The 226146-nt window shown below is 41.9% G+C and overlaps 4 protein-coding genes across 13 annotated transcripts; 1 reads left to right on the top strand and 3 right to left on the bottom strand.

Moving 5' to 3' along the window:
* Positions 1-103: 103 nt before the first annotated feature.
* On the bottom strand, positions 104-18296 carry SVOPL (SVOP like). 7 transcript variants are annotated; one of them, XM_064730475.1, is made up of 15 exons: positions 18063-18296; positions 15204-15332; positions 14591-14682; positions 13516-13614; positions 13000-13071; positions 12773-12897; positions 11429-11492; positions 10963-11088; positions 8898-9026; positions 6996-7069; positions 4502-4719; positions 3190-3301; positions 2707-2788; positions 1130-1219; positions 104-781 (listed from the first exon to the last, which is right to left on the bottom strand). In XM_064730475.1, exons 2-15 carry the CDS (start codon positions 15280-15282, stop codon positions 632-634), a joined length of 1512 nt encoding a protein of 503 aa, XP_064586545.1. In that variant the 5' UTR covers positions 15283-15332; positions 18063-18296; the 3' UTR covers positions 104-631. The 7 variants fall into 7 exon arrangements, with proteins under 7 accessions (XP_064586545.1, XP_064586561.1, XP_064586554.1 ...); XM_064730491.1 differs by having other exon boundaries at positions 4502-4704; XM_064730484.1 differs by having other exon boundaries at positions 15204-15321.
* A 3702-nt stretch (positions 18297-21998) lies between these two features.
* Positions 21999-45445, bottom strand: ATP6V0A4 (ATPase H+ transporting V0 subunit a4). Its single transcript, XM_064730464.1, has 20 exons — positions 45329-45445; positions 44790-44868; positions 43930-44024; positions 42718-42843; positions 42240-42334; positions 41345-41471; positions 40777-40859; positions 35999-36092; positions 35225-35437; positions 34801-34951; positions 33903-34042; positions 33483-33640; positions 32942-33035; positions 30419-30537; positions 29200-29416; positions 27496-27603; positions 25464-25598; positions 24385-24502; positions 23198-23369; positions 21999-22161 (listed from the first exon to the last, which is right to left on the bottom strand). The coding sequence occupies exons 1-20, from the start codon at positions 45443-45445 to the stop codon at positions 22068-22070; spliced, it is 2535 nt and encodes an 844-aa protein (XP_064586534.1). The 3' UTR covers positions 21999-22067.
* An 8214-nt stretch (positions 45446-53659) lies between these two features.
* TMEM213 (transmembrane protein 213) lies at positions 53660-57907 on the top strand. The gene is made up of 3 exons (XM_064730450.1): positions 53660-53859; positions 56157-56210; positions 57015-57907. The coding sequence occupies exons 1-3, from the start codon at positions 53778-53780 to the stop codon at positions 57182-57184; spliced, it is 306 nt and encodes a 101-aa protein (XP_064586520.1). The 5' UTR covers positions 53660-53777; the 3' UTR covers positions 57185-57907.
* Positions 57908-63557: 5650 nt separating this feature from the next.
* On the bottom strand, positions 63558-208593 carry KIAA1549 (KIAA1549 ortholog). Of its 4 annotated transcripts, XM_064737394.1 has the most exons (21): positions 208050-208593; positions 136290-139124; positions 134737-134825; positions 128920-129097; positions 127288-127415; positions 125783-125966; positions 119419-119478; positions 115846-115991; positions 109417-109594; positions 106734-106918; positions 92416-92618; positions 88940-89064; positions 84200-84405; positions 82264-82487; positions 80977-81121; positions 78742-78972; positions 76789-76841; positions 73273-73418; positions 71264-71418; positions 67440-67482; positions 66326-66452 (listed from the first exon to the last, which is right to left on the bottom strand). In XM_064737394.1, exons 1-20 carry the CDS (start codon positions 208159-208161, stop codon positions 67459-67461), a joined length of 5607 nt encoding a protein of 1868 aa, XP_064593464.1. In that variant the 5' UTR covers positions 208162-208593; the 3' UTR covers positions 66326-66452; positions 67440-67458. The 4 variants fall into 4 exon arrangements, with proteins under 4 accessions (XP_064593453.1, XP_064593461.1, XP_064593469.1 ...); XM_064737383.1 differs by lacking the exon at positions 67440-67482 and having other exon boundaries at positions 63558-66452; XM_064737391.1 differs by lacking the exons at positions 67440-67482; positions 208050-208593 and adding an exon at positions 207635-207683 and having other exon boundaries at positions 63558-66452.
* Between the last annotated feature and the right edge of the window lie 17553 nt (positions 208594-226146).

Below are 226146 nucleotides of genomic sequence, written 5' to 3'. Positions count from 1 at the left end.
AGAATAGAATAGAATAGAATAGAATAGAATAGAATGTTGAAATTGATTAGACACAGACTGGTGTGGCCATGCTGCTGCATGCCATGAAAATCTCCATGTTGGTGTAGTTGAATTTATTGGAATCACAGGACTGCTCACCACCTCCTCTGTATTAACTGGTGTGACTTACACATTTAAACTTTCCCTCTTAATCTTTGGGCTTAGTGTATTGGCTAATTGCTTTATAGAGAACACTGACTACAAGTGTGTAGCTGATGGACTGATGAAGGGGCCTTGAATTTGATTAAGAAATTACTTTGGTACTTTAGGTGCTCTGTGCATCTGTTGTCCTCTCTCCTTGCAGCAACGGTAGAGCAGAGCATGTGCCTGAGAAGCTGCACCTTCAAGTTCGGATTGGAGAGAGATGTAAAGAGGGGCTTGCACCAGCTGAAGCTCACATACTGACATGAGGTGGCTGGGGCAGGCAGCCTGGCTTGTTCTTTCACAAGAAGCAAGCTTTGGGCAAATGGGATGGCAGTGGTTCAAGCTGCTTTTCCTTCAGCACATTCCTGTGAGTGGCTGTCAGGCTTGAGAAACCTCAGGAGAGCTGGGCTTGCATTCTGGCTGCATCATCACAAGTCCCCAACAGCTTTTAGAGCCACAGGAGCTCCTGGGGTGTGGTACCCACCTGCAGGGCCCTGCCCTTGGTCTCAATGGGCAGTGTCACTGCAGAGATGGCACAGATGATGCACACAGAGGAGAAGAGACACAGGGCTCCCAAGAAAGAAGCACTCATGAGAACCTGCAGGTCAAAGAACATCAAACAGCAGCTCGTTGGTGTGGGGGATTGGCACTAAATAGCAATTAAGAGTGGACAAAGGGTCACAAGTGCCTGAGAGACTCCACAATAGAAAAAACAGTATCTTGTGAACCTTAAGAGCTTTCAGAAAGTTTCAAATACTAGTGAGCTGAACTCTGTGATGAGAGTTTCTTAAAGCTGCATCTGGCATGGACCACCCAAGCACTCTGTATATGGGGTTGGGAGGGAATTGATTACATCCTCCCTTTTTTTTGGATGAATTTCAGGGACATCTCTGTATTTGATGGTAATGTTCAGCATGTCTACCAACACTATCAAGCATGCTCTTACCTGTGATATAAAAGGAGCCACCATTGCTCCCACACGGCACAATGCCCCACTTGTCCCCATCCCCAGTGCTCGCATTGTGGTGGGATAAACCTAAAACACGCCAGAAATAAATTGGATTAATGCAACAGCAATCTGCAATATCTGTACTTTCCTTTTGCTTTTTAAAATTTTTCATCAGAGAGACCCATTGTGTTATCAAGGGCAGCTAATGGGATAAGATATGAAAAGAAATAAAAGCTCCCTTGGGCCTCATTTGAGTCATCACAAATATCTCATTTTTTTGCCCCAAGTAAAGTTTTATGGCAAGTCAAAGCTGGCTGTGATTCCCCTTTGTTTAGCATTTGTTTAGCATCACTACCACTACTTCATTTCCTGGCCCTATGATCAAAATCACAGAGGTTAGATTGGATGGTAAAGGAAAAATTTTGTTTATACTACTGGGCCCTCCTGTAACTTGAAAGCAGGAAGAAAAGATATTGTCTGCAGAGTTCAAGTCTGCCTATTCATTTTTATCAATAGCACCTTTGTTTAGAAGAAAGAAAAAGAACAACAGATCCCAGTAAGAAATAGGCTCAGAAAAATATGCCTTGTGTTGTTTATCTTTCACACTTCCCCAACACCTGTGCCAATGAAACACTTAAATGTGAATTTTACTGAATTTTTAGTCCTCTTAATATTCACAGATTTTAGCAAGTATACTCATTTAAGCCTTTTTTAATACTTTACTGGGCCAAGCAAATTCAGTAAGTTATTAAAGAATAGCCCAGGCACTTGGCTCAAAAGATTTGGATCATTGATTAAATTGTGAGTAGAATTGATTTATGGTTTGGCTGGTACAGCAATGGTCTTTACATCAACAGCAACTTATTCAAAACTGCTAAAATTGTGGTATTAAGGCCAGGTGCAAGTTTAAATATTACAGTGCACTATTAAAAGTGCAAGGGAGCTACTTCTGTTTGCTTTGGATCACTTTAATCAATTAACAAGGAAATCCATTTAACACCATACATTTTTTTTGAAAGAACAAAAAAAACCCAAACCCAACAATTTAAACTTTACTCACAGAACTCATGGCTGCAAACTTGTGTGAAAGAAAAGCTCTTTAAAGGATTAAAACCTTTTGCAGACAGAACATTGCAATTTCCATTAAGTGAAAAGAATCCTAGATATAACCCCATATACTACCTCATACAGCCCCTTAAGTGCTGGAAAATGTTCCTTTTAGTGGTAGTCTGTTTTCTCACTGTGGGGGTTAAATAGGGGAAAGACTGTGGATTTTAGAAGACAGTGGTACCCAACATCCTCAAAAATAATGTTTTATAGGAGCTGAGCAACAGCTGGCTTAGTAGGGCACTCCTCTTCCCTCACTCACATCTACTCCTGTCATCTCCAAGCTAGTTTTCTGACTCCTTTATTCATCTTGCATATGAAAACACTGCAGCCAAGATGCCAGAGATACACAATTCTAGGAAGGTGACTCTTAACTAGTCCACAAGCTAGCAGGCAGCATTCTTGTGTATACACAAAAGGTATTTTGAAGCCTCCAAGCAGCTCAACATACCTCAAGGAGAACCCACCTCTGCTGTGTAAATGTAGATGGTGTTGAAGTTGGCTGAAACCAAGGCACGCAGCATGAAGAGAAAGCCAACCATGCCTGCCCTGGAGAGAAAGCCATGTGGAGCAGAGTTAATGTCACCAAGCAGCATCAGCAGAGATGCCAGAAAGAAAGAAAAAGGAGAAAAAATGGAATGAAAAATATAACTTCTTTCCAGTGCATGTTGTTCACACATTTCTTAATTTTCTGGACTGTGCCAGAAAGAAGCTTGTTGGATGCTTAGGGGAAGCCATGTGGGCTCAGTAGTACAAGTGAGCCCCTCTGCACACCACTGCACCACAGAATCTGATGCCACAGCTTTCCCAGGAAAAGGAGAGCCTGTCCGAGGCTTTTCTTAGACCTACAAGAATTACTGGCCTGGCAGACTGGTGACCTGAGAATACCAGAGCTCCTGCCCTCAGCATTGCATACCCTCAAACAAGACATATAGTCTGAGCCAGAGTACCTTGAGGTGCAGATATTAAGGAGAAGAAAGAATAGAGCTGTACATCCCATGGTGATACACAGGCTTAGACGTCTTCCAAGGAGATTGATGCTGAGAATGTTCACAGGATTCACTGGAAATAAAAAGGAAAACCATTAAACACTTGATGATCTAACTGCAATGATTGTCTGCCTTGACAGACCTTACACAGTGTTACTCAAAGATACCTGGTGCCTACCAAACATCCTGTAAAATGCACAAACACTATAATTCTCTTCCTGCACTCAAAGTTTGTTATTTGCCCCCATGCCCCTTATGTTTCACCCTTCCCCTCAGATGGTGCAGCCTGTGCTGCCCTGAAATTGGCTGTGCTGAGGCAGGACACCAATGTCTGTCCTGAGCCATGCAAGGAAGGCACGGCCGCGTGAGCAGCACAGGCCTGGGTGGTTTTGCTCCTTCTGCTGTTCCAGATTGCAAGGCAAGATGTATTCTATTACCATCTGTATGGCAGCTGTCTTTTGTCAAGTGGGCAGTTTGCCTTATCTCTCTCTCTGAGTGATCACAATCACTCCTCCCTCGGGAGGGAATCTGCTGATAACAGGCTATTGAATGTCACTGCATGACTGATAAGAACTATAACGTCCCACTCTGAGATGCTCTGCCCAGAGGGAGGAGCCAAGTATTCCTACCCAGATATAATCCAGAAGTTCTGAAACACCAGCACAGCTTCTCCAGTGGATTTCCCAGAGGAACAGCAGCTGCCTCTCCTTCCACTGGATCTTCAGAGGAAGACTATACCCTTTTCTACAGATCTCCCTTGCTCCAACAGAACCACAGCTGACACTCCAGGAGGACTGCAGCCACATTTCCTATTGGACTGTTACCAACACCCTGACCTACAGGGTGTCAGGTTGGGATCTGACTCTGTCAGTGTTGTTCTAGTGTAGTGCATTGTTTATTTTATCCTTTTTTTTTTCTTCCTTATTAAAGAACTGTTATTTCCTGCTCCCATATATTTTGCCTGAGAGCCCCTTAATTTGAAATTTATAGCAATTCGGAGGGGTGGGGAGGGTTTATACTTTCCATTTCAGGGGGAGGCTCCCGCCTTCCTTAGCAGACTCCTGTCTTTCCAAACCAAGACACCCTGCCCACAGCCCAGCCTGAGGTGTGCCCCACTGAGCCAGGAGCCACAGGCTCGTGGTCTGTATATCCCAGAAGCTGCCAGCAGTGCCCAGTTCGTGTCAGCCCCTGTCACCAAGTGCAGGCACAGCTCAAACCTTTGCAGTGAGCACTGTTAGAGGAGAATGGCAGTGGGAATGAGGGAAGAGGTTACGTGCGATCTCTCCGGCTGTGCTGATGATCATGCTCTGGTAGGCAGCAGGCCCAAAGAAGTGGCAGTGGCAGGGGCTGTGGCTCTCCTCAGAGTCATCACTGGAGTCCTGCAGGGCTAGGGCTGCAGAGCCACACACAGGGTCCCGCTCCAGCAGCTCAGCACTGGCCAAGATAACGCCATAATAAGCGAAAGCTATGCCAAGCCTGTGGGGAGAAATGCTGCAGTGAGGTGCAGCAGTGATGGGTAAGGTGAGAAAACTCAAATGCAGCAGGTTTGGGGTGCCCTGGAATCTCTGCTGTCACTGTCATATTTTGTGAAAAATCCCTTTGCAGGATTTTTCTCCTGAGAAGCTGAGAAGCCTCAGAAAAGAAATGTAAACAATAATTATCTGATTGCTTGGAATATGGTTTAGGAGGTTGCTTACCAACAGTTGCATCTTGGATTGGTTCCATGTGAATTGTTTTAACTTAATGACCAATCACAGACTATTGTGTCAGACTCTGAGTCTCACAAGTTTTCATTATTCATTCTTGTCTAGCCATCTGATGTCTCCTTTCTCTTTCTTTAGTATAGTTTTAGTATATAATTTTCATATACTACAATATACTATACTACAATATACTACAATATAATATACTACAATATACTACAATATACTACAATATACTACAATATAATATACTATAATATACTATAATATACTATACTATAATATAATATACTATACTATACTATACTATACTATAATATAATATAATATAATAATATACCATAATATACCATAATCAGCCTTCTGAGAATTTGGAGTCAATTGTCATCTCTCACCTCATCCTGGGGACCCTCACAACACTGAAACAATTGGTGACCACACTCTGCTGCTGCTTGCACCAGCTCTGCATGATGGAGCCCCTTAGCTGGAGCAGAGAGGTGGCTCAGGCATCCACCAGGCCACTGGTCACCTGTGCCATGGCACTCCCCTCCTTCCTATGTCCAGGCACTGCTCTTTCTCAGTAAACCTCACCCCAGCTCATAGTTCAGCTTTGTATTGGGTTTGCATGGCCAGGTTTTGGGAGTGGGTTGGGACTACAGGGGTGGCTTCTATGGGAAGCTTCTGGAAGCTTCCTCCCTGCCCAACAGAGCCGATGCCAGCAAACTCCAGCTGCTGACCAAGGCTGAGCCCATCAGCAATACCGGTAGTGCCTTGGGGATAACATTTGTTAGAACTGGAAAAAACTGTGCAAGAGCAACAGCAGCCAGACAAAGAAGTGAGAACACGTGTGAGAAACATCTCTGGTGTGAGAAACACCCAAGTCAGTAAAGAATGAAAGGCAGGAGGTGCTCCAGGTGCCAGAACAGAGATTCCCATGCTTCCCATGGTGAGGCAGCTGTGCCCTGCAGCCCATGGAAGTCCACAGTGGAGCAGAGATCCACCTGCAGCCTTTGGAGGTTCTCATGCCAAAACAGGTGGGTGCCTGAAGGAGGCTGTGACCCCACGGGAAGCCCATGCTGGAGCAGGCTCCTGACAGGACCTGTGGGTCTGTGGAGAGAGAGCAGCCCATGCTGGATCAGGTTTGCTGACAGGACTTGTGACCCCCTGGGGGACCCAGGTGAGGGCAGCCTTGCTTTGTCATTATCAAGTAATTCAGAATACACCTGATCATAAGCAGGGTGAAAAGTAATTTTCACTTTTTTATCCCCCCTGGCAGTTTCAGAAATGAGCAGCAGAATTTGGGCCACCTGGGAAGGCAGAGAATGCTGGAGGGGATGGAAATGCAGACCTGAGAATGAACCAGGAGCTCCTGGGACAACTAGGAGACAAAGAAAGATAAAAAAACAAAAAGATATTTCATAACATTCATAGAAGTCAAGGGGAAAAGAAACATAAAAAATTCAAGGCCTGACTTCACAACATTTTGGGTTGATGGGTTCCCACAGACCTATTATTTATACATTTCCATTCCAGAGAGCAAAGCCAATGAAACATGTATTACCCTTGCATACAGCTCCTGGGAACGCTGCATATGAAACCTGTCTCTTCAGCCTTAATTTCCCCCTGGGAGTAGCACTGGTAATGGTGAATATGTTTCTGTCAGAGCCCTGTCTCAGCAGTCCTTTGGCCATCCCTGGGGAGAATAAGTTTTCCCCGAGCAGGGAAGGAGAGCTGCAGGCACACAGCTGGTCCCTCTGCAGTCAGGTGTGGGCTCTGCCCCATGGCTCTCTCCTGGCTCCCAGGAGCTGCTCTGTCCTGAGGAAGGACTCATAGCACCATCCTGGAAGTCCAGCCCTTTTCTGCCTCAGTTAACAGCAACAAGTCAGGGTGTCTGAGGTGTGGTCTGAAACAGGACAAACCTGTGGTGATCCATGTCGCTTCACCCTGCCACCATCAGAGGCAGAGTGGTGTCCTGTTAAAGGCAGAGTCAATGGGAGAATCCTGCTCCCTGCACACTGTCAACCAAGAGAATGAGCTGATAAGCCAGAGACAAAAAATATTTACCATATGATCCATATCTGCAAAGTGGTTCTGAGGTATTTGGGGTGGATGAGGTCCTTGAATCTTCCCCTTCTTTCCTGAAAATCATACAATAGAAATAGAAGTTTCTATAAAGGCATCTGTGAGAGCAATTGGCATGCCAGGCCCTCCTGTGCTCCCCCTGTCCCCAGGCTGCTTGTGGCACAGACAGATGGCGCAACACAGCACCCAGCAAACCTCCAGGGAGCAAAGCCCTGCTTCCCAAAACAAACCCACAGGAAGCTGCACTGCAAAGGATGGAGGAGGGGAGAAGAAAACATCCTGAGCTCTCCTGGCCCCAAAGGATGCCCAGATCTGAGCAGTCTGGTGCCATTGTGACTGTGATGGTGCCAGAGGGGCCCTGGCTGCTTTTGGGGGGCCAGCATTGCTGGGACTTCTGTCGGCTCTCACTGCTTTGCCTGTGAAGCAAGCTTTTGGACACACACATCTTTCTGGGGACCTGAAGTGCCAGTGAGCAGAGACTGGCAGGCACTGGGGGCCCTGCCTGGCCTGCTGCCCTCCAGGGTCCCACCACTGCGAGGAGACAAGTTCACAGGGATGGTGTGGATTGCCTTTATTTTTATTTTCCTCATTGGTTAAGCCCGGGAGAGGGCAAAACTAACAACAGCCCTTCCCACATCCAATGTGGGTCCATTACATAAATTCAATTAAATTACTGGGAAGCTTTAATCCTAACTAATTCCAATACAATAGCACCACCTTGCATGAATTGCTAAGGACAATACTCGGTGCCTGTGGGATTGAATATGCAGGAAAAAGATCCAGGAAAGGGATTTAAAAGAGCTGAATAATTTTGAGGCCCTGAACAATGGATTTGTCTTATCTTCCTGTCTTGGGGTCAAAGGACACCCACACATGTTTTTGGTCATTTCAGTCCAGCAGCAATCCATTCCTGAGCTGCTCAGCTGCTTACAGGTACAGGTAATGCTATCAGTGAAAAGGTCTCTCCTCCTTTGACCCGCTCCTGCTGGTCTGTGGCTCCACACTCAGGATCTGTGGTCCTGGGACACAGTGGACAAGCCAGGCCAGAGGCTTGGAGAAGCCTCTGGGAGCGCTGGGTTGACCTCATGGCAGGGATCTGTGCAGCCTGCCCAGTCACCGCACTGAGAGAGACCCCAAGGGACAGTTCCAGATCCCATGGCAGAGGGAACACCCCTGCAGGATGGGCGGGCAATAAGGAACAGCATGCTTTGCCAGTAGGGAAAGGAAGAAAATATTTTCTTAGCCCAAAATTATTCACAGCTAAGAAAAAAAGAGCAAAAAATTCCATTCAATTTTGAAGGCCAAGGTTACTGTTTCTCTGTCGCAGCCATCTTTTCATGAAAAATCCTTTCCTTAGGATTTTTCCTCCTAAGAAGCTCAGAGGGACCTCAGGAACAAAATGTAAACAATGATTATCTGCTGCTGTGGAATGCAACAGGTGCGTCTGTGATTGGTCTCATAGAGTTGTTTCTAATTAATGGCCAATCACAGTCAGTTAGCTTAGACTCTGTCAGCGACAGAAGCTTTTGTTATCATTCTTCGCTATTCTATTCTTAGCTTAGCTAGCCTTCTGATGAAACATTTTCTTCTATTCTTTTGGTATAGTTTTAAAGCAATATATATTATAAAATAATAAATCAAGACTTCTGAAATATAGAGACAGATCCTAGTCTCTTCCCTCAACCTGAGACCCCTGTGAACACTGCCACATTTCTCCAAAAGAAAACTGACATCTTCAACATTACTTTCAGCAGTTGTTTGGAAAAGAATCAGGCAAGGAGGATGCAAGATCAGAGCAAGATGTGGTTGGCAGTCCCGCTCCCTCCCTGAAGCCCAGATGCTGGCAGCCCTCCTGGGATGGATGGGCTGGACCCCTAGACTCACCTGGGCAGGCTCCCTCAGGTGTCCCTCTGGCACGGCCGCCCCGTTGATCCTGGCTATCCTCTGCAGTGTGGCCAGTGCAGCCCCCGCGTTCCCTGTGGACACGTTGTACCGAGCCGACTCCGGGATGAACTGGAAACAGAGCAGGAAGCCTTTCTGCACCTCTCCTGTTCTACTCACAGCTTCACATCGTGCCCAGGAGCCTGCTCAGGGCGGCACAGGGCACCCCATGAGCTGGAGCATGCTGTCTGTCCTTCCCTGCCCAGCCATGGGTTTTGGGATTTTGGGTTTGGGATTTGAGGTTTTTGGGGATTTTGAGGCTTGGTGGTTTGGGGATTTGGGGGTTTTGGGGGTTTGAGGGACTCTGGTTTTGGGATTTGGGGGTTTTGTTGTTTGGGGTTTTGGGGTTTTTGGGATTTGGAGTCTTTGGGGTCATGGTCAAGGTGGTCACAAGGTCCAGGTGGTCACTCTCAGGGTGGTCACTCTCAAGGTGGTGAAGATGGACAAGGGGTCAAGGTAGTCCCAAGGTCAGGTGGTCACTCTCAAGGTGGTCATGGTCAAAGTGGTCACAGGGTCAAGGTGGTCATGGCCAAAGTGGCTCTAAGATCCAGGTGGTCACTCTCAGGGTGGTCAGAGGGTCCAGGTGGCCTCAAGGTTTGGGTGGTCATAGGGTCAAGGTGGTCAGTTTCAAAGTGAATGAGGTGGTCAAGGTGGCCCCAAGGTCAAGTTGACACTCTCAGAGGGGTCAGAGGGTCCTGGTGGTCACAGGGTTCAGGTGGTCACTCTCAAGGTTGCAGGATCAAGGTGGACAAGGCGATCATGAAGAACAGGTGGTTACTCTCAGAGTAGTCACAGGTCACTCTGGTCATGGTCAAGGTGGTCACTGGGGTACTCTGTGTGCCCCAGCCCCCCATTCCCCATGCTGGGGGGACACCCTGCCCAACAAACCCATTTGGGGTCTAGCTCCCTGGGGTCTGCCACTGATCTGGGTCAAGAGCTTGTGAAAGGTGAAAGCCAAAGACACAGGTTTAACAAAAACAATCCTGAATTAATTGATGTTCTAAAATGAGATGAGGCACATATTAGTGCTGAAGCAAAAGTTTTAGAAGGCACAACAAGGCCATTTTAATAAAAAGGAAGAAGTGGTTGAAATGTAAGTCGTCACTAGCATTTGATACTGTTTCCAAAATAAAACAGTTTTTAAATTAAATTGCTCTATTAAATTATAAACAATTACATCTATTTCAGTCAAATATTAATAAAAGACCACTTTTTAAGGTATGTATACTAACTCTCTCTTTTTTTTTCCCCTGGATGACAAACTTCAGCTATCCAAATTTTCTGGCAAAAATATTCAGGGAAAGTAAACATCCAGGTTATATGGGTGACACAGCAACCTTACATTTGCCTGCCCAGGTAGTGCCCCAGATGGAACTGTGCATTCACCCAGCTGCAGGAAGAGCTTTTCCATCTCTATAACCCCCAGCAGCTACAGCTCAGCACTGCAGTGCCCATGAGCACTGTAAGCAGGGATTTTCCACACCATCCTCCACAAACCAGATTCTCCAAGACTGGTTTTCCTGAAGCAGAAGGAAACCTGGGGAAACTGTGGTTTACCCTGGCACTCTGTGAACACTTCACGGAGGCTACTTTCCTCAGCCCTAGAAAATGTTAAGACTGAAGAGAGTGTGCTGTGCTCAGCATTAGACTGAAGGTATTATCTGTCATTTTTTTCCTACTATCCAGCCTGTCTTCCTCTTGGTGCCTGGCCCATCACCACAATCCCTGGGTGCTGCTGGCAACCTGGACACTGGAACCTGGGCTGCTGAAGGGCTACAGCAGACCAGTAAAGCCAGGCCATCACCAGCAAGGTGGCATCTCCCAGAAGCTGGTCTGCAGCCCCACCAGGACTTCAGGACCTTACCAAGCTGCTGAGTGAGAGAACTGAAGAGGAGAAAGGAGGACACAAGAAGAACCCCAGGATGAAAAGGGTGGAGGGCAATGGTGCCTGGGCAGACATCAGGGCAGTGGCAGTACAGCTGGGAGTGGAGAGTGGAGATCTTCCTACCTTGAACACCAGGATGAGAAGGATGCCAGGGATGGAGGCAATTCTGATCAACCACCGCCAGCCGATGGTTGGGTTCACCACTGATGCCAGGCCAATGATCAGCAAGGATCCTGCCAACCAAAACACCTTTCCAAGGGAAAGCAAGGGGTTAGAACATGAACACACAGCAATGATTTGTTTATTTTCTTCCCTTCCGATCCAGTTCTGTGGACAGATGGGGGAATGTGCTAGGGAATGCTGAGGTTCAACTGAGCCATCCTGTGGCTGTCTGAGAAGCTGGGCTTGGGTGGGAGGAAAAAGGGAAAGACAAACATTTGGGGAAGGACAGTGAAGGGAGTCTTAATTAGCTCCAGGTAAAAACCAATAATTTGCTGTGGATACAATTGTACTTAAGCCACTGCTGGGTGGCTTTAAGTAATCTCTTGGGACTTGGAGACAGAAAAAACAGTGATGTGCTCACTTTTACCTGAGATAAGGGCAACATGTATCCCCGATATTTGGTGGGCAAAAATTCCGTTTTTATGATAAGTCTAGCAAAAGAGGGGAAAAAAAAGTAGAAATACAGTTGCAATGAGAATTTCTATACAAATCAAGTAACATTTCAGCTCAACTCATAGAAGGAATATTATCCCTCTTACCATCCCTCTTCCACCTTGAGCACCCACAGACAAGGAATCCCTGTTCAATATTCCTCCCACTCCAGCACCAAATTACATGCAAGGGAAACACAAGGCATGAATCCTTTCCAGCCCATGGCTGTGGGATACAAGCAGGTAAAAACTGCAGTCCATATATCAGGAAACCTATGGGAAGGTCCTGTGGGGTGACTGAGGTGTCAGCACAGGCATGTGTTCATAGAAATGAACATTTTAGTAAAGGCTTTTTTCCCATGAAATACGGAAAACTCTGTTCCACTTTTTAAATGGTTGGCATGCCCTTGGGGCAGGGAGCTTGTGGCACAGGCATCTCTCAAGCTCCCCAGTGTGAATTTTGTTTCCTTAGCAGGGAAAGAGAGGTGGGAAGAGAACCTCAGTGGCTCCTTCTGTCTCAGCCAGTGAAGTCTTTTATAAAATGTTCAATTTCCTTCCGCCCTCATGAGGCTCATGAGCAGCCTCCATGGCCAGGGAATGGGGGCCCTCTTGTGAGGGAGGCTGTGTCAGCAGCTCAACAGATGTATGACTCTGGTGCCTTCTCCCAACAGTACCTCTGTCTCCCCTATGTCCTTTCCTTCAGCAAAGGGCTTTTGGGCTTTGTGGCAGTTTGTGGCTTTCCTTTGTGGGCAGCAACCAGGAACCATGGATGGTGCTGAAATGTTTCATTTGTTTCCATAAGAGAGTCAACAAAAAAACCCCTATTTTTCCAGGCCCCTAGAGAAGTGGTTGTTAATATTGTGAATTTTTTTTCCTCACATCCTGTACCAACAAGACAAAAACTTAATCTCAGTGGGAACGCTTCACATAATTCAAAAATAATTTTCTACTTAAGCAGAATTGTTGTGACTTTTTTTTTAAGGAGGAAGCAGCCTTTACTCATTTTACTCATAAAAATAATTAGACAGGTAACTCATCTGTTACCTGTCTAATTGCTTTTATATGTGCTTAATAATCCCTCTGTTACCAGTTTAATGTAAACCAGCTGCCCCCTCTATTCTGGTCCTCAGGAGTCCTTGGGAACTGCAGATTAGGTCAGTTGCTGGGATTTGTTGAAATTACAGAATGGCTTTTTGTTTGAAGGTGATGTGGGAATTTGGTCCCTTTCCCCTTGCAGCCCCTCTGTTACCTCCTCAGGAAGGCGGCTGGCACAGCCTTACCCTTGCGCGTGGCCCGACACGCCGCCTCCCACCATGGCCCGCAGGAACACAAACCAGGCGTAGGACGGGGCAAATGAGGTCAGCAGGGAGAAATAGGCTGCCCAGAGAAAGGAGAGCAGCAGGATCTGCAAAAGAGCAGGAATTAGGGTCATTGAGGCACAGGCTCAGCCAGGTGCATGGCTCCTGTAGAGCGCAGGAAAAGGATGCGCGCTCCAGCAGTCACTCACCTTCCAGCGGCCGTAGCGGTCAGCCAGGAGCCCAAGCACTAGGCTGAACACCATGTAGCCAAAAAACACCATCTGAGGGGAATTGGAACACAGCTGTGGAGGACCCATTCCCAGACACATGGGGCAGCTCTGCTCTTTGAGCTGTGGGTGAGCTGTGTGTTTCTCAGGGCAGCAGGATGAACTGTGGTGCCCAGAACCACAAGGGAGAGGCTTTCAGGGGGTGGCTTCCTTTGTGTAGGCACTCACTGCTGCAACCCTCAAAGCTGGGGGTGGGTCGCAGGGTTTTCAAAATAAGAATGTGAAAGTGGGGATTTGCTTTGGCATTACTTGCTCTGGGCATGGACCTCTGCTCTCATCAGCTTCATTTCTGATGTCTGCAGTTGTGGCGCTGTTCTTGTCCCTGCCAAAACCTAGGAATTTGGTTTGCTGGGAAATGTGCTTTCCAAAACCCATGGTGGTACCCAAGATTATGGCCATATGGTGGAAGACCAGTTTAGGGGAACATGAGTCACTCACTGTCGTCACTAAAGCCACCTGCCAGTCTTGGAGCTGCCACTCGCATCGGATGAGAGGGGACACAACAGCTATCAGCATGATCTCCATGGCTTCAACCACCTTTGGGAGCAAGTGTGTGCGTTAGCAAGAAGGGAAACATCTCTCAGTCCTACAAGGCCTGCAGCCATGGCAGCTCCACCATGTCAGAACAGTCCTGTGAAGCCATGGTACCTCTATAGTGGTCTGAGCCCTGTGCCTGATCTGGGAGGTCTGGGTGACAGGGAGGAGAGAAAGGTACACCAAGAAAGCAGGTACAGGTACACTGTGTATCTGGGAAGTTTGGAAAGAGTCATCCTTGGCAGAGAAAACTCTTACCCTGCTGGGTTATTAGAAGATCTTCAACTGTCTCTGGAAACCAATCTGCTTGGTTGGGTACCTAGCTGTGGATTCAGGCATCTAACATGAACTTTTAAAACTATTTTTAGTTAAAAACATCATTGCTCCATGGCTCTGTGCCCCAGTGCTGGCTTCAGTTAGGAACGAGCTGACTATTTACACACAAGTTCAGACTTTTTAACCTCAGCTGCAGCAATCGTCATGGATAGACCCTCATTACATCTTTAGCCCAGCCTAGCCTTCAGCTTTTGCCCAAGTTCCCAAAACAGATACACAATTAACCCAAGACCATAAAAGTTATGAAATTTTTCAGGTAGCCAGGGGTGAGAAGATGCCTGGCATTCTGAGCCAGCTTGCACAGGATTTGGGTGCCATGGGGATGACATGAAAAATACAGCTGCAAAGCTGAACTTAACCTTCTGGCCCTAATTGAAGACATGTCCTGACATTGCCCCAGAACAGGGACCAAACCATGATGCTCTGGGCCAACCCACTCAGCTTTGCCCTGAAATGGGTCTGATATCAATAGGACCAAAATCTATTTTCACCAAGGATGAAAATAGCAGAAATCCTGCTTGAGAAGGTATGTATGGAAAAAATGGGCTGGCAGCAGTATGTGCCTATGGTTGTTGTTGCACAGCAATGAGAAAAATGAGAAGAAAGCTTTTTTCAGGCCAGCACAGATGGCTCAGATACCTACCCCAGTGCTGCCCATGATGAGGAAAAGCATGATATGGAACCTCCCAAACCCAATGGTTTCCACAGCTTCTTCCACTGTAAATGTCTTTTGTCCTAAACATGAAAAGAGAATTAAGACACAAAACTTATCAGCAGTCAAATTGTACCTCCTTTTCATAAAAAATTTCTCATGCTCCTGTGGGACTGCACCAGGAAAAAGCCTGGGAACATCTACCAGCTTTATGTCCACTGACCAGCCCCTGGATGTCCTGGTGGCAGGGCTGAAACAGCAGCCAGCACAAACGGAGGAAGGACAGCCTTGTGCTATTTAAAATGCTTTTGAAACAGAGTAACATTTCAAAAATTATTCCAATTAAATGAATCCTCAAATTACCAATATAATGAAGTGTTTACACAAAGCAGAGGCCTGAGAAAAGCCAAGCCACCCAGCTCTTCCCACTGCCATAGGCAGCAGCTACCAGCCTGGTAGGTGTGGTGGGAGGGGAATGTAGGATGCTGATGTTGTGGTTCCATGTACAGAGATTTTAAGTGGCTGGAGTGGCACAACTGAGGACCCTCCCTCTACCCCAGCTAAACAAGGACCCAAATTTCCAGTCCTGTCAATAGAAACCCACCTTTTGGTGGCTCTTTTCTCTCTGTGTGGATTTCCTCCAAGCCAATAGCATTTTCTGCCTCTTTTGGTGCAGTGGCCATCTCAGCTCCTGCTGGGATCCACTGTCACTGCAGGCAAGGCTAGGATTTACCTGTGAAATCTCACAACAGTCACTTGAACGAGAAAACAGCAAGGCAGTTTCTCACACTGGAGTGGAAACTTTCAGATACAGTCAAATATGGGTTTCATGCAGCTATTGGAAGATGTCCCTTCCCATTAGGGTTTTGGTGAAAAACACATAGAAACATCACAGAGTAAGTTAATTGAATGGAGAGATATCAGTCATCACATCACACTGGCTACTTTTATAGAAAGTCTAGGGATTGCCTTAGGGAAGACTGGAGACCTGCTAAGACAAGAGAGCATGTGACAATTTCTCCAGCCCAGAGGGCAGTGAAATGCAGTGCCATTCTAAAAGATGCTGCATCTCCAGGAGCCAAGACCTGATACAACCAGTAGTGGTTGTCCCTGTTGGAGGCTCCCCAGTGGAGCTGGGTTTGAGTAGAGGTGCTGCACTCTGCAAGTGCTCAGTGTGGTGGGAGCCCCCACTGAGGCAGAGCCAGGGGACCCAGCCAGCTCCCTAACCCCAGACAACACACATGTTTTATGGAAAATCCTTTCCTTAGGACTTTTTCTCCTGAGAAACTGAGAAGCCTCAGGAACAAAATGTAAACAACGGTTATCTGCTGCTGTGGAATGCAACAGGTGCATCTGTGATTGGTCTCATGGGGTTGTTTCTAATTAATGGCCAATCACAGTCCAGCTGTCTGGACTGTCTCAGTCAGTCACAGGATTTTGTTATCATTCCTTTTCTATTCTTAGCCAGCCTTCTGACGAAATCCTTTCTTCTATTCTTTTAGTACTGTTTTAATATAATATACCATAAAATATTTAATTATCATAAAATAATAAATCAAGACTTCTGAAACATGGAGTCAACATTCTCATCTCTTCCCTCATCCTGGGACCCCTGCAAACACCATCACAGCACACAGCTTCCTGCTGCAAACCAACCCATCTGCCTCATCCCTTGGCACACTAATCCCCATCCTCTCAGGGCACCCATAAACACAGCCATGCATTCTGGATTGCAACTGGAAGCTGGATTCCCCTGCCAGTGTTTCTGGCTTTCAGCACTAGATCTTTTGGCCTCTTTTGGCCACTGTTGCTTTTCCTCGTCAGAAAAACTCATGTTAATCCTAAGCACACTGACTGGTTAAACCCACAACCTTTCCTGCTGAGTGCATGCTCAGGCACTGCATCTGCACTTTGCTGACCCCCTTTCCTTCGATGACCTCCCTTCAAGAGTGCTGGGCTTGGCCCAGGCTGCAGGGAGGCTGCAGAAGGGTGAGAGCTGGAGGGAATTAATGGCTGAGAGCATTTAATGAGAGATACAAAATTCCCTTTGAGATAGAGGGCAGCAGGAACACAGAAAGCATGGAATTACAGCACTACAGCATGGACACCCAGATCCTATACTGAGGTACAGTTAAAAGGGGGCCATTAAGGACTAATGGCAGATTAGTCAGCTGGGTCACATGCACTGACCTTCCTGTCACAGGTCATTACAGCCCAGCACCAAAGAATATGCAAAGTATATTGGTTACATCTGTCTCTCAGCAGTGCCACAGAGTCACCAGCTGATTATGATGGCCAACAGCTAGGGACTATTTTCAAGTGGAACCAGCTCAACAAAAACCAAAGAAGGTGCCTGGAAGAGCCCACAGGAAGAGGTAAAGATTTACTGTGTATCTGAATAGCCAAAGGCTCTGCAATAACAAAATCTGGGCACCTGTTCTTCTCCTTTTCTATTCCTTTGTGACTAGAGACCTGCAAACACATTCTACTCTCAGCTGCCACATCACACTGTGTCAGGTTAAACAAACACTCTCCTCCAAAATGTCTGCGGCAGGCACAGCCCACAGTGGTGGCAGGACAAGCATCAAGGCCTGGGCCTTTGCCCACCCATCCTGATGCTGGGATGCCCTGCTACTCTTTGCTGAGAGGTCTTGGGGCATTTCACTGGTGCCTGCTCTGGGCTATGGGCATTCCTTCTGGGAAGTGCCACAACTCTTCCACAGCAAGGGAGGGAACCCCAGTTCCTGGTGCTGCTGTGCAGAGCTCACAGTGAGGGTCCTGTGCTCAAGCAGAAGGCTGCAGGGCCACCTCCAGCACCCCACAGTAGCCAGACACCCTCAGAGGCAGCAGATGGTGGACAGTATCTAGTGTGAGAACCACACTAGTCTCTAGCACAAATAAAACCACAAATAGCAGCTGGTAAGCAGGTGGGATACATTCTCCAGCACCTCAACACCAGAAATCCGTGCAGGCACAGTAAACCTCCTAACATTTCCTACCAACCTGAGTTTTGCTCATCCCAAACCTTTGCAGCCCTGTTTGCCTTAATGGAGCAGCTAGTGTCTATCTTCAGGGAGTCACACGTTTCCCTCTGTTTGTAAATCCAACTAAACACCAATTGCAAGAGCCAAAAGAACAGCAGTGACAAAGCTGTTGCTGGCAGGGAAAATAAAAATCCTCCAGCTGAAGGGAACAACCAAGAGTACAGTGAAACCGCTGCTGGGACCCATTGGAATGATGCTGTGACCCCTCTCCAGAGGGCTGTGAGGCACAAAGGCCATACAACATGCAGTGCTGCCTGTGACACCACCTGGGAACTCTGTCAGTAAGGTCAGAGACCTTCTCTGGCTGAGAATTTTTCCTGCAGGTGAGAGTGGGGCTATCTGATCACACAAATTATCAGACACCCCCAATAATAAGCAAGATTTTACTAAATACTTGTTATTTAGCAAAGCTTTCTTACCTCTGTGGTGTCTCAGGCTCGGAGGAGAAGACCTTTTCTATTTTCTGGCTGTATCTCCTCTGCTATTTACTTTTTACAGCGCCGGCAGCACTGTTTGTTTGGGATCCAGCTCCCAGGAGTCAGGTTTCCTCCTTGCTGGGCACAGGCAGGTCCCTCTCCACCCACCTCCAGCACCCAGGGGTAGGTGCTGCAGGCAGGGTGCTGACCTGTGCTTGTCTCACTCTATCTGCAGGTCCTTCACAGGCACTGCCTGCCACAGGTGTTGCTGCTTACTCATCTCTTCTTATGAGGATGACTCCAAGCAGGTGGAAGGAGAGTGCTGGGACACATCATTATTGAAACACCAGCAAGATCTTAACTCATAGGTTTCAGAGGTTGGTCATGCAGCAGTCAGTGCCCATGTAAGGCACCTTTGCCATCCCCAGCCTGGGCACTGCAGCCACCAGCTCTTCTTAGGCCAGATAAAGCCAACTCAGGCACCATCACCATGAGAAAAATTAGGTCTGCTGCATCCTTCTGAATTTCTTGATGGAGTAGCAAAATGCAGGGAGCATTCATGGCTTTAAACTGCCACAGGGATCCCAGCCTTGTTGTGCAGCAAATCTCAGTGCCATGATAGCTTGACTAGGAATGTATGTGCTGACCTTTACTACTCAGTGTTTCCAAAATCCTTCTGTTTTGAATACATACACTGAGCTGGCAGCAATGGTGCAATAGTTTTATCAAAGTAACTCCCAAGCTGAATCTCATCCTTCCAAGCATCTAGAAGATATTTGCTACCAGCCAACATATGCTATCTCACAGCTTTATTTTATATCTTCTTCTTAATAATATCTAATATTCAGCTGTTATTGGCATCTGCTCAATGAGCTGCACCATCCAAGCTGCCAGATCCATATCATTATGTTTGCATTGCAAAAACTCCAACAGTGTGTGTGCAATGACAGGAGGGTGCGGATGCTTCAGCATTCCAGCTCCCCAGCAAAGAAGGGAAAAAAATGACCGAAATTCCAGTGAAGTCCAAAGCCACAAAGATGGACTTTCAGGCCCAGGTGTTTGGGATTGCACAAAGGGATACTATGTCTGTTACATTTTTCCAACCACCTAATGGTATTCTACTTATTTGCCATGGAAAGGCTGATCAGAGTGAAGAACAAATGCAAATGCATGAAAGGTCCAGGAGAAATGAAAGAGTGGGACAGAGAAAAGAAAGGTCTCCATGCTGGCCAAGGACATGATGGAGAGCCATTGTATAGGTAAAGATTGAGCAAAGTGCTGTTTTCTGGAGGAGCCAGAGGCTGTTGCCAAGAAATTGTTTAATCCTGGAGTTTCTGAAACCTCAGTCCAAAAGCTAGTTCATTATCACCAGTCCAGAGGACCTAAGAGACTGGACAAGAACTCAATACCCAGTTTTTTTCATCTTCCACATCACAAAGTTGTCCTGGTGGGAAGGCATAGACACACACAGAGCAACAGCTCTCATAAGAAGGAGTAAAAATCTCAGGAAAGAATGACTGAGTCACACTAAAAACAGTTTGCTTGACTTCCTTTCTTTGCATTTTCTTTCTACAAGGTCATTCACTGAGCTGTTTAATGTTTGTTCCCTACAAAATGACTAAACTCATGCCACCAGTTCTCAGAAACAAACTGCTCCCTAGCAATGGGATGAGCTTTGGGTCCAGAAGCATTCCCCACCATTCCCCACAGGCACAGATCCTGAGTCTGCCGCAGAGGGGAATGCTGAGGTCCTGGCTTGGGCCAAGTAATCACAAGTCACAGCTCTTCCAGCACTGGGTACAGTACAGCCAAAGACACTGGGCTATTGCACCAAGAAGGTCTATTAGTGTACAACAGTGGTCTCTGCTGGACCTGACCACACCTGATGGCCACATCCACAGAACCAGCTAAACAATGTGTTCCACTCAGCAGCTGTGCAAGGAACAGGCAGGCACTGCTCTACTTCAAAATCCTCCTCTTCTTCTGCAGGAAAACCTTTTAAAAGCAAAGCACTCTCTGGAACATTTCTAGGTTTTTAAAGAATTCTTAAGAAGAACCCACATGAAACCCAGGGCTCTCTTCAAAGTGTATCAGTGCAACCCTGCCTCTCAGCAATCTGAATGCTTCTGGAATATTAGTGGGCTTGGTCCTCTTGTGGAGTGGGGAAGCACCATTCCCATATCACAAATGTTGTGCTGTGTTATTTGGTTGTACAGAGAGAGAGAACTGAATTAAGCCCAATGTTTGAGTTACTGTTCAGTACAGTAAACAACAGACCACCTTCTCACCTGAGGTATTCACAGGACAACTTGTTTTTCTTGCTTAAAATGTAAGCCTTAGACAAAGAGCAAAACACCAAGAAGCTTTGAAAGGAACGGATAATCTGTTGCTGGTAATCATCTTCTCAGTTACATTGCAATCACATGGAAGGCTGCAATTAAGATAAAATATGTGTTTGTGCAGAAAATTCACCCACTGTTTCATAAAGCAAATTCTTTTCTCTGCATTTGATAATGCATCAAACTACTTTGGCCATTCTTTCTGCAAGACAGCTTTACTCCTGAGTAGGAATAGACAAAACAGGCTGGAAGGAAGAAACAAAGGTGATGTGCCTATGCTGAGCAACTGTGACACCATCTGCAGACATGTCTGTGTAGGTTTTTCCTGGGCCATAGGTTACTTATGCCCAAAGAGCTGGTGACCTGGGACCATGCATGGGTCATGGACACACTCCTGTGCCCACCTCTTCTCAGCTCCAGCTGCTGCTCCGAGCCCAAGCTGTTGAAAAGGTTGGTATGGCTTCTTGAGGCCCCAAGGGAAAAACTGGGACTATTGCTTGGCTTGTCGCTGTATTTTCTCCCCTGTCACTGTAGCTGAAGGTGACTCTCAAGCCTGAATACTGCACAAACATAACCTGTGATGAGTATAACACTGTGTGTCCTGCTGGGAACACTCCCATGTGGGTTTTTTGGTGGAGCTGGATATCAAGGCAGTGAGTTTTGAAAATAAGGGCTTGTTCGGTCACAGACCTTAGAAGGGAGCACTGTCCACTTCAAATCCCTTGGTGTACTCTGTTTTCTTTACATATTTCAGGTTTAAAAAAATCATAGCCTGTTATGATTAACATTATTCAGTTTGAAGGATTAGTAATTCATGAATATTTCAGAAGATCGCAGTACATCAGTACTTCAAATTCACGCCAACTGTTTTGATTCCACTTTTCTTTCTGTTCATTAGATATTAGCATTTCTGCACAATCTGCTTTAACAAGCCATCTTGAAAAATACAGCACATCTTGCATCTTCAGTGACAAACAAGTCAATCGAGATAAATAAAATGGCTGCCAATGTGGAAATTTTTGTTTACACAGCTCAAAACTAACACTTTTGTTAAGTGATGATGTGTGTACATTTCTATAATCCAATGCTGTCAAGCCCTGGAGCAAATCAGATAAAAAGGGGGTTGTTCTAGTAAAGCATGTAGAAAATTGCAAATCTGCAATACGATCTGTCTTTGAGATGGTTTGCATTGTGTGCTAAATGAAGGGTTGAAATCTTATAAGGGACTTAATTACATCATATGATCAACCACACACAAAACATATTTTCCTTGGAAAGATATATACCACAACGACAGGGCAGCAAATGGAGCAGAACGCATGTGAGTCGATTGTTAATAACCAATTTAATTCCAAAGCTGCATCTCCTCTTTTCAACCAAGCAGTAGGCAGCTGACCCCATCAAATGCTGAGGACCAGGAACTTGCAGACATCAATGGAGTCTTAGCCAAGGCTCCAGCCAGACCAGCTGATACAGGTTATCTCTTAGGGTTAAGATAAGATAAGGTGATAAAGGAGTATATTGGAATGCAGCTAGGACATATTCATCTGCAATTCTTCTTTCAAGGGCCATGCCCCATTCTCTTTCATCCCATCTATCCTACTCTGTGGGTAAGCCACCACAAGGAAACAGAGGCAGGTCTGAGGAGGGAAACAGTGATGCACTGGTTTTACTCTTCTGCAGTGCCATTGATGATGTGATTGAAGGAGAATGGAGAAAATTTGTACCCAGCTCCCACGTAGAACTTGTTCTGAAATTCCACCCTAGGGAGGAGCAGAGGGAGGCATCAGTATTGCCTGTAGGCAGGACCAAGAGGCTGAAATACTGCAACCATGGGAAAAGTGAGGCCACAAGAAAATTGCTGACTCTAAGCTGCAAATGTAGGCCTTTATGGGAGCAGCAGTGAGACACAGGCAGCCCAGGGAGCAACATGGCACACATCAGCTCTGACTTTCTGTGGAGCCAGACTGGAAATGTCATCATGAGGCCAATGAGCAGAACCTTGCCTGGTAAACCTGCTTCTAGAAGCTCTGAGAGCTGGGATAACCACCTGCTAATTATACTGGAGGGAGACAGACACTTCCTCTTCCCTGCACAATGACAAGCACCTGGACCATGGTTTGGCAGTGTTTATGATTTGTGCTAGGACATGGTGAAAAAGGCCACAGCTTGGGGCTCAGGTAGAACACTGAGTTAGGGTGGTGGTGAAGGGTGTTTGGTCACCTTGGTCTTGCTCACGTCTGATGGTGGGTCCCCATCACTTTCCTTGCCTGCCCTGATGATCAGTTAAGGCCGACAGGGGCTAACTTGGAGCTGGTTTGCCACAAAGCCTAAGCAGCCTGAAGCTCAGCTTGGGCTGATGACACAAGCACAGACCCAGGTTTTCATCAGGTTTTGCACTCCCAGCTGAACTCTTGCTGCCCTTGCCAGCTGTCTTGTTAGATCCTTGGGTGGGATACACAGCCAGTGGTGTGGCTGTGCTGCCTTCGGGCCTTGTTGTGCAGGACAAAGAGGCCTCAGTGGCTCTGCATGGTTACCAGGACAGAACTGCAGGTTGCCATTTGCCTCACATGCTGACAACCACCACAGGTGCAGGAGGACAAGCAGGTTGCTCCAGGGAGCAGGTCAGAGCAGGGATCTAAGCTCCCTTTGGAAGCGCCTCCCTCATTCATTTGCCAAAGAGAACCAATGGTCTAAAGCACTGGCACGGCATGTCTGACACTTGTGTCCAGCTGTTCCCACAGCCTTGTTCCCTCCCAAGCCTGATCTGGAAAAGCTCCAGAGGAGCCCTGCCCATACCAGTGCAGACGCAGGGCATGCAGAAAGGCCGAGAGCCCCTCCATGACCAGCAGGATGGCCACCGTCAGCACCGCAAACGCCGCAAAGATGATGAAGATGGCGATGAGGCCTGCCCAGCCGCTGCTGCTGAGCCCATTGTGCATCACCATGGTCCAAAGCACCTCTGACAGCTCTGCAGAAGGAAATAAAAGGAAAAAAGTGCTGAGCAGCAGCTACAGACAGACATAGCATGCAGTCTGCCAGCTCACCCCCTTTTCCCAGTTTGTAGAATATGTATGCCCTTAGCTAAGCTTTTTAGTTGCTTTATTTTATTTGGTATCTGTTCTGCATGTAAAGCTAATGTGTATCAACTTCCACTCCACTCTTACTAAGCTTATTTCTGTGCCAAGAAGTACAGCTCAGCCCTGTCAATCCACGGCATGCCACATCATAGCCCCCCTCCTTGCCCCCCACCCCCTTTCTGTTTTCCTTTTTTTGTGTGCACAATTCTTTAGGGCAGGTGCAACTCCTAGCCAGAGGCATTACAGCAATATTAATAAAAAGCATTTTAGAAAAATTAGAAACATTGAAAAATCTAAGTTCCAGCCTCAGGCAATTTCTAGTATTTGAGCATCTGTTTTTATCACAAACCAAGACAAAAGACATTGAAATGCTGTACATTTCTCATGGAATGGGATGTTCCACTGAATGTTTCTGGGAAAAATCCCAGTGAAAATGACAAATTCCAGAAGCTCTTGAGCCAGACCTCTTCTTTCTTGTTTGCTGAACAGAATCAAAATTACTGTTTCAAGTAATTTTGGCATTCATCTGCATACCCTAAGGCTACAGCAAGTGCTTCTTGGGAAAAGCAGCTATGGCTTCCATACTGCCTTCACCTCCATGGAATGTACTAGACAAGTGGGCTGCACCTCCCACCATGCCACACACCATGAGGGGTGACTAAAGAGCAGTGCAGGAAAAGGGGCCCCAGCCAGTGAATGCAGTCAGAGCTGCCAGGGATAACCTCTGAAAACTGAGACGCCCACCATGAAACACTTGGAGTGATCTAACCAGAAGCAAAACATCCTCACACATAAATGTCCACAAGGAGAAGCTTGGATTTCATGAAGAAGTTTGCAGCAATAGTCAAACACCAGCAGAAGCCATGACCAGCATGGTGAGGACACTAAAGGGGGACAATCACTCACGTGCATGGGCCAAGCTCAGCGCCCAGAGTCGCAGGTAGGAGGCTGTGTTGGAGATGCAGCCAAGGCAGTATTCAATGGTGTGGATAGCTTGGTGGACAAATATGTCTCCAAAATTGAACTGAAACAACATATAGAACCAAAAAAGCTTTATTAGTTCTCACTTCAGGGCTTTCTGGTTAGCAGAGCAACACTCCACCAAAGGCTCTTTTCACTGCTTTCCTTGCTACGTCCTGAGAAACACAAAGGTATTTCCCAGGAAAAGAAACTGCTTTGAAAAGTGTCACTTCTCTATGATCTTCCCATACATTCTCACTGAGGAAATACAATTCCAGTGAAAACTAAATGTTTGGGGAACAGCTCACATTCCACTCTTACAATTTCAAATCCTTAAGTGTCAATCCAGTTGCTGCCAATCTCTGCAATTTCTTATAGAGATAGATTCTTATGTAAAATAGGGGCTTTCAGACTATCTGGGCATACACATTTTGGGAGATATCGCTGAATAACTGTATCTCATAATAATGAATAAGCAAATCTGTGAAGATTCCCTTTGACTGGGAACAGCCAGCCATATCCACACTCAATATTGTTGATACTCCCAACTGCTACAAATATTTTTGTCACTTTCTCCTGTGTTGTTCCCTACTGTAGAAGCTCTTGACAATATCTGCCAAAGGAAGGATTCTCTCCCTAGTCAACAATTCTGGCTGCCAACTTTAAATGCTTCTTTGCAATTTAGAGAAAGGAAAGCTCACTGACTCTTGGGAAAGAGTTGACCTTCTCTGGGTGCAATGTGGAACAGAACAACCACCCCTGAGGAAGCAAAACCCAGAGGTTTGTAAAAGCTTGAGTCTTGCAAGAATGTGTGCCACCACCAGGCAAAACCAAAGGAAAAGTTTAGAGGAAGTAATTCAATCAAAGTTCAAACCCTATTCTGTTTGAAAACACAAATTGTTACAACAGTATGTGTTGATATCTTGTTAGAAAGAAGGGCTGGCAGTTCTGCAAAAGTCTTCTGCTTGACATTTGTCTTCTACTATTGTGTTTGTCTGAATAATTTTCTGCCCAAAGTTTCTTACCTCTTCATCCTCACCCTCATGTCCTCCATGGCCACCACTGTGGCCTCCCTGGGAAGCTTTCTTGGAGTGATTGGTCTCTGGGACATCTGCCTCATTTTCACCTCCTGAGTTTCCTGAGATGGCTTGAGAACGGAGCTTTCAGAAACAAAATGCAGTATGCTTGGTTGATACCAAAATGATGAAGTCCATGGCACAGAAGTCCCTCAATAACCTCATGATGGGTAACAGGTGAAGGATTATATCATGAACACAAAGAGTTTCAACAATAGTCATCAAGGACAACAGAAATAGAATATTCCCACCAAATGGCTAATAATACCTAAATGTTTTCCATCCTAGAGCATTTTCCAGTGATTCCAACTATATTGTAGCTAGTTTCTAGTGTCACAATGCACTCTTTGATACCATCATGAGAAGACCCATCACTTTAAGCAAATGAGAAAACCAATGTACTTTTAAAGCTGATGATCCCAATTAAATGGGTGCAAATCAAAGGAATTAGTGTCAAGCAAAAGAGCAATGAAGCCTAAGAGGATCATATGACTTGATGAAGGTCACACAGTTCTTGGATACAGGCAGAAATAAAATTCAAAGCTCTTGATTCATTTTAAATTGGCAAAAACCTTGTGTCAACTTCTCTACAATTATTATTTACAGGACTTTTCTAGAGGCCTGATCTAATAAGTCCTATTATATAGCACAACCAAATAGAGACCTCATGGCTTCTGTCAGGTTCTGCCTTGTCACCCTTTATAGCCTCCAGCAGGTTTCATGGGAAAGGTCTCCTGTCAACATATTGTTTCCTAGTACAGCAATAATGATTGTCACACCAGCTTTATCTTTGCTTTACCTGAATGTCAGCACAGAAAACAGACTCTGCTGCAAACATATAAATCTAGGGCAATGTAGGATGTGATCAGACAGCTAACATATGAAAATTAGGAATAGAAATATGGGGGCACAATAGGAGGTGGGTAAAACCTGTCAGATGTTCCTGGCATAAAAGCAGGAGATGGAGTCAGCCATGTCAAGCCTTCATCCAAATCCCAGAAGAATGACAAAATAAGAAATTACAGTGCAGAGGCAGGGCTGAAAAGGTCTCCCAGGGACCTGGCTTTCAATTATAGGTCAGAAGTGACTGGGTTGGAAAAGGTCAAGCAGCAAAACCAGCATCTCTTTGTTCAAATGGAAACATCTGTGCCCTATAAATGGTACTCCAGCCACTAACTCTAACTATAAAGAGAAGTAAATCTTGACTGACAAGTAAAGTCCTGTTAGTGCAGTGATGGAGAGAATTAATGATCAGCTGGGAAGCTGCAGCTGCCACAGCTGTGTGTTGGGAAGCTGTGGGCAAACCACAGAGCCCATGGGAAGGAGGGCTCTGTTAATGTGAAGGCAATCACTTAAGGAAGAAAGAACTACAGAAAGCAGGCAACAGCTTTTAAATCAAACCTCTCCTTCAAGCACTGTTGCTCTCTCCACAGCCAGGACTTTCACAGGTGCCCCATTTCTACAGAGAGCAAACTAATGGTTAGTGGAGATTGTGGACTGACAACTGAGGTATTTTCCCTGTCTTGCCTTTACCAGCACTTCAATCTTCTGAATCTTCTTTGATTTTGGATACAGCGGGTAAAAGAGCTTGGTGTCAGCTTAACAAATAGGGTATGTCCTTGCCGGCAAAGCTCCTGCTTCCTGGGAAATGTTTCCTTCACTGGAGATACTCAAAAGATGTCTGGACACAAACCTGAGTAATGAGCCCTAGGGAACCCTGTTTCAGCAGGGAGTTTGGACCAGATGACCTCCAGTGATCCCTTCCAAATTTAGCCATTCTCTGATTCTAGTTTAGATGGTTTAGAGGTGTCCATACACATGTCCTGGGCATATGTGGCGTAAAGCACACTTGGAAATTCTCAGAGAAAGCCTGAGCTCAGAGAAATGTAGAATTACATCACTGCAAAGAGTTTTTGGGGTCTGTCTCCCCAGCTTTGCCTTTGCAGCACTGAATCCCCCCCAGCTGATCCACATCCCTTACCATGCGCTGTGCTTTCTGGTGGTTGGCTCGGAGGATGAAAGGTTTAATGAGGAGCATCCAGGGAACAGCAATCAGAGCAAATATGACTAAGAAACTCTGCACTTCTTTCTAAAAGACAAAACAACAAGAGCAAAAAGTTGCTTAACTTCATTTAGACAAGTTTATGGTTAGAAAACTGAGTCTATATAATGGTAATTTTTTTAATACAACAAATACAACTCAACTCCCTGTTCTATTTGTTGTATTTGGCTGTGTATCCTCTGCTCATGAGAATAAGAATAAATGTATAGTGCTCAAGGCTCCAGAAAGCACATTCAGCTAGAGATGGTTGGAGATCTGGAGATAACAGGCTTTCATGCTGAAAAGGGTTAATTTACCAAAATCTCATGCTACTGACTTGAACCTGGCTACTCAGCATCCCAAGTGAATGTTCTAACTCTGAGTGAGTCAGTCAGGCTGCCTGGCTTTGATCAGTGTAGAAAGGCTGCACTAAGAGCCAGGTCATTCATGTCTTGCCCTGGATTTACTCCACATCTGCAATTCCAGAAGGAATTGAATCCCCATAGCTTGGGTTTGGTAACAGATTGTCCCCACAATATAAGGTGTTCTTACACTGCAGTATGGCACCCCTGTTGCTGTCCTGACAAAACTGTTGGTACTTTCAGAGAAGAGCAACATCAAAACAAACAAAGAAAACCTTAAAGCACAACTTCTGCATTTTTTTAAAGCTGGCTCAGATGTCTAATCACCTCATGATTGGGCTCATACAATATTTTCATTCAGACTACCCCGGCAGATGGTGCATTCTGTTCCTGGTGGGTCAGGGGGACAGGAATATAGGAAAAAAATTGACACCTTGGGAGAGCTTTGGGTTGTTAAAAAGCACAATGTTATCTGAAGACTTTTTAAAGGCTGGGAAGACTGTGTCTTTCCAAACTCCCCTGAATCCTTAACAAGTTTTCTGGAGCTGATCAGGGCTCTCTACTAGTTCTGACTCACCAGCTGTCCCTAAAATTGAGCTCATGTTGGAATGCCCAGTGTGCAACTGTATAGATGTGGCTGCACACATGTGGCTGGAAGCAGCACTTGCTTGCAGATTATTCACTGATGCTGCTGATGTAAAATCAATCAAAGAAAAAAAGTGCATGTTCTGAGAATATAAGTAGAGATGACTTTAAAATGAGTTTCCTCTTAGGGGATATTTTTTGCTTGCCTTTTTTTTTAAAGTGAACTCCCAAGAGGAGTTATTTCTGACAAAAAGCTGCCAGAAAATCCTCTAGCTACTTCTACTTTTCTAGGTGAAAATGTCAAGTATTAAAGCTTTCCAAAGATGAAACAGGAACTTATCTTATAGGAAGAAAGGAAGATGTCTCTAGCATTGTGACCAGACTGCAGGACAGCATGCCTGCAATACACAGCTTTGTATCTCTAGTCACACTTTGATTTTTTCCCCCCAATAGTATCTCCCACTGCATCATTATTCTTGTCAGAATGACACTAGGAAAGAGATTTCCTCTGCATCACTGATTGATAGCTGCTATTCCCTCCCTGTTGACAAGACCAACACAAATACCAGAAGAATAAACTTTACTTTTGTGACTGACACTTGTGATTGAGCTTCTGAGTCTGTATCTTTGTGCCCACTCCCCACAACACCCACTGCAAATACAAAACTACAGTGGATTCAGGCTGCTTGGTCCTTACCTGATGCACATACAATGGAGCATTTGAGGTGTCACCATAGTTGAACAGAAACATGTTGATAAAGTGGATGAGGATGCTTGGTGCACTCTGGGATGAATGGACATCAAAACGGCACCATTTGAAAATAATCATGAAGACCAGGTAGCCAAAAAGAGAGATAATAAAAATCATCTCTGGAATGAACTGAAGGACAATGTTTATGTAATTCCTGAAGTAGCTGGAAAGAATCAGGAAAGAAAACTAGAGTTAATACACTAGATATTAATACAAGTTTGCACCCAAGTATGGAAATATTTAATTTTTGGAAAATAACCTAACAAATTTACAACTATCACTAGCCAAGAAAGAAGTCCATAATTACAAGCTTTATCAGTGAAAGCCATTGTTTAAATACAGAAGCTCTGTTATACTGATTATCTTCAGGTTTTTATACTTGACCCACCAGTATCTCAGCAACTCAAAAGATTATTACACCGAAATAAAAGACAATTTTCAAAAAATGTCTTATTCACAAAGTTGAACCTTATATGCCAAGAAAGGTATATAATTATGTATAATAAATAATATATATATATATATCATAATATATATACTATAAATATATACATTTATATATAATATAAAGGTATACAATTAGATATATTTATTATATGCCAAGAAAGATATAGAACACTTTCTGCCCTTGAAGGTCACTATATACACTGCAGCTTTGGAGAGTCTCTCAATGCAATAGTATCAGCCCCTGCACTCTAACACCATTTTTTATTTGCTGTTGCAAAATGTAGATGAGTACACCCACAAATCCTGACCAAGAGCTGCTAAGCTAGGCAAAATGCACATGCTCTGCAAGATTTCAGTGTGTTTTGGTTTAGGCCAAAAGAGCTTGTCTTTCAAGGGAAAAGTTGTCAATAGTGGGTGGTGCTACATCTTTTTAATTTAGTGTGTTTCAATATTTCTGAAGAATATAAGAAAGTAAGTTAAAAAGAGAGTTTATTGAAGAAAATACCTTGAATGTTATGGCTATCCTTTGGACTTAGCACTGTATATTAACCATTGTGTGAGTCAGTCAGTGTATGGGACATTTCTACCCACACCAGGGAAAGGTCAAAATTCAGATCATCTCTCCAAAATATGACTTTCTCTCAGTGAAGGACACCAGTTTAGTGATGAGGACTTGTGTGCTGCTGCTGCTGCAACAGGGTTGCTGAAATGAACTTACATGTGGTTGAAGAGACTGAGTACCACCCCAAAAACCATGTGCACAATCCCTATGACGACCGACATCTTCATTTTGTAGGAGTTCAGGAAAGTCAGCTTGTTTGTTGCAACATTCCAGATCTTTGGGTAAAGGAACAAGGAGAGAGAGAGAAGAACAAGATTTTCAGGTGTTTGTTCAATAAAAGGTTTGTGGAAGTTGTTGCTTTAGCACCATCAATTTATTCCTACCAGTTCCAGTAAGAGGGTAGCAAGGCACAGAAATCTAGATGTTCCTTTTATTACTTTTCACTCTGCCAAGGTATTAATCTAAAATGTATAAAGTATTAAACTTTTAACAAAGGAAACAAGGATTTAAAATGATCCTGTAACTTTACTTCAGTCCTCCAGAAACCTCTGCAGAGGCTGGTAGCAGAACCTAAATATTTTCTGTGTCATTTCCTGTCCTTAGGCTGAGTCATCATCTTCGGCAAAAGTGGAAAGGCATGAGAAAATCCCTCCTGCTACAATCAAAATTAGTTCCACCCTCACCAGAGAAGCACTAAGAACAGAGCATTATCAAATTTTTTGTTTGAACAGAAAAAACTCTTTTCAACTCTTTGGCCATGGAGATCAGCTTACTGCCTGCCTCTCTGCACTAACTTTTTAGTTATGTTAGGACATAGATCCCTTCTCAAAAGTCCTGCCTTTTGTATGCTACAGAGCTTCAGGGTTGTTTCTCCTTTTTTCTCAAACTTCCTAGACCCCAAAGTCTTCTGTCCTCAGAGACAGTAAGTAGAGACCACTTTTCAGACACTAAGTATAGTACTTGAAGAGAAAGGAGGAAGACAGGATTATTTGGAGGGTGAAACATGAGCTTTTCGTGTTTGTTTGACATGTTTTGCCTATTCTCTGGATACCAAAGAGATTGTCTAGCTTCTCCATATCAGGGTGACTTTTTTCCCAAGATACAACTCAGTCATTCCATCAAGATTTGCAAAATGCAAAGAGCCATCCATCCTTCAGGGCAAATGACACAGATAATCTCCTCAGAGATTATCTGGAAGCTGGTGCTTCCCGTCCACCCCTTTGCTTCCAGCACTTGCTCAGCCATTCTTCCCTCCCATCCTTGACTTTTACACTCCTGAACAGGGAGAAGCCAGGTTGGAAGAGGTCTAGGTCAACCTAAATTAGGGCAACATGCAGAAAACTCAGCTGCTTCTGGCATGGTTTTCTGAACCAGACTGCCCACATCCTGTGCAGAGCTTTAGAGCTGAGTTTATAAAAAACTGACTACAAGATCAATGTCTCTGAGAACCAGGGGAGGACAGAACTCCTTTGGGTGACCAATTGAAATGAGAGTGCAACCAGCAGGGATGGGGGTTATTTGACTAATATGAAGATTGAAGCAGGAAAGGTTGATGTGAAAAAGTACATTTCAGTACATGATAAAGACAGAACAACAAGAAAAAGAGAAATAGGACAAAGAGAAGAAAATGTGGCTAAGTTAATACTGCCATTTATTTCACATTCCATGCAACAAATAGACTGCATGAAATTTGGAAGTTTGCCTTCAAACTGATGAGCAATCTCTGGAATGGCTTAAGTACTCAAGTAAGGAAACAGAGTTCAGCAGAAAACAAACTGTAGCACAAGACCACTCTCCAGAAAAATCAAACTTCCTTCCTGCTTACTATTTTGCTGCTGCCTGTGCAGAGCTGTTAGCAATATATCAATTGCTAATTGCTAAAGGAAAGCATCAGAAGGACTGATGAATGGGGGGGTAAGTGGTGGTTAATGAAGTTGTATTGAATAGCGTGGTACCTGAGCATGATGCAAATAGTGTGGAATAAGGGGTGGAATGGGCTGATTTTGCCTGGGTTAGAGACATTTTTCTTCATGGTGGCTGATTTGGGGGTGTATTTTGGATTTGTAAACACAGGGTAGATATTATGGAGATGTTTTTGTTATTGCAGAGCAGGGTTTACACAGAGCCAAGGCCTTTGCTGCTTTTCATGAGGTTGGTGAGGAACTGGGGGGGCACAGGAGGGTGGGAGGAGACAGAGACAGAGCAGGTGACCCAAAATGACCAAAGGAATATCCCAGACCATATGGCATCATGCTCAGTGGATAAAGTGGAGGGAAGGAGGGATGTTTGGAGAGATGGTGTTTGTCCTCCTAAGTCACCATCACATGTGATGGGGTCCTGCTCTCCTGGAGATGGCTCCTCCATGGAGGAGATGACTTAATTCTTTACTTGTGTGCACAGCTTTTGCTTTCCCTGTTAAACTGCCTATATCTCCACCCATGAGTTTTCCAGCTTTCACCCTTCCAATTGTCTCCCTGATCCCACTGGTGGGGGAGTGAGCAAGGGACTGTGTGGGGCTTGGCTGCTGGCTGGGGTGAAACCACAACAACTATATAAGGAACAAAGAGCAAGAAGTGAAAAGCACAGCTTCAGGAGAGAGTGCAGGGAGCTACTGATGTACCTGATATGCAGAAACAGGATTGAAATACAAATTATCTTAGAGCAATTTAATTTAATTACCGGATCTATTCCAAATGGATACGGATTTCCAGAGTAGACTCCTGGGGTTGCTGGATTCAGCTGAAGCACTGTATTTTCTAGAAGCACATCATTACTACAAGAGAAAAGGGAAATGACCTTTGCAGTTTACTCTCTCCATCAAAGCCCACAGTATATTTATGTGAGGTGTGCTGTATGTACTACAGGATATCTGTAGCTGACTCCAGCCTTTCTGTGACCTGTTATCCTGCACTTTTGTGCATGCAAATGGGCCCCACACAATGGCAGCCTCCCTCACACTGATAATTCTCTATGCATCAGTCCTGGACACCTGCAGATTTTTATGCACATCAGTGCCTGAACAAACAGGCGTGTTCCCGGGGACTCTGCATTTCCATTTCAATAGTGAGTTCATCTGTGTGTGTCAGACAAAACCTCTGATTCATTCATGGCTGCATCCACAGCAGGGAGCCTTTCCCTTCCCCACACAGGCAGTCTCTCTTTCCAAGCCTACATGCTCCATTTGGTGTGTTTTTACTTCCTTCCTACATTTAGCACTTACTTCCAAGTGTTATTTTTAAACATGGGGATGATGTGCCAGGAAGAACCAAAGAAGTTGAATGATTTGGAGAAGCAGTCATTGTAGATGAAGCCAGTGTACATGGAGAATATGCCCATGAGCAGGATCAGGTAGCGCCCGCTGAAAAAGGTGTTCCAGATCTGCAGGGGGAGAAGGCAGAGCCAGTGACCAAAGTACCTGCAGGCCCATCAGTCTGTGGGCCTCAACCAACAGCAGACATGATTGTACTAGTCAGTGTATATACAATTATTCATAGAAAATTTTGGGTCCCTTGGGTGTATGAGTAGGTAGAATTGCCAAACCTCTGCCTCACAGGTATTTTTGAACCACCTCCACACAGCCCTTGGGAGGCTGGATGTCCCTTTATCCAGTGGGGCTGATGAGCCTACCCCTGGTACTCACCTCATTAGTGCTTTTCTGGGCCAGAAGGCTCTTCTCATTAATGACCATCCAGAGTGCAAAGCCCAGCATGACAGCGCCGTGGCCACAGTCCCCAAACATCACCGCAAACAAGAAGGGGAAGGTAATGATGGTGTAGGGAGCTGCAGGAGGGAAAGGCCAAGAAGCTCAGCTCTCTCTAGACAAAAAGGCCTCATCAAAGGAGCAGTCTACCCCAGCAGGCCATTCCTTACAGGTGCTGCCCTAAAAGGCCTCCTCAATTCCTCCCCTACACACCAGGCAGTCAGATCTAGTGCATAACTGGCTTTCCCATCGCAAAGAATGTTCAGTTGTATGACCTGTACCTTCCTTGCAGTTTTATCCTTTACTTCTTACCTCACCAAAAGAAACACCATGTGTAGACAACTGCATTCTGCTTTGCAACACAAAAATGTATTTGAAGGTTACTATCATGTTTCTCAACCTGTTCAGCCTCAACAATCTGAGTTAATCTCACCCTTTCACATAGGCCCCCATTTCTAGGTTTCTACTAATTCTCAGCAGTCTGAAATTCTCTACCATTGTTTCAAACTTTTGTCAGGTCCTTTTGGCCTTCTTAGCCTCAACACAGTTAGCTCAACTTACATTTCCCTTATGAGCTTGTTCTTTTCCTCAGACAAGCTACCTCACCATTTGTTCTCCATCCTGTATTTGTATAGTTCCTTATTTCCATCACAATCATTCATTGAAGACCAACAAGCAAATTCTTTGCCTGAGAAAATCCATGCCTATACACCAAATAGTTCCAATATGGCTAAGATTTCTCAATCAGCAGTGAGTACATTTTTTAGGATAGTGAGAGAGCTCAAAGGTTTTACTTTGTCTCATGCAAACCAGATGTATGTAGCTGAGTGTTTCTCACCTGGGTTCATCTCCCTGTAGTTGCCCACACCGTATGCATCCACGATGTTCTGAAACCCAGCTGTGAACTTGTTGGTCCTGTTGAAGGTGGGTGGTGCCATCTTGGTGTGTATGGCAGTGAGGATGGGGGCAATTGTGGAGCCACTGCGTTCCTGCAAACACAGTGACAAGGACAGACACAGAGTGGATAGAAGAACTGGCCCCACAACACCACTTCTGGATCAAGGGCCTGTCACAAACCTGCTAACATTTAATGCTGACCTTAAGCTCTGTCAAAAAATGAAAGGTCAAAAGACAATGGGACAACCTCAACTTAGAAAAGGGAGCTCCACATTACAGTACCAGATCTGTCTGAACATATGCTCAACATATAAACAATTCAGTGTGGGTGAGAGCTTCAAGGACCCAAACTGTTGCTCTCTTACCATTCCTTGATGGAGAGCTCTTTTTATCCGGTCAGCATCAGCCACTGGGAACCAGATCTCTGCAATGACACACTGCTGGGTGACATCGATGTTACAGCAATTTAGGATGTGGTAGATGGCCTTGATTTTCTTCACCTTGATCCCCCAGGCCCACAGGTTGGCAGCTGCCTCATGCAGCAGTCGTTGGCGGTGGGACTCAGTTTGTGTTATCACCTGTAAGCACAACACAGGGCAACACTCAGGACAGGGAAGCACAGGGGGAGGAGCTACTCAGTTAACTGGAGAGGGTTGATGGAAAGGAACTATTTGCATAAATGTGGGGTATCCTGGAGAGCAGCATCTGCAGGTGTGGACACAGGATCACTCAACACTAGGTGCACAGTGCTGCTCACCAAGAACTCTCTCTGCATGGTCCTGAGTCACTCTAAGTGTAGAGGAGACCACTGGGGGTTACTTAGCAGTGGGATTGGCTCCCTTCCCAGTTGCTTACAGACTGGCCACATCCCACCATGTGCTCCCAAGCTGGCATTTCCTGCAGGCAGCCACAAACCTGGGGAATATCACACTCATGAATAGAACTACAGTTCATGGTCTTGGGACCTCCACGCATCATGTGGCCACCACAGTGCTGCTGTGTAAGCGAATGAGGGAGATACTGAGATACGGTGTCCGGAAGACAACCTGTATGGTCTGCAACATGGTTTCAGACAGGACAAATATCTGGGCAGGTCCCACTTGTAGGGTTCAGTCCTCAGTGAAGCCACTGCCACTCACTGTGTTTAAATCCTCGATTCTTGTGTTGACTCCATCAAGCATTTCTCGGCGCTCAGTGGCAGACTCCGGACAAGGATAGACTGTGGCACGAAATCTAGCCTCAGTAAGAGAGAATTGAAAAATACCTGTTATTTAATGTAAATTTTATATAAAACCTGACTGAGTTTTTTTTCCTTTGTACTCTCAGCTCAAAGGCAGGGACACTGGACTTCATTACGGACCCAGCAGTATATTCACATACCACAAAGTGACACCTGGTCTCTCAGAAAGGTGCAAATAGGTACCTTTATCCCTTGATGAGAATAAGAATCTCTTCACCTGCTCTAGCTGAAAAACTCTCCTTGTCTGAGGTGATATAAGAACCTGATGTCAAACAGAGGTCATGTAGACACCTCCCTTCTGTCCACAAGCTGCTTAAATTGAGATTCAAGGAAAACCCACCCTGGCAAAGGCAGCCTCGCTAAAGCAGTAGCCAACAGATGTCCCTGTTGCACCGAGGTTGGAAAAATACCATGTGCCTGTCTGCAGTACCCTCCTTCAGGCACTGGGAGAAGGCATCAGCTGAGCCACTGCTGCACTGCAAGCAAACGCCCTTTGTGCGGGCAGGCTGCATAAAGTAAATAACCCTGCAAAAACAAACAAACAAGCAAGCAAACAAAAGGACGGTATTTTCCTGATAAAATAGGAGAAAGGTTGTATGCTTCTGGTCCACCTGCTTGCCTAGACACCTTGGGAACAAGGGAAGGATAGGTGAAGGGTTTTAAACACCTGAGAGTGTGCCTGTTACATCAGCTTAGATAACTAGTATGAAAGCTTTTATAAGCTTACCCCCAAGGTTCTGTTTGGAAGATTCAGTGGTTTTGTTTAGTGTGGTATAGGAAGGACTAATGTGGGATTCTAACATGAGTGAATGTCTTGGCTCCATGCAGGTACTGCTTCAGCTGTAGCACAGAACTCGACCTTCTCTAGCACACCTGCAGGTCACTCTGGTGCAAAGGTGCTTCCACCAGCACAGCACACTGCACTGTTGGACACCACATGATCCCAGCACAGACAATTAGAAATGAGCTGCATGTCTCTCTGAGAAGTGTGCAGCTACCTGTCCTGCCTGCAAAGCAAGTCACAGAGTACTCTTCATGCACAACAGCAGGCACAAGAAGTTCCCCCCAGGACCTTATGGGCCACAGGGTGCACAGCTGCTGCTCTCTGCCTGCAAGCCTGGGCTGAGCTGAGGTGCTGCAGTAACTAAAATAGCAGACATCCCTCCTTTTTGTTACTTCTTGGCTTGTTCAGTGATATCTAGTGCATGCGCCACCCCTGCCGCTTTGATACTGCCCATCAGATCTGCAGGAAGAGATCCTTCCTCTTTGCAGAACAGAGATCTCCTGCCCCTGACCTAAGGCAACACATTTCCACCATCCTGCCGTGGATATGCTGAGTAAGGGTTGCTGAAGGGCTGGCTTTCTGCACATGAGATGAATTAAAAGATGTAACAGGGTCATAGGGTTCTATCCCTGTTAAAGAGACAAAAATGTACAGGCTCTGTGTACAGATAAGCATCATTCCCCGGCCTCTGTTTAAGCACAGGATATTTTACCACCTACTCTACAAAATCAGTTCCAGCACACATACAAGTGAGTACAGTTGCAAATTGAACAGAACATGCTGCAGTTTCCTAGAGATCAGCCCAGAGCTGTGTGTAATGACAGCACGTGCTCTTCAGCTAAACTTCCCTTTCCAGAATCGAATTTCTCCTCACTCAACACCTGGTATTCATTTCCAAAGGTTATTCACCCTACCTAATTATTTCCATCTTCTTATTCTTCACAGCTCTTAGTTCATCTTTAATAAGGATTTTTAATCAAACTTGAAAGCCTATTCCTCCATGCTGTACAGTTCCCCCATTCCCAATAACGTTATTGCAGCAGTGCTGCTTTGATCTTTTAACAGCCATTTTGCATACTGAGTATCAGCTTTGCCCTAATGGCACAGACATCTCTGAAAGCTCCAGGAGAATTCAGCAGGGAATCCTTACATTGATAAACTCAGCTTAGTATTCACATTAGTACTGAAGCAGCCGCAAGAAAAGGAGGAAAAGAAAAATTCTTACGTTTTCCTCCTTCCTGCTCCCTCTACACCTTTCACTAATAAATTTGTGCATGGACTTAATGCTCATGAAATTGGCAGACTAATGTTAGCAATTAGAGTCAAGCAGGGACTACAAGCGTAACCTGAGGCACACAGCTCTGCAAACAAATCTTAGCCTGCCTTGCAGGAGGCTGGCTCAGACCAGTCCCATGATTTTTGCAGGATATTTACTTGTCATGAATGATGACTTAGAGCTAACCAGAAATATCCTGCTGGGGCTGGAACGACACTGCCATCTGCTTTACGTGTAGTCATGCCTGCCTTAAAGGTGGGCCAGAGTAAGGTGGACCAGACTAAGGTGTCTTATTGTGGGTACCAGGGGTGGCTGATGGCCCACAGAGCACAAAAGGAGGGCCAGAGGATTAATACATTTAGAAATCTGCCACACAGGCAAACATCCATATAGATGGGCATATTAGCAACCAAAAAGTTTTAAATGAAGAAGGAACATAAAAGATGACTTCATTAACACTGCAAAGAGTGTTCTGTAGATTTGTCTTTAGTAGGTGTAGTTTCCTTCAGTTAGAAGGGCCTGAGAGAAATTAGTCTAAGTTTCTTCCTACAAACCTACCACCACATACATCTGCAACACTAGCTCCTAGAAACTTTGCACATCACAACGTCCCTGTTGGGTCCTAAGGTTGATCCCCTGAGGGATCTGCTCACATTTCCAGCACTGCCTGACCCCTAGCTGCAGAAGGCTGTGCCTATGGTTTGGGGAATTTTGGTGTCAATCAACAATGAATATGTTGACAGGCATTGCGTTGCTTTCTCTTTTACTCCCATCCCAGGAAAAAAAGTTTTTGGCTTTTGACTGCAGGGAATTTTAAATGCTGCATTGGAAAAAAAATGACATCCAAAATGGAGAACTTTCAGCACTCTATGGGCAACCCCAGCCAATTCTAAAAGTATGCCATGACTTGCATGACACAGAGGCAAATCCAATGGAAAGCATTCCCCACCAGCAACTGCCCATGCAGAAGGGGAGAAGAGGTCTGAACAGCATTTAAAAAGCAGGCAAAGAAATGAGACATAAAAGGCATGTGGGCCTGATGAAGCAAGTCCAAAGAAGGGCCAGGAAGATGCTCAGAGGGATGAAGCACCTCTGCTATGAGGAAAGGTTGATAAAATTGGGGTTGTTCAGCCTTGAGGAGGAAAGGTTCCAGGGAGAACTTACCACACCTTCCAGTACCTAGAGAGCCCTACAAGAAAGCTTTAGAGGGACATTTTACAAGGGCAAGTAGTGACAGGACATAGGAGGAATGGCTTTAAACTGAGAGTAGGCTTAGGCTGAATATTAGAAGAAGCTCTTTACTGTGAGAGTGGTGAGGCACTGGCACAGGGTGCCACAGAGAAGTTGGGGATGCCCCATCCTTGGCAGTGTTCAAGGCCAGGCTGGATGGGGCTTTGAGCAACCTGGGATAGTGGAAGGTGTCCCTGCCTATGGCAGGGGAGTTGAAATGATCTTTAAAATTCATTCCAACTCAAATTGTTCTATGATTCTATTATAGGCAGGAAATTGTTATCCAGGAAGAGAATGAGGCTTGCTGAAAACTCAAAGGTCACCGGCAGCAGCAGTCTGATCCTGCAGAATGGCTATGGCAGAACTTCCCGTATGTCTGAGCTACTGGATCAGAAATCAGTGACTGAGAGCTGGGACTCTTCCCTCATGTCCATGACTGCTTCACAGAGAGATGCCACCTCAGGAGGGCTGAATTTCCCTCTGGATGGTCCTTGCCCTGCACTGCTCGTAGAAGGTACCTTGGAGGGCCCCATTTGCTATGCAGGAATTGCTAACAGTCCCCAGGGTTCTGTCACTTCTTGGGACTGAAGTCAGTCATGCCAGCTGGATGAAAGATCCACCTGCTTTTATTCTGATGAAAGGCAGGATGTAAGGAAAGGCCTGCCCTGAGTGCAGATGTCAGGGAAGAGGAATTGCTCAGCCTCTCCCTGCAGGCTCTTGGCTGGCCTTGCCTGGCTGAGGAGCTGTACCTGAAATGGGCTTGGTGACAGCAGACAGATCCTCTCATCAAATCTGATTTACACTGCAACAAGGCTCATTGGTCATCAGTGTTATGAAAGAGTAACAAAATATTCAGCCTGAATTATCTTTTCAAGATGCTTAACAGGGTGGAAACAAGTCAGGTTGTATGAAGCTTTCATTTCTCTCCTGGGCTCTGTCTCTGATTACACAGATATTGCTCAAAGGCCTTGGGAAAGGGTTGAATAAACTACAGCATCATCTTTCTATGAAGAAATGCAGGAAGTCTTTAGAGCAAGTTGAGGATTACCATGTTTCCAGTCCTCAATTAGGGACCCTGATTTTCAGGGGAAGAGTGCTGAGTATTTTTTTAAAGAATCCCCTTTTAGATGTTCCAAGTAAAAAAACCTAGCAGCTGAAGCTCCCAAGAGCTGAATGCCACTTTGGAAAATGTAGGATCTCTAGTTCCAAGTGTCAAGGTGATGGATGTCTTTCATGATTAGGAGCAGCAGAGCTGAGGAGGGGAAGGGAGGTTGGTTGCAGAGCTGACAGCTGGAGATCTGAAATCTAGCTCCAAATTCAGCCAGCCCAGACTGCCAGTAACCACCTCTAGGGGAGACATTGTGGCTTGCGCACAGGCCTGCCTTACCCATCACAAATCTTCTTGATTTTTTGTTTAAGCTGCTCTCCTTGATAGAAGATAATGAACACATTCTTCTTCACCTCTTCCCTCTGCAACACACAATTCAATCAGAATTTACCACACCCAGAGGCCAGCGCAGAAAAGTTGGTATCTTTTTTTTGGCAGCCTCTCCACTGGCTGCTTTCATCCCCCATCCCCAGTTTTCCAACAGCAGTGTTTTCCCCAGATGCTCTTTCAGGAAACAGGCAAGGGCAGCAGCTCTGGGATGTGGGGGAAGGAGCAAAGGGGACAGAGCTCCACTGGGGCATGGGGTTCACCCCAAAGACACCAAGGGGAACAGACCCTCCATGGCTAATTCCAGGTGGGGACAGCCACAGTCCACTTCCATGGTGGTCCCTGTAATACAGCTGCCCTGAGGCCTTGTGTGCATCAGGAAAAGGAAACCACCTCAACAGCAGCAAAAGGGGAAAGCAATGTCAGAGAAACTTCTCCCATCCTCAAACTGTCCCACACTTGCCCTACAGGCTGCCCTCAGACCTAGGGCAGAGGAAAGCACAACCAGGTTGGTACCTACTGTCACAGGGTCCTCCATGGGGGTGTCCATTTCTGTGTACCTCAGGTAAATGTTTCCCCTGCAGGCTCGCCACAGTAAACGCTCAAAGGGGATCATCCTTTCCCTCTTTATTACCCCTGCTGTGAATCTGAGCAGAGTTACAAGATAAATTAATTACAAGCCCATTCCATGGCGTTTAGGACCTGTAGCACACATGATTTCACAAGCCCTTGTTTTCTAGTCTGTGCTAGCCAGGGCTCTGCTGCTGCTGCAGGCACTTCTAGGAAAACCTTCCCTGCTCAAGCCTGGCTTTTATCTCAATCCACTGACTTTATTTTATGGCTCTTTCTTTAAAAAAAAACAAAACAACTTTCCTAGATCAACAGGCGAAGGTGAAGAGAAAATTCTGGCTAGAAATGGAAGAATGGAGAGATGCCTAAAGTCACAAAAATGAGAGTGTCTGAACGGCAGAGGCAGGAGGTAGAAATTTTGAAGTGTTGGTTTATCTTTACTCTCCTGTTTTCCTTTTCTGAGAAAGCATCGGACTGCAGCCCAGTGCAATAGAAAAGGCATGGCTTTTTCTGTGGTTAGACATCCATCCACGTGGACCAGATGCCTGAGTCCTGAAGCCATGGGTGAGGTGCCTTCAGAGAGGAATTCTCAGTCAATACCTACTGAGGGATCACTGGAATTGGTGGCCTGGAAGCAGAGGTCCATTTGTCCCCTGACCTATAACCTGACCATAGTTTTGATGACAGTTTTTGAGGACAGTCACTCTCTTATCTTCATGAAACAGCTGTGCAGAGGAGGCTGGTGGCACCCTCTGCTAAGAGGCTGAAGGAAGCTGTGCCAGTGTCACAGCAATGCAGCACAGGTGGGAAGTCTGGCCAGGCTGGAGACCATCACCAATACCCACCCCAGCTTGGCAGCTGCAGCAGCAGGAGTGCTTCTCAGCTCCAGCAGTCCAGATGTGTCTTCACTAAAGAAATCATCTGGCAGATTGGTTTCTGCCTGGAAAACATCAGTTTTACAAAACACTCTTCAGCATTGCCAGTTTGAAAACTATTTTCACATTTTTATCTTAAAAACTTTTCCCCAAAGGTAGCTTTCCATAGAGATTTCCATGGAGATAAGACCAAAGGAAAACTAATAAAAGTAAGCTATATCTTAGCAATGGAAAAGCATTAATGCTATTTTCAAAGAGATCTGTGAGCTAAGTTTTTGAGCCGCACTGACTCAGAAAGCAATGCAGGCCCCAAAGTGACTGAGGTGTTTTTGCAAACCTCATCATGGCTTGTGGTAAAGACCTCTAAAAGCAACATACACCAAATGAAAGTGCAAGTATTTTTAAGAACTTTCCACATCTCCATTGGAAGAGCAAAGAGGCCTCTCACCTCGAAGAAATCCTGGGTTTTCTTCAGCAGATGTTTGAGCTCTGTCAGCTCAAGGAAGTTCTGCTTCAATGTTTGCTGGTTCTGGTTGGCTTCCAGCAGCTCGGCTTCAAGTTTCTCCAGCACTGTCTGTTTAGGGTCCAAGCACATCCAGAACAACTTGGAGCAGATCAGTGGCTCTTTCCCAAGCAGATACCAAATCTCAAACAACAGTTTTGGTTTGTTTTTTTGGTTTTTTTCCAAGGAAGAATACAGAAATAATCAACAAATAGTTTGATAAACACTTTTTGTAGGAAGACATTCATCAATGCCAGTGCATCACTTTTCCATTGCAAACATTCCCTGATGGATGTATTGCCCTCTTCTGGCATTGGAGTTCTGGTGCCACTGACCCAAGCCCAGGCAGGGAGGTGTGTGTGTGTGTGGTGTAGGTGTCTCAGCCTGGCTGGGTATCTCTGTGGTTCCTCACAGACATCTCACACCCCAGACTGACTGGCTGTCATTTTACTGACTACAAAAGCAACCTACATTAGTTTAGGTTCATTAGCATAGGCCAAAAATTAGGGGATAACATGGGGCTGGGAATACACCAGGAAACTGAATTACTTGTGAAGCTAAAGCCCTTGGAAAGCTTGATTTTCCTTTCTAGTTCACCTTCATATGCAGCATTTTAAAATTACCCTGTCAGTAATGACAGGCATTATTCTAGCCTGCTACCAGCTGGGCTAGAATAAAGCATCCCTTGTACATCCAAAAGCCAGGCCCAAGTGTTTGTGTCAGGCCCCAGCATCACAACCACACTCCCAGCAGGACAACCAGTCCTGGGATTTTTATGCAGTGAAGTGGTCTAACATCAGGTCTCTTGGTAAAACACCAAACCCTTCTTACTCTCTCACACCAAACCCTTTTTATTCTCTCCAATTGATGATGAGGCATTCTGTGAAAGCAATACTTTTTCATTAATATGGGGGACCAGAGGGATGTTTCACAGGGCATGGTAAAAAGACTGGGCTCCTTTAGGAGCAGGCAGCAGGACCAGCCTCAGCCCAAGAGCTGAGGCAGCAACCTGGGGAGCCTCTCCCGGGTCAGGGAGAGTTGTGCCAGCCTCAGGCACCAGACTCTTCCTTGCAGGGAGGGTTCTACTGAGCACATCACACTGACAACCCTTGCTGTGCACTACCCTTCCCTCTCCTGGCTCCACCCCAAATTCTGTACCTCCATATCAATCATCTCCCGAGGCAGGGGCGTCTCTGGGTACTTTTCTCCTTTGACTATCTCAACATTATCTTCCATCTCATTTTCCAGAAAACCTGCAAGGAAAGGGCACAGAACTCTGAACACAGAATCATCCCTGGTGCATCATCCTGTCACCAGCTTGTTGCTCAGCCAGGACCAAGGCATCCTGTGGAGCTGTGACAAGATTAATTGATACATGAGTGCCATCATTTCAGTGCATATACACAGCCACCAAGGAATTAACACCCCCAGCCTCCTTTCTCAGTGGAGGTGCTGATTCCTCTGAAGTCACAGTGCCCATTCCCATTCCCACTGGCACAAGTGGAGACCATAGCCCCCTTTACTTGGGGCAGTGAGTAAGGCACACAGCTTGGCCAACAATGCCAGTTTCTGCCACTGTGGGTACAGTGGGCACCAGAGTTGTGGTGGGGAGAGTGCAGAATTCCCAGGACACACATCCACAGCACAGTGGGAATCACAACTTCTGCTGCTTGTGTTTTAAGGACTTATCCCAAGACTGAAGCCCTTGGCAGAAGTGTATGCCAACAACTGGTGTAAGAGGTTATCTGGACCAGCCCCAGATTTATCTTGTGATTTTATAAAAGCTAATTAACAGTTTTAAGTTCAGTTAACCATTTTCAAAACAAGGGCAAAAATTTATTGCCCATATGGGGTGAAGTGGTAATTAGCTGACGCATGGAAAACATTTCCAGGGGCTCAGATGAAAACATCACCATTTTGCCACTAATTCTGCTCCCCAGTGTGAGAGCACTTAAAGAAACAAATCCCACACCACCAGTTGGCAGGAAGCCGATTGCATCTGACAAGCGCTTACTCACGCAGGATTCTCTCCAAGGATTCGCACCTTCTCACTTCATTCACAAACTTTCTCTGGAAGCTGTTGACATTCACATTCAGCTAAAAACAGGAGGGAAAACAAGCCTGGGGCTGAAGGCTGCACGCGTCTGTGCTCATTTTTGAACATTAGCAGAGAACAAGTGCCTTTGGTGCAGATGGTAAACACCACTGGGTGTGAGATGGTCCTGCTGGCAGGGAAATCCCATTGGGTTACTTATGGACCTGGTGGCCTTGCCCACAACAAGAGTCACAGAGAGGCCTTCATGGAGACACTTCTGGGTCCTGATGATGCAAAGGGTGGCTCTAAGGTTGTGCAGAAGGCACAAGGGTGGGGACTCAGGGACGGGTGGGGTCTTGGTATGATGTTTGGCTTTCAGATCAGCCTTGGGGAAATCCTGCTCTCACCATGGACTTTTTGGCCTCCCTACAGGTGCATCTTTCCCAAGTGCTTTGAGGGAAGGACGAGCACACCCTGGGGCACGTCTCCAACAGCTCAGCACGCCAGCCAGGCACTACTCACATCTCTGAACTGGACCAGCCCCAGCTCCCCCAGCTCAGCCACGCAGCAGTAGGCAGCCTCCACCTGCAGGAAGAGCTGCCTCAGGCTCATCTCCTCACTCCGGAAGATGGAGGCCATCCTGCCCGCTCTCCTGTGGCCTGGGAGGCCCTGGGACTCCTCGTGGCAGCAGCAGCACTCTCTTCCTTGCCCAGGCAGGTGCAAGAAGGTGCCAAGCTCTGCAGGAACATCGGGGTCAATGAGTCAAAGTGCTGGCAGATCACCCAGTGCTGCCCATCACATCCCCCAAAAGGGTTTCTTCCCCTCCTAAGAGCCTCCCTGAACCCACACGAGGCTTCATACCACCAGGGCAGTGAGAGATGCTAAGGAATGTGTGTTCCACAGGGAAAGGGGACAGTCACCAGTCTCCTGTGACAAACAATGAGCAAATTCCCTGCCCTGTCCCCTGCTGGACCTGAGCACTCCAGACCACTGCACTCAGGCACCGTAATTTGGTGTCAGATGCTGTGATTGGAAATAACCCAATTTCTCTTTGCTTTAAACACACAGACAAAAAACCCCCAAAGCAACAAACCCCAATGATTTCACCTTGCAATTAGACAAGTGAAAGAGGCCTGACCGGTTTTCTTTCACTATCATTGACAGTGTGAACATTGCAAACCCATCTGGAGCATGTCATATGGATGTGGGGAGAAGAGCAGACTATTTTCTTTAAATTACAACAACCTTTAGGATTTCAGAAGAACTTCTTCCTCATAAAGGATTGTTTTCAAAATGAGATACATGAAATAGCATGCATTGCATAAAATTTCCCATCATCTCTATGCTTATTATTAGTTACTTTGAATAACCTCAACATAGAAATTGTCTTTAGTTGTTCTCACACAAAATTAACTGATCAGCATGCACAAACACAGTAATTATCTTTTTCCAGAGAAAAACATGCAAGTAGATACACTTCTTGCATGCATTTAATTTTGCAGCAAGTGTATGTTTTATAAATAGCAAAACAAAATCCCTTCATAACCTCACTTCTACTTGTTGACAAGGGTAGCAAGCCAATTGTCTTTTACCCCTTCTGTCTCTATGAACCTTATATTTCAGCATTTTTAAAAATAAATTGTGGATTCTATGAATTTTCTTTATAACATACAAAAAGATTAATCTTATATAAAGAGAAGTATTTAAAGGTCTTAAAGAGTTATTTAACAGGAGCATGATAGTCACAGGTCTGTATTTGCTCAAATGTTCTAGGAATTCTCCTACTCTCTGTACCCGTTCACTTGAAAATTTAGGATGCTGAAAATACAATATATGATAACTAATAGCTTGTTAAATGAAAACATCCTGTGCCAACTTAAATGGATTGAATATATATATTTAAAACTTGGTTGGACGTTTTCCAGCAAACTGTATTTTTCACAAGAGAAAAAGACAAAAGCTGCAAGAGACTCACGACTCATGCAAAGTAAATCTGTGGTAAGTAAATAAGAAAATTTAAGAGACCATCAAAGTGTCCAACCCTAATTTCTTTAGACTGCAAAGTGTGAAGAAACTATGATCTAAAGCAGTTTGTATTTCTAAACATGCAGTTAGCTTCCATTAAAAAAGTGCTAAATCCTTAGAAATAATAGAACAAAACTCAAATAAAATACTTGGAAATATCTTAATTAAGCTGCTTCAAGCCAGGGTTCTACTCTTCCTTGGTAATCTGTCAGGGAAATCTCCAAAAGCTCACTTTCATGAATGAAAGAAACACCTACTCCGAGGAAGGCAGAGCTCTCAGCCTTTCAATTATTCCTACAGATGCAGGAGGCTTGCCCAAAAGCACCTGCTGGCCAGCAATAATGTCAAAATCACCTTCCCCCTTCCCTACTCTCATTTTTTGCTTTGGCAGAAGAACAGTTAATTGAGAAAACCTTCACATTTCCCCCCCTGCTGCTTTTTCCATTGAAGTGCATGAAAGCGCTCCGGGTTTGGGCAGGGCAGAGGGTGCAGGAGGTGTCACCGGGGTTTACCTGTCTGTGAGCCACCACGGGTTTACCTGTGAACCACCATAGGTTTACCTGTCTGTCACACAGCACAGGTTTACCTGTCAGCCACTGCAGGTTTATCTGCCAGCCACCACGGGTTTACCTGTCAGCCACCACAGGTGTACCTGTCTGCCAGCCACCATGGGTGTACCTATGAGCCCCCAATGGATTTACCTGCCAGCCACCACGGGTACACCTGTCAGCCATCACAGGAGTACCTGTCTGCCACCACAGGTGTACCTGTGAGCCACCAAGGGTTTACCTGTCAGTCCCCACGGGTTTACCTGTCTGTCACCGCGGATTTACCTGTGAGCCACCACAGATTTACCTGTGAGCCCCCACGCTCCTTTCCGTCGCCCTCTCTGTCCCCAGGGCAGCGCCGAGCTGTCCCCGTCTCTCCCGGCGTCCGTGCGCAGGTGACAGTGACAGCAGCGCTCTGCAGTGACAATGACAGCAGGGCTCCGCAGCGGCTCTGCCGGGAGGGGAGGGCAGCCCTGGCCAATGTCCCGTCCCACCCAGGGCACGGCAAACCTTTGCTTTTAAGGTCAGAACCGGTCTGGACCAGAGAAGGGAAACCCTTTGTGTCCCAAACAGCTCCCAGGGGGACGGGACCGAACGCTGTCGGGCTCGGTCACCACCTCCGTGTTGTGGCAGCTCAGCTTGTTGGGACTGACAAGAGACGGGACAACCTGGCTGTCACCGCCCCGGCACCCGGAGGGAGCTCTGGGAGCCGCCGTGTGCGGAGCGCGGGCCCCGCATTTGCGAGCTCCGGTGGAGGCTCAGCGGGCAGGGAGGTGGGAAAAGCTTGAGCGCTGTTCCTCGCTGGTTTTTCCTCGCTGAAGGCAGTCCGGGAAAGGCCAGGGGAACGTCGGGAGATTAATGATTTTCCTGGCGCTGGGGGACGGGCAGAGCGATGGAGCAGGGAGAGGGCTGGGAGGGCAGGGGCTCTGTTAACCCTTGGAAATTGATTCCCAACCCTTGGTATAACCAATGCTGGGGGGCAAAAGGGGCTTTATAGACTCTCTGCCACTTCAGCCACTAAAGCAAGGGCTCCAGAGAGAAATTTGGCCCCTCCTAAAACCAGGGGCTTATCTCCCAGTGATGAGGCAGGGTTTCACCCCGATGAAAAAAGGCAAGCTGGGAAAATAATAAATCTAGCACTAGAAAAAAAATCCCCTCCCAAAATAAGAACTAATAAAAAAAAATTCCCTCCCATGTCGCAGACATCTTTTCATGAAAATCCTTTCCTTAGGGTTTTTCCTCCTGTGAAGCTGAGAGGCTTCAAGAACAAAATGTAAACATTGATTTTCTGCTGCTGTGGAATGCAACAGGTGCATCTGTGATTGGTCTCATGTGGTTGTTTCTAATTAATGGCCAATCACAGTCAGCTGGCTTGGACAAAGAGTCCAAGCCACAAGCTTTTGTTATCATTCTTTCTTTTTCTATTCTTAGCTAGCCTTCTGATGAAATCCTTTCTTCTATTCTTTTAGTATAGTTTTAATATATTATATATCATAAAATAATAAATCAAGCCTTCTGAAACATGGAGTCAGATCCTTGTCTCTTCCCTCCTCCTAAGACCCCTGTGAACACCGTCACACTCCCAAAATAAGAACTAATCAAAATGCATGGCTATATAAAATAGTAAGGCACCCTTAAAGAAATGCTTTCTCAGACCTGTTCCTTTGGAGGCACCCAGTAACCCTGGACCAACAAGCCAAAGGGTTTAGTTAGTCTATGGGTACACTGCCAAAAGACAAGTAACAGCAGAGGGTTTCCCAGCGCAGGGGTTTTCTGTTCAAAAGCAACAAAGAGTTGTCCCACTTCGCAAGGTCAGCTTGGTGAGAAGGGTTCTGCCATTTGCTCAAGTCCAAGCTTGCTCTGTCTCAAGCTATGTGACCTAAAAAGGAAATATTAAAAACTACAAGGTATTTTTGACAGGTAGGCCTGAAACGTGCATTTTGCTCAGCAAAGTCCCCAGATGAACTGGCTGTGGGGTTCCCAGGGTTCCCACCCCCTTTGGCTGCTCTGTGCTTCTCCTGGACCAGCCACTGCCCATGGTGAGCTCTGCTTTCTCTATCAGTGCTACCAAAGCAAGGGACTAAAGGCTGATGAAGGTCAGCACCTTCTGCTGGGAAACTGGAAATTTCCTTGATCTATGCAGATGTGAAGTCACAGCCATTGACTGTGTGGATGCTTAGCTGTTTTGCTTATTCCTGGTCACATCTCACAGCAGACACCAGGGTGAGGGCATTTTCATGGGGGCACTGGCTCTGTGCCAGGCTCAAACCATGACAATGCCCCACAGGGCTGTGGAGAAGCTGGTGTGGCAAAGGGAGGACTTTGCCTTCCAGCCCATGGAGCGATACCAAACAACAGGAATCATCATTCAGCTCCAAACTGGTTCATATTGACATAACAAAACAAAACAGCTCCTCAGGCTGCTCCCCTCACCTCTGACCACAGCACATTCTTCCTCCTTTGCTCATCTGATGGTTCTTGGCTTTTCTTCCTCTTTGCTCCTTTGCTGCTCTTCCCCAGCCCCCCAAAGCACAGTCCACCCCCAAAGAAAGCTGCACCAAGCTGGCTGCCCCATCCTGCTGACCAAGGAACGAGCAGGGATAAAGCCTCTCCCCCACCCTCCTCGGGTGAGAAGCAGAGAGGAGAGAGAAGAAAGCATATCCTGTTTCACGCCTCTGGCATGTGGAAGTAAGAACATTATTTTATAATAATCCTATTAATGCAGATGAGATGATGATGGCTGGCCATGAGAAGCCCCATCAGTGGGCTCTTTGTTGGTGTAGGCAGCTCTGCTGGGCCAAGCTGAAGGCAGCCTTTCTCTAAGCCCTTCATTGCCTGGCTGCTCTGGAGCCCTCTCCCTGGGGTCCCCAGATGAGCAGCATGAGGTCACAGCAGGGCCACAGGCTCAACATTTGTCTAATACCAACCCCAGCCTGGACTGGACAACAAAAAGGGCAGGGTTGTGCTGTTTTCCTAAATGCTAGACTTGCTTTTCTCTGTGTGACAGCACATCCCCTCTCCCCTTCTTTCATTTAAAGAGTAAAACCTTTGTGGTCTTGACATTTTTTGTCTGAGTTTTAAAAATCAACCCCCCTGTTCACAGGTATCTTTATCTTAGATGGCTTTTTTTTCACATCAATGAAGACAGCAAACAAATTGGCCCCCACCCCGACTGGCAGCAGGTTTAAGATTCTGACACATTATTGGCAGCAGGTTTAAGATTTTGAACTTTTTTTTTTGCAGCAGCAGCAATCAGATTTAATTTGGAATGAAAAACATAAACCAGTTGCCTATGTAAACAGGATATGTATACACACACACAGAGTGAGCGTCTATGTGTGTGATAAAGGTCATAATTTTCTGAGAGCCACACCTGGTGATGTGTCAAGGACAATGCTTTGGTCACCAGAGAATCTTAGCCTTGAAGCTCTCTGTGGCACAAAACCTACCCAACAGCAGCTATTGCCTCCTCCATAACCATCAGGGAAAGCTGCCCAGCCCTACACACTGTGGAAGAATCTCCAACAGGAGAGCTGGGGAAGGACCTAATTTTAAAGAGTCTTGTGTTGAGAACAGCATGAAAATGGGAGCCCAAGGAAAGGAAGCAGCATCTCTGCAGGGCCTGCAGCTGTGCCTCATGTGCCAGGGCATCCTTGTGGAGGGAGATGGGAGTAGAAATCAAGGGAAGGCTCTGGAGTGTCTTATCGCTCTTCAGGCACTCACAGCCTTGAAATATAAACCCGTTACAAAGAAGAATGAAACAAATCCAAATCTGTGTCAGGAAATGATTTTGCAGAGCTCCCATTGTGTCTGAACTTATCAAGCAAAGCCTTCATTTCCAGCCTGATCCAAAAATCACTGAAGCCAAGCGCAGCCTGTTCTCTGCTTCAGGAGACTTTGGAGCAGCCCTTTCTGAGCCACGGAGGGAGCACATTTTGGAAAAGAAAAGAAACACATTATGTTAATTGTGCAAAAGCATTTTCAGCATCCTTTAGAAATGGGGGCATTTCCCTACAAGCTGACAAAGAGTATTTAGTTACTAGTTAAAATTCAAAAGAGATTTCATTAAAAATTGAATCATTCATGCAATAGCAGATCAGTTTTGTCTTTTTGTTTCTCCTCAAGCATTTTGTGCTGCACAGAATACTTTTGAATTAATTTACTTTTGCAAAATTAATTGCCAGGTCAATTTTCAGTGGGAACAGAAGGTGAGAAATTCAAAAGGGAAAGGCAAATCTGGCAGACAGCACAGGACCTTGCCCACTTAAAGAGTTAAAGTTTAGCTTTGATGCAACAAGTAGCTCAGCAAAATACACAAATTAAAGGCAACCTCCACAAAAGGAGGCTGAGACACTGAAACAAGCCAGAGATGAAAATTATCCCAGGGGTGAATTTCAAGCAGCTCTGAGCATTTTGCAGCATCTCTCCTGCCGTGACTCCTGTCTGCTGAGGGTGGTGGCTGCTGGGTCACAGCCCCAGGACTCACCTTGTGCCACACCTGGGGTGTCACCTGAAGTACAGGGGGACAGGCCTGGGGTGTCAGCTAAAGGACAGGGGGACAGGAGGACAGGGTGTTGGGTGCCAGCTGAAGGACAGGGGGACAGGCCTTGGGTGTCAGCTGAAGGACAGGGGGACAGGCCTTGGGTGTCAGCTGAAGGACAGGAGGACAGGGCCTTGGATGTCAGCTGGAGGACATGAGGACAGGGCCTTGGGTGTCAGCTGAAAGACAGGAGGACAGAGCCTTGGGTGTCAGCTGAAGGACAGGAGGACAGGGCCTTGGGTGTCAGCTGGAGGACAGGGCCTTGGGTGTCAGCTGAAAGACAGGAGGACAGAGCCTTGGGTGTCAGCTGGAGGACAGGGGACAGGGCCTGGGGTGTCAGCTGAAGGACAGGAGGACAGGAGCCTGCATCCCAGCAGCAGCAGGAGGACGCTGTCACAGACCAGCCTGCACAGCTCCAGCTCTGCCAGCACTGCTGGAGTGTTGACATGAAAACAGGCTGGGCACACACGCCCGTCCCAGCTGACCTGCCTTCCCCTGCAGTTCCCTATACCCTCTGCCTGGGGAACTTCTGGCTGCCTTGTCCTGAAGCATCCTGGAAATATTCACAGCCAAATGCGAGCAGAGTATTTTTGCTGGTGAGGACAAGCAGGTTCACCCCACAGAAACACTGGGCAGGGTTTTCCTTAAATGAAGGGAGACCAGATCAACCTTGCAGCTTTGCAGAGCTGTACCCTGCTGTGTGCCATTCATGTAGGAAGCCTGTTGTGTCCTTTCCTGTGGGTTTCAGCCGTACGGAAGGGAAAAGCGAAATTTGTTAAATGCTCTCCATCCTACAAGGACTGCTGCTCAACATGCTTTGCCCTAAAATATCTGCAGATCCACAGCAGGCCCCAGACAGGTCCCAACAGGAGCACCCAAAGCCATGAGTGAGCACGGCAGAAGAGCACCAGCAGCCTGCTCCCTGCAGAGCTCACCTCTCCCAGTGCCTTCCTGCCTGATTTCATGCCTGGTGTTTCCTCTAACAAGGATATCATCATGTCAAAGATAGGAGCAAGCACAGCCAACAGCCTGGGGAAGAACAGCAAAGTGTGCTGCTCATCAGAGCAGGACAACACCACATGCACTTTGCAGTGTGGCTTTTCCAGCCAGGATTGCAGAAAAATTCCTGCAATCCTTTTTCTGTCAAAAGCATCCTTTTCCTGTCAACCCTCCTAGTGTGCAGTCAGAGCTATGCTTACAGGAAGGCTCAGCTCCTGCTTTGCACATCCCAAGGAGGAGGTGCAATAGCCACCAAAGAAAGAACACCTTTTTCAAAATCACCTTGCAGAGGGTGATGGATGCAGGGAGAGAGCTGTGCTCACAGGGAAAGAACAAAAGCAGACCTAATGCTGCTGGTTTTTTGGGATCCCACACAGCTATTCCATAAAAGCATCACTGTGGAAGTCAAGCCAGTGAACATGCAAAAAAAAAAAAAAATAGTCAAACTGGGAGACAAAGCCTCTGCTCCAGTCCTCTGCTCCTTTCTGCCTCTATTAAACCATCTTCACAGGACTCAAAAGACAGAAGCTGCCTGAGACCCTGTTGAAAAGGGCTGGCACTGGAGGCCTTTCCTCCTTCTAGCTGCATCATATCCTGGGGAGAAACCCTCAGGCTTAACCCTCAGGGGCCACCTCCTGGTATCCACCTCCCAGTGAAGCTGTTTTGGTCAGAGCCCTTCTCTTTGCTCACCTGGCTGTGGCAGGAAAGTTCAAGGTGTCCTGGCAGCAGGAAGCTCCCTTGCTCCACCCTCTGCCCAGCACAGCGGCTCCCGGAGCTCACCGAGGGATTGCTGCAGCAGATCTGACAGTGACAGCGACAGCCACCTGCTCTGTGGGGACACAGGAGCGGCACCCTCGGCATGAAGCACTTGTCCTGTGAGCCCCGGGCAGCCCTCGCTGTGCTCTGCCTCACCGCTGCCCTCTGGGATTCCTGCTTTGCAGGTATTTCCCTTCCCTTCCCTTCCCTTCCCTTCCCTTCCCTTCCCTTCCCTTCCCTTCCCTTCCCTTCCCTTCCCTTCCCTTCCCTTCCCTTCCCTTCCCTTCCCTTCCCTTCCCTTCCCTTCCCTTCCCTTCCCTTCCCTTCCCTTCCCTTCCCTTCCCTTCCCTTCCCTTCCCTTCCCACCGTGCCCTTTCCCCCTGCTCCTCTCAATGCTTTCATGTACTGGCAGTAATTTGTTCTTTAAAAATAAGGGGGCATTCCCTCGCTTCACCTAAAAAGTAGAAAGAGCTGGAATTAATTAATGCTGATGACAATTACTGGACATGACTGATCACACTGTAAAGGGATGTTATTTTGCCAGTTATTTACAGAGCCACTGTAAATGTGGCTGAGTTGCAGGTGGCTCCTCTGAATGGCAAGGAGACAGAGGCCACAGTTACTTGGCCCTCTCCTGCTTGCTGAGGCAAAGGACCACCTGCAATACCACCCATTAGGATCACTGCAGTCTGATTTAACTTTCACTACAAGCTTTTTGCAGAAAATGTGGCTTTGGTGCCACCTTAATTGTAGGAGTTGCCTAAAACCAAAATGCAAGTGAGACCTTCGAGCTGCTCCTTTCTCACCAGCTACTGCCTGCATTTGTATACCAGATGACAGCTGCCAGCTGTTTAAAGGTGGGCTGGCTTTGACAGCCTGTTCTTTGGGCTGCAAGATCTAAAAACACAAACCAGCACCTGGGATTCTGCAGTACTTCCTTCCACAGGTCATACACAGGTTTTAATGATTCTTCTGTGAGGTACTTATTAACTGAGAAAACAAACCATGGGCTTGGCCAAGGTCATTCTGCAAATCCTACAGGGTCAGACAGAATAATGGGGAATACTCAGACCCTTCCCTGAAGCAGGGGCTGCCCTCTGAGCATGGCAGAGGCCACAGGGAAAGCTCTGGTATTGCTGATGATGGGTCAAATCAAATCACAGAGCTAGGCAACAGCAGGTGACCCCAAGGGGAACATGTCCTGCAGGACAATCTCAGTTTACTTGCTGTTCCTTGGAAAACACCAAACTCAAAGCAAATCTTTGGTCAAATGTGTCTCATTCTGTTTTGTTTTCCTCAGCTGACACTAAACCTGAGCTACTTTTTGCACTCTTTGGTGAAATCAAGCTGGCGCTGATTTTCTCTGTTACATTTCAAATTACCAGCTCAGTGATGCCTTGACTGGAAACAGTTCTCTCATGGCTTCTGCCTGGTCTGTGGGCCAGCAGCATATTTGGGCTTCTCCATGCAGCAGGAATTCTCACTACTGGAGCCTCTCTAGGCCTCTTTTCATGTCTGTGCAGGAGATACTCTACTTGGCTGAACTTGAACTGCGCTGTTCATGGCAGCACAGGAAGAGGTGTTTCTCTGATCCCCTTCCTTCTGCAGCAGGGCAGATGCACAAGGACCAGTGCAGCTTGTGTTTTCACCCCTGCAGACATCCTGCAGCTGTCCTGGTTTGATCCTAGGAGCATTCTGAGGGGCAAGGCAGCATTGGGAGGACTAAGGAGGTTTTGGCCTGTGACACCATGAGCAGATTTGGAGAGCTGGACACCAGCTACAGAGTTGTGTCAGAGTGTGTGTGTGTGCTGATTCTGGGTAGGAAGCAGGATAAAGAGGCAGAACCCTCATCAAAGCTCCAGGCCTCTCCCTCCTGACTTATTTCTGCATGTTGTGTTTTCCACCCTGAGCTGGTTACCATGCTGGTAGGAACCAGAGTCCAGCTAGAGCAGTTTCAGATGCTCTGACCTGCAGCAACGCCAAAGGTCCCCACTGAGGCCTTGATGGACCTGCTGAGCTCCCCAAAGGTGGCTCTGCCACACTCCTGTGCACCCTAGGATATTTCCAAGGGTAAAAGGAGGCAGAGGTTGAGGCTGCTGGCCGTGGATCTTTCCATGCCACTGAATGGTGTCTCCCCTCTCCGTGCTTGCTCATTCTGCCCCTGCAGCCTGGGCAAGGACAGTGGTTAACTTGAGCTCCCAGGGAATGGCTCAGCCAGGGTCCCACCAAGGCAGAGGTGCAGAGATTCACCTGCTCCTGAGGGATGCTGCTACAGCAAGTCTCTGGAGCTGGGCTTAAAAGTGGTGGGATAAGGAAGCATATCCTAATGCAGCAATGTTTAGGGGCAGTAACTTACTTTTTTCAAGTTGTTTCCATCCTACAGACCTCTACAAGGCCAATGGCTTTCAGATTTTCCTGCTTGATGCCCAACATCACTTTTCTAATCCAACTTACCTTTTGTCCTGTGCTTTCCTTCTGGCAGCAGCTGAAGATATCTCCAATGTTTCAACAACTGAATACGAACCATTGTGTCTTAGTAAGTCTTCACAAATAATTCCTACCTGTTAAAGTTGGGTGATGAGTGTGCACAGTGACTGAGAGGCTGTCCTGGAAAGGGATTTATCTCTTCTCAAGTCTTCCATTGTGGGTCAGCCTCTAGGATGCATTTCTAAGACTCCTCCACTGTCATGGTGTGATATCTTAGGTACATTGAGACAGACTCATAGCTTTGAACAGAATAATTGACAGCCAAATTGTGTCCTAAAGCTCCCTGCCAGACTGCCTGCAGGCATTATGTGGGTTCCCAAGAAGGCCCCTTTCCCTTGCCCTACCAAGCCACAGAGAGCAGGGACAGGCCTTCCCAGGCATTTCCCCTGGGGAAGGCTGTGAGAAAGCTCAGAGAAAAAAATAAACCAGTTCTTATCTCCACGTGCTGGCACCTGTTGCCAGGCAAATGTGGAATGTGTTATGGAGATTTGTTTATCAAAGGATGGTGGTGTTTTAGTTGGTGGACCAATGAGGTCAAAGCTGTATCAGACAGGCTAGAAGGGGTTATGGGTTTCTTGAGAATATAGTATTAATAGAGTATAGAGGAATAAAGCAATGGTTCAGCTTTCTGCATCACAGAATCAGTGCTAATTACACCCATGTCAGGGGGACCCAGCCCCAAACAACCCGAGGTCCCACCACTACTCCAGAGTCATCCACCAGCTTAAGAGCCAGGCCTAGAGGAAGGATGCCAAGGCAGAGTGATGGGGCAGAAGCCATCTGCCCTCTCTGGTGAAGGAAACCTCTCATGTTCACAGCCTCCCATGGGCTCACTTCACTTCTGCTCCCCCAGATGTGAACTTCTGCAGGCAGGCAGCCACGTGCTGCCCCTCGGGCATGGATGACTACGGGTGGATCGCAGCAGCCGTCGGCTGGAGCCTCTGGTTCCTCACCCTCATCCTGCTCTGCATGGACAAGATCATGAAGCTCAGGCCTGACGAACCCAAATACTTGGTGGCCTGAAGCAGAGAGAGCCAGCGAGCAGCAGCACTGGGTGGACTGACAGAACATTTCAAACATTTGCTAAGAAACAAAAGGGGAAGGGAAAACACCTCCAGCCCAAAAAGGCCCGATCCAGGCAGGGCAACTGCTGAGGCTTCACCCTGGAGCTGCCAGCCAAGGTGTGGAGCAGGCAAGTCCCTGAAAGCCACCATGTACCCGCCACAGTACAAGACCCCCAATTGCCCCTGAGCCCTCTCGTGCTTGCTGTGAGCACAGCAACAAGAGGAGAGGCTGAGGGACCAGTGACCAGCCTATAGCACATTGCCTCATCTATAGGTTTGACACAGAAAGTGGGCAAAATAAAGCTACTTTCTGGAGCATCAACATTACCAGAGCCATTACTAAGCTATAGCCAGGTCACATCAGTAAATGGAAGTAATAATTGACTTTACCGAGGCCTTCTAACTCACTAACTTGTGATATTTAAAAGTCTATTCACTGATACATGGGAAGACTTATGGAAACTTAGGGATTTTGGGCTGGTTTGAAAATAAAACTAATTTTTCCAGAGCCATTTAGATGTGAAATGTGTTGCAGGAATTGAATGTTGGTTGTACTTATTCAGCTTTCACCTGCCTGAAACTAAGCCAAGCTGAACTGTGGCAAGCAGGTTTAAACCAGCATATCCAATTCATGCACAAAACTGTTCCTATTATCCAAGATAATAAACACTTTTATTGATTGAAAGACTCTCACTGAGTGGTTTATATGGATAAAGCTTAGAAATTGTTAGAAACAGGATTCTCAGAAGATGTATTCATGCCAGGAGGGTTTGCCTCACTGAAATCAAACTCTGATTTGGTGCAGTTGCACCAGTTTTATTTCTATCTCAATAAATCAGCATTAAACCTACCTATACCTACACAAAGTTAGCAAATCTGCTAGAAATCAACTGAAATTAAGCATAAAAAGTTACTTTTTATGCTTAACTTTATTAAAAAGTTACTTAAACACCATTTGAGATCTTTATCTGCTATAAATAATTATACTCTCCCATCAGCTCATCAGTATGTTAGTAACTTCATGAGTGAGAAATGACAGAAATCAGTTTAAGACTCTTCCTACTGATTCTGGCACAAGTAACACTTCAAATCAGGACAATTTGGTCACTTCGAAGTGATGGGCAGCTGTCCCTTATCAACTAGCTCCCATCAAGAGGAACAGGGACAAATTGGACACTGAGAAAAAGGAAATACATCCTTCCCTATCATTATTATCACTTCAGACAAAAGTTCTTTTAGAGTGAAGTGCTGAACAGAGATGCTCACGTCAGGAAAGTAAATTTTCAAAGGGAAGGGCTCAATTCTCAACATTCCAATATACAGCAATTAAAACAAAAGTAATTTTCACACAAGAAATCTCAGTGTTGGAGATACTCAACTTCTTGCCACAAAACCTCTCACTTATGTGCAAACTTAGAGAAACAAAGGGCTCTCAGTCAACCCCAAAATGTAATGAGTGAGTTGACAGTTAAACCATTGCACTCATGTACTACAAGTCTTCTACTTACATACATAATTTTTTCCTGTTATATTAATTTTAATAACAGAAAACAATGTGAAAGCAATGTGAAAGATTTTATGAAAAAAATCTCCACTTACTGCCTTCATGTCTACCTTCTGCAGATCTCTTCTTACGGGCATTTTTCTCTGGGTTGGGAACACAGAAGTGCCTGCTGGATATGGCACTGCTCTTCATAACTGAGGGGGAATATTTCATAACAAACATGTTTCAGAGACATGTTTTGCATGTCTTTGAGTATTCAGCACGTGATACAAGCTCTAGATGTCCTTCAAGAGCAACAGCCACAAAGAGCTGCCCAACAACTGGGCAACTGTGGGGCTTCCTGAAGTCTGCCTGTAGAAGCACAGCTTGTTCCTTCTTCACACTCTCCAAAATAGTGCAGATACCTTCAAGGGTTGTAGTGGACTTAAAACACAGTTTAAGTCTTGCATTTTCCTTTGAGGATTCCCAGCTCAACCAAAAGGGGGAGAAAAGGAAAAAAGCCTCATATTTTGTTAAAATGTACTTCCCTCAAGGATTTTGTGTGCCTGTGTTCAGAGGCGATACCCAAGTCTCCACAAAATCAGGTATAAAAATGGAGTGCACCTCACAGATAATTTCTGCTGTGAAATGTATACTTTTTCTAGATCAGTGACCTGTAAACCTCTGATCTGATGTGACAGGGTTGTTTCTTCCTGCATCACCTAACTCTGACATCTGACATTGTCAGGTTTGATCTGCAGCTGCTTCTCTTCAAGTCACTTGATGGAGACACTTAGAAAGACTCGACACTGTAACGAATCTCATGGAGGCACTGCTGTTCCCAGGTGCGTCTGGGATCCCTAAACAAGGTGGCAGTGTTCCACAGGCTCCAAGGCTATCAATGGAAACATCTTATCTGTTTCCACATATTACAGGGCAAACCACCAAAGTATTATTTTAAAGGGACTCTCTGAGGTACACACTATGTGCTGTACTGATCCTAAGGGCAATCACAAGTACAGTGCAAAACTTTGCAAAAGGAGGAGAAAAGCCCTAATGGTGTGGTCAGTGCTTGTCCAGTTACAGAAAGCACTGAATTAAAAATTTGCAGCATTAAATTGAGACACTGATATAAAGACAGAAATCAGTAGGCAGAAATGGATTATACATGCCTGATTTCTAAAATGTAAAGATGATCTGTAGTCTGCTGTTACATTTCCTGGAATAATTTTATCCAGGGAACACACACGAGCACTGGTTGTGGGTTATAACCCTCATTTAAGAGCAACTGAGTCACAGTTGAAGGCTGTGGTCTGGTTTTGATGTACAAATTAAACATACAAAAGCACAAATTAAACATACATGACTATACAGTACAATGCCTTATAAAGTAGTCCATGAGCAGAGCTGAAGGCTGGTGTTCACATCTATTGTGATTTGTTTCGTGCTCTTAATATCACTCATAATTTAATACCTCTAATTGTGGATCCCAACCAGTGGAATGCTGTCCAACCCCTGCTGACTTCCAGGGAGCAACACAAACATCCAGCACCAGCCTTGTTTTGTCCTTTGGGGTTTTTTCACTGTAATTCAGGAATTCACTGTCATTTTTATTCCCACAGGAAACCCTGGAGGCAAAGTGTAACCACTGATTTATCAGCATGCATAAATCCTTTTTGTGTTAAACCTGGGTGCCCCATCAAACTGCTACACACCACCTCATGGGACTAAGCTGGTATAGGCACTTACACATCTCCAAACATGTACAAAGTAAGGTGATAGCTACAGATGATGATGGAAATGTTAATGCTCCAGTCATTCATAGTTATTTGTCTGTCCAGGACCAAAAAGTTCCTCACTGGAATGAGATGGAGAAAAAAAAAAAACTATTCCAGCTCTTATGATTTAGTATAAAGAAAACCAAGAAAATTGTTGAAACCTGAATGGCTGGGGAAAAAAAAAAGTGTGAATAAAATTCACAAATTTGAACCACAGCAGCACTGCTGACCACATCAGCAGAGTTCTTCCTATTTTCTGCACCAAGTTTCTGAATCTCAGTCATGATGATAAGTAGTGCCTGGAAAGGGAAGGGAGATGCAGATGGCACCTGGGAAAGCTGCTGGTCTGCAAGTGTTTCAGACAGACAGACAGAGCACTGGGGACAAGTAACTGAGCAGCACTTTCAATAACAAAGGAGAAAAGCAGCAGCACAGCATTGCAGGTAACTGCTTTAATTTGCCTGGAGATAATATCAATCACATCCAACTAGTGATTTTTTGAACAATTTTGAATTTGAGCCTAAATGGACTGGTACTTGATGCACGACTCTTCATCCTTTCAGAGACCACTGCTTTGGTAATGACTCACATTACTCACTGCCTTGATCCTTGGGGTTTTGGAGAATGAGCTACACATTAAGCAATTGCACTTTACAATGATTACACTTTCCCAAATCACTAGAGGAATGAAAACTGGCAAGCATCCGGGCTCCCTACCCACATGAAACACACAGACAAGACAGAGGTTAAATTCATAAGAAAAGGGGCTCTGTGCTGGGACTCTGTAGGAATTTTGATAAAGTCGTTACAAAATCTAGGATTTCAAAAACTTATTGTCATTAGTTACTACCAAGGAATGGAATTTGGGCATTCTTGGGAAGCAACCAACCTCTCTTATCCTTACACTCCAGATTCTGCTTATTTTGTGGCATCTGTTGTGGAATTCAAAGCTCACTGCAGGTTTCTGTCCCAGAATCAAACATGTTCAATGAGCTAATTTCCAACTCCTAGTTTGCAATAACCATCCAGAAATAAACCACAACATCAACAATGCAGTACTGCAAGTCTGAAAACTGCTTGAAAAAAAACCAGCTGTAAGAGACTTGTGTCTTTTCCTGTCTGATTTGACAATATGACCTTGAGAGTGTAACTTCTGGAGCAAAGATTAAAGTACTTGAGATTTTCCACAGCTTTGTCGAAATGGGAGAAGGGAGACACCTGCAAAGCTCCACCTCTACTAGACTGTTGCCCCTTCATGGCTTTCCAACACACTGTGTACGTAAGTCAGATCAGTTCAAAAATATTCAAGTTCTAATGTAGCAACCCTCTGGGCTAAAATACATGAAGGAAGCTCCATGCTTTGGCTGGGCAATACTAACATCCTATACAGATATGACAGCATTAGCTAAGAGAGGTCAGCTCCTCCTTGAGAAGATAAATAATGCCCAAAAATATGTCCCACAACATGCCCCCACCTCAAAGGCACACATGTTCTTCATCCTGCCACTCCAAAGCTCTTGGCCAAAATAGAGAATTTTCTGGGACTGGCACCTGTTTATAAGGAACTGCTAGTTAAGGCACACAACAGAAAATGCACATTTCTTCCTTGAGCTAAAAACTATGATGGCTGGAGAAGTGAGGAACGTAGTGAGGGCAAAAGATAAAAAAGTGAGTTCAGCTGCCTACCATCATCCACATCACACAACTGGGCACACAACTGGTGACTTCCCTTGGGCTTGAATATACACCCAGCTTCCTCATGTAATCCACCAAATGTGTTTTCAAGCCCATGAGCTAACAACAGCATAAGCTGTTGTGGTTCTTGGGGAGTCATGATTGCTGTACACAGCCTCTTTCTAAGATAATGCCATAACCCTGCTGTTCATGGTGCAGTTCAGAGGCACTGGCTGGGTAGGAACTTGCACTTTAGGTGAATCACTCTGTTATTCACCTGTGTCCATGAATGTGCACCACACTGGGGTAGCCAGCACCACAGCAGCCTCCTGGGGCAGGGTGACACACACAGACCTTGGCTGACACCGACTGCTGCTCCCCAGCCACTGAAAGGAGCCTGACCCAAACCACTGCAAGTACAGCACACTGCAAAAGGTCACTAAAATACCACTTCCTGCTCCAGAGTGGCCATTTTTAACATTTCCAGCCCATTTTGTTCCTCCTAAAAGCAAGGTTTTCTCTCGTGAATGAAAATCCCCCAGCCACAAGCAGGACCATGTGTCCCATCCTGGTGGAGAACATTTTATAGTACTGAAGCACACCCCACCTTTCACACTGAGTGCATGAAAAATCTCTGTAACATTTCACTTAGCTCCAACAATTTTGGAGCTAAGAAGCAGGCTGGAGGTCAACACTCTGGCCACGAAAAGGAAACCAAGCATGCTAAATTATGTAGCTGTCATCTCGCCAAGTTCTTCTATGTGCCAAACTAAACAGAGACTAAACACAAATGTCAAGGAAAATTGTGAAGAAAGGGAAGAGCCCCGAGGATTCCATGAACCAGATGGTTTAGTCATGGAAATGGATGCAACAGTTGGTAACAGCTTTCTGTGCCTGTACCGACTTTACATCTGATTGATGTTTACCGAAACCAGGAGATTCATTAGCAGATACTTAAATATAGGATACTTTAAGTTTCAGGGGAAAAAAAGTTCGTTTGGTTTCACCCTCTTGCCTTTTAATAGGGCAACTTAAAAAAACCTGGCAAAAGAACTCAAGCACATAGGGATGCAGAAACTTGCAGATTTTCTCCCCCCAGAATTTCCAAGTGGAAACACACATTCTGGCACATGCATTCCACAGAATCCTTTTGTAGCACATGAAAAAAACAGCTTTTCCTGTAGCTGCCAAAAGAGTGGGTCTTGCTTGTTAAGGCTGTTCTTGGACCTGGTGGCTGCTAACTGATGTTACTTTTCTTCCTATATGAAGATACAGATTAGGTCATATCAATTTTTTGGATGCTGGATCAAGACTTCAGCTAATCTGAGAACATAACTTCCAAACACAGCTTTCTGACTTCTTATATTTTACTATCCTGTTGAAAGTTTTAAAGAGAGTTTTCTTCATCAGAAAGCCTCTTTTATTTACAAATACATATTTGTCCTGTGTTTTTCATAAGATTAGGGACTGAAAAGAGAAATTATACACATCCAAATATAAAAAGATGGAATTTCACAATAGCATCATCACCATCACCAGCAAAAACAATGAATGAGAAGTGGCTTAAGTACCTCTAAATTTCAAAGCTCTCATTTCACAGAGAACATATTGTTCTTAAGTAGCTGGAACCAGACAAAATTAATTTACCTTCTAGAAGACCACATTTGCTTGAAGTGAAGTCACAGTAATGTGCTAATATTTTTATAAGCATCAGTCTCTGAGCTCACTACAGAATTAAACTGGAGAAGGACGTGGGGTCTGAAAGAGATGGTTTTAATGGGAACACTTAGCAACAGTCAGTCTTCAGTGCTGTCAAAATGACCAAATGAACACCGCCTGATACACTCTTCATTCTTCAAAACCTGGCATTTTGCAGAAGTATTGGCAACATTCGTGTTTACAAACTTGGCAGAAAACAAATGTTTATTTTTATCCTAGAGTTATCACACAAAAAAACTTTAAAAAAACAAATCATAGTGACCTGTTGGTACTGCTGTTACAACCATGCTGGTGTTCTGATTCCTTTCAAACCTCAACCGGTGCCCAGGAGGGCTTCACACATAGGCCAGGGAACTGGAAATTAATTTACACTGCTTCATTACTCCCTCAAAACAGTTTCATACAGCATTTTGATGATCATAGGTAAACAGAAAAACGTCAGAGCTTCCTGGTAAAGAGGGAAACATACCATCTTTTTTTCCACAGCAGCGAGCAACGGAGGTTTTTGGTTTCAGCCGCGAGTAGGATGGACACACTTCAGGAATAAGGTGTGGAGGACATGAATAAGGGACGGATGTCTTCCACCACATCCTCCCAGCTGTTTTCATTTCAGACTTAGTCCTGCTGCCCTTACTGAACCATGCACTAGAGCCAGGAACAGATGTGGCAGCCAAGGACCACCACACCACACCGGTGTTATGGCACCTGTATTTCCCCACTGCCATTTCTACCCCGGTAAATGAGGCAAATGCAGCCCCTGCCTGGCTGCCCAGTGCTCTCTCTGCAGATCTGTGCTCCTCAGAGCCCTGAGCACTGCCATCTGCTCGTGCTTGAAACACTGCAGCACTCATCATCCTGCTGTCCACTGCCCTAGGGCAGGGCTCCCAAGCCTCCTCACCAACAATGAGCCTGCCCTCCATCCCTGTGCCAGTTTAGTAGCTTTAGTTCACTCTGACCTGAAAATGAAAACACTTCAACCAATCGTGACTTAAGCAAAATGTCCATGTGTATTATGTCAGGTACAGTTATGCAATGGCCAATATTAGTAAATTCGTAGCTAATTTTAAATAAAAACTCTGAAAAAAACAGCGACAAAACAGTTCCATGGCACGTACCATCCTTACCATGGGGATAATGCTTATTACCCTTTGTCCAAAGGGACAGTGGAAACAAGTATAAATATAGAAACTGTCTCAAAACTGCAAATCTAAGCCTATGTTAATGCTCTAAACTGTCACTGACTTCCACTAAAATTATTCAGATCCAAACATAAGCAATGATTTAGGACATCAATTTATAACATAATGCTGGTGACCCTGTACCAGTCAGGCTGGATTGATTTCTGTCCACAAAGCAAACTACAGAGTGGCAAGAGTTTATCGCTGGTCTTGCAAGAGCATTTAGTATGCAAATATGGTTTTTTAAAGATATACATACACATTTCCCCAAATTCAACTGTGGCTGAATATTCCCCTTCCAGTTTTCAGTAATTTTGAAACTAATTAGATACCAAGCCCTTTCTGTTTGGATGCTTTGCTTTCTTTTTCCAGCCTGAATGAGTCTACAAATATTTTCTTAATTATACAAGGCCAATGTTTCACTTTGCAAACATTGAAGATGAAGGAACACTTGAAGCTTCAGCACCAGAAGGAAAACAAGGAAGAGTGCAGAGGGTAGCTCCATTCGGAACCACAGAGCTGTAACAATTATTGTTCCAGTTTAATACAAGTAACTCATAAAGACTTTTTTTCTAAGCAGTCCCATTGTTCCTGACAACCAAAGTGATTCCTATGTGAGATTGGACCTTCAAGACCCTTAAGTTGATACAGTTTGCAATCTTGCAGAACAGCAACACAAACCAGTTCCCCATAAGCACTGGAGAGATAAGAATACTTGTAATCTCTTGCAAAATGTCATCTCAGTTCATTAAAAACTTCATCTACTTCCTTAGAAAAAGGAGTTCATCATTCTTGGACATAATTCCTGTCATTTTTTTTTCTGTTGTTGTTGTTGAAGTACTGAGTTCTTGACCTATGGTTTTATTTATATGTTAGCCTGAATGAGGGTAAGGAGAGAAGAGGAGCACCGTAATATGAACAGATTAATTAATATTACTTGTGATGACACTGATGATTTACCCTGTTTGTCCCCCATCTCTCCTTACTATTCTCATTTTGCTGCCTTTTTTGATTTTTCCAGAGTGCTGTCAACAGAGCTGTGGAAGTTCTTTCCTTTGTGAGAACGACATTGCTGATTTCCTCTGAGTCTTTGCTTCCATAGGAAGCAGATACCTGGCAGATTTGCAAAGGAATGCTAAATCAACTATGGAAGTTCTGCACTGTTGTCTGTTTCTGAGAGAGCCGCAGAAGTTCCTCTCGAATTGCTTTGATAAGAGAGGCTGACGAGTGACCTGGCTGGAGGTCCTCAGTGGAACTGGTGGTGTAGCAAAGGCCCTGGCCCTGAAGGCTGTTGTGTGGAAGCTGAGCAGGAGGAGCTGAGGGCTGCCTGGCTGAAGTCCTCTGCATCTGGAATACTGGTGAGGAGGAATATTCTTGGTGTCCATGCATATGCGTCTGGAAAAAGGGAGAAACCATTATTGTATTTTTTGAATAAATGTGATTAGCCCAGAAAAGACAAGAAAGCAAAAAGGCAAAGAACAGGGGGAAAACAACATGGAGATGCTTGTATCTGCTGCAATGGCTCTTCTGTTACATGAATGAGTGATGTCTCTTATGGAGCACAAAACAACAAGTTTACACAAGATTGTTGGACTGCCTCAAGTTCAGAGAGCCCCCCCTTTCCAATCTACAGTATGTTTAGGAACTGAAATGGAAGGAGGTGGGGAGAAATCCCCATGACTGTAAATCAGAATTGCCTTCTCTTACCATCAACTTCCTAAAAGACAGCAGGCAAATCACTTTTTCCCCTGGCTGTCATTTCTCCATACTATTTGTAAGCAAAGATACTACTGTTTCCACCTTTCCTTTTCCTGCCTACTTTGCCTGTTCAGACTACACTTTTGTGGACCCTGTGACTGACCAGTGCCCAGGAAAACACTGTCAATGGAAGAAGCAGCAGAAGAAAACTACTAGGATTTGAAAGATTAGGTTTTTCCATACTCAGTATCTGAGAAAGGCTATCCCAGCTTAGGGACAATCATTGTTTCAGGGCAGCGAGGGGTTGATTCTGCCTTTGTTCAATAATATGCATTTCCAAACAAAACAAGAGAGACAGAGAACAGAAGCCTGAGTTCATGGCTTGTCCTTCTGCAAGACAATCTGCTTACACTAAAACAAAGCATGGATTTACAGTACACAGGGCGACTGCAGCAACTCCCAGTACGGACACAAACAAGGCACATTTTGAAAATCCAGACTCCAGCTGACAACCCTGAAGCAAGTGTTTCCTCTTGCCTCGCACTGCTGAAGGCTGGGAGACAGCCTGAAGCAAACAGGGGACACAGAGGACTGGAAGGCACAGGTGGGAGCAAAGCAAGGTGATCCCCTTGCAGGGGGAGCAGCAGGCTCAGAGCACAGCCACCACAAGCCTGGGAGCACTACCTTGGTCTGGGAACAAGCCTTAAGGAGTAGCAGAGAGAGCAGCCTGATGGGGAAAGAAAGGACAGCAAGGTCAGCTAGAAGAGGATTTGGGAGCAAGGCGGAGGGGAAGGAAGACATTACAGAGCTTGGGAAGGATACAGAGAACCTGCAGTGACAGTGGCAGCGTGTGCAGTGAACACAAAAATGCACGGGAGCAAGTTCCTTACCATCTCTCATAATACAAATGAATAAAATTTAAGCTATTTTGTATAAAGAAGAATTAATAATATATTCTGAGTCTCTTGTGCAGCTCACGTACAGCACTCCTCCTTTATACTGTTAATTCTGGGAGACAGATCAAGGGGGAAAGACGCTTTAATAGAAGAATGATAGGTAAAGGTTTTCCAAGTAACATCCTGCCTTATTTCTTATAAAAGAGAGGTGATTTCAGTATCAGAAAGGAATGAATGGGTCTCCTGATTGTTCAGAATTATTCATTTGGCAGTGAAACCTGAAACTAATTCATACATGCAGTATAGAGTTGGCAAACCTGACAAGTACTCTGTGGGTTTATAGGGAAGAGATGACATTAAAAAAATATTAAAAGGAAACACTCCTTGACACATGAGTCTTAACAGCAACCTAAATTATGTTCAGGTTACTTTCACATTAAAATGCACTATGTGATTCAGCTGCAATCTCACACTGTACTAAATTACCACCATAAGAATGGTTTCTTAAGGGAAGTTAGGGAGTCTGATGACCACAGTGGCTATTTTTAACACTAAGTTTTTCAAGGTTTTCTTAAATATCTCAGAAAAAGAAAAGGATGTGTTTCTGTGATTTCACATATAGCATCAGGATTAAACAGGCCTCTAAAACTTCAATACCACATTGGTTTAGAAACCTAACCTGTACTAACCTACAACAGCAAAATAATAGGAGCAAAACGTCTGAAATAATTTTTGCTGGTTTTTAAAGATTTCTTTACTAACAGAAACACACAAAGATATGTTATATGACATTATATATGCAAAAATATATAGTTCTATATAACAGCTATACATTTTATATTTTTCCCTAAAAACTTCTAGATAATTAACAGCAGTATGAAAAAATTGACAAAAATATTTTATTGAATCTTCCTTCTTAAGGAATGAAGATTTATGAGATGAAAGTGTAAATTTGTTAATCTCCATTTAATACCCGTTGAACTCTGGCCAATTTCAACTGAACTAAATGTATAAATATATACCCAGACATACCTGTGTATGAACAGATAGATAAAATTCACAAAACCAGGTGGCTAATTAGACATTTTCTGATTTGTTATCAGCTTATTTGTTATCATTGAATCTGCATCTGAGTGGCAGAAAAGTCAAGTTAGGCTGTGCTCAGCTGGATCTCTTAGCCAGCATGGATCTCACAGGGATGATCCTGGGGACCTGAGAAACAACTAAGTTTGGTGAGATTTTTTTAGACACACTAGAGTGGGCAGCTGAGTAGAAAAATAGAGTGAAAGGGTAGGAGTATCTTTGGGGAAACACTGGAAACCTGCAGGAAGGCTTGGGAGAACAGTGGAAAGCTCCAGGGGACTGTGGATGGGTAGGAGGTGATGCCAGTGGTGGAGGGAGGTGCAGATATGCAAGACATTGAGCCCATCTGTAAGAAGCCAGGTTTCATTTTTTCTGCTCAGGATTGTATTTTGTGTCAGCTAAGGAAATGCTGTCCTTCTCCTGGCTGCCCTGGGCCTACTGGATGGAGAATTAAGGGAATTGATGGCACCCTGCACACTGGATTTAGGCTGGGAGGTACAAGTGAGAGGTCATGTTCCAGCAGAAAATCAGGTATTGACTTCAGGAAAAATAAAGGGGTCAGGATGCTGTGAGGAAAAGAACTATTGCAGGAAGACAAATGCAGATCCCTCTGCAGTTTGTGTGCAAGAAGAATGCTCTAGATTTCAATCTTCCTAAATGCAGAGTTTAATTTTAGAAACTTGCTCTGAATGAGGGAACAGTAAGACAAAGTTTGCGTAGGATCAGTTGAATAATGCACCACAAGGAACATGACCATCATTAAGTAAAGCCTCATTGCCAAAATGAGGAAACAAAAATTTAGAGCTCTGTCCTAGTGAAAAATCCAAACTGTGGTGAAGGTAATTATTTAATTACAAAAAGCTACAGGTCCATGACTTTTTGTTTGTTTTGGTTTTTTTTGCCGATTTTTTTCTTTTTGTTTTTTAATGGGAAGAATCCTTCTTAAAAAAAAAATTGCTCACAGGAAAAAGAAAGTTCAGGCAATACGTGAGCTCTCCTACAACTGCATGACACCAAATTCAAATAAGTTTTAGTTCACTATCTCCTCCTTTTGCCTGTTTATTAATAGCAAACTGAAAAAAATCACGTTGCAGTAACATATGAATTGCAGTAACCAGTGAGCAAAAAATGCTGTCAAAGCTGAGGAAATCTTTAAACTGAGATGAACCAAAAGAAAACCAGCCTGGATTTCAATGACCTGAACAGGAACATGCCCACAGATGTAGAAAAGCCATTTTCAGAAAAGAGAGACAAATGTAAAGAAAGGTCAATAAATGGTAACCCAGAGATGTCTCTGAAAATAGAACTTGAGACACTAAGATGTCTCATGCAGGTGCTCTCTTAGATGTAAACTGAAATTATGATCTTCCATTCAAATACCACAGTTTCAAGCACAGAATGCACATTAAATTAGGGAAACAGATCTTTCAGCTTTGACAGCTGAAGTTTTTGAATAGTATTAAACAGCATAGCCAGTTCTCAAAAACTTGATGCTGCTCCTCTTGAGTGTAGTTGGAGTGGAGGCAGCTCAATTTCACCAAAATCTAGAGATAAGCCCATCCTGTTGCATTTCCTTTCTGCAAAGCTATGTCATGATCATGCAATACTGCAAAGCAACATCAAGTAGTGTGAACACACACTGCCCTAAATATGCAAAAGGAGGAGATCCCACTTTCTTTCCTCAAGGAAGAAATCAAAAAAAGATAGTTTAAACTAGGAAGCAAAAGAAGCAGCATAAAGTTGTCACTCTCAAGAGTACTGCAATAAACCTGTTGCAGGTCAGTCTGCTCCAGGAGGCAAATGCACTAAAGAGGGACTGGTAGCAGCCAAGTGTCTCTCTCCTGGCAAGGCTATATGTTACCTTCAACCTCGCACACCTGGCTGAATCAGAAATGTCAACCTCTGGAAGCACAGCTGCCAAGAACAAGAAATCACCATGGCTGCCTAGGCAGCACAGGTAAATGAGCATGTGTTCATTTACCACCTCCTGCTGACTTAGGCTAGAAAGAAACTTGTTTAGAAACACCTCCAATGTTATGGGCAAGTATGAACCTTTTTCTGCTTCCCTGACTCCTGCTGTTAGCATTGATACAGAAGATAAAAGAACTTTATGCATACAACATAGGATGGCAGCCTGGGATAACTTAATTCAATGTTTTCTAATGACAATGATCTCAAAATACAGAGGCATATTTCAAAGAAGGAATGGAAAGCAGTATCCACCTCTGCTGGAGCTCAGAAGCAGAACTGCATGAACTGCAGTTAATGGGTGAAAGCCTCAAGCAAGGAAAAAAAAAAAAAAAAGTTAGGGTAAAATGAGAGAAAGCGTTTGGAGAAGCAAAGGTGAAAGAACAGCAAGCAGAAGTCAGAAGAGCTAACAAGGGTCTGAAGAGCAAAGCAAAGGATGTCAGAGAAGCAACTAAAAGTATTCCAGGGAGGGAGAAAAAAAGTTCCAAACAGTAATGCAAGAAAAAAATACCCAAACAAATCACTACTTTGGAAACTATGGAAATGTGTAAGAGTACTCACTGCATCTCGCCTAGCACATTCATCCTCTCCACGATACTGGGGCCACCCTGGCCCCCCCGGCTGGCCATGCCCTGCTCTGCCTGAGGGGAGCTCCACTGGTTGACCTCCGATCCTGCTAGCAATTCCCACCTGAGTGAGGTGCTGTATCTGAGAACCTTAAAAGCAAATATTGGGTTTTTTTTTTCATCTTCATACACAGTCAAGTTTGCAGGGCAGACATATGATAACATAAAACTTTGTTGGAAGCGGGAGACGAGAAGAAAATGGAGCTCTGTTTCTGTGCAGTTAATAAAAATCAGCAGAAAGAAGGCTGTCAGTGTGGAATGAAGACAGAAAAGTTATGTGCATTTTGTGCAGTTCATGTGAGTGTGATGCATTTCATGGCACTGCACTGAAAGAAGAGGTTGAGATACACACATCTCTGACATGGGTTACTCCTCATTCCAAAAACATGCCAGCCCTTTCCAAACAGTGCTTACTGAAAGCTCTGGCAGTGCTTTCATGCCAATTATTCAGCAGCAAAGAGAGGATATTTGCTCCTGTGGCACACCTTATTTGCATCACACTGGCAAGACCCTAACGCTGCAGACTGCCTCCTGTTGTGTGGCTCTGAAGAATAAAACACACGGCTAAGTAAGAGTGTGCTTCTCTCAGCTTTGCTCTGTGGTTAAATATTAAACCATGCTGTCCTTAACTAAGGGAAGGTCACAACACACTGCATCTCCTTCCAGCCTGAAAGCCAACCTCCTCCTTTCTCCTCTTCCTTCCCTTCCCTCCTTCCCACTGCTTTCAAACATATGCAAGGATAGCTGCCACCATTAATTGCAAGATATACGTAACAACATGCCAGCTTTCCTTCTTCATTAATAGTCTCCCACAGGGAAATGTCATTTACATTTTTATTCTTAAAATTACTATTAATACTTCGTTAGTCATTAGAAATGAAACACATTTAAGCCAGAGATACATAAAAGTGTGTGTATGCACAAAAGGGGAGGAAAAGACAAAAACAACAGTGTGATTAACGTGATAGACAGTTTGATCACTTCCCTATTTTCTCTCAAAACCCCCCAATATTTGAGAAGTTTGATATTTACACGTAATCATGTTGAGGAACAGAAACTAAATATATTAAGTGCCCCCAAACTTTAAAGCAGAATACATATTAACATTTAGACAATAGTGTGAATTAGAGAATAAAATAGTCATTGTTTAGCTGTAATAGTTACAACATTCCTACTATTCTTATTCATTTAACATTTACAGGGAGATGAGAGCAACTATCAAAACTGGGCTTCTGATATAAGTATATGATCATATTTCCAGTCTTTTTCAAGGAAGAAAATATTTATCTGGGACAAAATTAACTTTAACATTTACATAGCAATACAAAATTTTATTCTTAGAAGTGTTTGCTGCTTAGCTGCCATGTGATGTTACCATCACGACAGCATTGGTGACTGCTATCAAAATTACCTCAACCAGATCAGGGAAGGTGATTTCATGGGGGACAGCAGAAATAGATAATTCAATGTAAAACCAAGAGATACTGCTTTAATGCACACAATTCTACAAAGAGAAGTAAGAAACACAGATGTAAAGAAGTATTAAAAATTTTTGCTGTTAGCATGCTGATTGGGGATGCAAAAATTAGTTCATTTAGCACAAAAGGAGGAGTTCAAAATGGAAAGTTAGCATACATTGTAATCTCTAAAACAAGTAATTTTCCATTCTTAGCAAATGGAGTTTTGTGAAAATACACTTTGTGATGACCAGTGCTTGTAAGATACTAAAAAAAGGCGCAATGCACTTCCTTTTTCTGCAAGGTCCTACGAAAAGTAAAGTTAACCTCATTTTGTCATCATCTTTTTTTGGGCATTAAGGACAAGGACCACCTATCACATATAGCAGCTGAAGGAGAATGACACCTTAGTGGTGACCTTGGCATAGGAACAGACAGAGGAAAGGCTCAGTTATTTTCCTGCATAGTTAACCTCAGTGAAGTGTACCTGCAGTGCTTCCAACGGGCCGCGGCCGTGCCACTGATGGCATTTCCTCTGAGTACATCCCCCTGGAGGAGTACTGAACCTCAGGGGGTGGCTGCTCTCCGTGCATCAGCTCTGCAGGCTGAAGGAAACCTGGCCCAAAGTTCTGCCTGTGGAAAAGGAGGCAAGGTTAAAAGAAGTGAAATCACTAATTAGAAACAATAACGTAGGTGTGCCTCGCACAGTGGTTCTTTAGGTGTTTTAGTGTAATTGTAACCTTCAGTGTTGAGGAAAATATTTATATCTGAAGAACATGTTTTTACAAAATGTTACACAAGTGTTTTTCCCATGTTGCAGTCTCAACCTTCAATGTTGAGGAAAATATCTACATCTGAAGAACATGTTTTAACAGAATTTTACACAAGTAAAATTTTTCACATGTTGCAGTCTCCTCAACGCAGAGAAAAAAGTTGACAGATCTTAAGATCTTGTTTTCTCCTTCTTCAAAAGCATCTTCAATGAAAAAAAATAGAAAAGGAAGACTTCAGCAGTGATGTAGCTGCATACCTCAGCAACAAAGCTGACTCTACTCAGTTTCTAGGCACACACTTTTGGTCTAAACCAAACCATAAGCTGCATTGCATGTGTATTTTTTGAACAACTATTACTTCATTAAGTATTCTGATAATTTTTCAGGAAGTTTTCAAAACTGTGCTAATATTTGTGAAACTATTCAACACACTAGCACATATGAAGAAATGCAATGTCTACTGAAATTAATGTTTCCTATCAATCAGGCTGGTGCTGGTAGTCACTGTTATGTATTTGCTAAAAAGAGTTAAGAACAGAAACTGTAATCCATCCAACTTCACTATTTGTGTGAGTGTAAATGAAGCAAAGTGAGACAAGCAGCCAGGCTCAGGCACATGGAACTACACAAATGAGGGCTAGGGATGAGTTTTCCATGCTGGGGATGAGTTTTACCACAATGGCATCTAAGCCCTCCTAGGCTACAGCCTGCAGTGTATCCCATTCCTCAAGATCTCAATTTTACACCCATTTGTTTTACTGCAAAATCCTGTGACTGCATCTAGTTTAGACTGTTCTTGATCTGTGCTTTATTTGGAAAACTATCCACCTTCATATGACAGCCAGATAGCAAAGAAAGTTGACATAATAAATTGCCTAATAAAGCACAAACAAGTAATTGTAAATAAAAGTATTAGCTATTTGGCATGCAGAGTTACAAGATGGAGAAAGTTAAAGGGCTTCAACCTGTAACAATCCCATTGTGGAAGTCCTAGAATTTCCCCAGGTCCCTCATGTCCAATCCCCAGCTGTCCACTCAGCAGATCCAGAGGAAACCATTTCCAACCACACAAGCTAGTTCAAATAAATGCTTCAATGGGTAGGTAATGTTTAACAACATCACTTCTGTTATGTTAATCACTGTAATCAGTAAAGGATGTAGTAATCTGGCCCTTTATGTCTGCAGTGTTGAGCTGGAATTTTGAAGCTGATGAATTACTACAATTTTTTGATGTTATCTAAAGAAAATATTTTCTCAACATTACTGCAAATGTATTCTTTTGGTGCCAATTTTTTGGAGGACGGGAAGTAAATTCTTTACTGCTGATGTGTTTGCACTTGAAAGGTTCACATTTAAAAAGGCTTCACCTTCTCAATCTTCTTTATAATAGATACCTATAGCTTCTCTATAAAGTCAAAGATCAACATAAGAGCTTAAAACCAGAATACAGCTCTGCATCTGTATCATACAGGCTTTGTAGTGCTCCTTCTTATTTCCAGGCTGAAACTCAGCTTTCAATTTTTACACATCCAAAAAAGCCCCAAAATTATCTCCAGTCATTTAAGTCAGGAGATGCTGTTCCAAGAATCAATTTTGCACCACTAATCCACTCTAGCTCAGTATATTTATCTCTGTTGCATGATTCAATACCCATTTCCTGGCAAAAGCTGTTCATTGTGCCTTTATGACTGCCTAGCTGTTATGTGACCTAGGTCTTTTACATTTAATTTTTTCCCCAGGTTGGTTCCACCCCATTAAAGATGCTGATGGTGTTATTACAGGGAAGAGAACGGTATGCTCACCCAACTAGTATTCCATGCATTGGATATTCAACCCAATGGACTATGACATTGATACATGCCACCTAATCACACTGACCTCAGGTTATTTTTCCTTCCTCTAGCAGGGGCATTGCTTCTATCAAATTGTTTATCATTATCTTCAGATGTTGAGAATAACTCCCACAGCACAACCATGACAACTTGTTTTCTACTGACCAAGCTTTAGGAAGCTTTCTATTTTAAGGAAAACTTAGAGGAATTCTTTCTGTTCAGATCAATGACTTTGCAGATTGTTAATTTACACTGCTGACAGTGGCAAAGCCAGCATTTGGCCTTTTGCGATTTACATAAATTCATGCTGCCCATGCCAAAGAATGATAAACATCTGAATAAAAAACACATTGTGAAGACACCATCTTGCTCAGGTTAACATGGACTACAGCACTTCCATGATTAATCACATCTTCCCTGAATATGTACATGCTGTGTGCCATTTCATGTATGCTCCACTCACACTGAAGCTGTGACCTCCAGCCAAGAACTATGCAAGATGCATAGAAACTCTTCCTTTTCTACTTGGTCTTCCCAAAATCAGATTGCAGAACAATAAATAAAGGAAAGTTCTTCACAGCTATTTTACCATCAAGTTTCCAAGGCAGTGAAGAGTTCAGGTGAAGTCTGATGAATGACATGGATAGCTGTGGGATTTCAGCTCACATGGTGAACTCTAAGAAGGTAATGAGAGAGCAGCACAAGGCCACCATCTGACCAGCCTGGCTGCAGCAGCTTGGAGAAACTGAGACAAGTCTCACCCCCGTGAGCACCATGACTCAAGAGTCCAACTTTACATCTGGTTAAAACACACAAACCAAATGTGAAGTAAACAATCACCTGGACAAATCTTTTCTCCCCTTTACACAATTCTCTCATGGCAAGGGCAGGAGAAGATGGAGAATTTGTTCCTCCCCTGATTTTAAAATAATAGGGCTGCAAGGCAGACTTTCTCTGTGAGGGTCACTGTGCTCTGTCATTTATTCTCAACTTGGTTAAAAATAGAATGAATCTGTTAGTCATATGAAAGCTGTTGTGAGTGAGTGTTGCCCTGAGGATACAGAAACAAGATGAAAGCAAGAGTATTGGTAGAATTACATGCATCTGAGTAACTGTTTCAGGCTCTCCAAAAGCTCATATTCAGTGGTTTACTGAATATTTGAAGGATTTTGCTATAGCTGAGGGGCTAGAGACACATTTCTTTTAAACAGAGGCTTGGATTCCATACAGCATGCATATGTCATTTATGCTTCATAAATAAGTAACAAAGACTGGATCTGGACTCCTGTTACTTCTCATTTATGCAGTACTTTGCATAACAATATACCAGTGCCAGTAAGAAATCTGAAGTAATTGCAAGGAAAATAATAAATGATAATTTGATCAGTAAAAAGCTACCTCGGTAGGAGACCTGGTGCTGCTGGCGGAGTCATTCCAAATTCCATGTATCTCTGTCAGGAGAATGAAAAAAACCACCAAATTAAAATCAAATTCATACCTTGGGAACTCCACAGTCAGCCTTTTAAATGATGAATGGCAGAGATCACTAAGTCTGTATGTAGGACTTGATGGCAGCCATAAGAAGTCAAGTTTTACAAACAAAGGAGCACAAGAAGATCTGGGAATCACTGCTACAGCAGCTACAGTCTCTTCTGTATGAGCAGTCTTAATTTAAAAACCTTTCAGAAATACTTTTTTACAGTTGCAGAAGATGAAGAGCTGCTCCAATATCTACTTAGCAAAAAGCCAACCTTGGCATTTGGAAATCTCTTTTGACCTCAAAAAGCATCAGACTGCAGCAGAGAGACCACAGGGTTCAGATTCATCAGAACTTATCATGACCTACAGGATTATCCATGTGTTTCAGTGCTCCATCAAAACAAAAAAATCATACACAGAAACACTGCTTCCCTATCCCTCATTTCCTGAAAGCTTTTGGATATCCTGCGGAAAAATAAGACCTATGCTACATGCATTCTTTTTTTCATTGTCAAAATAGGAACTACCACACATTCTAAAAAGAAAAAAGAAAAAAAGGGAAAAAAGGGAAAAAAAGGAAAAAAAGAAAAAGGAAAAAAAAAAAAAAAAAAAAGGAAAAAAAGAAAAAGAAAAAAAAAAAAAAAAAAGGAAAAAAAAAGGAAAAAAAGGAAAAAAAAAAAAGGAAAAAAAGGAAAAAAAGGAAAAAAAAAAAAGGAAAAAAAAAAAAGGAAAAAAAGGAAAAAAAGGGAAAAAAGGAAAAAAAGGAAAAAAAGGAAAAAAAGGAAAAAAAGGAAAAAAAGGAAAAAAAGGAAAAAAAGGAAAAAAAAAAAGGAAAAAAAAAAAAAAAAAGAAAAAAAGGAAAAAAAAAAAAAAAAAAAAAAAAAAAAAAAAAAAAAAAGAAAAAAAAGAAAAAAAAAGAAAAAAAAAAGTTTAACTCTCAGACACAGCAAGACTGACTTGTGAAAAATCCTAACTGAGAAGAACTGAAATGATCAAATTATCCTGAAGGAAATGAGATGGGAAAAGGGAAAAGAAACCAAACAGCTCAGAAAGCAAGTTCACTATCTTGTGACAGTCATTTCTGAATTCTCCTTGTTCCAGGAACGTTCTAGTTTGTGCTAAGCCCTGACAGCAAGGACACAACAGCAGCGGCTGTGGCTCCAGTGGCGCCAACTCCCTGCCCAGAGATGCCTTTAGAACTGCATCCCAAATAAACACCTGGGATGTTACCTGCCCAGTGTTGTGGTGTGATGTCATGGTTTGTCTCAGATACCTCGGGTTTCTCCCTGCAGATTAATTCCCCAGGTGTGTGAGCCACCTCTCCCTCCTCCACCCTGACACCTGCTGAGCACTGTCTGTCAATCCTGGCATTCCAGAAGGGCAGAATTCAAAAGATGCCTTTCAGCCCTGGAGGACATTGGGGCATCCAGGTGTCACCTTCCCCTTGAGACTTCTCACCTGTACCTGGTTGGTAGCCCCCCGTGCCCCTTCCCTCCCCATCTCCCTGGGGTTAAAAGACACAGCAACCACATGGTTCACGGGTTCTGTTGGAGCTGTTGCTGGATTCAGAGGCCTGTGGGCCAGGAAGAAAGCTCTGGATCAAAACCCTCCATCCGAACCGATTCTTTTCCTTCACCATTGCCTTAAAGCTTCTCTGCCAGGGATAAACCTGAACTCCTGCATGCCTGGACTTGTCCCAAGCACCCAGCTGCAACATCCAGATAGCCAAAAGGGTCTCTGAAGTGAAACCACCACAGTTGCCACCTTTGGTCAAGCAGCAAGGGCCAGACTGGTATTACAATACCAATAATATTGGTATTATTCCAACAGCCCAGCCGGCCCCGAGGCAGTCCCTCCCTCCCTGCCCCTCACCGGCTGTGCTGCGGAGCCCCCGGGCGCAGGCACGGCGTTGGAGCCAGCCTGGCTGCTGGGAGCCACCAAGGCGAAGGCGTCGTCCAGCAGGGAGTGCATGGTCTGCCGTGCCTCCTCGATGGACGGCTGCGGGGGCACGTACTGCGGCACAGCGTGCGCCGGCAGCCCCGCCAGCTTGCCCACCTCCGCTGAGGACGACGTTTGCGGCTCCGCTGGCAGGTCTGGGTCCGACTGCAGGAGACAGAAGGAAGGTGAAGGGCAGCCACAGAGAAGGTCTAGCTGGCTTCCAAGCCCCTGTGGGCCTTCAGGCTGAGCAACAGTCTTGGCCAAAATCACGTCATGTGCCCTTACCCTCCCTGCTGCTGCATGCACATATCCAACACCAAACACTTCATTCAACACTCCAACACTTCATTCAGTGCAGTCTGAAGGACTCTGTGACTGTGTTCACAGGAGTCTTAAGATGAAAAAAGAGATGAAGATCTGACTCCATGTTTCAGAAGACTTGATTTTTATTTTATAATATATATTATATTAAAACTATACTAAAAAATAGAAAAAAATTTCATCAGAAAGCCAGCTTAAAAAGAAAAGAAAAAAAAAATAACAAAAGCTTGTGGCTCAGACTCTCTGTCCGAGCCAGCTCACAGTGATTGGCCATTAATTAGAAATAACTAACATGGGCCAATCAAAGATCCACCTGTTGCATTCCACAGCAGCAGATAATCAATGTTTACATTTTGTTCTTGAGGCCTCTCAACTTCTCAAAAGGAAAAATCCTAAAAAAAGGATTTTTCATAAAAGATGTCTGTGACAGGACTCTGATCTCCGGTAAGGCAGCAGAGCTTTGGGCAGGAGTTACTCAGCTATAACAGAAATCTTGTGGTTTGCAACCACGTAATGAAATCATGCAGAGAGCATTTCTCCACCCAGAAGAAAACCAATCATCTCTATCTACATCTATCACTTTGCAGCTTTTGCAATTCTAAGAAATTAATCCAATCTTTAGCTTATAACTGACCACACCAGCAGTAACATTAAACAATTATCACCTCCTAGAAAAAGGCAGAAAGGAAGCTGTTACGGAACTAAGTGGTAACCTGCATGGAGCTTGAACTTGGGTGCATCACCTGAATGGGATTCATGTAAGTTCTTCATTGCAGCAATACCTTAGGCATGCATCATAATTACTACCTGGGATCTTACCACATGGGCTTATTGTTCATCAGTGAGAGGAAATTAAACGAGCTTTACAGCAGCAGACTTATTATCAGAGCTCATTCTTACCACTGCATGCAGACTGCAAAATCAGTTGTCAAGAGGCACAAGCCTCTACTTTATTAGGAACTTAGCATTCCGAGCAGTCTCACTGCAGATGCCAAAGGGGCTGAGCCTGCTGTGTGCCATGTCTTAATTAAACAGCTTCAGATGATAATTCATTCTACTGCAGCATGACATTAAAATCATCACACTCATGTCTGAAGGCAAAGGGAAACTGCAGAAATTGACATCAGAGTCACCTGACCACATAAGCAGCTAACAGTGAAATTCTTAAAATTATTAAACCATCTTTAAAGATAAGAACTGTCCAGGGGCTTCCAATATTAGCATTTGGCTTCATGGAATCTGCTTAGAAGTGGTTAAAGATGCCTAAGTGCTGTTTGTGACATGGATATGATTGAACAGAAGTATTCTCCAGTGCCTTTCTTTTTTTAGATGTGAGACAAAATTAATTTTCAGGACATTGCACTAGAATTGTTTCAAGTTACTGTAGTACAAAGATGTGTTTCTCTATCATTAATAATTAATTGCTGCATTTGAAACACGAGAAAATTTCTCACAAAAAGACCTGAGTCTTCCACTCTGTAAGAGCAAAGGATTAAATTTGCTGTAATATATGAATATATAACATCCAGCAAATTGGACTAGAGCGAAACTATGTTCAAGATATTGTGGAACATGTCAAGCACACTTTCATGTGCATAACACAGTGGCATTAATGAAAACAAGGCTTTGGTTCTTGGCCTCTGTAATATCAAGGAATATTCAGCAGAATTTTACTGCTTAAAAATGACAGACTGTCAATGAAATCCTTATTTCACTTTGATTTACATGCTAACTGCATGACTGAAACTAACCACATCATATGGACCACAAACAGAAGGCCAAAAACCTGCCAGTGTCACAGCTGTCATCATTATCAGAATAGTCCTCCCATTCAAGAGACATACATACAATATATGCAGAATTATTGACTCCTGGAGGCCTTTTGTATGTGCCATCACTGTCAGTTGTGATTAACCTGTCCTTTTCAGCATCAATTGGGCTCCCATTTATCTGATGGCGACGGCGCGGCTTGGGAGAACGTTTTGCACGAGAACTTAACAGGAAAAGAAACAAAAAGCAAAGAGAGAGAGAGAGAGATAGAAAGGTAATCACAATTATTCTTGAAATTTTTCTTCTCAAGCTTGAACTCCTCTGCTCATTTCCTCCAAGTCATCCTTGCCTCAGCCCCGTTTCTCTTCCCTTCCCCAGTTTTTCATTCCTCAAGCTTCTCTTAGTAACGCTCTCATTGACAACTCTCTAAAGTATCCCATTCTTCCCCTAAATTCTGTCCAGAGTCACTTCCCTCCTACATTGACCTGTCCAGGTTGCCTGTGTTCCAGCTCCCCAGCCCAATGTGTGACACACCTGCAGCTGCAGAACAGATCACACTGCCAACAAAGCTTTGTGTTTGGTAAAGAGGGTTTAACCCCACCATGCAAACCAGCTGAGGAACCCACAGCCTGGAAAAAAGCTACTTTCTATCAGTGCAGAAGCACCCACTGGGCACCAGTGCTCCAGGAACACAGTGCCTGTATTCATAAGCCTGAAACAGAACACAGGGAAAACTTTCTCTGCAAATACAAGGCCAGGAAGGCAGATCTGTGAAGCTGACAGATGTGCCTTATAACCTTTTATGTATTCCCTCTGGGTAATCTCACTGATTTGTGAATTTGCCTTTAATATTCAGAATCTTTATGCTTTTTAGGTTGTTCAAGGTTTTCCTTATTTTACATATTCCTCTCCCCCCGCCCCCTGCTTTATAAAAATATTATTACTTGCTGGTTATATTACTTACATATATATTACTTGTAGGTTTCTTTTTTAGTGCTGATATTGCAATTCTGATCCCTCTACACCACAAAAGAGTTATTCAAACAAATGGCAGAGCAAATACTAAATTGTTTTAAGACTGTTTTCATACATTTGGGCTTATTTATCAAGAATTCACTGCTGAGAACTTGTAAAAACATAATTTGAAATCAAAACATTGTGGCATATACTGAAATAAATAAGTGTCTAGAACACCCCAATCCTTTTCACCTAGATAAATTCAACTAGTGATCAAAATGATTTCCAGCTCTGACAGTTAAGATATAGTTTTGATGTAGTTAAGATGTAGTTTTAGATGACAGCTTTGATGCAGTATGGGCACTGACTCTAAGAGAAAATTGTTCATTCCATCTTTGAAACCCCTACCTCTTCCTGGGCTCTATGAAGACGGTAGGCACACTGCCTCCAGGGTCCAAGATCTTGTCAATCTGCATCTGTGCCTTGCGATATATCCTGTGCTGCTCCTTGGAGTCAAGCACCACCACGTCATCCACCACTGGGAACTCATAGTGGCCCTTGCGCTTGGCGCGGAGGCGGATCTTATTGCGGTGGTGCTCGATCTCGGATTTGTGCCTCAGGGCTGTTTGTATCTGCAGGAAGGACAAGGAGAAAAAAAAAAGAGAGGAATATTTTTGTAGTTATATACTTTTCAAACTGGATTTTGCTGCTCTTCTGTAAAGCTCTCCTCCCCACCTCTCTGCCAGCCCCTGCCTCCCTCCCCCAAATCTCTGAAGGACTAAAATAAGTCACACGATTTATGAGCACACTTTGCTTCCTGGATATTTTGCAGTCCCCCCATTGTCTCCCCAGGTAGATGTACTATTACACAGCGTGATTGCCAGCACAGCAGGTGCAATTAGAGGGAAGTGGCAGTTTGTTAATAAAAGGAGGAACACAAAAAACTCCTCCTGTCTGCCAGACATAACATTGCTCTGAAAAGATAAGACTAACCAGTCCATAGTTAGCTATGCTAGGCAAACAGATATTTGATCAACAGGGTTTAAATCTGCCACCCTTTCCCTTGAATGACCTTCATCACATAAGAAGCAAGAACTTCAAGAGCCAACTGAGCTCATAACTCAGTGCCTCTGCTGTGCCATATGCTATGCAGGAACACAGCAGCAACACAAGGGCCCAGATACTCAGCTGAACATGGCACTATCAGCTCTACATCATCCTGGAGGCTGAGTTTTCATACCTCTCTCCCACCTCTTCAAATTTCAAGGAGCACACGTCATTATCTGGGTAAAGCTGTTGTAACACCACAATTGTAAGTCCTGGCCCAAAACCCACTCAAATGATTCTTATCACTGGTAAACACTTGAGCACCAGATTAGGTAGCAACTACTGCCCTGCCTGTGCTGGACTAGTTCTGGAACACATCAGCAAATTAAGAACCAAATAAAAATTGATTTTGGTGTATTCTCTCATGAAAATCTGAAAAAATAAAAGCATACAGAGGACAGAAGTCAGATTTGTTCTGTATGCTTATAGTTGGAATCATATATTTTCTGCCCATACAGACAGATTTCTGTTTTGTGGCTCCTCCTGCCTCTGTATCCTAGATAGAAATATCTGCCTCTCTTCAGTAAGGTACTGAGAAACACAGATTCTTGACAAAGTTACACCTTTGAGTAATCAAAATTCAGTTACAGGTTTGAGTAATCTTCCACTCTGAATTATGAAAAAATGTTATCTCACACCAAACCAGGATGCAGGTAGGTGCTACTGTCAGGCAGTGTATGATGTGAGTTTATGGTGCATCACCTCTCCTCATGCCCCAGACGTGCTCATATTCTGCTAATAGTAACATGAGCCTCAGAGAAAGCAGGAAATTTTGTCTGTTTACTGTCAGCTAAACACATTAGAAATTGAAAGCAATGAACTGGGCTGCAAATTCACACCCCAGAATGTTTTGAGATTACTTCTTTTCATAACCAACATCCTGAGTCCTGAAAAGCAAAAGAATAGTGTAGAATGAAAACCAAGGTGGGCCATATGTTCCAATTCTCACACATTAATTAGCACAACATTGTCTTTTAGTCATGTCTTTAAGTCATGTCCTAAGTAGCAAAAGTATGCTAACACAAGGGTATCCTGACCATCAGATCCTCTCTGTGTTCATATTTTGGTTTAGGTATCTCTTAAAAACAGGTCAGATAATTTCTCTGGATGGAAACAGCATTATTCCTGTAACTTGCCAAGGAATTCACAAGGAACTCCTGATAACAAGAAACTGGCTACTTTTCACTTGGCTAGGCAGAGAATCCTCCAAAACCATGCAAAGCCCTTTCAGAAATACCTCTTTATTGATTTTGTTGGTCTCTGCCACCCGATCGGAGAGCACGGAGTTCTGGACCGGAGGGGCTGCCATGGGCTGCATGGCAATCAGCTGGATCTTGCTTGGGACACGTCTGCTGGCATCTGAGGAACGGGACATCCTATCCACATGCTCAAAGATGGAGGCTGAGGAGTGCTGCTCGTTTCCACTGCTGGTCTGAGGAGGTCCTAAATTATCAGAACCAATACGGAGTGAAGCAGTGCTGCCAGGGTTAGCACAGTCAAGTGTTAAGCTCTACAGATGCTGTGCTACAAAACTGTGCCCTGTTCTCCATCTGTGTCTAATTTGCCCTACAGGCCTTCCAGCTGACTCACATTTAGTGTACAACAAGTTTACCCCGTGGTTTGCAAATTATAAACATTTTCCCATTATATTTCCAGAAGGTGAGCTGTCATTCTTTATTTCTGTAAATCAAGCTCTTGGCACTTGCAAACCCCCAAAATCTCAATCTACTTTCCTGCATAAAAAGATGTTTAAGTACATTCTGCTAATGATTCCTCTTATCAGTACTTAAGGAGATGCAAATTGCTCAAATGGAGGTTCAAAGAGCAATGAAAGATGTCTCAATGCAAAATGCATTTCTTAAGTGTTAGGAGTGAAACAAGAACCAACAAAAAGCCCCTTAGAAATCTGCACAAAACACAAAGAATTTTACAGACATTTTACTGATTAATGCTTTTAAAGCAGATTTTTTTTTCTCTGTGACAAGATAAATAGTCACATAATAATAAGCAAGCTGCATTAATACTGTCATGTTGTAATTTCTTGAAGAGGTTAAACCAACTTGAATACAATCAGCAAAAGACATTATAGAAACCAATATGCATGGAAGTGCACCCAAGTCCTGCCAACAGTTAATTACTTCAATAGAAATGGGTAATCTCCCTCAAAAGACTTGAAACCTACAGGATCACCCCAGTGATTTGCAGTTAAGCACAGATTTAGCAATTTTTTTTCTGAGTTAGACCTAATTCAGAAACTGTTATGCAGATGAGGCTTGCAAAAGCTACTGAAAACTTTCAAAATAAACTTTTGTCTTATCCATGTGATAAAGCCACATTCTCAAACTGCTTTTCACCATGAAATACAAGCAATGAGAGATCAAGACTCGTGACTCTCCTTATGAAGCAACACAACAGTGTTGAGGGACATAGTCCCACATCTTCCCACAGATGTCTAATAAGGAGATGTGGTTCTCAATATTCAAATCAGGAGGAAAATCTAATTTGCTCCTGATACAGAATCAATTGCTGATCAACATGATCCACCTACAACAGACAGGAGGGGAAATAAAACAGTCCCTGCTGTGATCCTGTTGCAACATGTGCCGGTAAGACAGGATAGAGTTTGGAAGAGGAGTGAATCTTATCTTCTGTGGAAGGTCACAGTAGATGACTTGCTCCTTTGTCTCTTCCAGCACAACAAGGGAGCAGGAAAAGAAAGGGATAGTATACTTTATATATTCACAGCATACTACTTTTGGGCTGGAAAGCAGTCTGGCCACAAGTTAAGCAAAATCTCTATTCATATTTCTCAGACTTGATCAAAGCATTGTCAAACATACACATTTACAAAAGGCATGCATCATTTATAAATGTGATTTCTCTGTACAATTGGTCTTAAAAAGAAGGTAAACAGCTCCATTCAAGACCTCTGTGTCCCAAATATTTTGCCTCAATGAAATATATCCATCTCTCTTCTGTAGCTGTTTGTATTATCTTAACCATTTGTTGCCTTCACAGCATCTTCATGCACCCCTCAGAAGTGTGCAAGCATTGCATCTCACAGAGAGAGGCACAAGATGTATTAAGGAGTTAGTGTGAACCCCTCAGAGCAATCATGTAGTCAATAGAAATCTGAACTTCTGCATTCATCTTCGCCAAACATTAGTAATTTTTTCCTCACCTTTTCACTCTATCAGCCACTCCCAGGCTCACTGACCTCCAACATAAAATTGTAAGGGTATTTTTGTATTACTTGGTTAGCAAGGTCCAATATTTTCAATTACACTGAGCATTCACTCTGAATCTTTGTAATTTCATCCCTAATTTTCCCTTGTACACACATAAACAAATGCTGGGCTGGAGCTTCTTAGCTGCAAAGGGTTCTTAAGCTCATTTGGTAAAACAGAAGTCCCACTGAAATTTTGGTAAGGCTTTACAGTAACATTGCATGTTACTCCTTTTTACAGAAAAGATAAACACAAAAACCCCTCATAAGCTGCATAAGACCTTTAAATCCTCTCTGTGGGTCTGCACTCAATGTGTCTATAAATACAAAGCAAGATGGAAACACAGAAAAGTAGAAAAAGTCAGAAACAGAGTAACACTGTATACATACAACAAAAGGAGAAATGGTTTCTAACCCAACCTAAGAATGAGGTCCTGAAGAAGTTCTGACAGAGAATAAGCACAATTTCCCATTTCAAAGGTCTTATATTACACTACTATTCCCATTTAGAAAATCTTCCTTATAAAGCTATTGAATGGCACTACATGAATGAAATTTTGATTTTGGAATAATTCAGTTGAGGCTGAAGAATAATGGAGAGGTATCTAATACCCCAAGACTGGTCAGATCATGTTTTAACAACCAGGCCATACAGGTCACATGCCAGGATCAGTGTCCATCACTGCTCCCTGAGTTGAAACCATTTACTGAAATGTCAGGAAGTTGTGATTTCACATGAAAACCAAAACAGCTGGAGACAGAGAAAGGTTACTGCCCCCTTGAGAGACACAGCAACCAAGGTGCATAAGGCCTCATCCAAAATCAGATAAAGTCAATGGGATCCTTCAACTCATCCACTGGTATCTTAACCATGCCAGAATATGCAATTAAGAGATAAATTTCACACAGTTTGTTTGTATCCCCGTAGGTGACATCCCTAGGATGCAGGTGATGACTCATTACACCAGTGGAAAGCAGCAGAGCACAGAAGGACAGACAGAGGGGTGGCTGCTCTAAGATGGTCAGTGCTATCAGAGGACACAATCCTTATTTTATCACTAGATGTGTTACACATTATCAAAGACAGCAGCAGCTTTCTCCTGCCCTATGTTTGCCATGTCTCAATCTTGGCAGAGAAAACAAGAGTTCACAACAAAATATCTATGCTTCTTTGCAGGTTCAGTTCATATTTTTCTTGGGCTCCAGTTAATTAATCCTACATTAATTCTAACATTATCTCCAACTTGTTTCTACAAAGCTGATTTCAGGACCAACAGCTGCATTAGTTTTGCTTCTTTCACAGTGATGTTTTCCTCAATAATTTGAAAGAATTGGGAGGAAAAAAATTAGAAAAATGTGCTGGATTACTATAATTTGTGTTACTGAGATTTTTTTATGCTTCAATAGCTCAAAAGCAATTTTATTTTCTTAGACTCAGAAGACAAACTCTTCCATCCTTAAGACATAATTGCAGTTACCCCAACACCCCTATTCATATTTGTACTCAACTACCAGCTCTGGTTACTTACCCACTCTGTTTGCTCCTGACAACATAAAGGAAAAAGAAGAGACAACACAGTAATTATGACAAGCAATTTAGCTAGAATGGCAACTGGAAAAAAAAACCACAGCAGTAAGATGACTGCATTTACTTTTGAATGAAATGCATGAACTTGGATCAGGCTGCCAAATCTCAGCTGCACAAAAAAGGAACTGAATCTCCCATTTAGTAGAGAGCTCTCTGCAGACACTGCCTCAAATTCTGAATGCTAAGAATAGTCCCTATGATTTGCAAACTAGGGGCACCAAATGCTGAAAAAAATAGTGCATTTTAACCAGTGAGGGCATGATAGGTAGAAAGGACACATTTTACACAGTCTCCTTGCTGCCCTTACCAGGTAATTCAGGTGCAGCAACATGCAACATTTCTACACCAAAAGGAGATGTTAAATGCTACATAAAGTTTTAAGCCAGACAGAAAAAGAAGAGATGAATCTGGAGTTCTCAGGTAAATAGAAATGGGAGAACACTAAAACAGAGCATCAGAATTCAAGTCAGATAGGTTGGAGGAACTCAAACCCTTTTGAGATGTTTTCCCATATTTTCAAATATATAAATATATCCAATATATATCTATTAATCCAATATATATCTACATCTAAAATATATCTATTTTAGAGTACTTCCAAGAAAAATAGTGGCATTTTAACTGGAAACAAGATGGTTCTGTATTAAAAAATACCAGTGCTATTTACACAGCAGCACTGAATTTTGATCTTTCTAATGTACAATCACGCAGGCATTTTGATTATTTAATCACAACTCATTTGTAAAACTTGGATCTTTCTGGTGTCTTTTTTTTTTTTCCATGTCACTTTTTCAAAGTTACTGCTACAGACACACCCCCGTGGTCTGAAGTCCTGCTGTGACCTCTGCTGCCCATGTAACTGTCTGCAGTTCTGCTACCATGGGAGACTCAAGAGTTGCTGGGGCTGTGTGAGGGACAAAAGGAGGAAAGATTCATTCCTGCTAAGCCATTTGTTTCAAAAGCTTGCTGGAATGAAAGGAATGTACAGCTCCCCAGTTTCAACAGAAGAAACTAAACCAAATATGAAGGGATTTTGTGCGGCTAGGAGCAAAAAAATCAGCGGCCAAAGATGAGTTTAGGAAAGTTACAGCACCAAAGTAACTCTTCAGCCTGAGTAAAGCACCAAAACACACAAAGAGGGGGAAAAAAAAAAGGAAACAAACCCTTCTTCACTGCTCTGCGTGGCTTGCCCTCGTTTGCAGCAGTTGATGGCCTTGCACTTTCCTCTCCTGTCTCTCTCCCGCTGGATTGTTCACTTGCTGTGGATTCAGCATCTGATGGAGAAATTCTGCCACAAACACAACAAAACAAACAAACCAACATGTAACACAAATTTGCAAGGGGGCATATTTGTCACACACAAAGAATTCTGTGCTAAAACACCTTGTGAAGTCTGCGAAAATTTTCCTCTTTTTGTAAGTAAATGTATAATGCATTACCATAGCTAGATATTCATTGTCAAGATGCTACTGTTGTGTGTGAAAAATGACTGCAACACAGTTCACATGTGACAATATTATGAAGTAATCTTTCCTTTAAAATACACTACAAGAAAAAGCTCTGCATTTGTAGCTAACAATTTACCTCTCAGAACGAAAACAATTGTATTAGGAATATGAAACCCACATAAGTAACTAGTCTAACATTAGGAATATGAAACCCACATAGGTAACTAGTCTAACATTCAGCCTTACCAACTTGGTGTTGTCTTGCTAACAATACAAATCTATGTGAATATTTCCCTGACTAGTCAAATGTAAGGCCATTCAAAAATGCTTCTTTTATGTATTTATTCCATGCAATCACAAGATTCTTAAGAACATTTGTTATCTAAAAAAACCACCATCTCAATCTCAGTGCTCACAGCTTTTGTAGGCAATACAGAAAAGTACCATGATCTTCAGCTGTAAAATTATTCTGATAATATATAAGTAGAAAAAAAACAGGGTCCACACCACTGCCTGACACCAAAGCCTATCTCTTCACATGGGATCAGCCTTTGTGATAGTGTCTCTAACTACCACTTTCACTCATATTCTATTGTGGCAGGGAGTTAATCATGGAGAGTGTGCACATGTCTGTGCACCAACCTTATTAGTGCAGGATTTTCTTGGGCTAGATGGGTGTATCTGAACTGGTTACTGAGGCTCTTGGCTAAACATCAACCTGCCTAGAGCACCCAGAATAAGATAACCATATGCAGCCTGACAAGTCTAGTGAAGTTAAATCTACTTCTTGCAGCTCTGAATTCAACTTCCCTTTTTCTCCTCCCTGAACAATGCCCTGATCTGCAGGACTGCAACACTAATGTCACATCCCAATTAAAAAAAATAATCGCAGGGAAAAGAGGATAAATGGTCCCCAATGAGCTTAGAGATCTGCATCACTGCATCTTTTCCTGTGGGGAGAGGGTGTGCAGAGCTATCACCTCCATCACCTTTGTCCTGGTTCAGCAGTGTGAGGCTGGAGCTCTGTGTCCAGATCTCCTACTGACTTTCTGTTTCACCTCATTGTGCTCTGCATTTCCCATGATACTCCTTTCTCAGCATATCCAAATTACCACAAAGTAATAGGAACATAAACAGAGTTGAGTCAACATCAGTCATTTCTTGTAAGTGATGAGGAATATGCACTTGTATACTCTCAAGTCAAAACAACAGGTCCAACTCCCAGCTGGAGCGCAGGGATGCTGAGCTTTCTGAACTCAGCTGTTCTTGTTTGCTGTTTCCTACAGACACAGAACGTGTACTCACATCACCACTAGATTTCCTGGCATGTAGCACACAATCCAGAGCTGAACTGTGATGAACTGAGCTCTGTATTTCCTCACAAAACATCAAGCAGCTAAACCCAACACAACACAGTATGATACCATTTCACATTTCAACTTCTGCCTGGGGGAATAAATGTTTCAAATCACAAGCTGACACGGGCATGTTGGCATGGCAGGGAGATGATGGCAGCATCTCCATGGCTAAGCCTAAAGGAAGATTTGTTCTCAAGGGAATATGAGGGAGAAGAGGGAGATTCTCTTCTGAAAACATTTCAAGTGTCTGAACTACAGGTCAGTCATTCTCACCTCTGTGCCTAGGGAGATCATGGAGCACGTTGTCCTGGAAATGATGCCAAGGCACAGGAAAATAAAAAGGGGCTTGGTGACAGCCAGCATGCCTTCACTAAAGGCAAATCACACCTGAATTACTTGGTGGCCTCCTACCACAGCGTATCATTAGAATGCTGGCTTCTGAAATTTCTCCTGCTTAATCTTCTGAATTATTCTAGACAAAATACAGTAGGAACCTCAAATTTAAACTTATTTCTTTTGCTTATCTGCATATAAATATAGATGCCTTTCCTTCATCCACATATCATCTCTGTCCTAGGCTCCTTCTGAACTTTTAAAAAGAAACCCAGAAACGCTTGTCTTTCAGATTTATATTACTTTGTTTCAATTTATGTAAGCTACACCAAAACTAGTACAGCTCATTTTTCTTCCATTATATTCTAGTTTTGTCCACCTTCCACTGTACCACTGGCAGTCTTCTACTTACAAGGCCTGCAGGGATTTAGGAAGACAGGCTTAGCATCTAGAAGGGGGAAACTGAGCTTTATGAAGCCCACACGGAGAAGATGAAGCAAGGATCTTAAGACAGCTGGGATTTTAGAGGAGGCACAGAGGGCTGAACAGAGGAGCAAGCTGTGCTGCAGAGACCTGCAGCCCAGTCAGAATCACCATTAGTCTCTTTCTCAGCTCATCCTGCTCTTGATTGTTTGCTTTTTTTTTTCTCTGCCACTGTGCAGTACCACATAGATACAAGCACAGGGAATGCAGAGCTGGAGACAAAGAAGTGTGAGAGTGAGGGAGAGGAAGAAGAATCACTGGAAAGTGTAGTTCAGAGGGGGTCTTCTCAGGGTTCCATTTTTTTCCCCATTTTTTTTTTGTGCACAGATCCATCTCTACTGCACAGCTTTGTTACATCATGTATCCTACAAACACAATTTTTTCCAGCAAGGGACAGTCATATCATGTGATTATCGGAAAATGTTAGGAAAATTCTGGTGATGGTTGACAGACCCTTCTCCATTTGCACAGCAAATGCGAATTGCTGATGGTTTCAGACCCTTCTCCATTTGCACAGCAAATGTGAATTACCATTCCTTTTTCTGAATAAGACTCATTTGCTACAAGATCCCCGCAGATAATCGTAAATAACAATATCTCTGCATCTTGCCTGAATTTTGGAGATCTGACTCTTCATACCTGTATTGATCACTATTAATGGGATGGAAACACATTACCTTTGTCAGTGGTTTCCATTTGATTTTAACCATTCGCTGGCTTAGTGGCTACAGATCACAAAGAGACTGCACTGGAAAACATACACTTGGTGTTTCCAGTGACCAATCAGCTCAGCAGTATCTTAAATACCCCTCTTAACTGGGTATGCTCCCTTTAAAAGAAAAATGAACACTAAATTCTCACAACCTTGTACTAATGAATGGTGAGGTGTAACAGTGGTGGCTCACTAGAAAACGCGAGTTCCGGAGCTCTGGAACAGTTCTGAAATTGCCCTAAAAATACAGCAGCCCTTAATAAACTGTTGTCTGCTGCAATTTGTTTTTATCTCTGTGAACTGACCTCCCTCTGTGTCGAACAGTCTTTGAAGGCTTTGTGGAAGTCTTGGATTTGGGGCTGGGCACATCTCCGTTCTCGGATGGGGTTGTGTCCTTAATGGGTCCTGGTAAAGGAGCTGGCTCATGGATAATCAGGACATCATCTTTATTGTGCTGGCCCAGATGCTGCTTAGCAAAATCAAAGCCTTTCACACTGGGGGCCTGTAGCTGTGAGAAAAGAACAAAGACAAGAAACAGGAACAGTGAGTGACAATGAGTACAAAGGCTTGGTTCAGACCTGCAAACAATGGCCACTGAGAGGATGGCCAGGCCACGGCAGTCTCAGGAAGGAACACGAGAGCACCAGGGAAAAGAAAAAGAAACTCTCCACAATTCTGTCACCTCACTGCAGTATATGATGCACAGTTTAAAATTCCAAATCAATAAATGTAGTTAAAAACCAGACTTCTGATGCTGCTACTGGTTTTTAATGCTATTTCTTCACATTTCATCATCATGTGAGGAGCTTTTTGTGTTCGTATGAGTCCAAGGCTGTAGACACCTGTGTACAGACTGAAATGGCTACCACTACCAGGTCATATTTCCATTTCTTCCAGCCAAAATGGATGCAGGATTTTAAATAATTTGAATACTGTTACTGTTGATCTTTCTCATTTTGAGCTCCCCAAATCTGGGAGTGCTTGTACAAACACCTAGTTCATCTGATGAAAGACAAACACTCTGCAGATCTGACTTATACAGCAGCCTGGCAATGACTTGTCAGCTGGTATTGATGCCTCCAGAAAAATACTGAAAATCTCTTGGGAATTTCATACTGAACAGACAGAGAAATATACAAAAGGCTTTGGGATTTAGAGAAATTATCCTAAAGACCTTATTCAAAGGGAATCTTGCTTGAGAAAGACGCAGAATTCAGCCTTTTACTTTCATAACTGTATTTATAAAAAAGTTAATCTCATCTTATCAATTACTTGATTCAGACTTAATCAAGGTTCCAAGTTTCAAACTCTCTGCTTATTTTTGAGGGCTTTGGAGTAACTGGAAGATCTGAAGAACTAATTAAGAGAAAGTTTTTCCTCAAACCCCACTCAATTTTACGTCGTTTGGAAGTTGAAAGCAGAAAGAAACATTGACAACTCCAGCTTCTGAAGCACACGCACACTAAACCTGCTGCTCACCACAGGCACAAAATCCTCTGTGCGCTCCCAGAGCTGATTTCCTGCAAAGTGAAGCAAGTGCTGGAGTGCCTTGATGGGTGCGTCAGGTTCCAGATGTTTAAATGAACCCCTTCTCATAAATCTTGGCATGCCAGCACAGCTAACTGCAAACACACTCCTCTGATACCATGCCAAAGATAAGCTTGCCTAAGGAATATTCTGAAACAATCTCTTCAAAATATTTTCTCAGTAAGCAAACATTTTCCAAATGGTTCTTGCACTCGAGCAAGCTGCCTGTTTAAGCCAGTAGATGGCAATAAAAGCTCTTCTGTAAAAGCCACCAGTTTATCTGCTGAGGTTTTAGAGTTAATTTCTCACAAAATGAGTAAGCTCGTTATTCAAACAAATCTGGATGTCTTCTGCTATGCCCGTTTGTCCTGGGCTTCACAACAGTCCCTTCAATTCAGCATTATGGGTGATTTAGTTATTGAATTTATTCAAATAACTGCAACCACTGATCCAAAAAGGCACCGGGGAGCTACACTAGATGAAGGTGTAACTGTGTCTCCATTTTTTTGAGTCTTTGTCATCTTGTGAAGCCTTCCTGAAATTTTCTCTCCTTCAGATGTCAAACATTTCTCTTCAGGATATTGCTTACTTAATAAAACCTCTCCCCCAAAACCCTCCAAAAATCCCCATCCCCTCCTTTAAACACTTCTGAAGACAAATTTTTCACTTCTGCTGTCAGAATTATCAGGCCAGCCTGCACCACTTTGTTTACTGAAACTTCTTAGCTACCCCACCTCACTTAGGGCCTGTCTGAGGGTATGTCCATTCTCCTAGAAGATATTCCTGTCTATGACACTTTTCCTTTGAACCTTTAGAGGCTTCCTTTATCACATCCTCTGTTTCACTACATTCCCCTCCACAGACTCCAGTCCCCTTTAGCCCCAAAATGATGACGTTCTTCACCATGTGCTAGGCACAATTCTTCCACAAATCAATCTGGTGGTTCTCTACCCTTTACTTATCAATCTGCAAAGTTACCACTGGTTTTTGAATAGTGTGATGGGTGGGGTGAGGAAGGACAACTGAAGAGACAAACATTCCAGGAATACTGGAGTTACCAGGATGGTTTTACTAAGATTGCTGCATGTCTGAAGCATGAACTTTCAACCTATCTTGGAGTCATTCTAGCAGACTGAGTTTGAGAGTAAAAATCACACAAAAATATAGAATTTTCATTTTTTTTAAACTTTGAATAATCTTACTTGTAGTTGCAGTCCAACATGACCTTTTATCTAAGCACAGTCACAGGAACAGATATATTTATGTGTCCAGGCACATCTGCCACAACATATGTATGCATGAATGTTTATCTGCAGACAGACCACACAGCAGCAGAATTAAAAGGCTGTCAGTACTGCAGGGACCAGCACTCTCACTGTAAGATTATCTGAAACAACCACAACTGGATCCTCTCACACACAGGTGTTGCAATAAAGCCTTGAGTTAGAACACCATGAATTCAGTTCTTCCACAGAAACCCTCTTGGCTTCTTCCACCCTGCTAGATCCTTGGCATAGTCTGGGGCAGAATGTAAGAATGCTATTTGCAAAAGCAGGATCCCCATCTCATTTCACACAGAACCTGGCAAACACCCACTTGAAAGGAGAAGGGGATGCAAGATGAGTCTTTTATGCATGTTTACAGCTAGGGTGGCTCAGACTTCAGGGTTTCATGGACACTTGCTGGCAACAGAGGACAGGCCAATCTCAGCTATCACCACCCCAGGCACCACAGAACCTATATTTTCCTTAAGTTGGAGCCAGGTAAACTCCTCAGCTGGTCCTACTCTTCCCTTGACAGGCAGGACCATTGACTCTGCCCCACTCTCTTATCTCTTTCTCTTCCTGCCAGCTGACAACATCCAAGAACCTGAGGCTCATCAGTCTTTATACTTTTAACACCTGGAGTCATAACAAGCTCTGTGTAACACAACAGAGGAAAAACCCTCTCACTTTATGGTACAGCTCTACAGACCTCATAAGCACAGAACTCGTGTAATCCTCTGACAATTTAACTGGTAAATCTATAACAGGGCTTTGTCAACCCCATGCAAACATTTTCCTAAACTTTTAAAACTTAAGTCAGAAACTGGCAGTCCCCTACAGAATCAGCAAAAGCATTTCCCTTACACCAAACAACCTTCTTGTTCTCTTTCCTTCAACAACCTACATGCCCCTAAGGCCCAGAATGTGCTCTAGAGCTTCTCCACAACAATTTTTAAAATTCAGACCGAGCATTTCATTTTCTCTTAACCTTGTTCTTTGGAAAACAAACTCTCCTTCTCATCTTAAAAAATAGTTTCAGTATCAAACCGATACTTGAATGGAAATGGGCTGAATGTTTCAAGTCTTACAGAGTTCTGTACAGCCGAACATTTCTAGATATCTCCTGCTAAAAGACTTCAGATGGCACTAGCAGCTCCAGCCAATACAAAGATTGTATGCATGTATATATGTGTTTGTGCACATGAATGAAAAAACATGATAGAAAAATATGACAATACATACATATACAACATGATACATGACTGAATACAAGAAAGATGGTCCTCAAAAAAGATAAATTCGCTCATTAAAAATATTATTTGCAAAACAGAAATAATAATAGGATTATTACTGTAGAAATAACATTGACATAAGCCTGCTTTGTTTTCTTAAAAACACAATCTATGCTTCTCATACCTCTCCTTGTAGACCACAACATTATTATGACTTAATAAAATGACAGCAGCCAAAATCCACACTTTCAGTGAGAAGTGTCTGAAGGACACCAAACCACAACTCTGCTTTTTTTTAAAAAAAAGACAGTCAGATCACTGACTCAGTGAAATGAATGGTGCTACTCCTCACTGTTTCCAACGTTTTCTCAAAAATTTCTGTGTGCCACCTGCCGAGTTCTTTCTTTTCTTTAGATCAAGTTATGTAACAGGTTGTATCACCACTGCCCATCTTGGGACTGGTAGTCAGGACACCGTGTGTGGATCAGTCATCTACTACTCACATATTAATTACCACCAAGAAAAGAATGTGGTATCTTTTCTAGAGCACTTTTTAAAGTCGTGCTGATATTGTTATTTGTTCAGGTACTGAAAATGAGCATTTCTTCACCAGCCTCAGGTGCCTTCACCCAGGACTGCACAAAACCAGTCTTATCAAAGATTTCTTGATTTAAATGTAAGTTGTTAGAGGTTTTAATTTGTCTTTAATATACTTGTGAAAAAGAAAGAGATAAACTACTCTGAAGCTCACCACCTAAATGAACATGTCTAAATTACTGAATTCATAAGGAATTATATTAGTATACAAATGCGGAACCTGCCAAAACCTTAGAGGAAGATTATTTTATATTGCTAAGTGAAGAGTTTTTAATTCTACTGTTACATACTGAATGAAATAATAAGGAAAAAACGCCAAACCAGTATTTGAAGCTCAATTCACAGAAAAATCAAATAATTTCTGCAGAAGCCAACAAAATCTGTGCACCTCAGTCAATTCTTATTGCATAAAAGCAGGTAATAGTTTCAGTGTTGTTCAAGCCACTGAAATACAAAATGGTTGCCAATATATTGTTTTTTGGATGCAGAGACACACCAGGAATGTCAACAACCTGTCTTCAAGAAAGCAAATGCTGCTGTTCCATGAGCAATTTCAGCAGAAAGCAGAAGAAAAGAAATACACTTAACTCAGTATTCTCCCTGTAGCTCCTACAAGCAACATTTGAATTTGGACATAATATGAAGAATAATGTATTAAGACCGTTTTCCACTGATTTTACACCATGGTCTTCCCTTGTTCCTTTAGAGCCAGCTGAATTGAGCAGAGGCTGTTAACATACATTTCTAAGGAAACATAGGAGCTAAGCATGTGCTTTAGTGTCAGTGCATAACCCATGAGCAGGACAAGAATCCCTATAAGTCAGTCCTGCTGACTTACCACCTTACTGTCATGCTAACATACTGAATGTTACTGGATAAAGAAACTTTTCAGAAAAAAAAAAAGTCTACAAGCTTAAACACAGCAAGTCAATGAGACACACTCTTCTTAAAATAATGTAGGTTGAAGATGTAAGTCAGTGTGATTTAGGACAACTTAAAGCTACTGCACATTGCCAGCTGACTTCACAACCTGACATTCACACCACCAAACTCTTGTCCATATCCCCGGGGCACCATAACATGGGTTAGTGTGAATTCTCTGCATCACTCTCATGACGCATCAAGAAGGATAAGAATTTATAGTTGCTTGTGTGCTTGGTAGAGTCTCCTTTATTTTAACTCTTTTTTCAGTATGTGTCTACTATTTCATCCAAAAAGTCATCTACATCTTCTTCCCACAAGGATCATTCAATATGGTTTGCAGTCAACTGTTCCACAAGATACTCAAAACACCTACCAGTCTACCAATAAATAAGAATTTAGAAATACTGAGGCATGTTTACCTTTCTTATTTAGCTCATTTTTCTATTATCATTCCTACACAGTTTTCCACATAAATACAAACTTTGTATTTTTGTTTGCATTGCTCTCCTTTGACATAAACCCCTTTGGGATGATGGCCAGAGACTGCCTATAAAGTATGCACACAATTTATACATGTGATTCAATAACAATAATGCATATCTGATTTAAGACACCAAACCCCTTCATTCATGAGAGAAGCCTATTAGAAGATCTCACAGAAGGAGAATTCTGACTCCATAGTCACCTTCAAAATACTGAAAAAAGACTCACTTGTATCTCTTGAGGTCTTTTTGTCCTTTGTGCCTTTTGTGCCATTGTGTCTCTTTTCTGATATGGGATATTATGCAATGTATTTGTACCATAATCCAAACTTCTTTAAAACAAAAGCCCAACAGTAAGCATCACTGAGTAATATGCACTTTTGCTGGTTTAGAAAGCATGTTTAGGCACCAAAACAAAAAGTAGTCTGTAATTTAAACACCTTTACTCGGTAATAAGGGTTTGTATGTAAACAGAAGTGCACATGCAATGACAGTTCCCTGTATTTATCACATCTTACTTGGGAGTAAGATGTGATAAATACACAGTGGGGTGACAGCCTGTGCCCTCTGAGGCAAGCCTCAAACCAGAAGCAGCATTTTGAGACCTGTGGGCCAAAAAAGAGGCTGCAGGTGCAAAATGACACATATTTTCTTAGCTTGGACCAAGTGCCTCTATACAAATTACATTTCCCATTTGTCATCACAACAGTACTTTGGTCAACTATTGCCATTTCTGGGAAAAGGTAAAGCAGTTGAGCAAATCTGTCCTTGGGGTAAAGAAATATGCTCAGAGCTGCTTGGGTTTCTCCCATCAAGTTGGGAAAAAGCTGCACACTGTATAGCCAGCAGTGGCACAGAAAATCAGAACAAGCTGATGTACAGCCTCTGGTCCTCCTTCCCTCTGCTGGAAAGCCAGACCTGTGTTACTGCTTACCACCAAACAAACAGTAAGGAAAGCAGGAATCCCACAGAAAATACCTCCTCAGGAATTTTGTTTCTGGAGTGGGATTAAAAACAAATAAAGAAAACCCCAAACTTACAAAACTTTATAAAGCCTGAGATTCTCAAGACACCTGTCCCGAAATATTTTCTTAAGATGGATTCTTCTCATGGATTTCCATCATCCCTCTTCTTCTCCTTTGTGCATTTCCTCCTGCCACACTAATATTACCATGACAGCTCAGTAAATTTCACAAAATACAAGAGGGATCATGTTGTTGAAAGCCCATAACTCTGAGTACATATATGCCCACAGGCTGCTGAGATAACTGCTGTAACAGGCAGAATTTTGTTCCTGAATCACACAGTTTTAGCTTTCCTTCCCAGACAGAAATGCCTCTGGGTGGATACTATCTTAATCATACTTTGTGAGGTTCCTTTGCACACTGGTTGGAGAGAAGTGTCAGGATTAAGTTAGAAGAAGATTGGTAACTTTATACAATAGACAGGTATTTTTCATCCCTAGGTTATGTTAACAATTACTCCTCTAAGTCCACATACATAACTCCAACACCAGCTGCAACCTCTAAGAGAAGACAGCACAACACATAAAAAATTACAAATTAAGGGAACTCTTTTCTAAACTTGTGAAGCAAACAAATACATTCTAACATGACTCTCACCATCTGCACAGAGACAACACAGTCCAAAAACACATCCTCTTACAAATAATGAGGGAAGTGCTACCACTTTTAACTAAAGACTTCCAAGATAGATCATAGGTCAGCAATTTTCATGCTGATATTTTGTTGGGTTCAATGATTCACATATTTATATATCTAAGAGGGGTTTAATGTGCACAGAAAGTACATTCCCATGTATTGCAGAAATATTCTGCTTGCTGAAATGAAACTGCAAGTTTCAAACACAAGTGTGTAGCACATGAAAACCTTAGGCAACAATGATTTAATGTTGGTGCATTTCCATGCTCCCAAAACAGTTAAATTCCACAGTAGATTCTCTATCATGTTTTGTTAGGAGAGAAAAAATTATTTCCCCAGTATTAATCTCATCTCAGAGGTTTATTATGCTTAGGATGGCACAACATTTACCTGGATCTTGAAAACAGATTCTTTTTGTTTAACTCCTTTTAAGAAGTAACCGCTATATAAACATGACTCCATAAATCCACCGATCACCTACATTTTGAATGGCATATTCAATTCTACTCTCCCCCTCTCAAAACAAATGGAAAAGAATTAGAAAATGTTCACGTTATCAAAGGTTCAAATGCCAGTTCAGAAGAAGGGATTAGAAAACTGGGGCTCCTCTGATGGGAAAAAGAGATGAGAGAGACAGCAATATGACAGAGGTCTGCAAGTCAGGATTGGCAAAGGTGAAGTGCCTAGGAATCCGCTCTTCCCTCCAATACCAGGACAAAGGGCCATCACAGAAAAACGTAGAAGTAGCAGGATAAAAGCATGGTGAAACAAGATGAAATGGTTCCACATGAAACACGCTGTGGAAACCCCTGCCAGCAGCTGAGGTGAGCTCAGAAGGATGAAACAGTTTCATGGAAAAGAATTATGTTGAGGGTTGCTAAATACCATCACTTCTAGCCAGAAATAACTGGAGGCTGAAGAGTTACTCAAGGCAAAGCAATCCATATACTTGCCCTGTCCTTCTCCCCCCCTCTAGGCTTTTCCTTGTGGCATCTGGGCTAGCTGACCTTTTGGAATGATCTCAAGACAGATACTCAAACGTTTCTAAGAAAGCAGATGGAGACATTTTACTTTTTATACCTATTTGTATAAGCAGCATATCTAAGTGTGGCATTTTATTTCTACCACTTGTGAATAGTTAATCCTCATTACAGAAAAATAGTTACTACAAAAGAGTTCTTTCAGAGGAATTGCCATCAGAGAAATGTATTGTTGAGAAGTAATTAAGATGTTGAATACTCTATCCCTTGTTAGAATTCAGCTATTGACTCTGGAGGAGATCCTGTATGCCATCCCCAGGAAGACAACAGTTTGGATAGTTAGTCAAGGTAGCTATTAGAAATGAATGGTATTTGTTATGCAAACATGAATCTCATGCATAAACTGATGTCAGTTTTCAAGTAGTTTTTATAAGATTGGTGTCAGCTGCCTTTCTTAACATGAGTCTCTTTTGACTGAATTTTTCTGCAGAGCTGTTGCCTCGACACTAGACAGATGAACAAAAGGATTACAGGATGTCAAAACATCACAAGAATTCTTTGCATCAGGAGCAGAAGCCTAGTATTTAGCCTCCAGCAGGGCTGGCCTCTGATCTTGGCAACATCCAAGAGATAGTCTACAGACTATACAATAATAAGCAAAATTCTCAATTCAGAGGTGTAAAGTTACACCTGACACATGACATTTGGATATCAGATACTCCTGCTTAGAGGGGCGAAATGAAAATCCACACAAGTGCCTCTCAGACATCTTGCAGCAGGCATGACTCATTAGCTGTGACCGTGAGCAGATGAGAGCAGACATGCAAGGGCTGGTGACAGTCCCCAAGGTGATGCTGGCACTGCCCTCCAGCACTGGCATTACCTGTGCTGCAGCTCCAGGAGGAGGTGCAGGACTTTGTCCAAGGCTTTGAACACTCCACCTGTGCCAGGTGTAAACACCCACAGGAGGGACACTGAACCACAAGGACACAGTCAGTCTCTAGGAAGCACAGTGGCACGCAGAAAGATCCAGAGAGGAGTGACACGTGACTGGAGAAGCAGACATTCCTCCCCATGGGTTTCATGATGTGCCCTTGACTACACAAGGAACTGAGCAAGCCACTCAAAGCTATCACTGCAATAGCAATGACTTCAGCACACCCAGCACTTACAGGAGAACATCCAAGATATTCTAAATGAACTCCCAATTAGCTTGTCCGGTTCTTGCCATTAGGGCAGGGAGCCTTTCCCTGAATAATTGTCTATAGCTGAAATTATCTCTGAGATGTCCTAGGAAGGGATCTGATATTTTTCTTCAAATGCTTGTAACACAGAAAGGAAAGTGGAACCTCTAGAGAAGCAGGCTCCACTTTAATTTCTGGATGTCCAGAGAGAAAGAAACAATACTACTGACTCTGCTCCTATGGTGGATAACATGTAAAATGGTTGTTTTGCTCTCTGGGGAAGAGAAAAGAAGTGGTTTTGCACAAAAACATCAGAGGCCAGTACAGGTACAGAGCAAAATGATGGTTCGGGCATTAAAGAAGTTCATTGAGCTTTTCATGAAGAAAAATTCAGTTGCCCACAAAAGGCACAGCTTCTTTGCAGGGAAAAAAAGGCTTGGGACAAGCAAAAGGTTGGGACAATGACAATTTTTACGTAAATAAATAAAAAAAAAAATTAACAGTAAACTATCGTACATTAAATAAAGTAACTCCACCCCTAAACACTGCTGTACCAAACATACTAAAATTCCAATACAAACTGAAGTCCAAAGCAGCAAAATAATACACCACTATAAACATTACCAATGCATTTTTCTCCATTCCTCTAACAACAAAATACAAGCCTCAATTTACTTTCACCTAAAAAAGCGTACAATACACCTAAAACCAACTACCCCAAAAATAAAAACACAACCCCACCATCTGCCATAAACTAATCCAAACTACACTAAAAAAAAGTAAAACTCCAAAACACCTACAATATATTAATAATATCATTGTGCAAATAAGGACAACAGCAAAAGTGTTAAAAAAAAAATTATCCAAATTCTCCTAAAAACTAGCTTCGCCATCAAAAAAAACAAAGTCAAAAAACCTGCTCAAAAAATCCAGTTTCTAAAAGTAAAATAGCAAAACAAACAGCGCCAAATTCCCACCAATGTCATCAACAAAATCACAACAATATCTCCACCATCCAACAAAAAAAACCCATAAACTTTCCTAAGCGTCATAAGATTTTTACAAATACATATTCCCAAATACAATCAAATCGTAAATCCTCTCTACCTAATCACCTGTACAAAAAACACTTTCCACTAAAAGCCTAAGCAACAACATATAGGCATATAGGTGGATACAGGCAATGGCAAGAGAAAAAATCTTGTTATTTAAAAATACCACTTGTGCATCTTTTTATTTTGTAAGGCAAGGACATCTTAATCCAGAGCAACAGCCCAGGTCACATCAAGGTGAATTTCCAGTAGGATGCTATGGCTTACAGAACAAGTCATGAATATTTGATGTGCCCTTTAAATATCTTAGTATCATCTCTTCAAAAGAATTATCCTTGCACAGACCAATGAATCTTGCATGGATTCACTGCTCTCCCCTGTTTCGTTAACTCTCAGTTTAAGAAGCATAAAAACAACTTTGATCTAAGCATCTTTTCCCATTTAATCTCCACAACGGAAACCTAACATTTTACAGGTGTCATTAATCCTGTTTTGACGCAAATTGATGGATTAGCAAATCACAATCACTTCAAGATCCTTTATTTTTCCTTACTTCATGATGCAACCTGGCTTTGCTAGCATCAGTTCCCACAAAAGATTTATTTCCCATGCACTTATGTTTATATTCACTGAGGCAGCAGATAAATAAAAAATCCCTTAATAACTGGCTCCCTCTCAATACTCTTTGCAGGAGTATTTCACCCACCTCACCAAGGGGCACCCAAGCAGCCAAATCCCAAACATCCAAAAGTCATGAGGGTCTAATTACCAGCAGATAAGAGCACTGGACTCCATCAGAAGATAGACTGTGAGGTTATAAAGTTTATGACTTTTAATGGTGGCCTTAGGAACAGAGAAATCACACCTACTCTGTATAAGTAAACCTTTACATATAAAAGATTAAAAATAAAACTTATATTGCTTCAGTGAATACCAAAATGCTTCAGGAAAATCCAGGAGTTTCAAAGCAGAATGAAACAATTAAATGAAAGCAGAGAAGAAAGGAAGCATATGACTGACACATGGGGCTACAGAATCCAGTAAAATTTGTAGGGTCTAAGGATCTCCCTGAAGAGGATAATGCAATTTGTAAGAGAGATTCTAACTAAGAATAAAAAGCTCCTGCACAACCTGTGGCTTACTTATGCAATCTGCATTTACAGTACATTTACAGAGTTTTCTCTCTCCATGTTCCAAGAAACCAGCCTTTTAATCTTGTCTCTGCAGCATGAACCATACAGAGGCTTTTCCCCCCCTCTTTGAAGTCACAGGTAACATAATTTGCTCTCAGCTGCTACTGTAAAATCTAACAGATCATTATGCTGCCCACTGAACTGCTATGTTAAAATGGCTAATTGAAGATACTGAAGAAAGACTGTTGACACCCCTGGAGATCCACCAGCAGCAGGATATCTGGTATCAGCCAAGAAACAGGTGTCTCAGTTTCATATCTTCCCATCAACACACATTTTCAAGCACAAAACACATTACAGACTTACCACAAGGTTGAAAAGTATTGTCTCCTGTTTCCAGCCATATCTATGCTAATGAAAAACTCTATATTTACATGAATTTTTTGTTAAATATTAATGGAAGTGAGAAGAGCTAGCACACTATAAATGCATCTTTATGTTTTTTACACATGAAATATAGATTCCAAGAGAAAAACTCAGATCTTTAATCTAAATATCTTTCTATTTACAGACAGTGCAGGCTTTCACCTTCCTTCAGTAGCAAGGTCAAGCTCTGAAAATAGAGAATGGAAACGTCGCTGCGGTGAGGAAGAGGAAGCCTAGTCCATTTTTATGGAGTTTATTTACAGACATAAATCCCAGACCACTGATGATGACACTCCTTTGATTACTACTTTGCATTTACACTAATAAAAAGCATAAAATACATAGAAAATTTTATAGGGCATAGAAAATTTTAAAGGATCAGATCAAATGTCCCTAATAATTTGAATGCTGTTGTGACTGAGGGTCTTTGGTGGTGGTTAAATACACCCTATTCTGACCCAGAATTTCAACCCACTGTTTGAAGACATGAAATCCCAAAGACAGCCTGACAGCAAGGAAGCCAGAATACTGCTTTTATTCCAGGGAAAGGAGGAAATGGTCTGCAAAGTAGGTTCTTCCAGTTGTTTGATGTGCAAAGTGATAAAAAATTAAGACACTTTTTATTGCTTTACCTCCAGTGGCACAAGGACTGAGCTGGATGTCCTTACTGGTTCTTTCTAGTTTGCTTACAGCAACTTCCCCAAAGAAGGCAAAGTGACAAGTTCCCTAGGCAATCCAAAATGAGACCTGCATATAAACAAGTTTGAGGCTTCTGACTCATGAATGATTAAGATGAAGAATACTGTGGAAGCAGTGGGGAAAAGCAACTGAGCCATTTTCTTAAAAGGAAGTAATTAGATGAAAGATGTTTCTGGCCTTACAGCCAATACAACCCAACTGCTTCCTCACAAAAAAAGCTTGTGCTAGCAGAGAGGAACAGAAAAAGTGATCAAACAGAGTACTGAGGGTAACAGCCCTCTCTTGTATGACCCTTCTCAAATTAGTCAAAACTACTGTGGGGAACTTCCTCAGTCAAAAAGCTGTGTTACATATTACCCCAGCAGAGGTGAAACAAGGTACCAGGGGGTGGTGTTCATCAAAGGGTACCACTTGTTGCCAGCCTGGATTCCAACGCACAATTCTCAGTCACAAGACAAGTGGAAGTTGCTATTGATTTGTTCTGACTGCTTTGGAAGTGTGAGCGCTTTCTGCTCCTCTCATCTTTCACATCATTAATTATCTTGAAAAGAGAGCATGGTGTACAGACAAGGCTTGTTATGGAGAAAACTGTGTGACTGAACACGAGGTCACAGAGCAGAACGTGACTGCAGAACCACAGGATTAGCACAGGCAGATTACTCTGCCTTTATTAATGCTTCTGAAGGTATAGTCTGTAACAAGAATTTCTGACACACATAGGTTCTCTTTGGTTGTAAAAGTAAAGTAACCTTTCAGGCATTTTATCTTTCTTTTTACTGAATACATCCTTTGTGAAAAACCTGGATCACAAATTTTTTGATTTACACTCTTGGGCAAGAGAAAGACAAGAGTACTGAATTTCACACTATCCTAACCAACAACTGGCCAACAAACTCACTTATGCAGGCACACACAGATCCACAAATTTATGTTCCAGTACTGCAACAGGTTCTCAAAATTGCAATAAAAAGAGCCCTGGCAGAACATAGAGCAGCCAGGACAGGTTCTAGCAAATTCTAGTTCCAGGATGAGGTATGATGGGTGGTGCACTTTAGCTGTCAGATTTGGTTAGCAGAAACTCTCCAAAGAAAAACTCAGCCTTCTGGGGAAAACAAGGTCAGTGATTCAAGACTCAGTACATTTCTTCTTATTCAGCCCCAGCCACAGCCTTGAAATGAAGTGATAAAGACGAGTTCCTTTCAGCCTCAGTGCCCACATTTCAGAAGGATGGATCTATCTAATGCAGTATCAAATACCCAGGAGAATAAATAAAACACTATGGGATTCTTAACTTCAACTATCATTAGACTGCTTCCCTTCTTTTTTTTTTTCCCTCTAAACTGGAATGCTCTGAAACTGTGTTTACACATGCTAGTTAAGGATGCCAGGTGCTCCCCAGGGTCTCACATTCCTTTGTTTTTAGAATACCCCAGCTCCTCTCAGCACAGCTTCCCCATTTACCTTCTGTCGCTGCTGAATGTTGCTCACTGTGTCTGGCTGAAACTCCAGCTTGTCTGTCCTGCAGAGTTTCCAGTATAAAATAATCACAATCAGGAGCACCACAGCAACTGGGACTGCCACCCCAACGATAATCCAGAGGTTGCTGTTCTGAGTCTCTGACGTGGGCTCCTTTAGCCTCTCCACAGCTGGAAAGTGAAAAGGAACATAGCAATATTACGTGGTTATGTTTCCAACTGAGGACACTTGAAGGTTATGTATTTTTATGTTCTTGTAAATGCTAGTTAAGGAGTTTATCAGAAACCAGCTGCACATCACAGGAAATGCCACACCACTGTAAGTTAAGGGCTCAGGAAGTATGGGGCAGGAGATCAATTGTCCTGGCCCACCTTTTAAAGAGCTGTACTTAAAATACTGATGGAAATGGCTCTTCTGCCACATCATCCTGTAACCCAAATCTAAGCTGACATAGTGAAATGGGTCTAAAAAAATTATTCTACCACTAGCAAAGGTAAGATAGACTTTCCAATATTGCTGCCTGTTTCCTGCTTTAGGCAGTATTACCAGCTGCCTCTTCTCTTTAACATTCTGTTATCAAAACCAATTTGAACCTCCTCCACAAGGTTTATAGTTCTGCATTGTTGATTACTTTTTTTCTTCTCTGTGTTTTATTGTCAGTGTGTGAGATCCTTTAGCCCCAAGCAGAAAACAAAACTGCTGGGAAGTGTAATCAAACAAGTTATTCTTGCAAAAGATAAACTGAAATAAATGACAAAACTTTTATTTGTTAATTTTGCACAGTGGTTAATCATGGGACTAAGAATCATAGTAATAATACATTTCTAATCAAATTGATGTACTTTCTAAAAACTATGTTTTCAAGTTAAGAAGAGTACTTCTATTTTTTTTCTAGATATCATTTCATTAGTAATCATTCCAATGATGAGCCTAGAACTTAAAGGAACATAGAATTTTTATATTTTATACATCTAACTGCTCATTTCTTGCATTATGTTTTCTGTTATAAAACTAGTATTTCTTTGGTGTAGTTTCTTCCAATAGAAGCACTTAAAGATTTTTATGACTGTGACTCTTAGAAGAACTTTTGAATGACAGGTCAAAGATAACAAGTTTCAACATGCACTTTAAGCTATAAACACTTTATGAACTTTGTTCAACATTTATCATTTTTGTAAAGAGAATTTATTCTTGCAACGTTTTTCACTTTCATCTAACCAGCATTACAGTCCATTTATGGATATTGAGGAGATGCGTATGAGCTACTGACCTATCTGTACACAACCGTTTTAATGAGGGACAAAATTTAGAAACACATACAGATGGTACAATTGTTACTATTTTCTTTCTTTTCTTTCTGCAGAGAATTTTAAATCTCAGACACATGCTTGTTCTGTTGGCAAAATATCCTCTGGTAGCATGTAACTCATGCCTCCATATTGCACAGAAATGAGAAAAGGTGATTAAACATTCATACCAATGAGGTATTTTGCAGACCATACTTGTCTCTTCCTCAGATACAATTAGGAAAGAAACTTAAAGGCAACACAGAATTTTGAGTAGGTATTCTGTCTCACTACTAACTGAAAATGGGTTTAATTATTTATATACCAAGCCTCCTGAATAAAGTAATTATATGAGTTTACATGACCTATCCTATTTATTCTGATGGGTATCCAGTAAAAAAAATCACATTACTTTTATACTATATTCATTAAAAGATCATATTACTTATATATTGCTGATGGACAAACAAGTAAAACCAAGGTCAATAATATTCCACAGAAGAAATAAATGCCTCAACTACCCTTAGTGTACATCTTTCACAGAAAAAATAATTCAGACAACAAAGCAGTAACTGGTGTTAGAATAACTGCTAAAGGAAACACTCAACTAGAATACACTCAACTAAAGGAAACACCCATTTCATACCCATGCACTCCCAGCTGTGGGGTTTGTGCAAGCTCCTGGACAAGCAAACTGTAAAGAAACACTGGCCTAGCAGGATGACATGGAAATGGCAGGAAGGTCTTTAGTCAGCACTGTGCTTTTCCAGCACAAGCACACAGTGAATGTAGTGAGGCTGGACTTAAGGGCCCTGCTGCAACCCTTAGCTCAGAGAGGCAAAACAGCACTGCACAGCTCACTGCAAGGCTGCTAAAATTCACTTCCTCAGCAGTGGCAAAGCTGCAGCACCCCAAAAACAAAGCACTGCAACAGCGGGCACCATGCAGTGCCATAACCTGCCCAGGTAAAGCCACCCCTCCGGTTTGCCTTTGCTGGCAGTGGTGTGGGGGTGGGACAGGGCTTGGCAGTGGTGTGAGGGTGGGACAGGGCTTGGCAGTGGAGGGGATGGCACAGGGCTTGGCAGTGGTGTGGCGATGGCACAGGGCTTGGCAGTGGTGGGGATGGAATAGGGCTTGGCAATGGTGTGGGAATGGCACAGGGCTTGGCAGAGGTGTGGATGGGACAGGGCTTGGCAGTACTGTGGGGATGGCACAGGGCTGTGCAGTGGTGTGGATACACAGGGCTTGGCAGTGGTGTGGGAATGGCACAGGGCTTGGCAGAGGTGTGGATGACACAGGGCTTGGCAGTGGTGTGGGGATGGCACAGGGCTCGACAGTGGGATGGATGGGAGGGACAGAGCTGTGGATGACACAGGGCTTACGCTGTGCAACGCTGCCCTCGATGCGGTACCCAAGGATGATGGCAGCCCGCTGGATGTCCACTCTGTTCATCAGGTCTGAGCACTTCAGAGCACTCAGCCTCTCCCCATCTTGGTCCTCCACGAAGTAGATCAGTTCCACGGGGTTATCAACACCAACTAAGCGTGACACGTTCACAATCTGGAAAGAAATTGCAAAGCTGTTACATTTTAAGTTGTATTTATTTGGAGCTCCCTTACATTTTGTCTTAAGAGTTCATCTCTCTCTTCTGTTGTAACTGAAAGGAAAATTTCCAGAGAAGTTATATTTTAATTTCAAGATCCCTTATAAAATACATTTTTATGGCTAACCTTTCCTTTTTTCCCCCCTACTTGTATCATAAGAATGTACACATCTGGTAAGTAAGAGAACTGCTGTCACTCTAAAGATGCCAACACTGTGCCACCCTGGAAGCCTCTACTGCCTTTAGCAATGGTTGATTAGAAGAAGTGTGACTGCATTTTTCTCTTCTCTAAATGCCTACTCTAACTTTGATTTGTTATTCATAACACACACACCTCTTTGCTCCAGTTTTTCTAAATGTTAAGCAGCTACACAGGTGAATATTCTGTTAGCATCAAATAAAACTGTTTGCTCTGTTTCAACTTAAGCACTTGCACAATCACCGTCATCCTGCACACAGCTCCCCTTGGCATCCACCCTTCTTCAGGAAGGAATGTATTGAAAGCTGTGGGAAGGAATTCTTCCTACCTACATCTAAAGACATTAATAACCAAAAGAATGCATGCTATGAGGAAGCCCTGTAGATACTCTCTAACCATCAAACATCTACAATGCATATGAGACTTTGAATTCCTGTAAAATTACATCTTTTTATATAACAACTCTCCTCTGTTTAACCATTTACCATGTAATGGTGAGTCAAACTAGAATCAGGACAATAAACAGTAGGAGGTATTCTGTCATGACTTTTTTTAAAGAGATTGAAGGGCTCTGGAAGGAATTGATATAAATAGAGTGAAGTATTTTGCTTCCTTCAGAATTATCCTTCTGCTATAAAGTACATATTTAATAAATGATAATCTCAGAAACTGCCCATAGGCCTAAAGTAAAGCAAACACAAAAATGTTTGCATGTGAGGCTTACAAAAGCAAATCTTTATATTGTTTTCTTTCCTAGCCTCCAACTAGACAAATAATGTTGAAAGAAAGAAGTACAATTTCTAGCTCAACAGGAATGATGTTCTGGTTTAGAAATGGTAACAGCAAGACCTGTATGTATATATATATATATGAGAAAAATGAAACAAGAAAGCACAATTGTTCTAAAAATCTTCTAGGATAAATCAAGTGAAAGCAAAAAGTAATGTTCAGCGTCAGCCATATTTGATGCAAGAAACAGAATATCTACAAATAAAGCAGAAAAATGTGCAGATCTCTGAAACACAGCAAGAGCTGCCAACAGGACCCATTAAATGATGCTGCTGCTCACCTGAACATCACTCCCTCTTCTACCAGCTAAGGGAAAACAAATCCCTGACTGAAGGTAACAAAACAGCATCAATAAATGAGGTTTCAACCAGCATATTTGACAGCTGCAAAGCTAAATCTGGCTTCGTCGACTTCAAATATACAATTGGTTAACAAATGCCCACAGCTTCATATTATATTACATCTACTTCAGGGGTGTTGCCACAACCTGGTCTCAGTGCACAGAGCAGCAGAGTACACAGACTGGTATCTGCTCCCAGCTCAGATGAAACCTTCCCAAACAGCACCCAACTCACACGGAGTGAAAATCAATGGGTTTTAATTTTATGAAGCCTCTTTGTGCATTGCCAGAGAATCACAGAAAATGAGAAAATTCTTTAACTGAGCTGTCATATATTTTACAGCCTGTGAAGAATCCAAGGAGTGTAACTATGTGTGCTACACATATCATGGTAACCATGCTGCCTGTGTGGGTTAACAAAGGAACTTCTCCACAGGTGCCTTTAGAAAAGGCAGAGGGTAAGAAGGACAAGACTTCAGTGCAAGTTGTCACAATGGAAACTGGACAAATTTTAACACAGAATTAAAAACAACAGCATTTGGCTCCCTATGCTGAGGAACAGGGATGAGTGAGAACAGTGAGAGTGGAGACAGGAAGAAGTAGCTGGAGGTAGTTCAGCACAGTACAGAGAACAGGGGAACAAGCACAAAAAAGTTCAGTGGACGTGCAGGATAGTGCTGATAAACTAAGGGCACTATTTTAAGGTAAATTTTATCTGAAATAATTTCTTCTGAAGAAAATATTTTCTGACTGCTCACACCACACAGAGAAAGAAACTTCACAGAGAGAAGCTGCAGACAAAATTTCAAAACCATGAGGAGATGGATTTCTAGTCTGGGAAAGCTGGTGACTAGCAGGGTAGTCTGGAAGCAGATACAAGACAGATGTACAAGACAGATGTGTACATAAACCCAGTACCTGTGACAATAGCAGTAGCTCAGTTTTCATCTAAATTTTACTTATTGATTTTTGCAACTAATCTGAGTTTGCTGAAACACAGGAAATGGCACACTGGGTCTGAACTCTTAAATTTGGTCATGGTTTTGAGGCACACAGTCACTGTGCCTGTTACAGAGTTTCTGGATTCTAAGTTTTGTGACACATGGTTCCAAATTATACTCTTTGTGCAGCTTCAGACCGCTTTAGTCTCTGTCCTTGAGAATGATAAGAATGCAAGCAGGGACAAACAGTATTTGCCAGGCATCCAGCAAAGCAGCCCACATGTAAAGAAGCACTTAAGCACTTTACATTTATACTTTGGCAGTGAGAGATGACATAGGGAGAGAAGAGATAGAAGAATTTTAAATGCAGGAGGCAGAAAGTTGGGGGGGAAAAAAAAGAAGAAAAGACTAATTCAACTCCTGTGTACATAAATGATACCATCTTTGTTGATACTAGATGTGCATTTAACCTCCACAGAGGAAAGGCTTAACTGTGTTCAGGTGTCAGTAAATTTAATTTAAAAAGTGTTTTCAAGTGAATATCATAGGTCAGTGAACAGAGTTGCCTTGGTAACAAAATCTAGTTGGTAATTTCAGGCACGGAAATACAAGTGTGGGGAAGCTTCCAAGGCATTCTGAGTCCTGGGCAGCCAGTGGGATGTCCTGGTCAGGAATGCAGGAAGGAGCAAGGAAGCCCTGGTGAGCTGTTTCAGGGTCTGGAAGGCTGAGTACTACTGAGAAACAAGCAGATATGCACATACAACCTCCAGTGCTCGTGCAGGAGGATTATTTCCCTTTCCTTCCTTCATCATACTGGGAAAAAAATAAACAAAAAAAGATCCTCTTTCTGTCTTATTAAGAGTACGATTCTAGTGTCTGGGCACTTAATTCAAGCTGTACTGTGGTCAGCACACAGAGGTACAAGCAGGCTGTGAGCATTCTGACAGGAGGGGTCAGCTGCTGCCTGGGCCGGCTGCTGGAGGGGCCAAAAGCCTCAGAGGAAAAGCTGAAGCAGCAGCAGTGCCCAAAGGCTTCACTTATAAACCTAAAAACTCATAGCAAGACTTCATTTATAAACCTAAAAACTCACAGCAAGACAGGCTTTGCTCAGCCAGGAGAGACACACAAGCTGTCAGCAGAAAAACATGAGAATGAATTTTTGCCTTAATGAAAACCTCAGTTCAGTCACTGCATTCTCTCATAAACTGCTACTCCTCACACACACAGCAAATAAAATGCTGCCTAGCATGTTCTTTAAATCAGAACATTCCTCTTTGTTTCATTTACTAGGATCAGCTTTTCACTTTCTATTAGGTTCAAAGGACCAAGCATGTTGAAATAAAAGAAAAATAAATTGTTTTTATTACCTGCTGCTGTGTTTTTAAACTACAATTAAGCCCTCTAATTCCTAAAAAATGTAATGAGAATTATTACAGTTAACTATAATATAATAAAATATATATTGTAGAAATTAAAATATAAATATGGCACAGGTCTCTGCAGATGCAATGCAAGCCACAGTAAGCACGTGCCTTCAAATTTGCAGCAACAGAGGACGCACACTGAAAATATGTAAGACCTACTCTGTGAAATATTAATACAACGTAACACAAAAATCAGTGGAACTATCAGAAGTACCACAACCAGGTGTGAGGCTTCAGAGGGGTTTTTGTACATAATGCTTACTGACTTTTTTCTCTTTTTATCGTGGAGTGCCACCTGTTAACAGCACAGACAGTGAAGCAGGAGGGGAAAGCCTGCTATTTGGGTACCCTCCAAAGCTCTTCTTCAGAGTGCCCAGGCTTAAAGCATCATTTTTCACATTCTTAGGCACTAACACATGCCTTCAGAAATGAAATCTAAACCTCAAAAGGTATCACTTCTATTTCCTGAGCACGTGAAAGGAAACTAATATGCCTGCAGTAACATTCACAAATAATTGCTTCACCTCTTGACCTGCAGTCTTGATTTTCCACAGAGCTTAGAAATGTCACATTTCAATACACTATAAATATATTTCACCTCAGGAAAAACTCCAGTCTAGAGGGTCACAAGGCAAGTGAAATGTGAGTCTAGTCTTTAATGGATATATAAACATGTTCTGTTAAAACTGTGCAACACTTGTGCTGGCAGCTTTTTTTCTTATTTTCACTTGACTGTGCTCTACTATCATAGCAGTCACTGATTTGTGTGCAAGAAATATACATGGGAAAATCTGAATGTAAAGCACAAGAACCATTATTAGCTCTCCCAGAAGATACAAACACAGCTTATAAACTTGGCTAAGAGGAACAGAATTAACAGCAGTAAAAGGTTTATGGCAGATGCCTACGGACAAGATCCTCAGCTAACAGGGGAACATCCTGGAAAGGAACGATCCTTCAGTCTGGAGCTCACCATCACTGCAGCTGCACACCACAGCCTGCTGTTGTGAGCACACCCAGCACACACACTTCACTGCAAGGTTTCTCTTGAGCCTCCCTCTGTCCCAATCTCCTTTGTTCAGCTCTAACCCTACCTGGAAGGGTGGGCTGGGAGCACCTGGAGAAGCCCTGTGATGGTAGAATGTGCTGACTGTAATGAATAGAACCCTCCTCTGCCCAAAGCCAGCAGTTGGCAGGCTCTTTGCACTAATTAAGTGGCATAAATGAGCAGCACTGCTGTCTGGAACACGAGCTGCAGATCTCATCTTATGTCCCAGTACATAACACAAAGTCAAAAGAAAAATGCTGCATTTTCACTTTCAAAAATACCACTCCTTATCTAAAAAGGATGTGCCCATAATATTGTGCATGAGCAAAATAAACTACCTGAGCTTTACTGAGCAAAGCCATAAAATTGTAATCTAAACATAGATGTTTTATAGGCTGTGGTATCTTCACTAGCAACATAAGGAATATTTGTTTAATTTATATGCAAAAGGAGGACAAAGGCATAACGAACAAAGTGCAATAAGAGGTGCTGGGAATAGGAGATTTGAAGCAGACACCTATTAGCAGCAATTCAAAGCTGTACAGAAGAAAAATAAAATAAAATCTCTATTACTGAAACAGATGTTTCTGAGACAGAAAAGCAGAAGTAAAAATATCCCAACATCTGGAAATTTAAGTGGTAGCAAAAACCATAGGATTAAATTAAATAAAGACAATAGGTCTGAAATGCAAAAAGGGCATTTGGGAGGTAAACCAACTGTCAATGAATTAGCTGGAAATGGTAATTTTTAAGAAGATGAGCCATTAAAAAAGTACTTTGGCTTTCAGACTGTTGAACTGATAAAAAGAACACATCAGAATTTAAAACTTTAAATTAAATAGCAAAGTCTTCTTGGACTTAATGTGAATAAATCCACCTGTGACTCTAAAACTCTAAAGCAGCACTGGAATTCAGATAACAGAAGTTGCTATGTGTGCAAAATTTGGTATGAATAATCATTTTTACCTGAAATCCAACCCTGTGACCATGAGTACTGTGACAAGTAAGAAGTTAAGGGGTAGAATGTACTACTCTACTGCTGCACCAAGCCACACAACTCTATTTTGTATTTCAACACCACTGCCAAAACATCAGAGAGCTGTGAAGTAGCTGTCCCAGGAGATAAAAGTTTTTCAGATGATCATCCTGTCTCCTTTTGCTAGGCACATCATGAAAGCCAAACAAGATAGAACATTTTAAAAATAAGACATTGGTAAAACAATTTTCACTGTTGTTTCCATGAAGCCATCAGAAGTTTTTAGTAATCACTTATTTGCATTTGTTATGTTTAGCTTAAAAGACATATGTGGTGCTTGAAAGAAGTCCCATATTTTAGGTGCAAAATACAAGTATCACCAACTAGCTAAAGGTGACTCACGTTTTTGAGTTACATTTCTCAATTCAAAACCTGACTCACGCTAACTAATTCAGTAATTTATTATGCTTTATTTTTCACCCTCTTAGTACCTGCACAACGTTGGTGCCTGCAAAGCTGGCCCGTCTCCAGATCCTGCCTCTGAGCAAAGCCTCGTTGAAGAGGTGAGCGAGTTTCCGCTCCATCTCAGCCCGGAACACTTCCTCCTGAACCCGCTGGTCAACCACACCCAGGAGAACTGCACAGCACAGAAAACAGCCCAAGAAAGCACATTCATTAGTAAAACTTCTCAGATTCTTCTCCACAACTTCAATTACAAGCTCTGAGTTGCCTTGGGAGAGCTCAGGGATAATTCGAGAGCGCCTGTATTTAAATCAGAATTCCGACCTGTTGGAGGTTACTTGTTGGAAAGGGACACATTTGGTTAATTTGGGGGGGGAAAAGAATTCAGGCAGAGGATTTTTTAGGAATTTGAACCAGGCTACACAGACCCAGGATAATAAGGAAACTATTTCAATTCAAAAAAAATGAATAAAATCATGAGTGTCCAATGAATTTTTGAGAACTGCTAGAAGAGAAAAGTTAGTCTAAATTGTCTGCTTCAATTAATTGCAGTCAAAAGTGTTGTGTTCAGAAATGATACCAAGTTGGAGATGGGGAGGGCAAGGTTCTTGGAGAAAAAGTAGAACAGCAGCACATGAATGAAGCTGTGCATTCAAGGAAACTTCCCCAGATAAGATTAACAAGTATGCCAGTCACAGCACAAAAAAATGGTTTGCTCACTTGGCAACCAGGTACCCTAGCTCAATGGGGCAGCTAATGCTGAGAGGAATTCCTGAAGGAAGATGAAAAAAAGCATGGCCTTTTACTAGCAAGATGGCATCCAGTTAGAGAAACGTGGAGTGAATTTTTTTTCCCCTCAAAATAAATAATTTGAGGGGGAAAAAAAAATCAGGCAGAGGACCTTTTTGGAAACCTTAACCGGCCTTAACCAGGCTAGACAGACCCAGGAAAATAAGGCAATTATTTCAATTCTAAAAATGCATAATATCATGAGCATCCAATGAATTTTTAAAAACTGCTAAAAGAGAAAACTTAGAATCGTCTGTTTCAACTAATTGCAGTCAAAAGTGTTGTGTTGGAGATGTACCAACACTTGTGTGCCACCTTGGAGCTAGGGAGGGCAAGGGTACCCTGGGCAGCTAATGATGAGAGGAATCCCTAAAGGAAGATGAAAAAAAGGGTGGACTTTTACTAGCAAGACGGCATCCAGTTACAGAAATGTGGAGTGATTTTTTCCCCCCAAAAATAAGTAATTTGGGGGGGAAAAAATTCAGCCAGAGGATTTTTTTGGAACTTGAACCAGGCTAGACAGACCCAGGATAATAAGGAAACTATTTCAATTCTAAAAATGCATAAAATTATGAGCATCCAATGAATTTTTAAAAACTGCTAAAAGAGAAAACTTAGTCTAAATTGTCTGCTTCAACTAATTGCAGTCAAAAGTGTTGTGCTGGAGATGTACCAACACTTGTGTACCGAGCTGGAGATGGGGAGGGCAAGGGTTCAGAGTCCTGGAGAAAAAGCAGAACAGCAGCACATGAATGAAGCTGTGTACTCAAGTGCAACTTGCCCAGATAAGATTAACAAATATGCCAATCACAGCACAAGAAAATGGTTTGCTCACTTGGCAACCAGGTACCCTGGGTCACTGGGGCAGCTAATGCTGAGAGGAATTCCTGAAGGAAGATGAATAAAAAAAGGGTGGACTTTTACTAGCAAGATGGCATCCAGTTGGAAAAATGTGGAGTGGATGGAGCAGTAGTCATTCAAATGATCCAACTGAACAATCCTCCAGGACAGCAAACCAGCTCACTGCTGACTGCATCAAATAAATTCAGTTTTAATTCTACTCCACTAAAAATACATGCATTTTTTAAAATCCGCTTTTTCTGTGTTTCCACATTTATTTTTTAAGACTAGAGCTTAATAAAAAGCCACCAGTTAAATAAAATCAATTAAATATAATTTTAATTTTTCAAAATTTTAAAACAAATCTATTAAAGCCACTTTTTCAATTTGAAGCTTTCACTGCAGATATCAGAAAAAGGAAACATTTTCATGATTTCTCACTGAGATCAACAGTGTCTGTCTTCTAAATTCAATCACAGACTAAGTACCTCAGAATTAAATAGCAAAACAGACAGTGACCTAAGGCTATTATATACACCAAGCAGAAAACTGTTCTTGCCTGTGTATTGGATTTCAGTATCAATAAATTATGTTTAAGAGCATGAATTGTATTCTACAACAGAGGGAGAACACTGTATATCCCAGCTTTTTATGACTAGTGGGATACATGCACATGTATCTGGGTAATTTGATATTAAAAAATCTTTACATGCATAGATTCTATCATTTTCCCATGTCATGATTCATTACCCTTAAAACACAAAACACTGACTGAAAGCAATGACTCAGCCAAAATCTACCAGCTCTTCCCAGAATCCTGCAAGAACTGAGACTACAAAAAATTCCTCTGCAGAAAAAAAAAAAAAAAAAAGTTGCTGCAATTGGCTTTCAAAATCTCACAGGCAGAAGTTTATCAAAACCCAAGGGAATGTGATTTCAGAGCTGGAAGAACCCATTTTTTACTGCAGGAGCTAATGGAATTTTCAGCAGCAATGGACAAATCTAAGGCTGAGCAAGAGAGGGAGCAGGTGGAGCCAAAAAGGCCAACACAAATCTCTGAGGAAGGATACCACTGGTTATGAGACACATAGGAGCTTCTCCCACATCACTGAGCATTATCTGAAATTCTCAATCTTTCTTCTCTGAAACAAACCATGTGGGCATCAGAAACTGAGGTGCAATTTGGTTTCCTGCTTGAAGAGTCAAGTGGTGACTGGTGGGAGGAGACAGGGAAACCTGGAAAAAAGAGCAGGTCTATACAACAGGTGAACTAGAGGTGATAAAAGGAAGATAAAAGTGTAACCAGTGGGGCACCTGCACCCTGAGAACAAGTTTGGAAGGCAAAGCCTCCTCACCAGTCAGGCTTAAAAGCACCAGGTAAGACCTACAGCAGGAAGGCAACCTCAACAGCCTCTGAGCACCTAAATGTGACAGCTCAAGCACATCTGTAAATTACAGAATAAAACACTCAGAACACTTTGGTGGGAGGGATCTTCTGTGAACGAATCAGAAGAGATCAATGAAATGTGATGAAACTCTTTTAGGTACTCAGAATTCATCTATTTTCACTCTGTTTTATTCTGGGCATGTTTTGGTAGAAAGCGTCACACAAATAAAATTTTAATTTTCACTTAAAATAGGCACCTAAAAATCAATGTGGCATATTGACAACATGCAGAGTAGATACTTTATGCCTGACAGTCTGAGCTGTTTCACTAAGAATGAACTGCCTTACAGACAAAAAGTGCTTTGTGTACATTATCAAGGAACTTCAGTAGTTAATTCTAGACCAGGGATTTATATTTCCCAGATATTCCAGGTCACTGGGCCTTTGGTTTTAGAATTTATTCAGCTCAGACATGTTATTACCTCATAAAAATGCAGCACCCCTAAGCTATTGATATTTATGCAGGCTAGTTATCCCACTACCAAAACTAATTGCACTTTTACTTACTCACAGAGACCATACATACCTGTTCTCACCCAGGAAGATTTCATCAACTGGGACACATTAAGCTTAGGATAATGAAAGGCTGAAGGAAAAACAGAATGGAAGAAAAACATCCTTAAGAACAGTTTTCTAAACAACATACACAAAACCAGAAGCCACTACATAATTTATACTGTCAGCAAGCATCTTATTTACACAGATGCATTTCTGCTCCCGAGGCAATGCAGACACAATAGCAAGGGAAGTGCTCCCAATGTACTCTGCTGAGTTTGTCTCTAACAAAAAGAAGCTAAGTGAAACAGTCAGATTTATTACGTGAAAGACTCCAAGCTGCTGCACCGGGGTCATTGCTCTCAGGAATTTAAAAGCTCACTGCCTGAGCTGTGACTCTCACTGAGCTAGCTGCAGGATCAGACTCTTGCTCAAAGGGCAGTGAGGCAACTCCTGAGCGTCTCAGGATGAAAATAAGACCTTCTCTGAGGCAGAAACTACAAGGAAACAATAAATGTAAAGCAGAGAACTAAACACATATGATTTGTGTTCCAGACTTGTGCAGTTTTATTTACAAAACCCACAAATAACCACATGTAGAAACACTGCTCTAGACAAACCTTATGGCTTTTCTCCTCGGCTTGGTGGCTCCAAGTTTTCCTAATTTCTCAATTAAAAAAAAAAAAAAAAGCTCTGCTTTAGAGGGAAATCCTTGCCCCAGTAAGGAAAACAGTCTATTTCTACTGACTTCAGTATAGATAAGATTTTTCCCAAGGTTTCCACTGGAGAGCAGTAAAGACATGTTGGGAAAGAAGTGAAGATGGGGGCTGGGCCAACAGTTTCCTCAAGGGAAGTCTTAAGCTTCACTATGGCAATAAGGAAAAGGAATGGTCTTAACTTTCTCAAAATATTTAATCCAGATGCAACTTGCTAAGCATTATACAAAGGTTAATTTTTAAACCATTTCATGAACAGAAAGAACGCAGCACATAACAATTAAATGACCTGGCCCATGCTGGATCAATTTAGAATAAAGATGTCCACGGTTGTGGACTAGTTTGCCACTACTCCACATTTCAGGGAAGTAGAAAATTGAAGTTTTTCTAATTTAATGATGCAAGAATTTGTAGACAAGCCATTCTCTGTCAGTGTACCGAAAATCTGATTCTTTTGCCCATTAAAAAGCTTAGGAATTTTTTCTGTTAAGGTAAAAGTAAAAGAATCATTAGTTACATTTTACCTTTTATTTCCACAGATTTATAACTAACTCCTACTGGACGAAAAAAATAAAATAAAATTTGGTTACTCCACCTTTATTTCAGCAATAGCACCACTAGCTTCAAGATGACCACCTCTCTGGTATTCTGTGACTTACTATTCAGAAGGGTGTTGGAACACGGTCCTTTTTTTCTGAACAGGAAACACTGGCCCTCTATGCAAGTGATCACAATGCATTAAATTTCCAAAACTCTCAGACAAGCAAAAAGCACCTCAGAGTCCATTTAAACACACCCATTTATTTCTGGCATCCTGCTACTTGATTCTTCTGATTGTAGCTTTTAGATTGAAATTCTATTTACTCTAGTCATGCAATTGTTTACTTCAATTTAGAGATGGAAGCTGAACAAAAAAAGCATAAACTGAACTGAAAACTGATTCTGTTGTTTTCCAATGCATGGCAAAAGTACGATAAGGAAATCAAAAACCATCCCGTGACCATAATGCTTTGAACTCCTAGGAATTGTGAGTTTTTTCTTCTTTAACCCAAAATTGTGTTTTGCTCCAATACTTACTGTGCTCTTCACACTTTTTCTAATTAGTACTTGAAAATGATTTAATTCATGCAAATTGCTGGGTGACTATTCATTTAAACTTTCCACAGAATTAATGCAACTTAAAAATAAACCAACTTGAGCAGAAAATCTTGACATTGAAAAGGAAGATGTGCTGCTGGGATCATTGCCAGCCAAGACTGGTTCTAAACCCTGACAAAGAATGCTGAAAACTGTCAGAAGTCAGCCAATCCAGGTTCCAATTCTTATACCACAGGTCACTGTAGTGTCTCACTGACACACAGACCTTGGGCTCATCTGGAGTCTCAGCACTGCAGTAAGATCGAATTTACAAGAGTTCTGATGTCCTCTGGAACTAACAATTACAAACAGCACTGACTGATTGTTATTCTGAGGGGGAAGCTGGATAGACAAAATGCAATTATTAGCTAGATTGCAGCTGGTCTGCTAATGACTCTGGATGCATTAATGAAGTAGATGCTGGCATCATTAGAAGATGCTAACAGGGAGCCCTGGAGCACCATACCATGTAACAGCATCGATTTGGGGCTGAATGAAAAGGGAAAGGGTCACCTGCTCACCAGAGACCTACTAAGAGCAGTCTAAGGCACACCACTCAGGCAGTGTGGCCATTGCCAGATGTTGTTAGGATCTCTCTCTCCTACAGATGTGCGGGACCATGCAGGACAGATCTGGTGTCATGCTGATCGTTCTTATTTCTGATCAATGGAGAACTGTAGTAGAAAGCACGGAGGGAATGCAGGATTTGAAATGAGAAGGCATTAAATGAAAAGTAAGATTCCATGCAGATACTGGGATGTGGGCAATAGCACATTAAACAGACACACATTGTGTCTGTTTAAAACCTGATCTAAAATCCACTCAGAAAAAAATTGGCAAATACTTCTGCAGTCCTTGGACCATATAATGCAATTTTATATTTATCCTATTGGCCTTGCAACATCTCCAAGACAGCCAAAATAGATGACATGCATCAAAGGGCTACTTAGAACTGAAAAATTAGCAAGTCCCAAGGCAATTCTCTCTACTCTCTCTCTCTACTCTCTTAGGACTTGAAGTCCTAAGAAAAACAAAGAGCTTTATTCAGGGTAAGTTCATGAAGGCAAATATTGCCATCTACTCCACAGCTAGCCTTTACCTGTCCACCAAGAAATGTGCTAGCCATAAAGAGATACTAAATATATAGTTTCCTGTTATTTTTAATGAACTAGCATCCAAACCCTGTGATTGGACTTGGTTTTCTTTCTGCTGACTTGCAGGTCATGACTATCTAACCAATTTACAATCTGAAACATGAGCTGTAAGGTAGACAATCAAAAATAAGCATAAGAAAGGTGTAAACTGGACATTTGAATAGAAACACATTGCTCAAGTCACCTAGAAGTCTTGTGACGAAAGAAGAAAGTCTGGAAGTTTCCAGGTTTTGCCATTTTCACAGCCCTATTCCTGCAAAGAACAGTCCACATCTGCCAAACAACTTTCACTCCTGATCCTGACTCTATGTGAGTGGGGAAAAAACTGACAAAGAATTCCTGGTGTAAACAATGGGAAGGGCCAAACCACACAGTTAAAACTATAAACAGGACATATTATTTATGTGAATAAAAACCATGAGAGGACAGTGTGTGAAAGGGAATGCAAAATGAACAAGGGGCAAGAAGCAAATACACTCTTTGGAACAAAGCTCATATTTGGGATATTGATGTCATGGTCTCACTGAACAATGTAGAGATGCACAAGTAGCTTTTCTTGAGTATGATCAACTTAAAACCCCAAGGCTGGGGGTTGAGACCTGGCCTCAGTTCACCCACAGATAATTTCTTCAGATACAGCTACAAAACGTACAAAATCATGCACAGAGTCCTTAGGGGAAAAAGAAAAGTCAACACCAAGAGTATGACTTAGTGTGACTTAGTTTATCAGCATGCCTGATAAACTAAGGCACAAATGGCACAGAACAGTATGGCATGGAACATTTTATATTTACATATGAACACTAACATATATAGATGGGTTTACATGTAAATATCCAACATTCCTAGAAAAAAAATCACACTGAAAGCAAAGGTTTGCATCTTAATCAGCACAGATCAAAGCAGCTGTATCAATCTAAGGTGTTTTAACACCTTCCCTGCTACAGTTGCTCTAGAAAACAAAAACATTTAGGCATCTCCCTGCTAAAGTAGCTTTTGTTGGTCACCCTCAACAGTCTGTTGAATGTTTCAGGAAGGATCTGCCCAATGCTGCCGAGCCTTGGGACAGGATTTTTGGCTCTGAATCTGAAGATCTAAAAGCCTTAGGTTTAAAATCCAGTCACAGCAGCAGTGTAAAAAACTGTAGGAACAGCTAAAAATAACTGGCTGTGGTTGCCTCACTGATAAAAGAGTCTGAACTACATTGATCATTTCTGTGCTTGCTGACAGAAGGACCCACAGCTCTAGCAATCTGAGAAACTGTGTTCCCACTTTGCCAACTTACCAAATATCACCAGGGCTGGTATTCCAGAACAGTGCCTGTTAAAGCACTACTGAGACCAAAATAGACCAGTTCGAACCCAAATGTGCTGTCCTACAATGGGATCAATCTATAGTAAATGTGAGCTCCTCTAACAGCAAGCAAGTCAATTGCTGACATTATGTTCCTTCATTTAGGACACTTTATTCACCAAATCCTCATGTTTTCTACATTGCAATCTTTGGGAAGATCTCATAGTTCCTAAAAATCTTGAGCTCTCCAGTTATCCTACTTCACTTTGCTTTGTAATTGGCATGTGAGTGACCCAGGGCTCCACTGGCACTGGCATCATCCCCAGTGCCAGGTACTGTACACATGCAGGTCACTAACACAGGGACAGCTCCTCACACGAGCACTAAAGTAATTTCAAATTTCCTAAGTAGCATCAGGAAAGGAAAACAGAATCATAGAATTGTTTGGTTTGGAAGGGACCTTAGAGGTCACCTAGTTCCAAGCTCAAGGAGAACCATGTACATTCATCTTTAACAGGAATGGCTTCCCCCTATGACCAGCCTCTCTTTCAAGCTATACCAGCCTTGGTAGAAATTCTGTTATCACTTAATTGCACTGTAGCTCCATTGCACAATCCAGAAGATGGATTCTCAGCAAGGGGCAACCTGCAAATGCACAAATATAATTTCAGAATACGTGGACAAGACTAAAAGCTGTAAGAGCCGATGTACGCTCTTAAATCACAGGAAAAAAAGCATCCCTCAACACCAAAAATATTACCAGAGACTAAAAGCTACCTAAACTCAAGCTCAAATGCTTAAAAGAGAGGACACAGAGTAAAGAGAGGTGTCTTTCAAGCTATCAAGGCAAGAGCAACATTTTATTTGCATTCAGTGAGCAATAAAGACCATAGCCCACAATGTGAGATGTTCTGGGGCTTCCAAGATAAAAAAAAATGCTGGGCATCTATGGACAGGGATTCTCAAGACTTGGTCCTGGCTCCACTAACAACAACCTTATACATCTTTTAACTGATTATGGGAGTAGAGGGATCAAAAATGCTGAAAACATGAAATCAAAAGCTTCAAAAAATTAGTATGTTTAGAGTGCATCCAGTAAATGGGGAAGTATCCTGTGCAATCATCTTACCTAGATTGAAAGCTGCTAAGGAGAGCAACTTTTCTGTTGACAGTGACTCTCTTTGCAGTATTTTTACTGACATACACAGCTGCATAAAGAACACCAGCTACAATTAGACCTGATTTTCCACTAAATGTTTAACTATATTGTAAAACTCACTGTGACAGATGTTATGCATCTCTACAGCTCACAGAAATAACTCAAAAAATCAAAAAGCATGGTGAGATAGGAGCAATGGGGAATTAATGGGCTGAGTCAGTGACACCCACCAGCAGGAAAGGCAAGTACTATTCTCCTATGATCTTGCTTATGTTCCTGAGTCATCTGAAAAATCTAAAATCTAATATAAGTTGTCAAGGCCAAGTGTCAGGCAAGCTCTGTTATGCAGGCAGTTCCCACTCATCTGTGTTTAGAATGATGGTGGTCTGGAAAAAAAGACTTGCCATGCAAATGTACATAAAAAGTGAGAAAGGTAATACCTTAAAACTTAACAGACGGCATAGACAAATTAATTCAGACTATTTGGGCAAATATCAACTTATGTAACCAGTGTCCCAGGAGTTTCTAGAAGTCAGAGACACAGTTGAGGGCAACAAAACCCTGAAAGCACTGAACACTCCTGAGAATTAGCAAAGGCCTCTCTAGACATAAGCACAGAGACACACCTTGGACTGCACTTCTCAGCAATACTGATCTAAGTGATTTTCTTATTTTTAGGTCTGGACTAAGACCAATGAACTGACGAAGCCAGGTTAAGCACAACTGATCCAGCACAAAAGGAAAGTATGATGACAAAAGCAGCAAGATGCTGTAACACCGAAATGTGAGCAGAAAGAGGCACAGATTGCCCTGCAGAACTCATGATTCAAGTTAGGCACTTGAAGCTGCATTATGGAAGAAATTATTTTAAAATTGTACAGAGGGAAAATACTGGACAGAAGTATTCTGCAGTACTGGATGACAGCAAATACTCACGTTCAGCAATCTGCTGCACAGGGAAGCCCAGATAGAAGCTGAATTCCACCACGGACAAGTTTCTGAGCTGCTCACTGACTTCAGACCCATTGAGAAAACCGTACCTGTCTCGGATGGCAAAGACAATGCTCACAGGGCCCTGTCGAAATGCCACCCCAGGCCTGCTCAGAGTTATGTTCAGTATCTGAAAAGACAGCATTGAAGCAGGGTCAGCAAAATCAAATCACTGCCATTTCCATCCCTTCCTTGACAGACTTTTTCCTCTTATATGAAGAGGGGGTAATTCATATCAATACAGAGGAACATCTGTTCCAGATTGGTTCAGCCAGCTGAGTCTCAGAAGAGGCAAAGTTGCATGTGAATTCCTCTTCAAAGAGTCATCCTTTAAGGCCAATCATAATCCAGAATGATCTGACAGCTACAGCCCAGAAAACAATGAGAAAAAAACACCTAGCTAGACAGACAGCAAAATAAATCTAGTCGTAAATAAGTCTTAGATGAATGCCAAACTGCATGGAACAGAAGAAAGGGATTGATTATGGCAAAAAAAGTTCTGAAAATGGATGTTCTCTTGGTAAAAATCTCCTGCACCGTGCACACCCAAACCCAGCAGATGTTAGAAGCCTTTTTGTGGCACCAATATACACAGCAACTGTATTTATGTAGATGAACCTTTTCCAAAAAATAAGAAGTATTTAAAGTAAGTTGGCTAAGCTGACAGTCCAAGAAATTGTTTTGCATGTTCTATCTTCAGTCTATGCAGTGACACTGTGTTTGAAGTTCTGAGCACTCTTCTATATGTACTACACAGTACTTTAGGTACTCTAAAATTTGTCATTTTTCTTCCTGAATTTATTTTAGCGTACAACAGATGGGTATTTATGGTGTCAGTTAAACAACATAATAAAATTTTTACTGAGTTTGGTATTACAACAAAGTTAGATTAAATTTAAGAATTCAAACAGAAGAGGGAGTTGATCTCATTAAATTGAATTACTGACTTTCCAGGGAGCTCTAAGCTCTGCTGTGTGATTCAGGGCTCTGCACATGTGCTGTACCTTTCATGTGTGAAGTTCCAGCAGCAGCTGTCACACACATCATACACTGTAAGTATTTCTAGACCTCAGAAGAAAGTAGCATGGTTGCTCACATGATGGCAGGGTCATGTAACTCCCATATTCCCTAATGGGGTCTCCAGCATGGCAATGAGACCTGGAAGCTTTCTTCCAACAAAAACTTTTTAACCCCACCCTAGTCTTTTATAGTGAACTATGATGACAGCAACTCTGGTAAGGGCTGGAACAGTTTTTATTTGAGAAATTATAAACCCTATTATATTCAAAAATTATTTTGGATACAAACTAACTTCATGACAAAGCCTCATAGTTCTACATGACCTAGACTGCAAGTGACAGCCAAAGAACACCTAACTCATTTTCTTGTCTGGAAGAAACACAGGATAAGCAAAGGTGAGGGACTGACACAAACCATGCTCATCCTCTCACCTGCACAGTGAAGTTGTAGGACTCCTGGTGCTTGTTCACCTCCAGGAATGCCATTGTCAGCCCTTTCTCAATGCGCTGGCTAAAGGTGCAGAATCCAATATCCACGTTTCGAGGTACAAACTGAAGCACTGAAAGCAAAGGGCAATTATTCCTACAGAAAAGTACGTCCATGAGAGAGAACAAAACAACAGAATTCACAAGGCTATCATTTCCTTCTTTCATGAAGCTCAGGACACATTCAGTGAAACACCAGATGAAAATACATTAAAAATACATTTTGTGTTGCTGCAGTACATTCTCTACTCACTAAGACTGGTTGCAGCAGTAATTAGATCTCTGTAAGATACTAGTGACAAAATACTGACTGTTTCCTCTTGTACACTAAAAGACCTTCACTATATACATGTGGCTAACTTCACCTCACCTGACCACTGAATTGGCCACACTGAAATTCTGAGCACCCAGCCAATCCATGAAAATCTTCAGAAAATAAAGCAACAAATATCTCTTTCTTGTATCCTGAAATACAGTATTTAGCTTGCCTAAAAGACTACATATTGGATCCATTAATGCACATTAATACTGGTCTAATACTTCCAAAACACTTAGTGAGCTATGTGTTAAATTTAGATACAGAAATCTTTAAGTTCAGAAGAGAGAAAGAAAGAGCACAAGATAGGAGTGAGTGTAGAGGAAGGTGATCAGGCACACAGACGTTAACAACTTGCACATCTGTGAATTTCTACATATAGCCTTACCCAAAGAAATGCTACAGTTAGCTTACAGATCCCAGCAGCAATGTTATATAAGGTTCAAACCCAAAAAATACACCTCCTGTCTATCTATATAACCATGTTAAGCAGTGGAAAAAGACATCACACCTGCATAGTTCAAGTGATGCCTTGCTATACAATTATTAACACAGCACAACAACACACAAAGAGTATCTGAACAAAAGTACCATGTTGACATTTATTAATTCTGCTTGTATGCTCAGTCCCTGTCACTACCTCATTACACAGCCAACCAACCAGGCAAGCAGTTTTATCATGCCAACAGGGCCCAAAGAAGATTTTAAATGACAACACTGACTCTGAAAATCTATTACATGTGTACCATTTTGCTTTAGATTATTAGTAGTCAAACTTTGCTTGAGCTGCTGCAATACAGCAGCCATGGAAAGCTGAATACTACATAGGCAATCCTCCTGCTCATGTCATACATGAGCAATCAATCCTCCTGCTCACCAATTCTCCTACACCATGACAACACAAAAAGGCAGACTTTAACATAAATTTAATCTGAAATTGACACAAACATTACAAAGTAGCTGCACTGTGATTTTATGAATAAATGCTTCATGGATTTTTTTATCTTCTCACCTTGAGAAGAGAAAGAGCACAGTTATTTTGCAATGTACTGGAAAAAAAAAATCCTGAAAAAAACAGGAAGTGATGGGTTTAACTGTTTATAATTACCACCTCTCTGCCATGGACCTGTAAACTATGTCATTAACAAAAAGAATAAAGATTCACATTAGAACAGAAGGTTTTGACTTGACCCTGCACTGCAAGTGAAGAAGTGTGAATCAACAGGAGCCACCTTTCCCCCTCTGTGTCAGGAGGAACTCACCTGTCTGAACCTGGAACCTGTTGTCTGGCACAGTGAAAGAAGGGTGCAGTGAGAGGATGATGGGGGCCTCCCCACGAAGAAGACTGCTGTTCAAAAGCACATTTATGACAGCTATTGCCGTGTAAACAAAGGGACCCGATGTCACCAAGAAAGCAAATCTGGGGGAAATTTTATAAACCTACAAAAAAAGAAAAAAATCTGAAATTAAGAAAATCCAAATATGTCAATGTTAAATCTGGCAACATTTTAGACCTACACAGTCTCATGGAGTTAAAAGCCACCTGATTGAGAGGCAGGAAAATGCAGTCTTTATTTTTCAAAGAGCAGCAGAAGCTCAAACACAAGTGCTGAGCCTTGCAGCCTCTGCTCCAGTGCATCAGAGGCAACTCCCCTGTGCCAGGTGCACCTACTGGAATATCTGCAGTACACCACACCAATCTCAGCACTTCTTGATTAATCACATTCCCACATATTAGCGCTCTCCCTTGCCTACATTCCCCTGGTGTACATAACATAACATACAAAATTCTTGTTTACTTTCTGAACTGCTTGCATAGCTTCTGCATTTCAGTCATACACCATATAGTGAATGCATCCTATATCATTCATATGTGGCACACAAGGAGTAAAATACACATAACCAATGCTCTTTAGATATAATTTTCACACTCAAGAAACTTTCTTCCAGGGAACACTTTTATCTGCTTGTTTCAACACAGTTACCACATTACAATTCTCCTCTTCTAATTCATGTCCTGACTTTGAGTCTTTTTAAAAACCCTGAGGAGCCTCAGACATCATGTAAAAGAAATGAGATTGCAAGTTAAATATAAACCTTGAACCATGCAGACACTCTTATCCATAATTTCTCAGTCACCTAAGTAGAACAAACAGAAGGGTTTTATTTATTTAAACATATTGCAGTGTCTTCCCTCCTTCAGAGAAACTCTCTCAACACTAAGAACACCTGTTTCCCCACCATTACTTTTTTCCTTCCTTGGTTTACTCCCCCAGTTTGCTTTATTTGCCTGTGGTGGTCACACTTCAAAAGTATTTTGGGATATCCAACAAACACGATGGCCTCAGGATAAATAATGTAAACCAGGGACCCAGAGTTTCTGATAAATCCACTGAAGGGATGCTAGCACCTTGCAGGTGCCATGCTGGTGAAGGGATGTGTTGGATACCTTCAGCTTCAGGAACAGCCTTATAGAAAACCACAGTGCCACTTAAACTGCGACCCACACACTCCTTTTTGGTGTTTCTGCTGTAGTGTGAAGTGATGGCAACTGCTGTTCAGATGAGACAGCAAGCAGCTCCTTCCTGTCTTCTAAAATGCCTGCATTTCAGAGAGCTCATCTCCACCAGAAGAAACTACCTCAGCAGCAGCAGGAAATGAGAAAAATAATCTATGCTGCTCATTATGCCTTTCTTCTTTCTTTGCCCACAAATATATGCAACATCCAACTTTTATTTTAAATGGATTTAGATCCATAAAACTCAAATTTATTTGATATGAATAATGTGCACAGTTCCTTTCAGTTCCTCTTATCTGAAATTTTATTCTTTTATCTCATGATGAAATAATCTCTGCAGCTTCAGTTTGTCAAACAGAAACAGCAGTTAAAAATGGGTAACACATGCCAAAAGAAAGTTGCCCATTACTTGCAAATGAGACTGCTTAAAAGGCAAGGAAAAGATGAATTAGAATTACAAATCTCAGTGACAATTTGCTGGTGATTTCTGGAGCAGTATATGCTGAGGAAGAGAGGTTTGCTGCAGCCAGCACATACTTATGCACTGGAGTTGGGTATTTCAGACTCAAAAGCAAACCAACTCAGCTGCCCCCATCCCTGCCTGGTTGTGCTGCCCCACAGACAACCAGGAAAGCAGCCATGGAATTCACTTTTCCAGCTCAACAGCTAACACTGGTTCCCTTCTGTGCTGCACTGCATCAGAAGAGCAACAGCAACTCCAGAATGGACATCCAAAATAAAAATCCACTTTTAACAGTAATTTTGAGGTAGGCAGATTACAACCACTACAAGTCAAAACAATAGCTATTTCTGCTTGAGATATTGCAGGGTTGTCTAGAATTAGCTCTCTTCAGCCAAATCCATATGACAGAAATAACAGACCCATGACAGCATGATGCTGTCTTTAAGTTAATTCAGAGAGAAGCCTACAAAGTTATCAAGGCTAGATAAGCACAGCTCATGACTCTGGAATCATGATTCATGAATGAGAATAGCTGCTCTTGGCACAGCTCTAATGGTTCACAAACCCAGCCATCCATCCAGCTCTCTCTTGGAAGTTTCACCTCTACTGCTAGGACAGCTGGATGCTAACAAATTAGGTGGCTGAACCATCATGTTGCTATAAAAGTACACAAGCATGGATTTCTTATATTAAAATGTACAAGTATTTTAACTTTAACGCCTTGGGCCAGACAGCCAGAGAAGCACACAGAACTCCATGTGCAGTTTAGAGCTTATTGCAACAGCAGAAACCTTCAGCAGAAGCAGAGAACTCTCACAACACCTAAAGTTAAGCTATCCCTGCTCCTGAGTGCAATGACTGATCCAACTCAGCTGTTCCCAGGATACAACCCAGCTCATTCCAAGCTACCCTCACAAGAGAGAGCACATCCAGCACAGAAAGCTTTTAAGACTCAGTTTACTAAGGCTAGAAGAGTATTTAGAAAAAACATGACTTGATCTTTTCTTTGTCCCTTGTGATGTTTTATTGTCTGCTAAAATACTTGATCAGATGCAAAATGTTTGCCAAAACCTAATCCATGCCTACACTCCACTGCATTATCTGCTGTGAAAACATCTGGCAGAAAGCATCAACAACTGATTTTCTCACCACCACCTTATTAAGAATCCTATAAAGAGCCTGCAGAGGGTGTTTAACTTCCTGAAGATGGACTACAAAGGCTCACAGGTCTTAAAAATAAATAAAGCTTCTGCTTCTACACACATCAGGATCCTGAGGCAGCAGTTCTCACTGGTTTTGCACACACCTCTATGGTACCAGCCACAACTTCAGCAGTGGTGAAGCAGAGATGAAGCCAGTGCAGACCCACAAGGTGGCATCTTTGGAAGAAGCATTTACCTGGCAAAGGCCTGAACTCCACACTTTGGAGGCAGAGTTCACTGATTTGGGAATATGGGAACTGGTAGGTTATGAAGACACCACCAAACCCACATTAAATACAACAACCAAGTGGCTAAGGTAAAAATGCCAGATGCAGGATAAAATTTCCAAGCACAAACGAGGCTGGCAAAAACCCTTTTCCTGCTGGCATGAACTTAATGGCACCAGGGGTCCTGGCAGTGAGTCTCTGCCAACACTATTTTATTTTACACCCCAGTGCAAGTCAAGTCAAGAGAACATTGTACAACAGATCCTACCCAAGTGTCATAAGCTTTACATTAGAGTGTTGACTAAAATTACTCAGACAATGGGGTCTTATTCTTTTGCAGATGCAATATGGTGAGACCAAGAAGGAAAAACTCTAAAATTTTTGGCTTTTCTTACTTTACTGTAAGGATTTTTCTAGGGAAAAAAGTGACAGAAGTTTTTTTCATTTGTCAGGATCCTCCCTCCTCTTTTTTCCACTTCAGCAACTCACAGTGTTTGAAACAATAAAGCAGCAGAGACCAAAGTTTCAACTGAAAAGCTGAGGGCAAAAAATGCTTTAATCCTCCTTTCACTGGTAAACTTGCTTCTTATTTAAAGTGAGCAGCAGTTATAGCCATCACAGCCATGGATTTTATTTTTAAAGCATACATTACTACAAAGTTAAATTTAACTGGACTGTCTCCTGATTTACTGTACATTACATCACAGTGAGGGAACATCTGTGAGCTGTAATAAGAGACAGTAAAAAAGAAGCTTAGAGAAGTGCACTGCTTTACCATAACTTGCAAATACACACATGGTTTCTAGGTACTTTCAACTAACAAAAGTCAGGTCTGTTTGATTGATTAAGTTTAGCAAGATGGAGAAATTCTGTTTAAAATACTGCATTACATCACCACTCAACATACTGCTGTTATAGACAGCTCTTTTTTGAACCAACAGTTTTGTTAGTGTTCCACAGTTAGAGGTGAAAACATATTTGCAAGTGATTATTTTTAGTGCAGAACCCATATGATAGCAGCATTCTAGAACAAGCAAAACTGATTCAGCGAAGATGTCTTTCCTTTAGATAAAAAAGATTTTCCAAAGGATGAAGCTAGACTAGCTGCATTATTTATAAAAACAGTTACTTCTGAGAAGCTTTCTCCCTATTGAGACCTTTACAAGGCAGGCATGAAAGGCAGGAAATTAAAGGGGAAAATATAAGGTGAGATATCAAATCCTTGTTCCAATTAACCTTCAAATATTAAGTAATGGATTTTGTCCTACTGCTGTTAATAGTAAGAATATAAGCACTTCCATATTAATGAGCTGTGTAAGGTCACTGAAAATTAAATGTTTTTACATTATGAACATCTGACTTCTTCTTGGCTATTCCACAAACTGAAGGTATAATTTACAAACCAAAAGAAAAATCTCTTATATATAAAAAAAAAATAAAATTCTAAGTAGCTTATGAGCAGGTGTTGCTAAAATGACAAAAACTAGCGATAATTTACAGAGGCAGCTCACTATAGCTGAAGTTTGGCAGGAATTTATAACACTCCTATCTTGACTGAGTAGTAGAGATGTACATGCTCAAATATCAGACACGAGTTGTTTAATTACTGCGTGCAGTGATCATGGGAGATGCCAAAATTAAAGGCACCAAGAAATTCCGTGCACAAAGAAATGCAAGTTATGTTCAATGAGAAGAAATACAAGTTATGTTCAATGTACTGCTACTTGAGTTAACTACAGAACAAAAATGAGATCACTGACTCACAAAAGTTCATCTGGTACTGGGCTGTGACAACTAGATGAATACAGACATGCAAAACTGCAAGTGCAGCTGAAAGTCATCTACACCAATAATTCTACTGAAGTATTTCCTCACCACTGAAGTATCTGATTACACAACAAAGGTACCCCCAAACTACCCCTGTGTCTTTTCCTCTCAGAGGGTTTGACACAGAGGTGGGGAACAGAGCCTTTAACCCTTATTTCAACAATTGGAAGTTAGAAAACAATATTGAAATCTTGCTCAAAGATGATTCCTTGAATATCAAAGAAAACTTTCAGAAACCCCCAAGAGTACAGCTAGTCCTGTGAGGGGAATAAGGACAGGAGTTACACCTACCTGAAGGCTTAGAAATAACATCTTACTATTGCACACCTGATTTTTCCCCTTACCTTTTCCATCTGCCAAATCAGGCATTTGGGATTCCACCACCTCCCCTGCAAGTGTTGATGGTCTCACTTATAACGTAAAATAGCACAAGGCTGTGTAGAAGGATTCATTTTGCCTAAAGTGCCAAGTATGTAATCAGCTAGCAGTACAAACAGACCTGCCTTAACAGGTATTTTGAAGGAATAAAAGTTCTTCAGTTTCAATTCACCAGGCAAAGGAGGTGAGCAGAGGATTCTGGACATGACTTGCTCACCTCAAGCAAAACCAAGAAAGGTCTGTCCTAGAAAATGATGGCATTCTAAAAGCAAAAAAGTTGACATGCCCACATTAAAAAAAAAAAAAAAAAAAACAACCAACACATGACTAACACTTAACTTAAAATAAAGCTCTCTCTGATACAGTATCTATGGACGGTCTGAATTACAGTTTTAGCATTTGAACTAAACCCCTACTCTATTATATTGACCAAAGAGTACTTGTACACACTTCATACCACTTACCTCCAGCTCTACTGATCTCCTGAACTGAACTCTGAGCACTTCTCTGATGGATTCAGTGACATTTCGTAGAACAGCTCTTCGGGCCAGCACTAGAAATTAATGTCAGTCAGAAAATATCTTTTAGCTTCATCTCTTAGGTGTCTATTCAAAGCTGCATTTTCAACTGTGCAACACATGAAGAAGCAGGTAGTGAGATCAGTTGCATCAAACAGGTAAGATGAACAACAAGGACAGGGGTCAAGGTGTGACTGTATCCTAAAAAGTGACTGTAAAGTTTAAGGAACTGTAAGTTTATTTTCTCTTGTTTTGTTTTTCCACAGCTAATGTCTTTAGCATTCTGATAAAAGAAACTTTTAAAGAGCCACTGAGGCATTCAAATGGGAAAGCAGCAGCATATTTGGTCTGACTTGTGAGTGAGTTCGCTGCCACAACACAGTTAAAAGTTTTGTAGGCAACACATGGAATGTAGATAAGGTCAGAAAAAAGCCACAGAAAATATGCATCTACTTTTCTCTTAAATAAAAAGTAAGCAAACATGACATTAATTAATGAAAGGGATATCCACAGAGTTAGAAAGAGCTTTAAGATCCCCACATCCCAAAAGATGTCATGTCTGTTACAGTCACACTGGACACTGTGACTGTGGGTTAAGCAAACAACTGGAAAGTGTTGTGTTGTCATCCTGCATTTACTTTCCATCAATAACTTGCCTACAAAAGTACTCAAATTACATTTTAAAAAAGTCTTCCTCATCCCTAGCACAGCTAGATCACCTACATATCTGGAGGATGAGATTATGCTCATTCTGCTTTAATTCTTGCAACTAAGTCTTCAGAGTAAAAAATATTGCTCAGCACAAAAATGCAGCACTTCTGCAGCTGCCCTGGATTAGTTTGCTGGCACTGTTTTGTTAACAAGCTAGGAAGAGGCAGCAAAACACCAGAAAAGCAAACACAGATGCTAAGACAATTAATTTTGAAACACACTAATGTCACTTTTTCTGGTTACAAACACACCAAATCCAATTGAAAGTAAGTATGGAAGGAGGTAAGATACAAACATAAGCTAGTAAGGTGAAATTATAAACATGGTTGCAAAACCCAAACTTTTTTTAAACCAATTCTCCTCTTACATATGACAACATTACCTCACATGCAGGTGTTTTTTAATAAACAGCAGCAACAACTGAAAGGAGAAACTTACTCAGTCAGAACATTAAACAGTTTGGCAGAACCGTACCATGACAGTAACATTCATTTACAACCAATGAAGTGATAAAGCAGCCTCTAACTCAGCACACTCGGATCAGCAATTTTTGAGGACAATTTCATTCTCTGTGCAGTGTAATCTATTTGTAACTCTCTCTCACAATGGACTTTGTTCAAGTGAACTCTATTATTTTTAACAGTAAATGATAAATCAATGCTTTTACAGCTCTTGGTCTGAATTTACACCATAAGGTTCACTTAGCTAATCCAAAATCTGCAATTTAGCTAGGGTTCATGTTGCAGTGGCTTCTGCAAACCAAAATGAAAATGCTGGGGATATCTTACCCGCTGTGACCAAGTAGGCGTCGGGAACGGTGATGTCGCAGACGTACGGCTGCCTGGTGGTTGTCACAGCAGAGGTCACAGCCACCACTTCAGGTGGAGTAGTGCTCCTCAGAGGGGGGGAGGACATTGTCCCTGGGCTGCCTGTAGCACTGGAGGAGATTGTCCCTGGGCTGCCTGTAGCACTGGAGGAGATTGTCCCTGGGCTGCCTGTAGCACTGGAGGAGATTGTCCCTGGGCTGCCTGTAGTACTGGAGGAGATTGTCCCTGGGCTGCCTGTAGCACTGGAGGACATTGTCCCTGGGCTGCCTGTAGCACTGGTGGCAGCAGCTGATGGATCAGCACCAGCAGTTACACTGCTTCCTGATGGAACTTCATGTCCAGGGGGAGGGCTGGCAGTCAGAGGGAATTGTGTGGGAGCAAACGACGAGGTCACAGGCAGAGATGCTGTAGGAAAGGGTGTTATGCTGATGGTGTCAGCATCTGATGCAAGGATGTCAGGGTCTGTGGGAGGAATGGCTGTGGGGACACTGCCCCTGCTGCCAGATGTTAAAAGCAGCGTGGGGTAAACTGTAGCACCAATATCCTCATCAGAGCCCAGAGCAGTTGAAAGTAGAGATGAAGATATGTTTAAGACAGGAGTTGCTGGGAAGGTAGTAAACGAAGAGATCAGATTTGTTTCACTGAGCAAGATGCTGCTGGTAACAGACTGGGTGTCGGGAGTGGGCAGCACCAGGGTAGGAGCCACAGAGGGAGAGGTGGAGAGGGAAGGCTCCAACTGAGAGGTAGCTCCTGTGGCAGCTGAGGTAAACACAACTTCAGAGCCCACTGGCAGTACCGAGGACGCTTCCAGAAACACAGATGACTCTGAGTGAAACTCCGATGATGGCATTATTTCAGGAACCTGTGAATCTGGAAGGGACGATGTGTTGGAATGAAAGTATGGTGTTTGGCTAAGATGCAACTGAGAAACCTCGGCATCAGTGGCAGAGCTGACAGTGGTAGCTAAGTCCCAGCTGGTAACATCCTCAGGAAGTACTGATGTCCCAGTCAACAAGGTCTGAGGTAACAGTGTTAATAAATCACTTTGCATGACAGAGTAAGAATTTATCATGGTCAGCGATAAAGACAAGTAGCTAGATTCAATAAGAAACGGCGTTGATAAAAGATTGGATGGAAAATCTGAAATATTTAAAGACAGTTCATCCCTTGTAGATGTCTTGCCAAGCAAAACCACGGATTCTGATGGCATTAATTCTGGCAGCTCCAGCAAGGTTGTCCGACTGATTGCGAATGACGTGACTGGCTCACTGGGGGTGATGGCAGAGTCCAACAGAGCAGTGGTGGCACCAGGAAATTCCACATGAGCACTTGGAGTCAATGAAATTGTTTCCAGAACAGGGAGGGTCTGGGAAACAGAGATGTTCAGTGATGTTTCCCCAGGGAGCTGATGGAAGGAGGGAGATATTGTTATAGGTGTTCTAGTGTCTGTAGTGCTTAATAAAAACATGCTTGAGTCAGGGATTTCTGCGAGTCTTGAAGAAAGTGAAACAACTGGTCTTGATGGAAAAGAAGTATCAAAAGTCTCAGGTGTAGGTTCCTCTAAGTCATACCCATCAGTAATTATAGTTGTAAATGCAGTTATGCCTTGTACTTCAGAGGCTCTGATGGACAAAGTTTCAGCATCATCGCCTGAGCCCACATCGTGTTCTGGGGCAAAGCCTGCTTCTGGCAGAAGGGAAACAGAGTCACAATACAGACAGTAACTGTAGGATCTCGTGAAAGGCACTGGACTCTTGAGCTCACTGGCAAGCTCTGATTGACTTGGTATTTCTGAACCAGCAGGCAAATTTGGTGCTGTAGTGGAGAATTCGTGTGTAAACAGGCTGGCATTAAGAACTGTCTTAGAGTTCACGGAAATGGCAGCTGAATCCAGAGGGAAAGACACAAGTGGAAGACTAATAGGATAAAAAGCAGGCTCAGCACTGGCTGCTGAAGTTGGTGTGTGCCAGGGAATGCTTGGAGTGGGGTAAGTCCTTTGACTGAGAGATTCTGCTGCCCTGCTACTCACATGGGTGTAAACATCACCATACAGGTCTGCACCTTGCACTGTGGCATCTGGGGCCCCAGGGCTGGTTTCACCCCGCAGCTTGAGATGGAGAGGAGATCCCTCTGAAGCACCCCCAAAAGGCAGAGCTGTTAAACTTGCATTGATGTTTTCCTGTGCCACAACTCCCCTGTCAGAAGGAATGGACGTGAAAGGAACAGCTGTATTTGGAGGGTACAACAGCACATCTCTGCTTGCTGTTAGTATTTCAGGATCTGGTACAAAAGGCTTTAGCTCCATGAGAGTGTAGCTGCGTTCAGGGACAGCACTCAAGGGAGTCTTCTGCTGTGCTGTTTCTGAGATATCATACAGTGAAGAAAGGACAGATAATGAAGGTGTTAGCAACACAGTTTCTAACATTTCTCTTGATGGCTCTACTGTATTAACTGAGTGATGATCTGTTAAAACTGCAAAAGACTTCACGGGAGGAGTCCACTGTGCCTTTGAAAAGGAGCTAATAAATTCATCATCACTTAGGAATGCCTCATTGCTCCTTACAGAGACATCTACCATCGGCGTACTTCTCCCTTCTGAAATCATGGCTGTTTCTTCTTGGCTAAGTAAAGTCCCATCAAAGGAAGTGGTAACTGATGATAAAACTGTTTGAAGCAAATTACTTTCCTGGGACTCCAAAGTACTCCTTGCTAAGGCCGTTTGTGTCCTGCTGCCTGATATGCTTTCATGCACCGTTGAGAAAAAGGAAAAATTCTGCTGTTCCAAGGATCTCTCATCTAAATCAAGAGGGAGAGAAAAACAAAAGCCAAAACACAACAGATCAGCACAAGCAGCAAGATTGCCATGAGCAAATGTCACACAGAATATTTCTGGAGACAACTGCCCAGAATTCAAGGGCGAAGACAAAGTAAGTAAAAATCCTCCACAAGCAATTCAGCACAAACAGTGAGATTTCTTGTGAAACTCCATTCCCTGGAAATGAACAAGACAACCCAAGCTCTTCTCAAAGCACTGATATGTCTCTACAGCAGCACTCCAGTGAGACCTGTGCAAGAGCACAAAGTGCCTCCCTCTTACCTGGGCAAGGCTACACTCCATGGCAGCTAGTGGTCTCCCAAAGCAAACACATCAGAAAGGGTAACGAGGAACAATGCAGGGGAAAATCTACATAATTTTAGGTGTTTTACTCTCCTTTAGTATCCCTTAATTTCTTCTGATTTTATTCTTTCTTAATATTAAGGTCACTAGAAGATCTACTCTGTTCATGGACCAGATCCTCCCTCTCATATCAGAAATGAATGACACAAGAGATGAAGAAGAGCTCCCTTTTTCATAGGGCAAATGTATCAACAGGAAGAATTTGCTATCATGTTGTGACATGTCTGTAACATGTTATTTTTACATTGTCCACCATTCATCTGAAGCCTGGCCTGTTAGCAGTCACTGACAAATTGCTTCATTACACAATTGCTATGTTTATTCACAGCCCTCTAAAGGATTACTGTCTTTATAGGCCACCTGTAATAGACCTTTTATTCCTCTAGTTTGCAGAGCTCAAGTAGTAATGGCCAGGTTCAAATACAAAGGAGAAAAAGTTGAGAATTCACCACATATTTCAACAAACAAAATACTCTCCTCTCTCAAAAAGTATTCTTGGGTTACAGAGAAGATCTGTATACAAGCTTTTCCAAGAACAGATGAGTTTGGCAGAGAAAAGGCTGATTACTTTCCTGAAATGTTGAGATTGGATTAATAGCATTCAGAGCTGAATTATTAAGGGAAATCATGGAAAATTGCAGCACAATAGTTTTCAAGGGTACACACAAAGCGTTCATCTTTAAGTTAACTATCATGCCTGATCACCCTATTTTCATATGGGAGTGTCAGGCAGTGCTGCTGGAACCCACTGGCAACACCCATTAACAAGGCTGGAGGGAGTTAAACCATCCAGTTAAACCACCAGGGACCAGTTTAAAGTAAAAACAAGCACATACATTATAAAGCACTGGACAAATGATACAGTACACAGTTCAACTGCAAATACATCTGTAACCCTTTAGAGGATGCCTTGAACTCAATAACTCACAGAAAGTCCTGCAGGAATAGCTCACCTATCTGTTTCCCAGTGTCTAACACCACTTTCCAGAGGTGATAAACTGCTGTTCCTATTCCCTTCTCCCTGGGCTGTCTGCTGAACTCCTTGACACAACTTTTCAAGTGCTGACACACTGATTTGATAAATTTTGAAGGTGCTGATCTGAAAAGTACAACTAGGAGAGTTAATGCTTACCACTGATCACACCTAACTAAGTGAATGCTGTGATTATATCCTTTATTTTACAAATTCCATGCACAAAGTTTTGTAGCATAACAGATACTATTCTCTCAAGCAGTCCCAATCCATTTTTTTCCTACTCAAACTCACTGTAGGCATTACCAGCTTTATGATGCTTAGTTGGAGTATGATGATAAAATATACTGCCTTACAATGCTCTCAGGTGAAGAACAAGAAGACAAGAAAAAACACTCTTGTAAAAGCTATGTAAAACAAGTAAACAAGTCCATCCTCAACCTCTTCAGCAGAGGTCAGATGCTTGAACATGACACAGTGCAGAACAGTGCAGCCACCATGGAATAATAGTTTTCACAAGGAGTTAACATGAGTACCAGACAAAGCAGTTTCCAAGAAGCACAGAACCAAAATGTACCCTGACACAGCTCGGCTAGCTGACCAAAAGTTGCTCAACTTTTTTTCATTGCTAGAAGCCTCCCTGGCCTCATTCTTTTCTTTGACTTGCGCTTCCAACCTTTACTTTTCTCTTTGTGACATTCTGCGTAAGCAGGGAGTTACTAAAGGAAGACTTACAAGGGTAGGAACCAAACATTGCCAAAATGAATCACTTCTCTCCCTGCATGCATGTGCATTTCAGTTTAGGCAGCCCTGTAAAATCCTGCCCAGCTTGGTACTTTGGACACCTAACCCTTGCTTACAGTGAATTGCACATTGCAGACAAACACGGTAACAGAGATGGTTGCTCCTTGTTCACCACAGCTTCATGCTGTAAATCTCTGCAGCAGTACACAAGGCAGCTGTGACAGCTCCATAATGAGCATGGTGAATACAGCTGACAGTTAATAGGACCAGACAGAGCTGAATACTCATACTAATTAGTAACTGCACTTTTGATCAGGTACCTCCACAAGTCTCTGACTCAAAGCTAGAGGTGATTCAACAAAAACAACTCTACTGTCTATCTATGCCCGTGCTGCACACTATCTTCCTTCACCCACAGAGAGCCACTTTATTTTTGTTCAGCTTGACTGGGGAGCTGGCACATGGCAGGATCCTGCTGGAAGTAAGTAAATGTCACAGAAAAGATGTCCTGAAGAGTTGAGTGCATAACCCTAAGCTGTCCAACAGACATGCAGAACAGGCAAGGCTTTAAATTTTTTCTGACTTTAGAATATGTTTTTAAATTTTTTGGATGGTCTGATAATATTTTTCCTTAAAAGACAAAGGAATAGCAAATAATTATTTCATCACACACTTGTGCCTTGCCTCTTAATGTAAAGAATCTTGCCATTGATGCCAGGAAGGAAAGAACACAAGTTTTGAAATAAATGTTTCATTTTTTGGAAGGAAAACACACGGTGTCTTGAAAAAGTTGTAAGGTCTAAGACAAAGCAAGAACACTGTTACCTATGGTAAGTGGAAATGAGAAAAATTCACCTACACATGCAGGATTTTGAAAAACCCACCACTAAGTTTACAAGTTGATGTTCCAGCCTATTTACTTTGCTCAGCGTTTCAGAAGCAGGGAGCATTAGTGATCCGCCATTAATAATACAAATTAGTGTTTTCTGTCAACTCCACAGAACACTGCACCACTTGAATAGCGCCTGTCAGGACTGAGCGTGCCTCTCGGGGAGAGCAGATGGGACGCGTGGCAGATGTGTTTGGGAGCAGCCAGACAGCCCACAAAGAGGCAGGAAAAGCAAAGGAGAAAGGGAAGGAGCGGAAGGCACACCATGGCATGACAATCAGCGCAGAGTGGCCGCTCTGGCTGTGCCGTGGGACAAAGGAAGCAGACAGATTGCACATGTTCTGCTGCATCTCAATGCCGCGGCTGCACAAAGCTATTGATGAGCATCAGCGCTGACTTGTTTGTTTGCACAGCTGTCACTGTCGGGTGACTGTTCCCCATTCCCCTTCAGACGGGCTCACATCAGACAAGCCAAACTCCAGCAGGCTGATAACATTATGAAAAAGAATAGATAGCTTAGGGAACAAAGCTGTGATCCCAAGCTACAGCAAAGGCGAGGAAAGGCGAGCACCAGCGGCAGGGGCCACAGGAATCACAGATGGCACCGCTACAATGCCTCAGCTCAGACAATGACACTGGGACATGGGAGGAGCAATAACACAGGAAATCTGCTGGTGGCCTTGCTCTCTGCTGCTCCTGTTGCCCCCCAAAACTAGCTGGTGTCACAAGTAATGAAACCTGTCACTGAAATGAGCAACCCCTGAAACCACCAAATCCGAAATTATAGAAACACAGCCGTGCCCCGCTAAGGCTGCGGCAACATGTGAATTTGGGAAGGACAGAAGCTTCTCATGACTGCTGCAGTCCACAGAGTTCTTTGGTGACAAAAATATACCGTGTCTGCATGCCAAAAAACTACACAAGTTCATAAACCAGAAACTAGACTACTAATTTTTCCAGATAGCAATTAGAGGGATGCAGATTGCATCCTTCCTGTAGCTGCAGTGCTAAAAAGTAATGTCTGTTCTATAACCTGGAATAAATAAAGGAAAGGATGTTTTAAATATATATTTGTAATATACATGTATATATACATGTATATATACATAATACATGTATACTGATAGGCTTTTCTATATTCTTCATTTATAACAAATATACTTCCATGTATTTTTTAAATGCAGGATCCAGATGTAATCTCACCTCTGCACTGATTCCTCAAGTGACTTCAAAAAAGTTGCATCACTTTTCTGCACTCTGCTAATAAGATATGGCAAATGTACACTACCACAATTCTCAGTATTTACTAAAAAGTCAGTAATCTTCCATATTATCAAGGTATTAAATCATAGACAGGTACAGGCGTGACAACAAAGACAGGAAATCTTTCCTTGTAGTAAAAATTAGACCTTAACAATAGAACGAGTAATTTTCATTCTATTATTTTTGAGAAACTAAGTTATGACTAATAAAGTTTGCAAACAACAGAAAATGCCAGCAGACTAGCAGCAAAACAGTTCAAAACATGTATCACTTTAAAAAAAGTCTTCTGTGTATTCACACAATGACCAACAGAATTAAATTTTAGTAGCTATGTTTTTAAGGCAAGGAGAAAAATTGCTCTTTTATTGCTGCCCATTGTTTCAAACAGATGCATTTTAGGTAGAAAAGCAATTAATGCTACATACATTCCAAATATTACGGTAAAATTCCTGACTAAATACATAACAGGAGCTCCCAAATAATTAAAATTAAAGCTATGAGCTCACTAGGAATATTCACCACTTGAAACATTTATCTGATTATGGGATGGAGCAGCATATCTCATTTAAGAGAAGCTTTTGATAACATATATTTTAACATTTTCTTCAAAAAATAGGAAGTAGGAAACTGAATGCAGCATAGGACTCAAGACCACCCAAGGGTAGAAAGAATGATAGAAGCAAATGTATCTGAAAAAAAAGATCTTAACTCTTCCTCCTACAGCTTAACACTTAATAACTTCCTAATTTATTTAACAGGATTTAGTACAGCTTCCACCAAAAGAGCTTGTATGCATTAGGTCATTGCAAAAAATTTATATAGCTCCCTTGTGTAAGCCTCTAACTAAATTTCTTAGGTGTCTGGCTTGTAGGAAAATACCAGTCACAGAAGCATGTGCAGACGGAAAGCTGTCTGCTTTCTTCTCTGGGAGGCATTAAGCACGGATTGAACAGTGACAATAATTACCCCTGGCACACAAAAGCCAGGGAGAGGAGGGATGGGGGCCTGAACTGTCCCTCCCTTCCCAAGCTCCAGCTCACAGCTGCTCTGTGGAGCTCCCTGAAGATTTTGGAAGGTTCTGGTCCCTGGAGCATATGCTGCACCCCTGCCCAGTGCATCCTCAGGGCAGCAAGAGACACAAACTATACCAAGTCTCAACAGTTCTTTCTCAAAGATGTTGATTTTCTTACTGTAAAAGAATCCCTCACCATTTACCAGATGCTCATATGAATTTTAACTAATGAAGCTGCTTGTACCACCTGAAAAGCTAAAAGACAGAGAAACTAATGAAATTGAAAAATTATGCTGTCTCAGCCCCCTTTCTCACCACAGCTGATGAAAAAATTTCATGACAGAAAAATCTGTATTATGAGGAAAATAAGTGTTACTAGGAAGCAGCAGGCAAAGTGAGTGCCTAGGTACACACATGCTCACTTTTACATCTTTAAGGTTTGAATACATAGGCAAAAAAGATCAGGAACACCTTAAAGTCATTCTTCACCCACACGCACAGCTGTGGTTCAGCTGCTGCCCAGGTGCAAGTAGACAAGAACCTCCCCCTCCTACACAGCAAATAAGCACAAGCTTCCATCTCTGTATGAGGAGAACACGTGCACCACAGCACAAAGGGGCAAAGACAAACCTGCTGGCCAGCAGAATTATAAAGGTTTTGTAAAGAAAGAGGTTTAGAAGGCAGCCTAACTGCATTTCATACTCCAGTCAAAACATACACTTTGAAATCCTCTTGAACTCTTGCATTTGGCAGTCAATACCAATGAACCTGTAACAGTAGGCACTGGCACTGACATTTTTTTCCTTCTCCATCACTTAAGCCACCCTCAAAATCTCCTTTAGGACATTTGCTAGTAACCATCATGTTAAAGACCTGTAGGCAGTCTGAGATTCCACACTTCCACTGCATAGCCAATGGAAGAGCTCAGGAGGAAACTTGTGATCTATGCTCTGATCCAGGAATCTTCCTAAGATAGCCACTGCTGAAGCAGAACAGGACCCTGTAGTAATTTACAGTACATGGTAGACTAAAATAAAAAGAACCCACAGTTTCTCTTAATTTTATACCACTGTGACACATTCTGTTTTGCATGAAAGAAATCAAAAACTGTGCAACCCAAGGAGAGCGTTCTGTAACAGAAGGTAACAAGCAGACCACAACATCAGGCATTAAGGGCAGGAGAACATACAGAGGGGTCAGAGTGAGCCACCCCACCATCCACTCCATAAACACAAGCACAAAGTGAGATCCACCTCCCAAACATTATTACAACCTTTGGAAAACCATGACTCAGCTAAGAAGTGGGCTGGGAACAAAGCCCAAGCACAGAAGAGTTTGCTGTGCCTACACAACACCTGCAAACCCCAAGGATACAGAAATCCTCTCCTGTGGAACTGCAGGAAGCTCTCACAGCACCAAGATGCCTTGAGCTGACAGTCCCTCTCTAGAACACCTCTGAAGCAAATCAGCTGTGACAATTCACTCCCTTTCCAACATCTCAGAGGGGAGAAAAGTAGATGCTTATGACACAGAAGCCTTCCATGGCCACTGTGCCTTCCTGCAGACCATCACCCACAGCTGAGGACAGCAGTGCCTCTCTGCAGAGCTCGCTGCTCCAACAGGACTGGCTGGCTGGCCCTGCACACACAGGCACAGAAACCACACATCAAATCCCAGTTCAAAGTGTAGCTTTTGCTGGGAGCATTCACGCTTTTTTTGGCACTCTGCTGTACATGACATCATCGTGTGGGAAGCCATATGCTAGAGATAAAGTACACACAAACTTGAATTGACTTTACAAATGTTAATTCTAAGAAAAACTCTCATCAGATTTGCTCATTGGGATAACCGGGTCACATTTTTAAAATGGAAGAGGTTTCCTTCCCCCCATTTCCTTTTTTTTTTTTTCCCTCTTTTTAATTGCTTTCTGCACAGCAACTTGGTTTTAAGTCTCTAAGCAGCCGTGTCAGTTTTCATCCAACTGAATGACTAGGGAAAAGCTTTATATTTATACTAAACACTGCAGTGTCCACCAAAATGCAGATCCTGGAAGCTTTTGAAAAGACCAATTAAATTTCTATTAGCTTCTTTTTTAGTGCAGATAACAGATCACTGAGTGGCATTTTGCACACAAGCAAAAAAATACATCCTTAAAACAAAACAATTTTACTTCTTACACCGCATTATCACTATAAAATCTCTACAAGCAGCAAAATGAGCGAGAGCCTGAAGACAAGAGTAACTGTCTAATTAAAGCAGATCATATGCTGTATCCTAGAAACCCAGTTATCCACAGGGACTCTCTTCATTGACACATATCCTTAACTGTGCTGTGCTACCAACAGAGGAAAAAAACTCTTCATTGCGCTTTAAGTTGCTCAGGTCAGCAGGCTCGCTGCTCCAAAATCCTGTTACTTCAAGGAATAAATGGCAGTCCCAACCTGCAGCACCTGAAAGCAGCTCCTGTGAGAGGCTAATTCACAAGGCTTCCGCTACAGACACAAAAGCACGATGAAAAATCTGAAGATGAGATTTTCAGCTGGCAGGGTACCATCACTCTGTATTGAACTCGGAACAACAACTTCATTGCTCCGGGGCCAGATCGCAACAATATGCCTGTACATGCTTAATTTTTCAAACAGTTGTATATGAATAAGCAAATAATACCAAAAATCTCCTGCTCAGTCGGATATGAAGGCATTTAGCGGTACTCGCAGCATGTATCACTTGGCAAATCAAGGCACATGAAAGAGAATCTGTCAACGCGTTTTCACAGGAAAAGGAGATCTCAAAGAAAAGCTGGGAAAGAGAGCAGAACAGTCCCAGCTACCCCAGCCTTTGAGGCTGAAAATAAGCGTTTCACCAAAAGAGTGCTGAAAACATGGAAAGAAAAGGGACATTCAAAGAGATGGAAGAGAAATTCAAGAAGTACTCATGTACATTTAAGTAGAGGTTACCTAAGCTTTTTCTTTACAATGCGCAATTGTTATTGACCTTGACCTCACTTGGAAAAAGAGAAATTAAAAAAAAAAACAAAAACCAAAAAAACCCCCACCCTGTAATAAATAGAGCAACTACATAACACCAAAGATCAGACTTCTGTCATAATTCATACCCATAGAACTTCAAGAAGACAATTTCCTGGCAAAATTACCACAAAGAAGGCAACAGAAGTATTACTTCAAACAATAAGACCCATACAAGAACTTAACCAAAACAAATGAAAATGACCTTATCTATATAGGCTGTCAAGCTCAGGCATCCATGTATAACATAGACACATTCAGCGCAGATATCTTTATTAGAGATTCTGGAACTGCACTGGCTTTAAGAATAATTATGTTATCAAGAATATTTTCCTGTGCAAGTATCTCAAGATTTAGCAACTCATTCTTGTCTTTTTGTTCTTTTCTCCTTAGCAACACACTCCAAAGATGACAAGTAAAGAAACTGCAGTAGCTCGCTTCTGCAGAGAAATGAAACTTGCCCAAAGCCTTTTCTTCCACGTCCTTAATGCAATCCAACAGCGCTCATCAGCGCTCTCAGAGCACTCTGCTAGAAACACGTTATCCTGCTGCCCAAGCTTCCAGACCTGGGAACAACTTCATGACCAACACAAATGAGTTCAGCTCTGCCAGCTCCAGCCAGGTTAGACCCTCTTTGCCCAGCACAGAAGTTGGTGAAGCTGTGACACCACCAGTTATCAGACATACCTACTAAAAAACCCAGGATTATAAAATGTGAGTCTTCTACTTCTCAGTACTCCTATTTGCTTTAGAGTCATGTGGCACCCAAGCCTAGCATAAAGGAGCTATGAATACTGAAGTCATAGCAGCAAGACTATCCTGTAATAAGAACTACAGTTTCTCCATGGCCCTAAGAAACTTGATAGCCTCAGTTAACAACAGGAAAAAAGGACTAAACATTATGTTACTAAGAGTAGCCGAAATAAATCGTAAAAGGAGCTGCTGGAGGAAACAATGAATATATAGATAATCCAAAAAGAGAATCTAAGCATAGATTACATTTTTTTATGTACAGAAGAACCAGGAAAGTAACAAAACAACTGTCAAAAGAAGTAGATGGGAGTGGAAAGCATTTCACAGTCCTACTTTATGGGGCAGTCTGCTCACACAGCATGTTTTACAGGAACAATATCTCTTCAGAAACATCACAAAGTAAAACTTTCTCATTCATATCTTGGAATTGGAAAAACAACAGTAAAAAGGGCAGGCAAACAATCTCTTCTTACCAAAACTTAGCACACACCAGCCAATTTAGAAACAATCTTGGGAAACAGATCCATTCATGTGCCTTTCACAGGCAAGGCTACCAGCAGAGCAATTGAAACACATTTCAGAACAGCTGAGCATTAAAAAACTAAGAAGCCACAGCACAGCTCAGAGATGTTTGTATTATAACTGACATTTGTTAGAGGCATTCAAGAAAACATATCTACCTTAAAGCAGCAAGGAGGAAAAAAGTGGGCAAGGCATCATTCACAGGTGGATAACGCCAGCCAGACTGACACATTCAGAAATAATCACTGCACACTTGTCACCTTGGCTGACAATGACTACTCAAGATCCTGCAGTACAGCACCATGTTAGCTTGGCTGGGAATTGCTACCAAGGCAAATGGTGACACTGAAAATCCTTCTAAGTCCTTAACAGGACCTTTCCTGGCCCTTTAGCTCCCTGGGTCACCTCATCTCTCCACTTCTCTGCTGTGCAAGACTGCACAAGGTTCCAAACTCCCCCCATTAGTGCTCAGTAAAGCCACAGACATGAGACAGGGAGGGTTGGAAATTGCAGCACATGTTGATCAAGCACAGGTCCACAGGCACCACTCCATGTACCACGCATGGCACTGGTAAAAAAAGTCTCTGCTGAAAAAACTGGGCCAGGTTTAGAAGGTACTCAGGTGAATCCCACATCTGGTTAAAACCAACCTCATTCCCCTGCACTCTGGAGAAGGCAACTGGGAAACAGGGCTGAGAAGCATTCTGGCTGCTGTGTCTCCAAGACAAAGACAAATCAAAAGAATAATATCCAGAACAGTAAGCATGGGTGTCACAAGAAGTACACAGGCTTCTCTTCAATTCAGACCTTGGTATTTGTTTTGACACAATCTCATCTGCATTTTAGGACAACACAGAAGTTTAAACTAGTGAAGTGTGATGACTTCTTTCATTACGTGGGACCCCTCAGGACAGTACACAAACATTTTAGAAGTTGAAATACATACACCTTAGATTCCCAAGAAACTTGGAAAAACTGTAGGTTTTTTTCTGCTTATGATGTGGTCAACCTATCTAATTCAATCTATCTAGTTAAAAAAACATTGTCACATTGAATCTGGTGAAGTACCCGTTTCCTTTCATAGGAACACCTCAGGACAACACTAACTATGTTTAGAAGCTGAAACAGCCACCCACTGGATTCTAAAGTGAATTTAGAAGTTGGGGGTTAATGTCACAAATAGCTAAAACCTTTCTGCTTAAAAAATATCACTGCATTGAAACTGAGGCTGCCACTGTTCTCCACAAGGTACCACACATTTAAAGCATTTCCCTTTTCCCAGAGGAAGGAAGTAAATTCAGTTACATCTGTAATGAGACAGAGCTGTGGGAAAGCAAAAGTTCAGTTTTATGGGGAATAATGACCTGAGTTTCAAGAATAAGAACACAAAGTAGAGACGAGATTGATGCACATTTTATAATTTGAAAATAGATATGATCTTCCAAGATAAAGAACAAATCCCTTTCTGATCACAGAGCTATTTTGCTTTACTGCAAGCTTAGCACAATTTAAAATAATTGCAGGCTTCTTCTGTTGATTTTTCAAAAAAACTGGCTCATCAACACAATGTCTCCAAACAAAAATGAAATGAAAATGACTGTACATATTATTAACTACTTCCACTTTTATCCAAGATAATGATAAAATACACAGTATTGTTAAAATACATTGGATAAAGAAATAACACTCATCTGATAATTTCCACAGTGTATCAGTCTTAAGAAACTTACTGCTCAGAAGAGTCCTATTTGAACCTGAAATGGGTTCAAAAGAAAGGGGAAAACACACTAATGTTCTCTAGTAAGTTATCAGTTGTTTGTGATGGAGTATTTACAATGTACATAAATGCTCCTTTGTATATCCCTTAGAAAGTTAGAAAATCCACACTTGCCTTAAAGGACAGAGGCTGCTAAAGGAAAGCATATCAGGTATAATCAAACATTCTACTAAGAGCCAACCCCAGCTCCTGTACATTGGAATCCTTCCCTTTTCTTAGGTGGAAGGGCTAAATTGAAGATCCTCGTTGACAGTTGATGCTTTTTTTTCTAATAATGTAATCCCAAGAAATAACATTACACATAATAAATATATGCCCACACCTTACAAACCACCAAAAGTGCTGAGACACCCACAATAAAATTTCTTGAAGCAACTATTTCAAATAGAAATAAATAAATAAAATTATCTCATGAGGAAATACTTTCCTATGGAGAAGAGCAGCCACGACCAATAAAGTCTTCTGTATGAAGTTCATTTCAATTATTTAAGTGGCTGCACTATGCATAGGGCTTTTTTTTTCCCCTTATCAAAGCTTGGCTTTTCCCAAGTCACAATATTTAGGTGTTTGTTTTCAAAAAAGGCCACTGTTTATGGATCACAGCACACACACTCTGTACTACTTTGGCCTGTACTGTCAAACGAGCATAAAATTTTTATTTATGCTAAAGGAAAGCAGGTCAGTCTTACACATGTTATGAGCTACAATTTACTCTATTTCATTCCCTGTGCTTTCAATTCCCTCACAACACACAGTCACTTGAGAGTGGACATTCAGCCTAATTATATCGCACTGCAATATTCCCACTATCCCATGAATACTCTCTTGCTATAAACTGACCGAATATAGAGATAGGCACAAATATAATTTCTCCACTCCCTGGACAGAAAAAAAACCACTTCAGTGAGGTTTTTTTCCCCAAAGAATAGTTAGAATAAATTGTTCTGAAAACACAGGGAAGTTTCTAAATTCTTTTAAAGTGGAACAGATGGGGCTCAAAATGGTCTAAAGAAAAGACTTTGGAGTACAGGAGCTTGGGTTATCCTTTGCTTTTAACCTGACACAGGTATTCACACGTGTCAAGTGCTGCTATCCTGACCTAGGGAGGTTTGCACACAGAACTTCAACTACACAGAGAATTCAGTTCATTACCTAATACTGGACTGCCCAGGAAAGGATGTGGTACAGAAAACATCTGCTAATTAAAATGAAAAGAAAAAAAAACACTGCAAGTATGATAGCTTGAGCTTTGCTTTCAAATGCACGTTATTTAAACATTTCCAATTGCAATGACCTGAGCCTTATGCAAAATTTGGAGTAAGAATTTTCTTTTCTGTGCAGATTTTCTCTTGCAGGGCCAACATTACATGGCAGCCACCACAGTGGGACAACTCAGCTTAGCAGTCCCAAGCAGAGCCCCCAAAGTGCTTTAGGTGCTTTCAGTGTCTCTGATCCAGTTGACTGCACAAGAATCTTCAGGAAGGGACACAAACCCAAGTGGGCAGTCTCACGCTATGATACTAGAAAAGGAATTAAATGAGCTTTTTGTGTGACTTTGTCTAGATTTAGATGCTCAATTTAAGGAAAAATATGGTCTAATTACAAATAATCCAAAGAAAAATACAAGAATGGAGGGACAGAGGTGCTCCAATGAGGAAAAAACCAAGATAAAGTTGGGATTAATCATCCTAAAAGAAAAATTATTAGAGTCTAAAGAGAAGGTGCAGAATAAAATATGCCAATTGTTCTCAAGCTTATGTAAAATTATAAAAAGGAGGAATAATCTCTTTTCCACATCTATACTGGATAGCTCAGCAATTCACTAATAGCCATGAGGATGTTTTCCAAAGGCCAGTCTGTATTGGAAAGGATTGCTCCAGATGATCCAGAACCCTCCATCACTACAGGTCTTTAAGAACAGTTAAAAGAACCACATCAGGAATTATAATTTCAGCGGATTCTTGCTTTAAGACTTCTTTCAGACCTATTTCCTCAATAGGCTGTGCTTATGAACATCCAAACTTTCCTGCTACTTGAGAAAGGAACTTCTCCAGGATATGCGAAATCAAAAATATTATATTATATTATATTATATTATATTATATTATATTATATTATATTATATTATATTATATTATATTAATTATACTATATTATATTATATTATATTATATTATATTATATTATATTATATTATATTATATTATATTATATTGATATATGGATGTAGATACGAAAATATAATATATTCACCATAAACATGAAGTTCCCAAGGAAAAGGTAAACTAACACACTTAAAGGTACACTGAGTGGGGATTTTAATTAGTGATTATAGGGAATTCCCTAATCCTAACTGGCCATTAGTTGCCCATGGGTAGTAAGCAAAGTGCATGGAACTAGAAGAGCAACAGAACAATATGTTCTGTATTCAGCTGGATAAAAGCATATACAAACAACTTCACACCACTGAGAACTTGGCAGTGAAAGGGAGCAGTGTTTGAAAGCAGTATGTGAAGGACTTAGTCACCAGTTGTGCATCCTTTGTGGTGAATGTGTTATTTACAGCATCTCTGAACAACCACAGAAACTCATTATAGAAGCACAACTTGTCTAGCTGTGCTGTCAGGGACCTTTCTCAAGTGAGGCAAGCCTCCAAATTCTCTTTTTTTCCTTCCAGCATTGCCCATTCCCTTTCAAAGGCCACACTGTTCAGTCCTTGATTACAACGGGAATAACAAGTCAAATGTTACGAAATACTCAAATAAAGCAAGCAGCATTTCCACCTGTAAGCAAATCACAGCTGATGTTCAGCTCCCCAAAATTGGTTTCCACATCTTCTTACAACCATGAGAAAGGAGAAAGAACTTATAAAAGTTTATTAGTTATTACCATAAACATCGTAAAAGCATTCAGTACAAATCTCCATACAAGTGTAAAGTCAAGAAAGTCATCCCCATCACCAACATGCCACTCTTTACTTCATGAGGCCATTTCATCCTGTCCTTCCGTCCCCTGCTGCTTCCCACAATACCTACAGAAAGGATGAAACCAAATGAAAAACCTATTTTGAGCTGCTTTGGACTCCTACAGCTAGCTAAGAATTTTCTTTAGCAGCCTAGGCTGTGGTTATCCTCAGCTGCACTCCCAAGACCTGCTTGGGCCTCCAAAACTACACACATTTTAACAACCAGTGCAGCCCTGTTAATGGAGATTAAGAGCACAGTAGGACAGTTCCTGCTGCTGTGGAATGCCTCAAATTCCTATCACTGCTGACAAAAAAGGTGTGAGATAAATTTCCAAGCATATACTGCACTGCAAGCTGTCCCACTCCCACCTAAACTTATCCTTTATGATGCTTCCACCTGCAAAACTCAGATGAAAAATGGACACAGTTAAAATTCTGTGCTGAAGGGTCAAGGCTCTGGCACCTGCAGCAGTTGTGGTTATTTCAGTCTCACCTGGGAAGGCAACAGAGGCTGCTCTTCCTGTGCAAGTAAAACTGGAAGAAAATCTGTGTATGCACTTCTTGCCCTAAGAGATTGAGCTATTCTAACACTGCCATCCTAGGATCAGAGTGGTTTGCCTCCTCTAATATAACACACTGGCCCCTAACAAGCAGGATAGTTAAAAAGGAAACCCTTGGAGATGCTCCAAGACAAAGCAGGTGAAAGAGATTTTGCTCTTACTTGCTCATTTGTGGCACCACGTACAGGGCCCCAGCAGACACCCAGACTCCAGATTTTGGCAATACCTGTTCCAGGAAAACCAGCTTAGGGAAAGGTACACTAAGTGCTGGCAGGAGTTTTGTCTCAGCCATAATATCATAAATTAAATTTATTCTCAACTGCTGAAACTAGACACAAAAGATATTTTCCTCTAGCTTCTTATTCTCCCTCCTTGCAAAGTTAACCACCTGGCATCATTTCAGCTTGAGATGATCCTAGATTTTATTCGTTCACACACATACACATGTTCATTCTTTATTAATTAGGATTTGGAAAAAGCTAAAAGCATATGGCCACGTAAGCTTTCTACAGATTCAACAGTAACATCTGAGGTTATTTCCAGCAATACTTTCCATTCTGGCCCATCAGATCATCAAATCTTTAACCCACAAGTGGTTTTGCTTATTATTTCCTCAAAATGAATTACATTAAAAGACTGGAACACTCAGTACCAAACTCAGCTGGGAGGTGTAAGCAGTAAAGTTTCCATCCAAGAAAAGTTTATTCAAAAATAAATAGCCAGGTCTAGTACACATTTCAGTCAAACCACAACCTGCTTAATAAAGAAACAAAAAACATACAGAAAACCAGCCATATTATGACAAGTATTTACAAAACCAGAGTACTGTCCGGTTTTCGGCTGTTTGGAGGGCCTGGAAAGGCCCGGGTGGCCTTGAAGCAGCCCGCGTTTCAAAGGATGAGAAGAGGCTTCAGTTCTTTTCTCGGTCTCTGTGTTTATTAATTGTTTATCTAAAAGATTTTCTCTCGGCCCGACAGAGGTCTGCTCAGCAGCCAGCCATGAGCACACTCCCCCCCCTCCAGACAGTCACCTATCTTTATACCCAAAGTTGCGTATACAATATTTATCATTCTTTCCCCAATACCTTTCACCCTTATTGCCCGGTGCACTTTTAGTAATGACCAATCCCAAAGTGCCACCATCACCAAAGAAGATGGAGGAGAAGAAGGAGAAGAAGGACAGGACACGCCCCAATTCCTCCATCTTACTTCTCTAAACCCCCCTGTACAGAAATCCTAAACCCTGTGTCTCACTCTCTAACTAACTAATCCCTTCACCATTCACCCCGGTGAAACCCTCCTATCCTCATACAGGTGTCGTCTCCTGTGTAGGATCAAAGTCCAGCCACCAGACACTTCTGGCAACATTCCAGGACTCCCGAGCCCCCCAAGGGTGGTCTCGGTGACTCGGCACCTCAGTCCTGAGGTGCTGAGATCCCACAGAGTACCATCATCCTCACAGGCAGCTATGTCACTAAAGCACCCATTCAGCTTCTAAAAAGCTTCCTTGAGACCCTCAAGGTCCAGGCATCCCCATAATTACATTCACAATCTTCTTATGTGCTCAGAAGTCCCTGCTAATGCTAGTTGTCAAAAAACCCCCCAAAAAATCACTTTCCCATATCTTGCAGCAAAAAACAGTAACCACACTTTGTGGTCAAGGATCAGTTATCCTTTTAGGAGACAGGAGAAAAATATTGACACTCAATGCACTACCTGCAGTTGTCAGTTCCAGTTTTAGCAGTTTCCATGCCCAGAGACGTGGGATGTGGTTTCCTGTTTGCCAGGTCTCTGAAATGTCACATTATACAAATCACCATGAGGACGAAGGCAAATGGAAGGCATCTCATGCCATGAAAATATGAACAGTTAAAGGTCTTGGAAAAAGCAGGTGAAGAGAACATTAAACATAAACATATATATATTAGCTCTAGTATATACATATTAATATGTGTATGTTCAAGGTAATTTCTAAAGGTCCTCCCTCCTACACAGCTGAGCTTAAAGCTGTGATCTTTCACCATTTCACAGCATGAGACTCAGCTCTTATTTCAGTAACACATTCTTCTGTCTTCACACAAGAGATCAAAGTACAGGAAATCACATAACACTCGAATCCAAACTCTGCTATGATTTTATGGAGACTTAAATCCTCATCTCCATCTCTCTTCTCCCTCCACTGCCCAATTTTCACTCAGCAACCTAAGTCAAGATGAAGATCTTAATATTCTTGTGAAAATTTATTAGATCCTGACCTGTGGTATTCACAGGGTCTGATCAGAGAGAGACATAATTGTCTCTCCCAGTATCTTTGCTGGGGAAGGCGGTGAGAAGCTCAGAGAAGAAGAGGAAACAATTCTTATCTCTATTTGTGCCTCCTGTTTGGCACATGTGGAATGAGCTATGGAGATTGCTTACTCAAAGTGATTTGTTAACTGGACACCTGTGAGGGTTGTTTGGATTGACTGGCCAATTTGGCAAAAGCTGTGTTGTGACTGTGGCCAGACAGTCACAGGTTTTTCTGTAGTATCTCTTTAGTATAGCATCTCTTAATATAACATAGTATTAGTGTAATATAGTATAGCTTAATAAACAATTGTTCAGCCTCCTGAATCATGGAGTCAGAGCACATTATTCCCTATGTTGGGGGCACCTGCATCCACACTGATATAGCTCCAAAAATTCCAAGGGCCTTTGGCATAGTAAGTGAAATGATCACCTTAAGGAAGGCTACAAGAAACCCAGCCAGCAGTAACAAGCAAAGACATGTACACAAAGCATGCTGCTCCTCCTGTCAGAAGGCAGCACTGGAAATGGGCAATTTGAGGAACATGATTGCCAGCCCAGTCTCTGGGAGACACTGCAGGAGCTTCCTTTGCAGATCTGTTTCTAACAGCTGCCAACGATGCACAGACCATAATCTAAAAACTGTTATACTAAGCCTGCTTTCCTAAGCGAGCATGGAGTAACTTATTCTACTTCTGCCTTCTCCCCTAACTTCTGAATCCAACAGCCAATTCAAAACATACTCAACAGAAGTCTAGAAACTCAGAAATAGCCACTTTCATATTTCATGAACATGAGCATCTGAGATGATGAAAGTATAAATTAATCATTCATCTGCCCTTCTCTCCACTGAGAGAGGCTCAGGCAGAAATCATGCTTTTAAGACGTCTTTTGGGAGCAGGTGGCTAGCAAACTTGCATACCCACAGTTCCACACATAGCACCACATGTACAGTTTGCTGCCCAGTTCAAATATCTCTTTGACACTGATCTTCTGTGACTGCTCTGGTCGGAGAGAGATAAAGAGAGGAGAGGGACACAGAACACTAGAGTCAAGGTACTAGGATTCATAAATTCTGCACATCGTGGAATGTATTTATTTGAGATCACAATGCCCTTCCATCCACCCACCTAGTTCTGTCCTGTGCAGAAACCCCAAACCCACCTAGTCACGACAGTTTCTCAATTGGCTGCACAAAACACTGAACCCAATCACTTCAAAAAATGAATCCTACTTTCAAATTACTTCTGTATATGGTTCAAGCACTCAAACTCTTCCAGACTCAAAGCTCAAGCTGGCAAACAATCATAGAATTGGCTAGGTTGGAAAAGACTTTTAAGATTAAGTCAAAACATGAACCTAACATTGTCAAGTCTACCACTAAACCATGTCCTTATGAGCCACACCTACGCTTATTTCAAGTACCTCCAGGGATGGTGACTCAATGGCATCCCTGGGCAGCTCGTTCCAGAGCTTGACAACCTTCTCCATTAAGTAATTCTTCCTAATATCTAATCTGAACCTTCCCTGGCACAACTTGAAGCCACCATTTCCTCCTGTCCTGTCACTTGTGAGAAGAGACAAGGTGATGAGGTGCCTCCTTTTCTCCAGGCTAAATATTCCCTCAGTTGCCTCAGCTGCTCCTCATAAAACTTATGCTCCAGCCCCTACTCCAGCTTCATTGTCCTTCTTTGGAGAGGCTCAAGGTCTTTTTAGATCAGAGGTTTATTCCCAAAGTCAGTCCATTCAAGACAGGTGTAAGAAGGAAAAGCGGTACAGGTTCAACCTGTGGTGTTTGGATCACCTCAGGATGCCAAAGACAGCAAAATGCCCAACCCAAACAATGGGTTCCCACCCAATGAGAAAAGAGGCAATCTTGTTTTCCCAATTATTCACTTGTTAGGTAAGTGAAAATATTAAAACAATTGCTTGACAACAATGATGATGATGACACAATGAAAATTCTGATGATACATTATTCCAATTCTGACTCCTGTTCCCATTACAGAAAGAACCCACATGAAATGATGGCAGTCCTACAGCAGATTCCATATTACTCAAAACCAAAATTTTCATTGAAAACTACTGTATTTGATAGTTCCCTCTTTCACTACAACTAATTCCTGTATCTCTGAGAAACTTGCCCTTTTCCAAATCCTGTTTCCAGCTCTAAATACTGCAAAAAACTTGACAGTAAGCATGGTTTCTTTCTTAATAGAGGAACAGTAATACACAGCTCCAGCATGGCCTACACTTCAGTCTGCAGCTTGAACTCCTCTGAAGATGGATTTCCTTTCTCACTCTTACTGAACATTTTGTTCACTTCACAAAAGAAATAATTTCATTAATATAAAAATGTAAAATGAGCATCCTACATGACATGTATAAAAGAAAATAAATTGGAGAGGAGTGGTTATAAACTAAAAACTAATGCAGACTGAACTACAAGTGCAACTTGGACTGAGGGCTGGAGTTACAATAAGGTAGATGCTTTCTTCACATTTACAGAGATCATGAGTCAGATGTAAGTATTAGCTGGGAATTGAATATATCACTGTGCATTAGTCAGAGCATTAAATTCTGCCTCACTCAGGATAGGAGGGAAGGATACAGAATATGCATCTTCATTACTCTCCAAAGCCTTCTGGCCCTAATTTATGTGCACAATTAAATTCTGTGTATATTAATGCATTTAAGTTATTTAATAATTTGACTTGGAAAATCTGTAATTAGGCGTAGCAGTCCTCATCGGAGAATTGTTATTTCTGAATACTTAAAGTAGCACATTTTGAATCTAGTCAGTCCTCTCAGTATCCAAGAATTAGAAATTTTACTTCTATTTCCAAACCATAAGCTAAATTCTGCACAATCTGTTATTGGATCTTGATAAATCATAGAATCATTTCGTTTGGAAAAGACCTCCAAAATCATTGACTCTCACCATTATCCAACCTTGCCATGTCCATCACTAAACCATGGCCCTAAGTGCCACATTCACATGGATTTTTTACACTTCCAGAAAGGGCAACTCTACCACTTGTCACAGACACATTTTATGAAAAATCCTTTCCTTAGGAATTTTTCTCCTGACAAGCTGAGAGGCCTCAGGAACAAAATGTAAACAATGGTTATCTGCTGCTGTGAATGCAACAGGTGCATCTGTGATTGGTCTCATGTGGTTGTTTCTAATTAATGGCCAATCACAGTCAGCTGGCTCGGACTCTCTGTCCGAGACAGAAACTTTTGTTATCATTCTTTTTCTATTCTTAGCTAGCCTTCGATTAAATCCTTTCTTCTATTCTTTTAGTATAGTTTTAATATAATATGTATCATAAAATAATAAATCAAGCCTTCTGAAATATGGTGTCAGATTCTCATCTCTTCCCTCATCCTCAGACCCCTGTGAACACCGTCACAACCATTGGGCCCTGGTTCCAATGGCAGACCACTCTTTCAGTAAAGACATTTTTTCTAATATTTAATTTAGGTCTCCTCCGGCACAATTTGAAACTATTTCCTCTTGTCCCACTGCTTGTTACCTGGGGGAAGGGACTGATCCCCACCCTTTCAGGAGGAGGTAGAGAGTGATGGGGTCCCCCACTGAGCCTTGTTTTCCCCACATTAAACATTCCCAGCTCTCTCCCTCAGCTGCTCCTTACCAGACTGGTGTCCCAGACCCTTCCCAGCTCCGTGCCCTTCTCTGGACACCCCTCAATGCCTTTCCTGTAGTGAGGGGCCCCAAACTGAGCACAGCAATCCAAATGTGACCTCACCAGGAGCAGAAGGACCATCCCTGCCCTGGTGCTGCTGGCCACACTATTGCTGATACAAGCCAGGATGTCACTGGCCTTCTTGGCCACCTGGGCCCACTGCTGGCTCATGCTCAGCTGCTGTCAAATCAGCACACACAAACACACAGGATCTTTTCCATTGGGCAGCTTTATCCAGGCACTCTGTCCCAGCCTGTAGCACTGCAGGGGTTGCTGTGACCCCAGGGCAGGACCTGGCACTGGGCCTTGCTGAGCTTCACCCTGCTGGGATCACCCCATTGAGCAGATCAACATTCCCACAAAATCTGGTGTTCCCTGCAAACTGAGGGTGCACTCGACCCTCTTGTCCAGATCATCAACAAAGATATTAAACAGGACTGGCCCCTGAACACATCAAGAGGCCAGATCCGGCCTAAAGGCATGGCGTTCAGCTTTCCGGCTCCTGATACATTCCAGCTAAACAACCTGAACTTCAAAATGCACAGGTTAGACTCTGGAACTGACAGACAGCTATAGGGGGGCAGAAGTCTATCTATCTATCTATCTATCTATCAGCTTTTTTTCCAAATCAAGTCACATATGTACAAAAGATTTATCTGTAAGCTATATAAAACCAAAACTGCCACCATCATTTTATCCATGTCATGTCAGAAGCCAGGCTGTCAAAACACTGAGCAGCAAAACTGAATCAGCCCTTGAAGAGAATGTGCTAAGACAGCAAAGAAAGCATACCAAGCCTCTGCTAAGCGTCTGTTAAAAAAAAAATTAATTAATATCAAAGAATATCCTACCAGGAAAAGATATAGTAGGCTATTTTATTTCTAATTACTCAGAAAATTATGTTGGTGCAGTACTGTGACTAAATAGGGCAATGATCTTTTCTCTCAAAAATATAGGATTTGGGAGACCCAAGTTGCATGCCAGCTTTGATTAGCACAGCATTCAAGAATCCCACTGCGGTATTCCTTCCTTTCCAACAGAAATTTAACTCCCATAAGGAATCAGAAAGGCTAATGAATTAACCAGCTGCACAGCACTAATTTCCGCATTCGCAGTGCACAGTTCTGATCTCTGCAATGACATTTCAGCGGGAGGAAGAGGAGGAGGAGGCTGAACAAGAAAATCAGAATTTGTCTGCTGCAACTTGGCCTAAGAGAAAATGAAATCAAGTGAAATTCCAATTACATGTTGAACACTACAGTGACAAGAACCAGATTAAAAAAATGCTAGATCCTCTAACATTCTGTGGTATGAACTTTTGAAATAAAACAAAATTATTTTGAATTAGCAACAGTTTAGGATTTAAGTTTTTCTTTTAAACACATAAAAAAAGCATCAACTCTTGAAATTTAAGCAGTGATAGAAATTTTCATAACATAGGCTATTACCTTCAGTTAACACCAGTACTATGCTTACAGTTAAAGGAGAATAGAAAGAAGATCACAGCGCTTAAAACACTCCACACATCCACCTGAAGCAGCTTAAAATCACATGTGTAACCAAAAATGAAGATATTAATTCTTTCCTGAGAGATAACAAGGAGTAAGACCCAGTACAAGATAGAAGGAAAAACATATCCCTTTTACATCATGGAGCAGCAAGATAAGATGAAATCCCAGGAGAGAACAAGACTGGAGAGATGCTCTGTCACTTAATTATGTAACTGAATAGCTAGTTAAACATAAGGATAATTTCTGGCTTGATATTTGCCCAACAAACAACAACAGCAAGTAAAGACAAATTGGATGTAATCTCCTCCTCATTTCCTTACACACAGCAGTCTAGAAGCCATACAGGATGAGATGGAGAGGGAACATCACAAAATGTTTGAGGTGCCAAGAACGGAAGTACTGAAGCACTGCAAACACAATAAATGTAAAGCCTGAAACTGCACAGGACTTGAGATGACAGAAACCAGGAGGACACCAGGCTCAGTCTGGCTAAGCTCAGCTATGAAGGTGAAACAAACAAATTGGTGCTTTACTGATTAAAAGCATCTCCATCTCAAGCCTGCTTCTTTTGCATTTGATTTCAGAAACTGAGGAATGAAATAATGAGAGCCTATGATTTATTTGAGTGTACCTGTAGCTGTTAACTCCAGATCGACTTTTTTTTTTTCCATTTTCTGGTGCTCAGTTTTTAAAAATCTAAAAAGCGGTACTGCAATTAGTACAATTCAATAGTAAATTCCACTTGTGTTGGGTGATCTGCATTGCCCCACAAAGTCAGTATAACCACTGAAAATTCTAAAATTCTGTAAAACAGATTTAATGTCCTGTCTCTGAAAGTGGCAACAACATGCAGGATACAATTATTTCAGCAAAATTCTCTGGAAGTTATTAAGCATGTCCAACAATAAGGCTAGTTTATACAAGTGAGCAGCCTACAAACAGCACAGACCTGGCAAAAGTAAAATGGTTTTGCTGCACGAGTTGGATGAACTGGCTCAGTGGAGAGTCCCAAGTACATCAGAACCACTGAAAAAGTGAAGCTGGCCAACACTCAGAACACTGGAAGGAGAAAGTCAAGTGAGCTGTCCTGTTTCAGCAACAGTAAACCAATTCAGCCAGCTCAGTATCCTAGCAGCAACAGAAAGCTAAGTCCAAAAAGAGAGGGAAAAAACCCAAAAAGGGAAAATTAAATGAGACCAAGTTCAGATCATGTAGTTGAGCAGACAAAATCTGTTTAGCTTATGCTCTACCTCTAGAGAAATGTAAGAAGAATGTCTGATCTTAATAGTAGCAAAACTGAGCTGTTGGTGCTGAATGATTTATAAGTAAATGAAGTATTAAATTTGTCCTGCCTTTTGCTTTTCTATATGCTAACAACACAAATCTAGACATCTCCATCACCGGGTAGGTTAATTTCAGAGGAGATCATTCTCCGTATTTTATTTAAATACAAATCATTGACATCAGATTGAGATGTATTAGGACCACTGCCACAATAAAGCATTATCTGGCCTTTACCATGAGGAAAACCATGAAGGAAACTGAGTGAGACTCAAAACACCAGGACTTAAATTGCACAGGAGAACATGCAGTTTTGTTTTTTAATATGCAGAAGTCCACTGTGAGGATTTTACCTATTTTGGTAGATTGATTCATTGTGCAGTTGTTTCTCTATTTCACCCCCATCAAGCTCTATGCTTGACACACTTTCCCTGTACCATAACTAAATTCTGCCGACCAATATAACCTTCAAGTGCTACATGGTTCAGCACTGACCTGGTTATCAACAAAGCTCTATCACAGCATCTTCCTGCAGTTCTCACGTCAGGCATGAAAACTCCCAATCATTTCCAATTTGCTGGTTTCTAAGTAAAAATTCAAGCCACAGTCTTCAGGGAATTGCTCTTGGCTAGCCCAGCAGTCCAGCTGAGAAGGCACCTCACATACAAGTCTGCCTTCAGGAACACAGGTTTGAAGTTCATTAGCAAAACACAAACCACTTAAATTCAGTAGATTTATCAGTACCTTGAAATCAAAACCTTGGAACAAAAGCATATTAATAAAATCTCTGCATTTTTTGACTTGCAGGTGTCAGTACCCCAAGGTTCCCTGAACTCAACACACCTGGCAGCAGGAAAAAACCAAACCCTTTACACTCCTGCGCTTCCTCCTTGTACCTCCATCCTCTTTCTCTTCAGAGCACTTTCCTTCAGCTCATCTCTTAACTGGGATACTTCCTTTGATTCCCTACTTAACTTCAAAAATGACATCCTGGTTTGGGTGATGCTAGCTTATTAAAGCTTTTCCCAACAACTGATAATACGCAAGTGTTATTTTAGCCTCTCTAGAGCAAAGCTCCTACAACTACTCATCTTCACCACCATTTTCTTTTCTAGCCCTGTTAGAGTCTCTACCACTGCATCATGAAAACAAGAAAAACCTACATGATAAAAAAAAAAAGCCCCTGTTTGGGGTTTTTTTGTCCACTTTGTTGCAATCATCCTGGAAGGGCTTAGAAACCTTTCTCAAGTCAGAAGTGCCATACAGGCTTCTCTAACTCCAGATTAACTTCTGTATATCCTACATTTAATGCTCTGTAAATTGTGAACATTTTATTTTGGGTTCTCATATTCCCCATACTCATTAAGACAGTAATGTAAATATTAAACAGCAAGTCTTTTTGTTTGTATTTATTTATATTTACTTAAATTTTATTTATTTTTATTTATATTTAAAGCTGTAACATGTTTTAAAACAGAATGTTAAACCCTTGGGAGCTTAAAGGATCACTTGATCTAATTCTTTTTCCCCTCCTGTAAAATGTAATCATGACAGGGTACTGCAATGTAACAGCTGTGTTGATGATACAACAAGATGTAATCCCCAAGGCTGCACAAAAAACTATTTTTCCTTAATAGACTCCCACCTCACACTACAATTTAGACAAAAAAGGGAGAGAAAATTGTTTTCTGAAGCCTTACATCTAGATATTTACTTGCCATCACCCTTTTCTTCTTTACTTTTCCACATGAGCAAGAATAGATGCTTAAATCCAAGACAGTCACCACTTAGATGTACTCACCTACGTTTAGATATTCAACAATGCAGCACTTCATGTTTTGCAACAGCTTGTCAGCTTTATCACATAAAAGAGTATGATTTTTCTCTATTTTTTAAATGTATTAAAGACTTCAATTATGCTACCCTTAAGCTGATAAAGAGATTCCAGGAGAGTCTTACAACAAACCAAAATAAAAAACCACCACCCTTGGTTACCACAGCAAAGAATATCCTGAGCATTACATAAATATCAAATATGTACATAATTCTAATGAATATATCAAATGCAGCTTTCACTTAAATACCTGTTTCAAATTAAAGGTTCCTTACAGTCATTCAGCTGGGAAGACACAGCAATTTGAACAGAATGCACACACAGCTTGTTACCACTCTGTAAAATCTACAGCAGTTCCTACTCAAAAAGATCCAATTATTACTGTCTAAATTCATCCACGAAGAAGTGCCACTGTGCCTCCAGAAGACACACTAATCACTGCCTAGAGTGCAAAAGCATTTCCCTTGGAGCTAATCAAGGTAAAACCTGATTGCTCTCCTCCACCTACATGATTATTTCATGACTCCACAGCAATACTTTGATATTCCTATAGTCCAAAGGGCTTTCCTTTTAACAGACAGGTTTAATTCACAGGTCCCAGCATCACCGTGGTTTTGTTCAGTATATTCAGGAAAGTTCAGCAATCTGGCATTCTCCAAGCCCTTTCTATTCTACTATTCTCCAGAAGAAACCAAAGTCTTAAAAATGGGATTTAGGAGATGATGAGCATTTTGTTTCTTGATTTTTAGGTAGTTATGTATGCTGAAGAAAGAATAAAACGCTTGGAGAACTATACAATGAGAACCACATGTTATTTTAGCAAATGTTTTAAATAAAAAAAAAAAAACAACAAAGCAAAATTCATTCTATACTTGAACTCTACATGCAAATTTTTGTTCAAGGCAGAAGTCTTTTCGCACGTGAAATTTACTTGCATCCCTCTCCCTCCATCCACAATGGTTTGCATAACCAGATGTTCTTACACACTGCCCCATATGGAACTGCAACAGTAAATATGCATAACTATGGAAACTGAAGCAAAGGTCAGAAATAAAGTCAGCACTTCAGTAATCTGATACCACAATTTTAAGTTACTCAAAATGCATCTTTCCCAAATGAACCTCATTACAAAATATGCCAAATGCACGTTGGATTCAAATGCCTCTCTATTCCTAAAGCCTAAAGATTACTTACATTTTACTTGGAAAAATGTAATTTGGTTTAAGACTGAGCTTCTTCCTACAAGCTTCCAAGCGCTCTCTGCCAGAAGAAAGTACATTAAATACTGACTGACCACAAGAGGTTGTAAGTGGTACACCTCAAAACCATATCCCCAGATCTTACTGAGCTACATCTTTGAATAATCCAATGTATATATTGTCCATACACCAAAGAGTTTGGTGAATAAGTAACACTTGCTTTTTCATTTCAAACCATCCCTCTCTTTTGGTTACAGAACAAGAAGTGGATAGTAGTGCTAACAGTTCAGTAACACTACAAACATAAGTGATCTTACATTTTAAGCTACATGAAATGTTAAACAGAATATTTGCATGTGTCACCATAATCTTTTAGTGAGGAACAAAAGTAAAACACCTGCAAAAGCATGGACAGCTAGCGGGTTTATTTGCTAAATATACCAAACCTGTCATTTATCCTGTGCTAACAGAGAATCTAATTTGTGCCCTCAGAAATATGTACAAATTCCCTTTCTTGCTACTGGCAGGAGATAACATGAGGAGAAATATTTGACTACAAAAATACTTTGCCTTTAGCATGGCTCATGACTTCAAAAGTAGGACTGCCAGATACTGTCCAGCTGAAGTTTTGAAGGATTGTTTATTTTTAGCAAAACTGTAGTTTGTCTCAGCTCTGGTGCACATAACAGAATTAGCAAATAGCTAATTGAGTAAGGCTTTTAATTCTGAAACCTATAAGGCAATTAAGCCTCTTTACATAAAAACTGAGTATTTTACAAGAGGTCCTGCCCAGTACAAATGACAAACTTTAAACACTGGAGTTTTTCTTGCAACAATAAAGTTGGGGCACAATGGAGAAGTTTAAATATTTAATTTAGACTGAGCTGCAAGTCATTAATTTTTTATTGATGCAAATCTGCAATTCATCTAGAGCTAAACAGTTGCAACCCATTCTGGCTGAAAGCAGGATGAATTTTTCCAACAGAGAATAGGATGTAACTCCCCCCTTTCCAACATCATCATCTGCTTTTCCATGGAGATCTCAGGCCATGTCAGACAGAGTCAGAACAGCATCTGGGCCTGGATGAAGGTGCATCTGCTGATCATCATTTTGCTCACTATTCAAAAAATGTGTCTTGATTGTGCGTCTGGAATATGCAATTGCAGCATTAATCTCCACAACACTGCTAAGAGCGCTCTGTGCTTGGAGAATGCTGCAGATACTTTGTGCTTAGTCCTTGTCGATAGTGGCAGGATATTATTCATCCAAGTCACTGAGGAAGCAGTGATATTGATACTGAAAAATGAAATATATCTGCATTTCTTTATGCACAGCAAGAGAGAGGTTTTAGCTACTAGCACCTCTACAACTAGAAGCAGTCTATTGAAAGCAGTAAAGGTTCACTAATTCAAACAATGTGCCAAAAATGGGAAAATTCTAAGTTCTTCCAAGTCCAGCCATTATTAAAGGCAAATTATTCTTATTTTCCTTTTTAGTGGTTTTTAAATATTCTGATGAAACTTCATGTTTAAAATTTAAGTCAGGCTTGCTGCAAAGTACTAACAGGTCATGACATTACATATACTTCATAAAATTTACTTCTTTTCTGGAAAGCAATGGGAGACCTGATAACTGGGCATACTTTTTCAAACTAAGCCTTGTTCCTAGTTCAAAAACTCAGTACTTTTGTCAGGATCAAGATTTTCAAGATTAGGTCAGAATGGTCATCCAGTTAGTAGCGAAAAACCTGAACTGATGACACACAGTACACTGTTATGCAGATTTTTTTTTTCATCTCAAGTCCTTCTATAGAGCAAACTGCTATTAGATTGCAGTGGTGTACATGAAAGCATATCAAAGGTGCAGAAGAAACAGCAATTGCAGCTCTGGTAAGTGAATTCCAACTAAACAGAAAGGAAGAAGTGAAACTACCAAAGCAAGATGCCTGTGATAACTTCTAAAACTTAATCTTTTAAATATTTAGTTGACTGACTTACAAAAAAACTTAGAAATATTTCAAAGGCAGGAATTTCTCAAATGGATAATAAATGTTTAAATTCATGAAAATGTACTGCATGCACACACTAAATATATATTTATACATCTGCACACATGTAGAGACAGAAATATCTGGCCAAATAAAAATTGAGCCATCAGTACAAGTAAAACATACTGAATCTTCTGAGTAACTTAGTCAGAATGACCTTTACACTTTGGGGATTCCATCTTACAAATGTCTTGATTGTGGGCAAGTCATTAGGTACTTGCTAGTAGCATTTCAGGTTTATTGCTACAACAGAAGCTACAACAGGACATGTGAAGCTTGCTGCTGAGATAGAGGTGACCTGATTTATTTTCTAATGTATATGGGCCTACCACCCACTGGAAACAGGAAAAAAATAGGACAGCTTTTCAAAGTTCAGCTGGACAAGACTGGACTTTCTGCCTTGAAATCAGAACTCTGAAAGCTAAAATTATTATGTGCATGAAAGATGGGTTTTAAAAAATTCTTTATATCATCATTTAAAAAACAGATTACATCACAAGTGAAAAGCAATTTGAAATATTTACCATGACTTAAAAAAAACCCTTAATCCCTGAAGGGTAGCAAGATTTCCCTAGTTAGTAAAAACCAGCAAAGCTTCAAAAAATTTAAGATTCAGTAACACTAAAAAAATCACATGAAGTTAGCCATGCTAATGAGAATAATGAATAAAATATGATGCAGCAATATTTTAACTAAAATAATAGGCAGTTTCTCACTAAGAGACCCTCATCACTTCTGAGGTGTGATTTGGTGGTCAGCAGTCCTGGCTAACCAGCAAGGCCCTGGGTGACTGGAGGTCAGCAAATGTGATATCTGTTCACAAGAAGGGCCAGATTTATTTCAACTCAAACTCCTCTAAGATTAAGCTGCACATTGTGGTATAAAACCAGATTTGCTTGCTTTAAATGGTAAAAAAAAAAACTGGGCCACAAGCATTGAGAAGCTACATATGCAGTAATCCTCTTTTCCTTCAAGACTTTAAGATTGCTATTTTCTGTTTGGTGTTTTTTCTGCATATGTAAGATGTATTCCCAAGCTTTTTGCTCCCAATGCAAATGAACTGACAAAGACATCCTCAATGCTGCTGAGCTGCTACAAAAGCCATCCTGCCTCCTCTGCAGCCCCACCTCTCACCACAGACATGACAGACTTTTCAGAACTCAGTGCTCATTGTCTCTTCCTTCCTCACTGCTGTGAGGGTCTGAATTTAGAAGCACTGTGAAAATGATGCTTGATGGAATTACCTCTCCACTGAGGCTGTCTCTATTCAGATGGATGAGGAGAAGGTGATCAGGAGTAGTCAGCATGCAGTCACTGAAGTTAAATCATGCTTCACCAAGCTCATTTACCCTCTAGGATCAACTACCTAGACAGATGAGGGGAGAGTGGATATTGTCCACCTAGACTTCATCAAGGCTTTCAGCACTGTCTCTCTTGCCTGGTCATAGGCAAGGTCAGGCAGTGTGGCCTGTGGGAGGGTCTGATCATCAGGCTGGAGGCCTGTCACTGCTGGAAAGCAGCTCTCCACAGAGGGGCCTGGAGGTCATGGTGGACATCAAGCTGTCCCTGAGCCAGCAGTGTGTCCTTGGGGTCAAGAAGGACAATGATATCCCAGGGGACATCAGGAAAAGCACTGCCAGCAGCTGGAGAGAGGGGATCCTGCCCCTCTACTCAGCCCTGGTGAGGCACATTTGGAGTGCAGTGTCCAGTTCTGGGATCCTCAGGACAAGACAGACACGGAGCTCCTGAAACGGGTCCAGAAGAGGGTGACAAAGATGATGATGGGATTGGAGCATCTCTCTTATGAGGAAAGATAGAGTTGGGCCCATTTTGCATTGAGAGGACATGACAAACAGGACATCAGCAATGTCTCTCAGTATCTGAAGGGAGGGTGTCAAGACAGGCTCTGCTCCATGGTGCTGAGCAACACAACAAGAGCCAACGTGAAGAAACCGATGCACAGAAGTACCACCTGAACATGAGGAAGAACTTCTTTACTGTGTGAGTGACCAGAAACTGGAACAGATTGCTCAGAGAGAATATGGACTCTCCAACACTGGAGATATCCAAGAACCATGTGGACACAATCCTGTGCCATGTGCTGTAGGATGACCCTGCTTGAGCAGATGATCCACTGTCAATCTGACCCATTCTGTGACACCATAACAACCTCAGAGAACGAAGCAAACAATACTCGAGGGGTCCAGTTCTGGACTTGTAAAGTTACTGTTCTTTGTACCTGCACTTATAAAAATACTACATGAAAAACACCCATACAAAAATACACTGATGAATCAGGACATTGTGTAAGTGCTAATACCATGGCAGACAGATTGCATCACTTGTCAGGAGGCAGCTCCTTTTCTGTCAGTAGGTCAGCTCTACTTTGCCCATGCACAGACTATCTAAGCTCCTCTGCTAGGAGACTGAGTTAGGAGGAAAGAGGGAATAGAGCCTGCACAAACCTTGCTCTGGATACCACAGGCCCAGCAGGACATGTGAGCTCAGCAGCAGGACTATGAGAAGTGCTGGTTTTGGAACCAGCAGCAGAGCAGCTCTGCAAAGATAACAATCCCTTTCAAACATCCAAGACTGCTTTGCACGGAGCCATCCTGGACATAATCAAAATGTCAAACAATTTTTAAAACATAGCTATTGTCAAATTCCTCTCACAGAAAGGAAAATATAAAGGTAAAAACCATAATAGGGAGACAGGGTCAAAGTGACAAGCAAGAAATGCTCTCTCTTTCCAAGGTTTTACACACCTTGGATAGTGAGGAGAGACATCACATGCTATTTGTTTGGCAACCCTCTCTGTCGCCCAATTTCTCAACAAAATCTGAATCTTGGCAAAAGTGAATCTCCAGAAGGAACTCAAAATGACTTACAGATGACCTCTAAATAAATTTCCTTAAATTAAACATACAGCCATCTCCACTAAGAACTCAATAATTAACACCTGTAGCTGCAAACTAGGAAATTACAGGGAACAAGAAATTAAATGAGATCTTTCACTGCTAATACAAAGATCTAGAAAGTGGTTTGTAAGATAATTAAAACTGTGAGCCCCACCCAGCAGCAAGAAATAAATAATGGAGAGGTTCTCCCTACTGCATTTCAAAAACCAAGAAAGCATTATGTAAATCATCAATCTAAGCTCTAATTGTTTATACACAAAACCTCAAGTATTAAAAATCTGTATTCTCTTCCTTCTTTGCAGACTGAAAGAGAACTTCTCTCAATCCAATTACTAATGGAATAACAATCACATTAATAAAAAGCCTTTTTTAATAACCAATCTACAGAACCCATTTTCTGCCTAATTAAATGGGTAAAGTGTTTGTGGGGGCAGTTTTTCTTCCCCTGCTAATACATCAAGTATCGTCTTTCAGTGCCATCATTGTTTATTCAATATTTTCAGCCAAGCAGATACTTTGGGAAGATGTGACTATTGATTAGAGCAATAGATATAAATCAGGGGTTACATCCTTTGTAAAGGGCACCTCTGTAAAGCCATTTTTGGGAATCAAAAGGCCTAGAAGAAGTACTGACTGAGGCATGCTGCTATGAAAACTTAACCACAATTTCTTTTCCCAAGATCATGACTTCATTTGAGTCTCTCTCATGTTTCCCAGATGTAAAACAAGCTAAAAGACAAGAAGACAACAGGCTTTTCTCCAGGGATACTGAAAGTTTCCCTTACCTAAGCCAAGATGCTCACCAGTGTCAAATACTATCCAAAGGCCTCAGCTCCACCTTGCTGGGAACACTGGTTTAGCTCACATTTAGTGGAACAGCATCAGAGCTGCTTCACATGTCTTACTTCAAAAGTGCTATTGGTCTACATCAATTCTTGTTCCCTCTCAGGTCTTCCAAAATACCACTGTTGGCCAACCAAGGCTCAAAATTACTGCCCACACATCTTCAACACTTCACTGCTCAGAAGAATTTTCTGTGCAAGCAGGGCAATCTAGTCACATCAAGTGAAACATAACCTACTATTTAGAGCAGCATTGCCTCAAGAGCAAAGTCAGAGTCACACAGCCTTCACCTCAAGATATTTAAAACATTACAATTAACTTTATTGTGCAAAGAAACAACTTTTACTCTAACGCTGAATTTCTCACAAGGTTCAAAGTTTAAATCAAGGATCTTCAGCTAGATTAAACTGCGGTATGAGCAATGTCCAGCAACTATAAAGTTACAAAGCAAGGCCTGAAAAACCTAAGAGTCCTAACACTGAAGTATTCCAGACACTCTGAAGTGCTAAGAAGCATTAGTTGTGCTAAGATGTCTAAGTCTCCAGCATGAATAAGGATGTCTCACCATTTCTCATAATGCTTGGGTGTTTCATGAACATACAGTTACGAGCATACAGACTTTTCAAAAGACAACGTTACTTGGGAAAACCTTCCATTTTACAAAACACCATTTTCATAAAATTAATTTAGTACCTGAAAGTCCATTTTTGCCAATAGCTCCATGACCAACAGAATGAGCCAGCATTGTTTAAAATACAATAAGCAGACGAGAAAGGGACTAAACCAACCCCACCCTCCCCTCCAGATTCCCCCGAGATAAAGTTGCGCCAAAATCCTATCAGATGTACTTTGATCATTCTTAATTCTTCAGTGTTTCAGGCAGTATGAACTTGGGCACATCTGCATTTCTTTATTGTCAGAATAATGACAGGATAATGGTGCTGGCACTAGGCCAGTCGCTTTTTTAAAACATTGTTGGCAGAGTCCATATTTGCAGTACAGAGAGTAAATGGACTTGCCTGACAGTTATAGAACAAGTCAAGGAAATATCGTAAAACAAACTTATCCCTAAGTTTCCTGCATTTGTAAATAACTCCTTATTAGTTACAATCCTTGTTATTAAGTAGTCCACATAACTGTTTTAAGACTTTTCTAGAAGAGAGGCCTCTTATATACAGAGCGAGCAGTCCTGTGAAAAGAGAAAATGGCCCTCAACTTCTAACACTTAAAACCAAAGCTATACCTGCAAAAACACTCGAACAAACTCCCAAAACACTTTTAAACTGACTTAATACCAATGTATTTTTGAGTTGTATGAGGAAAAAAGTTGAAAAAAATTTCAGTAACATACAAAACATGTCCTTGCAATGCACTGACAGCCCATAAACACATTAAATAAACTACAAAGTAGAAGTAATTCTCTCTTCTCTCACCATTCAAGGAAGTGCTTGTGCACTTCAATTTTGCTCAGTTTTCCCTCTGAAATAAGTGTATACTGAAGAGGAAATGGCAAATCAGTTAAGTTCAAATCAATACTTACTTGAAATGCCACAGGGCTCTGATATAGGAAAGCGACTGTGCCAAGGCTATTTGTGAAATTAAGAAAGTGACAGCCAGGCAAAGCCCATGCTTTTAGCACCACATGGCCTTCAGACTTCCCGTATATGAAAGTATTTCTTATTCATATAAAGGCTTTTAGCAAGTTATGGAGATACACAACCTAAATAGGCTTGAGAGACATTCACCTCTGGGAGCTCATATCTCTAGCAGGTTTCTGCTGCATTCAATACTCCAGTGCTCAAATAAGGCTGTCATGGAAAAGTCTACAAGTCTTACCTCATTACTGCTCCGGCAAAATATAAAATTCAACAGTAAGTGGTTTGTTTTTTAAAATTAGATATTTAGAATAAATATTTTAGCATCTTGTGGGTTCAGATGATGTTATAAATGTTACCGTGTTTAAGATAAGAAGTTTGTCAAGACATCTGATCTAACGTAAGTGTACTTAATGAAATGGTATTTATTTGGCTTATGTTTACATACACAGTCATACCAAAACTACCTGTTTGTTATAAATTACCTCAACAGACTTCAGCTGAAGTAGTTTCAGAAGCTATATGAGCTCTCCATGTCTTGAAACAAGGATAAAGATTTCCTGAAATACACTTGCCAAGTTGTAACAAAAATCCCCTATGAACTCTCCACAGCCACCATACTGAGAGCTGCAGACATAAGACTTGGCTAGAATAAAAACTCAACAGGACTCATGGAGAGAAGAAAAAAAACCACCAATGAACAACAACAACTAGCATAGAAGATCAAGTGCCATTCAGTCAGAAATGTCAATACCATTGAACATGCTTCAGTCTGTATCTCTCTCTCTCTCTGTGAAAGTGCAAAAAGCACACACATTGTGTGGAAGTTTCTCCAGTTTAGGCAGCACAAGTAGCCCCTAGGAATTACTCCTGTAACAAATGTATTCACTATTCCTTATACCTTGCTAGTTTGAACAGAGTGAAAAAACAAGCTGCACCTAGCTTCATCACTGTGTCACCAACAACAAAAAAGTACAGATTAAGGAAATTTCCTGCCTCAGAGCACATAACTGACCCTTAATATAAAATGGACAAGACCGGACAAGGCCAGCTTCTACTACACAGAAGTTTTCTCTAGCTGTGACTTTTGACTGCCCCTGAGACTGGAACGTGCTTGGCCTGGTTCTGCTGAAACACATCTCAAGCATCCTGCACATGCACTTCTGTGGGGAAGAACAGAGAGGCACCTGATACAGGTACTGCACTCACAGCTCAGAGGAACAAAGAGTGGATAAAGGCTTTCCCCAGACTCACCCTTCAACCTGATAACAAACCATTTATGCACTGCACAGTTCAGGCACTTGGCTCTTCTAACTAAGCTAAGGAGCTCTGTTAGGTTCCAAAATGTTCTGCTTAGCTTTGAATGCAGTTGATTCTGAAGCAGATTAGGATGCTTATTGAGCATCTAGAGCTGGGTTTGATTCAAGATCTCTAAAGAATTACAGGTGAACTGGCAGTACCAGGGACAGACACAGTCCTCCTGTGAGCTGCCACCATCATTTTCCAGCTCAGTAGTGTTTACTTTCAAAAGCCGTCACGAATTTTAGCAAGAATAAGAGCCTGAAGATGCAGGACTAGTTGGAGCCATACTTGTGGCAGTCCTGCAAGGTATTTCAAGCTCTTCCACCCCCCCATGTAACATCTATGCGTTCCAATACAAGAAGCTTCCCACAGCAATGACTTTTGGTGGTGCACATCTTCAGATCACTGCTTAGGACAGGCAACAGGGCCAAAATGCTCATAAAACAGTGACAGAAAGACATTAAGATGTCCCACCCTACCTGAAGCCCTGGTGGTCTCAGCTCAGTTCCTCGAGCTCTGCTGACCACTAGCCACAATCTTCTTTTTCGTCTTTTCAATTAGCACTTGCAGTTGAAAACAAATAACAAATCTACAGAGAATAAGGAGTATCTGACAGTACCACTCTCTCCAATCCACCACACGAGGCAAAGTCCCCATCAGCAATGTCTTGCATGGGGGCATTTCTATCCCCACCACACTGCAGCTAACTAGAAATCACACTCTTTATTAATAAGAATGCCTATTGTAAAGAATTTACAGAAAAGCCTATGTTAAATGCATGTAATTGTACATTTAAAAGTACACTAGTTGCTTTAAAATTTATTTCATAATTCTATGAGGCAAGCACAAACTTCCATTTAAATAATGCACTTCCAAGAAAGATCACAAAGTAAAATGCAGTTCTTCACTCAGAAAACTTTCATTGTATAGAGCTTTTGATGTATTTTCCTACTCAAATAGTACTTCAGAGTGGGGCTCTCAGGATGAAGAGGGAAACAGCCTATCAAAGCATTTATTCGTGTAACTGCGACAAACATGAACTCAACATTAACAAAGTGATATTGAATTGTTGGGAGGTACAGAAATCTGCAGGTCTTCAACCCCTCAGCATTTGATTGGTGAGAATGTTATGTTCAATATAGCCCTTACAGACAAAGTCATGGCACATCCAGGAAATGGACAGCTGGAAGAGACCTCTGAAGAAGAAACTAGAAGTTAAAGTTACCCAACTAAGTGCACATGAAAACCCAAATAGTAAGAATGCCTTTATTAACAAAAGCCATGACAAATGCCTGGTATTTATCTAAATAAATTCATTACTGGACAATTTTTTTGGAAGAGGGTAGGATGTTCATTTTTAGTGAGGAGAAAGATGGCTGAAGAAGATGTAGTTTATGAATATTTTTAAACAGTCTTCAAGCATTTACAAAATTAACTGCTTAGCCCTCATGCTGATGGGAACTTTACCTCATGTGATGGGTGGGAGAGAGTGGTAGTGTCAGGGCCCCTTATTCTCCATAGATTTATTATTTAGGTTTTCAAGTGCAAATGCCAGTTGAAAAGACAGAAAAAGACTGGCTAGCAGTCAGCAGAACTCCAGGAACTGAGCTGAGACCACCACAGTATGCTTCAGGTGGGGTGGGACATTTACAAATTAATTGCTCATTCAAGCCTTAGTCATGCAGCAGCAGGGTTTTTCCTCCCCACCATCTGACTTACCATAAGCCTTGAATTTGTGATAGAGCTATGAAAATAAAATGTGTCTCTTTTTTTATTAATTGAGATATTTTAGTTTTTGAAAAACCAACTTGGACCAATTTACAGAAGCAATGGTATAGTTAATATAAACACACTTGTCAAAAGGAACAAAACTGTGATTTTTGTGTAGTTGAAGTTCCTGGCAGAGTTTGAACTGACAAATTTAGAGAGCCACAAGAATGTAAAAGGCACTACTGGGAATTGTAGCTGAACGGAGAGCATTAAGAATCCCTTGCCTACCTCTGAAATATTTATGTTATATCAAGCAATATCTCAATTAACTTCTCCAGCAATAGTCAGACAAACAGAAGTTACAGCTCCACAGCACTGACTGCTATAGAAACCCCAAAAACAATCTACCTTACCTTTTCCAATGTGTTAGGGTATGTGCATTAGTCCCCCTGTAACTGTAACATATTAACAGGAACACCAGGCTCTCTGGCAGATGAGTTTCATAAGGCTTCATATATAACAATGTGTTTCATAAGGCTTCATATATAATGTGGGTCATTTTAATAGTCACAATTTACAAAATGGATTCTCAGTCCCAAAGTAGCTTCTATAGAAATCAGGTATCTGTACAGCAAGGTTTGACTTTAGGTTCACAACCATTTTATTTTCCCATGTTTTATTTCCCATGTTGTCAATCAGAAGACATTTTAACAGATAATTTTTAGAGCGAGGTTACACCCTGATGCAGAACACATACTCCACAGGCATATACAGAGCCAAAATTGTTCAAAACTCTCATCAGGAATGAAGAAACACATTGCTTCAGGCACAGAGGAATGGCTTACCAGGTAGCTTAAGACATCCTTCCTATAACATGGTGTTTACTGTGCTCTAGTAATGCTAAATATAGTTTTCATTTATTCAAATTACACACAGTAAGTGACTACTACTCACTGCAGCTCAGGTTTCATAATATTTCTGGAGTGCCAGAGAAATGTCTTGGGAGGAAAAGCAGGCAAAGAAGGAGGGCACATAGATGACAACCTACCCCCTACCTAGCTTTTACACATTAGATCAGGTCACAAAGCACTGCAGTCCTTTTCTCCTTCTTGAACTTTCATGACAAGACAAAGGAAAAAACCCTGCAACATGACAGTCCTCTTTTCTTTACATCATAAAATCAAGCAACAAAGTATTAGTGCAGACAGCTCACTTCTCATTATCTCCCAGAGAGCTGAAGTCAAAACAATGCTGCTCAGCCTGAACAAACACTTATATGCTACCTTGCCCAGTTCTAACCAAACCAGCAACTTTAGTTTATAATGCACATCTCACAGGAAAAAAAAATTACACACAAAATAATTAAGGACTGCCATCCATCTCAACATTTCATGAAGTTCTTAACTAAAATACTCCTTTGCCTTAGGAGATAACACTGTTGCAGAGCTGTCAGTACAACCACTTCCACCCAGGGACTACCACACCTGGTTTTACTCCGCCGGCTTTGGGGCTCTCAGATCTAGAGCTGGCAACCTCATCCATACTGGAATCACACATTAATTAGAAGACTCCTCTTTTAAAAGGGAACATCATTTCACATGGCATAACCTTAGATTAGTATAAATATGGTCATTTCAAGCTTTTAAGAAATGGAAGTGGATAAAAAAAGGAGATGAGTACTCTTCCTAGGAAAACTATCATCTTCAAGCTTTCTTTTGCTTTGAGGCAATAAACACGAACAGAAAGACAAACCTCTCCTTGTTTAATGGTTCAATTTAGCTGACACCAAAATGTACCTCTGTAATCACAGAATAGTTGAGGCTGGAAGAGACCTCTGAAGGTCATCTCATCCAGCCTTCCTCCCCTCCAGCAGGTTGCCCAGGACCATATTCGGGTTTTTTAGTATCTCTGAGGATGGAGATTCCACAACCATCTCAGGCAATCTGTGACAGCACTCGATCACCACAGAGGTACAGAAAGCATTTCCTGATGTTCAGGGAAACCTTCTGTGCTTCAGTTTGTACCCACTGCCTTTGGTCCTGTACCTGGGCATCACTGAATAGTGTCTGGCTCCATTTCCTTTGCACCCTCACTCCAGGCACTAACATACACTGATTTTCACCCCCCACAACCTCCTGTCTCCAGGCTGAACAGCCTGCAGCCCTCTCAGACTGGGGAGATGCTCAAACCCCTTGGCAGCTCTTTGGTGAACTCTTTCCAGGGTGCCTGTATCTGGTTTGTACTGGGAAGCACAGAACTGGACCCAGTATTCCAGGCATGGGCTCCCCTGAACAGAAAGATCACTCCTTTGGCAACACCCCAAATAGAGCTGGGGAGACTGAGAGCCTTCTTTGCCTTTGAACTCAGCACCATTCTCGCTTTTCTGCCTGCATAATTAAAAAAATGTAACGGTATAAAAATAGTTCACAGTGAACAAACATCAGCGGCTTCAATTTTCTTGAAATACTAGGTTTCCTTGAAAAAAGGAAAATTGTACCAGGACATTGCTATAGCATGCATCTTTCACATGCCTGTACAAAATACAATGTACAAAATACATTGTATTTTGTACAAAATATAATGCTAGTGCTCAAAGCTACACAAGAAAGGGGAAGATGAATTTTTTCAATTAAAGGAATTTGTGCCATATACAGCAAAGTAATACTCAAATGAAAATTATTTATAACAGATGACCTCAAAATTACCTTTGAACAGTCACCCTGTTTTTCGTTTTCAAAAAACAAGAATAAATAGCACAGTGTTTACTCCTAAAGTAATCTTTTCCTATTGAAAAAAAAAGAGAACAGAAAACACCTTTGACAAATCGTTGCTCAGACTCAAATTTTCCATTAATTTCAAAATGTGAACGTTTAGCAAATCCTTGGACGTGAAAGAACAAACGAGAGCTTTAACTTTCTAGCTAAGGTTTTAAACAAACAGAAGTGGCAAAAGATGTCTCATATCCTGTGTGTTCCACCCGTACACGTACTCTGCTTCACTGTAGGTTACTGTGATGCTTTTATCCCCACATCTTTTACTGCTTGCTTGTTCATTTTAATTTTATAAATGGACTGTTGTGCTGCATCTAATTCCCTCAAGGCCAGCCACAAGCTAAGGACATTTTCCTTGTTCCACCCCATCTCTCTATTTCAATGGACCACTCTCACTTATGAGCAGTACTACGTGAGGGGAAGCCTCCACAACTTTGGTGTTTAAAACTGTCAATTCTTGGCTTCTGTTTAGCCAAGCTACACATGGCACTTAGTCATTTTATTTAAAAAACAAATCCCTGAAATTATTTCCCTGGAAGTGAGTAAATGCAAAAACCCTTTCACAGGAGTAAAAAAAAAAAAGTAACAAAAGCCTGGTTCAAAAGCAACCTGGTGCTCTGACAGCTGATGCTGTAAACAAGCCTGCCATTAAAAGGGACTGTAACAGCGGCCAAGTCATGAACAATGGAGAAACATTTATTAAATACTACCTACAATTGGATGCACTTTTCTTTACCACGGTGTCGTGCTTCCCCATTCCCATCAGAAGGAGAAACTGGACAAGAACAGGACAATACAGTGTCAAGAGTCTTGTCTGATATGCCTTATCATCCAGCATGTAAAAGAGGCACAAGAAAACTGCCATTGTGTTGGTAATTTACCCCAAAGTGATACATTTAATACTCTACAGAATTACCTGTTATGTAACATGTCGCTCAGTCAAATCTTCCAAAGCAACATAATGTCTTGTTCCAAAGTACTAAATAATTTGCTTTTTGCGTACATCTCCTGTCACATTCAGTAAATGTACTTAAGGTTTCTCTCCGTGCAACAGGAAATTGCCTTAACTCACGCATTCCATTAAAGCAGACAGCCAGCGCTTGGCGCTCAATCGCGCCTTTGTGAAAAGTCTGCAGAACGCTAAAATGAAAACTCCACTGCATCAACATGCACTCTACAGGCTAAAGGAAGTCAGATTTAAGCAGATGACTCATGATAAAGGGAGAGAATATCAAGACTGCTTTGTAAAGAAAAATGCAGTTTAAAGATTGCTATTAGTAATTTTATATATATATGTATGCATTATATATATATGTATGTAAGTATGTAGGCAGGTGTCGACATATTTAGGGTCTAGAAGATCCACGTTATGCCACATCCATTACTGCTTATTTTTAGTTCTCAGTAAAATGAGGACCCCAGAAAGCAATTCTCAAATAGCAGATGTGAGCAAAACTTCAAAAATGCTTCCCCCATACACAAACATAATTGTTTGTGTACAATAAATCCTTGCATTTAATATAACTATACCTTGATTTCACTACAGAATCAAAATCCCTATTCTCTTCCAAGAGCACAAGCAAGACAAGCAAGATCTCGGTTGTCCTACCATACCCCATCTGCCCTTAGCTCAAACTCACAAGTCTGGATAGACAGATGAAACAGCTCTTAGTAACTTTCTGGTCTTAGCTTTTTACACTTTAGAGTCTTGTGGTTTTGGACACAACTCTTAGATCATATTTTTATGTATTTCACAAAATACCAATAAAAAGTTTTATTACTTTCTGTCTTTCATAGGGCAAGATTTCCTTTTCAATCAGATTTGATAACCACAGATTCTTTGGCCCAGCATTTCAGTGCATTATACAAATCAGTTTTGGCTGAGAACACAGCTTGTTTAGTACTTAAAATTTACCTAACTCAAGTAACATCACCAGCCAAGACCAGAACAGGTCTGTAGGCATGTGGTACCAGCATCCTCAGCACAGCCTGCCAGTTCTGCAGCACGTGTCCCTTCTGAAGTTTCACTATCAGCAGCATAATGTATTGAACATAGCAACATGAAAACCATCCTCCAAAATTCAGAATATTCTGTTTCTTTAATAAGTCTGTTGAACTTAGGAAATTTAAGACATAATGTCTCATTAAGAGACTTAAGTGAGACCATCAGGAACACATGAGGAAACCAACAGCAGTTCTTAGGTTCCAGCTTAAACGTAAAGACAATTCTTCAACACTGGATGTAAATGACATGGCTCACTAAGCAGTCTACCAGCAAATGTCAATTGAAAAAGAGAAATCATATACTTCATATAAGCCTATGTATGCTTCCTAATTTCAAAAGCTTATTATAGATCTGAAAGCAAAATCACTCTATGCCCTCCTTGTACACACAACCATTGACACCTCTTTTATGTTGCTTTTAGCCAGACACAGTCCCCTTCCTCTTTCATTCCAAGAGCTGGAAAGTATATTTCCAGACACTACAGTATTTCACAGAAGCAGTGTTTTGCAATTGCTTATGCTACCCCATCATTCTGATACACTGATTTATACAAGAAATCTTAGCCGGTGTCTTCTGTTCTTCCAAATACACATGTATATTAACATCAAAATATTTTGATGGGAACATTACCTGTTTTCCCTCATGACTCAGTTACAAGCTCTCACTAAGTATCATGTGTTTTGCATAACAATGTGCAGACAAATCACGCCAGCTGTATAGAATATATAAACAACGGCTAAATTCAAGTCAAATTAGTTTGTCCTTGCCAACAGCCCCAACGCCCCAACTGCTTCAGGTTCATTGATTCAGGATAACTCATGAAGCCAGAAGGCCTGGAAACACTCAGTACTAAAGACACATGATCAATCTGACTCCACGCCCTATCAGAAAACAGCTGCACTATAACAGGGTATAACCTAACCAACATTTTGTCTGATGCAAAGTACCAACTGTTGTAGCTGAGCCTTTGATACAGGCAAGGCAGCCATCAGGAACACCAGCAGGCAACAGTCTGCAATCCCCACATCACCCCCAGCTCTAACCTCTGCTAAACAAAACAAAACAGACACTTGGATCTTTCAGGATTCACATATTACAAATCTGTGACACACTCAAGTCTGTTTGCCCTAGTAATCGACAAGGAAACTCTCAGTAAGACTCCTTCCAATTGCTATCTTTTGTTTTAACTCCCTAGAGCATGCAGAAATTGGTGCTCTTGACTGTGCAAGGACACAACATGGTATGTTTCAGTCTCTAGCAGCTGCCACCACACACTAAGCCAACAGATTCATGAAACTTTGCACAAAGTAAGCAACAGATGGGCAACCAGCCCAGCCAACAGACTTTTAAGCCTTCAGCAGTTGAGGCAGCCTTGCACTGGGGCAATTAAATTCATCCAAAACTTGGTGGTTTATAATCCAAGTTCTGGGAGGGCCAGCTGAAGTTCCACATGGCCTTCAGGGTAAGCACACCCCAAATGCTCCCTGCTAAACCAAAGGGTAGTGAGGAGAAATCTCCAATCCGGGACTTTGGTCAAGTCAGGACAGCTGTCACTTGTGCTCAAAAGAAAAAGTCCATTCAGAAAGCACAAACACAGAAGCACAGACATTGAAACTACTGCTGCTCTGCGTGTTCTCAGCATCACTGCAAGGTCTGTACCTTAAACAGCTGGATAACCTGGAATGTATGCAGAGTTCTTCAATTACACTCCATAAGCTAGCAAGCAACCTAATTTAACCTAATTAAAGAGATTTCCATCAACACATTTTTGTTCCCAATTCTGCAGTCACTATTTATGCAAATAATCTTATCAGCTGCTCTAATAGAAGTCACTGTGAGACAGAAGCAAGTGTTATGCTACTTAAACACAGCTCTCACTCACATATCTCCCATATTAAGGATACAGAACAATATAGATAGGGAACCCATGCTACTAAACACAGCTGGGAAATCGTAATGTTTCCTTGCTCAGGGGTTAAAAAGGAAAACAGCACACTGTAATTATTATACAGTATACACTATATATTACATAGTAAAAATTAAGAACCCTGTCATCAACAGTGTGATTTGGAAAGCAAGTGGAACAGCGCCTTTCAGAAGCTTAATGAGAAAAGCTACTCTAAGTCAATGCCTTAGGTAACACTGAAGTTTCATTTTACTCTCCAATTAAACAGCAACAATCATAGCCCTAACAAGTCTCATAATATTTATACAGAGCAGTGAGCTCATTCCCAGCTGAGATAACGAAAAGGTTCATCGACATCAATGAAAAATTAACCTTAATATTTAAATTCCAGTATAGTAGGATTCATTATACACCCAGGGATACTCAAAGAGATTCTCTCATGATACCTTTCTGATCTATGTACTTTCATCAAGAAACACAGGAACATGTAGATGGTGCAAGGCACCCTGCAGGGCTGCTGTTCAAAAGAACAACCAACCTGAACCAAATGCCATGTTCTCAATATCCTAACTGGAAATTTCTCTGGTATCCTAGATGCAGGCAGTTAAAAATATTGCTTTCAAAAACGACTTTCCCATTAGCATGCACGTGTTTGACAAGATTTTACAAACATTATGTAATACTTTTGCAGGGAACATAGGATGGACAAGGAACACCAACTTAAGATTTAAAAAATGGAGGGAAATAAATAAACACAGCTAACAAGTGTACAGCCACATTACAGCCTGTGATGTTGGCCCAAGTCTTATTTCTCCTACAAAACCAGTTGCTGTCTCCTACCCTTGAGAACTATAGGATTTGGTTTTACCTCAACAGAGGAGGGTCAATACAATCATGTTGATTCCAAAAAATACACAACACTTGTAGAAATAACCTGTAAAAATAACTCAGACCAGTTGTTCTACTGCACACTAAGTATGTTGACTTTACTACTAACAACAAATGCGTCTATCATGAGAACACTGGCCAGGCATCAATTCTATTTTCTTTTTTACTTCCAAAATAAGACTGCATGACTTGAAGATGGCTATGTCACACTTCCAGTATCGACTGCTCCCACAAACCACCCATGGAATCTTTCATTCCACTGAAGAAACCACTGGACAATTTAAAATTTCAGGTATTAAACCACAATAAATTGTGGTTTAAATAGGAACTGTGCTGTAACATCCCTCTTATTTCAGGCAGTTGGGGTACACATGAAAAATATCTTCAGGCACTGACTCCTTGCACCAGAATTTTAAGGTTCCATTTGGCTGCTATGTGGAAACTGGAAAAAATAATGACAAACTGTACTACTCAATTAATCTTTCTTCTAGTAAATGGATTATATTCTTTGACACAGTTCACAGCTCTGTAAGAGCAAGGTCTTGAAGACAGAACAACAGAACACCTCTGATAGTCTGAGGACATTTTGTCTGGATCAGTTTGCATTCTCTCGTGTGTTATGTAAGTTTACAGAAACTAAAATTTGAGTTTTATACAGACAGGTCCTGCAAAACTGTGAATGAATGCCAAGATACTAAAAAACTACCAAGATTGCAACCAAAAAGACATTCTAAATGCAAACCATTTTCAGAAAACAACTGTCAGTGTATTTGCAAGTCAAGGTTTTTTAATGAACTTCATGTGTCAGGTATTTTCTTACCCCCAATCTTCTCCATCACATAAGTATGAGTAGGAATAGAAAAAAGCTTTTGACGTGATCACACATTTTCTTGCATTGTCTGGCATCTCAAAAAAAGTAAAATTCCTCTCAATTAGCAAACATGGCAGGAAAAACAGAAACTGAGAATTTTTTATATCAAGTACTTCCAAGGAAAACAAAAAATTCCTAGTTTCTGCTCTCTCTACAGTATCAACCCACAAACTCTGTGGTCAGACTTACTTTAAAAGCCCTAACCAAAATAAAAGCCTGCCTTAGCCAGCTGCATGGCTTATCAGCCTGCTGTCATCTGCAAGGATTGTAAACATCAGTTGGGATGTTGTGTATGGCTTGTAAGGAAATTACATGACCCTGAACACAACTTCCTCTGAGGATTTCGAGAGTAGAGATGGCTACCATTTATACTGCTCTCCCAATCATTGTTAATAAGCAAGAACAGATAAAAGTGACAGCTAAGTTTATTATACGAGACCTTGTCCATACGTGGCCTTGACAATGAAAATATTCATTTTTGTCAGCAACCTTTCTGGTGCCTTCACAACTGAGATTAATAGAGTGGCTTACACAACTTTTAAAAATGCTTTGCATGCTGTTGTCACCTTTGGCACATCTCTAGCTGCTTGGTCATGACAATCCAGTGCCTACTTACCTTCACACCTGCAGCAAGCCTTCCAGGTCTGGCTGCCAACTGCAGCTACATCTGAATAAGCAAAGGCCACTCCAAGGGCGATGGGAAACCACATATAGCCACAAATAATTAATCTAATAATAATGCAAAAATGCTATGCACAGAATTCTGGAACAGACAACAAATCATGGCTTCACTTCGCCAGATACCCCCTCCTAAAAATTCCTCCACAGCAACAGTTGGTAAGATTTGGATGCTATGCATGCACATATGCTGCATATCCAAGATAAATGGGTTTCCTATATCAAAAGCCCACTCGAAAGTTGCAGAAAACTATAACCCCCCTATTTTTAAGCGAATGATTTCACAAGAGAACATCCACCACTTAGGATGATCTGATGAATTACATCAACTCAGCTGCTTGAGGACAGACTGGAAAGCTATTAAACACTTACACATTGCTTGATTTTAAGCTATGAGTCAAAAATTTGTTGAAAATGTATGGGTTTTAATACATAGCTTTATTTTGTGGGATCTTAAATTTATGGGCCATGTTGCCTACTACCATGCAATCCTGAAGTTCACTGATAAACATTTATATCAGAGAAACATGAGAAAATCAATGACAGGATATGTTGAGTCCAGATACACATGGTATCCTGAAGTCCAGATATTTGCTTTTAAGTAATTTCAACTAAATTCTCAGCCTCCTTAGAACTGGTATAATAAACATACTGATTATTCACTTCTGCTGTTTCATGGCTGTAGATACACATACAAAAAGAAACTAGAACATTTTCATTCATACAGAGATCATTTTCATTCACACAGATCTTTGCTAGTGGTACAAATAATTCTGAATTGTTTACCAACTGACTGGAAATACATATAGCATAAACCAAAAAGTAAAACATTTGTGAATGGTTGCCAATCCCGAAGAAAGCCAAAAGAATAAGTAAAATTACTTTTCTTTCCATTGATAGCAGCCAAAAACTTCAAAGGTAAATCTCACAAGATGGACTGCTTACAGACCCAAATTCTGAGTGTACAGCAATGACACACAGTCTCTTACTGGAGTTGGGTTTTATTGACAGCAGACAATAAACCCTGAGAGTACCTCCAAAAAGACTTACTTTTTGAATAAACCCAGCTAAAGATTACTCTTGTTCAGACTGATAGTTTCAAGAGAACAGAGTTCCCTATAATCCATGAACATTTCTATTTTGGATCTGCTACATAATTGTGTTGCACAGATGGACTAAGGACAAGGATGTGTCAAAGAGTTAACAGCTGTAATCTCAGAGGTTCACAAATAATTTTAGTAAAAGTAAATTGTGTCTCACTTGTCAGTGACAATATAGTGAAGAGCAGTCTGTACACAACCTTAATGCACCTGAAACAATTTAAACTGGATTTTCAGAGTCTTTAGCAAGGCTCTTGGTCAAAACTCTTAAATTTAACCACTATGGAGTAAGTTCAAGGTGCCAGCAGAAACCAATTGAAAGCTTTAGAATGCAAAAATATTTCCAGCAGAGGTGCAGCTAAATGTCCTCAAAATGTGATCAGGAGCAAAGAGATGAAGTTGACATAATTTGCCAACAGTTGTTTCAGGAAAGTTTCAACTGGAAAACAGTGGAAAACTCTTCCAATGCTATGGGTCTACATCAGGTTAGGTAAAATTCAATACTGGTGAAGGTGAAATATAGAAAGGAAGAACACCCTACCTACAGATTCAACAATAAGCTCAAATTAGCTACTACTAACTTGGGAAAAGAGATTGTAAAGTATGATCCACCATGATTTCAAAATGCCCATTCGGTGCTCATCAGAAGTCAAAGATACAAAGCAGAATACTAAAGACTCCTAGGAAAGGAGCAGAGAAGGAGAACAGAAACGTGTTATTATGCCACACTATATGCAAACATTGTGATCTCATCTCGAGTGCTGCATGGTTATAATTATCACCCCAAGAATAGAGAAACAGAGGTGTCTCAGAAAATTAAAGTGTAGGTACAGGCTGACTCCACTATAAGATTTTTCAGACTGGAGAAGAGACAACAGAAGTGAAATTATGAGAATGAGGCTTCTAAAACCACAAGCAGGATGGATGTGATGAATTTGAAATAAAAATGATGATGTTTCAAAGTAAATAGTTTAAAAATTCAATAAAGGTATCAACTAGAGCAAGTTTAAGAGTGAGAAATTAAATTTCCCCCAAACATAATGAAATTGTGAAACTCAATGCCATAGGATGTTAAGAGTCCAAAGACCATATATAAGTTTTTAAAAAACCTAGGCAAACACTTGGAAAATACTGTATTCATACTGCATTCAATTGCAGAAAACTAGAATAAACATCAGAGAAATAAATACTACAAGCTTGCTCTGTTAGTTATGAGTAACAAGAATTAATTTGACCATTGCTACAAAACAGCAGAGACAGGAGCAATGCAGGAACAGATTCCAGGATCTGCCATGTGGATAAAGCACACTAAACACACAGCCCCAGACATGAAAGTAGATGGGCATGCTATCAAAACATATGGTGCTTTTTAAACTGTGTTCATTAAAACACTTCTAACACTCTCTGAATTAAAGTTTTATTGGTAAAATGTAACCTCCTCCTAGAACTCCTTTCAGAAATTAATCTGAACCTTTACAGTAGCAGAAATATCAACCACATAAAGTGGAATCACTGCCCTCACTTAAGAAATTTGCAGCTGGTTGATGAAAGTCAACTTTCTCCTCATATAACTATGCAAGGTTTGAGAATTCAGCTCAAGAATTTTATCTAAACACTTACTTGAAAACTTGCACCACAACTTCCATGGAAGCACCATCATTCATTCCAACACTATGAATGGTTTACACAATACATATTCCATCAATTTACATTACTTTAGAATATGCTGTTCTGTATGCAACATATTGCAACACAAGTTCCTCACTTTAACAGGAATTCAAGTTTCACTAAGTCATGAACACACAGCATACCTTTAAAGGTTTGTCAGGTTTTAACTGACAATTAAGTTCTGTCATTTCAAGAGAAACACAAGGGACACAGACTTGTCTTGGATTCTTCCCCACTAGCAGTTTCTCATCAAATGCTCCTATAAATGGCAAGATTTTTTTGTCAGACAATTCTTGCACATTAACGTATTTGGGTGTGGGAGTGGAGCTTTTGAATAATTTTACTGAAATGTACCCTTACCTATAGAAATGGAGGCTTTAATTTAGTTGCAAGGGAACACAGATTCCTAGACAAACTGGTTTTGAAGATGCTATTTTTATTCTCTGTTCTTTCTTTTGTTGCTCTTTTTGTTCTATTTGCACCTTTATCTGCCATGCCTTTTTCAAGTCTGTCCTCCGCCCTCACCTCTCAGAACACAACCCTGTTCAACCACACCATCTTTCCCCTCCCACTTTTTACATTCTTGCATTCAGTGTTCACATTTTCTGTGAATAAAGGACATCAGCAATAAAAAACCTTATCGAGACACATTCATTTATCCAATAAAAGGCCATTAAAGTTCCCCCATTTTCACCCAGCTGGTCTTTTCCCCTGTCACTGCTTTTCTTGGTCAACCACTGCACTAAGTTTGAAATCTGGTGTAAAACTGGATTCGTGAACCCCAGAAATCATTACAGCAAGATTTTTCAGCCATTACTTCCCAGTCTCCTGGGAAAGACCACAAAACACCCAGAAAAGCAAACTCAGAAGGGGAAAACCTATCACCACCAACTTTTCCTAGCTACTCAAAGTCTACAAGTTAAAGAGTCATAGCTCTGCTGCATATGGCCCGTAGAGCAGTAAATTCAATAAGGATTTCTGAGCATGGTAGAAATTCAGCAGTAAACAACTGAGCTGAACAAACATAAACAAGTTCAACTAGCAAACAGTAAATGAGCTTGGCCTGAAGGGTCCAGGTCAGATGGTGCCATCTTCAGCACAGCAACTACAAGATGAATATGAGCTCTCCTCAGAACAGCACAGCAAGACCCTATGCTACCATTTAACTTCACAGAGACCTTAAAGGTCACAGCTGAAAACCACACAAAACTACTGAGCTGCTGCTGTCCCCCTCCAATCACAGATTAAAATGACAAATACTCCTGTTAAACAGCTAACAGAGCAATGAAGCAAGAGAGAGTCATTAAAATGATTGAGATTGTTCACCACAGATATCAGCTTCCATAGTGCTGCACTGAATTATTTATTAATAAGTTTCCACTGCTACAGAAGTGTCACCTCAACTCACTTCAGCTTCACCACTCTGTGCACACTAACAATTGCCAGTGTACAAAATATGCTTGAGGGGGGCCTTCCACAAATAATAATGGCCAGTAACACGTAAACTTTGGGTTTTTTAAAGAAATACGACAAATATTCCAGGCAAATTAAACCTTTGCTATAGAAGAGTCACTCAGCAAGGGAAGAACATGTTGTTGTCTGGTCTACTTCCAGTTTTATTTCTAGAGCTACCTCTTACTTGTGGTGGCACACATCTCTGGGGAGTTTCTTGTTTGCTGGAAAAGTTGACTCTGAGACTTCTTTCCCTTTCCTTCTTGACTCTCTGTGGAAATTCAGGATATCATCCAAACACAACCATCTGCTTCTACACCCACAGAGCCCTTGCTAGCACGGGTACACAACAGTCTGTGTAACACCTCTACTCCTCTCTGACACCCTCCAAAAAGAAGGGAGAGGCACAGGCAGCCGGGGCGGTAGGGACCCAGCTCATTCCAGCTCCCCACTGCTGGCACCACCAGCATCCATGCTGTGCCTTGTCACCCTCCAGAACATTCTATGTTCCTGAATGACACTGCAAACTGTTACATAAGCCAAAGTTTTATTTAACAAGCGGCATGTTATGCTTCAATGTCACGTTCTGTAAGTTTAGTGCAATTCATGACCATCTTGATATTTTTTGGTATGCAAGTGAATGTTTCCAAACCACTAAAAATTTGCATCAATCTCCTCTACATCCCAGGCAAGGGAAACAAACACAAGCAAACATCTCACACTCTTGGTTGGAGCACGTTTTGCCATTTATTCCAATAGAAGGTGACTGGAGTCAAGGGAAAGGAGAATTAATTCCATGCTACATGATTAGACTCCACAATGTCACTCTTTTACAGCACATAGCCAGAAACCTCTAAGGACAGAAAGTGACAATGTGATCTTCCATCCCCATCTCTGGCCTAATTTGTTTATAAATCTTGCCTAAATTGACTCTTGCTTTTTAAAGTTTCCAACACAGCAAGTTGTTCTACAGATAATTATTCCTCATTGTTACAAATCTTGTAACTTCCACTCTAATGTTCTTAAGCTTCAATTTCCCCTCATTGAAAATCTCTCCAATCTGCTCCAAGAGCCCTTCCACTACAGAATTAATATTTTCCACAACACAGAAATAAAGTCACATCTCTCTTGTTTCTAGAGCATGGTAACTAGGCTCCTATTATTGACATTTCCACCTGGAACCATCTTTCCAAAGCATCACAGGGATATTCTCTGAACCATTCCCTCTTAATCAACATCCTTCCTGAGCAGCTGACATTTGTAGCTACCACACAGGTGGGAAAACTTCCCAGCTTCCACTCATACATTTAAACTGTTTTCCCAACCATACCATTGCACAGGGAGCTCCTCTTCAGCAGCCCAGCAAACTCTTCCTCCCCCCGATACATTCCCCTCTAGCCCCACATGACTGGTTTTCAGAAATTTTTGTCATCTTAGCAATACAGAACTTTACTGTTTATCTCTAGAGAAATCAGTTCTGTCTCCCTGAGCTATTAATACAAAAGTCTATCAATACAAAAGTCTACCCACAAAAACAATCAAAATGAAATTTCCTGCACATATTTTACTCAAAATATTAGTGAACAAAGCTTGGTATAACATGTTGATGACTGTTCCATTGCATCTTTAAACAAATGGCTTTAATAAGCTTTTTAATCTAAAGCTAATACCTTATCACAACAGCTGCACCTTTGTGGAGCACACTTTTAAGGACTCAGCTCCCACAGGACAAGTTATTCCCAATTCCCAATAACATCTCTGCAATCCAGAAAGTCACCTCACGTCTCTTTCCCACCTCCAGACAAACCAACATCTCTGACAAGCTTAATGAACCCTAAATCAGCAGCATCCCTCTCACGTTTGCAACAGTGTGCTACATTTATCATGCACTGGCCTGGTACCTCGGGTGATAGTTTGTAATAGCTCATGGCAGAACTGCAAATGACAATGCACAGAACACCTGTAAAACGCTACCCAAGGATTCATCTCACAGAAACCAGTGGAGCTGCAATAGTGGCTCTTTCCATAGTCATGAAACAAGAGGCTATACTCAAAATATTAAATTGTTCATTCATTAAGCTGGGCTAAAACCACTTCAATACAAATTCAGATGTTGTTGTAACCTAAAACTGAATGCTCCTGTTCCCACAGCTGAAGAATAAAAGGGGAAACATACTCAGTAATGTTTCTCACTATCAATAATCCAGTTGTGGTAAGTGAAAATGTCTGTGGTATCTTTCATTAAACATAGCTAGCAATTGCTCCTCACAGCAAATATGAAATTGGATAATGCCAACAATGCCAACAGAGAGCTGCACAGGATTCCTTCCCTCTCCTCACCATCATTTTATTCTATTAACTGCTGTTACTGGGGAATAAAATCACTTAAATAGGATTTTAAACAAGTCAGGAATTAAAAATAAAAAACAAATAAAAAAGAACCTTCCTTCCTCTGTCATTAGGGATCTAAAATAGTCCAAACCACATGACTAAATATATTTACCATGTTTTATTCTACTGTAATGCCGAGATTCAACGTGGTCCATGCACTTTCTAGAAAGTTAAGCCAATCAACGAAATGTTTCATTTCCTCTGCCCTTCCTCCCCACTTATCCAGCACAATTCCAGGTTTAACAAGCTGGAGGATTTCAGAAACACTGCCTTCTCTCCTTCATCAAGAAGCATTTCACTACATGCACCAGATATATTCATGAAGGGTAAGATCCAGTTCATTAAAGACACTAGACCTTGGCATGGAAGACAGTTTCCCAGGGCTCTAAGCTGGAGATTATTTCATTTTAAGTATTTCTGAGGTAAATTGCATTTCTTGGAGTGTTAATCTCATCATAAACTGAAGTACAAGTACAGTGAAAGAAACTGTTGTATTTAACCAAGCCGAAATGACACTCTCAAGACATTAAGCCTATAAAAAGTAGCCCCAGGTTATCAAATGCCAGCAGTATGTCAGCATCTGTGCTGTGGGTGCCAAAAAGTGATGCTGCTGACAGAAGAACCAAATTATCTGAAAAGTCAGCACCTGTGTTTTTGACTCAAGCTTGGTCTAGGAAGAAGAAAAACCTGAATATTAAAAGACAAGCTATTGATACCATTTTTTCACCAAACATATGGGACATGTCACAGCATCCTTACTTCATGCCTGCTCTGCAGAGCTCAAGCAACTAATGACAAGCAGTTCACTACATCAAGATTGTGCCACAGTTTCCTTACAGGAGCCTAGTAAATCTACACCTTAATTCTGACCCTTACCTCAATTTTGCGTCATGCACCACTATTTCTACAACAGGGAACAGGCCAGGGATTAACAAAAATAACAAAAAAAGCTATGAACGTCTCAATATTCACTACAGTACCAATTCTCAGCAAAACCACTTTTTGGTGTTTCCTTTAGTGAGAAAAAGGTCCCAATAAAGTCGATCTAACCTGCAAAACTTTAATAAAACTTGGCATTTCCAACACTTGCAGTTTTCTTTAAAATGTCAGCATGTTCAGATTTGTATGGTGCTCTTAAGCCTTCTGGGGTTTTTTTTTCTTTCCTCCTTTCTCTGCATGGGATGAGGAAACTGAGAACTTGTCAGCTCCCAAACTGGTTTACATAAGCCAGCCCTAATCAGAGCCTGAATCTGCTAGAGTCAGCATCATGAGAGATCTCCATATTTCCCTGAGTATCTCAAAGACTACACCACCACACATTATGGACAGAGAAGCACCTATTACTGACCTTCAAATAGTTATTGAACAGAACCCTTGAAAACTCTCAGTGTAAATGAAATGAAATTTGACTGAGATTCTATGCTGAAATATATACCTCTGGAAAATTTTCCTGCATTAGTTCTTGGTGGCAGCACAAAATTTTAGCATTGAAGCTAACTATGGAAAACAGCAAAAGGTCTAAATCCTTTACATTGTTATGGAGGGACATATCAGGAACTCTGTTTTTCAAAGAAAGCCTATTATGGCAAAAAATGTCCTCCTCCATTTTAGGCACCACTGAGAACTGCAATCATGATTATTGTAAATTCAGTGCCAGAGATGCTTTAGAATTTTTAACATTTTACATCCATGTGATGATATTTAAATCATTATAACAAAACCACAAAGGCAACACTTCCAGTTTCACACAAGTCTCTCAAGTGACCTACAATATGCACTGCCTCAAATATCTCACTTCTATTAGTTTTTCTCTGGTGAGGCTTCCTCTCCCCTAGACACTCATCCATCATTAAGCCAACGTGCAAATTAAACAAAATACTGAGTTTTGTATCATTTGGCTTTAAAAAGACCACAAAGACAAAAATAAAAACCATTTACACTGCAGTAAGCAACATGATGGCTTATATTTTTCTCCACAGTATTTCAGTATTCTTTTCTGCTCCCAACCCTCCACACTATCACAACCTTCAGGAACACTCATGCATTTTCTGTTGTAAAATACATGAGTTTCCATCAAAAGGGGCTGAGAACTGACGTGCCACCATGCTGCCTGTCAGTGTTCTTGCTGCCCCATACCATTAATTCAACTCTTCTGCTCACAGCAAAGTTGCCACCAGCAGCCACTGCCAGCAAGATCCTGCTGAAAAAAACTGCAAAAGTCTGCTGGAATTGATGAGTGTGCTCATTACAAAATATTTTGTCTCCACTATTGACAGTGTTTTCAAATCCTGTCTCTCACATGGTAACATTGAGTCAGGCAGAAAAACAAACATTTCCACTACCTATTTAAAGCTGAAGCTCACTAATTGGAAGCTTGCTCTCTCTTGGACGATGCAGAAAACATCTTAAGCAGTGGTAGGCAGACAGCATGATGTAAGACAGAATACCTGATTGCAGTCAGGTGCTAGACCTTTACCACTTCATATTGGGCCACCCAAACATTTTCTTGCTTTTCACATGGTCCTGGAAAGCCTAGCTTGCTGATTTAGGAGCACTGAGATGTGTTGGATCCACCTCAGAACACCCAGGCATGCATTTGCTGCCCTACTGACAAGCCTGGCTCGTTAGACCAGAACAAATCTCTAGCAATGGCCTGATTTGTACACACAGTAATACAGGTGTAGCTGCAGGGTGGTTTCCTTTTGGACAGCTGAGGGTACAGAAATAGAAGAGAGCCAGAAATGCAAGGGCAGCAGAGGTTTAGCCGGTAGCCCAGCTAGCCCTGCACAAGGCAGGAGCAGCAAGCAGATGGAGGGAAGCTGAGCACTTTGGCAAAGCTCTGGGCCCATGAGGCTGCACAGGGAGAGCACATGCAGAAACAGTGTGAAGAAAGGAACTGTCACATGGGGACTGAACAGTAAATAATTCTCAGGCTAGGGCAAGTGCTGAAGCCAGGACTGAAACAGAAGGCATCAACTGTAAAAAAATATGTACTAAAATGCATGAGTAACAACACTGGCTCTCTTTACCTGTCAGCTAGAAAAGGGAAAATTCTTCATCTAGACAATTTATGGAGCTTAAACTTTCTATACAAATTATAATATGACTGAGGACCAAGAAGACATTTTAATTCAATCACTGATATGAACGTTTCCTTAAAGAAATTCTTACTGTTTACTTTGAGTTGAACAAAGATCCACTTTCCATTCAGCTGATAAAACTTTCAGAATGACCAACAACTCATACAAACTACTAGTAAGTTATGCAGTTCAAACGAGAAAGGAGTTGCTGTTGAAATGAAGGTTTCTCAACAGGAGAGGCTGTTTAAGATCAAGCAAGTTCAAATTGAGTTGCTCCTTAACAAATTCATTTTGGAGTAAAAGAGAGCTGTGGTGCCATTCTGTCAGTGGCAGCTGTGTTTTGAAAGGTTCTTGCCGCTCCCTTCTGTCCCCTGATACTCATTGCTGCACTCAGAGGTGCCAACACAATTGTTTGCATGACTGTGCTCTATTAAGGCTTTTAAAAACTATCCCGTTTCAAGTGGAAAAGGCAAAACCAAAACAGTAAAAATATCACGATAAATTACTTCAAAACAAATATAGCCTATACAAAAACCATACAAAAAAAATACTGATGAGGCAAGTTAAGACAGAACTAACAGAAACATCTTAAATTGAATCATTCATGTCTGGCAAGAGACTACACTCCTCCTTCTTCCTCCTCCCCTTTTTTCTAAGTATTCCCTTCCCCAAGAAGAAAAAACCCCACCCATGCCTAACAAATTCTGCTGTTAAGAGCCTGGAAGAAGTACACGGAACACAAAAACCAACACAAGATGGAATCAGGTCACTTTTCCTGGTCTTCAGTAAGAGGTAAGATGGAACTCCCTGCAACTCTCACTCTAAGACACAAGAGGTAGCAAATAGGATAGAATATATGGGGGGAAATAAGACAAGCATTGAGGAAAGCAGAGGGGAATGTTTGCTCAAAAATCATCCCATAAAAGGATTTTCTTCCCCCACCCCCCCCCCAAGAAAAAGTAATTGGCATTTACTATATTGGTTAGAAGAAACTATATTACCATGTTTGTGAAGCAAAATCTCCAGGTCTTGTGTCTCTATTTGAACAGGCACATTTTATGACAATTCAACATTCCAGACAAACATAAAACATTGATATGAAACAAGGCTGAGCTCAAAAGACTAGCTTTGACTATTATTGCTGTGTCTTCTGATTAAATATACATAACACCTGCTGTAATGTGTAAAAACAGAGGAAAATCTAGAGGGTTTACTTGTTTAAAATAGAAATTGATTGCTTCATGAACAGCCCACTTACCAAAGCAGGATTTTTATTTAGAAATGTGCCATTTTCCATAAACACCAACAGAGAATAGTATGAGGAAGCCTGCAAGATTTTTTGGATGGAAAAAAGACTATTGATATTGCTATCAGAGACTACATCACCACAAGCCATGCTACTCTTAACTCAATTACACGGCCATTGAACAATTTCTGCATGAACATAAGTGTTTAATTAAAAATAAAGTACACTTAGCATGTCCTTTTTAACTGCTCAGTATAAAAATATCTGACACATTAAGGAAAACCCCCACCTGTTCCCCCAAGAGACTATGAACAGGAGTCTGAGACATGCACAACATTTATTGTTAATAACATATTCCATTGGCTTTGATATTCTTTCATTAAAGCAAATCAGAAAAAAGCCAAACAAATAAATGTTCTTTTAAAATATTTAGGTTTCAAACAAAACTTCAATATTTTCCACCTAGCTTGACACAACAGAGCTCCAAATTAAAAGCTCTATATTCTTTAGATTGGAAGAGAAAGGAAATTCCTGCCTCAACAGTTTTGAAGCAGTAAGGAATCCAATCCCAGAAGCCACAAAGGATGCAATAATGCCATTTCTCTTACACTGCAGAAACAAATCAGGAAGCATCAACAAGCTTATAACATTCCCAAGCAAGATGAACCATACTAAAGTTGGCACAATAAATACACTGCAGGTTTTAGAGACAGGCCAAATGGGAGCTTTAGTCACTGGGGTTCCCCATCTCATGAACTCCACATGCTCCCTGTTCTTTCCTGCTCCTTCCCACTGCAGGCAAAGAAACCTAAGGAAGGCACTGTAGAATTACCAGAGTAAAGCTGCTCTCAGGTTACTGTATGAGGTGGCTCCCAAGGTGAGCACAATAGAAACAGAATTTGAGACAGCGCTTCCAATTAAACTTGGGAGAGTTCATATGGCCAAACCAGCACAGACAGGCTTCAACCTTTATGAAAAATAAACTATCTGATTTGATATTTTCCCTTATCTCCCAAGGGAGGGGGAAAACCCCCAAAAACAAACCAAAACACACACATTAATGCATTATGAGCACAACCCAACACTACATGCCTCAGCCTGGATGGTGTTTCACAAACACCTGCTGGTTTGGGTGGTTGCTTTCCCAGTCTACAACAAACTATACTTAGCATGCACCTGTGCTTTTCACCTGTCCTCCTACAAATAATTCCATCCACAAGAACTGATCTTAAACACTCCAAAGAAACCAAATAGCTGCTGTTGGATTTAATCCATTACTTTTATCCTACTGGTAATATCCTCATATTTTCCAACTGTCTCAAAACTAAAAGCATCAAATCTCAAAATACATTTTCATAAACCCCAAGTCCACTAATGCATTAGAAATGTAATTTCTGATTAGGAGAAATAGAAGTAGGAGCTATAAGTATTCACTCAATTCAGCATACTTGGCTTCATAAAGCATATTAACGCTTGCACCTGCATTTGGAAGATGTAAAATATTTATTTCTGCTTTTGAAAATATCTAGAAAGCTACTTAACTTTCACATTTACATATCATATTTACAGAGAACGAATCATATTTACAGATTACAAGTTTTAGATGTGGCCTCCAAGGCTGATACTATTTAGGAATGAAGGAAGGTACTGGGGAATATTTCTGAAGTATCTCATCTAAGTCACATAGATGTTTTTACTAAATATATGATCCAACATAACACTGCATTCTATTCTCCAATGACTGAGTTTTATTTCCAAATACAAAATAATACAACCATTCTGAATTGTTAGTGCAGTTTCACACATCGATAGCATGTTTCAACTATGGCTTTGGCTCATTAAAAAAATACATCAAAACCATCATTTGAGCGTTATTTTAGAAAAAATCTGAAAGAACCTCTTTAAGGTTTCTAGGCCTATATTCCCCTGATTTCTCTGCATAAACTTTACATATGGCAAATAGCAGTGGTAAATACTAAAGAATCACAAGAATAGGTCAGTACAGAAATTTTATTCAGTTTTGTTTCTAAGTTTCTAATATTCCCAGGACGTTAAGAAGATTATACCTTCAAGTGACACCGCCTGCTTGGAATCCAGTCAATTCAAAAAAAGAAACTGGATTTACTTTCATTTCACATTCCTCAGCTTCCCTAATCCTTCTGACAAATTTTACAGTTTTAAGAACATGGTTGTGGTAGAAGCAACAAAGTAACTGCTCACAGAGGTAAACAAAGTAAAAAGACTGACAGAATTTATTTTCTTGAAACTTCCTTGCTGGTATTAATATTGGAGAAGATTTCTTGAGGAAACTTTGATTACCATGTTGATAAGCATTTATGTAATTTTTAAAACCAAGTTACTATAAAAAGCACATACACACTGGGAAGACAAAGGAAAATTATCTTTTTTTGTTCTTTCAGAATGGAACAAATTACATCTTCTAAAAATTGAATGTCAATGGCTGGAAGCCCAAATCTGTTTCATCCTTCACCACAAGCACAGGAAGTAAGGTCACTGACAGATTTTAATTGAAAACATCTTCCAACCAGACTTCTGCTCTAGATCAGGATTTTGTTCTGTGACGTGCAATTTCTATCCTAATATATCACACAAGCTTGTCCCAGCTCAGCAGCAGCTTCAGTTTTAAGTACAGCCACCACAGGAGGAGTTACCCAAGCAGAATCCAGTGAAGCTGACAAACAATCGCCTGTCTCCCATTCAAACAGTAACCTGATTCCAGCCCAGAGGGGTCTGCTCCATAAATGCTCGGAGCTTTGTCTGCAAGTAAAGCTCAGCTGTGTCCTTGTGGCTTTGTGGTTGAGCAGAGCTCGCTGCAATCTGCATACAAGAGGAGGAATTTATTTACAAGAGAATTACGAGCCACAGGAAAAGGTGAGACAGGCTCAACATCTAATCAAGTTCACACCCAGCTGGAAGAATAAATGCTCCCTGCACCACCCTGCAGCATTAAACAGCTGCCTTTAAATAAGGAAAGAAGTTTACTTAGAGACTCTCCACATACCAGCTCAATACACTACTGGTGGGGAGCAAAAAAGGGAGAGTCTTCTTTTCTTATAAGAATTCATAACAGCTTCATTTTCTTTTTCTGTATCAAAAGATTCAGTAAGAAATTCAGTCCAAGAGGGTGTGAATTAAGAACAAAGAGGCTGAAAACAAAATCTGTATATTGTATCAATGCTACTTTAAAAAAAAATAAATCTTCACCTGTACTATGTGACTGTCCTATGTGACCATTTATTTTCAGAGTGCATTTAGAGTTCTTGAGTTTATCTTACCAGACACCTGAGAGTTTTCTGTTAAAACTAGCAGCTACCCATTTAGACAATGCCCTTCTCCACAGCTCTAAGGCAAGCTCTAAAGTGAGGATGCTCAAGTCAATATTCAGGGCAGCCACAAAAACCCCTCCAAACCTGCAACATCAAGCAGCCCTCCTCTTAGCACAACACCTTCCATTACTGATACCCTAATCTATATTCCAAATTTCATCTGCTCTGAGTACAGCTCCAGTCCAGGGTTATCTCTGCTGCTCCTTATTTCAGTATCCTCCTGACCAAAGTTTGTATCCCCCCTTGCTCTCACCCTGCCACAGTAACCAATCTCAGAGAGAGGGCACAAAGACAGCCCCACACTGCCTTAACTGCCCAGAAAAGCTTTGTCAGAACTGAGAACTTCACACACCTGAGCCCAGCCCAACAAGCTCACAGCTCTGGCCAGGACACCCCTGCTGCTATCCTACAGCACTTGCTGCTCCACTCAGGGTGCCAGGTGGGAGAACTGATGTCTCTCAGCTACTGGAGAACTAAAGATTTGTCTTCTCCCTTTGACACAGACCCACAGATGGCAGCACACAGAACGCGGCAGCTGAAGCTTTGGTCTGGTGTCATTTCTTTGCCCAGTCTCCCAATTGTCTTGCATCACTCAGGGCCTCTTGCTTGCACCCTCACTCCCTTTGCTAAGGACAAGGGCAAATCCTGATTTCTGTGCCAGGATGAAGAAGTTCCCAGCTTGACCAACTACACATTTCATAGAAATAGCAATGAAGTGTTTTCTTCAATACTGCCTCTCTCTATCCCACCTCTGAAATATAAAAATGCTAGTAATAATTCAGTTGATGAATAAAGACATGCAGATTCACATCCACACCACTATTTGTAGCTGTTTTCTCAGTGATAACCTCTCAGTGATGCAGCATTCTGAAATGCTTCACAAACTGACCTTGCACAGAGGGCAACTTAGAAAGTTAGTGTGTTTATCCTGCCTGTTAGTACCATGGATAAAAACACTGCAACAAGGATTACAAAATGTTCTCTGAAAGCTTAAAAAATGTTAATCCTAAAAATCAACCAACATAAAACCCACAGATTGTTTCTTCACCTGATCAGTACACCAAAGTTCTCAGTAATAAATAATATTAGTCCCAAAGCTGCAGTCTGCACATAAATGACATTTATTTGTTATTTATTATTTGTAGTAACTCACAAAACCAGAACTGCAAAGTACTTCATATCACTGTTACAATCCTCTTCTGTTAGATCATTCTACAAGCTCATCTGTCAACTCCAGTGACACATTACATTATTGCCCCAAACCATGCAATTCACAGTTTCATTATCCCCACTGTTAAAAAGATCAGCAGTTAGAAAACCTGTCTTGTCCACTTGAATTCAAGTCCTCTTTTCTTCCTCAACATAAACAACTATTTATACAATTTCCCTTTATGTTTAATATTTTATATTAATATCTTATATGTTTGAATAAAGTCCTGTCCCTCTGGCATTTTTTCTAGATTAGACATTCCCAACAGTTCTGCAAACTGAACTGTCTCTGGTAGCCTGTCTCCTCCTTGAAGGACAAGGCCCTTTACTAGACACTGCATTCCAGCTGGAGCTCTTGTGCTACTGAAGAAAACCAATGAGTTATTGCACAGGATAGGCCCAGTACCACTGGGATCCTGGTGAATCCCATTCTGTCCACGATCCCTGATATACACCAGGCCCTTAATACAACACTACTGCATTGTCTGGTCCCCATCCTAGAGCTAAACAGGTTTTCAAGTCCTTCAGTATGACACTATTATGCATGTTCCTTACTGAAAATCATGGATTTCAGGTCCTTGATTTACTGTGTTTCCACCATTCCTCCCTCCTCTTCCCCTTACTTGCAGGTGAATTTTAGCCTCTTATCTATTTCAAATGTTCAAGACCTAACATGCTGTCTTGACCAGATGGCTGAAGCCAAATCAAAGTTCTATACAGGATATTAATTCACAGAAGAGAAGCCTCTCTAAATCAGAGGGGAGAATGGAAAAGGACTAAAAGGGCTAGAAAATAGTTTGCATATGAAGAGCAACTGGAGGGGTAGGAGATGTAAGCTGAAACTGCTAAAACTGAAAGTGAGCAAACATAACCATGATTTCTTTTAAAGAATATTTGATTTATAAAAAACCCCAACATCAAAATCCTGCTGCACCTTGATACATAGTACATCTTCTCATCCCTAAGGTGAGCTAACTCACTAAAAAGTCTTGGTGTGGTAAATATATCATGTTCCACCAACACCTGTTACTTTCTATTTGCTTACAACTAGTTTTATTTCTTACACTTGCTTTGTGTAGAGTCAAGTTCTGCAGACTGGTTTATCATCTGCTGGATCTTTACTGTTCTCAAGACAAAAATCTGGCTTTCTGACTAACTTTTTTTGCTCACTGTTATTGCATCTGGACATTCCTTAGGATCTTGAAAATCAAATGAGGAACTGCATCTGAGAAATCACATTTTACAAATGGTGAAACTGAGAAACAAGGTCAAATTCTGAGAGCCTAATTTGAAACATTAATTAGTATTTAGAATTTCAGACACAACATCTATTTACGAACAGCTTCCCCAGATTTCTTTGGCAGCTGGAAGCACTCAGCATTTCTGCAACACAGATCCCAGAGGTCTGACATCCAGTAAATGAGGAACACACACAGCTAGTGACCACCTGTGGGAAGCTTGGTTTAAGCAACTTGAGCATCACTGAAACTCTGCAACAGCAACACAACTCAATTGTCTAGAACAGCATTTAATTACATTAACAGCAAAACCTCTATTTGAACTTCCCTGTCCCTCCTTTCATGTCACACCTCAAACATCTGCTACAAAGGAGTCCTACAGACTTTTTCATTTGCTAGCCAGTTCCCATTTTTCCCCAGAACAGGATCAGTCCTTGAGCACAATGATGGTCCTGTATGCAGGTGTGTTCATGTGCAGGTGCCTCTATAGCTATAAATATTATCTATATGGACACATGCCTTGTGACCATAGCTGTACAACAGCTTGCAGGTACAGAAATTTAAAACCTCTGTATGGATTAATAGGTTATTTTAACGTCAGTATTTCCAACTTGCTGATTTTTGTCTCTGCAGTCTTCATATGCTGCTACAATTTTTGTGGAGGAATTTTTCCAGTTCTTAAAACAAACTTAGAAAAACACTTCTGTCACAAGGCTGATTCATTCACATTCATGAAATGTTCTAAGGAGCAGCAGCAGATTACCATGCTTCTGGCTAAGAGGAGAAAAGGACCAACACTCTGAAGCCCTAAATTCTGTGCCAAATTCTGAAGGAAGTGTCCCACAGCAGCAGGCACACATTTTCCCATTTTTAATTTGCAAGCTTGATGCTTTTGGTCACATCTCCTCCAGTCTTGTCCCAGCCCCTTGTCTTCCCCACCTCTGATTCATCCTTTCAACGCTATTTTTTTTTAATGCTTATTTTCCTTTTTTAAACTGAGTCCATCTGTGTTTCCCAGTGTGCTTATCCTACTATCAAACTGCATTGCTTGCTTCACCTAGGATTAATTTCTGCATTGCAGTTTCTCTCATCTACAGACCTATTTTACACTCTTGACCTACTGTCCTGCGTCCCACTCTTTGTGCCCTGCCAGTTCCAGTTTCTTTCATCTGACAAACCTTCTTGCAATTTGTGTCTCTTCCCCTCCTACAACTTCCAGGTTTCTGGACACATCTCATCAACATGCTGAAGAGTGCCTGAAAGATCCTCAGACCCTACTCCAAATTAATCCTAAGTCCCATGTTGGCTCCTTCTAAGGACTTATTTCTGTTTGCCCCCTTGGGCCTGGTGCAATCAAAGACCACCAAAGAGCACCAGGAGGCAGATGCCAAAGACACCCTAAAGAAAGCAAAGCATTACATAACAGAAACATGGCCTTAAAAACAAGGCAGGAAGGTGCTCAGTTCTCAGTCATGAAGCTCAGTCCAGTCCCGCTTCTGGAGCAGCTTAGATAGACTTTCATAGCAAAGTCCAATCTTTCCCCTAACATTTCAGACTATGGGAAGAGTGCTGAGTACATCTGCCCAGGCAACACATATATTCCAGGTCAGTACTGACAGGTAGGTGAGGTCCCACAAAAATAGTCCATATTCAAGCTTCAGCTGACAAAAAAAAAAGTCATCTTCTCTAATGTAGCCATGTCTACCTAAATTCAGTCATTACAAGCTTTCAGAAAAGAAAAGTCCCTCTCAAAGCAAGACTGGAGAAAACATCCCCTCAGAGCAGACACAATCCAGCAAAGTTTAACTGCACTGCTCCAAAGCATAAGGGTATTAAAGCTGTTCAGAAAAGAAGCTGGCAGAACTCAAAGCAGAAGCCATTGTTTTCCTCTTGCCTCAACATCAGAAGCTGCTGAACTCTTCCAACTGACATTTTGCAAAGAAGAAAAAGCTTCAGCCCCTAGCTAAATGCACACTTTACAAAATTTCAATTGAAATATTTAAGTTTGTTCTCAACTCCACTGCAAAGCAGAAATATTTCTTAGACACATCTCACAGCTTAAGTAAGATCTAGAACAATTAGGCCCATTTCCCATATTTATTTGGGCATTTTACATGCCATTAATTACACTGACAAATGAGTGATGTGAGTACAGATAGTCAATTTTATCTTTTCTTTCCCCCCTAATCTCATGTGTTGTTACCAAATAAAAAAAAAAAAGACACCACTAATGAATTGCACTTTTAAAAGGTTTTTCCTTAGTCTTCCAAAACAGCTGTCTCCAGTTACATCAACAGCTGAAAACACAGTACATTTAGGGAGTATCAATCAAATTTGTTATTGAGTTCATGTGTGTTTGGCAATCACTGCAAAAAGGCATAGAAAGATATGACTTTTCAGGAGCTAGAAAGGCTTCACATCAGGTAACTCCAGAGTGAAAAACTGTCCATACTTACAAGGACTCCATGAGAATGGGATTCTTCTACATGAACCAAAATAGAAATTGACTACACAATTAAGTTCATTTAACGCTACTGTTTTACTAAAGTAAGACAAAATTTAAAGGATAACCATTTCCTTGCAGCTTTTTTTCCTCATACACAGGTTCCCAGGACACACTGTATTTAATAACTCTTATGCAATTAGCATTCATTATGCTGTATGCCACAACAGGCCAGGCTGGAGACACACTGGTACTTAAGGACAGCATCCACAAAAACTCTTACACAACCAGTGTTATTCATTCTGTCTGCCACAATGGGCAGAGCTGGAGACTCTCTGCTAGTTTAGGACATCAGCCACAATGAGATTTACTTTCAAATGAAGGAAAGCCATGTCTCCCACAGCTGAAGTGAGACTGTGTTATTAAGAAGTCTATTCTGCTTCACTTCTCTCCCAAGCAACTCCCACACATGCACACACATTCTGAACTGACAAGCAAGAATTGGGATGTCAGAACCTGCCATTTACCACAATCGCCACCTTCCCAAGACAAAGATTTGTGCTGCAGCAAGAAGTCACTGCTCTTCAACGTGCCCAGTTCCTGAAATCTATCACCCAAGGTAGGTCAAAGCCTGCTTTGCTGAAGTCATGCTGTATTTCAAGCCCCAGCCCTGCCTGAGAAGTCAAAGACTTTGCTTCACAAAAAGCCCTCACAAAACAGACATCACTGAACAAAAAGCTGCACTGTCCACTAGCTTGTTTAGCATTCTTACTTCTTGAAAGAACATGCAAACAAAAAACACATTTCCTCTGGCAGGACTACAAGTGTAGCTTGTAGACACGAGGCTGACATAAATAAAGCTAGCACAGCATAGAAAGCAGTCATAAAGAGAATCCTCCAACCATATGGGTCTTCTGTGAAAATGAACTGGAAGCAAGCTTGACAAGCTCAACTGGCCACAAGAGATGTGATGCCAACTCAAGTGTTTGCAACAGACTAATGCAATTAAGTTGAATAAACAATATCCTGCAACTCTCCCATAAGGCAGCTACATCTGATTCCCTGCTTGACCTCCACAACTTGCCCTTGGTCCCTGAGTCTCTGAGGAGACTCACTGCAATCTTTTCAGAGTCCACAACACAGAGTTCTCCTCCCTCCCATGAAAACAGCACAGCGAGACAAGATAAATCCTCTTGATTGTTAGTGCGGGAGTTGTGCAGATTGTGCAATGGAACAAAAGCAAAAACACAGCCTGTGCTGAGCAGCAAGAAATTCAAATAGCCTGGCCAAGGCCCTGCTTCACTGAGGTGCTCAAAGGCAAACCCACCTTCAGCACACTGGTGTCCAACCACACACTAAGGGTTCAGCATCTGCTTAACTGGAGAGGCTGCAGCCCTGATTCAGCAACATGTGACTTTTGTGGGAGCTGGATCAAGCATTCCAAAACCCAAGTTGTTTAACTACTAAATTTTCTTAAGTATTGTCCTTGCTATTTCAACTGCAGTAAGTGCCCATTCCACTCTTACTGTATGCTCCTTCTGTGTAACTCAGAGCTGTAGGAGTTTGCTCTTGCTGTCCCCTAGACTGGTCAAGACCATATCACTGAAAGGCAAATGAACTGCACCCTAGAGAGATTTACGAGAGTTGTAAATCTGTTGGTCAGTTAAGTGAAAGCTGCCCAAACCTAGGGCATTTGATCAGTATACAGCTCTTCTGCTTCACAACATCCATTACACCATCAAAACATTCAACACTAAGACAAGATTCTGATAAAGATGGTGTTCTCTAAAACTTATGGACCCCAGAAAGAGAAATCAGATTTCTGCCATGCTTTCAAATAAAGCATTTCACCTTAACAAAAAGGAACAAGATATCCTTGCTCTCTTCAACTTGCAGACTTTAAATCTCTGCAACCAATGGACCATTTCTGAGATGTCAATAAAAAAAGCATCCTCTGAAGAGCAAGTTTACTGTCAGTATCCTCAAGTTCATTGTGCATGATTCACATGCCCAGTGGAAATTGAAAACATAGAGGACTCTCAAATCAAAACAGCTTAAAGGCTCCTGCCATAAACTGAGCAGGAAAGCAGAGCTTTGGGCAAGATCTGTTGTCTCTAAGTACGCTCTTCCAGCAGCTCAAACACTGGCTGAGTTACATAACTTTTCTACTGCTGTTTTCAAGTTATACAAGAATGCACAAGAATCACACAAATGTTTACAGAAATTCACAGCCACGTTTAATTAAAAGCTACTATGTACCAAAGAAACAAACAAGAGCCTTCAAGGACTTACTATGAAAATACAGAAGAAACCCAGCAATTCTCAGAGGCAAAAAACCACAAGTAAATTTCCAACTTACAAACCTAGTGCTTTGCCTTCTATTTGTATGCAAAATCTGTTTTATTTAAGAAAAATCACTGAAGTTTACAATGAAATATCAATTTTCACGTAGCCTGGAACATCTCTCCTAGGCTATGACGGGAGCTGGAAGAGAGTGTAACTTCTCTGAAAAGCTAACTAGTCACCTCCAAAACATGAACTACTTTCTGAAGTGGAATAAAGGATTATTATAAAGAGATAAGCATGTTTTATAACACCAAGGGTTCTTAAGCACCCAGCAATAATCACCACAATTCCTGTGTTTGAACAAAAGAGTCAACACTAATTGGTCTGCTTCATGACACAGGTTACTGCAGGCTCTTATCACTTATTGTCACTTATCAACAACTTTCTGATGCTGAGTAAAATGTATTACCTTATACCTGTTATCTACCAAAATGAAAACCTAATCACAGCAAAACTGTACCTTTCCATGAAATAATAGTTATTACTATCTTTTTTTAAGTATTAAAGATGAACCAAGAAGCGCTATGGGACCAGAACCAAATGAGACATCTCTGTGATTAAACTGTCTGCTTAACTACAGACTAATTCTGATACCTGGAGCCACAAGAGAAAAGACGAGAGAAAAAAAAAAGGGGTCACTGATTCATGATTTTTCCGAAACACCTACTGAACACACCACCCTCTGGAGCCCGAACCGTTCTCTCCACGCACAAGTCAGTGCTTGGAAAGTCGTCTTGGGCGTTTCGCGAGGCTCCCGATGCCTCCTTACTCGAAAGCTGGAGGAGAGCCAGGCTGCCCTGCATGTACCCCGCAGGTGCCACCGCAGCCCGACTCGGGGCACCTCCGGCCGCTGAGGCCACACGGCGCGGTGCCCGCTGCCCGGCACAGGACACCCTCCGAGCTCCAAACGCCGGCTGTCCCCTTTGTCCCCGCACGCTTCTCTCCTTCTCCTCCGCGGGTCGGAGCCTGGGGGCTGCCGCGGCCCCGCACCGGAGCGTTCGCGGTCTGCCTGCGAACAATGCGCGCCTTTTCTGGCGGAGCTCCCCGGCCGCGCCGCGCCGGCCCCCGCCCGCCGGCACCGCCGCATTGTTACCGGCGCTGCCGCCCCCTGCACCGCACCGCCCCGCTGCCGGCACGGCCCCGGGCCCCGCACACCTGCCCCCGGGCCCTCTTTGTTCCCTTACCTGCGGCGGGAGAGCCCCGCAGCGCCGGCACGGCGAGCAGCAGCGGCAGCAGGGCGGGCAGCGCCGGCCGCCACCGCGCCGCGGCCACCGCGAAGCGTGTCATCCCCTCCATGGCACGGCACGGCCCGGCCCGGCGTCAAGTCATCGCGGCGGTCCCCGCGTCCCCCCCGCGGGGGGCTGGAAGGGCTGGGCGGGCTCGGCGGCTCCTCCCGGGCGCATCCACCGCCGGCGGGGCTGGGACGCCCGCGGACGGGAGGCCGCCGCAGCACCCACCCTTCCCCACGCCCACCCCGTGGGGAGCGCTCACGGGGGCAGCGCCGCGACGCCTCCCAAGAGCGGCGGGGGAGGGCGAGCGGTGCGGCTCGGCGCCCGGAGGGCAGGCGGAGGGGCAGCCCCCGCACTGCGGGACAGCGGGGCTCCTCGGCGGGACGCCTACGGCCCTTCACGTGTGAGAAGCCGGCGGCGGCGGCAGCTCAGACCCGGCACCCGCTCGCTCCCCGCCCGCCGGCGACGCGCTGCCCCCGGCGGAACCCGGCGCGCGGCGGCGCGCACAGCCGGCCCGCCCGCCACCTGCGCGCTCCCGGCCGCGTCCGCGTCTGCGCGGGGGCGCGCCCGGCCCGCCCCCTCGGCCGGGGCGGTGGGAGCGGGGCGGGGCCGTGAGGGGCGGGACGGCTGCGGCTCCGCCCGGCGCCTCCCGCCCGCCCGCCGCGACCCGTGGCGCCGGGACGGTGCTGGGAGTGCCCCGGGATGGCCGAGGGCTGCCGCTGTCTGCTCCCGGAGCGGGGTGTCCCTGCTGCCGCTGCTTCCTGACTGCGCTCTCCCGCGGCACAGCGAGGTTGGCAAGCCGGCAGTCCCGTCCCTCAGCCCTCAGGGCAGGCTGAGTGGTGCCTGGGCTCTTCCCCAGGCGGTGCACGGAGGTTTGAGAGCTGGAACGGTAACGGGCGCGGCAGTGAGGGTAGAGCTGTGCGGCAGGACACCCAGGGGATTGCAGACATAAGGACAGACGACCCTTTCACCGCAGGGTTTGTCCTGATCCCGGCTCTCCTCAGGAGCAGGGGTGAGCGCAGCAGTAAAAGAACCACAAAAAGAACCATACCAGTAAAAGAACCATACACGAGCTGTGAGGGGAGCCCTGCACAGGGCAGCCCCAAGAGTCAAACACCATGTGCTCGGGAACCTTGTCCAAACACTTTTTCAGCTCTGTTAGGCTTGGTGCTGCGATCACTTCCCTGGGAAGCCTGTTCCACTGAATAACCATCTTAAGGGGGAAAAACCTTTTCCTAATATCCTGGCCCTATCTCCATGACACAGCTTCAGGCCATTTCCTCGGGTTCTGTCACTGGTCACCAGAGAGAAATCAGTGCCTGTCATGCTGCTTCCCCCCCAGGCAGGTGTATGAGGTCTCCTCCAGGCTGAACTGACCAAGCAACCTCAGCTGCTCCTTGTATGGTTTCCTCTCAAGGCCCTTCTCCATATTCATGGCCCTCCTTTGGATGATTTCTAATAGTTTTAGATTCTTTTTTATATGGTGGCACCCAAAACTGCACACAGGACTCAAGGTGAGGTTCCAGCAGCACAGAACAGAGCAGATCTCCCTTGACTGGCCAGAGATGCTGTGCTGGATCCATCCCAGGATATGGATGGCCCTTTTGGCTGCCAGGGCACACAGTCACTAAGGAGCACCAACCAGGGACAGCTGGGAAAAGATGCCACTACAGATTAGAGCTGGGCTCACATATGTTTCAGCTGCACTCAGAATTAACCAGGGTATCAGTTCCTCGGGAACACATCCATTGCAACAGAAACAACTCACTCCCAGAGATGGATGGAGGGAGAGAAGGATTCATTTTGCTGACATGCAGAAGTAAAACAATGAGCTATACCTGTACATCACACAATGAACATCACACTCACTCAACAAAGGAAAATTAAGCACGGTGAGTCCTTGGCAATGGAAATAAGCAAAGCTGAAATCACATCAGCTGAAGATGTGGCTCAATATAGACATCACAAATAAAGAGAGGGTGGGAAATCTCAAAAAAAACCCCTGGTTTTACATAAGACATTTTCAGGGTCAAAAAGTCCACAGATGCCATTTTATCAAAGGCAATCAACTATGATGAGTATTTCAGGCCTTCTAGGACAATACTTTCCTCTACTAAACTGACCTATAATTTCATTCTAAAAGTCATTCTCAGTCAACAAGATAATTTTTTTTTTCAATTTGTACAGTAGAGAGACATTTTACAGAATATTTCATGGGTGTTTACCACATATATCTTCAATCTAAATTAAACATCTAAGGTATAAAAATCTCATGCAAAGATGTTAAACATTGCAAAAAGAAGACCAAAGCAGGACAAATCCCCCTCCGCCCCATAGTTTTTGAAATATCTAACAGAAAACTGGATGCAGAAAAACTTGCATTACGTCACCTTTTTCCCTTTTTTCTGAGCAAATAAAAAAATCAGGGCCTGAGGATTACTTCTGCTGCATTAAATTGCTGATAGACAAAAGAATGGCTCTGATATTCCTTTTAATTTACTAAAACCAGAACCCATTAGGACATAATTTTTTTCTTTGTGACTTGCCAGTCCCTGAAAACAGCTCAGCTCAAAAGAGCACTCTAGCCTTTTGTTGTAATTACATACCCACCATTTGTGGATACAAGCCATGTCAGGTACTTCATTGCTGCCATCTCTTTCAGTTACTCATGTCCTCCTTAACCTCTCCTGCAAATGTGCAGTGCAGACTAAACAATATTCACCAAAAGCTTAAAAAACCCCACATCTTTCCAATGTGACTTCATTGTAAGCAGCTGTGTGCATGCATGTTTGGCATTGGAGTATGCAGTCACATACTCTTTCTGTTTGCAAAATGTGGTTTTCTTTTTCTTTTAATAAGCTAGCCCTCAGTAAGTGGACAGGAATCCATCTCTCCTTCAGATTCTGTGGGTGTTTTGGCAGTTAAGACCCTTGAAATGCTTAATTACAAAACATATTTCAGACCCTGCCTATCATCTTCACCTAAAGATACCACATTTCACTGTTGTCCTAACAGTGCCTCTAGTAACAGAGCACTTAATGCTGCCTTTAGTACATTTCAGATTGCCTGTAGATAATTTGTTTCACCAAGATCCAGAGGTAACTTTCCAGACTAAAGTGTGAGACTTCTCTCGTGTTTCTAAGATGTCATCCATAATGAAATACTCTGCAACCACTAACTCATTCACTGTCTCGCCTAACACGATTTCCTGCTCCAGTTCCCAGAGTTCAGTTCACGAAAATAATCTCCTTGTCTTGTATTTGGGTTCTTGTTCCCCAGTTTCTGTGTCTTTTGAGACCAAACTGGTAATTATGTTACTTGCCCGCTTCCTGGGGCAATTTAAGAACTGTCACATTCCATTATATATTCTCTATTCCCTTGAAATTTCACATGTTCCAGCAGACACCTCCAAATTAAAGTCCTGTTGGTAAACAGTAACCAGCACTGAAAGAGGAGCTGTGAGATTGTTACCTGTTATGCTAGAGTCCATCCTCTGGTTTGGGCTGCTGTTTCCAGAAGGTGTGAAAGAATTTCCCTCATCTCAGATGATCCTCTGTCTTGTTTTAGCCTCTTCTTTCCCCAGAGCCATACTTTGCCATACTGGGGCAATGCATTTACAGTTTTAAGTCCTACTCCTCTTAGTAATTACATTAACTTTAGGATTTTTGCACTGTTGTTTAGTTTCTTTAAATTTTTGCAGTCCTGGAAAGCTACATCACTTGTGTCAACCTGATTGACGTTAACTTCACCCATTTGTCTTGATGAACCAGGGCAGGATTTATGCACATGAACTTGGCATCTTTGTGGTAGCTGACTCCCACTGATTTAAGACCAACTGCCTTCTCTCCCTCTCTCTCATCTCCTTTTCACCTATTGCAGATGCATAGATAAAAGATGCTACAGAATAACCAGCAAGAACTTCACACAGATGTCCCTTGTTCAGACGATATGCTGGGATTTGTGGTGGAGGCTGTGTTTTTCCTTTCCCTTTGGAACAGCAAAAAAACCAAATCCAAAACACCATACATGCTTCTAACAAGTATCCTAAGTCAAGAACAACAGTTAATTATATCAGTATAAAAAAACCAAAACAAACAAAATCCCCAAAGACCTATAGGACACTTCAGATTCCACTAAAACAGAAGTCTGAAATAATGTCACATTTTGTTAGGACATTAAAACAGACCAGAAATAGTGGAATTTTGCAAACTCAAAAAGTGAAAGCAGCTATAATTTTAACTAAGTTTTACACTGCAGCTTGCAAATGCATTTATCATAAGAAGTGACTGACTTGGAAGGTGAGAAATTCTTTCCTGTGGTATCCTGCTGTGATCCATGGTGATATGGAGCAAGATATGAGACATCCTGCTCAAGGGAAGAGTAGAAGCAATCTTTTCTAACAGTGTGACTTGCAAGGGTTATTTACTTAGTGCTGAATGACTTCCCATTGCACATTCACCAGGAAGCTTTTGACATTACTGAGCTTTCCCCTACAGCGGCGGCTACTCTGATTTATCACTGGGTCAAGGCTGAGGATGCAAAAAAAACCCAAAGGCTGTGCAAAGTATGATTAGATTAATGATGACAGGCTTCACCTGGAAACTGAGAGTTTGTTTTGTGAAGGGAGTAAGGAGGGAAAAATCCCCTCAACATTTTAGATAGGAGCCTTAGAAGTGAATACACACTTCAGAAGCTGCATCCTCAGCTGTGGAAATGTGCACTCACACTGCAGTGACAGAAGCAAGAGCGTCCTCAGAAGGCTCTTCTTGGAACTGCTCACATCTTGTTGCCTGGGTTTTGCTGGAAAGAAAGCTGTGAAATTAGACCCTTTGCCAACCGGGAAGCACTTTCCAATCACCTTGCTTTTTGTGGCAAATGTAATATCCAAATCCAGAAACACAATTCTCAAAATTTCACATCAGAACCCTGGTTCAGAGACACTGAAGTGAATCAGAAATCATCAGCATTATTTCCCACAGATCCAGACAACTGCCCAGTAATTTAACTTCCAGTTATTTCTAGTTTGGGACCCAGTGACCAGAGCTACTGCTGATATGTTTTCCTTCTGTGAACAGTATTTGTGTAAAACAACATCAGGGGTTTTTTTCCCCTGTTCTTTTGCTGCTGCTTAAACTTGTGCAGAAACAGATTTTTGTGACTGTTTCCAATTTACTGGACTACCCATTGAAAAAATATTTGAGGACAGTGTTCTAGCCTGGCTTTGTGAAGACCTTCAGACAGTTTGTTGAACTATTCCAATGCTCTCAGACATCTAGTTTTCTTACCAACACTTGTGTCTAAGAAGCAGAGAATGCTTTTTTTTTAAATTAGTGGTTTTCTTTCACTCTCTGCAAAGTTGTGTGCTATGGAAAGTCACATAGTATGTGACATAAAAAAGACTCAAATCATTTAGAGAACAATACAGCTCAGTCTTACTGTGCTCTTATGTTCTGTTTCTGAATTCTCACAGATTCCTTGATGCAAACCTGTGCTCTGGGTTACTTCTGCCCTGCTCCTTCTAACTAGCTCAGGAAGTACAGTAGCAACAACTGCTGCCACAAGAGAAAAAAGCCAACTTCAAAACAGATTGGTTTCATTCTAGAAAAGTCCAATGAAAGTACTAGAAAGTATTTTTTTTAGGTTAAAAAGTGCAAGGAAAAAAACCCCCACATTGATACTTCTAAGAGTATCAATGTTTGTATTTCAGGAGCTTAACAAGACTCTCCGGTACAGTCTCATGTTGTAACAGTGTAAGAAGCGATATTGGGAACTGGCACCACAAACACTCATACAAATACCAGGAGCAAATACCAGATTCTCCCTATATTAAAAGTAAAAAGGCAAGAGAGGCATGTGTGCTCTGCTTTAAATCCTGAGCTGCTAAGCTGGAGAAATACATGAGTATACAGAGGTAACTATGAGAAATAGCCTTGCATTTTAAAAAAGTAGGTGTCTAATAAATGCCTTTCTTTTACATTTCTCCTATGAATTTCATTGAGACATTAGAGAGACTGTGTATCTCTGATACACAGCTTCATGCTACTCCTCCTAAGATTGATTACTCTGATTGCCTTCCCTGACTCCCTCACTTTCAGTACCTGCCAAAGCCTTTTATCTGAAATTCATTTCTCTTCCAGAGAAAATGTTACAATAACAGGGCTTAGTGTTTCTCCCATAGATGTCTGAAGTGCTGGTCACTTTTCCTTCATACCTTCAGTCAACCTCACCATTAACTATCCTATTTTGTTCATAATCTATCATTTTGTAACACATAGACACACCATATTCAGAAATTATCGCACCACAGATATATTTTGCTCTATCAAACTATCCTTCATTCTTATTCACCGAGCAACTGTAAATAATTCCATCTCTCCTTAACTAACTTACCCTGTTTAAAATAACACTGTTATAACAATAATGCTATAGCACTGATCATATTAGCATTTAGATTATTTTACTGTGTTATGAAATAACACAAAAATAAAAAAGAGCAAGCTAGATCGTTTCTGTTTTAGTTGTGTAACTTAAGAAAAGTAATTTTCAAGTACAGTGAATTTACCAAAATATATCCTTGGTAATCCCATTTTGAACAGAGTGCTCACTGAAAAGGTCACTTACACATATATCCATTAAGCTCCTCCCACAAAACAGAATAAATTGAACTTTCCTGTCACTTTATGCAATGTCAATAAATACACCCAAAAAATACCCAGACTTTGCAAAATCTTCCCCCACATCTGTTTCTAGTTATCACATTATAATTCAGGATACATCTCTCATCCCATTCCAGAAACTGTTTGAACTTCATATAAATGATAAGGCTTTCTCCTGTCTGGCCCAGATATAGTTTATAGCAGAGATTATTCAAATGCTATCCTAATTTATATAATGAACAGGGAGATCAGTAAGTTTCACCAGAGTCAGGGATCAGTGTCTTTTGGAAAGTAAGAATAACTAAATCAGGCAATTGGTAGATGCTTTGCCTGATTTTAGCAGGAACAGCTGGAAGGAACATTTTCAAAATCTTGTCCATGACATTCCCCTCTAGTGAGCTTTTGCACCTGCTGACAGTTGCTGTTAGCCTGATCTTCCTAAAAGAAATGCTTTAGCAGCCCTTTTCCCTTCCCTCAAATCTACTTTGATTTCCTGCTGTTGATGGTTTCTGGTCCCTCTAGAAGTTCCAACCCCAGGCTCCCTCCCATTCAATAGCTGTCACACAATACCTATACTTCTGTTCTCTACTCTTTTTTTCTTCGTTCACATTCATCTTCCTACAGTTTCCCTACCTTTATATCACCCTAAAGACCTTTTCTCCCCATGTTGCTTTCCCACCTTTCAGTGAAATGTCACCATCCAAATCTTTGTTAAGCAAGAAACTTACTTTCTATTACTATACTTGAGACCCAAATTCTGTGATTCCTAAACCATGTTTCACATTATTTGCTCTGACAGCATTGTCCCCCACCTGAACACCCTTGGTTAGCATTGAACACTGCAGTCAGGGTGATGTGCAACTCCTTGTTACCTTCATTACTTTTTTTCTGTTCCAAAAGCAGAGCTTACAAACCCTGCCTGCAAACCACGACCCCTTTGTATCAAATTCAACAGACACAGAGCAAAGGGAACCAGAAAAGATGGTCCTTGTCTCTCTCTCTCTCTATTAAACAGCCAGAGTACAAATCCCAGTTTTGGAGCTGGCTCATTCAGCTTTGCCTCAGGGATATTTGCACCATGGTGTGTCACAGTGCAGCTGTGCCCTAAGTAAACTTTAAAAGACCATTGTACAGACTTGTGACAGGCAGCCATAACAGAGAGGCATAAAACACTTGAAAAGCCTTAATCGTCGAGAAAATGAAGAGTTTGGTAAAGACAATGTTTGAAAGAGAAATAATTTAATCCAAAAAAGCCAGACCTGAGTCAGAACCTCCGGGTAAAATTTCTGGCAATGGGATAAACCACCATGGAAATCACCCTCCAAGAACAGCAATAATCCCCTCTTCCTTTGGAATTTCAAGGCTCATGTAGACTGTGCACAGAGCAGAATCCAGGGAAAAATATTAGATGCCATGAAAGGCTTACTCTGCTGCTAAATTCAGAGACTGAGAAATGAGCTGAAAGCTCTGGTGTTACTAAGGTACCTCTTATTCAAGCTCAACTATCTTTTACGTTTAATATTCATTACAGGATGCTGATCTGGTGTTTTCTTCTGTGCTCTGATACAGATTTTAAGCTGAAAAATCCTGTGAACAAGATCGAATTACTGACACAGATGCATTAATTGGCTATTTGATATTATCATATTCTATGTTCCTCACAGAAGTTATTAAAATGATTTTCCTTCCATCAAAAATGGGAGAGAAGACACACACAAATGTGAAATTGCCTCTGAAGCACACAGAGACATCAGTGGCATGGGTGTTTGCCTCAGCAGTGCAGTGAGACGTGGCTGGCACATGCTCCTGAGCATCCAAGTCTTCCATAAAGATAAATGCATGGCTAATTGCAGCCTTCCTTCTCAGGTGCCATGGCAGCAGGCATCACCCAGACTGGGGTTAAAGCATTAGAATAATTAGCCTGAGTCAGTGGTGGGCCAGTATTTTCTGCTGTGATCACTTTACTGGAGTGGAGCTGCCTTGTCAAAGCTGCCTCCAAAACTCTGTAAATGCTCCCTCTAAACACTGAGGCTGAGTCCCAAGGGAAAAGGCAGCACAAAAAGGAGAGACCAAGAAGTTAAGAAAAAGGAGGACAAAATAATCCTGTGCCACAGAAGAAGTTAAAAAGGCACGAGCTGCAGCTGCTGCCAAAGTTTTGTTAGGAGAGCTACTGGAGCAAGCAGCTGCAATTTGAGACGAAACTCTTTCCTCCTCCAGTTCTTTTCAGCAATATTTTATGCAATGTTAAATTAAGGTCAGATAAAGGACATATTGGTAATGTTCTTGCCAGTGAAAACCACAAGTTCACTACTACATTATGTTTATTTACTTACTGTTTGATAAAAAGTGTTTCCCTTTGAAGGTCCATTTGAGGAACCTGTGAAACAGCACAATATTTGGACACAGCTCTGAAGAGTTAATGGAAATTCTCTGTGCTCTGTCTGAAGTCAGTTGGGGTTCTCTTTCAGCATATTAGCTGAATATATACCCAGGGAATATTTTACTTTGTTTTATGTTTATTGCCATTTACAAAACTTACACTAATAGCCCAATTTCATGCAATTATCTGAATGCAAAACATTGTTCAGTTGAATTCCCATAACCTAATCCTACTAGTTCCCTTGGCTGTCTCACTTTCAATTATGAACCAGGGTCTGTGCACATCAGATGAAACGCTGCTATTGTAAAAATGTAACCTTTCTTTAGAAGTTATTTTCAGTGGTCTTCTGCCATGCAGGCTGTTTTCATTGTCTGCAACCAAAAGCACTTGAAGGAAATCTGATTTTAACATCCCAGCCTTGCAGTACATATACTTTAGCTAGAGCGGTTTGTTGTGTTTTTGTGGTAACGAGCCAGTTGTGTTTGCACCATAATTGTACCTCTAAATGTCTCTTGAGCTGCAAAGTGGGGCAAAGTGTGGCTTTATGAATATACAGGGGAAGGGGAAGAAAAGAGGAAGGCCATACAGAGAGTTACATCTTTCTTTTCCTTACATATATAACAGAGCTAACACAGTTTTGAAAGGCAAGCAGTGGATGATGTTAACACTCCATCAGTGCCAACTTGGTGTTCAAGTCTGAGTATTGAGATATCCTGAGGCTGGCTAAGGGTTCATAGATGTTTGGTTTCGTACTTACTGTCACCTTTTTGAGGCCTTTACAGCTTTTATCTGCGATATTTAGTCCACAACCTATGAAAAAAAAAGTGAGCTTTTTATTTCTTTTTGAGTAAAATCCAGGATTTATTAAATCATATGACTCCAGGAACTAGGACTTGAAGAAAAAATACCAAAGAAGCTGAAATTTGTAAGAGTCAGGGACAATGTGCTACATTCCCCAAAACAAGTTAATGAATTAACCTAGCCAAGTGACCTGCCTTTCTGGAAAGTAAACATGCACCTTGAAAAATGTGGATAGTGCCATACTGCAGAGTGTACTTCCTTGAAGCTTTGCAAGGTTTGGTTCTGGTCTAGTACATCCCCCTCCTCCTGTTCCTCTGAAATACCAATCCTGCATTTCCTTATTTGTGCTCTTTTACTGTGCTTTTGGTTGATTACAGGCCTATTGGGTAGGAGGAAATCATTCTTACATCCACTTTGGAGGGAACAAGCCTTGCTTGATTCAACCAGGACAGATGTAATAGATCATTTTCACTGAAGTTACCTACCTACATTTCTTTGAAACTCAGTCTAAACTCCATTCCTTTGTTGAGAATTGAAAGAAATAAGATTCATTTCTTTATGAGATAGGGCAGACTTCAGCCTCTGGCCTTGCCTGGCTCTCTCATTTGTCTATAGAGGAAGGCTTTGATAACCTGGGCTTTTTTTGTACATGGATAATGTTACATGAAATTAATCTCAACCCTGATGTCATATTTTGGATAGCCATAATTCAAAATAGTAAAATGAAATTCCTTTTTTCATTTTTGCTGCCTTAAATATCTTCCATCTCTTTTTTGCCCTAAAGGAACAGCTGCCTCTCCAGGCAGTGAAATTTCTGTTCCTTATAAAAGCTACACATTTATCTGATATTATTATTCAGGTCTCCAAATGACCTTCCTCAAAGAAGGGAAATTGGAGATATCATATTTTGGTTTTTAAAGGGGGAAAAATAATCAGAAAAAGAGGGAAGGAAAAAAAAAAGAACAGTAAGTTTTTAAGCAGGAGAGCAATAAAGAACAAACACACTGGTTTTACCTTTGCATTTCACTTTTTATATACTACTTATATAATCATGCACCCTGATAAACACACATAGATAGCCTTGTTATTAATTACCTTTAAGGAATCCTTCAGATACTAAGGCATGACTCTCCCATCTTATTTTAGCTGGCATGCTCTACACTAGTCCCTTGTCACTGAACCTGCAAACATGGCCACTCTGGCATTTTACTTACACAGGATTTTATTTGTGAAATTATTGTTAGCCAGAAGAATGTCTTGGGGAAAACAAATTTCATTTTATGCTATATGCCAGCCATCCCCATCACAGATGTCAAAGAATAAAAAATTATCTATTGGCTCTCTCAGGATTCTTTCATTTTCTCTGTCTGCTTTGTTAGAGCTGCCACAATTGCTCGTTCCTTGCAGAGCATGAGACAGACACGTGTAACATCTCCCCTCGCTTGCACAGGGAATCACTCACAAAGCTGGTTTCCTCTCATTAAGCCTCTCTAAGAAGTAACTGATAGCAATGCAGGCCTTGGCAATTATTTAACATTTGGAACAGACAGGAATAAGTGGACTGGCTGCCTTGATGCTGCAGCACTTCACTCTCACATGACTGTCTGGAAATCCTGCTGCCCTAAATCTCTGGTTTCTAGTGAATGTGTAGTAATACACCAGCCTCTCCTCAGGAATGCCTTTCACAGGCATGGAACTGTGTAAAAGCTTTCTAGCATTTATTTGTTATGTGCATTGCTAGCACAAAAGTTTGCATTGGAACTGGCAAGGTAATTAATTACTATTCTGATTTAACATTCCTCTTTCACATCTTTGCAATACCCATTAATATATATATGTGTATATATATACATGCACCCATACATCTATAAATATACTTTGCATTTGATGCCCTATTTTTGGAGCAGAAATCAATACTAGCTGCCCACTGCCAAGTGGCTCCCCACAATGCATGGCCATGAAATTCTGCATTAACAAACATCTGCATGTAGGACATAGAGGAGAAAAAAGAAACATGTTCAAATGAAGGCATCTTTCCATTTCCCACTTCCAAAGCACTATATCAACAGCAAATTGGAAGAGATCAAAATCCACATTCTTGGAGCTTCTTGTGTATCACATATCGCATTTAATTATACATTTTTCAAAAGACTCCACCTACTCTCTGAGACTAGAAATCTTTTAATAGCATGAAGTTAGTCAATCTTTCTTTCATTAATATTCATATATATGCCCCAGTTCTTACATTTAAACCCACTAATGAAGATTCACTGCTGCTGCAGCCGAACACTGCAGGACTGGGACCCTTTTGTGCTGCCCTGAGTAGCTCTGAACTCCATGATGGGCAAACAGCACTTATTAAACAGCAACACTTCACCTGCTTCCTGCTCCCTTAGCCCTTCTGTTAATTCCTTGGACAGTGCAGTCTCAGTTGAGGGGGGTTATGTTCTCATTGCAGTGATGTGAGAGATGGCACAGACTTGTATGTCGCTGTCCTCTGTGTTGAAAAGACATTTTTAATAATCCCTGGCAAGTTATTCAATCTTTTTCATCTTTTGCAATATAAAACGTTCCCCATTTTATGAAAGGGATACAACAGTGCTTCTCTTCTTTGCAAGGATTTTTTACAACCATGCAGCTTCTGGTTTCCATTTAGCACTAACTCGATCCCTTTATGCAGCACCACACTGGGATGGGTAAACTTAGCCAGGAACAGAGTCTGAAGGCAGAAGAGACCATTATGATCATCTAGGATTTTTCTCAGGGATTCCTGCATGAGGCTCCACAGTTTCAGTTGCCAAGGAAACAATTATCAATCTTTTCCATCCCTCACCATCCTTATGCCTCCTTCCCATTTTGCTGTTTCTTGCTACAATAAAAAGAATCTTGTCAAATGTTCTGGTCTCCAGCTCTTGCATCCTGACCTCCACCACAAAGAAAGAAAAGGAAAGGCTGTTGAGGATCCTTGGCTGGGAGTTCAGTCTGAAGTTTACCTCCTGTCCTTGAATTTTGTGCTGCAGGTGGACAGCTCTTTGAAAATGATCCTCTCAGCTGAAGATAGCTTATCAAATGCTCTATTGTTTGACTAACACAAGACATATTATTTTTTAAATTACTCAGCAGTGTAATTTAAATTAACACTTGATACATTTGTGGCATCTTTTCTTTCACCACAGCCTTAGCTTCCCTACAACCTCATGCAGAAATGCTTTGAGAAAAAAGAACACTTTATTATAACATGCAGCTGAAGAGCAAAAGCAATAATGAGGAAAAAAAAGGAGGATGCAAAAGATGGGAAACTGTGTAGGAGGAAGATAGAAGGCAAAAACTCTGCATCAACTAGAGAATAAATTAGATGAAGTCACAGCCAGAGAGAAAATTTTGAAGTCTCAGGAGGTTAAACTTGGTTACCTTCAGGCAAGTTACAGATCTGCATGGTCCCCTAAGGTCGAATGTGTTCCACCTGGATAGTTCATAGCTTCTGACAGTTGCACTGATTTTATTACTTTAAATACAACTCTGATCAGGGTGACTGTGTGAAGGACAGAAGGGTGACTCACCAATGGAATTTGTAATTTGAGGTATTCCCCTCAAATTCAGTGGAATTTTATCAGTGTATTCCACTCCTCAGTGTGCCCAAGAGGGAGGATGAACACAGCAACTGCAGCAAGGGAAAGAAAAGCCACAAAAAGCTTGTGGGGCAGAGGGCTGCCTTTTGATAATTCACCACTAAGGGGAATTACCATGCTTTTATAAGTAGCCTAACAATAGCTCACTTAAAGGCAAGCAGACTTACCTTGCAAACCTTTGAAATATCAGATGACCAAAGAAAAGTCAGATATGTAGAAACTGAAATATTCCTCAGAGTATACTTCTAGGGAGAGAGAAATAAGGTAGACAACATTAATAAAACAATTGCTGTTTATGATGAGAGAGAGATGCTTCAGTCCTTCCTCCTCTAGACACTCATTTTTGGGGCTTGCTGAGGGATTTTTTTATTCTGTGTGTGTATGAGCCATACCAGGAAGATTCTGAGGATGGCCAAACCATGCATGTTTACACAGAGGGTGTTCTCATATAATCACCACTATGGAAACACCAAGCACATGTCCAGAGCCATTGTGCCTCTTCTGGGACCTCCACCAGCTTACACCTCGGATGTGCCATTCCTCACTACAAGCCTGGGAAATCTGGACTTTTTGGCCATTTGGCTCCATTTGTTTCAGGCACTGCACTTAAACAATGTAGCCCAGAAAGATGCACCATACTAAAATCCCTGAAATATTTCTCTGCTGAAATCACTTGTCAATGATTTGGGGTGGTTGTAACAGAAGTAGTAAGATCTCTGTGTGAAAAAAAAATGATGGAGAAGACAAGTTATTTTTATGAATGTCAACAATATCTCAGTTTACTTTTTGGCTATTTTTCTGTCAGGCTGTAGAGAAGAATGTTAGAGGGAAACAAATAGGAAGAAAACAACAACAATACAGTTTTCAAATACCACAGCGAGGAATATCTTCCCACACACCTTCAGGCAGGCGAGTGTTAATTTCTCCTGAGTCCAGGGAGAATAAAGAAGACACTGAACTGCTGAAAAGCACAGCTAGACAAAGGGAATGGATGAACAGCAGTGTTGAGATGAGTCAGAAAATGCCAGTCTTTAAGAGAGAGTTGGGTTTGGCACTTGACCTTGAACAGGTGTGTTTATGCTTTGTGGAACTGCTAAAACAAACGTGTTTTCTGGTAAGACTTATGTACAGATGCTCTCTCTTTGTTTCATCTCATGTTTCATCTTCTGATTTCCTTTGGCTGAATAAACATCTTTTCTGTAGAAAAAAATATATATTCTTGAGCTGTCTGGATTAGCTGCTGGGTCAGTCAGTGCTGTGAGCCCCCAGGTGTGTTGGGTCAGTGCAGAGCAAAGCAGGCACTACTGGCTCCTCTATTCACATGGTGAGTGCTGTATTCAACAAACCTGGAGGGGAGGGAAAAAACCATCCCTGGCTGGCAGGGACATGACATGACTTAGCATGCCAGCTGCCTCACAAGCCTGTGCTTCCTCCCCTAGGCAGCAGCACACAAGCGGGAGAGCTCATTATTCTCATACAAGAGAAGCAACTCCATAACAACAAAACAAAGCCAGCAAACAAAACAAAACCCAAGAAAACCCCCCAACAAACAGGTAAACCTGAGAAAGGTACACTGTCACTTGACTCTGCTGTTTCTCCCACTGGGTTGTGCTGCATATTTCCCAGGCAACCGCTCTCCTGCTGCTGCCTGCCCCTGCCAGGCTGAAGGCAGGGAATGGGGTATCAGTTTGCAAAAAAAAATGATCCTACTCCTCACAGACACAGCACAATCTTCCCCTATGGCAGACCTGAGCACATTAATCAAGCAAGTGGCAGCAGGAGGCAGAATCTGAAGGTGGTTCTCTTTTTCTGTCCACATGGGCTTGCAACTATTCAACTCCTGTTTGCACTATAGGACGTCTTGGCCATGGGATGCAGGTCACAGTGTCCTCTTCACATCCCTGTCTGCAGATGTACCAGGGAGGAAAAGGCTCTCTGCTACTTAGGAGGCTTGAGAGGGAGTCAGAGAGGGTCCTGATCATAGAGGTCTTGTGTCCTGGAGCTTGTCTCTGGATCCAAGACAGACCCTTTATGCACTCTGGATCAAAACCTGCTCATTTGACTAAATCTCCTCTCAGATCTTGAATGTTTCAGACTCATCAACACCACCCACCGTGCTAAAACTTCCCTGTCTACTCCCACTCACATCTCCCAGCTATCCAAGCCTAAGTAGCCCCTTGCTGTCAGACCATGCTTGATCACTCTGCATGACTGTCTGCATCACTGCCTTCTGTCCTGCTACTCATTGCCAACCCCTTCTGTTAGCAAGTCATTTCATGCGCATTTAGATAATAAATTGTTACATTAATGGATTAAACAGCTTCCAGCATCATTCTAATCTGCATGAGCCTCTCCTGGGCTTCTCACTGGCTATCCTGAGGTGTGTCATTCAGCCTCCTCTTGGTGCTGTTCACACAAGCTGTATTGATGTCATTTTTAGGCTGAAAAAACAGTGAGTGTATTGCTGACTCATGTGCCCAACACAGTTTTATGTACCTTATCACTATGCAGTTTCCTTTGTCAACCAAATGCATAGTCTCATCAAAGCACAAAAATCAGGTTTGTTGGAAAGTTTGCTTACAGGTCCCATAAACTTTGTCAGTGGAATTATTTGTATTCTTTAACTTCGTTCTTTCTTGACTGATCCACACAAGCTTTCCTTTACTTTCCCAGGAATTAAGTCTAGCCAGCCTCCAATTACTGGACTCCTTCCTTGTCTGGGGCAAAATTATCACCAGTCTTTTTCCTCTGTTCTGTGTCTTTAATGTGCCCTGACCCCACCTTCCTCTGTCTGTCCCTACCCTGTCTCCTTCACAGAGTAGCAGGTTCTCTTTCACTCCTGGAGAGGCTTAGGGGAAGGGGTGGAAGCTTTTTCATCTCCCTTACGGAACACTGCAGAGCTATTGCATGTGTCAGACTTTGGGTTCTGGCAGGGTAAGGGACAAGAGAGAGAGCTGTGGAGATCTGCAAGCCCACAGAACCACCTTGGCAACTCCACAATATGTTGGTCTGATCCAGAGACAGCCCTGGTCACAAGAGGGACCAGACTGACCCCAAAAAAAGGGATGAGTGAGAAAGGTGGAGCTGGGAAGTTCTCCTGCCCCTGCTTACACTGCTCTTAACCTTTGTATAAAGGTTTAACAGTTGTGCAATGATTGATGATGGCATAGTCTTTTGGTTGCTATCAGAATCCCTTTGATTGTGACAATCCTTTTGGCTGTGACAATCCTTTTGATTGTTAGCAGGAGTGAGGTTCAAATTATATCATTTCTCCTTACCTGCAGGCCAATTCCAAAGTCTGCCGGAGTCCTTTCATTAGCATCAGATCAGAGTTCATGCTTCCATTTCCCTGGAGGTGTAAAAGATGCTTGCACTCCTGTTCCTTTTTAGGATGCTCAGCATGGTTCTGTCCTGCAGAACAGCAGCAGCATTTGCGTTTCCAGAGGAGTTACAGTGTTTCTTTCCACTCACCAGGCCTCTTTCATGCAGCCCACAGCTTCAGAGCCTCTGGTGGGGCTCCTTTCCACCAAGCTACATTCTCTGATTTCAGGATTCACCAGAGGATTAAAATAGATTTTCCCCACAAGTACTGAAAGAAATCAGTGCTTATTCACAAGGAAACAGACTCAAGATCACGCAGCTGTCCCACCCAGGTAACCTGCCATATGAGCCTGTATAAAGAGCATATTTCAGACCACAAGAAGCACAGGAGAAACACACATTGCACTGTACAGATGCAGCAGAGTTGGTCTCAGATGAGGTCAGTGTATTCAGCAAAGCACTTCAAGTGCCATTTGGTGAGAAAACCTATTAATAAATGGAGACAAAGGCCATAATAAACTAAAGAGCAACTGCTTCACAGTTCAGAGAGTAAATACAGTGCCCTGGGCAAGGAGGCGAGATGGCTCAATTACAGAGAGCTCAGCACACACCAGCTCAGACCATTGATAACTCTGCTTATCACAAGGAGAAAAATCACAATGATGGGAGAAAATAAATAAAAGAAGGAACAAGAAAAGTGAGAGAAGGAAGCCACAGAAAATTCAGCTTTATAGTAAGTGTGTGCATTGAACTGTGACACTGCACACAGTTAGAGGGCAAGGAGACACGTACCTTATTAAAGATCTCTTCTAAACTCCAGATCCTTTCTCTGTAACCTTCACCTTGTTACAAGTTTCTCTGAAACCTTCACTGTAAGGTCATACATGGTTCTGAAAAATTTTCCCCAGATTTTCATTCAACATAAGGTGGAAACTGAGAGCAGTTTGCTTCTCAGAGACTTTTTAAGTTACACTTTTTCTGCAAAGCAGATCATTGGCTTCTCAAGTGTTTGCACATTGATCAAAACCTTAGAGTATTTCTTGGTGAAAGCCTGGTCTCCTTTGAAAATTTTGGAAGTGGTTATGAGAAAAATCCAACACAAACACACTTCTCCACTCAGGGTTTTTTTTTCCTGGGGCTCAAATCAGGATGCTGCCTTTGCAGTTGAGGTGAAATATACTGGGGAATGGGGAAAAGTTGTGAAAAATCCCCCAACAATCCAAAGAGCTCCTCATCTTCATCAGAAGTTATCTTTCATTTTCCTT

Source organism: Zonotrichia leucophrys, chromosome 1A, assembly GCF_028769735.1.
Source record: "Zonotrichia leucophrys gambelii isolate GWCS_2022_RI chromosome 1A, RI_Zleu_2.0, whole genome shotgun sequence".
NCBI classification, from domain to species: Eukaryota; Metazoa; Chordata; class Aves; order Passeriformes; family Passerellidae; genus Zonotrichia; species Zonotrichia leucophrys.
Note: the sequence above shows the minus strand (reverse complement) of the source record. Positions and strands in the feature narration are given on the sequence as shown.

Coding starts and splice junctions, on each gene's coding strand:
- TMEM213 (XM_064730450.1), top strand. CDS start 53,778: ATGAAGCACTTGTCCTGTGAGCCCCGGGCAGCCCTCGCTGTGCTCTGC. Junction 53,860..56,156: donor CTGGGATTCCTGCTTTGCAG/GTATTTCCCTTC, acceptor TCCTTCTGGCAG/CAGCTGAAGATATCTCCAAT. Junction 56,211..57,014: donor ATACGAACCATTGTGTCTTA/GTAAGTCTTCAC, acceptor CTGCTCCCCCAG/ATGTGAACTTCTGCAGGCAG.
- ATP6V0A4 (XM_064730464.1), bottom strand. CDS start 45,445: ATGGCCTCCATCTTCCGGAGTGAGGAGATGAGCCTGAGGCAGCTCTTC. Junction 41,472..42,239: donor GCTGCAGCTGCCAAGCTGGG/GTGGGTATTGGT, acceptor AACTCTGCTCAG/ATTCACAGCAGGGGTAATAA. Junction 23,370..24,384: donor GCTGAGCTTGGCCCATGCAC/GTGAGTGATTGT, acceptor TTCCTTCTGCAG/AGCTGTCAGAGGTGCTTTGG.
- SVOPL (XM_064730475.1), bottom strand. CDS start 15,282: ATGGCCACTGCACCAAAAGAGGCAGAAAATGCTATTGGCTTGGAGGAA. Junction 12,898..12,999: donor ACCGCTACGGCCGCTGGAAG/GTGAGTGACTGC, acceptor GCTCTTTTGCAG/ATCCTGCTGCTCTCCTTTCT. Junction 11,089..11,428: donor ACATGTTGCCCTTATCTCAG/GTAAAAGTGAGC, acceptor TCCCTTGGAAAG/GTGTTTTGGTTGGCAGGATC.
- KIAA1549 (XM_064737383.1), bottom strand. CDS start 208,161: ATGGAGGGGATGACACGCTTCGCGGTGGCCGCGGCGCGGTGGCGGCCG. Junction 125,967..127,287: donor CCTACAACTTCACTGTGCAG/GTGAGAGGATGA, acceptor CTGTCTTTTCAG/ATACTGAACATAACTCTGAG. Junction 78,973..80,976: donor TCAATAATTCTGCATATATT/GTATGTATGTCT, acceptor TGTCTCCTGCAG/TCGGACCCAGACCTGCCAGC.